This window comes from Lampris incognitus, chromosome 9 (genome assembly GCF_029633865.1).
Source record: "Lampris incognitus isolate fLamInc1 chromosome 9, fLamInc1.hap2, whole genome shotgun sequence".
Classification (NCBI taxonomy): Eukaryota; Metazoa; Chordata; class Actinopteri; order Lampriformes; family Lampridae; genus Lampris; species Lampris incognitus.
In genome coordinates this window covers 50,616,539-50,904,896 of record NC_079219.1, presented here as the reverse complement: position 1 = coordinate 50,904,896, position 288,358 = coordinate 50,616,539, and the positions used below count along the sequence as shown (strand labels likewise).

The 288,358-nt window shown below is 44.9% G+C and overlaps 9 protein-coding genes across 10 annotated transcripts; 5 read left to right on the top strand and 4 right to left on the bottom strand.

Moving 5' to 3' along the window:
- Nucleotides 1–9,768: 9,768 nt before the first annotated feature.
- Nucleotides 9,769–16,938, top strand: LOC130118346 (cortexin-3-like). The gene is made up of 2 exons (XM_056286763.1): nucleotides 9,769–9,936; nucleotides 14,461–16,938. Exon 2 carries the CDS (start codon nucleotides 14,535–14,537, stop codon nucleotides 14,784–14,786), a length of 252 nt encoding a protein of 83 aa, XP_056142738.1. The 5' UTR covers nucleotides 9,769–9,936; nucleotides 14,461–14,534; the 3' UTR covers nucleotides 14,787–16,938.
- Nucleotides 16,939–28,389: 11,451 nt separating this feature from the next.
- On the bottom strand, nucleotides 28,390–42,858 carry LOC130117984 (GA-binding protein subunit beta-2-like). The gene is made up of 8 exons (XM_056286273.1): nucleotides 42,752–42,858; nucleotides 41,641–41,748; nucleotides 38,170–38,337; nucleotides 37,490–37,684; nucleotides 36,081–36,204; nucleotides 33,605–33,769; nucleotides 32,835–32,956; nucleotides 28,390–31,631 (listed from the first exon to the last, which is right to left on the bottom strand). Exons 2-8 carry the CDS (start codon nucleotides 41,746–41,748, stop codon nucleotides 31,086–31,088), a joined length of 1,428 nt encoding a protein of 475 aa, XP_056142248.1. The 5' UTR covers nucleotides 42,752–42,858; the 3' UTR covers nucleotides 28,390–31,085.
- Nucleotides 42,859–53,244: 10,386 nt separating this feature from the next.
- On the top strand, nucleotides 53,245–86,037 carry ptpn23a (protein tyrosine phosphatase, non-receptor type 23, a). The gene is made up of 24 exons (XM_056286156.1): nucleotides 53,245–53,446; nucleotides 57,632–57,706; nucleotides 59,985–60,112; nucleotides 62,064–62,140; nucleotides 63,361–63,410; nucleotides 64,629–64,760; nucleotides 65,467–65,547; nucleotides 66,061–66,192; nucleotides 66,394–66,441; nucleotides 66,732–66,788; nucleotides 66,977–67,035; nucleotides 67,241–67,320; nucleotides 67,684–67,798; nucleotides 68,614–68,679; nucleotides 69,057–69,202; nucleotides 69,669–69,989; nucleotides 71,772–71,926; nucleotides 72,488–72,819; nucleotides 73,173–75,675; nucleotides 76,364–76,548; nucleotides 77,653–77,757; nucleotides 82,535–82,673; nucleotides 83,099–83,212; nucleotides 84,709–86,037. Exons 1-24 carry the CDS (start codon nucleotides 53,363–53,365, stop codon nucleotides 85,297–85,299), a joined length of 5,775 nt encoding a protein of 1,924 aa, XP_056142131.1. The 5' UTR covers nucleotides 53,245–53,362; the 3' UTR covers nucleotides 85,300–86,037.
- A 3,651-nt stretch (nucleotides 86,038–89,688) lies between these two features.
- scap (SREBF chaperone) lies at nucleotides 89,689–178,971 on the bottom strand. The gene is made up of 23 exons (XM_056285831.1): nucleotides 178,667–178,971; nucleotides 172,070–172,270; nucleotides 146,250–146,370; nucleotides 143,516–143,673; nucleotides 135,153–135,373; nucleotides 126,608–126,713; nucleotides 126,132–126,304; nucleotides 124,873–124,999; nucleotides 116,642–116,754; nucleotides 116,128–116,222; nucleotides 113,809–113,907; nucleotides 108,565–108,777; nucleotides 107,423–107,808; nucleotides 106,446–106,598; nucleotides 98,723–98,924; nucleotides 97,841–97,956; nucleotides 96,669–97,227; nucleotides 95,086–95,171; nucleotides 94,644–94,726; nucleotides 94,371–94,537; nucleotides 93,273–93,353; nucleotides 91,959–92,165; nucleotides 89,689–91,866 (listed from the first exon to the last, which is right to left on the bottom strand). Exons 1-23 carry the CDS (start codon nucleotides 178,702–178,704, stop codon nucleotides 91,621–91,623), a joined length of 3,951 nt encoding a protein of 1,316 aa, XP_056141806.1. The 5' UTR covers nucleotides 178,705–178,971; the 3' UTR covers nucleotides 89,689–91,620.
- A 23,267-nt stretch (nucleotides 178,972–202,238) lies between these two features.
- On the bottom strand, nucleotides 202,239–210,619 carry elp6 (elongator acetyltransferase complex subunit 6). Its single transcript, XM_056286681.1, has 7 exons — nucleotides 210,376–210,619; nucleotides 209,422–209,500; nucleotides 209,259–209,329; nucleotides 208,469–208,593; nucleotides 207,606–207,813; nucleotides 203,256–203,408; nucleotides 202,239–202,762 (listed from the first exon to the last, which is right to left on the bottom strand). The coding sequence occupies exons 1-7, from the start codon at nucleotides 210,427–210,429 to the stop codon at nucleotides 202,637–202,639; spliced, it is 816 nt and encodes a 271-aa protein (XP_056142656.1). The 5' UTR covers nucleotides 210,430–210,619; the 3' UTR covers nucleotides 202,239–202,636.
- Nucleotides 210,620–212,519: 1,900 nt separating this feature from the next.
- Nucleotides 212,520–230,714, bottom strand: zgc:153896 (uncharacterized protein LOC569930 homolog). Its single transcript, XM_056286847.1, has 5 exons — nucleotides 230,474–230,714; nucleotides 229,182–229,327; nucleotides 217,088–217,711; nucleotides 215,295–215,517; nucleotides 212,520–213,027 (listed from the first exon to the last, which is right to left on the bottom strand). The coding sequence occupies exons 1-5, from the start codon at nucleotides 230,712–230,714 to the stop codon at nucleotides 212,957–212,959; spliced, it is 1,305 nt and encodes a 434-aa protein (XP_056142822.1). The 3' UTR covers nucleotides 212,520–212,956.
- A 7,623-nt stretch (nucleotides 230,715–238,337) lies between these two features.
- mrps12 (mitochondrial ribosomal protein S12) lies at nucleotides 238,338–242,691 on the top strand. The gene is made up of 3 exons (XM_056286613.1): nucleotides 238,338–238,484; nucleotides 239,922–239,972; nucleotides 240,459–242,691. Exons 2-3 carry the CDS (start codon nucleotides 239,924–239,926, stop codon nucleotides 240,839–240,841), a joined length of 432 nt encoding a protein of 143 aa, XP_056142588.1. The 5' UTR covers nucleotides 238,338–238,484; nucleotides 239,922–239,923; the 3' UTR covers nucleotides 240,842–242,691.
- Nucleotides 242,692–243,017: 326 nt separating this feature from the next.
- LOC130118080 (zinc finger protein 271-like) lies at nucleotides 243,018–255,149 on the top strand. Of its 2 annotated transcripts, XM_056286398.1 has the most exons (6): nucleotides 243,018–243,126; nucleotides 244,023–244,185; nucleotides 249,646–249,956; nucleotides 251,168–251,248; nucleotides 251,970–252,123; nucleotides 252,784–255,149. In XM_056286398.1, the coding sequence occupies exons 2-6, from the start codon at nucleotides 244,023–244,025 to the stop codon at nucleotides 253,383–253,385; spliced, it is 1,311 nt and encodes a 436-aa protein (XP_056142373.1). In that variant the 5' UTR covers nucleotides 243,018–243,126; the 3' UTR covers nucleotides 253,386–255,149. The 2 variants fall into 2 exon arrangements, with proteins under 2 accessions (XP_056142373.1, XP_056142374.1); XM_056286399.1 differs by lacking the exon at nucleotides 244,023–244,185 and having other exon boundaries at nucleotides 243,025–243,126.
- Nucleotides 255,150–257,233: 2,084 nt separating this feature from the next.
- tmem116 (transmembrane protein 116) lies at nucleotides 257,234–279,273 on the top strand. The gene is made up of 11 exons (XM_056287009.1): nucleotides 257,234–257,314; nucleotides 258,190–258,236; nucleotides 258,615–258,678; nucleotides 259,584–259,712; nucleotides 267,738–267,842; nucleotides 272,883–272,932; nucleotides 273,505–273,588; nucleotides 274,120–274,255; nucleotides 275,405–275,549; nucleotides 276,874–276,953; nucleotides 278,144–279,273. Exons 1-11 carry the CDS (start codon nucleotides 257,234–257,236, stop codon nucleotides 278,462–278,464), a joined length of 1,242 nt encoding a protein of 413 aa, XP_056142984.1. The 3' UTR covers nucleotides 278,465–279,273.
- The last annotated feature ends 9,085 nt before the right edge of the window (nucleotides 279,274–288,358 follow it).

Sequence of the window (288,358 nt, the reverse complement as noted above, 5' to 3'; positions counted from 1 at the left end):
GAAAATAGATGCAAAAGATATAAAAATAAGTTAATATTATGAGAATATGCAAGAAGGAATATTATAACAAAATATTAGAGGAAAACAAAGACAATATCAAGGGCACATGGAGAGTATTAAATAGCATTATTAGAAATTGATCAACAAACAAGTTACCCACAGTATTTCCTGGACAATGATAAAACTATAAACAATATGAATGATGTAGTAACTGGGTTTAATAATTTTTTTGGAAGTTTGGGACCAAAATTGGCAGAAGAAATCGATGACCCACAGCCAAAAGAGGTGGGGGCTATTGAGGATGATGAAGCTAGAATTCAAAGCTCAATCTTTCTGAGAGCTGTAGAAGGAAAGGATATCATTGATATTGTTAACAAGAGTAAGAACCAAACATCAACTGACTGGAATGGACTTTAGTTGGTATTGTAAACCCACTGACTTGCATCTGAGACTTGCCCTTCAAAACAGGTACATTTTCATGTAATATGAAAACTGCTAAACTTATCCCACTTGAAAAAGCTGGAGATAGACTTTCCCTGTTCTCTGTTTTGGAAAAACTCTATATTGCAAGGTTTGATAATTTTTTGATAAACATAAATTGTTGTCAGACAGTCAGTATGGGTTCCGATCAAACAGATTGACATCTATAGCATTAATGGAGCTAATAGAGGAAATAACTAGTTGTACTGATAACAAAAAATGTGCAGTGAGAGTATTTATAGATTTTTAAAAAAGCGTTTGATACAACTGACCATGAAATATTACACAATAAAATGATAAATCTGAGGGGTGGGGCTAAATTGGCTGAAAAGTTACATGGGAAACAGACAACAATTTGTTCAAATGGGTGACTACAAATCAACATGCATGAGCATTACTTGTGGAGTCCCACAGGGGTCAATATTAGGCCCTAAATTATTTGTTCCGTATATCAATGACATATGTAAGGTATCAAGTCTATTGAACTTCATTTTATTTGCAATTGTTCTGGGGAGAAGAACAGGAGCTTTTGGAGTTGATCACAGCTGAAATGAAAAAATTAAAAATGTGGTTTGACAAAAACAAAATATCATTAAATCTGAACAAAACTAAGTTTATGTTATTTGGAAATCGTAAAACAGACACACAAGTAGAAGTAATGATCAACAATATTAACATTTTATGAGTATATGAAAATAAATTTCTGGCTGTGATACTTGACCATACTATCTGCTGGAAACCTCATGTAAGATTCGTTAGAACAGAAATGGCAAGGAGCATTGGAGTTCTAGGAAAGGCAAGGCACATTCTGGATTATAAAGCATTGTACATGTTGTGGTTACACCGCCCCGAGCTGCCTCCCCGGCACGTTCAAGCCACTCCCCCAGCTCGGACGTGCCGGAAACATCCGAGCGCTCGGCTCGCGCTCTGAGACGAGCGCTGCACTGCACCAGGTGTTTGCCATCATCCATCAGGCACACCTGTGGCAATCAGGCAGCCTTCTACAAAAAGCCTCCCAGAACGTCTCTCAGTGCTTCGATGTACTGAACCCTGCGGTGAAGTTCTGATAAGCCCTCCAGCGTTCCTTGCGTTCTGTTTATTCCCCAGTGTTTTATCTTCGTGTCTGTTTCCTCCCAAGACTCTCCCTCCGCGATTTCCACGGCTCCCCGCGTCTCCCTCGTCCCCAGCGACCTCCACGTTTCTACCTGGACCCCTCCTTTCGGACTCGACTTCCCGGATCTCGGACCTGGACTTTCTCGGACAACCCCTCTTGGATCACGGACTGGACTTTCTCCCCAGGTGCACGCACATTTCTTCAACACCTCCTGGTCATTTACATACCGCACCACACATTGGCTAAAAACACTCACACATAGTTATACACGCAAACCACGGGACACCACACATAGTTTATTCACACATCCCACTAACAGAACGCCTTTTTTCACCATACATTTCCCTCCCACAATAAAACCTTCCTTTGTAGACTTAGAAGTCATCTCGTGTCTGTCTGTCTTGGGTTTCGCCACACGGGTCAGGTTCTGGTGCGCGAGCATAACAGAACGTCGAAGCCATTATGGACCCAGGCAAACCCAAGGAGCGGACGGTCCCTGTGACGCCCCTGAGCCCCGTCCCCCTAGAGGCAGTAGTAAGAAGTCACAGTTGCCAACTTGCCTCTCTGTTCAGAGCTTACTACTGCCTTCACCCGTGTCACCGGAGAGATCAGCGATCTGCAGTCCGGCTCCCAGGCCGCGACGAGCACGTTAGATGCCCTCACCGCGCAGATCGCTGCACTCTCCACAGCGGTCTCCAGGATGAGCGACTGCCCTGGCCTCGGTCTCTACCCCCAGCTCGGCCTCCGGTTTCCCCGTTCCTGGTCCCGACGTTCCCCCTCCGAGTCAACCCCCACTGGACCCCCGGTGCGAGCCTAACCTCCCCTGCCCCAAGGCCTTCGGTGGGGAGTTCGAGCTGTGCAGGGGTTTCCTTGGTCAGTGTGAGCTCCTGTTCAAACACCAGCCAGCTAGGTATAGGACAGGAGAGACCAAGGTAGCCCTTATGTCCCTCCTCACCGGCAAAGCCCTCAGCTGGGCCATAGCGGCGGTAGGCCATACCGAGCAGCTCGCCTCGGACTATGGTGCCTTCCGCCGCGAGTTCAATCTGGTGTTCGACCACCCAGCTGACGGGCAGGACGCTGCCGGCCGCCTCCATTCCATCCAACAGGGAGCCAGGTCGGTGGCAGAGTATTCCTTGGAGGTAAGGATACTCACGGCAGACAGTGGGTGGGATGACACTGTGCTCAGGAGGGGGCTGAGCGAGCCCATCAAAGATCTTATCGTTCGGGACCGCCCTGCCTCCTTCAACGAGCTCGTCACCCTCGCCCTCCAGATGGACGAACGGCTGCGGGAGCGGCGCCAGGAACGCGCCCCGCGCGCTGGCCCCTCCCATAGACCAACCCCCGTCCGTCCTACCGGTGCCTTCCCTGGGTCAGCGTCCCGTGGGCTCTCTCCACCCTCACACTCCCCCTCGCAACCCTGGGTGGCTTCTGGATCCAGGCCGGAGGAGGAGCCCATGCAGTTGGGTCGGTCACGGCTCCCGCTGGAAGTTAGGGAGCAGAGGATGCATGGCCACCTCTGCCTCTACTGCGGGAGGTCGGGCCACTATATCAAGGCCTGCCCGACTCGCCCAAAAGACCCGGCTCACTAGTGAGGGGTGTCCTAGTGAGTCTGACGACCCTTCCTCAGCCCCAGCCCAAGAAGGAGCACAACCACCTTTTTCCGGTCACTCTCACCTGGGGTAACCGCTCACTGTCTGTTGGTGCACTCCTGGATTCGGGGGCGGACGAGTGTTTGATGGACACCTCGCTGGCCCGGCAGGCCGGCATTCCACTCGTCCCCCTAGACACACCCCTCACAGCCCAAGCCCTAGATGGACGTTCACTTCGTAAAATCACACACAGCACTGCGTCCCTCACTCTTTCAGGTAATCACGTGGAAGCTATCCGTTTCTTGGTTTTGCGCGCCCCTGGTGTTAGGAAGACCGTGGTTGGAACGGCACGATCCCTACATCTCTTGGTCTACTGGGCGGATTTTGGGTTGGAGCGTTGCGTGTCATGCCAACTGCCTTCGCTCCGTCCAGCGGCCTCAGACCCGTGCCTCCTCCCACGGATCTCACTGGTGTTCCTTCCATTTATCACGATTTAGCCCCTGTATTTAGTTAAGAGAGTGCACTTTCCCTCCCCCCTCACCGTCCCTATGATTGTGCCATAGATCTCTTTCCCGGGGCCGCCCTTCCCACCGGTCGGTTGTATAACCTCTCCGTCCCAGAGAAGGAGGCTATGCGCAATTATATCAGAGTCCCTGGCCTCAGGAATCATAAGGCTCTCGTCTTCCCCGGTGGCGGCGGGCTTCTTTTTTGTGGCAAAGAAGGAGGGCAGCCTGAGGCCTTGCATAGATTATCGAATGTTAAATAATATCACGGTGAAAAATAAATACCCACTCCCCCTTATGAGTTACACGTTCGAGCCACTCACTCACGCCACGGTGTTCACGAAGCTGGACCTGCGCAGCGCGTACCACCTGGTGCGCATCCGGGAAGGGGATGAATGGAAGACGGCCTTCAACACCCACCTAGGGCATTTCGAGTACCTCGTTATGCCCTTCGGCCTCACCAACGCCCCGGCCGTCTTCCAGGCATTGGTCAACGACGTGCTCCGGGACATGCTGAACACGTTCGCGGTGGTGTACCTGGATGACATACTCGTGTTCTCCAGGACTGAGGAGGAACACCACCAGCATGTCCGCCTGGTCCTCCAACGACTGCTGGAGAACAGGCTCTTCGTGAAAGCCGAGAAGTGCGTGTTCCACTCCGCCTCCGTGGAGTTCCTTGGCCACATCGTGGAGAAGGGGCTCGTCCGCACTGACCCCAGGAAGACCCGAGCGGTGGAGGAGTGGGCACGGCCCACCAACAGGACGCAACTCCAGCGCTTCCTGGGGTTTGCAAACTTCTACCGGCGCTTCATCAGGGGGTTCAGCCGTGTGGCCGCCCCCCTCACTGCACTCACCTCCAACCTCCGCCCCTTCTCCTGGACCTCGGAGGCGGAAGCCGCCTTCTTGGCCCTGAAGAGGCTGTTCACAACGGCTCCGGTGCTCGCCCACCCGGACCCGTGCAGACAGTTCATCGTGGAGGTGGACGCATCGGACACGGGCATCGGAGCCGTCCTCTCCCAGCGGTCGGAGGAGGACCAGAAGATCCACCCGTGCGCCTTCTCCCGGCGTTTCAGTCCTGCGGAGAAGAATTATGACATCGGCAACAGGGAGTTGCTGGCCGTCCACGCCGCCCTAGAGGAGTGGAGACACTGGCTGGAGGGAGCAGGGCAGCCGTTCATCGTATGGTCCGATCACAAAAACCTGACCTGCGTACGGACGGCTAAGAGGCTCAACCCCAGGCAGGCGCGCTGGGCTCTTCAGCCGGTTCGACTTCACCCTCACCTACCGCCCGGGCACCAAGAACGTCAGGGCAGACGCCCTCTCCCGTCTGTTTCCCGAGGGGTCCCCTGACGCCCCAGACACCATCCTTCCCCCGGCCCGGGTGGTGGGTGCCGTCACCTGGGCCATCGAATCAGTGGTGAGAAGGGCCCAGCGCGCCCATCCCGACCCAGGCAATGGACCCCGGAACCGGCTATTTGTGCCTCCCTCTGTCCGGCCCCAGGTGCTGGAGTGGGGCCACTCCAGCCATCTTGCCTGCCACCCCGGTGTCTACCGAACGGCGGCCTTCATCCGCAGGAGTTTCTGGTGGCCCACCATGGAGGCAGACACCAGAGTTCGTGGCAGCCTGCACCACCTGCGCCCGCAGCAAGGCTCTCCATCGCCCTCCAGCAGGTCTCCTGCGCCCCCTTCCTGTCCCCGGCCGACCTTGGTCCCACATTGCCTTGGACTTTGTAACTGGCCTCCCCGTGTCCCAAGGCAATGACACCATTCTGACCATTGTCGACCGGTTTTCCAAGGCCGTCCATTTTGTTGCCCTCACCAAACTCCCCTCTGCAGCCGAGACGGCGGACCTTCTCGTCTCCCACGTCGTCCGACCTCATGGGATTCCCCTGGACTTGTCTCTGACCGTGGGCCCCAGTTCACTTCGAAGGTATGGCAGGCCTTCTGTAAGGGGATTGGGGCCACGGTCAGCCTCTCCTCCGGGTATCACCCCCAGACCAATGGGCAGGCAGAGCGGGCCAATCAAGCCCTGGAGGCGGCTTTGCGTTGCGTTACCACCAGCAACCCCGCCTCCTGGAGCAAGTACCTGCCCTGGCAGGAGTACTCGCTCAACTCCATGGAGAGTTCGGCTACCGGTTTGTCCCCCTTCGAGTGTTCCCTGGGCTATCAACCCCCTCTGTTCCCCCATCAGGAGTTGGAGGTAGCGGTCCCGTCCACGAGGGCCCATCTCCGCCGATGCCGGCGCGTTTGGAAGACCGCCCGGGCCGCTATGTTGCGAGCTACAGAGCGGGCCCGGCGCAGCGCCAACCGGCGGAGAGTGCCGGCCCCAGCTTATCGACCTGGCCAGAGGGTATGGCTCCTGGCCCGGGACCTGCCCCTCCCTACCCTCAACCGGAAGCTGGCTCCCCGCTACGTCGGTCCCTACACCATCGACCGCATCGTCAACCCTTCGGCGGTGCGTCTCCATCTCCCTACCTCACTCAAGATCCATCCCGTCTTCCATGTCTCGCGCCTCAAACCGGTAGCCACCAGCCCCCTGTCCAAGCTCCTCCACCCCCCAGGGTCCTCGACTGTGGTGACATGGTCTGGGATGTCGACCAGCTGCTCGCCGTACGCCGCCGGGGGCGTGGGTACCAATACCTGGTGGACTGGGTTGGCTATGGGCCCGAGGACCGCAGCTGGGTTCCCCGGTCCTACCTGGCCGACCCCGCACTCCTGAAGGAGTTCTATCGGGCCCACCCCAACGCCATCGGACGGTCGCCCGGTGTCTCCCGTAGGAGGGGGGGGTCCTGTTGTGGTTACACCGCCCCGAGCTGCCTCCCCGGCACGTTCAAGCCACTCCCCCAGCTCGGACGTGCCGGAAACATCCGAGCGCTCGGCTCGAGCTCTGAGACGAGCGCTGCACTGCACCAGGTGTTTGCCATCATCCATCAGGCACACCTGTGGCAATCACGCAGCCCTCTACAAGAGGTCTCCCAGAACGTCTCTCAGTGCTTCGACGTACTGAACCCTGCGGTAAAGTTCTGATAAGCCCTCCAGCGTTCCTTGCATTCTGTTTATTCCCCAGTGTCTTATCTTCGAGTCTCTGTTTCCTCCCAAGACTCTCCCTCCGCGATTTCCACGGCTCCCCTCGTCCCCAGCGACCTCCACGTTTCTACCTGGACCCCTCCTTTCGGACTCGACTTCCCGGATCTCGGACCTGGACTTTCTCGGACAACCCCTCTTGGATCACGGACTGGACTTTCTCGCCAGGTGCACGCACATTTCTTCAACACCTCCTGGTCATTTACATACCGCACCACCCATTGGCTAAAAACACTCACACATAGTTATTCACGCAAACCACGGGACACCACACATAGTTTATTCACACATCCCACTAACGGAACGCCTTTTTTCACCATACATTTCCCTCCCACAATAAAACCTTCCTTTGTAGACTTAGAAGTCATCTCGTGTCTGTCTGTCTTGGGTTTCGCCACACGGGTCAGGTTCTGGTGCGCGAGCATAACAGTACATTCTGTATTGTTCACTTGTATTGCCATATTTGAATTAGGCAAAAGCAACCTACAGTCATTTGTACTACAAAAGGATATTAAACAATGTAGGATACAGGGAATTAATGAGCTATGAAGTTCATGGACCTAGTAGAATTCAAGACTGCACAAATGTTGTACAAAGCAAGCTATAATCTACTTCCTGGCAACATTCAACAGTTCTCAGATAGAGAGGGGGGTACAATTTAAGAGGAAATTTGACTCTTAAGAAACACTGTTCATACCACTCGCAAAAGTATGTGTATTTCAAATTATGAGGTAAGTCTGTGGAATGGTCTATATGAAGAACTCAAGGAAAGCACAAGTTTAAATCAATTCAAAAAGAAGTACACAATATTTTAAAGAGGTACAAGGACGAGGAGGGGGTTTTGCTCCTCTCATGACCAAGACACCCATAGTGGATGCTGTCATTGTTTCTTGCAAATCATTGCTATTTTCTTTCTTTTTTGTTTTATTGTTTATTTTTCATTGCTTTTATTCATCTTTTTATTGAGTCATTGAGAGATAGTTATTGAGAATGTCACTCTGATGTGTGGAAAAACTAACTTTGTTATTTAGGTTTATTAATTGAGCATTAGAGAGGGGGCAGGAAATTATAAGTAGTAACTTCCGTCTGCTCCTTTCCAAACATGATATTTGTTGGATTCTCTATTGAGAATTCTTGTTGAATTCTTCTGGTTTTATTTTTACCATTTGTTTTTTATTTATGCTTGGTCATTTTTTATTTTATTTTGCATGTTCAAAATAAAGACATTTGAAATTAAGTTATTTTATTATAACTATTGCTATTAGTATCATTTATTAGCATTACCATTATTGTAATAATTATTATCATAAATTATTAGTTACCATTATTACTTGTATTAGTATGGATAACACCTGTACGATTGTGACAGATGTACTTAGTCCCCCCCACCCCTCAGTTCAAGGATCGTCGTTTCCTCTTAACATTAACGGGGAGTCAAAGAGGCTATGTGAGGAGGGAAGGACCATGCCTGAACGGGGGGGGGGGCTAAATCCTCTGTGAATAGTACACATGGCGATTGAAACTCTAGTTAATGGTCACACCCATATTTGTATATGAAACTGATCGCTGGTTTGGGTCGTTATGCCACTGTATTGTTTATAAGGGTGGGGATACCTGTAGTCAGTTGAGACTGAAGAGGTCACTTAGATGAGTGATGAAACGTTTCTCTCAACAAACTTTGTGTCCAGATGAACTGATTCAACTCTCTGTGACATTGCTGTTATTGCTGTGATTGTAACATAGGTATATAGTACAGTATGTAGCTTTGAGGTGGGTGGTAGGTGAATATATAGTGTATACTGGTGGCACATAAGATATTCTAGTGTAATATAGTGTGAGTATATGGGCATGATGGGTTGTGGAGTTGTGGTATGGCATATAGTATAGTGTATGGGTAATATAGTGTATATAAGCAATATGGTATAATATATGGACATAGGTTGTTGAGTACTCAACCATAACAAAACTCCGTATAGTAGTGACATACCTGTTGTGCATACATGCTTGCCTCCAATTTCCTGTTGTTCCATTTATTTCTTCTGGTTTTGTTTCTTTTTGTGTGAGTCTGCAAGTGCTAAGTGCATAGTCACACTTGGCCAATAAAGCTGAATGTGATTCTGAGTCTGATATAATTTATTTATTCTTGGTTTGGAGAATTCAAGGCGTTTCACGCCGAGGGAGGAACTCTACCACCAGAGGGCGCCTCTGTCCCTTGATATTATGGACGCTCCGTGTTCCGTTGTTTTCAACGGCTTGCTGCTTCGCTGCCCGCCAACAGGGGCGTGTGTGGTCCGGCTCCTGGTGTTTGTTGGGTGAACAGAGGAGGACCCCCCCCCCCCCCCGTCGGAGGGATTATATAACCCTACCCTGCCGGGCGCCAGAGCTACTGGCTCTGGTGGAGCTGCCACATGCTTAAGGGTCTTACACTGGTCACGACAAGGAAATCACAAACTCTCTTTCATACTAGAGAAACCCGAATCCTGCTACCCATAAGATAGAAAGCTCTGGAAGGAATTATTAATATCTGAAGTCACGTGTTGGTAACAATTCCGTTCTCCACTCACAGACAACAAATTCCTTTGCAGCGACTGTATGTCGTCATATTTTCCCAAGTGCACTCACTCAGTTACCTGACATGGGAGTCATGAATGTATTCCCTGAGTGGCCAGAATATCGCCCCTGAGTGGCCAGAATATCTCCCCTGAGTGGCCAGTTCATTCAGTGTACTGGGGAGTTGAAATGAAACCGTGACTGGCTCTTCTTCTATTTCGATTAAATTCATCTGAAGTTCCTGTCTGCCGTCTGTGGCACTGGTTGTGTGACTGGTTGCCCGGCTCTAAAATCAATTTGCAGAGCGCATCAGAAAACCACACCTTGAAATACCTGGAGGATTGCTATGGCAACAGGTTGCCACTAGCGACGAGATATACCGCCACATCCTCCCCGTCTGTGGGAACGGGAAGAAAACGCGCAGAGAGCCGAGCCCAGCCCAGCCGACAGCATCTCCGAGCCGCGGTCATCGAGCGAGAGGCACCCCGGGCTTCAGCGCCGCGTTTGTGGCTTTTCGTCCTGAAAACAACAAAGCAACGGAAGACATTACTCGCCGGAGCTGAAGGGGATGGAGAGGCTTGACTGAGGGGATTCCCGCGCTGCGCGCTCACAACAGGTTAGTGTCTGCAGACCAGCTCTCACGGCGCCTTGCCGCGTGCCGCCGGGGCTCGGCAGGGTCACGTCTGCGTTCACCTGAGAGCTTTAAACATGAGCAGCGACGTGCGACGCGTCCGGTGTGACTGCGGTTAAACCCGCCGAAGGCGGTGCGCGACGAGGACGCTGCTGTTGTCCGCGGCCGGCTGGTGGACTTGCGGGAATCATTGTGTATGACGGATGCTGCTGTCTGCTTCGGATGAATGGCGTCCACTGTTTAGTATGCCGACTACATAGGATGCTCCTGTGATGGCAATGTATGGGTGTGTCTGCAGGCTGTAGTTTTAGACAAATAGGTGACAGTCTGCCATCGTTTCTTATACCAGCACAAGGACTCGTATGTCCACGTTCGCCCCGTTGCTCCTTAAGTTTTATGTACAACAACCATACAACATGTGGGCTGGGGTCTCATCCGTCGTTATCTTGCAACTGATGTGAAGTGCGTCCGTGCGTGTGTGCGTGCGTGTGTGCGTGTGCGTGTGTGTGTGTGCAGCTAAACCTTGCATTAAGCCAGCATTTGTACATTTATTTTTGTTCTTTACTTTCCACTTTGGTTTTTGCATGGCGCTGTGAGATATGATTAAAAAAACCTCTATAAACTAATTTATCCTCATCATTATTTCTACTATTGTTTTTATTATCATCGGTATTATTCTTGAATTAAACGCCCTGACGTGACTTGATTAGCAGTCTTCCTCCATCATGTCAGGAGGACCGTGGCTGCAAAACCTGGACACTATCACGCGTCTGCAGCTTCATACAGCTTCATAGAGTTTCGTACAGCTTCATACAGCTTTATACAGCTTCATGGAGTTTCACGCAGCTTTATAAAGCTCCATACAGCTTTATATAGCTTCATACAGCGTCATATAGCTTCATACAGCTTCATATAGCTTCATACGGCTTTATAGAGCGTCATACAGCTTCATAGAGCTTCATAGAGGGGAACCATCTACATGAACGACAATAAGCTCAATAATAAGCCTCTTTCCTTTATTAGTCATTTCTCCCTCTCTCGCTCTCTTTCTGTCTCTCCCTCTCGCTTCTCTCTCCTCTCTCTGTCTCTCTCCTCTCTCTGTCTCTCTCCTCTCTCTCCCTCCCTCTCTCGTCTCTCTCTCTCTTTCTGTCTTTCTCCCTCTCGCTTCTCTCTCTCCCTCTGTCACTCCCTCTTCTTAATTCAATTCAATTCAATTCAATTTAATAATGCTTCATTGGCATGACTGCATTCATTACAATGTTGCCAAAGCAGGTGCCAGTGAGCTAGGTTAATAGAGTATTAAAAAATTTTTTTTTAAATAAACGGAAAAAGGAATAGGTAGAGAGAGTTTCTCTCTCGCCCTCTCTCGCCCTCTCTCTTCTCTCTCTCGTCTCTCTCGTCTTTCTTTCTGTCTCTCTCTTCTCTCTCTTCTGTCTCCCTCTCTCGTCTCTCTCCCTTTCTTTCTGTCGCTCTCTCCCTCTCTCTTCTCAATTCAATTCAATTCAATTCAATTCAATTTAAAGATGCTTTATTGGCGTGACTGCATTAATTACAATGTTGCCAAAGCAGGTGACAGCAAAACAAGTCAACAGAGTGCCAAACAAAAAAAAAGGAAAAAGGAATACATAGATCTGGTAGACATTCTCTCTCTCCCTCTCTCGTCTCTCTTTCTGTCTCTCTCTCCCTCTCTCCCTCTCTCCCTCTACCATATCCATGTTTCTCTCTCTCCCTCTCCCATCTCCCTGTCTTTCTTTCTGTTTCTCTCTCCCTCTCCCGTCTCTCTTTCTTTCTGCCTCTCTCTCCCTCTCTTGTCTCTCTCCTTCTTTCTGTTTCTCTCTCCCTCTCCCAGTCTCTCTCTCTCACACACACTCTTTCTCTTGCCCTCTCTCTTTCTGTCTCTCTGTCTCTCTGTCTCTTCTCTGTCTCCTCTCTCTCGCTGTCTCGCTGTCTCCAGGTGGGGTCAACTCTACAGTAGTGTTATATTCAGATCATCAGGCAGGGACGGGGTTAACGTGGGTTAACGTCAGGGTTAACGTCAACCAGGACGAGCTCTGACATGAGCAAAGACAAAAATAAATTCTACAGTTTTGTAATTCTGACCAATTTCTACAGTCAGACATATTTGCGGCTATGTTCCATCAACTCTAATTTAACACTCCAGGGATTTTTAAATCACTTTTGTTTTCCCCGAGCACCATCTGTTGATGATTTAAATACACATTTGACAGACAGACAGACAGACAGACAGACAGACAGACAGTACGTATAAACCACAGTCAACACTGTTCGCATGCTTCATCCCCTGTATTAGACGACTAATGAACGCTTTTCAGGAGATGACCAATTATACAGTAAGGATCCCACCTTCTGCCCCCTGAATGTCGATTTACCCCCAACTCTCTGCCCCCCCCCCCCCCCCCCGCTGCCTGCCGGTTTTTACCGACTGATTATTTCCGCTGTGTTGAGCATCACCAGGAGAGCTGGCATTGCGCTAAGTGGTGTGATGAACACGATGTGCTGGCGATGTTCACACCGTCCTCCAGGACACATGGGGGCAGCACCGAGACACTTGACATCCCTTTCACGCCAATTTATATTTTAAAAACCATCATGCCGGACATCCGCTCACCAAGGCGGCCGTCATGGCTTCATATAGAAAACGTGTGGCGCCCTGTGATAAATGGAGGTATGGACACTGAAGAGGGCCGTTATAACGCGTCCCCAGCTCTTGTTTGAAGGAATGCCGGAAACGTGTCAGATCTGGATGAAGAACGTCACATTTAAAAATACTGGGAGCAGAATCGTTTTGGTCTCTATTCGACGACCTTACTGTGACATTGGATGACATTAAACCGAGACTCTTCTATCATGGTGAACACTGGAGGAGCGTCCCTGAGCACCGCCGAGGGGAGAGAAAACAGATAGCCTCTTCTCCCGCCATACTTTTTGGCCAGGAGAATAAATCACTGGGATGAGATGTGGCTTCTCGGACGCGTGATGGATCACGCCACCGCCAGCCTGTGTGACGTCTGAGGTCAGACCCTGAAAAGATAAAGATCCCGCTCCCCAGCCCACGAGCCAGGCATGGAGACCCTCCTCACATCGGGTTGTGGAGATGTTACTTTTTTAGGGCTTATTTTTTGTGTATCCTCGAGGTTCTTTGTTGGTCCTGGTTTTCACAGAAAGGATGGTTTTCTTGTCATACTAGCTGGTTTCACCGAGATGCTGCTGTTGATAGTCCAGCTCGCCGTTACACCGGCCGATCCTATGACGTAACACACGTTTGTTCAGATCCGTGTTTGTCATGAACTCCCCCATAACAGAAATGTACACGTGGTTTTGCAGGACTATTAGAGTTACCAACGGCAGGCGTTGCTTTGTTTTTGTTCTTTGTTTTTTTGTTTTGCATCATGTTTTCATTGTGGCATAACATCCACGTTTTTCGATTTTGAACGATCCCGCTCCTGTCATGAACCCACGTACCCGAACCCAACCTCCCTCTCCATCCCGCGACATTCCAAAGGGAGGATGGATAAAGGGAAGAACAGGGGAAAATAACTAAATAGGAAAACAAAGAAGGGAAATAAAGGATAAAAATGAAACATGAAAACGAATACAGCTTTAAATTACAATTCTGTTATACAAGATGAGACTAACAGCTTAAAATTTAAATCACCAAGGGGGCGTCCGGGTGGCGTGGCGGTCCATTCCGTTGCCTACCAACACTGGGGGTCGCCGGTTCGAATCCCCATGTTCCCTCCGGCTTGGTTGGACGTCCCTACAGACACAATTGGCCGTGTCTGCGGGTGGGAAGCCGGATGTGGGTATGTGTGCTGGTCGCTGCACCAGCGCCCCCTCTGGTCGGTCGGGGGTGCCTCTTCGGGGGGTGGGTAGCGTGACCCTCCCTGGCTCCCCTGGTGAACCTCCTCACTGTCAGGTGGAAAGAAGTGGCTGGTGACTCCACATGTATCGGAGGAGGCGTGTGGTAGTCTGCAGCCCTCCCCGGATCGGCAGCAGGGGTGGAGCAGCGACCGGGACAGCTTGGAAAAACAGGATAATTGGCCAAGTACAATTAGGGAGAAAAGGGGGGGGGTTTAATCTCCAAAACGAATTGATAATACACATGTCTGCATTTTGTGCAGACATGGCGGCACAGCGGTTAGATCTGTTGCCTCACAGCAAGAAGGTCTTGGGTTCGAACCCCAGGTCGTCCCGGGTTCTTTCTGTGTGGACTTTGCATGTTCTCCCCGCGTCTGCATGGGTTTCCTCTGGGTGCTCTGGGTTCCACCATCAAAAAGACATGCATGTTAGGGTTAATACTCCTGTCTGTGCCCCTGAGCAAGGCAATGGAAAAAAGAAGTGAAGTTGGTCCCCGGACCCTGCAGCTGCCCTCTGCTCCTATACAATAGGATGGGTTAAATGCAGAGAACACGTTCGTTGTAACAATACAATGACAAAATAAAGTGGGTTTCTTTTCTTTCATCTAAATTTATCTGGTCCCTCCCGCAGGTTCCTTCAGTGTTTCCATCTCCCATCAGCGTCTTTGAGCCACGAGCAGAGAGCTGGAGCCACGAAGACCAAGCATGGAAGTGCCCAGGATGGCAGAGGGCTTGTTCAGCAGCACGCTGTCCTCCTCGGGCGGGGGCCATAATGTGCCTTCCTACCTGACCCTGGAGCAAAAGGCGGCCTTCGTCTTTGTGCTGCTCCTCTTCATTTTCCTGGCCCTGCTCATCGTGCGCTGCTTCCGCATCCTGCTGGACCCTTACCGCAGCATGCCTTCCTCCAACTGGACGGACCACACCGAGAAGGACACCTTCGATTATCGCATTGTCTGAGGAACGGTGGCTCCCAACCGCGAGGGCTCAGGCAGAAAAACTTGAACGGCTGAACTGATTCTTACAGAGCAGCCTTTTTGTTTTTGTCTTGTTTTTTTTCTTTGTGGAATTTTACCAGTGAGAACAAATGTCTGCTGAATCACCAGGGCCCCATCAGCGTTCATCAAACCCAAGGAAATATCAAACTGAAGGAGAACTTGCATCCCCCATGACACAATAGATGACTGGTGTAGTTGTGGACATCAGCGGTACCCAGAATTTCAGAGCTTCTCCCTTTCAGCTCAACTGCCAAATCAGAAAATTCTCATCCATAACGAGGCACATGTGACCTACGCTTAGCAGACTTTTGGACATCCAACACTTAGCACAGCCTTGAGTGATGTAACATCTTCTCATCCATAGCTTCCATCCCTCCATCTCTGAGTACATCTGATGTTGTATCGGGCACTACCTCGTTCCTACTTCATCTCATGTTCTGGTGACGTGGTGTGTCCTCTAATGTCTGGAGGGTCAACAATGAGACTCAAATCCTATTGTTTACATCCTGTATTGTTTACATTAGAAAACTATGACTTTTCCAAACATGTAGACAATCAATGTTTAAAAAAGAATCATGAGATTTGCAGTGGAAATAGTCCAGAAATAGTCCAAACCAAACATTGAGCTTTTTCTTTAAGCATTATTTGTTTTAATTTGTGGACAGACACTAGAGGTTTTGGAGACATTGTTTTGGAGGTTCTTGGGTAGATACAGGAATGCAGTGCAAATGCTGAGAGGAAAATGCCTTATGTCTTTTTTTGAGAGGTTGGTGTTCTTCATCGCTGTAGTGTTCCTCACCCATCTCTTACTTAGATAGTCCTATCAAAAAAGTAATAAAACAGGTTTGAGAATCTAAAACAAAAGGGATTAGTTCTGGAAGAGGTCCCCCTTTGAGGTTTTGGAGAGCTTTGCTGTAGAGGGACATGTGTCAGAAGTGGGCCTAGCTATCCTTCTAACTCGCTAACTTTCCCGTCTTCTGTGATCCAAACAATGCAGTCGTCCCAGTCCCGCTGGTGGCTGTGCGTCCTCGGCATTCACGCATCTTAGATGTCAAACAACCAAAATGAGGTATTGGAAAAAAATATGTTTACTGTGCTGTACCGTGTGCCTAATTATAAGAATCTAGATCAGTGTTTAGGAAAACAAAAGAAAAAGGGTCCTTACCTTTGTCTTAAGTGTAGTTTTGTGAAGTGGCCATTAGAGATATCAAACCCACAGCATATTACTGCCTGCAGTTGGTATATTAGCAGTTGGTATGCCAAATCTGCACAGAGTGTTGATGATGAAGATGACGACAGCGCATTTTCACATCTATTCCCTTTATGAACTAACGTCGTGACTCTTTCGTTGGGCAACTTTTCAACTGTACGCCTTATAGTGTAGACTGTTTACAGTGTTGTGGACAGCTGAGAGACTGAAACCAGCCAGCTACTGAACAGATGGTGTCTTTGTACTTCATGGAGCTGTCAGACAACCCCGCTAAAAGTACGGTGTAAAACCTGTTCGTTCCACATGGAACACAAAGTCAACTTGGTGACTTTGGATGCATGGTGTTGTTGTGATCTGCTGTGGCCTTCTCCTACCTATCTCCTACCTATCTCCTAACTTGCCCTACCTATCTCCTACCTTCTCCTACCTATCTCCTACCTTCTACTACCTATCTCCTACCTTCTCTTACCTATCTCCTACCTATCTCCTGCCTTCTCTGACCTTTTACTATCTATCTCCTACCTTCTCTGACCTTCTATTACCCATCTCCTACCTTCTCCTACCTATCTCCTACCTTCTTTTACCTTCTCCTACCTTCTCTGACCTTCTTCTACCTATCTCCTACTTTCTCTGACCTTCTCCTACCTATCTCCTACCTTCTCCTACCTATCTCCCATCTATCTCCAACCTTCTCCTACCTATCAAAGCCCTGTTGCAATGTTGTGCTGAGCTGATGTGTGTTCGCATGTTCTTCTAACAGAGTATCCTGTCTGTGCATGATCAGTGGTGAAGTGCTTTCATCCTAATGTTGATGCTATCAGTCCACTGCTCCAGCAGCTATTTCCTGTCTGTAAATTTAAGCCTTTTGTTGAATCTGTTTCACGTTTGCCCTGAGCCGTTTGTAATAAAGAGGAAAAAATATCACAGTGCATTGTGTTTTGTTTCATGAGGCTCATTTGCAAGGCACGAATAGCAACAGGTAACAGGGATATACCCAAATGAAAGAGAAAAACGTTGTCCTCCATCCTGCCCTTTTCAGACTGGCAGTGTGGGCAGCAGGGCCAACACATTCTCCGTAACCTTTTATCAGTGGTTGCCAGTGCTAGCCGGCAGGCGCCTTGATTGGTTTATTGTGAACCCAGACACTTTGTCTGACTCTCATCAGACCAAAACACAAACCTACACACACACACATCTGCTTTTCCTTCAAGCTGCGGGCCGGGGCTGCTCTTTGAGGCGAGACAGATCCAGAGCTGCATGCAGAATAACAATCTACTCTCTGACACCAACACTGAATATATTGATATGCAATTATCTGGCAGACGCAGTGCTGGCCTACGTGTAGAATTTTCCATATTTAAGCAGGCCGGTGAAAAGATCCAGCTATGGATTCGTCTTATGAGTGATAATGTGTGTGTTACTGAGTAATTCTGTTGACAGCCCCCATCCAAAGCGTGTTTTTGTTGTTTGTTTTGGGCTGAACAGGAACAGAATTTAAAATGAAGCGGATCCCAGAGAAGGAATGCACATTCTGCTTATCCTGGCTTATTATGTAAGGAATCAGCCTACGTCAGTACTGAAGCCTCCTCACTAGCTTGCTGTTTGGAAAGTCAGAACAAGGGTGAAAATCCAACCCTCGAGTGCTTGTGGGTGTCACATGTCAGCAGAGTCCAGGAGATGGACATTCATTTTGGAATAAAATGTCCATCTGTGCTTACACAACACAAATGATTATCAACACCACAAGCAATGTCTTTGCTTGTTCGCTGCACAATTACATAAGAAGAGATGGACTTTAGCCATCTTACGAGAAATTGAATTTTGTAGCAGCAAGCAGACTCAAAACCATCATTCATAAATAAATAAATACTGGAAATAATGAAGCGCACTGGTCTGACATCAAGTGAAGAAGGGGCTTGGGCCTTGAGACAGAAGCTGCTGTATGGAGCAGAATCATGGACCACCTACAGCAGGCATCTGACAGCCCTAGAAAAATACCACCAAAGATCCTTATGAAAGATCCTGAGGATCAGCTGGAAGGATAGACGCACCAACATCAGCACTCTGGAAGAAGCCAACACGACTGGCATCACCACCACAATAATGCAGCACCAACTCCGATGGACAGGCCATGTCATCCGCATGTCCAACACATGTCTCCCCAAACAGATCTTGTACGGCCAGCTGAAGGAAGGTCAGCAAGCTCCTGGCGGGCAAAAGAAATGTTTCAAGGACAATACCAAGACCAGTCTGAAGAAATTCAACATCATATCGAGCAACTGGGAACACGCTGCACTGGATAGGTGCTCCTGGAAGAAATCCACACAGGAAGGAGCGCCACGTCGTGAAATGGAACTCCTCTGTGCCGCAGAGAAAAAGCGACAGCACTGTAAGGAGAGAGAGAAAAAGACTCCTCCACCACCACCACCAACCCCCACCACTTTCCCCTGTCCACATGGTACCAAAGTATGTGGATCACGGATCGACCTCTACAGTCATCTGAAGACCCACAAGTAGACAACCCAACTGAGAGGACAGTCATACTTTCTTCAAGTGACTGCTGCTGCTGCTGCTGCTGCTGCTGCTGATGATGATGATGATGATGATGATGATGATGACCTCTCAGGGAATACTGGTCTCTGATTGGGTGGAAAATGTGCATTTAAAACTCTTTAAGGGTCTAGTCAAGTGGAAAGGTTTTTTTCTGGCAATTGGTACTGTTTAATGGCAGTTTGAGGTAAGAATAATACACTGGGGTATGGATATATTACGATACTGCTTGTTAGCTAAATGCTTCCTGAAGTCTTGCTCTGACAAAAACTAGGGCTTACAAGTACTTGCTTACGTGAGAAAAGTCCTTTGGATTTCAATTGACTGAATGTTTGGATGTAGTTACAGTACGGAGATGAATAGATAGTGATGCTGTAACGTCGCTTGCTAGCTACTGCTACAATCCATTACAGCCCATCCTAACATGACACAATGCAATAAGCAAGCAAAATTTTAATAGCATTCAGTACTATTGATTAATGTGTCCCAACCACCTTGGTGTGACAGCAAACAGGGTGGGTGATTTTTCACTTGGTTGATGAATCGCTTACTTTGGCTCTATTTTAGTAAAGTTTCTGTGACTTGTTCCAGTGGAAATGATGAGGGAAAGAAAGTTAATACCCCCTCTAGAATATGAATGGTTCCTGTTTTAGTGACTCATACACATATGAGTCATGTACATATTCAGATACATGGACTATAACTCTCATGAAATATGCCTACTTACCATGAACTAATGTCCTGCAACCCTCAGTGTGGAGGCTGCTTAACTTCAGCTTCCTATTCTGGGTCCGTTTCTGGCTCATTTTGATACAGTTCACTAACTGCCATCATTCGCAAACTGCGAGCTGACAGATGTTAACACGCCAGTGCGTGGACACGTGCAGATGGGTTTTCATTTCAGCTGTCAGTTAAAATTTGACCGGGAGGGTCTTGTCACTTCGGATGTGATCCCTCCTCAAACAGGATTAACGGCACCTCTGTGAAATCTGGGTATATAAAACATTTATTTTAGCCAATTGTTACTGAAATTAAGTGAAAGTTGCCTTTATGAAACGTCACTGCATCCGTGTTGGTAGGGGTTATGGTATCGTAAGCCGCTAGACTTTAACTTTAATGTGAGAGTGTCTGTGTTCCCTCAACCCTATTTCACTGAACTTACCTAAACTTAACCTAACCTACCTTAACCTGACTTAACCTCCACCTCTACCTCACTCTGACCTTAACCCAGCGCTTACCTTAACCTTACCTTAACCTTACCTTAACCGATAGCTCACCTATGTGATGGCTCACCCGCAGGGCTGAGGGAACACAGGGCTGACCACTCATTACTACACACTTGGTTCGGCTCAGATTTAATCACTGTTCTAAATTCATGTGCAGGACACAAAGTCAGCCCAGAGAATGGTCAAAGTTTCAGCTTAGCGGCTAACTTACCTTCATAACCTTTTAATTCTGAGTATAAAACATTCACCAAAAAATTTGCATTTGCCTCTGTGGTATGGATTATCCCAAATCATTTGTGGGCTGAAGTATTGACCAACGAATTCAATATTGCAACATTTACAACTTTTCATTTTTGCCTTTGCAAGTTTGAGTGTTCAATTATTCAACGTTAACTTAGTGAAGCTCTAAGTGCACGTTCATTGAGAAAGGCCTCGTGTTCCTTGTTTGTCTTGTGATCAGATCACCCAAGACGGTAGGTGCAAACAGCCTCTCTGACTGCAGCACCCTGCCCTGCCCCAAAACACAGCTTAATTATTAAAACCTGCCCATTCAGTCCAGACAGCCCTGCAGGTGCCCCAGTCACACTGTGTGTGGATTTACACTTCAAAATCCTTGGCTGTGTGGTGGCAGGGTTTTCGATGCTTTTTATCCATTGTTTTCTACTGACTGGGTCTTAAATGACTGGTTTGTTGTCATACATGTAGCTGCTGGTAGTGTTTTGAATATTTAATCATTAGTTTTATACCCACTTCCATCAAGCTTTTCAAGTCACTCTGACCTCGCGTCATTTCTGATGGTAGCGCTTCATCAGTTCATGTCAGTTGTTTGGCCAGGTCACATGTACGGTGGCCCCGAAGTACAAATCACAACGACAAATAGGAAAAGACAATGGCAAATAACAATGCACACTGAAAAATTGCAAATCAAATTATCTTTTTTTTTCCTGATTGCTTAGGCGCTATCTTAGCAAGTAGCTTTAAAAAAAAACAGATTTGGACAAAATTCAAAATGGTGGAAAATCTTTCTAGACTCAAATGGATGGGTTTCAAACTAATTTTGTGTTGACCCTGTGATGGCCTGGTGGCCTGTCCAGGGTGTCTCCACGCCTGCCGCCCAATAACTGCTGGGATAGGCTCCAGCATTCCCACGACCCTGAGAGCAGGATAAGCGGTTCAGATAATAGATGATAATGGACTTACAGTTCAAAAGTTATAGGCCAAAATGTAGTTTGTTGTTATAGCACCACCAATTGGGGTGTGTTTATTTGTTTGTTTGTTTGTTTGTTTGTCTGTCTGAGTAGTGGGTGAGATTTCCAGCCAATCTGGGACCTGGAGGTGTTAAGGTTTCTGAGACCCAGATATTTTAGGGCAGAAGAAGAAGAATAAATATGGCTGCAAGCAACAATTCCCAGGTTCAAGCCAACACAGACCGTTAGAAGCTGAAGCTTCAACAGCTTGATAAAAATATCCACCAAGTTTAATGATGTTTTGGACAGACTGTCGTTGATTTATGGCCAGATTTGCGACGGCCCCATGTACGTGTTTGGAAATGGCAGCGCCTCCTATTGAGCGATTTCAAAATAGTTTAAAACACTTGGTTCAACATTGTTATGAAACATGACTGGACAAACAAATTGGTCTGATTTGTGTTATGTCATGCCAATTTTTTTGCATTTATAACGCCACCCAGCGGTTGATTTGAATGTAACTTTCAGGGTCTATTTCAGGTACTTATTTGGACATATCCTGCCAGTTTTGTGATGATTGGCCCAACGGTTGTTGACTTTGGTCTATTTATGTGCTGAGCCACGCCCTTTTGAAGTTCATTGGTCAATATCTTGAAAAGCAAATGTGATAAGCTTAGTCCAATAATGATCCACAGAAAATTTGGTAGTGATCGGGCCTACGATCAAAGGCGGCACTACGGTGTTGCTATAGCAACCCCTATATATATATATATATATATATATATATATATTCTTTTTATTGACACAACATAACACAATATTTCCATTATCAAAACAAATGTAGACAGAATACATGAATAAAATGAAATAGGGGGGATCTGCAGAAAGTACATATATAAGTATATAAATAAAAATCATTTCTAAATCACTGGGCAGAGAAGACGCAAAAGATTTAAACCATGGGGACGTAAATCAACACAACAATAAACGAGATACAGTGCTGCTTGAAAGTTTGTGAACCCTCCAGACATGGTCACTGTTTTTGTAAAAAACATGAAAATAAGCTTATTACACATACATCCAAATCCCAGTTTGTAAAGCATACCTTCCAAATAATGGACACACACACAAAAAGAGATATATTTTCATTATTTAATTCAACAAAGGTAGTTTATTTCACAAAAACTGAAAACTTAACATGTGCAAAAGTATGTGAACCCTTGTATTAGTAGCTTGTGGCTCCTCCTTTTGCAGCCATTACTTCAACCAAACGTCTTCTGTAACCACTAACCAGTCTCTCGCATCTGCCTATGGGGCTTTTTGCCCACTCCTCCTTGCAGAACTCAGTCAGTTGAGAGAGGTTGGAGGGACATCTGGTATGTACCAACTTCTTCAGGTCTCGCCACAACATTTCAATTGAATTAAGGTCCGGACTTTGACTGGGCCTATCCAGAGTACGAATCCTCTTTCTCTGAAGCCATTCCTTTGTAGTTTTGCTGGAATGCTTTGGGTAATTGTCTTGTTGCATAATCCATTTTCATCCCAGCTTCAACTACCTGACTGATGGCAGGAGATTCTCGTCAAGAATTTGTTGATATGCCAGAGAATTCATGGTTCCTTGGATAATATGGAGTCGTCCAGGTCCAGAAGCAGAAAAGCAGCCCCAGACCTTCACATTTCCACCACCATGCTTCACTGTTGGGAGGAGGTTCTTTTCTTCATATGCAGTGTTGGCTTTTCTCCAAACATGTTGGTTTTGATTGTGACCAAATAATTCTATTTTGGACTCGTCTGTCCAGAGAATGGACTTCCAGAAGGCCTCTGGTTTGTCCAAGTGCTCTCTGGCAAAGTTGAAACGGGCAGCTTTGTTTTTTTTTTTGAGAGCAGAGGCTTCCTTCTAGCAACCCTCCCATGAATGTCATGGCTATTCAATTTTCGTCTGATTGTAGACGCATGCACATTTGTCCCAGATGCTACCAGAGAGGTCTGCAACTCTCTAGAGGTGATGTGTGGGTTGGCCTTTACCTGATTTATTATTTTTCTGGTGCTTCTGGGTGATAGTTTTGATGGGCGTCCACTTCTAGGCAGAGTTGCTGTCATGTTGAAGGCCCTCCATTTGTAAATTATTTGTCTTACAGTGGATGGATGGAGCTGGAATCTTTTGGAGGTGGTCTTATATCCCTCCCCAGACTGATGGGCTATCACTACCCTCTTCTTCATGTCCTCGGATATCTCCTTTGCTCTCGGCATTGTTGATTTATATGGGACCACAGTGGTTTGGTTGGTTTCTTCTCTCTTTTAATTAGTGCAGGCCAAACCCTTTCCCAAAGATGTCTCATTTCATTGGTCTGCTTAAATTATTAATCAAGCACCCAGATGTGTTTCACCCGAGTCTGTCACCTGCTTGACTTAACCAATGCAGCTGGGGGTTCACTTACTTTTGCACATACACTAATTCCATGTTTCATGTAGTTTTTGGGCTACTTAAACAAGTCCCACTAAACAAGTACATGCAACTGATAAACATATATCTGACATTTCATACATAAAAACTGGTGATGATGGAATAAGAAAATCATGGTAAAACAACAGAAAAATCTAAACTGCTCAAGGGGTTCACATACTTTCAAGCAGCACTGTATATCCCCATAAATCTTTCTTGCAATTTTGTTAGAATACATTCTTTTAAGAGATGAGAAAAATAATTTGAAATCATTTATGAACCAAACAAAAGAGGGCTCACTATTTCTCCATTCACTACAATAAATATGATATTTACCCATAAGAATAATGACATTAATCATACTAGAAAGCAATGAGTTTAGGTTATCCATGTAAGAAAATATGAGATATGTCAAAGAAAGGAATGTCATTTACCTTTTTAAATAGACCCAAATCTTTTAGACACAGGGCAATAGAAGAACACGTGCTTTAAAGTTTAGTCTGTTGCATTACAAAAGGTGCAGGGATCCACTTAAAATTTAAACCTTTTGTTAAGAAAATCTGCAACTGGGTAGACCTTGTGAATTGTTTTAAAGTGGGTTTCTTTTACCTTTGGGTAAACGGGCCATTAATAAATTTAGAATGTGCTTTCTCCATAACAGACAAGGTCTCCACATTCAGACCATGTACACACGGCTCTCTGTTATAATTATGAAACACTCTGGATTTCAGAATATCACCTTATTATTACATTTGTTATCACATAAAGTACAGTCGTTAATCACTAAATTTGGCAATGCTGATTTAACATACGAGTATATTAAGGTGTTTTGGATTAACTGGATCAGTGGTAAAGGGATCGCTTTGCAAATCCTACTGTACTCCTTGTGAGTACAATTTCAATTGTATTTATTTAAAAAGGCCATGTAGTCCAAAAGGTTACCGTTGTAATCCAATAGATCACTTACAAACAAAATCCCTTCATCATACCACTTACTCTTAAAATATTGATTTCCTATTTATTGTAGTCCCTCTATTGTTCCATAAAGTTGAGGAGGACCAGAGGTGGACTGGAATAACATGGCATGGTACATGATGTGGAAGGTGCCTTGTTTGACTTGTGCTGTTTTGTTTATTTTGATTTCTATGCATTGGTCTTTCTTTTCTCTTTTTCACTTTTGTTCTGAAAGTTTTGTTTTGGTTTGATTTGATTGATAATGTATAAAAAAGGGGTAGGACCAGAAAAGTTATTTACTTCATCCTACGCCCTTTTCAAACATGGACTAGTTATTAGTTGGTTTGTTACAGAGAGTTTGCAAAATATGCTCACTGTTATTTCCATTTGATTTTTATTCCTGCCTATGTATTTTATTTTCTTATTTTAACATGTTCAAAATAAAACAAAACTAAAAAATAAATTATGACTAAATATCCTTTTCCAAAACTCAAGAATTTGTCTATGGAAATTTGACAACTTGATAGGAATCTTGTCTACCTCAAAAATCACACTTTAAAACAAAATCAAGCCCACTAATTTGGCAATCCCAAGATTTGGCATAGCAACTGCAAAGCAACCCCAAGAATTTCGTTATGAAAACTAATAAAATATAATTTATTTAAAAACTTTTTTATTATTTAGGTAATATGCTGTGTTTTTAATTACAAACACAATGAATAAAAAAACCTAAATGCAGTCTTTTCTCAAACGAATAAGCGCTTCTCGCGTCTCACGAGAATCAGTCAGAGGTCATGAACTTCTTAGCTCAGTTTTACGCATTTCAGATGTTATCTAATGTGAGCTGAACATGAAGAGATTTCTTGTACCCAAAAGACCAAGGACCTCAACAAACGTGGAGGAGACAACTAAGAAACGATAACCTTGCTGTCTCTGGCAATGTTGAGGAAGAGCAGGCTGACAGCTAGGATGAGCAAGTTTGTGGTGAGGACTCGGATAACATTAGGGAGAAAGAAGACGAGCTGCTGTCCCCGCTATCTGATCAGCAGTTAGCCTCCACCCAGAACTGCAGTGGTGTAGCTGATATTAACCACACAACCAACAAAGGACCATAGTGCCCTCTTCTCTGAAAATACCCAGTAAAGAAGCATGGACTTCAAATGTGGTCCTTCAATCGCCAATGGTATGAACAGTATACCTGATTGGAATATTCGATTACCAAGGACTGTGCGTTCTGCTTTGCTTGCAGACATATTTCACATAAAGGGCAAGGTAAAGACACAGCATTTACCCAGGATGGGTTCAGCACTTGGGTCAAAGCTACCCAGTCATTCCAAACACACCATGTGAGCATTGGGCACAAATACACCATGGACACATGGTCTGAATTCAATTTAAGAAAAGAGAGCGGTTCAAAAATTGGAAATGCACTGAGTGAGGGCCATTCAAAAGCGGTGCATGAAAATAGAGTATATAATGGTAGTCATAGAGGCACTGCGTTATCAATCAAATAGCAATTAATTCAAATAGCATAACACAATTTGATCCCATTAACCATAAAAACTTGGAGGACATTATACAACATCTGAAATTCTCCTCCTGCTGCCTTGATATTCTGCCAACAGGCTTTTTCAAAAATGTTTCTAATTGCATAGCCTCAGATCTTCTACAAATTGACAAGATGTCTCTTTTGTCAGGTCTCCTCCCACAGGCCCTGAAAACTCCAGTCATCAAGACAGTCTTAAAAAAGAATAATCTAGACACTTCACTAATGAACAATTATAGCCCATATCAAATCTTAAGTTTCTAAATAAAATCTTTTTTTTAATTTTGTTTTCCAGCAGCTGAACAACTTTTTGGCACTAAACAACTATTTTGATGTCTTCCAGTCAGGATTTTGACCACACCACAGCACTGAGACTGCACTTGTTAAGGTCTTTAATGACATCCGCTTAAACACAGACAGTGGCAGAATCTCAGTCCTGGTATAACTGGATCTCAATGCTGCATTCGACACAGTCGACTACAACATATTACTAGACTGATTGGAAAACTGGGTGGGACTTTCTGGCACAGCACTAAACTGGTTTGAAGCCTGCTGTAAGGACAGGGACTACTTTGTGTCTATTGGTAATCACAAATCTGAGCATACAAAAATGACCTGTGGAGTTCCCCAAGGCTCCATTCTGGGGCTGCTTCTGTTTAACACCTATATGCTGCCACTAGTTCAGATTATGTTTAGATCAGATTATGATATGTTACCATAATTATGCAAATGACATGCAAATTTACATAACCATATCACCAGGGGACTATAATCCCATACAAGCACTGAGTAAGTGCACTGAACAAATCAACGTTTAGATCTCTCAGAATTTTCTTCAATTAAATAAAGATAAAACTGAAGTAATTGTCTTTGGGGCTGAGGAAGAAAAATTAAAAGTCAGTGCTCAGCTACAATCCATAATGTTAAAAACCACAAACCAAGCCAGAAATCTTGGTGTAGACATGGACTCAGGCCAGACTTTCTATAGCCACATTAAGACAATAATAAAGTCAGCTTACTATCACCTGAAGAATATATCACGAATTAAAATATTTATGTCTCAGCAGGATTTGGAAAAACTTGTTCATGCATTTATCTTCAGTAGACTCAACTACTGTAACGGTGTCTTTACAGATCTCTCTAAAAACTCAATCAAACAGCTGCAGCTTATTCAGAATGCTGCTTGCACGACTCCTTACTAAGACCAAAATAATGGATCACATCACTCCAGTTCTGAGATCGTTACACTGGTTTCCTGTCTGCCAATGAAAACTCGGCTCTTGATTTATAAATGTCTGCTCACTACAACGTTGTTGCAGTGAGCTGGCATTCGTCCTCACCCACCCCCAGTTCCCAATAGAAACCAACACCGTGGCCCCAAACAGGGTTTGTATTGCTCACACACTTTCATTGATGAAACACTCTCACTCACACACACACACACACACACACACACACACACACACACACACACACACATCACTCATGCAGACTCCATTTCATATTTTCGCCTGTCCTTTCCATCACGCCTTTGCTTTGGCTGCTGTACATTTATTACTCTTTACTTTACTGCTCTTTTTACTGCACAGTTATTGTTATATTATCACACAGCAAGTGAGTTAGGCCAAAGCAGTGCACATAAACCTTGTGTGGTCAATAGTAGTCATGCTGTACGCAACAAGGCTCATAATAAAGAGAGCTGGCGATAACTGAATTATTATTTTCCATACTTGGTCGCCCCACACTGAATGTATTCCACTCCCAGAAGTCCCATTCTGTTTATAAGCGGCAATATACTGAAGTTAATTTAATGGTCTTTGAACAGGTTTGACGGGACTTCTACCCTGGAGAGTTGGAACAGCAGTGCCGAGCGTATAAAGAGAAGGAGCAGAGATAGCTCATAATAGATTTTTCAGTGATTCTTTTCATTCCCTGTGGATCTTTAAGTTTTTAGTACAGGCTATTGAAATTTCACCGGGCGTTTCAAGGTGAAAGGAGAAGGCTTCAGGGAAACATTGGTGAGGGGAAGAAAGATGCTCCCTGTCAGTGTCATTATAAAATAAGTCGGGAGCTGGGCCTTGCAGCGACCCATTGGTGTTATCGTGGTCTCTCGAGTTCAGACATGGTGTCCCCGTGTCTCCTGAACACAACTCGGCAGTATTCTGTCTAATTCTGTAGATACAGCAAAGGAAGCCAGCGGCTCAGGGACTGGAATTACACCGTACGCAAGCACTCAGTCCCCCCGACGTGTCTTGTATTGATTATTTATACTGTTTCTTCACACAGGTCTAAGTCTGAGAAGGCAAGATTGTGTTCGGTAATGTTGTGCTTTATATAGGTTCACTCATTTACACCTATTTTACAGTCGTTTGGCCATCAGAACTGAGACGTGAACAACACCACAAGACAGTACGGAAAACATAAATGCATATTTATTGACCTCTGAAAAGTAACATTTTTCCTTAAAAAAAAGTGTATTCCAGATACAAAAACATAAAGAATATTTTTAGTCATTTGTTTAAAATTTTGCTTCCTAAAGGCTTTGTGTTTTTCTGTCTCCCAAACTGGAAGATAAAGTGATGGCAGCTGTAAACTGGAATAGAAAAGAGAACGTGGTTCAAAATGAGGACCTCAGGCTGTAGTGCTACATGCTAATTAACTTACACCGGCCGTCTGAACACGGACACAACATGTAAGTGAACTGGATGAGGGACTGCAGGTTATTGCTGAGGAACACATATTGTGCAGTGACCTAAACTGGAAAAAAATGTTCTCTTAACATTTTCAGAGAAAAGACTTTTCTCTATGAACACATCTTTAAGGGTGCAAATGTGTACAACAATGTGCACCGACACATTCTACAGTCTGTAGCAGAGTTGAGCAGTCAAATGTGCATAACTGATTAACAACTAATTGGGTTTAATTGGAGGGGAGGTGTATCTGACCAATCAAACTGATTGAAAGCATGGTCGTTAAGTGCGGTCCCAACACTGCCATGAGGACTCAGATTTATTTCTTCAGCTGACACTGCGCTGCCCCGGTGGGACTCATTCACTTGATGATGTCATAGCCTGTGGTCGTTAAAGCCAGCAACTTGTTTTCAGAATGCCAGCAATTAAAAGGGTGAGGTTTGAGAACAAAGTGAAAACAAGGTAGACGGTGTCCTAATCTGACAGTGGTACTGTGGTCAGGGAGCATCTATAAATACATTATATAGCATTGGTACAAACATCTCTGTTATAGGGTCTGTGTAATTTTTGACTGTAAATAAAAATGGTTGGTAATGCCCAAAAGCTTGGCCTGAGAACATGTACACACACACACACACAAATATAATATGTATATACAAACAAGTCGACCTCCACCACCTCAGCATCAGTCTTGACAGTCACATACAAGTGTAAACATGCTCACTCATTCCCACCTCCACCACCAGGCTTTAACCTGGGGAGTCACCCACCAACACATACGGTACCACCTACATTACGTTACACAAGGATCCAACTAGGCACCATTAGGTGATCAAGGGTCTGATGAAGACATGGAGATATACTGCTACTACTACTACTACTTTTGGCTGCTCCCGTTAGGGATCGCCACAGCGGATCCTCCGTTTACATTTCTTCCCGTCTTCTGTATCTTCCTTTGTCACACCAGCCACCTGCATGTCCTCTCTCACCACATCCACAAACCTCCTCTTTGGCCTTCCTCTTTCCCTCTTCCCTGGCAGCTCCGTATTCAGCATCCTTCTCCCAATATACCCAGCATTTCTCCTCCACACATGTCCAAACCATCTCAATCTTGCCTCTCTTGCTTTGTCTCCAAACCGTCCAACATGAGCTGTCCCTTTTATGAAAGATGAAATGATGAATCATGATTTCTCATGATGAAGACATGGAGATAAAGGGAAAAATGGAAAAACAAGGGCGTCTGGATAGCATAGCAGTCTATCTCGTTGCCTACCAACATGGGGATCTCCGATTCGAATCCTGGTGTTACCGCCAGCTTGGTCAGGCGATCCTACAGACACAATTGGACGTGTCTGCGGGTGGGAAGACAGATGTGGGTATGTGTCCTGGTCACTGCACTAGCGCCTCCTCTGGTCGGTCGGGCGCTTGTTTGGGGGGGGGGGCTGGGGGTAACAGCATGATCCTCTCACGCACTACGTCCCCCTGGCGATACTCCTCACTGTCAGGTGAAAAGAAGCGGCTGGCGACTCCACGTGTATCGGAGGAGGCATGTGGTAGTCTGCAGCCCTCCCCGGATCGGCAGAGGGGGTGGAGCAGCGACTGGGACGGCTCAGAAGAGTGAAGTAATTCGCCAAGTACAATTGGGGGGAAAAATGAGGAACAATCCTCAAAAAATGTTAAAAATTTTGAAAAACAAGGAGAACTTTTAGTTCAACAGTTCTCTCCACCTCTAATCCTCTACTCAGACACATGATAAACGGTCTGTAATTCTTTCACAACATGACACATGAGACAGCAGGAACCCAAAGGACGGGGGATTGACTCAAACTTGAACATGGAACAGCACAAACAAAACTAAAGGGGAACGGGACTCATTTCAAGTTGAGCCACTTCAATTCTGCACTCAAAAGAGTTCACTCATCAGCTGTCAGTCAGCGAAATCCTCTTCCTGTTCCTGTTAACAAACTGAAAATTTAAGGCACATTTAGCATTGTCTTGGTGCCTGTAACATTATGATGGGTCATGTTGTCCAAATGTTTAGCTGCCCCAAGAAAAAAGGGACCGGACTCCGACTCGGGAATCCTCCACAGTCAAATTTTTAATCTCGTCCTGTCCTTAAACTCTATTTTAGTTATAAAATACAAGGTGAATTTCAGAATGCACCAGCCATTGTAGCTGGCACATCCCAACTGTCAGTCAGTTCCCATCCAGTTCTAGTGAAGGTGAGAAAAAAGCCAGAGTGACGATGTGATGAAGAACTGAGCATCGTCACGGTCTGGGTTCAACGGCTCCCTCTTCAGGCTCAACGTGAGCTTGCAAATACATCAAACCAGCAGTGTCTGGCGTGCAGATGTTAAGATATTTACAAAAAAGTCCGTATAGAAGAACAATAGAAGGAGATCGATGGAAATAACTTGACAAGAAATGTATAAAATGTAAAACACATTTCCGCATCCTAGCATCTGTGTCTCCCTCTGCCCCGGCCTCTCCCCCGGCCTCGCCTGGGGTGGCTGGTGGTCTTTCTCAGATGCGCCTCCATTTCCTCTGTGTCCTCAAATGCCAGTTGATTGCCTTCAGCAGCATCCAGCTCACCCTCATTCACCAGTATCGGGTCCTCTGGAAGCCTAACAACGGCCTCCTCCTCCTCCGCTGCTTCTCCTCTTTTCTTCCTCACCGCTTCCTCAGTTACAGCCTCCTCTACATCCTGCTGCTCTGCTTTTATCTCACCCACCTTGACTCCTGCCTTGATCTCCAGCTGCTCCTCTATGACCACCTCCTCAAGCTCTTCTTTCAGCTTGGCGATGCCGGTGGTGTTGGTGATAACAGTGATAGTGCTGATGTTGGTGGCTGAGCTGTTGCTGCTGGCCATGGCCTGCTCCAGTCTGAGGCGATACTGCTCTGCCTCCTGCTCCTTCCTAAGGAGCTGCTCGCGGTACTCCTGTGCCCTCCTCTTGGCCTCCTGCAGCTGGCGCTGGAGCTGCTCACGGCTGTCCTTAGCCTTCTGGAGAAAACAACCAAAATGGGTTTTTGAATAAAAAAAACAAAACCTTAGAGCCACCTAACAGAGAGTCACACTGAAACATCTAGCCCAGTGGTGCCCAACCTTGCTCCTGGAGAGCTACCCTCCTGCCGGTTTTCATTCCAGCCTGATTTAACACATCTGATTCAATTAATCAAGGTCTTGGTCAGTAGGTAATTAGTAGAATCAGGCAGGGGCGCCGACAGGGGGGGGCAAAGGGGACAGTTATCCCCAGGCCTCAGATCGGGGGGGCATCAAACTGACCCCTAACCTTAAAATAATCTGCTGGAATATTTTGTCAAAAATAAATATCTGTGAAGATTTAACAAAGTATTTCTCAGTAAGAAAAAAGCTTATTATTCTATTATTGCTTATTTTCCTTGACACAGAGGTCAGACCAGATTCATATGTAGCCTACATGAGATGATTTATAGTGCACGGGGGGAGGGGGGGGGCCCTCGCGAGATCATCTCGTACCGGGCCTCGGCTAGGCTGACGGCGCCCCTGGAATCAGGTGTGTTAAATTAGGGTTGGAGTGAAAAAACGGCAGAATGGTAGCTCTCCAGGAGTAGGGTTGGGCACCACTAATCTAGCAGGTCAGGGAATCACTTTTCTACTGTTTTTGTTAGAAAATGGATTGATGATTTGCTTTTGAGTTTACAGCAGTGAGTTACTTTTGAAATAAAAGCTCTATAAACTGATGATTATCGTTATGATCAGCATGGTTCTGCCAGCTGCTTTGGCCTCTGTATTGCTGCAGTTTGTTCAAATGTTGCACCCATTCTAATTCACTGGTAGCTGCCCGGTAAAATCAAATCCCCATCCGATTTAATGCTATCATAAGCCACAGTACAAATTTGATTTTTATACTGCTCCGCACCACATGAGCAAACAGCAGTAACTACATTTGTCTTTTAAAGCCTTAATGTGACTTGATTAAGAAAAAGTATGCCAATTATTACATTCAAACAAAGGCTTTGTCGGGCTCAGCTCAGTCATCTCAACATGCTGAAGAGCCATGGAGATGAGCTAATAGTTAGCCGACACGCTGTGTTCAGCTAAGCCCCTTTAGAAAATGACTGATACTGTAAATGAAACTCAGCGACTTTCTAGGAGCTCTTTAAACAAAATGTGGTAAACTAAGATATTAGCACGATGTGGTGTACTTGGTTATCATTGGCTCACCTTCTCTTTGGGGCTACTATGATTGGCTGGAGGGTCTGGCTTCCTCTTGTGAGTGGGGGTGGCTTGTCGAGGCTGCTCCTCCACAATCTCCTCAGCTATGGCAGTGGCCGGCACAGCCACCACTAGAGACACAAAGGTACAGAGGACAATACCGATTCACAATGCTTTCCTGACTGAGAGCCAACGCACAGCAACTTCGAGAAAAAGGGAGCGATACATAAACCAAATCTCTCTCTCTCAATAAATGTCCATATCTTAATTTACCCTCTCTGTGTTTGTCCTTCTTCTGCTTATTGATCTGTGGTACTTTAAAGGAAAATAATAATCATTATTATTTTATTATTATTGTTATTAATTAATAATAATTATGATAATAATAATAATAATAACATAATATATAATATATACAATAATAATAAAATAAATAATATAAAGAATATAATAGATAAATAAAATATTATATATAATGTAATTATATTATATAATCTAAATAAAATAGTAAAAATAATAAAATAAAATAAAATAATATATATAATAATTATATATTATCATTATTATTAAAAATAAATAAAATAATTTGGCATTGTCTATGCTACCGTGTCTCAAATCCTCTGGTTTGATCAAGCTGATTTTTACAGTTAAAAACATGCTACAGTGCATCCCAGCCTCTCAGCTTAATTCCTGTTGATTAGTGGCAACCATTGTGTTGCACCCCCCACCTCCCCATTTACACACACACACACACTCACACACACACAAGCATCACTCACTTTGCTGTCCCTGCATGGTCACAAAGAACTGCTGGCCAAGACCCGCTGGCTGGAGGTTGCCGTGTTGGTCCGTCACTATGGTGATGACCCTCTGACCCCCATCACCCACCACATGCTGAATGGCTGAATCCACAGACTCGACAGCTACGGCCTCTTCTGATTTGCCTGAGGAGAAGATCAAGCTGGTTAACAGCCAAGGTCTGCTCCAGCATTATGTCATTGTCTGAGGACTTGATGAAGAAAAGACCCTGATGTTACACAACCACAGCTCATGATGTTACACAACCACAGCTCATGAAAGAACCAAGTTCACCTTGTGAATAATGTGAATACAGTGTGCAGCACCTTAAAACAGCTACAGCAGATTTGTAGAAGATATGTTATAATCAAAATAGGGATTTATTGAGTTTGTGTTTCATAGTGTGGTGTGTCATCCATTTTGTAGGTTCAAATTCTTGCAGATGCGGGGGGTGTCTGGGTAGCGTAGCAGTCTATTCCATTGCCTACCAACACGGGGATCGCCGGTTCAAATCCCCGTGTTACCTCCGGCTTGGTCGAGCGTCCCTACAGACACAATTGACCGTGTCTGCAGATGGGAAGCCAGATGTTGGTATGCGTCCTGGTCGCTGCACTAGCGCCTCCTCTGGTCGGTCAGGGCACCTGTTCAGGGGTGAGGGGGAACTGGGGGGTGATCCTCCCATGCGCTACGCCCCCCTGGAAAAAACCCTCACTGTCAAGTGAAAAGAAGCGGCTGGTGACTCCACATGTATGGGAGGAGGCATGTGGTAGTCTGCAGTCCTCCCCAGACCGGCAGAGCGGGGTGGAGCAGTGACCGGGACGGCTCGGAAGAGTGGGGTAATTGGCCCAATACAATTGGTGAGAAAAAAAAGAGAAAAAAAAACCCTCTCCCAAAAAAACAAATTCTTGCAGATGCTTAGTTGTTGAATGAGGTAGTAACTTGTAAGTTGAAGTTTTTATGATGAACACCGTTGCTGTTGAGAAACATTTTTCCTTCTCTAGAAAGATGAACAGATAGACGGCTGGATGGTGAACAGACGAACAGATAGACAGCTGGATGGTGAACAGATAGACAGCTGGATGGTAAACAGACGAACAGATAGACAGCTGGATGGTGAACAGACGAACAGATAGACAGCTGGATGGTGGACAGACGAACAGATAGACAGCTGGATGGTGAACAGACGAACAGATAGACAGCTGGATGGTGAACAGATGAACAGATAGACAGCTGGATGGTGAACAGATAGACAGCTGGATGGTAAACAGACGAACAGATAGACAGCTGGAGGGTGAACAGATGAACAGATAGACAGCTGGATGGTGAACAGATGAACAGACAGCTGGATGGTGAACAGATGAACAGATAGACAGCTGGATGGTGAACAGACGAACAGATAGACGGCTGGATGGTGAACAGATAGACAGCTGGATGGTGAACAGATAGACAGCTGGATGGTGAACAGATGAACAGATAGACGGCTGGATGGTGAACAGATAGACAGCTGGATGGTGAACAGATGAACAGATAGACAGCTGGATGGTGAACAGATAGACAGCTGGATGGTGAACAGATAGACAGCTGGATGGTGAACAGATGAACAGATAGACAGCTGGATGGTGAACAGATGAACAGATAGACAGCTGGATGGTGAACAGATGAACAGATAGACAGCTGGATGGTGAACAGATGAACAGATAAGACAGCTGGATGGTGAGATGAACAGATTGTGTATGGGTAGATGATTGGACAGTATGAGTAAAGCTGAATGGGGAAAAGGTGGATGATATTGAGATAAACAGATGGATAGGTAAGCAACTGATGGCATGGACAGACAGGGCGACTTACGCACAGCTGTATGATGGATTTGTACAGACATTATATCAGTGTGGTTTCTTTTTTTTTGTGTGTGGAGGGATTTCCCCCCCCTTTTTCCCTCCAGTTGTATCCCGCCAATTACCCCGCTCTCCAAGCTGTCCTGGTTGCTGCTCCACCCCCTCTGCCGATCCGCAGAGGGCTGCAGACTACCACATGCCTCCTCCGATACATGTGGAGTTGCCGGCCGCTCCTTTTCACCTGACAGTGAGGAGTTTCACCAGGGGCAGGTTGCACATGGGAGGATCACGTTATTCCCCCATTCCCCCTCCCCCCTGAACAGGTGCCCCGACCGACCAGAGGAGGCGCTTTCCACCCGCAGACACATTCAAGTGTGTATGTACGGACGCCCGACCGAGTCAATGTTGTTTCTTATACTGTTTTGAGTCCACACAACTTGGGGAATGAATAAATATTATCACATATTTTACCTGTGGGTAACTGATGGAATGCATAGATTTGTGGATGAACAGCTGAATGCATAGATGGAGTGATGGATGAATAATTTAATGACGGATGGATTGAAGGACGGGAGGTGAGTTGGGTATCTGGTAGGAGTTTTGTCTCTGCAGAGGGCCCTACCTGATGTGGTGCTGGTGTGGGTGGTGGGCGTGGTGGTGACCAGTTCTGAGAGGTTAACCACCCCACCTGCAGGGAGGATGTACTGCTGCTCCGGGTTCATCATCACCTGGTTCTGCATGCCATCCTGTTCTCACAGACACACACACACACACACACACACACCAAAGACCTTAACCAACATTTGCTATATGATAGTAGCTCTCTCTCTCTCTCTCTCTCTCTCTCCCCCGAGTGCCACCTCCGCTTGTGTGAATGTGTTCTAAACGCTGAACTGCGAAGGAAGATGGTGGACAGTAACTCACACCTTGGCTTCCACTACACACATGCATGCACACATACACACAAACACACAACAAATGAACACACAACGAAAGGTTATCTAATGGTAATTCAGTGCCTCCTACATAACCATGCAAAGCCTACCTCTCTTACATAACACGCGTTCACCAGTGGGATACAGACCGCACATAAACTTACTCATCAGCTTTACAAATAATCTGCTTCCCAGTCCTTGTTACAGCTAACACCCAATTACACAGAATGAAATAATCCCAAACACTTCCATTTCCCCCCTTTTTTTAATTACAAACACATTATTTTTTCAGATTTTTTTTTAAAATCTGTTTTCCTGTGAAACGGTGTGTAAATGCGGGTATTGCGGCATAAAATGAGTGGACAGTTTGCAACATGGCCGTCTCCCATCCGGAGTTTCCACGGCTGCTGCAACCATGGCAACGCTGCTGAGACGGGCAGAGGCAAAGTCAAGCCTTTTGCACTTGGGGACACTCACGCACACACATTCAAATGACTGGGGGCTGTGCAAATGTGCACGTGAGAGCAATACGCTTTAATGTGCACGTACCCCCCCCCTTATATTCTTTCAATCTCACTACATGTCGCAGTCTCTTTCAGGCTTCCTCCACACGCCCCCCCCCCCATCTCCTCCAAGCTGTCTCTCTCTCTCAGCAGTCTGTCACCTCTCTGTGTGGATTTTTCTTTCTCTGTTTGTCTTTCTTGCTCTCCCTTCCCTCCCACAACTATCTTTATAGTCCCCTCTCTTGCTTACTTTCTCTCTCATCTGTCTGTCTATTGTCTCTCCCCCTCCATCCCATCTGTTTGTCTGTTTTTCTATCTTCTACCTGACTCTTTCTTTTTACCCCTCCGCTGTATCGCTCTCTCTCTCTCTCTCGCCTTTCCTCTTCTAATATTACTTCTCGTCATTCTTCACAAATCTGTCTGTCTCTTCGTTTATCTCTTCCTCTGATCTGTCTCATTTCCCTCTCCCTTCTCCCATCCATCTTCCTTTCTCTCGCTCTCTCTCCCCTTCACCCGAGATTCTGTTTCTCTCTCTCTCTAACTCCCCTCCTCCCTGTCTGTCTGTCTGTCTGTCTGACCGTTTTGCACCCCACCTGTAGCAGTATCATCAGCTCGGTGTTGCTGGTATCCATGGCGATGTCGAAGGGCGTCTTGTCAAACTTGCTGAGGGAGTGCACGTCGGCGCCGTACTTGAGCAGGAGCACGGCCACCTCCTTGTGGCCGTGCTGCGCCGCCCAGTGGAGCGCCGTCATCTTCAGCATATCTTTGGCATTTATGTCCGCTCCGCTCTGCACTCAGCCGTGGCCGCCCCCCCCCCGGTGGTAGTAGGTGGTAAGGAAGAGACACAGAGGGACAATGGGCAAATGGATGGATTGATAGATAAATACAGAAAAAAATAATTCCAGTTATGTAATGCCGGCCATTTTCTAAAGCAAAGAAATATCTGCACTTTTGTTCCATGAAGTCCACCTCAGGATGACAGGTGTCCACCTAAGGACGACAGATATATTGCGGCATCTTTTTACTCCTGAGTTTCATTCGCTGATAAATACAACCCAGAATTTAGGCAAACTTAATTCTATCTGATTCATATCTACCAACTGATTCAACACCCTTCACATCTGTCTCAAAATATGTCAATTTTTTCCCATCTTTCTGTCTCTGTGCCGTCTTCAAAATCCAAATCTACACAAATATGAGCGCGTGCCCACACACACACACACACACACACACACACACACACACACACACACACAGCAGATGGTCCTCTTACTCTGACTAACAGCTCCACTATGCTCGAGTGTCCCTCCGTGGCGGCCATGTGCAGAGGGGTCTTGTCCACCTTGGTGCGGGCGTCCCTGCTAACCCCCGCACGCAGCAGCACCTCAGCGGTGGAGTGATGGCCGTACTGAGCGGCCAGGTGCAGCGGGGACGTGCCCAGCTGGGACACAGAGAGGAAAGGAAAAGGACAGGTTAGAAGTTGTGTGGAAGCACCTTTATAAAGTATGTTTTAATGACGTTTTGCATTTCGTTAAAGCTACAGCCGAGAAGAGTGTTGCTTCTGTTTAACTTACTGACACTTAAGGACATTTTGGCATTTGCATCGGTGTTGGGCCACGGCAGAATCCGGAGACCCGTTTGAAATTAAAGTCAGCAGTGTTCTTGTCTCAGCACCTCCCTCACCACCAAACCCAAAAAAACCGGAGTTTTACTTATTGATACTGTGCCATCCATCGGTAAAGGTGTTCTGCCAGCTTGCTCTGCCATATCTGCTTGCTAGCTACAACAACACAAAATCCACAATACCTCAAAATCTAAAAAAAAACAACCTCCAGGGTAAGGGAAGAGTTTCAAGCAAAGTTGGCATGCCTCTCTTCCAAATATGAAATCCTGGAATATCAAGAATTCAACACACAAAATTCCACATTCATGCAGTCAAATACTGAAATTACTGGCTGGGATGTTCGAGGGGAGGGGAGGTGGGAAAGAGGCTTCATGCCATCAGGGATATCAAGAGTGTTCCTCGTACGGCAGCTATGTAACAGCTGTTTAGATGAATTAAGGCTCAGCAGGAAACTGCCAGACATCCATAAACGGACGCCGTTCTTGGTAAACAGCGAAGAACCTTCACACTTGGATGTAAGAAGCCCCCGTTTAAGACTTCACCTCACATTTTTTTTGCAGTATGACTTGATGATGGCAGGGTTCACTGTTGCATAATGAGAAACCGATACTTTCCCCCCCAGCTGCAGAGTTGCATCAGGCCCTGCAGACCCTCACCCACACGAGGGCTTGGGTCAGTAACAAGACTGTCTCTGTAGGCACGAGGCCGGCTTAACGCCCCCTGATCTGCTTGGAAACTGTGATACTCAGGAGAGTACAAGGGAATAAGAGATAGCCGAGGATCGCAGCGGCGGTGTATGCCAGTGGGTAGTAAATAATAGATGTAGCATATCATAGTATGAATGAAATGATAATGAACCTTAGGGAAAAGGGCCGAGGCGGGGGGGGGGGGGGCAGGTTTACAGGCTTGCAGATCAAGCCAATAAATGAGACACGTAACATTTTCTAAACATCTAGAACATTCTCTAGATGTGTATATATTTCTGACGATAACTTTTTCTATCACCGCCGTTCATCGCTCCATGTCGGTGCGATCAGTCTGGCTCTAAAGGAGCCTACGTGTGGAAGACTCCATTTCATCGATCTGTTTTCATTCTCTTACTTTTTATTCATACCTTTTATTACAGACCGCTTCTGCAGATCTGGTGTCATGTTGCGACAATGAGAGCCTTGTAAGCAAGCCACCATGTTTACCTTCATGTGACAAACAGATTAAGATATAGATTTAAACATATGTGGGATTTACTACTGGGGGAAGGGCTTCATAGAGACCTGGTTTGAGTTTTAGGCGGTGGGTGAGAGGGGGTCTGTCAGATCAAGTAGGTCGACTTCTGCTCAGGTTAAGACCTGCATACATGAAGAGTGGAACACGTTCCACATATATAAAAGTAAAATTAAACCAACAGGTTGTTTCACAGCAAACGGGGCAGATTTTTATCACGGGTACAAATTTGGCAAATGTCTTACAAGGGGAAGGAGAGTTTAGCTTTTGTCTCCACTTAATTTCTGTGTAGTTTCGAGATTTGTTGTTTCGGGTTTAGTTCAGTTTACTTTTGTGTATTTGCACAGTAACAAACATTGAAATGAGGGTGACAAAAATAGAGACAAATAGGACAATTAAAAATACACAGGAGCAAGATGAGCGTAGCATCTGTTATTCGACAGGCTCCTGCATCATGAGCACGGGGTTTTTCGATCCTGTGAGGAAATACTCCATTTCCTGTCTGAGCCCCGAGTCTCCGGTTTTGCTGAGGAAGACCACCCACAAGGAAAAATGTCTCGCCTCTTAACAAACAATAAACAACAAACAAACAAAAATCAAGATGTCGAAAACTCCCGAAGATCAGAAGTGAAATAAAAATTTAAAAAAAAAAAGCAGAATGTAAAAACAACAGACAAGACTTAAATGTCTGACACAACAAGTATGAAGACAGGGAGGGGGCGGCTGAGAGGACACTGACTGACAGTCTCCATGCAGCACACACGCAGGCAGTACACAATTTGTGTCTTGAAATGTCGCTTAGATTAAACAGCACTGTCACGCCGCCGCCACACTTTGATGAAGCATCTCCAGCAAAGTGTCCCCGCAGTTTACGTATGAGATGGGAAATTCACGAGTCATAATTAATTCATAACAGATACCTCCACTAGCCACTGGACTTCTGACAGCAGCTGAGAGTAACAACACACTGTGGAGGCTCTTCAAACAGGGAAGTGTCTGCAGTGTTTTCAGATCATGCATCAGACTGTGACAGAAGCTTAACACGTTCAACTGGTGTTTCTAAGCCCACAATTTGTACACTCAGAAACAGCGTTTTGGGGTCTGTTAAGGCGACTGGAGTGAGACTTCCTCTGTTAAGACCCCCCCCCCACACACACACAAAGTGTGCCAGTTTAACTGTCTTAGGGCTGTCCCTGACACATTTTTCAATTCAAAACAAATGTGGCTGTCTTGGGTGGTTCTGATCCACAGGTTTAGGCTATGAAAAAGTTCTAGCAGAGTCAGAAAATGTGGGCCGGGATCATGTAGCGAGGCAGGTGCTAGGACGCCATCTTGGTGAGTGACCATAGCAAAAAATGATGACACCCTCGCAGGCCAGCTGTGGAAATAACATAAACATGTCTAATTGGTCCAAGGCCCCCCCCCTTTTTTTCTTTCTTTTTTTGAGATTTCTTGAGGTGAAAAGTGGCCATCGTTAATGCAGCTGCATGTTTCTTCCACAAGACCATTGTAAATGCCCCTTTTTCGGCAACACAAGGTCCAGTTGGCTTGCCGTCGACTAACATAAGCCTTGTTCAGGCAAACACACAATGTGACAGTAGTCTCACTTCAACTTCCAACAACGAGGATGTATCAAGGTTTTACTTTTTCCCTGACATACAACAAAGGTTCAAGAGGGCCACAATAGCAATTGTCTGCGGAGACCTTTAGCATTTGCTTAGTGTGACCTCTGCTTTTCATTATGCATGGCTGTGTGTCTTGTAATACTTCATCAGAAACACACTGCCATCCTACCACTGTCTATACTGCATGTTTGGTGTATCTGGCCAACAGACCAGCGTCCATACAGTTTATGGATGAGATGAGAGATTATCCCCATGTCATTCCTCACAGCCTCACCCAGTCCGTGGTGAACGGAGCCCCATTGGCCATCAAAGTTCTGACGTCATCGTCCTGGCCAGCCCGGGCCGCCTCCAACAAACGCTTCCCGAGATACACGAGCGACATCTGCTGGAGGAAGAGGGGAAGAGACACGGGGACGTCGTCAATGAGGAATAAAACGATCGGTATTGTTGGGATTGAAAATGTCATCTAAATACAGCTTGCAGTCCTGGTGCTTTAATAACTATTGAGGTTAAATGAAAAAAAAATAATTCAAAATACTTTGGCAAATGTTTAATCTTTCCTTATTTTTATGGGGACCCTTAAATGACCTTTTATTGTCATATTGGCATATTTATACATAAATAACCCCGAACCCGTTTTGAATGGTCTGATTGACGCTAACATTGTCATACTATTGTCGCAAATAAATGTACGTGGTAGTGCCATATAAAGAATCGATGAAGAACCCGTCTAAAGACTGGGAAAGAATAAATTAGGATTTCCACCGTTCGTCGCCAAGGCAACACGAAGTCGTTTCGCATGCGACTGCCGCAGAGAGCAGCTGCTGAAACCAGACGGGGTGCTGCTAACTCAGACTGAAGGATCCCCAGATTATTTCATAACATTTTTCTAAACGGATTTTTAAAGAGATTTCTTTCACAGGGCCCAGTGCTAATTACAGGTCTAGAGGAGATAGGCCATTTTTCTTACGCGGGGAAACTCCAAAGCAGAGTGTAGGTAATGACGGGAAACAGCGTGCTCGATGATAGTTTGACATCTTATTTCGCTTTGTTCCGGTGGAAGTGGCGGATAGATAGACTATAAGCTATTTCCACATCCGCTAGCCGATGTCTTGGCTGCGGGTCAGGGGGGAGACAACTCCGCTCAGACTTCCAAAATAAGCGCCGTTCTGCAGCTTCGGTTTCGACTGCCTCCCATTTACAGATTCGAGTCGCTAAATCGTCGTCTACGAATAGATTACAGAACGCTAATTAGTCCCCATTCGGCCGCTTGCCGGTATGTTTTGCTCTTCTGTACTTCACGTCGCCTTTTCCAATTTCGTGCGGCTAAAGCGATCAAGGAAACCAGTTCTGGGACTGAAAAAAAATCGTTGTTGTATACTTGCCTCAAAAGGACGCTGCCAGAAGAGCGGTTGTCAGTTACGGTGGTATTAATTCGTATTTGATAGCTGCATTTAAGCAACTTCTTTGCAAAGCAAGATTGTCATTTGTTTATATTATTTGTGGGTCAAATATGGCGGCGGTACGTTCGGCTGTAAGGAAACCGTTGTGCGCAGCCTCAGTAGACGCGCGGACGTCTGAGAAAAAGTTAGAACACCCCCCCCCCCCCCGTTGCAGTTTTCTGTTGTAGTTCGTCGTGTCAGTTGCAGGAGTGAAAACGTGTATCCGGGAGGATTGTTGTGAGCTTGCTAACAGTAAATTGTGAAATGTGTTGTTGTCGTCGGCGTAACTAGATGCCAACGCTGAAGCCTAGAATTTAAATAAACCACGCGTGACGTCATATCAATTTCCGGGTCCGAACGCTCCTCCGGAGCCCAAAAGCAAAACACCGATGGCGGAACCTGTGAACGGTGGAGATGGAGTCCGGGGGAGCGAAATTGGAGATTAAAAAGTAGGAAACGAAAGGGTTTGAAAAGAAGAATACATCAAATTACTCGAGTGATTCTAGTCCGTCATCGAGAACAGATGAGACGTGTCTCGTTGGGATGAAAGCTGTGACAGGAGAAAACGGGACTTTCAAGGACCCACGTGATGTGGGAAAGTTTGTAAGGGAGAAAACTTGCGGAGGTGTGCTGTCAGGGTTCCCAGTCTTTCCCAGAGGTCACTTTCCAGGACTTTTCCAGGACATTTTCAGTGATGATCTAGCTCAGTGTTTCTCAACCCAGTCCTCAAGGAACCCTTATCCTGCAGATTTTCAGTGTAACCCTGCATAGGTAGCCCTGCTTGTACTTACTCGACCAATCATCTCGCAGCACTTAATTATGCAAGGTTGTGCAACATCTGACAAAAATCATTGCTGATTGGTTGAATAACTACAAACAGGTACCTATTCAGGGTTGCAAAGAAAATATGCAGGATAGGGGTTCCTTGAGGACTGGCTGGTATGACAGACAGGGATCGTTCCTGTCTGTAGAAGTCTGATTTAAAAGACGTCTAGTGTATGGCTATAACTTATCAATCAATCAATCCAATCAATCAAGTTGCATTTCTATGAAATCATCTCTTACATGCTTAGAAGTTATGACAAATTGATCATAGAATAATGCAAACATACCTGCAGATGTGCAGCACTTCACTTGATTAGTATAATAACCAAGTTACATGGTGGTCTGGGCAACTCTCCCCTCAGCCTTCTCTTTTCCCTTACTTTCTCTCCCGTCTCTTTCTCTAAAGAATACAAATTAGGCCAAGTCAAAAATAAAGAGCCAGCAATAGTATCTGGCACCTGCCTTACTAAAATAACAATAATAATAAAAACAATAATAAAATCAGTGAGCTGATCAGACATAGTCTGAATTTATTTTGTTATGGGGAGGACATGAAAGAATTGTTAAAAACAGTAGAAAGGGAATTGAGAATTTAAAAAAGATGGTCTGATATCAATAAGTTATCACTAAATAGAAATAGGGTTTCAGGGTTAATAGGGTTTTAGGGTTAATTGTGAAATAAAACAAAGGAGGTTGAAATTGCAAGAATAGTTGAAACAAAATTCTTGGGATTGATTACACTGGTCAACACAATTTTTCTTGCATGGGGTTTTTCAACGGATTCTAGCTAACTTGGGTGCTGAATCCAAATCTGGCATTAGTTTTTGCCTATCACATCAGGTTTTTGAACTATGAAAAATCATTATTTTTGAGAAAACAGCAATTTTACACTCGAAGTTAAAAAAAACACTATTGCCTTAGAAGATCGATAGATGCAAAAATGATTACAATGAATAAACACTCAGCCTAGCGTGAAATTACTTAGGAAATGAATAGGGGTCATTTTTATCCCACCAAGATTGCCAGACTAGATGGTCAACTTTTGTAAAATCCTGAATAAGGAGCATACAGATAGCACAAAAATTTGATGTGATAGAGCAAATCTGAGCTCAGATTTGGATTCAGCAGCCCAAAATTAGCCAAAAATAGTTTCCAAAGTCCATGCAAGAAAAAAAAACTATTTTTGTAGACCAGTTTTATAGATCATAAACTCTGTTGGAAACCACATATAGAATATATTAAATGGAAATTATCTAAATCTGTCGCTATTCTTTACAAAACAAGGGATGTGCTGAATAGGACATGTTTGCATATATTGTATTGTTCATTGATAATGCCATACCTGTCATACTGTGTTGAGGTTTGAGGAAATGTTTATAAAACAAATATAGACCCTACAATTAAACAGAAAAGAGCTATTAGAATAATAAATAAAGCTTGTTACCATGAATCTACTAATCTATTATTTATACGGTCCTGCATCTTACAATTCTTAGATATTGTGTATTTAAAAACATTGGAAATACTTATACCGAGCTAGAATTAAAAGCCTTCCTGTTTGTATCCAACAACTTTTTAAATGAAGAGAAGGAAACTGTAATTTAAGAGGGTTGTGTATTTTTGAAACATGTTAAATGAGAACCAGTGTAAAATACAGACGTGTTTCAGTTTTGGGAGTCAAGCTATGGAATGGGCTTAGTGATGAGTTGAAATTGTGTAGCTCGCTGTTGAGTTTCAGAAAATCTTTAAAATGTAAAATAATGAAGGATTACAACTTAGTATAATTTTTTATTTTTTTCTTGCTTTTGTAACTTTGATGTTCTAGGTTAACTCTAGGCTGTATAGGATAGGCAACAATAAGCCTTGGGCTTCAGCCTGTTGCTTTTTCAGTCATTGATTGATTGAGTTTTGTTGTGTGAAATGGACTGATGTAAATATGTACCATGATGTTTTTCTTTTCTTTTTTCTCTCTGTCGCATATGAACACAAATGTATGACTGAAATAAAGCATTCATTCATTCATTCCTTCATCATTAGCAAAAGAGTGTGTATGTGGCTTTTAAAGGACTATGGTGCAGCTCTGAGTTGCAGTGGGAGTCAGGTACGGGGCGCTCGCTCCGTGTCCTGTCTCCAAGATAAGGAGGCGAATGAGAGGGTTCACAGCTGTTCCATAAGAAATGAATGCGTCATTTCTTTTACCCCAAGGGAGGGAGGGACCACTGATAAAAGAGTAACAAAGGCTCTGTCCGGTGTCAGACTCTTGCTACTCTGTGTGTGGAAGTGATGAGGTCTGTCTTATACTGCAAAACAAACTCACAAAGACCATTTTTGTTGTTCTCACTGTTCAGTAAAGTGTTTTTGCCGCAACATCTGGCAGTCCACTTGAACACCCTGCCTTTGTGCAGCAGATCTCTGATACAGACCGCTTTTGCAGAGATATTCGGGATGAACTTGCCTGGGAAATTTACCGCAACCGTGGCTTGCAGTACTCCCTTCTTGTCAGTAGGTGGGGGTATGTCCAGAATGGCCTGTACTTTGGAGCCGCCTGGTTCAACTTCTTCTCCAGACAGCTTTTCGCCTAAGAAAGTGATCTCTGTTGCCTCGAACTGACGTTTGTTTTTGTTCAGTTTCCGACCTCTCAACTGGATTCTCTGTAGGAGGTTCAGCACTCTCTCGTTGTGTTGTTTTAGTGTAGAGCCCCGCACAATAAGTCATCAGTTTCCATGGTTGACGCAGAGGCCCTAATACATGCATTTGTTTCATCCAGACTTGATTACTGTAATGTTCTGTTTTCAGGTCTGCCACATTCTAGCACTAAGTCTTCAGATGGTTCAGAATGCTGCAGCTAGACTCCTAACTAAAACTAGGAAGTTAGACCATATTACACCAGTTCTTGCCTCCCTTCACTGGCTTCCTATCCATGCTAGATCAGAATACAAGGTGCTTCTGTTGACTTATAAAATCCTAAATGGGCTTGCCCCATCCAACCTGTCTGATCTCCTTAAACCTTGCATGCCATCTCGAGCTCTTCACTCTCAAAATACAGGGCTCCTGTGTGTACCCAAGGCTAAAAAGAAGTCAGCTGGTGGCAGCAGGGCCTTTTCCTATCGGGCCCCCTTCTTGTGGAATAACCTGCCTGCTGCCGTCACACAATCAGAGTCTGTTGAGTCCTTTAAACCCAAACTTAAAACTCATCTTACAATTGGTTGTCTTTAAGTTGAGTGCTTCACAACCTGTACTGCATGGCGGGTCGGTTTCTGTCTCAATGAATTTACCAACCACTGTTCTGCCAACGAGATTATAGTGTATAGATTATGACTAATTGATGACTGATCTCTTCTCTCACATGTCTTTTCTCCCTCTTTGAATGATGTCTTCTCTTTTCTCTTCTTCTGTGTGTGAATGGTGTCACGTGAGTCTCCCTTGTATGCACGTGTAGTCGGTCCTCCTCCCAGGTCTCCGTGGTGACGGTGGTCGCCACCTGCATGCTGCTTGGCATTCCCCTCATCACATTTTCTTCTTATAGGTCTTATAAAGCCGTATAATTTTTGTTATCGTAGGTTTTGTTTTATTTTGTTTTAGTTTTTTTTTAACATGATGATGTTGGTCATGTGGCTTGGGTCCTGGGCTGTTCCGGTGTCATCTGGACACTGCTTGGCATCCTGTGCATCATATTCTTCATACATTTTATAATTCCATTATAATTCTGTTATCCCTTTTCAATGCTGTATTCTGTGAAGTGTGTCAACACAACATCCATTGCACGTTGTCCGTCTTGGGAGAGAGGTCCCTCCTTTGTTGCTCTCCCTGAGGTTTCTTCCTATTTTTTTCTCCCTGTTAAAAGTTTTTTTTTTTAAGGAGTTATTGATTGATTGTCCTTAGACCCTCTCGTCGGGTCTAAGGACAGGATGTTGTGTTGCTGTAAAGCCCACTGAGGCAAATTTGTAATTTTTGATACTGGGCTATACAAATAAAATTGACTTGACTTGACTTAAACCCGGGTGCCTTCTAGACCCTCAGTAATCGTTTCTATTGCTCTGTGACAGATTTCAGGAGCCGATTTGATTCCAAATGGAAGTCTAAGAAAACAGTATCTGCCAAACGGTGTATTGAACATGCAATAGTTGCTGCTCTCATCATCCAATTTCAGTTGCCAGAAACCATGAGATGCATCTAGTTTACTGAAGAATTTGGCCCCTGACGTTTCTCTAGTGATTTCTTCCCGTTTTGGTATCTGGTAGTGCTCTCTTTTAATGTTCTCATTACGATCTTTGGGGTCTAGGCACACCCTTAACTCACCATTGGGTTTCTTTACACATGTTATGGAGTTAACCCAGTCTGTGGGTTGTTTGATACGTTGTATGACTCCCAATTTCACCATCTGGTTGACTTCTTTCTCTAAGCTGGCTTGAAGTGGTGCTGGCACTCTCCGTGGGGCCTGCATGACTGGCTTGGCATCACCTTTCAGCTCTATTCTGTAGGTGAATGGCAACGTCCCTTAGCCTATGAAGATAATAGGAAACTTTTGCACAATGTCAGTTACTGTGTTGCTGTGGTTTTTAAGAACCACCTTTTCACTTTTGATTTGGCAGACCCTCTTGACCAGCTCAAGATCCTCACATGTGTTGTCTCCTAGCAGTGTCTCATGATCATTAGGAACAACCATGAACATCAGGTTTTGTTGCTTCCCTTTCACATTCACTCCCAGCCTGCACACCCCTTTGGTTTCTATTCGCTGTCTGTTATATGCCTTCAGTGGGAATGTATTTCCCACTTATGTATTTGTGGCTTCTCTCTGGGTGCTTTAATGTCTTTTACACTAATCAGGTTGGCTTTTGTCCGTGTCCAATTTGAAGAAAACCCTCGTCCCGTTAACCAACAGAGGTGCCGTCCATTTGTCTGTTCCCAATGCACTGACTGTTTGTCCAGTGGCTACACTCTCAGTTGGCTGCACACTTTTTTTCAGAGTCACAGGAAACCATGTTCACTAAAAATGAACCACTCAGTGAATCACTGTCCTCATCAGTTTTATCCACTACACGCACCTTGCCTTCTTTTTCTGTTGAAAAACAAAATTTTGCATAGTGGTTTTGTGCCTTACACCAGGAGCACGTTTTACCAAATGCTGGCCATTGCCTGGGTTTGTGATTATCTCCACAACGTTTGCAGCTGAATGTGTCACTTTGCTTGCTTCGGGCGCCTCAGTATTTTCCCACTCCCATTTTCCTTGAATGAAACGGCGTCTACAGTCGCACTTGGCAGAGCTAAAGCTAGTCCCTTGGCGGCACCTTCGAGCGTTTCCACATGCTGTTTAGCTAACTCGCTGGCCTGGCATACTGCCACAGCATTGTCCAAACTCAGTTCCGCTTCTCTTAACAATCTTTCTCTGACTTTCTTGTCCACATGTGCCGAACACAATTTGACCACAAATTATTGACTCTTTCAGTGCACTGAAGTTACAGGTGCTAGCCTTTAGCTTAAGGTCTGTGAGAAAAGTATTGTAGCGAATTCGGGGGACAACGCAACCACAGGATCTGCCGCGGCCGGGACGCGAACCCGTATCGCCCGCTCCGCAGGAGACATCGCTAACCGCTCGACTAAATGGTCAGACTCGCCAGCCAGCGGCCAGCGTGTCTTCTTATCCGTGCACGTTACAGTATCAAGTCTCTCGCGTTGCATCCGCGATCTAAACACATATGTACACTCTCGTAAGTTTTAACAGGCTGTGTTCGTCGAATTTCTCGATGACTTCGTCCAGCTTGTTTTTGTCTCCCTCGTTTGCAAACGTGAATGTGTTGTACGCCTCCATTTGACGCCCCTGTTACCCCTACTGCTGCTTGAAATGTCTCCAGTTTGGCCCAGGGCACAAGCGAACTAAGAGGGTCGCTTAGGCCCCCAAGAGCGCTTGAAATGTCAAGCACGACAGGTTGATAAATATATATATTTTGTGTGTGTGATATATCGTATCAGTAGTAATCACCAAAAAACAAAAAATAAATATCTTTGTAATTGGTTATTACGTTGCCCGGTGCAGGATTCGATACGGGTTGTACTATGCCACAAGGCGACATCACTAACCGCTCGACTAAAGCGTCAGACTTGTTTGAAAGTGGCTAACGTGTCTTATTAGTAGTTTACATTTTGATATCATGTTAACAGACTGACAAATGACAAATGACAAACGATCAAGCATGGACATAGTATTGTCGGTGGTGGGAGGTGGGTTTAGCGTGGGGGGTGGGGGGGCAAATCAAATTCTGCTTAGGGCCCCATAAAGTCTTGGGCCGGCTCTGAGTTTGCGTCTGCATTTCCAGTTAACTTTAAAGTCCCCCAGTGGTTTTATCGCATCCATTTTCTGTCTGGTTCATTCCCGGTACCATGTAATGTTCTGCTAAGTAACAAATCAAGCTGAAAAGTAAATACTGCCTCTGTGTATTTAACCACGTCTTGTCTGCTCCATGGCTGTCACATGTTCGAACCCTAGAACGTTCTGCGAGTGAACCCTCTGCAATAAACGACATATACCAATACTGCCACCTAGTGGCTCGGTGGGCATTTATCATTAGACCGTCCGTGCAGTGTCTTTGTCCACGTCTGCGTCTTAAGTTTGTCTTCGTTTGATGGCTGGAAGAGCTGGCGCTGGATCGACTGGGAGAGCTTGGTCTGCCGCATCCTGTGGGTCACGGCCCTGCCTGGAGCCGAAGAGGTAACACCGGGGACGGTTTGACAGGACGCGGAAGCGGGGCAGGCTAAGCTAACGGCTAGCCCATGCAGACCGGCTAGCCCATGCAGACCGGCGGTTCCACTCCGTCATGTGGAGTACGGGGAGGTCTGTCGGAGGTGTCTGGCTGGGAGAGCTGGCGCTGGATCGGCTGAGGGAGCCTGGTCTGCTGCTTCCTGTGGGCCCAAGGACCGCGGCCCTGACTGGAGCTGCGCCCGAAGAGGAAACACCGAGGGCGGTTTGACAGGACGCGGAAGCGGGGCAGGCTAAGCTAACTGCTAGCCCATGCAGATCGGCGGTTCCGACAGTCATCCTGGCTGGCGTTAATTCTCATGGACAGTGATCTTTTATTTATTTATCTATTTATTTAGCTTAGATATATGTGTTAGTTTGGATATATGTGTTCTTGTAGTTTTTGGATGTCTTTTTGTCTTTGTGTTGCACTGCTGTGGGCTGGGGGAAGCGATGTGTCATTTCATTTCATGTGTGCAAGTGCATGAAATGAAATGACAAAGTGTTTCCTGATTGTCTTTTTAAATTAACCCAGTGATTTAAAGATAGCTGGGTTCTACTTAGTTCCAGTGGCATTTCTCTCATTTCCACTTGTAATGCTGATGTTGGGGTTGTTCTAATGGCACTTGAACAAAGTCTCAAAGCCTGATATTGAATATTATCTATTTTTTGAAAGATGTATTTGATGCAGATCCAAACACTACACACCCACATTCTAATACTAATCTTATTAATCCTGTGTAAGTGATTTTCAATTCTGTTCTCTCTGCCCCCCCTCATTCACTTTGTACCAGACATCCCCAGCCATCCATCCATTATCTAAACTGCTTATCCTGCTCTCAGGGTCACGGGGATGCTGGAGCCTATCCCAGCAGTCACTAGGTGGCAGGCAGGGAGACACCATGGACATGTTGCCAGGCCATCACAGGACTGACACACTCACTCACATTCACACCTAGGGACAATTTAGTACGGCCAATTCACCTCACCTGCATATCTTTGGACTGTGGGAGGAAACCGGAGCACCCGGAGGAAACCCATGCAGACACGGGGAGAACATGCAAACTCCACACAGAGGACGACTTGGGAGGCCCTCAAGGTTGGGCTCCCCTGGGGGTCGAACCCAAGACCTTCTTGCTGTGAGGCGACCGCGCTAACCACTGTGCCACCGCGCCACCCTCATACTTATTTTTTTTCAAAAATAAAACGTATGACAGTCCTGTCCCCCCCCCCACATCCCCGAACAAGTTAAATAAACTTGTCCTTCTCAGATAAAGTCTCTGCACAGGCTTAACGAGTCCTCCAGACCTGGTTCGAAACAGTCCATCAGTGGTCACCTCTGACGTGCTGTTGGCATTGCCATTTTGGTTGCAGGTTCTTGGTCAGGATGGGCACCTCATTACATGTCATTCTTTCTAATAATTGTCAACAATAGAGGTTTGGATCCGGAAACTATTATCAAAAGGTTGATATGTCACTTCTTAACAAGCAGATGTCATGGACCCCCAAATACGTCAGACTCCTGACTGGTTCGATAAAATTTTGTCTGCAATATAAATAGTGTTTATGTTGTTTTTGTGTAGAATTATGGTATTGTGTTTTGTGGTGAGAGTGCAACCTAGGATTAGTATAGCCATTCTTATACAGCCCCCCAAATTGGCATCATTTCCTGGTTTTGTGTTACCTGTGATGCTCTGAGGGACTGAGAGGTTCCCCGAACCCCACTTTGAGAACCACTGGCCTAAACAGAGTGAAACCAGGGAAAGTTACCCTCACTGTTATAGCTAGGGCATTTTTTTGTATAAATCTAAATGCATACAATATATTTCAAGACCTCACATGTTTTTTTTAATACTAGATGACCCCAGAATGTTAAACTACTAGTCAAACTTTACATATATCCATTTCGTATTGTGCATCAAAATGTAACACAACGCACTTCACATGGCAACAAGTTTAAAGTGGAAATAAATTTTTACTTATACAAAGGATAAGTGAGCTGCCTGTAAGTTCCTTGAGGATTTCTCCCTGTTAAAGTTTTTTTTTTTTTTGGGGAGTTGTTCCTTATCCGATGCGAGGGTCTAAGGGCAGGATGTTGTGTTGCTGTAAACCCCCTTGACTTGATTTAAGTGCATATGACTTCCCATTGTGTTGGGAATGTTTGTGTACTGTCGATTAACTCTTCAGAGGTAGGACTTAAAATGACTGCCTATTATGTGGGGTGGGGGTGGGGGGAGTTATGTGCATTTGGGGAAGTTCAATATTTTTTTCTACTTAAATATAGTTTATGCCACAGAGTCAACATCTTTTGATAAGTCGGTGATAATTGGGGGGAAAATAGAGGGGGTGGTTGCACGACTTTAGTTCTAATCATTTGAATTAACAAAAATAAAACCGGTAGCGTTTTAATAACGTGGTTAACTTTAATGTCATGGAAGAGTCATGTGAAAATGTGCAGAAACACCAGTAAGCCATCACGGATCAAGTAGTTTCTCTCTGGCGGTAGGTTAACCAGAACTTTCTACGGCCCAAAATGAGCCAGCGTCCTCTGTTGTATTGAGCTTTTTGCATGGGTCCTAAGTTGCATGGGTCCTAAGTAGTTGCACGGGTCCTATGTAGTTGCATGGGTCCCTAAGAAGTTGCATGGGTCCTAAGTAGTTGCACGGGTCCTAAGTAGTTGCACGGGTCCTAAGAAGTTGCACGGGTCCTAAGTAGTTGCATGGGTCCTAAGTAGTTGCACGGGTCCTAAGTAGTTGCAAGTTTGCGAGCAAGTCAAAAGGACGCGCATACTGCGTAAAGAAACAACAACACCCACAAGTCCATGCGCGTCTGCATGTTACGTCACGTCCCATAACAGCTTCCTGCTGGAGTGTAAATGGGTACGTGACACAGTTGTTCGGGGATTCAGGCAACAACCGTTAACTCCAAACACCACTGACACTATATCTTAGTTTTAGGACCGCCGAATCTGACACACAGATTTGTCGTCGGCCGCGATGGAGGCGGTCCCCCGAATGCCGATGATCTGGCTGGATCTGAAGGAGGCCGGGGAGTTCCAGTTCAGCCCGTCCGTGAGGCAGGTGAGCTGGGTGGGGAGACGCAGCAACGGGGCTGTCGGGGAGGGCGGAGATCGGAAGTCAACCTGACAAGGATTAACGACCACTGGGATAACCTAATTAGCTAGCTAGCTAGCTAGCTAGCGACGTTCGCCACCCCCACGGTTTTTACGGGTTAAATATGTAACGATAGCTCGGCTAGCTAGCTAGACCATGACAGACCTCCCCGACCACCGCCTATTGTGTTGTTAACGTTAACGCGTTTCTGTTTGCATCGCAACCGTCTCCGCCGTCAGCTCGGACTCGACACTTAGCTTAACTCTAAGCAAGCGATAGTCGTACTTGAAAACAAGAGGGGGTCCTTCAAAACAAGACCATGATGGACCCTAGCTCTGCGGGGCCCAGGCCGGTCGTCCACATGTCAATAATAAATACTGCATTGTCACATTCACGTGACAACAGCGGGCTTTTTCAGAAATTTGATTTTTGTTTTGACGCATCAGATTAAGTTTCAAATTCAAAGCCATGTGAGTAAAGGACTTACAGGTCAAATGGACCTAAAAGATGCCTTACATGTGTGGTCTTTGCTGTTAATGTTGGTTAGAAGGCACTGGGGAGTCATGCACATCATGGCAGAATTGACTCAGTAATGTTAACAACTGGCCCTTATAACAATGATATTGTGAGCAAAAAATGGCAGTCATTTTTTGAGCTCGGTATAAATTGCAAGGGGCTTAACTGTGGTTGTGTGACCAGAAAGCACAGCCTATTCACAACCACACATATCTCTCATTTACCAGGAAGAGTATCACGGTCACTGTTCATGTCTTTTGGTCATTGTCATTATCCATTGCCCCATTTCCCATCCTCTCTTCCTGATTCCGATGAAACGTAGGACCTTTGGTCTCTTGGCTTGATCGCTTTCTAGAATATTCCATAGGCCTACAGCCAGTCAGAGAAGAACTGGGAGCCTTTCTGTGGAGGAGTAATGGATTCAACGAATATTGATTTGATATTGTAGTTGAATTTTCTACACTTGAGTGAATTTAATGAGGTTGGGAATTTGTGTTAAAGTGTAATACAAAACGTGAGCCTTGTTCTAGACTTTTCTCATACAAGAGCATCGCCTTCCATTTTGTTTGCTGTTAAAGATAACCTAGTCATCAGAGACAAAAAAGAAGCCATGCCAGAACGTAAGGGGCTCTTGGTTGAGAGCATTTCTTTCACTGTGTTTGGTTATCCATGTCGTATGGAATAGTCCAGCTCTGGTAAAAGACATTCCTTGTTAAACCCCTGGCATGGAAGATAAAGTTGTGTTTAATTCTATGATTTCAAAATTTGTCATTTTCGTTGGTAATCTCGTAGTCAAATGCATATATGGTAAATTTCTAAGAAATATATCTTTATCTGATCTGATTTCAATAAGAGACAGAGATGGAATGTTTCCCATCGTGGTACAAGTGTCTTGATAGGTTGATATCCAGCATAGGAACGCCTGCCAGCCTTGGGACCATCCTGTTGGCGTTAGTTGATTATGCTGATCTCAGACCTAATAGAAGAATGCTTCGTCATGCTTAGCAGTAGGATTTGTCTCTCCTGACACACAATATGCGGTACACAAGCACCTGAATGAGTTTGGCTTTTTCATCTTGTTTGGTAGAAGAGGGAGACAAAGACTTTGGGCCCAATCTTACACCCGGTGCAAAATGCAGAGCAAGTGTCATAGTTTCTGACCGACGCAGTTGTAATTTTCCTGTCCAGCGCCCATGTTGTTTAAATAGCAATTGTACTTGTGCCCATGGCCGTGTCTTAAAATGAGGTGTGGTCAGGCGGATTGTTGGCGTTTTACTATCTTGAGGCAGCGGAAAGCGATTGATTGTATGATTGACCAAAAAAACAACAACAACAACCTGGTTTAAAGTCTGTGGCGCAGTATTGTTCTGCTATCTAAAGGGTGCATTATTCAGATAGTAAGATGCACCTACATAGGTGGGTGCACATCGCGTGTACACTCTGCCTGTTACACAAACAAGGATGCATAGCAGTGCACAAACATGCAAAAGATTACAACTAAAACATTACAATGTGGAATTTTTTTTTTGATTCCCCCCTCCCCCCTTTTTCTCCCCAATTGTATCCAGCCAATCACCCCACTCCTCCGAGCCATCCTGATCGCTGCCCCACCCCCTCTGCCAATCCGGGGAGGGCTGCCACATGTTTCCCCCTTTTTCTCCTCAATTGTACCTGGCCAATTACTCCACTCTTCCGAGCTGTCCCGGTTGCTGCTCCATCCCCTCTGCCGAGCTGGGGAGGGCTGCAGACTACCACATGTCTCCTCCCATACATGTGGAGTCGCCAGCCGCTTCTTTTCACCTGACAGTGAGGAGTTTCACCAGGGGGACATAACACGTGGGAGGATCACGCCATTCCCCCCAGTTCCCCCTCCCCCCTGAACAGGCGCCCTGACTGACCAGAGGAGGCGCTAATGCAGCGACCAGGACACATACCCACATCTGGCTTCCCACCTGCAGACACAGCCAATTGTGTTTGTAGGGATGCTTGACTAAGCCGGAGGCAACATGGGCATTCGAACCAGGATCCCCACGTTGGTAGGCAACGGAGTAGACCGCTACGCTACCCGGACGCCCCAGGCAAGCCTTTTTATGGATCCCCATCCCTGCCTTCTGTTTTGGTTCGTTTTTAGCTTGGTCTGTTACTCCCTATGCCATGTTTTATAGTCATTCAATTTATTTTATGTATCTATTCGTATTTTCTGTATTGAGTGTAAAGCACTTTGTAACTGTGTTTTTAAAAGTGCTATATACATAAAACTTTACTTACTTACTTCGCGCACGACCAGATCCATTTCCTCTGCAGAAAACCATTCTGCTACTTGCTGAAGCCACCATTTAAATAGCAATGTGCCAAGGTGCAAGTGCACCTGGCATTTAAAGGGAGTGGGAGATGACACCTACATGTCTTTGGACTGTGGGAGGAAACCGGCACCCCTGGAGGAAACCCACACAGACACAGGGAGAACATGCAAACTCCACACAGAGGGTGACCTGGGATGACCCTCGAGGTTAGACAACCCCGGGGCTTGAACCCAAGACCTTCTTGCTGTGAGACGACCGTGCTAACCACTGTGCCACCGTGCCGCCAAATTGGCCATACTAAATTGTCCCTAGCTGTGCATGTGTCGGCCCTGTGATGGCCTGGCGGCCTGTCCAGGGTGTCTCCCTGCCTGCCGCCCAATGACTGCTGGGATAGGCTCCAGCATCCCTGACCCTACTTAGGATAAGCGGCTTAAATAATGGATGGGAGATGACACTCTGATTGCTTTAATTCATGTTATGCCCAAAACACACTATAATTAATGATGAGACTAAGTATGACCCCTTTGTGCTTTGCTTTGTGCTCAGGTTATGTGCCGTTTAACCAGCAAAAGTGGATTTGGACATGTACTAAAATGAATTTGTGCCATGCGCTTTAGACCATGTGCGGTAGATCGTTTAAATAGGACTCTGTGTGTGTGTGTGTGTGTGTGTGTGTGTGTGTGTGTGTGTGTGTGTGTGTGTGTGTGTGTGTGTGTGTGTGTGTGTGTGTGTGTGTGTGTGTGTGTGTCACAAACAATGCCTCAGTTAGGTTGTTTACCTCCTGACCAAGGCTGTGGTGAGTCTGACATTAAGTAGCTCTGAGCCCGCCTAAAACAGAAGTCTTGGCAAGGCATGATGGGATAGCCTTATGGCTTACATAATACCAAAATGTGTCTGTTGCTTTGGACCACAGATTATCTTTTAATTATTTTAAACAAGGGTCAAAGTGTTGAAATAAAGGCGTAAACACCTTTTTTTCTTCTGTTCTGACATTTTGGATTTATGAGCTATGGCGTTCTGCTGTAAAGGCCCTGAAGAAGAAAATGGCTTCGTAGACCTATCAAGTCAACACAGGATGGGAAGCATATGTTTTTGTCTGCTTGGTTCAGCAATTGTTGCCTTCAGAAAGCCACTAGACACTTTCACTGTTTTGCCTCTCTGCTCGGGTCTGAATGATGATGGCGAAGCCACATTTACCAGCATTTAGCTGGTAATGGGTGGGGATTTCCACAGCCTGGTGGCAAGGCATTTTAATTGACCTGTAACAAGTGTTAAGGTTCAGGAGCCTAGATTTATGTGTTCTGTTCCGTTTTCTCCTCTTCTCTTTCCTCAGTTCATCCTGAAGAACTATGGGGAGAACCCGGACAACTACAATGAACAGTTGAAGAAACTGGAGACGCTCAGACAGGTCTGTCCTCCTCCTCAGCTGACTGAGAATCGCTGCCTCACCATCCAAATCTCTTTGCTCCTATATGTTCTCATCTTGAGTTTTTAGAAGGGAAAAGTAAATGTAAAATTTAAAATTTTTTTTGCCACTTTCCATAGTTCTTATTTTACATGTTTATCAGTACTTCCTTATCCTACATGTTCATTACAGGAACACAGTAGTGTGTTTTATATTATTAACATAGTGTCAGTATCCTGCTTAGTGTTGGTTGCCTCCGATGCTGGAACTGAAGCTTTTGCAGGAGTTGTAGTTACTATAGCTCTCTCTGGAAGAGGAAGGAATTTGCATTTCGGGCAACGAAGCTGACCGTTCGTGCCTGAAATGTAAAATATAGCTGTAGATTTCCTCAGCAAACTGTCTATCGGCAGCTGTTTAAACCTGTAAAAGGACTGACATTGACAAGTCCAGTTAGGCAAACTTTAATTTACCTCCTCCAGGCTAGATGAGGTTACGTAATCCTTGCAGTTTTTATTCAGTTGGATGCTTTGGGAAAACAAGAACAGGTGAGAAAAACCAGCAAGTCTCCCTTTGACTGTTGGAAACCTAAGTAAAAACAGTTCACTACTTCTATCCATCCATTATCCAAACCGCTTACCCTGCTCTCAGGGTTGTGGGGATGCTGGAGCCTATCCCAGCAGTCATTGGGCGGCAGGCGGGGAGATACCCTGGACAAGCTGCCATATATTAACTCATGTTTTCATTAAAGCAGTCACAATTGAGTCAGCAGGAGACGCTGACCTATTTGCTCATATTTATTAAAGACTAATGGAGAAACTACATGGAGGTAGTTTCATCAGAATTAACTGTGGCAAGGCGGCACGGTGGCGCAGTGGTTAGCACGGTCGCCTCACAGCAAGAAAGTCCTGGGTTCGAGCCCTGGGGTAGTCCAACCTTGGGGGTCATCCCGGGTCATCCTCTGTGTGGAGTTTGCATGTTCTCCCTGTGTCTGCGTGGGTTTCCTCCCACAGTCCAAAGACATGTAGGTCAGGTGAATCGGCCGTATTAAATTGTCCCTAGGTATGAATGTGTGTGTGTGTGTGTATGTGTGTGTGATGGCCTGGCGGCCTGTCCAGAATGTCTCCCCACCTACCACCCAATGACTGCTGGGATAGGCTCCAGCAACCCTGAGAGCAGGATAAGCGATTCAGATAATGGATGGATGGATGACTATGGCATGAATTTTGAGGTGATTTTTTTTTCAACCCTGTCTTTGGTTTTCTTGCTTCATTTTGCAGTAATGAAGCAACTTACTGACTCTCAGGGCGACTCGTTCACTCAGACTTACCTGAGAGTTAACCTGAGTCAAGTTTGTGAATAATGAGGGTGCACTAATGTATTCATTGAGACTGATAGGTTGGTTTCTTTAAGGGTTGTTGTGACAACACAGTAAAGTAATCATTAAGTACACATCTTCAGTCAGTTTGGAGCTGGACAGGACGTCCGGGGAGCGTAGCGGTCTATTCCGTTGCCTACCAACACGGGGATATCCGGTTTGAATCCCCGTGTTACCTCCGGCTTGGTTGGGTGTCCCTACAAATACAATCGGCCATATCTGCGGGTGGGAAGCCGGATGTGGGTGTGTGTCCTGGTTGCTGCACTAGCGCCTCCTCTGGTTGGTTGGGCCCCTGTTAGGGGGGAGGGGGAACTAGCGGGGAATAGCGGGATCCTCCTACGTGCTACGTCCCCCTGGTGAAACTCCTCACTGTCAGGTGAAAAGAATCCGCTGGTGACTCCACATGTATCGTAGGAGGCATGTGGTAGTCTGCAGCGCTCCCCGGATCGGCAGAGGGGGAGGAGCAGTGACCGGGGCAGCTCAGAAGAGTGGGGTAATTGGCCAGATACAATTAGGGAGAAAAACGGGAAAAAAATAAATATGGAGCTGGACATGGTTGAAGCTTGTTAGGGGACTAGAGTTTCATGGTTACTGTGTACTAATGTTGTGCAGAAGCAGTCCTTCTCGGTTCTAATTTAGCTTGAGTTTACTTTCGTCAGTTTTAGTTATTTTGATTCTAGCAGTAGTTTTACTGCAGAATACAAGGTTAAAAAGTCAGATACTTTATCAGAATAAAGACACAAACATAAGGACTGCATGTTTGTTAAAGTACAATTTAGGAAGAAGTGTCCTTCTGCTTCTTTTTTTGTTTGAGCAATAGTGGTTATGATCTTGCTGCATATTGTGCCACTGCTGAGCAAAACCATAAAATGTGTGTTTGTGTGTGTGTGTTTGTGTGTACCCCAGAGTGCTGTGAATGTGACGAGGGACTTTGAGGGCTGCAGCACACTGAGGAAGTATTTTGGGCAGCTGCACTACCTCCAAAGTCGTGTGCCTCTGGGACCGGGTCAGGAGGCTGCCGTGCCCATCTCATGGTAGGTTAATTTGCACACACATACACCGACATAACACATAGACCAACCCTCAATGTTCCCTTATTCTCATTGTTCCATCAATCAATCGATCAATCAAGCTACATTTTATATAGCGCTTTTCTAGCTGCAACAGCCACTCAAAGCACTTTACAAAGTGAGGTCTATCTGGCACTGGAATGAGATTACATTCAATAACACTAACTTTAACCTCACCGTGCTAACACACACATTTCAACACATTCTGTGTGTTAACACAGCAGGTCTTTAGCATGGAGATCGCAGACACACAAAATTACATACAGTTACCTGGGGTGCACACACACCCCGGACCCTTAACTTCAACATCAGGTTCATGCTGGTATTTGTCACACACACAGAAACACTTTGCCTTACTATTGATCGTACTCTTAAAAATTGAAGTAAGACTTTAGAGTTACTGCAGTCATCCTGTGGACAAGAACAAGAGCTAAACACTTAACGTATAAACTCCAGGACTTGGTTACTCTGTGCAACTTTAAAGGTATGGTTTAGTCTATGGAATCTGAGTCTATTGGAAATTGTAAACGTTTCAATTGATAACAGGTTTGTATCTTTTCCCTTCATTTTTATGCTATCTTGCACTTTGAGCTATTCTATTGTCTTCATGTGAGTGTGTGCTGAAACTGATGTGCTGCTGCCATTCTTGGCCAGGTCTCTCTTGTAAAAGAGATTTTAATTTCAATGGGACTAACCTGGTTAAGTAAAGGTAAATGAAAAAATATAAATCAACTCACACAGTTGCAATCAGAAATGCCTTTTTATATATCTATTTTTTTAAATTAAAATCATGACCACTGGGACTCCGGGTAGCGTAGGCTGGGTGGGAAGCCAGATGTGGGTATGTGTCCTGGTCGCCGCACTAGCACCTCCTCTGGTCGGTTGGGGCACCTTTTCAGGGGGGAGGGGGAACTGGGGGGGGGGGGGGAATAACGCGATCCTCTAACACGCTACGTCCCCCCTGGTGAAACTCCTCACTATCAGGTGAAAAGAAGCGGCTGGTGACTCCACATGTATCGGCGGAGGCATGTGGTAGTCTGCAGCCCTCCTCAGCCCGGCAGAGGGGGTGGAGCAATGACAAGGTGGGCTTGGAAGAGTGGGGTAATTGGCCGGATACAATTGGGGAGAAAAAGGGCGGGGAAAAAAAAAACATGACCACTAAATTTATGTCTGATTCCACTTCATCAAGTTACACTGTCTTGAAAATAAAAAGTTTACCTGGAAGATATTTCCTGGTGAGCTTTATTGTTGTAACAAACCATTCTCTGTGAGACCAGCCTACTGGATTTCTATCTGTGGATTTCTCAACTTGGACCAACACAATTTTCCTGTGTCTACGTGTACACATGTAATAACTGAGTCATGAGGCGTCATGATGTGCATGACACATTTAAGTCGGTTCTTTTCAGCCTTGCTTTCTCGTCCTGACATTTTTTGTGTCATTGATGATGTCACCATTCTTTTGTTTCTTTTATTGTGATTTTGATCATTTTGATCATGAGTTTATCATTATCCTGTCATTTTACTCAGCAAACTTGTTTTTACTGTAGCCAGTCATCTGTTTTCCTGCAGTTTTTGTTCTACACATAGACTGGCCTCGTGTCGCAACGTCACCATTAAAATTCACACATCCCCACACTTGGACACCCCTGCACCAAAACCGGAGTTTGATTTCACCTGTAACACACACACACACACACACGCACACAGAGCCTATGCAACGGTAATTTTTGTTCTTTTTTAAGTTCTTTTTATTTTTAACTCATTCTCATAAAGCACATTTATGTGTGAAATGTGCTACATGTAGTTTTGTTAGATTTTAGTGACAGACCCACCCTCACACTTACCTCTGAAGTGAGTTATGTTGCACACACTGCATCTGGTCTTCCTCTGTCATCTCTGTCTTCTGTAACAGGACAGAGATCTTCTCTGGAAAAACAGTCACCCACGATGACATCAGCTATGAGCAAGCCTGCATCCTGTATAACCTTGGTGAGTTGGAGCAGATGGTGAACTGATCGTAGACATATTTTCATCTATCAAAATGTCTAAAAAATCAAATCAGCTGTTTTCATCTGCTGGTTTTAGATAAACGACTCCCCTGTCTGCAGCACTGCATCATCAGCAACAGTCAAGGCAAATGTTGTTTTGCTTCAGTTGTGTTCTATCAGGGGGGGGGTCCAGGGCACTTTGAAAAGAAACCGATGTTGGCATGGTAACAACATCCCAGCCTGTTTCTCCTCTGATTCCTTCAAAAATGTCCAAAAAAATATGTTGTTGTGGTCTGAGAAGTAACACAACAACCGGTCTTGTGTGGGTATGTACACTTTAGCAGCCAGTTAAATTTGGAGTCATCCAGACTAAGAGCTGTAGTTGTCTGCTAGGGCAGCGTTTCTTAAACCTCTCCTGGTGGACCACTTGTCCTGCATGTTTTAGATCTTTCCCTGCTCCAACACAGCTGATTTAAATGATCAACTTATTATGAGCTCCCGGAGCTGCCTAATAACAAAACTGATCATTTAAATCAGCTGTGTTGGAACAGGGAAAGATCTAAAACATGCGGGACAAGTGGTCCGCCAGGAGAGGTTTGAGAAACGCTGTGCTAGGGCGTCCATGCCAATGTGGGAGCTGTTGGTGTGTTTTGAATTCAGACCACAGCATAAGATAGATCGATGGATTGTTTATTAGCCACACGACCGAGGCCGGTGGAATTTGTTTTCAGTACAATACATGGACAAAAGCAGACCCTCCACATGTTAAACAATACAGTGATACACAACTTATTACACTCAACCACATACAGTAGGTCAATGGTACATACATATGTATGCCAGTGGTGTGTGAGGAGGGGACTATAGGGAGGAATTCAGAGTCCTATGCATTGCCTTTGTGCACTGCCTGTTGACACCTATGTCCTACTGGATTTGAACCTAGTTTTTTTTTTACACTTGTGTTGTCACCTGACTATATCCTTGCTTGTGTTGTATTAACTCGCAGATGTACGTCGCTTTGGATAAACGCTTCTGCTAAATGAAATTGTAAATAAAAAAAAAAATGTAAATGAGTGTCCCTTTCACTTAGTCAGTCTGGTCGGTGATGTGGTCAGTATTTTACTTTGACTTAGTCAGTCTGGTCGGTGATGTGGTCAGTATTTTACCAAACCGCAGACGCACTCGAGGCTAACCCACATGTGACTTGCTGGTTTTCTGCAGGGGCCCTCCACTCCATGCTGGGAGCCATGGATAACAGGGTGTCTGAGGAGGTAACACACACACACACACACACACACACACACAGAATCCGGTTTACTACTGGCCACTATTGGCTAGACATCTGATTGTACTTCTCCACACAGCAGTCCAGGTGTACATCCACGGGGGACAAATTAGAATGCAGTTAGTAAAACCTGGAAGGTTATTTAAATATCCCAGGAAGTTGAATCTGTTCATCTGGACACAGTGTTTAGTGGGAGAAAAGTTTTCCTCACCTGGGTTATTGAGCATGCATCAAGATGCTGCAGGTTCTCTGAATGGATATCGAGTCATTTTGCCAGGCCACAATACTGCATGTCATCTCTCTGTTCCTGTAAAGTAGGTGAAGAATACACTCCGTTCAGGAATATAACAGTTCCACCTTGCACTGGGGACACGGGGGATGTGCATGCAGATTTCTATCTGGCCACTGGAAACACTTTTTTTTACTTAGTTTTTATTTTAATTTCAACAACTTATACAACCAAATTCACATTTTTGCCTGCTGTTTTTTCCTTTTTTTCAGCTGTACCTATATGCTTTACAGATAATTTAACAAAAGGAAATAAAAAATAAAAAAAGGAAAACCCTTTACTTTAGCTTAAAGCATTAGTTGTAACAGAGGTATAAATTAAAGACATGAATAATTAAAAAAGGAAAGGAGGGGTCTGGGTGAGGGAGGGGAGTTGTGTATGAATGTGTGTAGTGTATGGGTGGGTGTATATGTTGGATGTGTGTAGTGTATGGGTGGGTGTATATGTAGGATGTGTGTAGTGTATGGGTGGGTGTATATGTAGGATGTGTGTAGTGTATGGGTGGGTGTATATGTAGGATGTGTGTAGTGTATGGGTGGGTGTATATGTAGGATGTGTGTAGTGGTATGGGTGTGTGTATATGCATAAACGGATAAGGTGAATTGGGGAGATAGATACATGTAGTATTATACAGAGTGTATACAAGGGTTTAGAACACTTCACTGTCTCAGTATAGCCATGACCGGGCTCCACGTGGTAAATATATGTTAATATATGTTAATAAATATATCTTTCTGAAGTCTCAAACAGTATGTTATGTGTTCCATCTGATATATTCCCCATACAGAAACACATGTTTGATAACTGTTGTAGATTCATACTGGATAAACCGTAACCTGGTACAGTCTGGACTCAAGTCACAAAGCATAACCTGTGTGTGTGTGTGTGTGTGTGTATGCGTGTGTGCGTGCGCAGGGGATGAAGGTGTCTTGCACACACTTCCAATGCTCAGCAGGGGCTTTCTCCTACCTGAGAGACCACTTCAGCCACAACTTCAGCGTAGACATGAGTCACCAGATACTGAACCTGAACATCAATCTAATGCTGGTAATACACACACACGCACACACACACGCACACACACACACACACACACACACACACACACACACACACACACACACACACACACACACACACACAGGTAACATAGACAAACCAATACAACCATGCACAGATAATAGCTTTTTACCAAAACAACATTTAATTCATGCTATTATCTCGAACCCCTCACATCCTGCTCATCACCTCTTCCAGCTCCTACCCTCAAGGAGGCGCTACAGGTCACTGTCCACTAAGACTAAACGCTTCACAAACAAGTTTTTTCCCCCTAGCCATCAGGACTCTGAATTCTTCCCTATAGTCCCTCCTCACACACCATTGACATAAATATCACCATTCACCTAACTTATGCGTGATGTGTTTGTTCCTGTTATTGTGTAACTGTATTGTTTGCGATAATGTGTGGTGTGTCTGTTGTTGTCCATGTTATTGTGCTGCAGAGTTTAATGTGTACCAAAAACAAATTCCACCGGCCTTGGTCGTGTGGGTAATAAAACAATCTAATCTAATCTAATCTTATTTATTTCACACACAAAAGCTTGCACACACAAACACATCAGCAGTGCATGCATACATCATATAAGACAGCTTATTCACACATGTACACACACACACACACACACACACACACACACACACAAACAAACAAAGAGCAGGTTCTGTTTATCATGTAATTTTGTGTTTCACCCAGGGCCAGGCTCAGGAGTGTCTCTTAGAGAAGTCCATGCTGGACAACAGGAAGAGCTTCCTGGTAGCCCGCATCAGCGCCCAGGTCAGCCGCTTGTCATCTAATTTTATGTACCTCAAAGTGCATCACGTGTTTTTTTACAGTGTGTTGGACTATGCTGGTGTGTGCTGTAAGAAGCCGTGTGCAGTGGAAAGCATACTGTACCTGTACTCAGGCTGTCAGTCCAACACCACACCAGCCAGTTTTTCTGATTCGCACACCTTCAGCCAGAAGGGAGGAAATTAACCTGTGAATTCAGCTGTTGGAGTGTTTAGTTTGAGTGACAAACCTGTATGTATTTGATCTGTGGTTCTCAACAGGGGTTTTCAAGACACCCCCCCCCCCCGTACAACTGCAACACTTTCTTCTGTGCCAAATATTCCAGCCTTTTAAATCAGGAACTATTCAGATCTGGCACAAAAGGAAACTAACTACCTTCCAGGATAGAAACCCAGCAGTATAGGGTTCCCCTGAGGACTGGATGAGAGCCACTGTAATAGAACCGTTCCTTTAGACCATTATCAGCCATGTGTGGTTGTTCTGTCTGATCCGCTGCAGGTGGTGGACTACTATAAGGAAGCCTGCAGGGCCCTGGAGAACTCTGAGACCGCCTCTATGCTGGGAAAGATACAGAAAGACTGGAAGAAACTGGTCCAGATGAAAATCTACTACTTTGCTGCTATTGCCCATGTGAGTCAGGGGTTGGGGATAGACCAATAAAAGGGAGTGAATAAAATAGAAAGGAAGGTTAACTGATTGATTTTGTGTCATAATGTGTGAATGTCTTTGTATGTTCCATTTACAACTGTGAGCAGTTGGGATTTTGAATATTCACTCACACACACACACACACACACACACACAAACACAATCTGTGTTTGTTTCCATTAGCTCCATATGGGGAAACAAGCAGAGGAGCAGCAGAAGTTTGGAGAGCGGGTAAGGCCAAGTTTCATATATCTATTTGTCATTTATTATGGATGTGTATTTATTACACTTGTCAGGCTGGTGTGGCTCTGACCCTTGACCTCCTTGCTATTTGTTTCTGTAAATTTTTTCTGATCTAGACACTTGGAGCTTATTTTATCCTTAGTCTTATTACAGGTCATTCTGGATACGGGTGTCAGGAAAAGTGACTATCATGTAAAAAGTGTAGTATCTTTTCACACTCTGTTGCTTGTTTCCCCATTCACTCCTCCTAATGAGATTTTCTACTTGGATCCCTGTAGCTAGCATACCTTCAGAGCTCCCTGGACAAACTCAATGAAGCTATCAAGCTAGCCAAGGTAAAGCTATAGTTTTTTCTTCTTCTATGTGTATACTTGGCCATTTTAACCTCCCTGTTGCCTTCAGTCATAAATACATATCAGCCAAATGCATTTGGAGGCTGAATATGAGGATTTTTAGGGGTGTCTTTGCCCTTTATTTCCTCTCTGTTTGTGACCCCTTTATTTTTTTTCTATGGAATATCCAGGGTCAACCTGACAGTGTCCAAGAGGCCTTAAAATTCTCCATGGATGTTATCGGGGGAAAGTGAGTCCTTCTGTCTTGTTGTCTTTGTGCATGCTCAATAATCCAGGTAAGAAAATCAGAGAAAGGAAGTTGTGTCCAGATGAACTGATTCAACTTCCTTTTTCTGATCATCTGTCTTGTTGTTTTCCACATATTCAAGGTATATTCATGTGTGGTACAACTCCTTCATTTTGTCTTAAATAAAGCAGCTGTGTTCATCCCACAGGTTCAGCTCTGCAAAAAAGGACAACGACTTCATCTACCACGAGTCTGTCCCCTCTTTGGAGAACCTGACCTCAGTCAAAGGTAGAAGGAGCTTGACAAATAACCTGTTTGTTTCTGTTTCTTAATGCCCTCATCACAAGGTTTTTTACTGCAGTTTCTTCTCATCAATCTGTTGTATTGAATACATTGATGGAGCATCACAAATTATTGCTGTGGTCTGTCCCCTTGTTGCTCAAAGTCCCGGTGTCCCTGAACACAGAATGACTTCTGATGGTGGAGCTGAGCACATGAGGGACTGTAGTATTACATTACTACTGGCAGGCTGTGTCTTTTAGGTTGACCAGTGATTGTAAAGCCTCTTCCGTACTGGCCTCTCCTCTCTGATTGAAAACAAGCTTTAGGCAATTTCACTTCACTAAACTGAACCCCCCCGCACCCTTTTAGGTGCACCCTTGGTGAAGGCCCTGCCAGTCAACCCCACCGACCCCAGTGTCACCGGACCGGACCTGTTTGCCAAGCTGGTGCCCATGGCTGCCCATGAGGCTTCCTCCCTCTACAGGTGAACAGCTGTAGTTTACGATTAAGCAAAGAGATGCATTATTGCCTGGATGACTCAGCTCCCTCGCCCACTTGACATTCCTGGTTATGCAATTAGTCTTGGATTCTTAGATACCATTTTGTGGATATTCTTAGACACTGTTAGCCCACCTATTATAAAAATAGCAGTGTGTCCCTTTTGTCTTATATGTAAACACCCCTCTGCCACTAAATCACAGTCTTTGTATGCGGTGTCCGGATAGCGTAGCGGTCTATTCCGTTGCCTACCAACATGGGGATCCCGGTTCAAATCCCCATGTTGGACATCCCTACAGAAACAATTCACTGTGTCTGGGGGTGGAAAGCCGAATGTGGGTATGTGTCATAGTTGCTGCACTAGCGCCTCCTCTGGTCAGTCAGGGTGCCTGTTCGGGGGGGAGGGGGAACTGGGGGAAATAGCGTGATCCTCCTACATACCACATCCCCTGGTGAAACTCCTCACTCTCAGGTGAAAAGAAGCAGCTGGGGACTCCACATGTATCGGAGGAGGCATGTGGTAGTCTGCAGCCCTCCCTGGATCAGCAGAGCGGGTGGAGCAGTGATCGAGACGGCTCAGAAGAGTGGGTAATTGGTCAAGTACAATTGGGGAGAAAAAGAGGGGGGGAGTATATGATTTGTTGTGCCTGCAAGTCCCAATTATTATGTATAACTACGGATGTAAAGTAGAATTGCTTTGAAAAGGAGCCAGAGATCAGTCACTGTACCCTGTGTCAGTAAAGGTGATGAGTCGGTCTTTGGTGATGATTGGGGATGAAGGTTACATTTCTCCATTTGCAGCGAGGAGAAAGCCAAGTTGCTGAGAGATGTCGTGGCCAAGATGGAGAGCAAGAACGAGACTTTGGAGTGAGTAGAGATGCTCTGTGTGTTAACTGTGCACATGACTTTGATATTCCTGTCTGCAAACTGTGATCCTGTCTCTTAACATTCAAACAAATTCTAACTAAGATAAATCACAATGAAGAGACATAGTTTTTCACCATTTTTGATTTTGGGTTTGGCTCCTATTAAAGGGAACACTTCCCAAAAACATTGTCAAATTTGTCAAAACATTTAATCTACACATTTTTACCCTTAGCAGTAAGGGAAACGTTTTATTCAGAAATACAAGAAATGGGTCAGCATTGTTTGCATCTGTTTAGAGAACAAACTGATAAGGGATTTAAAACATTCTTACATACCGCCCCCTGGTGTATGCTGAGCTCTCCTGTCTCCTCCTCTAGGCAGTTTATGGACTCCCTGGGCCTTGAGCCGGAGTCTGTGGACAATCTAGACATGTACGCTCATATCCCCACTGTTCTGATGGAGAAGTGTGCCGCCCTCAGTGTCCGGCCAGACACTGTCAAGAGCCTCATCCAGTCCATGCAGGGTCAGCTGAAAGACGCACACGTATTGACATGCTTGAACACAAACCTGCATACTCATTGACTCACATACACACTTACAATTCTCATGTATAAATGCACTCACTCGTATGAGTTACACTGGCAGATGAGCCAGTAAACCCTCCCTTATCACACCCACCCAAATAATTCTCACATGCATATACAACCACATGCCTATAGCTGCACATTAAATGTAAGTTAAGCAAATACACACGCAAATGCACACTCTGTCTTGTTATTTTTTTATTTGCTTCAGCATCCCCGCGCCCTGAGAGCAGGATAAGCGGTTTGGATAATGGATGGATGTTTTCATCCACTTTTGCATCCTTTTTTTCTTCAAAGTGCATTGAAACCACCCAATCTGTTAAGACTGGGTAGTTGAATCCACTTGTATTTTAATTCCATTTGTCTTGACACTCACAAAACATGTCCTTCCCACTGTGCCTGCAGTCCTCTCAGGCGTCTTCACCGATGTAGAAGCTTCTCTGAAGGAGATCCGAGATGTCTTGGAGGAAGATGAGGCAGGTGTGCAGGCCCTCCAGGAGGTGGCTGGGCCTACAGCTGCAGCCGAGGTCCACCCGCAAGCCCAGGCTCCAGCTCTAGCTGAGATCCGCAGGGACCTCGAGAAATATATGGAGGCCCATGAGAAGGCCAGCTTCACCAACACCGAGCTCCACCGTGCTATGAATCTGCACATCAGCAACCTGCGCCTGCTAGGAGGGCCCCTGGACAGCCTGAGAGAGGCTCTCCCCAGACCCCAACTCGCTGAAGGTTAGTGTGCATATGTCTTGATCATGGGTATGTTGATTTAAGGTCATTTGGAAGGCTGTATGGTGGGTGGGTGGGTGGGTGGGGGGGCAGTTTATGAGGCCTCTTAATCCATTTAAGAAGAAAGACATGGGCTAGCCCAGTGTTTCTCAAAAAGATTTTCTGGGGACCCGCTTTTTAAAAATGACAAACCATTGTGACCCAATTCACAATAGGCCTTATCAATAAAGCATGAGAAGAGCAAATTTGTGCATAAATGAAGATTCTTGACCATTGTTACTGCCATTTTTGCATCGCCTTATTGAATAGGTAAACCAGTCATTTTGAAGAGGTATACATTTGATAAATCACAATTTCGTTTTATCTACATGTTATTGAAAACATACACACATGTTAAATACTTTATAAATGGGACCACATAAATGCATTTAGTTAATAGGCTATCTCATTGTTTTTTCCTTCCTCTCATCAGTAAAACAATATACACATTTTAAATACTCTATAAATGAGACAAAATAAGTGCATTTAGGCGGGGTTAACAGGCTCTCGTTTTTATCCTCTCATTAGTAAAACAAACAGAATGTACGCCAGCCTTTCATATTAGATTCAGTGTCATAAGTACCATTATCCGAACAATACGAACATTCAGTATCAGAAACATGTTTCTTGTTGAAAGTTTTTTGAAATGCTCATGCCTATTATCAGAACACTAGCAGAGGTACCTGGCATTACCCGGGGAAAACGTTCTCACCAAAACAACCAACACGATCAGATCTTTACGATATAATCGATGATGAAATATAGGATAATTTATGATATGATACGTGTGATAAACGAATGTCAAATAAACAAATCTTATTAATCAATCCATTCATCAAGCTTCTTTGCCAATGTGTGTATTAATTACTCAGTGCTCAAGCGCCTCAGGGTAAACCACGTGTGTGTCTTACTATTTGGTGCTAGGATAGCATTGACAATGTTAGTGCAGTGCCTCCCTTGGCCACTGGAAGGATTTGCGCAAGTTTTGCCATAAAATAAACTCAATTTCGCAAATAAATAAAACATTTTACCTGGTTTTTGAAATATTATTTGAACTGTGCAATCCTTGGAAAGTGCTGATTCTAAAGATACCTTTCTTTTTGTTCTATAATGAGTATTTCTGGAGTTTTAAGCGAACATACAAACATACGCTCTTGCTTTATATATATTATAAGAATTATAAGATGTTGGCTTGTGTTTAAGTGCAGCTGTTGTCAAACAGTCAATTTGAAAAGTCAACAATAAATTCGGTAACCACATCAAGTCTATTCCATGTCAAATCTCATTAGTTCCATTATATGCTTTTTACTTATCCTGAATATTGTCACTTTAGGACTACTCCAAATATCCAATCGTGCATATTAATTTTATTTATACCTTGCTGATGTGATAGGTGGGCCTGCTTGCTTTTTAGTATTGCATTCCAGTCTGGTGTACAGGTGGAAAGTGCAACGTGCATATTGGGTAATTATTATAGCAGAAACTGTGAGTATGGTAGAAATACTAACTTCTCTTGCTTCTCATGTGGCTCAAAGGTATACTGCAGATACACATCTTGAATAAAAGACTATGTAAGAAATTCTGCAGATTTATTTGGAGATCCAAATAAAATCTCCTGTGACCCAGTCTCTGGGTATGACTGGGCTAGCCGGTGATGGTTATGGAAAACTACACAGCTTTGGATCAGTTGAGTGACTTTATCAGGGTTCCAGCTGGTAAGTTAATATTATGTTCATTTTTATTCAGAGGAGGTAGCAGGGCTGCAGTGTATGAAGCGCATCCTTGGGAAGGTACAGGAAATGAGGGAGCAGAGGAGCTCTCTAGAAAAGCAGCTCCGTGACCTCATCCATCAGGATGACATCACCTCTGCCCTCGTCACCACCGACCGAGCTGACATGAAGGTCAGCATAAACCGTATATTGTGCATTGTATTATACATGAACTTTTTTGATATAATCCAGAAATACATTAACAATTATGTCTTGATGCATGCTCAATAATCCAGGTAAGAAAATCTGAAGATGTCACTTAGTTGAGTGATGAAACGTATCTGTCAATAAACGTTGTATCCAGATGAACTGATTCAACCTTCTTTGATTAACAATTATGTTTGAAAAAAGTAAAGAGATGATGGCAGTCATGTGATGGTGTCAATTTATTGTAATTATGGACAGTATTTCTGTAACTTCAGTACATGAAGTATCAGCATAAAATACCATTTATCAGTAGCAGCACTCAGTTTGCAAATGGCCATGACCTGGACCAGAGTGAGGGAAATCAATTAAAGAAAGCACCTGATGATATGTTAGGTTGGAATGGAAAACCTCAATACACACAAATGTGGATGGTACTTGATTGGAGACACCTGATTTATAGCATCAGGTAGCATAACATTTTTTGACCCTTAGTGTGAAAATTTATTGGCTAATGCTTTACCTTACCCAACTGCTGTCCCTTCACAGCGCTTGTTTGAGGAGCAGCTGAAGAAGTACGAGCAGGTCAAGGTGTACATCGACCAGAACTTAGCAGCCCAGGAGAACATTCTGAAGGCCCTGACCGAGGCTAACGTCCAGTATGCCTCGGTCCGCAAAGGCCTTAGTCAGACAGAACAGCAGTGGAACACCACTGTCCAGACTCTGGTGGCCTCCTACGAAGCCTATGAGGACCTGATGAAGAAGTCGCAGGAGGGAAAGGAGTTTTACGATGACCTGGAGGCCAAGGCATCTCATCTGCTGGAGAGGGCCAAGACCTTGTGTCAGAGCAGGGCTGAGGAGAGGAAGGCCATTCTGGACAGGTAACAGAGCATGATGATTGGCAGGAAAAAGCAATTTATCCTTTTCCAGCGGATACTTTTGATCGATTATTGTCAGGTAGGACTTTGCTGGGGAAAAAAAAAATGATCCACAACATTTTATGTTTTTATCATAGCAGCCAAATGCAGTCCAGCTGCCTCTAGTAATAGGCAGCCAATTGAATGTTGTCCTCAGTAGGTAGCCTGAATTAAGTATACATTTGACAAGGTAGACCTGGCTGAGACTGTTGTGGCGCAAAATGCTGCATAACTGTCCTAAATTAATCTAGTTTTTTGTACACAAGTTGTATTTTCTGCTCTGCAATCAAACTGTTCCTCTGTCTATTGATGCTTAGGGAGACCCAGAAAAAGCCCCCAGCACGTCCCACTGCAGCCAAGCCTTCCCTGCAGCCAAAGGGCTCAGATGCTGACTCAGCCTGCTCCAGCCTGGAAGACCCAGAGCTGGCCCAGCTCAGTGCAGCCATCCTGGCGCTTGGAGGAGATCTTCCCGAGGAGCTGCGCAGTCTGCCCCCTAACATTCCTTCTCTCCCCACCAGCATAGCTCGTCTGCCTGGCCCTGAAGCATTTCTTCCACCTGGTGCCAACCTGGGTGGCAGCACTTCTCTGCCCTGGCCTGGAGCTCCAGTGGCTGGTCTCCATGGCCCCCATCGCTTCCCTGTCAACCTGCCCCCACCAGAACTCTTAGCACGTATCGCTCAGTTTCCTACCTCTGGGGCACTGACGACACAAGGACCTCTGCCCCGTGGACCACTCCCGCAGATTCCTCCTCAGATGCCCCCCCAAATTTCCGCCCAAGCATCAGTGTCAGGATACAGGCCACCTCCTCCTCAGGCCCCTCAGGCTTGTCCTGTTGCTCCTACACCAGTCCGCCTCTCCACCACCACTGTTGACAGCATCCAGACACCTATCCCCAGCTACACTCCCACCCCACGCCACCCTGTACCCCCACCTGCAGCATCTAACAGATACTCCGTGCCCGCACAAATGGGAGCCTGCCCCCAGTTTATGTCCCAACCAGGGATGCCCATGCCAGGCCCAACCCAAGTCCCTCCACCACAGCAGCACCAGTACCCCCAGCCTACAGGGCAGCGGCTGCCCCAGGGGTACCAGGCTGCCCCCAGGGCTTTGCCAGGCCCTCACCATCCTCTCCAGACCCAGCAGGGTTATCCACCTGGATACATCCCTCACCAGAGACCAGGCATGACTTCCCAGTACCAGCAGACGTTCCCTGGTCAACCTCAGCTCCATACCCAACAGGGCTACCAGCCACAGCCACAGATACCCCAAGGTTATCAGCCCTCGCCAGGCTACCTACCCCAGCAGCATCCCCAAATGATGCCAGGCTCCATGCCAAGGCCATCCCAGGGTCAGATGCCTCCTCACAGTGCACACCCTCAAATGCCCCCCACTTCTCAGCCCATGCCTCCTGCATCACAGCCCTACCACCACTCTGCCAACCAACAAGTTCCCCAGGGCATCCCTCATCAACAGATGGTGCCACAACAGCAACAGATCCCAATGAACCCCAGCAAACAGCAGATACCCCCACATCAGCAGATGCCAACTGGCCCCAGACTGCATATCCCTCCAACCAGCCAGCCCTTGCCCTCTACCCTACATCCACAGATGCCTCCTGTCTCACAGCCTCATATGGGCCCTGGCGCTCAGACCCACCTACCAAGGGGCCCCATGCCCCAGATGCCCCCTAATGCTCTGCCACCACACCACCACCCCAACCTTGGACAGCCCCCTATGCCCCACATGCCCCAGCAGCCTATGCGAATACCTAGCCAACCCCAGGCACAACCCCCTCACCCCGGGGCAGTAGTGTACCCAGGAGGGGCTCCAATGATGCCTCAGCAGCAGCAGCAGCCACTGGCTCCGCAACCTGTGCCTCCCCAACAACCTCAGGTTCCTCTACCCATGACTCATCCACAGCCCCCTCCAGTCTCCAACATGTACCCTGTTGGCCCGGGAGCTAGCTTACCGTCAGGTGCCCCACAGCAACCAACTCCAATGGGTCTGCATTGTTCGCAAGTTCCCTCTGTCCAGCATGTGATCCAATCCTCACCAGGGGGTCCTCCAGTTGCCCCAGCCCCCAACACCGTCCCTCCCTCCCCCTCTCCTTCCCCTGCCCCTTCTCCCTCTCCTGGCCCACCCTCTCTGGGGTTGACCCCCCAGCCCAGACCATCCCCAGCACCCACCCCTGGAGGTGCTGCCCCTCCTCCTCTCCCCTCCCTCTTCCAGCGCCAGAACTCCAGCACAGATGATCTCCTCTCTTCCAGCCCAGAAAGCCAGCCCGGAGGCCCCAAGGCCCCAACCAATGTTCTCCAACCCACCAAAGCTGACCCCCAAGATGGGGAACGTCGTAAGAAGAACTCCCAGGGGGTTCTCCTGATCCAAGGTGACCCATACCAAGCCCCTGAGCGGGTTGCCCAACTTCACGGAGAGCTGGAACATTACCGGGCCCAGGTAGAGTCCTTGGAGCACCCCTCTGAAAATGAGGGTGGCCTGTCTGTACTGGATGCCCGCTGGAAGGAGCTCCAAGACCAGCAGGAGAGGGATGCCCGTCAGCTGTCGATTGCCATCGCACGATGTTACACTATGAAGAATCGTCACCAGGATGTCATGCCATACGATGTTAACCGCGTAGTGCTGCGCTCTGGTAAAGATGACTATATCAACGCCAGCTATGTGGAGGAACTGTCACTTTACTGCCCACACCTTATCGCCACGCAAGCCCCGCTCACCGGCACAGCAGCAGACTTCTGGCTCATGGTGTACGAGCAGAAGGTATCTCTGGTCATCATGCTGGTGTCAGAGCAAGAACTGGACAAGGTAAAAATAAAGAATGGCGAAAGGAAACTGTCCCCTAGCTTCATCCCTCAGGATTAAGTAGAAAGTCACAAAATGCAAAAATGTTGAGGCAGTATAGTTTATTTTAGTTACAAAAAAAAAAATTTAAAAAAAAAATTAAAATCTAGTGTGCACAAAAATCTTGCAAAAAAAAAAAATTTAAAGAAAAATTGAGATAAAAAAATGATTGAAACCAAATATACTAGTGAGCCAAATAAAAGGGTTCTGAAAAAATGGTTTTCACTCGTGTTTTTGTAATAAAAAGAAAAACAAGCTGCTGTGATTCACAACAACATACTTCTGGTCCATGTAGTGGAAGAGAGTTACTATCAACTCTGCAACTTCCACTGTGTGGTCCACGCTTAAAAGTCCTTTGTCTTAATGAAACATGAATATTGATGGCTATCAAGTAATTCCAAACAGTGACAAAATCTGTAATAATGATCTGTAATAAGTCATGACAAAATCTGGATTAGATTGACTCATCAAGAATTATACATTTTTCTATTCAAAGATTCTTAGTTTTCAATTTTTAAGTGGATTCTTACTTGGTTTTTTAATAAATTTAATATTTGTCTCTTTCTGTTTTGGTTCCTTCACTATTCACTCCACTTCTGGTTCCTTCGCTATTTCCTGTCACCATGGCGACCTCCATACCCGTGTCTCTAAGGGGAAGGTCCTGCGCTACTTTCCAACAGAGCGTGGACAGCAGCTCTCTCAAGGACCAATCACGCTCACCCTGACCACACAGAAAACTACGCCCACCCACGTGGAGCGCATGATCAGCCTGCAGTACCGTGACCAGAGTCTCAAGCGCACCATTGTGCACTTGCAGTTCACCTCCTGGCCCGAGCTGTGAGTCACCATGTGTTCATTGTAATCTTTACAAAACTGTTTGTAGCGTAGTTGTTGTGCACCTGTCATTATTTAAAAGAATTGATGACGTGAACAGATTTTGCAGCACAAAATTAATAATGAGCCAGTGACTGGTTCTAAGAATCAGAATCATGTTTATCGGCCATGTAGGTTTGCACATACATGGAATTTGACTCCCGTTTCGCGGCTCTTTGTGTACTTAACATAGAATAACAACACTACAACACAACAATCTTCAGGTATATACACACACGTATTGACTTATACAGGAGAAATAAAGAGTTGTAATAAGTCAAATCACATTAATTTGTATATCCCAAAATTGGTTGGGTCTCAAGAGGGTTTTTATCTTCACATTAAATTTTCCAACACAGGTAGATATATAGCACCCCTTAATCCAGTGGTGCCCAACCCTGCTCCTGGAGAGCTACCATCCTGCCTTTTTTCATTCCAGCCCTAATTTAACACACCTGATTCTACTATTTACCTACTGACCAAGACCGTGATTAATTGAATCAGATGTGTTAAATCAGGGTTGGAATGAAAACTGGCAGGAGGATAGCTCTCCAGGAGCAGGGTTGGGCACCACTGCCTTAATCGTTAGATCCTCAATTCAGAAAAGGGAAAATCTCTGCAGAATATCTTTTACAGGAAAAAATTGGAAACACCTCATGAAAAGCATTAGAGGATCCCTCTACAGCCACAGATAACCCCCTCCCCCTTTTTTTAAATGGGTGGAGGGTGCGTGCCTCTACTTTCAAATGTAGCACTACTACACTGTTGACGTAGGCTAGTAAAACCACGAACACACAAGTTTAAGTGCATCCCTAATTAAGTATGGTCTGTTTGACGGGTCTGGAGATATCAGTCTTCTGTAATGGCTCACTGTTTTCAGTTCTATACTGTATCGCTATACAAAACCTGATCAGTATCCCAGTGTAAAAACCAAAGGGTGCTGGTGTTGTACTACAGCCATGGCAGGCCCAGAGCGGGTGCAGCGCAGTATTCGTGTGCTTGTGCAGCCAATACAGATATAACAGTGTTGTGCCTTGGAAAAACTCCTTTTGCATTTCTTTTTACCAGGGGTCTTCCTGACAGCAAGAGCAACCTTCTGCATTTTATCCAGGAGGTCCATGGACACTACCTCCACCAGAGGCCATTACACACACCTATCGTGGTTCACTGCAGGTGAGTGTGTGTAAAAGCATCAAGCATCTTCCCCTGTTCAAGATGTAAGTCCACTAAGGGCTGGGCGTCAGGGTAGCGTAGCGGTCTATTCCATTGCCTACCAACACGGGGATCACCGGTTCAAGTCTCCTTTTTACCTCCGGCTTGGTCGGATGTCCCTACAGACACAATTGGCTGTGTCTGTGGGTGAAAAAGCCGGATGTGGGTATGTGTCCTGGTCGCTGCACTGGTGCCTCCTCTGGTCAGTCGAGGTGCCTGTTCGCGGGGGAGGGGGAACTGGGGGGAATAGTGTGATCCTTCAACGTGCTACGTCTACCTGGTGAAACTCCTCACTGTCAGGTGAAAAGAAGCGGCTGGTGACTCCTCGTATCGGAGGAGGCATGTGGTAGTCTGCAGCCGTCCCTGGATTGGCAGAGGGGGTGGAGCAGTGACCGGGACAGCTCGGAAGAGTGGGGTAATTGGCTGGATACAATTATGGACCCAAAAAAAAGTCTACTGAGGGCTGGCCAATAAAACAAATGGTCCTAGCAGAGTTCCTCTCATGTCTCTTGATATGCAGATGCGACTGACAGATGAGACTGACAATCGCCTCTGCATGACGCTACCTAACATAAGCCCCATAGTAACCTACATATGTGAAGTAGTGCATTCAGTCGGCCATCGTGAAACTTTCCATAAGTGTGCTCACTTGCAAAACGCCACCTCAGCATCTCAGCCACCGCTTCACCCTTAGGGAGCGCTTTTCAGCAGGAGAGGATGAAACATCAGCCCTGTTTACATTCAAATGTTACGTGAATTTAAAGTGAACGTTTGAAAAGTTTCGTTTTCATCAGTTGTGTCTATTAGAAAGGGAAAGAAACGGCTGATGGGTTTTGCTTGTCATTGGATGCATTGGAGAAACTTGTCCCCATTGCTTTATCGCTTAAAGTGAGCATGAGTACTTCTGTTTGATATTTAGGCTTTTTTACCCACAACTACAGTTACCTGCCAGAGAACAGCTCTAAAACTAGACTCGTGAATTTTAAGTTTCATTTTAGTAGCGTGTTGTTTTTAACTTGTAATGTCTTAACAGTCTCAGCAGACACGTTTATCTAGTAAACTGTAAAAGCACTGAGGACTGTAAATGATTGTAACACCTTCTAATGTTGCCGCTTTTCCTTATTTAAAGATACCCGTTGTGTAAAACGATAAGACCAAAAGAGAATTTAATTCCCGCTTGTCTTTAAAAATGTACTGTGTTCTACACTAACTGCAGTAATTACACACATATTCAGGAAATAGACTGTGTTAAAGTGTTTCACAGACAATCAACTTTCTTGAATATTCAACTTTAATTCAAGAGCAAACGTAACCCTTTTAATTCTTACAGCAACAGTCATTTTGTAAATATTGTAATAAAAATTGTCATCTGATGAGAATTTTAATTATGCTACCATTTCAAGTCAAGTCAAATGTATTCCATAAAGCACATTTAGAAAGGACCCACGGTGACCAAAGTGCAGTACACACCAGAGCAGGTAGCTGAAACACAAATACAAGAAACACCGACATAGACAACAAGGCACGTAGCTCGTAGGCACGAATAAACAACACATGGACATCGGCACGAGCCAGAAACCAGCCACTTCAGGAGGATTGAAACCCTGGTGGAGTGGATAGAGGGGCAGATCTGGTAGGGAGGGGGATGCTGTTCCACAGTCTAGGGGTTGCGGTCACCCCTGAGCTTAGGTTTTGCTCGTGGGACAGCCTGGAGACCCATGTCAGCTGATCTGAGGGACCTGGAGGTGGACTGGAGGGTTAAACAGTCTGCAATATAGGAGGGGGCCAGCCCATTTAGGACTTTATAAACAAACAGGAGACCCTTAGAATCAGTTGTCTTCATGCACGCTCAGTAATCCAGGTATGAAAATCACCAAGTTGAATCAGTTCATCCAGACACAACGTTTATTGAGAGAGGAACATTTCATCACTCATCTAAGTGCCCTCTTCAGTCTCAGTAGGGACAATAACATCATCATCCTTCTGGCAGACAAAGGCAGATGCACTGTTGTATTAAACCAGACAGACTATCATGAGAAAGTTATGGTGTTACTCAGCGACATAAACACTTATGAGCCCCTGAAATGAGATCCAGGCAGTGGTTACAAGAAAAAGATGATAGATTGTCTGAAGCTGTTAGAACAGGACAATGCTATTGACAGAATTTTGTACCACAGATCATATTCAGGGGAAGCTACAGCTAGTCTGTATGGGTTACCTAAGATACATAAACAGGATGTACCACTATGGCCTATTGTTTGCATGATTAACTCAGAGACCTGTAACATCTCTAAGTTTCTGGCATCTATTCTTAACCTGTTGGTAGACAGTAATGAACATCACATTCAGAACACTATGGATGTTGTGGACAAGGTGAGGGACATCATTATGGAGAGGGATGAAACAACGGTCTCTTATTATGTTAAGTCTCTCTTCATGTGTGTTCCTGTTGATGAAGCAGTGGAGGTAGTCCGTATGAAATTACAAAACGACCCCACCCTTAGCAGTAGGACCACCCTTAACACTGACCAAGTGTGTCTGCTCCTGAAGCTGTGTCTTCAGTCCACATACTTCACATACAGGGGGCAGTACTATAGGCAGAGGCATGGGTGTGCTATGGGTTCCCTAGTCTCACCTGTAGTGGTCAACTTGTCTATGGAGGAAGTGGAAAAGAGGGCTGTGATGTCCTATCCAGGGACACCACCAAGCCATTGGTTCAGATTTGTAGACGACACCTGGGTTAAAATTAAATCTCAGGATGTGCCACATTTCACCGACCACATTAACTCTGTGGACACCCACATCAAGTTCACCAGGGAGGATGTGAAAAATGACAGGTTAGCCTTCTTAGACTGTGAAATTGCAACTGGTGATGGGTGACATTTGATTGTTGATGTTTACCGTAAACCAACACATACTGATCAGTACTTAAGGTTTGACTGTCTTCATCCACTGGAGCACAAACTAGGAGTCATCAGGACGCTGTACCACTGAGCTGACAACAGCCCCACCGACACAGTGGCCGGGGAAGAAGGGGAGAAATCCCACATTAAACAGGCCCTGGTTAAGTGTGGTTATCCTAACTGGGCATTTGTCAAAGCCAGGAAGATGCCCAAACAGTGCACCAGCCGATGCAAGAGAGGAGAAGGACCACAGCTGCCTAAGAGTAAACCAGTGGTGATTCTGTATGTGGCGGGGGTGTCAGAAAAGCTGAGATGTGTATTTTCTGAACACCGTGTCTCCGTTGCTTTCAAACCCCAAAACACGCTGCGCCAGTAATTGGTCCACCCCAAGGATCAAGTCCCCGGCACAAACAGAGCAATACAGTGTACGCTGTTAAGTGCCAGGAGGATTGCCGTGACTTGTACATTGGGGAAACCAAACAGACGCTGGCCAAGAGGATGACACAACACAGGAGAGCTAACACGTCAGGCCAGGACTCCACAGTCTACACCATCTACAGGCCAGTGGCCACTCTTTCAAGGATGAGGATGTGCACATCCTTGATAGGGAGGAATGCTGGTTTGAACGGGGGGGGGGGGCAAAGAGGCCATCTATGTGAAGAGGAAACGACCATCCCTGAACTGAGGGGGGGCTAAGAGTACATGTGTCACCATCTTACAACGCTGTGATTGCAACTATTCTCCAAACCTCTGTGAATAGTACACATGGCCATTGAAACTCTAGTTAATGGTCATGGCAATTTGCATATGAAACTGATCGTTGGTTTCGGTCGTTGTGCTACTATATTGTTTATAAGGGTGGGGGTACCTGCAGTCAGCTGAGACTGAAGAGGTCACTTAGATGAGTGATGAAACGTTTCTCTCTCAATAAACGTTGTGTCCAGATGAACTGATTCACCTTTATGTGACTTAATTCTGAACCGCACAGGCAGCCAGTGGAGCGAGCCCAGTATAGGGACAATATGGTCCCTCTTCCGGGTACCTGTCAGGACCCTGGCTGCAGTGTTCTGGACCAGCTGCAGGTGGGACAGGGATGACTGACTAATCCTAATATACATGGAGTTGCAGTAGTCCGAGTGGGGGGACATAAAAGTGTGGATGACTTTCTCAAGATCTTTAAAGGAGAGAAGCACTTTTATTTTGGCAAAAGTATGAAGCTGGAAAAAACTGTCTTTCACTGCTGCGTTAACTCGCTTGTCAAACATGAAGGCAGAATCAAATGTCACGCCAAGGTTTTTGACAGGATGTGTGACAGGTTACCATTTCCAGCTGTCATCCAGCTCGAGGCCTCGTTTTTACCATTACAGACTGGAATTTTTCCTACCATTAGAGGAAAAAAACGGTAATATTTTTTGAGAACGGTAGAAAGTCTTTCTTAAGGCCTGACCAGCAGCCAACACTTAAACCATCAAGATGAGATCTCCAGCTTCCCTCAGATGATGAGCAAAACACTGGTTCTGTTGCCTTGCAAGGTATCCAAGTTACTAAACCCAGTCAAGCTTTCTTCATGATAGTCATAAGATCTAGACCACAAAATCTCCCATGTTGCTTTGCAAATTGAACATTGGCCACTGGGAGAGTTGTGTTCATAACTATCGTCTAACACCTTCCAGACCATTGGATTAGTGTGTTGGGTTGAGTAAGCTAAGAGGTATTTAAGCCTTCCTCTGTTGTGTGTGTGTGTGTGTGTGTGTGTGTGTGTGTGTGTGTGTGTGTGTGTGTGTGTGTGTGTGTGTGTGTGTGTGTGTGTGTGTGTGTGTGTGTGTCTATCTCAGCTCTGGTGTGGGCCGCACCGGCGCCTTCTGCCTGCTATATGCGGCACTGCAGGAGCTGGAGGCAGGAAATGGGATCCCGGACCTGCCAGCACTGGTGATGAAGATGAGACGGCAGAGGAAGAACATGCTACAAGAGAAGGTCAGACACGGGCACAGACAAACACACAGAGATGCACAACACGCATGGATAACCAACTAACAAACACAGTAATGCATTCAGACACACAAAGACACATTTATAGATACCGATGTACACACACTTGCGTTAAAACACAGATACACAAAGACTCATATACAGAGACTTACAGAGACTGACACATTCACAGACAGAATCAGCATGCTGAACTGAGTCACTGATGTTACCTAAGAGTCAGACCGGTCCTCTGGATGTAAAAATGACTGGGTCTTGTGAATTACAGCAATCCTCTGTCATGTGACAATGACATCACAAATATAGTTGTCATCTAATTAACCAACAGTATAACAAATCAGTCTCTAAAATACCAGAGTGATTACATTAGGAACTATTAAAGCCCTTATTGTAAACCTTCTTTTTCTCTTTAGCTGCACCTGAAGTTTTGCTATGAGGCGGTGCTGAAGCATGCTGAGCAGGTCCTCCAGCGCCACGGGATCACCAACGCCACCTGCAGCAAGAACACTAATACCGCAGCAGCCAAGGTGTGACCCCCTGACCATACAGATCAGATGAGAACAGGAAATAGATCAGCACGAGTAGTTTTGTCGACCTTACAAACAACCACGCACGTAACGTGCACAGAAACTGAAAGCGGGAGCAGAGAATGAATGTCACATTCTGCATCTGCTGATGTTTGTTTAACAACTTGCCAGGAAAAATGGAAATATACAGATGTCTGAAATGTAACATGTCAAAAACAAGACGCTAGCCAGATTGATTCAATCTGATCATAAACCTTCACCTGCCCATCAGCCAGTAGCTGCAGGTCCAGTTTGCCTCAGCTCGAGTCCAAGACGTGAGGTCGGTCGTTGATGTGGTGTCACAGAACCTTAACCAGATCCATCTGTGGGTTTTGTTAAGACATTAACTGAGTCCATGTTAACTTGCCTTGGATGAGCTACAGCATCCCTTGTCCTAACCTTAATGTGAACACATTCAAAGTACCAATTTCAGGTTGTGCAAAAAAAGATACCTAAGGCAATATTGTAGACCAAAAAAGAAAAAATGTATAAAAGTCATTATTTCAGGGTTAGTTCAAAAGAACGTTTAAATCTCCACTACATTATTACTTCTTCTTTTTGTGCTGATATTTCAGCCTCTAAATCTTGATTCACAGCTTTGTCCTGTGTCCTGCTAGGTCACAGGCTGATCAAAATGCTCGGTCCTGTGTTCCACTCTTCATCATGGGCTTTAATATGCTGATCACATTAAAGTGTTAGTTGTAGATGTTTCCTGCTGCAGCTGAGACAGTAGATGTTTCTCTCCCAGCAGCCTCAGGTTAGACCTGTGTGTCTTCACTGGTAGGTAGCCAGTCTGTGTTGGCTGATGTCCAACAGTTTAATTTGTCCACCGTGTTGACTTGTGGCCTCTTACACAGGGATTTTATGAGCTCTGGTCAGACCAGGCATACCTTCTATTAATCATCAGTACAGGAAGTCCCCGGGTTACGAACGAGTTCCGTTTTTCAGATTTATGCTTCGAAGCCATGATTATGAGGGTAAACACACAAAGAATTTAAGTGAAAACACAACAGTGTTTACGCAATCCAACTTAAAATGACGATGACGGCGTGGCGTTCTCCCTCGGGCCGACGAAACGCCTAAAACACGCAGCGTTTTGAGCATTGTTGCAAAGTAGTCCGTCTGTTCGTTAGTACGAACCATTGTGCGTAACTCGATTTTTTCAAAATAATAGGCTTTACGGAGGTCGGTTCGTAAGTACGGGTGTTCGTAAGTTGGGCGTTTGTAACCCGGGGACTAACTGTAGTCGTCAGTGTGCTGGAGATATTGGTAGTGTCTGTCCATTTTTACCTGTATGTGACAGTGTAGCTCACTTGAGACAGAGCCCACCCTGTATGTAGAGGGTCTCATTAAAAGGATCCGTAGTCTGTAGTGAAACGAAGTGTCCTTGAGCCTAGACACTGAACCTCGACGTGGTCGTGATAAGATGAATGACGATAGTGTTTATTTCTCTGCAGCCTTACTCCAGACAGGAGTCCCAGCAAGACATCGTCCTCGGGGGCGACATGCCCATTAGCTCCATCCAGGCCACTATTGCCAAGCTCAGCATCCGGCCCCCCAGTGCCACAGACTCAGCCTTTGACTCTGATGCCCCCTGTGGCCTGGAAGAGCAGGACGTCGCCACTCCACCTGAACTATGTGTGGCTGGAGACTTCCAAGAGCCATCTCCACCCAGTGAGCCCCTACCCCCCTCCACCTTCAAACTGCCCTTCTCCTCTCCCCCCACCTCACCTGCCAAGGTTTACTCCCCACCCCCCAATGGCGTAGATGCTGCATCCCCCTCTTCACCCCAAGCCGCCAACCACCACCCGGTCCCAGAGGCTGAGGCCCCTCCCCCCTCTGTGCCAGCCCCCTCGTCCCTGGAGCTGTTGGCTTCTCTGACGCCCGAGGCCTTCTCCATGGAGGGAGGAGGTAGGGGGAAGCAGCGCGTGACCAAGCAGAGCTTCCTGCAGCTGGCCGAGGGCCAGGGCCTCCACGGGGGGCAGGCCAATGAAGGGGACGACCCCCTCAGCAGCCTTGATCCCCTTTGGAGCCTCAACAAGAGCTGAGGGCCCCACGCAGATGGCTAGGGCTTTGTTTTCTCTTCATGTTCATGGCCAGAGCCCAAACCGATCCTTTTAACCTTTAGCACCCGGCCTGTAGCACTTCCTAGTCTCTAAAAAAAAAAAGAAGCTTAATCGTGGATATTATGTGGACTGCGGCTGACAGTTGATTAGTTGCACCTAGTGCCTCGCTATGAACAGTAGGTTGTTTGGAAGTTGGAGGAAATCTTAAAACATGTGCACAATCTCACACATTCCCCCGCCCCGCTGATGGCCTGCGCTGCTGGGACCAAATCACTGTGCACCTTTCTTTCTGTCGGTTCTGTCGCTTTTTGCTGCTTTCTCCCCCCCGTCGGTGAGAGATGGAATCATATCTGCACTTCCTGCCCCGAAATACAACTGCTAGAGAGCCAAGTTCCCAGTATGCAACGCTCCTGCTCTCACAGCTGTTCCAGGTTTGGACTAGGATTCATTTTTTTCCTTTCTTTGATGACTGGATGATTGTTATTGTGAGGTTATGCACGTAGGCCACATCCACTTGAGTCACCGTTATGCTAACACAACAGAATACAAATCAGCACGTTTTAACAAGTTGATTATTTTCCTCTCGCCTGTAACACTGTAAATATCTTTAAGTAAATAAAAATTAGAACATGGCAACTGTCCATGTTTTTAGTAGTTTCTTTGCTTCTCGTCTCCACACTATCATACTTACGTAGCTCTGATTAAAAAAAAAAAAAATTAGTCGACAACTCTTGTATCAAAGCCTCTTTTATTTCTTAAAATTAGTACAAAGTTTGCAAAATGGTAAATGACATTTGTTAGGTCCACGACTGCCTGTGTACATCGTAGCTAAGTGATGAAGAGGGAGAGGATGAGAGCAGATGTGGGAATCATTCAGTTTTCTGATGATGGGAGCAATAGAAAAAATATGAATTTTAACATTGTGGTGCAACCATTTTGTTTCTGAACTAAAAGAAGAAAAGATTTTACGTTGCCCGACTCAGAACTAAGGCTGTATAAAACCTCTCAAAAAACGGATATTATTCTAGTCTGCGGTTGACATATAAGTTGGTTTTACAGGCAAAAATCTGAGCAGATTTTAACTAGAATTTCTGAGGCAGAACCATATACAACCTGTCAGGCAGGAATGAGTGGATCTTGACAGCAACCGTTTGAGTAACTAATACAGTCCTAATGGAAGAATTTCATAACTGTACTATTCACTCCAGAAACCACCCTATCTCCAAGTAAGACATTAAATTCACATTTCCAGAAAAGAAAGGAGAAAAAAAAACTTACTAGACAATGTATTACTAGACAATGTAATTAACCACTTCTACAGCATTTTGGAAACAAGCCCCACAAAAATTTAATTGCAAGCGGCTTTGACTTCCAGTTTGTCCTCCAGCTGCAGTGACATGAGCATCTGTATGTCTGACCGCGATGGTTGCTTTAGACTTCCATGGGTTAAAGTCGAGGGGTTTGTAAGTTAAGAGTAAGTCATGTTAAAATCACATTTAACAACTCGTTTTAAGTGGAAAGGATGCCCGTGTGCGTTCGGCTGTTTTGACCTTTTTTAAAAGTGCTTGACATGACTGAGCTGGTGCTTCAGTGGGACATGATTTTGTGTTGAGATGCTGTTGGCTATGACTGCTGGTTTTACGTGAATTATTCCATCTTGTCATTACATTCACTGGGTGTGGGCGACTGATTTACTACATTCTGTTGGTGCATCGTAGCTTTTCTTAAGAAGTTCGGGAACAAATGAACAAAGTGGACAGGACTGAATGCAAAATCAGCTGTGGCAGTCATTTAGAATGGGACCTCAAAATGCTGGTGAATTGTACCACTATATATATATATGTCCAATTTCCCCTCGGGGATGAATTAAGTATTCTGATTGTGATATATGAGAGAGAGATAATATGATAGAATATTAACGGTGGTTGACTAATAGTTTCCAGGTCAAAAGACAGAGAGAGAAATTTGGAAAGAAATCCAAGTCTTCAACAGAATAAATAAAAAATTCTTCCAATTATCCACAGGGGTACCTCAAGGGTCAGTGCTTGGTCCCCTCTTCTCAATATATACCTCCTCACTTGGTGCAATCATCCGCTTCCATGGTTTCTCATACCATTGCTATGCTGACGATATCCAGCTCTTCCTATCATTCCCGCCAGTTGACCTCACAGTCTCGGCACGGATATAATCATGCCTTGCTGATATCTGCATGGATAAAAGAATGCCACTTCAGCTTAACCTATCTAAGACTGAGCTCCTTGTCATCCCAGCCAGTCCATCCTTACAACAACAGATCAATATCCAGGCTCAGATCAACCAAACTCATGCCCATAAAATCTGCCCAAAACCTGGGTGTCATGATTGATGACCAGCTAACCTTTAAGGTTCACGTGGCCGATTGCCCGGTCATGCTGATTTACCCTGTACATCATCAGGAAAATTAGACCCTACTTGTCTGAGCATGCAGCACAACTCCTGGTACAGTTTCTTGATATATCACGCATTGTGTACTGCAACTCCCTACAGGTCTCCCTGTATGCACTTTCAAACCTCTGCCTATGATCCAGAATACAGCAGCACATCTGGTCTTCAACCGTCCCAAAACAGCACATGTCACTCCACTGTTCATATCCCTCCACTGGCTCCCAGTTACTGCCCGCATCAAATTCAAAACCTTGACGCTTGCTTACAAAACAGCAACAAAAACAGCTCCTGCCTACCTGAACTCCCTCATTCAGGTCTACACTCAGTCCCACTCAATACGCTCTGCCAATGAAAGGTACCTGACACTTCCGCCACAATGGGGCCCTAAGTCACTAGCCAGATTCTTCTCTTCTGTAGTTCCCTGGTGGTGGAATGAGTTACCAAACTCTATTCGGTTCACTGAGACCCTCTCCATCTTTAAGAAGAAGCTAAGGGCCCAGTTCTTTCACGAACACCTCCCCACCTGATGGTATAAAAACAAAAAAAAATCGCTTCTATGCACCCTATGCATTGCCTTTGTGCACTGCCTGTTGGCACCTAGGTCCTATCAGAATTGAACCTAGTTTTTTTTTTTACACTTATTTGCATTGTCGCTTCCTGACTAGATCCTTGCTTGTGTTGTATTAACTCTCAGATGTATGTCACCTTGGGTAAAAGCATCTGCTAAATGAAATTGTACATCCAAGGTTTGGAACAAGAGCTGACCTATGGCAAACATCCTGTCAAACTCTGTTTCAAATACCAACAGTTGATGCAGTTTTACTTGAATCTTGTTTTCTGTCCTTCAGCGACGTGAACAACAGATCAAATAAGCAAGACAAATTCAAACAGAAAGGAAGCTTCAGCTGACGTCTGCCGTCCTACACCTGCAGTAGAAATCATTCCTGGTATTTGCTGAGGAGGAGTCACGTCTTTTGGGTAAAAGGGCGTCAAACCACATTGCCGGCCTAGCTTCTGTATGTTCGAATGCAGAGATCTGTCCTTTGTTTCAATCAGTACAGTACCGCTCAGCAGCCATACTGATGTTTACTATGTGACAGAGAACCATGTGTCATGGATGCCAGAAGTAAGCAGGCTTTCTTTCCAGCCAATCACAACAATGAATGCACCGATTAGCCCTTAAGAGGACAGACTGGTGTAGTCGCTGGTCAGAAGGAAAACCTGCCAACTCTTGTTACACGGTTGTCTGTATGTCACGTTACACTTCAGGAAAACTGAAATATCGCCAGGCATGCACACCGTGGTCTTCTATCGCAGACCCATGAATTTACTGAAACCCGCGCTGGGATGTGGTCCATCACAACACTGTCTTCAAGCAGCAATAAGCAGTGCGAAGCATTTTTAAAATGTCTTGATGCATGCTCAATAATCCAGGTAAGAAAATCACAGAAGGTTGAATCAGTTCATCTGGATACAACGGTTATCGACAGATACGTTTCTTCACTCATCTAAGTGACCTCTTCAGTCTGAACTTACTGCAGGTATCCCCACCCTTATAAACAATACAGTTGCATAACAACCGAAACCAACGACCAGTTTCATATGCAAATATTGGTGTGACCATTAACTGAAATTGCAATTGATGATGGGGGACATTTGATTGTTGATGTTTACCGTAAACCAACACATACTGATCAGTACTTAAGGTTTGACTCTCATCATCCACTGGAGCACAAACTAGGAGTCATCAGGACGCTGTACCACCGAGCTGACAACGTCCCCACCGACACACTGGCTGGGGAAGTGGAGAAATCCCACATTAAACAGGCCCTGGTGAAGTGTGGTTATTGTTTATAAGGGTGGGGATACCTGCAGTCAGTTTAGACCGAAGAGGTCACTTAGATGAGTGGTGAACTTATCTGCTAATAAATGTGTCCTGATGAACTGAGTCAACCTTTCATTTTTAAAATGTGACATTTGAGTTCAGTTAAGGGCTTGTTGAGACATTTGTAAACTCGGAAGAAGCAACACGCCTGTCAGAATCTGTTGTGGTGCTGTAATTTGTCTGTGTTGGGTTAAAACTCCTGTCTGTGCCGCTGACCGAGGTGTGTAAAGAGGAAGCGGAGAAGGTATCCAGGTGCTGCACGGCGGCTGCCCGCCGCTTCCAGTGTGTTTTGGGATGGGTTAAATGCAGAGGGTGAATTTCCCCACGAGGATTTATAAAGTACATTACTGGTATTCTGTGCAAATATTTGAGGGGATGAAATATTTTAAACATTCAGAGGAAGTTGTGGCCCCGGAAGATCATCTCTCTGTTTCTGTCTTCCCTTTTGTTTTAGTACAACCTGACTGACAGCAGCTGAAATGAGACAAATGAGAAATCAATGGGCCCTTGTCTGATAAAATCCACTCCAGCGTGGACAGCATAAAGCTGTATTGTGGAAAATGTGTATTCATAAAAACATCGTATTGTGGTGCTGGCTGTCTTGTTCAGCCAGGTACAGTATATGTCAAGTTAAAATAATCTCTAACGGGCACAGTTAAATGTCAAGAACGGTGCCAGTGTAAACTTAACGAGGACCCGCGAGGCGCAACGCCGATTTTTAAAATCCAAAATTCCAGCGGCAGCCAAGGGTTCAAACATGGAGGCGGCTCTGAAAAGAGAAGGAAAGGCTGCCCTGCATTTGGCTTCGGTAACCCCGGTGTTCGAAACCCGGAACCGGGATAATGGATGGAGTCGCCTCGCCCCCGCAACCCCGTCCCCCGGCAGAAACGTCTCGATAGTTTTAGTCGATTAGTACAAATATTAATGACATCACAGGAGACTTGTCTATCACTCTTCCAAATAATCATCCCCTTAAAGTTACGGTGACATCATCACATCCACATAATCGTCCTAGTGTAAGAGCCAGGATTAGTTGTCTATAAAGAAGTTGTTATTCAAAAATGACTGGCTAATAAATAATAGATTTATACATATAAAAGCCCCCTCTGGAGGTGAATTGTTAACAGTAATCACATCCCGCTCTCCCTCACCCGCTCACTCGCTCGCTCTCGCTCACACACACATCGCTCGTTGATGCTTCTTTGCAGCAGTTTTATCAAAAAAAAAAGACCTTGGGATGTCTGTCTGTCTCTCACTTACGACACACACACGCTCACACTCACACACACACACACGCTCACACACAACTACTTAGCTTAGCAAAACAAACCCCTCTAGTGTGCCACAGCTATGTCACGCTCACAAACCAGGCAGCTAGGTATAGTAGAAAATTTTTAAAAAAAGGAGTCAGTTCATCTTCCTGTCCAGGTGGGCGGGACACAGTGAAGCCCCACCCACATAAGCAGCATAGAGGGCAGAGCCACAACATTTAAAAAAAAAAACAAACAAAGAAAACAACAAGATATAAAGAAAAGAAGCAGAAACCGGTGACCGGATGAAAGTCGTCCACCTTCCCAGCTGTTCCACTCAGACTGACCCGCACACGACTGCTGTGAAAGGTCACTTACACGACAGCTTCTGCTTCCAGTCCTACAACCCACTTCTCTGTCCATCATTGGATCCAGGTTCGCATGTTTTTTTTCTCCCAACAAATTTTCAGTGCTATACCTTGCACACAAACAGTAAAAGGAGGGCCTACCAGTCTTGACGCTGAATGTCTCGTTTCAATTTGCAAGACAAAAAAAAACAAAAACAGAAGTCAGATCCTCCGGCGGCGGTACAGCAGTTGGAAAAACAGCCGATGGTTGACAAAATGACAGCACTGACAGGCTGCTGTCAGTCAAGCCCATGCGTCCGTCAGCGCTCGAGCCAATAACCCATTGCTGACAGTCTCCGACCGTCATGTTGAGCATCCACCATTTTCTTCCTCCGGCTCAGTCCAGCTTCTCCAGCACGGAGGGCACGTACACCAGGCTTAGCTCGCTGCCGAAGTCACAAACGATGGCAGCGTTGTCCAGCACCAGCAGCTGCCGGACGCCCTGACCATCGCTGCTCTGGCCCAAGTACACCGTCTGCAGCAGGTCCCCAAAGTTAAGGTCCCAGAAGGAGACGCAGCCCTGACCCCCTGTCACCAGCAGAGACTCCGAAATCACCCCCAGGCTGGCCCCACATCCCACGTCCTGGGTAGGAGTGGAGGAAGAGGGAATGATCAGAGAGAGGGAAGAGAGAAAAGAGAAGAAGACCAGCGTGACACTTTCCTGGGTAAACACACCTGTTGTATGGAGTAGAGCTTGATGCCGGTGCTACGGTCCCAGATACAGATGAGGTCATCCAGGCCTGAGCTGATGATGCAGCAGTTGGTGCAGACCAGCGAAGTGACATCTCCACGGTGACCGTAGACATGGCTGACCCGGCTCCCTGTCAGCACATCCCACAGGCAGATGGCCCCATCCTGGCCTCCACTGGCCAGGACCATGGTCTGCACAAACACACACACACACACACACACACACACACACACACACACACACACGAAACTGAATAGATCTCAGTGAAGTTATCCATATTTCTACTCTGTAGATTTGCTTAATTAACTGGCAAGTACCCGGACAATGTCCCAGATACTCCCCATCACACCCAATAATAGTAATTTTCTGTGCAGTATTCATGTGGACTGTTTTTTTTTTTTTACTTATTCACATGGATTCATCCCTCACGGTGACCTTTTAGTCAAAGGGACAGGGTTACCTGGCCAGAAGACTTGTTTGTGGTTTAGGGACAGGAGGACAGTTCTCTAAAACTTGGGAAGGATATTTTAAAGACAAAACTCCGCCGTTCAGACCATGCTGCTTCTTTTTAATATGTCATGTATGGTTATCTATTGTGTACAGAGACTTAAGTCTCAATTAGACTGAGATTTATCTTACTGGGTACTGGAATTCACTGCATAGCCTGGTACTCTAATAGAAATTTGATGTGTGTGTGGTATGTGTGTATATATATCCATCCATTTTCCATACCACTTATCCTGCTGTCAGGGTCGCGGGGATGCTGGAGCATATATATATATATATATATATACATAAGAAGAACCCCGCTACAATGTAGCGGTTTGGTTATCCACCTGTCTAAATCTCCCTCCTCTTCATCCTGCCAGCTAACCGCCTTCCCCCTGCCACTAAACCCCCCCCCCCCACTCCAACTCCCTCTCCCCAAATGCTCAGAATCATCTGAAATGCCGAGAAAAGTGGTTTTTAGCCATTTTTAGAAAATGCATATTTTGCATAATTATGCATAATTATTATAATTATATTTTAATTTTCTGCTATTTTTCTGGTCCTCTCTGGAACAATACCTACCACCTCCAAAAAGAATTAGGATCATAAATGCTTTAGTTTTCGGTCCCGCTATCTACACTAACTAACACACACACACACACTAACACCACACACACACACATTACGAAAATATATGAGTAGATATATATATATATATATATATATATATATATATATATACATACATACATACATACATACATACATACATCCACAGACACACACAGGGGCTGTGGTTCTCTACTGACCTGGTCTATGTAGATGGCCGTTATGCCTCCAGCGTGACCCTGCAGCGTGTAGAGACAACACGAGTCCTCCAGGCGGTAAACCTAATGGGACAAAAAACATGAGGGATTCATAAATGTTGAATGTGGACATGAGTCAGTGAAAAACTAGTGAGTCCTGCGCTGTTTTCTGTCCTAGTGTTGTTTATTTGTCAGTGTTGTTCCCTGGGACAAATCGGTTTAACGTCAGGCTGTAAATGAATTGTAATGTTCACTAACATGAGCACTGTGGTGCTTTGTAAGATCAGCAGCCCACAAATCACATTTTATGTTTCGGGGAAAAAGCAAATCCAGGGCATCTCCCTTCAGGTACACCACCAGTTAAAAAAAAAATATGCAAAAGGAAAAGAAATCATGTAAAAAATCGTTTCAAATGTATCATAATTCATATTACAATATTTATCAATATTGTTATGATGTGTTTCAGGAGTCGGCAGCCTGAGTTGAAATGTCTTGATGAATAAATTGTTCAGGCGGCACGGTGGCACAGTGGTTAGCGCGGTTGTCTCACAGCAAGAAGGTCCTGGGTTCGAGACCTGGGGTAGTCCAACCTTGGGGGGTCACCCCGGGTCGTCCTCTGTGTGGGGTTTGCATATTCTCCCCGTGTCTGTGTGGGTTTCCTCTGGGGGCTCCGGTTTCCTCCCACAGTTCAAAGACATGTAGGTCAGGTGAATCGGCCGTACTAAATTGTCCCTAGGTGTGAATGTGTGTGTGAATGTGTGTGTGTGAGTGTGTGTGTGTGTGTGTGTGTGTGTGGACCCTGTGATGGCCTGGCGGCCTGTCCAGGGTGTCTCCCCGCCTGCCGCCCCACAACCCTGAGTAAGGATAAGTGGTTTGAATAATGGATGGAATAAATTGTTCCGTCTCTGAGGAACATTCCACAGTCACTAGGAAAACTGTCAGGTCACTCTGGCTCTGACCTGTGACCTTTTTACTGTTTGTTTATAATTTCAGTGACCATAAACTCGAAACTAACTCAACTGATGGCCTCAGTGAAGTCACGCCACAATAAGAAGAATCAGCAGATGCCTAAAAGTACATCTGCCCCGTCAGGTCCCTCACCCGCACAGTGTGGTCCTGGCTGCCGGTGACCACCCTTCCGGCCGCCGCTCGCAGCACCGTGATTGGCTTCTGGTGGGCGCACTGCACCGAGCGGGTCAGCTGACAGCTGATGACATCCTCGCTGCTGTAGCAGGGCGAGGGGGGCATGCTGCCATGACCTGGGGGTCCTGAGGAGAGAGCAGGAAGTAATGTGGGACATCAAACACACAAACGGTGGCAAACAAACCAAGGATCTCAACACAGGCTGAGTGGGTTTTAAAGCAAAGGACGCACCTCGATACTGCAGCAGGCCCAGAGGCTTGTTGACCTCAACAGTGAAGAAGTCCAGAGAACCGTTCAGCCGGGCCGCTACAATTCTGAAGAGGCAGAGGACAGGAATGTAATCTAAACGTCTTGTTTTTCTGTCACACAATCACAAGATTATACTCCACCCCCTGATAGAGACGGAGACAGAATGAGTTTACTGGAGGGATCAACTGTGGCTCGTTAAAGCAAGAAAAACACCACCGCTGCTGGACACAATCCAAAATTGACAAAAAAAATGATGTACCACAAATCCCATTAAAACACACACACACACACAGCAGTACAGACCCAGTCATTACATAAAGCTTCTGCCAAATGACCCAAATGAACAGGGCTTGAAGAAAAGGCACCAAATCAAAAAGGTAATCACAAGCAGAACAAAGGACGGGATTTAAACCTGGTGTGTCACCTGTTGTTGAGGAAGGCGAGTGCTGTGATCCCCGAGATGCCGTCTTCATTACAGCAGCACAGGGATCCTTCCACCGCATCCCAAAGCTACACGAGATTCAGAACAAAACAAGCCAAAAAGTCAATGGACACACTGACATAGGTCTGCTGCTGTGCTGGCCTGGTCTGGTCTGGTCTGGTAAACCAGTTGGTCTGGGTCCTCATACAGAATTATCGCTGCACTTTGACCCACAAAACTCATCCACTACACACAGCCCGACATAATGAATACACAGATGAAGACACACAGGCAGGCTGGAACTATTTCATCTGTTATCAGACTAATCCCCCCAAGGTGCTCAACAGAATGCCACCAATCACTCCTGCTGTGTACCTCCTCCCCGTCCTGCCGTGTACCTCCCCGTTCTGCTCCCTGCCGTGTACCTCCTCCGTTCTGCTACCTGCCATGTACCTCCTCCGTTCTGCTTCCTGCTCAGTACCTCCTCCCTGTTCTGTTCCCTGCTCTGTACCCCCCCCCCCGCATTCTAGGTGGACGCTGACGCAACGGCATTAAGTGTCATTTTTCATATTCAGTACTGCATAATGTCACTCATACTGTAATTAATTTACAAATGTCCCATATAGCCTCTAAAGTACAGTTATTCATTACTTAATTATGTGCAATATACATCTGTCAGCTTGCTATTATGTACAATAAGCAACAATGGTGCAGTAAGTGAACATGTGAATATGCCGCATCTTTTTCTTTATGTAAATCTGCTATATTTTTATAACCATGTTCTTGATCCACCCTGCTTTTATAAATAAATATACAACTCTTTATATTCTTGCTATTGTGTGCTTTTGGATTATGTGAGCTGTAATGGTGCTTCAATTTCAATCTGGATCAATAAAGTGTCTATCTGTTGAATGTCTAACTGAATCTAATAATGAAGTGACTTATTTGTGCATATTTGAAACAACTTGTGGGTTAGACCAGACCTTGTGTGTGTGTGTGTGTGTGTTGCGGCAGATTACAGACCTTTGCTAAACCGGAGTGCTGCAGAGGGTTGGGGTAAATGCTCTGATTTTATTTCAATACTGTAATTGGAAAACATCCTCTGAGATGACCTAATTCTTTTTTTCACGTTGCGTTAATTTGGCATTTTTATGTTTCGTAAAAAAACCCAGACATGAACAATCTCTACAATGAAAACACTGAACAAGGGAACTGTAAGAAAAACTGGAAGCCTCTCCTCAACATTATTACCAATATTATTTCATCACCAGGTCACCCTGCTGCCCTTTGACCCTCCCTTACCTTACTTTGACAGTGAATGACAATCACAGTATGGGGAAACGGCTGCACATGTGACCACAAGACAGTTCTTTACTGACTGATGAATGCTGTTCTGTATGCAGGACAACGTTTGATTCCTCAAATCATCAAGACTCATCATCGTCACAAATAATCATAATGGCAGTATCTATTATTATAATTACGATGAGTGCATATGGGTATGATGCGTACTTAATGTGTGCTGGTCTCTGCAACCTGAAATTCCTGAAAGGACCGACTGATGCTCAGTCACTTATTTCACTCACCTCCAGCTTGCCACTGCTCCTTCCAGCAGCTATCAGATTTCCCCTCAACTCCATGGCCCACACAGAACTGTCCCAGTCCGCCATCACATGGGCCCCTGCTGCAGAGGCCCTCTCCTGGGCCTGGGGTGCTGGGCTGTCCCCCAGGCTCCGTCTCATCTGGAGGTAAGGTCCCGACTGTGGGGGGGAAGAGGGGGCAGGGGAGGAGGAACAGGGAGGCAGGCAGGTGGAGGGTGATGGAGGCTCATGCTCCATGTAGGCTCGCTCCACCAGCCCCCCAAAGTCAAAGCCCCCCCTAGGCGGGATGGAGAGGTGGGAGGGGGGCTGGCTGGTGAAGTTGGTGTCTATGAGGGGGGTGAGGTCAGGCTGGTCTGTGAAGAGTGCTGGTCTGGCTGGAGCTGTGCGTCGCCTCAGCGGGAAGCCCTCATCCTCTGATAGGCTGTTACCCCTAGCACAGGGGTTGTGACCTTCACAGCCCAGACTCTCCGGCTCTGTGGCTCCACTGACAGCCTCCCAGCCATCTCGCTGTTCCCAACAACCATTGCTGCTGTTCCGCCTAAGACTGGCAGGAGAGGAGAAAAATGGAGGTCAGTATGTTGTAGCGCACTATCAATATCAAACAAGCACACTACTCATTAAGATGGAGAGATGCTGGTGAAATCAGGGGAAATTATTACATAAAAATTATGTTCATATGCTTTGAGCGTTCACAATTTCAATTAGAAGACATGGGGGCAGCACATCGGAGCTCAGCAAGTATGCTCACCAAGTACAGAGGAGGGAGGGAGGAAGTGGGGGGGGGGGGCGAGTAAGTGTGTGTGTGTGTTGCACAGATAATGCAAATAGTATGTAGAGGAAATGAGGGTGTAGAGGGGTAGGTTGGTGTGTGTATGTAAAACTGAGTTTATGCAGAGCTCTTGGTATGCACCAAGGCCCTTAGTGAGTTACACTGCACTTCATTTTTGTTACAGGTAACGCAGCAACCTGGCAACCATCACTCCCATAGGGATGTGCGCTCTATAACCAAAAACAGCAGTAATCTATTAAAATCACTGATTTAAGTCACAGATTTACATCTGATAAACTGCATCGACACACCCACATCCCTTTAACACACATCTTTGTGCAGACATCTCTTTAGGAGAGACCATGAGAGCACTCAGCGAGCAGCTCACCCCTGCTTTGGGATGACGGTCAGACAGTCGCCCGTCTGGGCGTCCCAAACGCGGATCTGTCCCGCCAGACAACAGCTGGCCAGCAGCATACCGTCACTGGCCAGACACTCAATGTCCTGCAAAGGGGGACAGACAGACACACACACAGACAGACAATCAACAACAAAGAAGTCTCCCCTAGTAAGGCTGATTGCAAGTAAGGACAAACTGCTGTTTGTCCTTTTTACTGACAACAAAAGGGAATTGGCTGAAACTCTGTATAAGAGTTAGACTGCAGGGTACACATTTTCTTATTGGGCAGTTTATGATGACAAAAACTCTAGCCAGAGTGAATACAGAAAAATAAGTGGAGGAAAATTTGTCTAACTGTTAGTTAAATGCTTTTCATCAGTGCGATACAGGTGAGGTAGGGCTTTTCGTCAGTGTGATATGGGTGAGGTAGGGCTTTTCATCAGTGCGATATGGGTGAGGTAGTGCTTTTCATCAGTGCGATATGGGTGAGGTAGTGCTTTTCATCAGTGCAATACGGGTGAGGTAGTCCTTTTCATCAGTGCAATATGGGTGAGGTAGTGCTTTCTCCATTCAAAGAGGCAAGAAATGTTTGAATGGAGCATCAATTGTGATGTACCGAGTCAGTCTAAAATGTTCCCTTCCCATCTCCAAATCACAGCTCTCATCCTTACATTCTGGAAATGTTCCCCATCTTGGTTAAAGCCGAGCTCAGCTCATTTTAGTAAACATTATCATGGTGGGTTCGAAGGAAGACATCGTAGTTCTGCTACCAGGGTTTCTCACCGGCAACTCATTTCAAAATGAATGTCTCTCTCTCCCAAAACAGGGGGATAACGTAAAAAGAAAAGTGTGTGTCCTGCGGTGTGGTACCATGTTGTGGCCTCTCAGTTGCAGCGGGGAGATCTCGCTGACGGGTGGCGAGTAGCCGTAGTCGTCACAGGGAAGTTCACCGCGGCGACGGCGTCCATGGGAAACACCATTCTGTCCATAGTTGCGAGGACACAGAACCCGGTACAGACAGAAGAGCAACAGAACCAACAGAACCCCGGCTGCCAGACCCAGAGCTGCCACCCTGGGGGGGGGGGGGGGTGAGAGAGAGAGAGACAACATTTCCCCTGGTCAGAGTTAAGAATGTCTTTTTTTTTTAGCAAAACAGTGGAAACCAACCAACGATCCACGTAAATGAAAGGTGCATAATCAGTTTCATTTACATTAATCTCTTTACCTCCTGCCACACAGTTCGGTTAATTTGCTTGACAGCAGGTGTGAATAATGCAGAAGCAGAGTCGGGGTTTCTGCTACAACTTCACCTACCTCCAACATGCATGCAGAGGGGAAAAAAGTCTAAAGAGGTCAAAACTCCAGCAACACTTGTATTATATAGAACAACTAACAACAAAGTTGTTCTCTATAATACAAATGTTGCTGGAGTTTTGACCTCGGCAGGTCTGAATAACACAGGCGGGCCTGATCTTAGTACAATACAAAACTCTGCACCCACAAAAACTACAACCCAAGCCACGCAATAAAGCAGCAGAGCGTTCACTACACAGCTTGGGAAGTAAATGACCGGAGCGTTAAAAGGACGGGCTGCTGCACAGATGTGCTGTGCTGTGATGTGCTGTGCTGTGCTGTGCTGTACTGTGATGTGATGTGATGTGATGTGATGTGATGTAAGCCATACAGCAGCACACGTGTCACTCTTGTTAGTTTACTCAGGTGGACACCTAACTCCTTCCTGCTTCCCAGCATCCCCTGCAAAAATTCAATCCCCTTCAAACAAGTTACACAGAATGGAACACGGTCATCAAGTGCTAAGTAACTCCCAGGAAAAACACACCTCTGTTCTGCAGTGTCTCCCTGATGCAAAGCCAAGCGTGGTCCACTTATGGCCGACATCAAAACGTCTCTTTTAATCGAATACTTGGAAATGACATGCAAGCACACATGAACAATGTGTGGCATGCCTCTACTGACCTCTGTTGGTCTCAGCAGGAAACTACAACCTGTTGTCTGCAGGTGTGGAATGTGGTGTTGGGGTGGCAACAGGGCGACGGGACTTGCTACACCAGTGAAACTGGTCCTTTATAAAAACACCTCTGACTGCCACTGGCGGAGACCAAGGCACTACATCATACAGCAAGAACACACTGCAGCCACCTGCACCAACTACGAGACTTTGAACAGTTTGTAATCGCCATTCTACAAAATGTCTTCACCTGCGTTACTTCATGTAACCTAGGCAACACATGTTAGCGCTGAAGCAACAACATGGCCAGGCACAGTAACATGAATAAAAGTGAGTGGGGTTCGAATGGGAGTGGACCCCTTCACCCTGGTGGTCTCAGTTCCACACCCTTTGACCCACACTGTGTATATGTAGGGTGTGTATGAATGGAGCAGCACATAGCAAAGAGATGGGGAAACAAGCCAAGGGGCAGAAAAATTACATTCTGAATAGTTGTCTGCCTTCCCAGTCCTGAGGGACGTGGGAATGTGCGAGTGAGTCAAGCACACTGCGCCTCCTGCACAAGTGAACTGTGACTGTCTGCGATGTGGAAGGAAGGTCGGGTCTCATAGCTGAGGAATGTGACAGGAAGCTGACCTTAACCCAGTTATAGCCTTCTCTCACACCGTGCCTGTGTGTGTGTGTGTGTTCAAATGTAAGGTATGTACACTCCAGATTCAAATTCTCAGTATATTATCTGTACTTCTTCCTTTGATACTGTCACTACTAATACTTGTGTAGGACCTACAACTACTAGTATCACCTTTGTAAAAAAGCTTGATATTTCCTGTCTAACGTGTTTAATATCATTATTACTGTAATAAGTATTATTACAACTACTTACTATGAAAATGACTTCTATTAGCACTCTTCTTGCTCTTCTACATATCTGTATGAGTGCTATCACTAGTAATATTCATATGATGGTGATCACTGTCATCGTTAGCTTGACTCTAATTACACTGTTCCACTTGTGTGTTAAGATAAATTAGAATCAGTATCCTCATGCAAAGCCTTTATCAAGCTCATATTTACCAGCCGCAAGATAAACGTGAACCTGACCTTCCACCTGTCAATCAGCGTGCTAAATCACTGCCTTATGCAACGGAGCAGAGAGCAGTCAGTCTCAGGAATAATAACCTGCCCTTGTGTAAAAACCTCCCCATACGATGGATCCCTTGTTTTTCACACCGATGTAAAAAAAAAAAACAACTTCAATATTGTAAATATTTTGGTAAATTCCTCTCGTCTAATGAATAACACCTCTGCTCTACTATTCTTCCATCAAGTTAGACAAAAGCCGTCAGTCAACCGGGAGAAAATCTTTAAAACGTAACTTTGAAGTTTGTTTTTTTTCTTCAAACTGACCCACCAATGACCACAGCACAATTGACCAGCTGTGTTGGCAGGCTTTACTCTGCGGTGGAAAACAGCCCGGTTGCCTGGTGAATCTGGGGGGAAGTCTGGAGATTGCTCTGTGACCACTGAGGTCTCCTCCCTTCTTCTGCTCTCCTTTCACAACGCAACAATGTGGTGGTTGTGTGCTTTGTTCTCAGCCCAAAGTATGATATGTGGTGGGAAATACAGCTGGGGGGGTGGGGGTGGGGGGGAGAAACCCGGTGAAACTGAGTTCACACCACACGGGATAAACCATCCGCTGTGACGTCGCACACCACCGGCATCTTACGAGCAACTTGTCAGCCAATCAGGTGGGGTCGGTGAGTAAGTGGGCGGGGCCTGACAGCGGGAGTCGATATTGTTGGAGGAAGAGATAAACACTCCATTCTTTGTCCTCTTGCCCTGGACATTTTTTTTTTTGTTAGCAAAGATAAGATAACCATTGGCCACTACACCAGTCTGTGACTGTTACACACAGAAATACACATTACCAAAATTTTACCTGCTAGAGAATGTTTCAAGACATTAAAGTAAAATCAAAAGAAATTCCAAAATACCCATTTCTAAGCTGATTACAGACCATATCAGAATTGATCCCGCTTTCTTTGACACGGGCCTTTGAGGATTCCTGTTCAATTCCAAAATGTTTCAAAACTTTGACATAATTAACTTTTTTACAAATCAAATTTAATTTTTCAAATTATTAATCCTTAAAAGAATAGTGCAACTTCAATAACCAATAGTCCTATATTCAACAATTGTATACATTTTTTGTAAATCCAGCCTCTGAAGATGCACAAGCCAGTGCATCCTCAGTGCCGGTCCCAAGCCTGGATAAATGGGGAGGGTTGCATCAGGAAGAGCATCCGGCATAAAACCTTTGCCAAACCAAATATGCAAATCATAAATCAGATTTCCATACCGGATTGGTTGAGGCCAGGGTTACCAACAGCCACCACCGGTACTGCTGGCCAGCAGGGTGTCGGTGGAAACTATGCTACTGTTGGGCGAAGGAGAAGGAGAGGGGGAAGGCATGTGCAGAGGCAATGGGAGAGGAAGAAGGGGAAGAGTGTGAAGGTGGGAGTCAGAGCTTTGAATGTTGGCACTATGACTGGTAAAGGGAGAGAGCTGGCTGATATGATGGAGAGAAGGAAGGTAAATACACTGTGTGTGCAAGAGACCAGGTGGAAGGGGAGTAAGGCCAGGAGCACTGGAGGTGGGTTCAAACTTTTCTACCATGGTGAGAATGGGAGGGAAAATGGGGTAGGGGTAATCCTGAAGGAAGAGCATGTCAGGAGTGTGTTGGAGGTAAAGAGAGTGTCCAAAAGAGTGATGAGTATGAAGCTGGAAATCGAAGGTGTGATGAAGAATGTTCTCAGCAGGGGCATCCGGGTGGCGTGATGGTCTATCCTGTTTCCTTCCAACATGGGAATCGCCGGTTTGAATCCACCTGTCATCTCCAGCTTGGCTGGGCATCCCTATAGACACAATTGGCAGTGTCTGCGGGGGGGAAGCCGGATGTGGGTATGTGTCCTGGTCGCTGCACTAGTGCCTCCTCTAGTCGGTCAGGGCACCTGTTCCGGGGGGGAACTGGGGGGGGGGGTAGTGTGATCCTCCCACATGCAACATCCCCCTGGCGAAACTCCTCACTGTTAGGTGAAAAGAAGCGCTGGCGACTCCACATGTATCGGAGGAAGTATGTGGTAGTCTGCAGCCCTCCCCGGATCGGCAGAGGCAGTGGAGCAGCTACTGGGATTACCCCACTCTTCTGGCTCGGAAGAGTGGGGTAATTGGCTGGATACAATTGGGGAGAAAAAGGAAGAAAAAAAGGAATGTTGTCAGCGCATATGGAAGAGAAAGAAGAATTCGGGAGTGAGTTGGATGAAGTGGTGAAGAGTGTACCCAAGGAGGAGAGAGTGGTGATTGGAGCAGACTTCAATGGCCATGTTGGTGAAGGGAACAGAGGTGATGAGGAGGTGATGGGTAGGTATGATGTAAAGGAGAGGAATGTGGAAGGACAGATGATGGTGGATTTTGCAACAAGGTAAATGAGTATTTCAACAAGAGGAAGGAACACATGGTGACATATAAGGTTGGAGGAAGGTGCACACAGGTGGCCTATATCTCATACAGGAGGTGCAATCTGAAAGAGATTGGAGACTGAAAGGTGGTGAAAGTGGATGGTGGTCTGTAGGATGACTTTGGAAATCAAGAAGAGGAAGAGAGTAAAGGCAGAGCCAAAGATCAAATGGTGGAAGTTGAAGAAGGCTGACTGTTGTGTGGAGTTCAGGCAGGAGTTAAGACAGGCACTGGGTGGTAGTGAAGAGTTGCTGGATGGCTGGACAACCACTGCAAAAATAGTGAGGGAGACAGCTAGGAAGGTACTTGGTGTGTCATTTGGACAGAGGAAGGAAGACAAGGAGACTTGGTGGTGGAATGAGGAAGTACAGGAAAGTATACAGAGGAAGAGGTTGGCGAAGAAGAAGTGGGATGATTAGAGAGATGAAGAAAGTAGACAGGAGTAAAAGGAGATGCAGCATAAAGTGAAGAAAGAGGTGGCGAAGGCAAAAGAAAAGGCTGGGCACTAAGGGAGGAGAAAAAGACTTGTACCGATTGGCTAGACAGAGGGACCGAGCTGGGAAGGATGTGCAGTAGGTCAGGGTGATGAATGATAGAGATGGAAATGTGCTGACATTTGAGGAGAGTGTGTTGAGTAGGTGGAAGGAGTACTTTGAGGGGCTGATGAATGAAGAAAATGAGAGCAAGAGAAGGTTGGATGATGTGGGGATAGCGAATCAGGAAGTACAGTGGATTAGGATGAAGTGAGGGCAGCTATGAAGAGGATGAAGAGTGGAAAGGCAGTTGGTCCTGATGACATACCTGTGGAGGCATGGAGATGTTTAAGAGAGATGGCAGTGGAGGTTTTAACTAGATTGTTTAACACAATCTTGGAAAGTGAGGATGCCTGAGGAGTGGAGAAGAAGCATAGTGGTACTGATTTTCAAGAATAAGGGCAATGTGCAGAACTGTAGCAACTACAGAGGTATAAAGTTGATCAACCACAGAGGAGGTGTGGTATCGTATGCAGAAGTAGGGAGTGGCAGAGAAATATGTATGAGTGGTGCAGGATATGTATGAGGGCAGTTTGACAGTGGTGAGGTGTGTGGTAGGAGTGACGGATGGGTTCAAGGTGGAGGTGGGATTACTCAAGGATCGGCTCTGAGCCCTTCCTTGTTTGCAATGGTGATAAACAGATTGATGGACAAGATCAGGTAGGAGTCTCCATGGACTATGATGTTCGCGGACAACATTGTGATCTGTAGCGAGTAGGGAGCAGGTGGAGGAGAGCCTGGAGAGGTGGAGGTATGTACTGGAGAGAAGAGGAATGAAAATCAGCAGGAGCAAGATGGAATACCTATGCGTGAATGAGAGGGAGGAATGATTAGGATGCAGAGTAGAGGTGATGATGGTGGATGAGTTTAAATACTTGGGGTCAACTGTTCAACGTAACAGGGAGTGCAGAAGAGAGGTGAAGAGAGTGCAGGCAAGTGGGTGGAGAAGAGTGTCAGGAGTAATTTGTGACAGAAGGGTACTAGCAAGAGTTAAAGGGAAGGTTTACAAGATGGTTGTGAGACCAGCTATGTTGTATGGTTCAGAGACAGTGGCACTGATGAAAAGACAGGAGGCGGAGCTGGAGGTGGCAGAGTTGAAGATGCTAAGATTTTCATTGGGAGTGACAAAGAAGGACAGAATTAGGAACGAGTATATTAGAGGGACAGCTCAGGTTGGATGGTTTAGAGAGAAAGCAAGAGAGGCAAGATTGAGATGGTTTGGATGTGTGGAGGAGAGATGCTGGGTATATTGGGAGAAGGATGCTGAATATGGAGCTGCAAGGCAGGAAGAAAAGACAAAGGCCAAGGAGGAGCTTTATGGATGTGGTGAGGGAGGACATGCAGGTGGTTGATGTGACAGAGGAAGATGCAGAAGACAGGAAAAGATGGAATCCAAGGATCCGCTGTAGCGGCTCCTAATGGGACCAGCCGAAAGAAGAAGCGCAGCATACATTTTTTATCTGACCTTTAAAGTTGTTGTTTTGGTAAACTACATGCATTCATGTAACCAGGAAATTTACCATTTAGGTGAACATTTCTTGAAGGTTAACTACATCAATAAGATTATCAAGGTTTTCAAAAACCTCAACAGTTGAACAGATTATGACTGAATTTCCATGACACTTTTATAACTTTTTGACAAATGCCATTTTTCCAGACCTGGAAGTGATCATTTTCAATTTTCATCATTTTTTTCTAGTTTTCAGGAATCTGCTAAACCATGCCAACACCATATCCCCCAATCCTCGGCTTTATTCATCCTAGGATTTGTCTACAAAAATACAGAGCCAAGGAAGTTGTGGCTGTGTGTGTAAATATGTAAGTGTGTGTGCATGTGTATGTATTGCTATTCATTACATGTCTGCTTATACATGTTTGGGTGTGTGTCTTTGTGCTTGAATGTTGTGTAAGAAAAATTCACAAACCTTTGTGCACGGTGGCCATAGCCTTGTCTATGACACTTTATACTCCCTGGTATCTATGCCAGAAATCTATGTGACCTTGGCCTTGGATGGTAATCACCTCCCGGTCTACCTTCACCTGCAGCTGGAGGACTCCTGGAGAGGAACCTCCAGAGGTGGCTTCAATATCCACTGTACAAACAATCCATTAACACTGGTGCAGAGCATAAAGGTCGAGGGCTTTCAAATGGTTTGGGCCCAGCCTTCTCTGGTTGTGTGTAGGCGTGTGGATTTGCATGAGGACATAAATGACTTGTGCAATGATTAATATTCTCTCTGACTCTGTCCTGCTAATGCTGCAAACTATTTTTTTCTCTACTGTGTAAATACCAAAGCACAAGAGTCTGAATCAGATACTCTTGTGCTGTGCAGATTCCCATGCCAAAAAGTCAAATTTTAGAAAAGCCGCATTACAGTAGTCTTCACATGACAAAGAACGTGTGGAGAATAATCTGTGTCCACATGTACCACAATTTCATTTACTCTTGCAAGACTCTGAAAAAGACAACCAATGAGATTTTTTTTTTTTTTTGGTCAGTTTTGTGTAGCCTTAATTTGCAAGGCCCAAGCGTAGTTTCTTTCTAAGCGCGAAGTGTGTGTATGTCAGTACTAACTTGTAGAGGGTGAGGTCAGTCTGTAGGTCTGTGGAGACTTTGGGGAATGGCGGTGGGGGAGGATGTCTGGTGTCCTGAGGGTGACGTGTCTCGAGGGCCTCCTGGGGTGTGAGCTGGAGGGTGACGGGAATGATGGGCAGGATGCTGATGTATCTGCAGAAACACCACATTTGAAGCCTCGTTTATGATGGAAAAAAAAATTCAACATTAGTTTGAGAACATTATTCTAAATGGACGCGTGCATTTTTGTAATGTACTTTGTATATCTAAGTATCTATAAATCACAAATTCACTCCCATTTGAACATGAATGTGAATGAGCAAGTTTGGTAGTGGGCTGGTAAAATAATGAGTTTTCATTGGTCGTGAGATGTTCTGCAAAGCAACACACAGAGAAGCAGCCATTTGGTGAAGGCAGCAAGACAGGAACTCTTGCAAATGGAGTTTGTGTGATGTGTGCTGCAAAAATGTTGCCACAGTGGCCGTCAATATTAAGCCAATGACACTTTCACAAGGCCGGCTGTCGCTAAAGCTAGCCATGGGTCACAACCTCGGAATGTTTTTTTATTTCAACATTGTAATTTACAGAGCACTGGTGTTGGCTGGAAATGATAAGCAGACAAACTCATAATCCTAACCCGTCTTTAGTAGAGTACCACTGTGCTGGCAGCTGACTAGGAAATCAAACGCAGCCGAATCCTGATAAACAGTCACTGCAGCTGATAAATCAGTGTCAGGTCTGATTGTTTTGGCCAGCAGCCAACCAAGATCTTCAGCCAAGGTTTCCTTCCTCTTAAAAATCTAATGAAACGGTGTGGCTTGTGAATTCTAGGATGCATCTGCTATTGTGAGCAATGGCAACGACGCAACGGAGCTTTGAGAGTTACATTCTATCTTCAAAATCTTTGTGGGTGAGGAAACAGTGAAAATTGGCAAGTATCTGCTGTTGTGAAAACATCCATTTAATCCCCCACCCACCTCTTGGCTAACGTGATGTTGTAATAGCTGAAGAGGGAAGGCCAGTGTCTGAAGGACAGCCTCCTCCACCCCTCCTCATCCTCCGACCCCCAGGTGATCTGGGGCACAGCAGGTGGGGCTTGGTGCTGGGGGCCCACCCTGGCCGAACCGTGATGGCCCTGCGATTGGTTCTCAGGCAGCGGGGTGGGCTCGGGGGCAGGGAGGACACTAAGGGTGCTGGCGGGGTCTCCTCCAGGCATGACGGGGGCCACACCCAAGTGAGGGGGAAGGCCCCCGCCACCAGAATCTCCCAGTGGGCTTTGCTCCGTTACCTGGGCGGCCAGGTAGGTGCGGAGGCCAGCTGGGTCGGTGTAGACCAGGATGCCGATCCAGATCACTGTGCCGACCTGAGAATAGAAACAAAACAAGTCGTTGTGTTCCAATCAATGCTGATAGGGAGTAGCTTAGCTCAGGCAGAAGGTGGCTCAGAAGGACCAACCTATGCCCTCTCTACCCATTTATCTAATCTATGATGTGATTTACTTCATTTTTTATATGACACTGACTTTATATTTTGCATTTATTTTCAATTCAACCTGCTTGATAAGCTATATGTTCTTGCCTCCTACAGCAATCTCATTTAGACTTACTCAATAGTTAAGCATCATGTGATACAAAGCTAAACCATAACTGGACTTATTAGCTCACCTTATAAACTCAAGTAAAACAACCACCAAGTTGAACAAAAAGAGTCTGTGCGAACATTTGGGCAGTTTCATGTTAAGACACCTGCAGGCAGCAGGTACAACTGAGAATGCCTGAGTTTACATTGCTTAAGTTGCATTTACTCATATATACCATTTTGCTATCATTTGACAGTAAAGACAGCTAAATTTGTAAAGTTTTCATGGTTAGCATGAAACCCAGAAGTACGAGCACAATACTGATGGCCAAAGAAGCAATTGGGGGTAAGGCGCCTTGTGCAAGAGAACCTCATGTTACTAGATGAGACAGTTCTGGCCAGCCTTTTCGTTTCAGATTCAAGGTCTCTTAATCTAGTACAAAGACAGGAGTTTGGACTGTCAATTAAGACAGTGTGCTACCAGCACAGGGCAGGAACTCTATACATGGCTCTCCAGATGATAGTCATAGTGCCTCCTCACCATGATGATGCGCTGAGCCAGGCGCGTGCGGGCCAGGAAATAGATGACACGCAGCCTCTTGGGGAGTCTCAGGTTCCTGAAGGCAGGGGTCTGCAGGGTGATGGTGTGGGGAGAGGGCCGCGGGGGAGGAGGCACCTCTCGGGAACGCAGGGGCCCCGGTTTGGAGGGTGGCAGGCCAGCTTCAGCCGGCAGGCGCCGGTTTAGGTCAGCCAGCTTGTGTGGGGCAGAGATGGATGGATGAGTCATTTTTAATTCTTTTTTTTAAACCTCTATATGTCCAGGGGCAGTTGACTCACTAAAGTCCGGGTACCAAGTCTGCATTCAATTCAACTTGATTTTTGGATTTAGGGAAATAAAAACAAAAAACAAAGATCACTTATAGATATGTCAATGTGACTGAGTATATACTGCATGGTCAAATTGATCAAAATGGCCACTGAATGGTCAAAATGGTCTTGTGGTAAAAATATTTTATTTTATTACATTTTCCCACATATTTTGGTTGTCATATTGACTTACTGGATCCCCTTATGAGGTAAGAAGTTCTTTAATATGAAGTCTGTGCTGCCATATCTCACTGTGTGCATAAACTGGACAGCAAAGAATGCATCTTATTAGAGTGTTATTCCCAATCAGAATCAAATATGAATGTATTTCAATAGCCATGTTTATTTCCATATACAAATCCAGCCACTGAGGATGCACAAGCCAGTGCGTTCGTAGTGCCGGTCCCAAGCCCAGATAAATGGGGAGGGTTACGTCAGGAAGGGCATCCAGTGTAAAACCCAGCGTAAAATCCAAATCAAATATGCGGATCATAAATCGGATTTCCATACCGGATCGGTCAAGGCCCGGGTTACCAACGACCGCCGACGGTACTGTTGGCCTGCAGGGTGCCGGTGGAAACTATGCTACTGTTGGGTGAAGGAGAAGGAGAGGGGCAAGGCAAATCCAGAGGCAGTGGGAGAGGAGGAAGGGTAGGAGTGTGGAGGTGAGTGTCGGAATTTTGAATGTTGGCACTATGACTGGTAAAGGGAGAGAACTGGCTGATATGATGGAAAGAGGAAAGGTAGGTATACTGTGTGTTCAAGAGACCAAGTGGAAGGGGAGTAAGGCCAGGAGCATCGGAGGTGGGTTCAAACTCTTCTACCATGGTGCGAATGGGAGTAGAAATGGGGTAGGGTTAATTCTGAAGGAAGAGTATGTCAACAGTGTGTTGGAGGGGAAGAAAGTGTCACACAGAGTGATGAGAATGAAGCTGGAAATCAAGGGCGTATTGATTAATGTTATCAGTGCATATGCCCCACAAGTTGGGTATGAGATGGAAGGGAAAGAGGAATTCTGGAATGAGTTGGAAGAAGTGGTGGAGAGTGTACCCAAGGAGGAGCGAGTGGTGATTGGAGTGGTCTTCAATGGGCATGTTGGTGAAGGGAACAGGGGTGATGAGGAAGTGATGGGTAGATATGGTGTCAAGGGGAGAAATGTGGAAGGACAGATGGTGGTGGATTTTGCGAAAAGGATGGAAATGGCTGTGGTGAATACATATTTCGGGACAAGGAAGGAACACAGGGTGTCGTAAAAGAGTGGAGGAAAGTGCACACAGGTGGACTATATCTTATGCAGGAGGCGTGATCTGAAAGGGATTGGCGACTGCAAGGTGGTGACTGGAGAGAACGTAGCTAGGCAGCATCAGATGGTGGTCTGTAGGATGACTTTGGAGACCAAGAAGAGGAAGCGAGTGAAGGCAGAGCCAAAGATCAAATGGTGGAAGTTGAAGAAGGAAGACTGTTGTGCAGAGTCCAAGGAGGAGTTAAGACAGGCACTGGGTGGTAGTGAAGAGTTGTCAGATGGCTGGGCAACCACTGCAGAAATAGTGAGGGAGACAGCTAGGAAGTTACTTGGTGTGTCATCAGGACAGAGGAAGGAAGACAAGGAGACTTGGTAGTGGAATGAGGAAGTACAGTAAAGTCAAGGCTCAGCGTTTTCGGTTTTTATTTTTCAAAGCCATCCAGCACGCTGAATTTCGCCACAAGAGGACACTCATACATAACCTCACATAAACAGGAACAACTTTTGGATTCGTGGAAACATAAAATCCGGGTGAAAATCCATTTAAAAATCGGGGCATTTTTCCGTGAAAATCGGTAAAAACCGAAAACGCTGAGCCTTGAGTAAAGTACAGAGGAAGAGGTTGGCAAAGAAGAAGTGGGACAGTCAGAGAGCTGAAGAAAGTAGACAGGAGTACAAGGAGATGCAGTGTAAAGCAAAGAGAGAGGTGGCAAAAGCAAAGGAAAAGGTGTATGGTTAGTTGTATGAGAGGTTAGACAATAAGGAAAGAGAAAAGGACTTGTACTGATTGGCTAGACAGAGGGACCGAGCTGCAAAGGATGTGCAGCAGGTTAGGGCGATCAAGGATAGAGATGGAAATGTGCTGAAAAGCGAGAAGAGTGTGCTGAGGAGGTGGAAGGAATACTTTGAAGAGTTGATGAATGAAGAAAATGAGAAAGCGAGAGAAGGTTGGATGATCTTGGGATAGTGAATCAGGAAGTGCGGTGCATTAGCAAGGAGGAAGTGAGGGCAGCGATGAAGAGGATGAAGAGTGGAAAGGCAGTTGGTCCTGATGACATACTTGTGGAGGCATGGAGATGTTTAGGAGAGATGGCAGTGGGGTTTTTAACTAGATTATTCAACACAACCTTTGAAAGTGAGAGGATGCCTGAGGAGTGGAGAAGAAGCATACTGGTACCGATTTTCAAGAAAAAGGGCGATGTGCAGAACTGTAGCAACTACAGAGGTATAAAGTTGATCAGCCACAGCATGACGATATGGGAAAGAGTAATAGAAGCTAGGTTAAGAGGAGAGGTGACGATTAGCGAGCAGCAGTATGGTTTCATGCTATGAAAGAGCACTACAGATGAGATGTTTGCTTTGAGAATGTTGACTGAGAAGTATAGAGAAGGTCAGAAGGAGTTACATTGTGTCTGTAGATTTAGAGAAAGCATACGACAGGGTGCTGAGATAGAAGGTGTGGTATTGTATGAGGAAGTCGGGAGTTGCAGGGAAGTATGTAGGAGTGGTGCAGGATATGTATGAGGGCAGTGTGACAGTGGTGAGGTGTGCGGTTGGAATGACAGATGGGTTCAAGGTGGAGGTGGGATTACATCAAGGATCGGTTCTGAGCCCTTTCTTGTTTGCAATGGTGATGAACAGGTTGACGGATGAGATCAGGCAGAGTCTGCGTGGACTATGATGTTTGCGGATGACATTGTGTTCTGTAGCGAGAGTAGGGTGCAGGTTAAGGAGAGCCTGGAGAGGTGGAGGTATGCACTAGTGACAAGAGGAATGAAAGTCAGTAGGAGCAAGATGGAATACATATGCGTGAATGAGAGGGAGGTAAGTGGAATGGTGAGGATGCAAGGAGTAGAGGTGAAGAAGGCATATGAGTTTAAATACTTGGGATCAACTGTCCAAAGTAATGGGGAGTGCAAAAGAGAGGTGAAGAAGAGAGCGTAGGAAGGGTGGAGTGGGTGGAAAAGAGCGTCAGGAGCGATTTGCAACAGAAGGTTACCAGCAAGAGTTAAAGGGAAGGTTTACAAGACGGTTGTGAGACCAGCTATGTTGTATGGTTTGGAGACAGTGGCACTGATGAAAAGACAGGAGGCGGAGCTGGAGGTGGCAGAGTTGAAGATGCTAAGATTTTCATTGGGAGTGACGAAGAAGGACAGGATTAGAAACGAGCATATTAGACAGAAAGCTCAGATTGGATGGCTTGGAGACAAAGCAAGAGAGGCAAGATTGAGATGGTTTGGACATGTGTGGAGGAGAGATGCTGGGTATATTGGGAGAAGGATGCTGAATATGGAGCTGCAAGGGAAAGGAAAAGAGGAAGGCCAAAGAGGAGGTTTATGGATGTGGTGGGGGGGGGGGCATGCAGGTGGCTGGTGTGACAGAGGAAGATGCAGAGGACAGGAAGAAATGGAAACGGATGATCCGCTGTGGCGACCCCTAATGGGAGCAGCCGAAAGTAGTGGTAGTAGTAGTAGTAGTAGTTGTAGTCTTTCCATATATACAAAGGAACTGACGGAAGTTTAAGCACACCAAAATCATGGGACATAACACATTATAAATTTGAGAAGAAACCTAAATTCATTAAAGATGAAATATCACAATATCAGTAAGTTATGTGGTCTTGGTTAACTCCAATTAGCCGGGGAGCATTTTTAATTTATGTGTGCACGTGTTTTGCATATGAGGGATTAGGGGGCTTCTTAAGGGGTTTTTATTCATGTGCAGGCTTTTAAACCAGATTATGGAGTTAATCCCAGTTTGCCAAGGCAGTGAGCTAAACACTACTTAAACATACCAGTGGGTGGGTGAGTGTACGTGACAAGGAAACATTTTTTTTGATTTTTTTTTTTTGTAAGAAACACGTCAGATAGAAACCACAAGCTGATCGATCACCATCTCACCTCTGTGTGACCGATATACGATACAATATACCTCGTACGATGCGATACATATGATACAATATACCTCGTATGATACGATACATATGATACAATATACCTCGTATGACACGATACATACGATACAATATACCTTGTACGATATGATACATACGATACAATATGATGCAATATATCTCATATATCGACATACGCGACTGAGGTGTGTGACTGAGGGACAGACAGTACGTCACTTACTACAGCTATGCTTCCATCAAGCTAGTGTAGGTGTAAAAGCTGAATGGACGTGCTACATTTTGAGACACAAAACCCGTTAAAATTGCCAAAACACTTTTTCTTTTTTACAATGGAAATGCTGATGTGTACAAAATGGTGATTAAACGTAAGGAAAATGAAAATGAATCATTTCTCTAACGGCATGTAGGTTGATTACATCCTCTTCCTCCAACTGTCTTTAGAGTGTTTCTGATGATGTAGTCTAGAAGCAGCTTGGGAATAGTTAGGCTGATTATTTACTATTGGAAACCACATCTAAAAACCACATCTAAATTCATTTAACATTTAGATGGAAACACAGCCTGGGTCAATGGGTGAGTGTGGGCAAGTGTATGTAAGTGTGTAAATGAATGTGTGCGTGTGGGTGTGTGTGGGTGGGTAAATGTATTCAAGAAAAAGTGTGTGTAACTGTATGTATATGTGTAACCCAGACCAAGTGTGTGTGAGTGAGTGTGAGAGAAAGAGAGAATGAGAGACAGCGAGAGAGAGAGAGAGCTCTCACCTCCATGCGACGGATGTCTATAGACAGCACCGTGGTGAAGAAGAACATCTGCAAGAAGAAGTCGGACACCAGCCCCACCACAGCAAACAGACAAAACTCCTACAACGACAAGTCATAGACATCACACCACAGCTCTGAATGACACCTACGACCCTCACACTACGTCTTAACCTCATCTCCTTTATTCCACCTTTAGTTATACTTCTGCACTTTTCCTCGCGCCACACAACTTCACAATCATAGGGCAAATACACAATCAATGACAACCTTGGCCCTCAGGGATTGATAATGTGAGTGTTTGGATGAGACAGGTTTGTGGAAGGACACATTGATGTTTCAGATGTCAGTCTGCTGGTTTTCTTTTCTGGGGACACTTCCAGTGTTTATGTTGTTCAGGTTAAAGCAGAACTGAATATTTGTTACCGTTCCTTTAGCTTGTCGTTGGCAACACAGAGTCGTTTCCGTTAGCTGTGCACTAACTTGCTGCTTGCAATTCATACTGGCAACTGTTAGCGGCACGCAACTTACACTTCCAGAATTTGAATTTACAGAACAATGCTAACGATCCGTTTTTAAGTTAATTAGAGAATATTATGGCACATTTTTAGTAAAATTTTGCATGAAGTAACAGACTAAATTTCTGAAAGTAATTGTATCTGTTATGTTATGCACACGAGGTCCATGGTGAAAACATCCTTGGACCCCCTGCAGCTTGCCTACCAGGCGGACATTGGTCTGGATGATGCCCTCATCTACCTGCTGCACAAAGCTCACTCCCATTGAGATAAGGCTCGCAGCACTGTGAGGGTCCAGTGTATTTAACACCATACAGCCCTTACTTAACTTGTGGATATGCTGCTGAGGATGCAGGTGGACTTCCCCATTGTTTCCTGGATTACGAACTACATGACCAACAGACCAGTTTGTACGGCTGCAGGGATGTGTGTCGGACCGGGTGGTGAGCAGCACTGGCACCCCCAAGGGGACAGTTCTGGCTCACTTCCTTTTCACCCTCTATACCTCGGACTTCAGGCACAACACGGATACTTGCCATCTGTAGAAGTTCTCGGACGATTCTGCTATTGTGGAATGTGTCGGTGGAGACCAGGAGATTGAGTACAGACAACTGGTGGACAGTTTTGATGTGGTGTGAGCAGAACCACCTGCTACTCAACATCCGCAAGACAAAGGACACAGTGGATTTTAGGAGGACTGGGGTCTCCTCTATCTCCCGTGTCTATCCAGGGAGAGGGCGTGGAGTTGGTCCAGAGCTATAATCTTAATCCTCATTTCATTATTATTACTATTATTCATTATTAGTTCTTATTTCATATAATCGTCTTGGGAGGGAGATCCCTCCTCTGTTGCTCTCCCTGAGGTTTCTTCCTAATTTTTCTCCCTGTTAAAGGGTGGTTTTTTTTAGGGAGTCGTTCCTTAATCGATGCGAGGGTCTAAGGACAGGGTGTTGTGTTGTTGTAAAGCCCCTTGAGGCAAATTTGTAATTTTTGATATTGGAATATACAAATAAAATTGACTTGACTTATAAGTACCTGGGGGTGGATCTGGACAATAAACCGGAATGGACTAACACAGGTGTCCTGTACAAGAGGGGCCAGAGCTGGCTTCATTTCCTGAGGAGGCTCAGGTCCTCTGGTGTGTGCGCAAGACTGCTGAACATGTTTTACCAGTCAGTGGTGACCAGTGCAGTGCTGTACACGGTGGTATGATGGGGGTCAGCATCAAGGAGGGTGACACCAAGAGGCTAAACAAGCTTATTAGAAAAGCTGATTCTGTCCTCGGTGTCACCCTGGACACTGTGCATGAGGTGGCCAATCGGAGGATGGGGACCAAACTCCAGGCTATCATGGACAATCCCTCCCCTCCTCTACATGACACTGTGGCAGAGCAGAGAAGCTCCTTCAGCAACATATTATTACAACCATGTTGCACTAAACAGCGATAAAGGAGATCTTTTCTGCCTGCCACAATAAGACTGGACCACTTCTTCCTCCAGCTGGGTGTCTGGGGTGATCAGAGTCACGCTGGGGGATGTTAAATCACACTGGACTGTTCTTATTGTATATAATGTTTCAGTTGTCTGTTTTGTTCTATTGTCACTTATTTTGTCATTGTTTGTGATGTGAGCTGCTGTAGCATCCTAATTCCCTTGGGATCCATAAAGTATCTATCTATCTATCTATCTATCTATCTATCTATCTATCTATCTATCTATCTATCTATCTATCTATCTATCTATCTATCTATCTATCTATCTATCTATCCATCCATGCATGTATGTATGTATGTTGTGAAAGCTACCTGGATAGCGGGCACAAGCGTGAAGTATCCTATGAGGATGATGCACAGCTCGGTGGCCATGTTCTTCATAATAGACCAGCTCTCATTACTAAGGCCTGGAGAAACCAAACAAAATGGAATTTCAACAACAAAAAACACATTTACTCATCTGCTTCCATGATTGTACAGGTATATACACAAATGCACTCAAACACTCACGACATTAAGTTGACTATCTCCTAGCCATGTGGTAGCTGGCAGCTTCAAAATTTTACCAGCTATATTCATTATTTTAAAGGCCAAACCAATTTTTCTCACAATCAAACCAGAACCTCAAAATGATGGGTGTTTGATGGTTACCTTTAAAGTGTGTGGATAAGTGGACAATTCATTTACCACAAATAAACCCAAAATTAGGGCGCAGTATAAATTCTCCAACCCCTTTCATTTATACACAAACACATACTCTTATTTAAATCACCAAATCACTCGCTCGTTTCACACATTTCATACTCTTCCATCTCTCTCTTTTTACCCTGAGCGATGCGCAGTTTGACCTCCAGGTCAACAGGGGTGGACACCACAGACTTAGTGAGGACTAGAACATTTTCCAGACCAATCACCACCACCAGGTAAGGGAAGATCTCCCTGTAGGACAAAGAAGAAGAGAGAAAGAGCATTACCATCTCGAGAATTAGTTAAACAATTTTCAGTTAACTGTTCAGTTCACCTGAGTGTATGTGTGCACTGACATGATAAATACTGTAGTTTTTTTCCCCACATATATTTATTGGTATTTTGTATTTACAATACAGTCACCCTCGTCCCATCCCATCTCCCCCACCCTCTGTCAATAGTCTTCACACTAAGTTACCCAAAAACAAAATACATAACAGAGATAATAAAATGACACTTATTATTATTATTATTATTATTAGACATTATTTAGTAAACCAATTAACAGTTTAAACAACAACACCAACATTAAAACCAACAACAATATATCAATAAATCAAAATTAATTAAATGGATATAAGAGGCATATTACATGTGAAATGGCTATAAACTATTAATGAGCTACAAAGCTGGTACACACACACAAAAAAAAGCTTTATATTAATTGGTCACATCTTTAATATTGACTTGTCAAGGTTGGAGCTAGTCATTTCCCAAAAATGTAGAAACTTTCTCCATATTTTATAAAAGGTAGCAGGCCTTCCTTTGATAGCAAATGTTAATTTCTCTAAGACAAGACATCTAGAGGCCTTCAAGCACTGACTTTTAGAGGGGTTTTCTGGGGTTTTTTTTTCCAGAAGACAGATGTCATATACTCACTGGCCACTTTATTAGGTACACCTTGCTAGTACCGGGTTGGACCCCCTTTTGCCTTCAGAACTGCCTTAATCCTTCGTGGCATAGATTCAACAAGGTACTGGAAACATTCCTCAGAGAGTTTGGTCCATATTGACATGATAGCATCACGCAGTTGCTGCAGATTTGTCGGCTGCACATCCATGATGCGAATCTCCCGGTCCACCACATCCCAAAGGTGCTCTATTGGATTGAGATCTGGTGACTGTGGAGGCCATTTGAGTACAGTGAACTCATTGTCATGTTCAAGAAACCAGTCTGAGATGATTCGAGCTTTATGACATGGCGTGTTATCCTGCTGGAAGTAGCCATCAGAAGATGGGAACACTGTGGTCATAAAGGGATGGACATGGTCAGCAACAATACTCAGGTAGGCTGTGGCGTTGACACGATGCTCAATTGGTACTAAGGGGCCTAAAGTGTGCCAAGAAAATATCCCCCACACCATTACACCACCACCACCAGCCTGAACTGTTGATACAAGGCAGGATGGATCCATGCTTTCATGTTGTTGACGCCAAATTCTGACCCTACCATCCGAATGTTGCAGCAGAAATCGAGACTCATCAGACCAGGCAACATTTTTCCAATCTTCTATTGTCCAATTTTGGTGAGCCTGTGCGAATTGTAGCCTCAGTTTCCTGTTCTTAGCTGACAGGAGTGGCACCCGGTGTGGTCTTCTGCTGCTGTAGCCCATCTGCCTCAAGGTTCGACGTGTTGTGCGTTCAGAGATGCTCTTCTGCATACCTCGGTTGTAATGAGTGGTTATTTGAGTTACTGTTGCCTTTCTATCAGCTCGAACCAGTCTGGCCATTCTCCTCTGACCTCTGGCATCAACAAGGCATTTTCGCCCACAGAACTGCCGCTCACTGGATATTTTCTCTTTTTCGGACCATTCTCTGTAAACCCTAGAGATGGTTGTGCGTGAAAATCCCAGTAGATCAGCAGTTTCTGAAATACTCAGACCAGCCCGTCTGGCACCAACAACCATGCCACGTTCAAAGTCACTTAAATCACTTTCTTCCCCATTCTGATGCTCGGTTTGAACTGCAGCAGATTGTCTTGACCATGTCTACATGCCTAAATGCATTGAGTTGCAGCCATGTGATTGGCTGATTAGAAATTTGCGTTAACGAGCAGTTGGACAGGTGTGCCTAATAAAGTGGCCGGTGAGTGTATATTTAGCTTGAAGAAGAGAGTAAACAATATTTTTTTTCTTGGTGTTATAAAGCTACGGAGACTCAGAACAGACCAAGAATACACAGTTTTGGACATTCTGGTAGTTTGACTGAAACTATTGGTGATAATTTCTAAAGTACATCTTTCCAAAATTCTTTGATCCTTGGGCAATCCCACAAACAGTGTAACAGTGTTCCTCTTTCAGAATTATATTTCACACATTGGTCTGGATTATTGGCATCAAAATGGTGTAATTGGGATGGAGTTAGACAAGTACGCATGATCCATTTGTACTGCAGGAGTCTAAATCTGGTGTTAATAATTTGAACCTGGGCTTCATGGCATACCTGCTTCCATTCATCTTTTGTTATCTCTGTATCTAAGTCACTACTCCAAGCAGCAAGTCTCCTGTTCTCTGAGGACTCTGCTTTAGCTGAAGTAGGTCACAGGTTAAAGACACTTGACCATGACCGTCAGAGTGATGCACTACCACTTTTAACAACATGGAGAAAGGTGGACATAGAAATGAATGATTTTGTGCCTTTGATATGTAACTCCTAAGCTGCTGATACTTAGGAAGAAATATTATGTTTATTCCTTAGTGTCTCAAAGGTCATAAGTATGTCATTACTGCATAGATCACTGATATTGTTGAGGCCTTTGTCAGCTCATATTTTGAACCCAGGATCATGTGTTCCCGGTGCAAATCTCCTGTTACGCCATATAGGAATAAAAGAGGATATCTGGGGATTTGCACCTAAATGACATTGTACTTTGAGCCAAACTTCAACTGTGTTTCTAACAAAAGGGTTTTACATTCTCTTTTTTAGCTCCTTTGGAGACTCAGAGAATAAATACAGACTAAATGGTAATGAAGTTGTTGTATTACGTTCAGTTTCCACCCAGGTATAGAAGTTCCATCCAAAAACCAACACATTGCTGCTCTTATTTGGGCTGTCCAGTAATACTAGGCGAGATTGGGTAGCTTGTGCCCTCCCATCTCATATGGTAGATATAAAAGGGACAAGCGTAATATTGGTCTCCTATTGTTCCAGAGAACATTTGCAATAATCTTCTTCATTTTGGGAAAAATCAGGATGGGGGGTTCAATGTTAGGGATTGAAATAAATACAGAGATGTAGGTAGGATAATCATCTTGACAATATTAACGCATCCAATCAGGGATAAAGGGAGTAGCATCCATCTATTGATAGAATCTGTGACAGAGACTATAATTGGGTCGTAGTTCGTCGGAACCAGATCGTCTCTTTCAGGGACCATCTTTATTCTTAAGTATTTAAAACCTTCAGTGGCGTTTTGAAAATCTGGTTGAATTGAGTTTCTCAGAATTTTTAAGAAAAACATTGTTAGATTTTGAAAGTAGCCTAACCCAGCCACTGAGGATGCACAAGCCAGTGTATTCTTAGTGCCCGTCCCAAGCACCAATAAATGGGGAGGGTTGCGTCAGGAAGGGCATCCGGTGTAAAATCTTTGCCAAATCAAGTAGCTATGTTATATGGTTTGGAGACAGTGGCACTGACGAAAAGACAGGAGGCGGAACTGGAGGTGGTAGAGTTTAAGATGCTAAGATTTTCATTGGGAGTGACGAAGGACAGGATTACGAATGAATATATTAGAGGGACAGCTCAGGTTGGACGGTTTGAAGACAAAGCAAGAGAGGCAAGATTGAGATGGTTTGCACAGGTGTGGAGGAGAGATGCTGGGTATATTGGGAGAAGGATGCTGAATATGGCACTGCCAGGGGAGAGGAAAAGAGGAAGGCCAGAGAGGAGGATTATGGATGTGGTGAGCGAGGCCATGCATGTGGTGGGTGTGACAGAGGACGATGCAGAGGACAGGAAGAGATGGAAATGGATGATCCGCTGTGGCAACCCCCAACGAGAGCAGCCGAAAGTAGTAGTAGTAGTAGTAGTAGAAGATTTTGAACGTAGCCTGAAAATACACCAGAATCCTTAATCAGTTTTAGGAGAGACGGCCAGATTTCTCACAAATGATTTCTCACAATGACAGCCAGATTTCTCACAAATATAACAATATCATCAGCATAAAGGATCAAGCAATTCTCAATGCTTCCAATTGTAAATCCTCTTATCTGAAAGTGGGTTCTAACCACAATAGCCAGTGGCTCAATTGCGGGTACAAATAGTTCGGACATTACAGTATTGGTTAATACTTCCGCAGATGGAGCGCTATACAAAATTTGCATCCATGTACAAAAATTCTCCCCCAACCCGAAACAGGATATTTCAAAATATATGGCCATTCCACCCTATCACAAAGCCTTTTCAGTATCTAGGGATAGAATGGCCGAAGCAGGTGCCCCCTTTCTGCTTGTAAAAAAATTATCAGTCTCCTAATATTATGGAAAGCCTGTCTGCCCTTAACAAAACTGTTCTGATCAAGGCCTACCAAGGAAGGCAGGTGGTTTTCAAGTCTTAAAGCCAGCGCTTCAGCTATCAATTTTGTGTCTGAATTAAGCAATGATACATGCCTATAGGAGTCACATCTGGAGGGATGTGTACCTTGTTTTAGGGTAACTTATTTGTGCACTCTGCAAGGTTGGGCCTATTTATATATTTCCTCAACCACTAACTACTGTAGTTTGAGCATATGTGGTCTTTGGTATGTTTGTGGGTATGTGTGTACCTAAATAAAGATCTTCTTCATCCATTTATTTTCTTTTTCAGGTACTATGTCCAGTTGTTGATATTTTTGTCTATACCGTAGTGCCCTCTGCCCAGCAAATATGCTACAAACTCATTTATCTTTCTGATCTTTTTTTTTTTACTTTTGACTTACAGTGTTTACAGTGATGATCCAAAAAATGTCAACAGGGTGCAGATAAGCTGATAGAGGGGAGTGTATTAGTAGGTCAGAGTCATAGAGGAGACTGGCACAAGAGCCCACAGCTCTCTACATTACATCATATGCACTCATTAGATTCTACTACTACTACTTTCGGCTGCTTTTGTTAGGGGTCACCACAGCAGATCATCTGTTTCTATTTCTTCCTGTTTTCTGCATCTTCCTCTGTCACACCAGCCACCTGCATGTCCTCCCTCACCACATCCATAAACCTCCTCTTTGGCCTTCCTCTTCCCTGGGAGCTCCATATTCAGTATCCTTCTCCCAATATACCCAGCATCTCTCCTCCACACATCCAAGCAATCTCAAACTTGCCTCTCTTGCTTTGTCTCCAAACCGTCCAACCTGAGCTGTCCCTTTAATATACTCATTTCTAATCCTGTCCTTCTTCATCACTCCCAATGAAAAACTTAGCATCTTCAACACTGCCAACTCCAGCTCCGCCTGTGTTTTCGTCAGTGCCACTGTCTCCAAACCATATAACATAGCTGGTCTCACAACCATCTTGTAAACCTTTCCTTTAACTCTTGCTGGTACCCTTCTGTCGCAAATTACTCCTGACACTCTTCTCCACCCACTCCACCCTGCCTGCACTCTCTTCTTCACTCCCTGTTACTTGGGGACAGTTGACCCCAAGTATTTAAACTCATATGCCTTCGTCACCTCTACTCTGTGCATCCTAACCATTCCTCCCTCTCATTCACGCATATGTATTCCATCTTGCTCCTGACTTTCATTCCTCTTCTCTCCAGTGCATACCTCCACCTCTCCAGGCTCTCCTCAACCTGCACCCTGCTCTCCTCAACCTGCACCCTACTCTCGCTACAGATCACAATGTCATCCACAAACATCATAGTCCACAGAGACTCCTGCCTGATCTCGTCCGTCAACCTGTCCATCACCATTGCAAACAAGAAAGGGCTCAGAGCCGATCCTTGATGTAATCCCACCTCCACCCTGAACCCAGCTGTCATTCCAACTACACACCACACCATCGTCACACTTCCCTCATACAAATCCTGCACTACTCCTACATACTTCCCTGCAACTCTCGACTTCCTCATACAATACCACACCTCCTCTCTCGGCACCCTGTCATACGCTTTCTCTAAATCCCCAAAGATACAACTCCTTCTGGCCTTCTCTATACTTCTCCATCAACATTCTCAAAGCAAACATCGCATCTGTGGTGCTCTTTCGTGCCATGAAACCATACTGCTGCTCGCTAATCATCACCTCTCCTCTTAAACTAGTTTCTATTACTCTTTCCCATATCGTCATGCAGTGGCTGATCAACTTTATACCTCTGTAGTTACTACAGCTCTGTACATCACCCTTATTCTTGAAAATCGGTACCAGTATGCTTCTTCTCCACTCCTCAGGCATCCTCTCACTTTTCAAGATTGTGTTAAACAATATAGTTAAAAACTCCACTGCCATCTCCCCTAAACATCTCCATGCCTCCACAGGTATGTCATCAGGACCAACTGCCTTTCCACTCTTCATCCTCTTCATAGCCGCCCTCACTTCCTCCTTGCTAATCCACTGCACTTCCTGATTCACTATCCCCACATCATCCAACCTTCTCTCTCTCTCATATTCTTCATTCATCAGCCCCTCAACGTACTCCTTCCATATTCTCAGCACACTCTTCTCACTTCTCAATACATTTCCATCTCTATCCTTGATCGCCCTAACCTGCTGCACATCCTTTGCAGCTTGGTCCCTGTGTCTAGCCAATCAGCACAAGTCTTTTTCTCCTTCCTTAGTGTCTAACCTGTCATACAGCTCACTATACACCTTTTCCTTTGCCTTTGCCACCTCTATCTTTGCTTTAAGGTGCATCTCCTTGTACTCCTGTCTACTTTCTTCAGCTCTCTGACTACCCCATTTCTTCTTTGCCAACCTCTTCCTCTGTATAGTTTGCTGTACTTCCTTATTCCACCACCAAGTCTCCTTGCCTTCCTTGTCCAAGTACCTTCCTAGCGGTTTCCCTCACTATTTCTGCTGCGGTTGCCCAGCCATCGAGCAACTCTTCACTACCACCCAGTGCCTGTCTTAACTCCTCCCTGAACTCCACACAACAGTCTTCCTTCTTCAACTTCCAACATTTGATCCTTGGCTCTGCCTTCACTCGCTTCCTCTTCTTGGTCTCCAAAGTCATCCTACAGACCACCATCCGATGCTGCCTAGCTACGTTCTCCCGTCACCACCTTGCAGTCGCCAATCCCTTTCAGATCACGCCTCCTGCATAAGATATAGTCCACCTGTGTGCACTTTCCTCCACTCTTTTACGACACCCTGTGTTCCTTCCTTGTCCTGAAATATGTATTCACCACAGCCATTTCCATCCTTTTCGCAAAATTCACCACCATCTGTCCTTCCACATATACACTCATTAGATTGTTGTGTATAAATAACACATGCATACACGCACGCACGCACACAAATTAGATCACCATCTCAACATCATTCTCAAACACCCCTTTGTGTGTGGAGTGGCCCATACATGAGTTGTATCTTGCTGTATGCGTGTGTGTGTGCGCACGTGTGTTCAGGTGTGTATGTGTGTGTATAAAAGCACTAACTTCATAAGAGAAAATTGTACTTTGGGTTAACATTGACCTTGGTGTGTGTGTGTGTGTGTGTGTGTGTGTGTGTGTGTGTGTGTGTGTGTGTGTGTGTGGTTGTTTGTCCACAGTGGTCTCGTGTGTGAATCATGGTCACTTGGTGATTGGCAGATGACAGTTGTCACGCCACGATGGCGACTTTCTAAATAGCCCTCGGTGATTGGCCAGCCACAAGATGTTACCATATATCTGCACGTTGCCCATATCTATGCACCCGCCACCCCATGTTGACACTGTGACACAGTAACTTTTCACCCACCAGCTGCAAAGATCAATGCCAATCCATACAAAGTCAAAGAAGAACTGGAAAATCAACGACAGGTGTGTGTCTGTGCGTCTATGTTTATGTGTGTGAAACACAGAGACTGCTGCACGTGAGAAGAGCTGGTGTCAAATTGTATGCAGTGTTTTTACATTAAGATACAAGTCAGTGTATTTGATTACACCGAGAAGCCATTTGGTTGTGTGTTTGTTTTACTGTGTCAATTTATGTCGTTGTATGCAAATGTGCTAGTGTAAATTTGTCTGGCTTTGCATTATGCATATCTGTGGGAGTCTATGAACATGTTTATGTGGGTCCTGTGTGTGTGTTTACATAGCTGCATAGAAAATCTACTAGTGTGAATTAGTGTGTGTGTGTGTGTGTGTGTGTGTGTGTGTGTGTGTGTGTGTGTGTGCGCATGCAAATATGTATCCCTACCCTCCATTAAGCGTAGGGGTCAGTCCAAACAGGGTACACAATCCTACGGACATCAACAGTGAGCTGAGGACCGTTACCACGGCAGCCAGAGCCAGACCCCACTTGGACTTCACCATGTCGATCTTACCTGAAGAGATGGGAATAATGTTGGTCATGAACCCAAGCCTTTTCTCATTAGTAGCTAATGACCGTCCAGCCTCGACAATGAAAAAAAACTAATCCATCATGTGTCTTCATGCATGCTCAGTAATCCTGGTACATCATCTGTCGTGTTTCTATAGGGGCATGAAGCTGGCTTTGTATTTGGCAAATGTTGACAATCATAAGGATTTCAAAGTTGAAGTAGTTTTGCCCAAACCTTAGTTCTTCAGGATCAAGTTACACAAAGATGTCGCTTAGTAGCATGCATGAAAGTTGTGTGTGTAAATTCACAGGATGGGATTTCAGTTTGTCTCACCAACTGATATCAAACCAGCCACCTTCACCAGCAAAATGAGGCTCTAATATAAATCTGTCCCTCTCTGAAAAGATGACATTTATCATTTTCTCATTGACATCTGTGTGTGTTAGAAGTTAGAAAATCAGATTTCTTGGGCCAAAGGAGCAAAAAGTTACTAAAGAAAGACAAATACCAAATCTCAAGTGTTTTTTCAGCTGAAAATAACACACACCATGCCTTATCTACATGGGCAAGGACATGTAAGACATGTATCAACTCATCACCTTGAGGCTATTTGTTCACGGTGGTTAAGTGTGTTTGTATGCGAGTCCCTACAACAACTATTTGTGTTGGCAAGTGAGTGTATTTAGTTGCCTCCTTACATTGGTGTGCTGTGTTCTATGAGGATTATCCCTAGACAGGAACAGCTCTCACACACACACACACACACACACACACACACACACAGACAAACAAACATATATATATATATACACACATATATATACACACACACACACACACACACACAGAGCTGTTATAAGGTGATGTGTGGAGAAGATAAAAAGGCAAAGAAAGTGGGCAGGCAGACAGAGACAACAATATAGTAACTGATAATGAATGAAAAGTGAGTATAACATCACAAACCACACACTGGCCTGTCTGTCTGCCTGTCTGTTTCTTTCCCCCACTTATTATGGTGACCTAACAAAATCCACCTCCCCCGAAGTGAGAGGTCAAGTTCAGATATCCAGGGGACCAGACAAGAAGCCAGCCAGCCGAACAGAGAACCGGGGAGCAGAAACCCAGAGAGACTCACGTGTAGAGAAATAGATATACGCGAAGAGGATGATGTAGGTGGTGACCAGGGGGACGAGCTCCGCAATGCCGATCTCCTCCTTGAAGTGGATGTGCACCATGTGATCTTCTCGCAGACTGCAGTTGATTGACGGGTGAAGCTGCTTTAGGCGTGCCCTCAGGCTGCCCAAGAACCTGCAGGTAAACATACGCAACACGGAAATCCCACACAAGCACATACATGCATAGATGTAGGCCTGCATACACACAAACAAAAGGATGCATACAAAGACAACAGGTATATGCAGGTAGACACACACATACAAGTATGCTTGGACACAAATCCAGCTTTATGAACTAGCAGCGGGTGCATGGCTCTGTTGAGCGGCCACGTCGGAGACTCAAGCCAAGACAGAAAAACGCACCAAGTGAGACTCATATTTTGTTCTGTTTTTAAGCATGAACTACGACCTTCCTGTATCAGTGTGTGTGTCTCACCTAGCATCATAGCTGCCCAGCACTATGGTGATAGTGTAGGTCACCACCTTCTTCCTGTTATAGTGACTGACCCCAGTATGCTTCCCAGGAACTCCAAATAGCAAGTCTGAAACACACACACACACACACAATGAATGTGTTTTATGCATGCTCAGTAATCCAGGTAAGAAAATCACAGAAGGTTGAATCAGTTCATCCGGACACAACGTTTATTGACAGATATGATTCATCACTCATCTAGTGCCCCTTTCCCACAACATGGTGTCGGCTCAACTCGACTCGACTTTTTCATTTTCCATTACTGGAAAGTACCAGCATTTTGGTAACTGTTATCACTTTTCTGGTACCAGCTTTGTCGAGGTTCCAAAAAATACTGGAGCGGGTATCAAAATCGATGCAGACCAGCTACACTGAGGGGGTACTGTTACGGTAATGGAAAACGACCCCCCGCGAGTTGAGTCGAGTCGAGTTGAGTTGAGCCGTTACCATGTAGTGGAAAAGGGGCATAAGTGACCTCTTCAGTCTAAACTGACTGCAGATACCCCCACCCTTATAAACAATACAGTGGCATAACGACTGAAACCAACGATCAGTTTCATATGCAAATTTGGGTGTGACCATTAACTAGAGTTACAATGGCCATATTCACAGAGGATTTGGGAATGTTTGCAATCACAGCATTGTAAGATGTCTTAGCGTAAACCAGTGGTGATTCCGTATGTGGCAGGAGTGTTGGAACAGTTGAGACCCGTATTTTCCAAACACCGTGTCTCAGCTGCTTTCAAACCCCAAAACACGCTGCACCAGAAATTGGTCCACCACAAGGATTGGGTCCCCCGGCACAAACAGAGCAATATAGTGTACGCTGTTAAGTGCCAGGAGGATTGCCGTGACATGTGCATCAGGGAAACAAAACAGACGCTGGCCAAGAGGATGACACAACACAGAAGAGCTAACACGCCAGGCCAGGACTCCACAGTCTACACCATCTACAGACCAGTGGCCACTCTTTTAAGGATGAGGATGTTTACATCCTTGATAGGGAGGAATGCTGGTTTGAACGGGGAGTCAAAGAGGCCATCTATGTGAAGAGGGAACGACCATCCCTGAACCGGGGGGGGGGGGCTAAGAGTACATCTGTTACCATCTCACAATGCTGTGATGCAAACATTCCCCAATACTCTGTGAATAATTTACATGGCCATTGAAACTCTACTTAATGGTCACGTCCACATTTGCATATGAAACTGGTCGTTGGTTTCGGTCGTTAAGCCACTGTATTGTTTATAAGGGTGGGGATACCTGCAGTCAGCTGAGACTGAAGAGGTCACTTAGATGAGTGATCAAACGTTGCCCTCAATAAACGTGTCCAGATGAACTGATTCAACATTCTTTGACATAATGTCATTGACAGACTCTATGAGTCAAAGACAATGACCATACATTGACACCAGGGGCACCTTAATAGATCAATTATGTTTATACATTTATACATGATACATGTTATACCCTATATATGCATCACCTATATCCTGAAGAAATACTGGCCCTACTTTTATTTATTTTTTTGCCTTTATTCAACAGCATGGATAGGCAGGAAACAGGGTGGAGAGAAAGGGGAAAAGATGCTGCAAATGTCTTGAGTTGAACTTGAACTCAGAACAGAGCAAAGAGGCCTTAGGCCACATGGCATGTATTTATCTGGTTCATCCATCAGGATGCTCTGGGTGTTGTTGACCAGTCTTTTCCTGCCTTTTCCCCCATTAGTCAATTCAAACAATGTTGCCTCAACTGTCATTTGTTTTTGACAATTGATTTTATGTCCTGCTGTCAGCTGCAACCCCACTGGCGGTGCAGCTAGCTCAAATCCGCTATTGGCTGCGTTTGCAATAAAACCTTAAACTACCTGGTTACCCCTTTCCCCAACCAGCTCCCCCTATCATGCAAAATCACAGCAATATGACATCAACTACTTCAAATCTGAAGGTGTGCTGTTTTTCAAACAGGTACAATGGCACCAAAAACCAAAACCATATTTTGATGAGGATCCAAATGCTCCCAAAGTGGGAACGGAATAGGGTGGGAGCGGTAGCAGTCAGCATAAGAACCTTTGGCACTTACTCAAAACATTTTGGCCACTGAGTCTGGGCCTTTCCCAGGCTCCAGATCTGGGGATCTGCTTACCACCTCCAAAATCACCTTAACTGTGAGGGGAGGGAGCAGTGCTGAGCTGGCTCCTCGCCAGGGCCTTCATACAGGAGTTCAGTTGGGTTCAGTGTGTCACAAGGTTAAGTTTTAAATTGCCCGAAAAACTTCATAAGGAATTATGCCTTGTTCTGAGAAAGTGATCACGTCTCAATTTATTGTTATCATAGACCCCTGGGTTCAAACTACGGGGAAACTCAAAGGAGCTCGGCTCACCTGAAAAGGACATGAGCTCTCCTGAGAGCCTACTTTGAGCAATTTAGGGGGCGCTCTGAAACATCATCCATTTTTGTGTCACAGGTTATAGATTTTTATTTTTCTGTTCATTAAGGTTCCTGAAATGAATAATAATGCTAAAATTATGCTGATATTGTGTTAATTCACTCACTACATTCCAATTTCTGAACAGCTGTCTCCTCTATAATAAATATAGTGCTGTGTCTATCCCTGCTGTGGCCATCCACACATGGCGGCACACTCAAATCACTACGTTTACGTTGCCACTTGAACTTCTCGTCACTGAGTCGGCTAGCTAACAAGTTGTGCTGTGGTTGCTTCTGATTTAGGGTAAGAATCAGGGAAAAGCTTGCTTGAGCTATGTGTTTGTGAGGACTGGCCCATGTCCCATTTACTACTGATGTTTTTTTGTTGATTGTCATGTGACTCTGCTCCCTAGCTGCAATGTAAATGGTCTGTTCTGTTTCTATCATATTGACTTGCATGATGTAATATAGGCAATGTGTGGCATGTGTGCGATACACCTGCATCCTGTGTGCTGCATCTTGTGTGTATTGACTGTCACTGTATTCAGGCCTGTGGTGTTACAACTCTATTTTTGCAAGGTGTTGTACAAAAGTGTGATGGGTACTGTATTACAGTGTATTATCATAGTGACGTTGCCTCCAGGATGTTTTAATATGCAGTAGGCGTTTGTGTGTTGTGTTTAGAGTGTGGTTGTCGTCTTGCTAGCCTGTGTTTTGTGTAAGACCAACAGTTGAGGCTGTGGGCATGTTCGGATATTGTCATGTGATGTAACCTAGGTCTGGTCTGTTTAGAAGCACAACGCAGACCATTGGCCGATCCACTGTGTGGATTTTTGTTGTTGTTGTTGTTGCTTGAGGGCTATAAAAACACTGCAACTGTGAATTGTTTTTGTGTCTCTGTGTTACTGGCATGGCTAGATTTTCTCTGTGTGAAGTGAAATGTAACTGACAGTATTAACTGTATGTCGTGAAAGTAGAATGTTTTTCGCAGTGACCTTGCAATTGACTGCGCACGTCCATGTGACATGTGTAGTACGAGCACACCAGCAAACAGGGCTCCCCTGAAAGTCACTGTGTAATTCAAACCCTGGTAAGCCCCGTTCATATTGACTAGTGACGGTGGCCTTCTGTCTCAGCAAGGCGGTCAGAAGAGAGCAATGCTCATTGAAACGCAGTTCATTTATGGCAAGATCAGAGATTTCTGGCTATAACTCAACAATGTGTTTTCAATTTCATGGCTGCCTTAAACATGTATAGACATATAACGACAAACATCTAGAAAAAAACCCCACAACAAACCCACACTGCAAAAAATAAAATCTTATCAAATGAAAATATATTGTATTTGGTACAATAAGTCCAATATTGAGTAGAATTATCTTAAAATATCTTATTTCACTGGCAGATAATATTGCTTATTTCAATTTTTTTTCTTGATTTTGGTGAATTTAATCTTGTTTTAAATAAATGTTAATCTTGTTTTCTTAAAACAAGATTAAATTGACCAAAATCAGGGAAAAAAAACTTGAAATAAGCAAAATTATCTGCCAGTAGAATAAGATAATTCAACATAATTCTACTCAATATTGGAGTTATTGTACCAAATACAAGATATTTTCACTTGTTAAGATTTCATTTTTTGCAGTGCAGCAGTAAATGGGAATTTAGAGAGAGGCGTTTGTGACCAGGGAACCACAAATTCAAATTTCCGACCACTTTGACAAGTCTGAATGGGTAAACTCTTTACAGTACATCAAAAGTTGAAGCATTTGAGCAAGGCACATAACCCCAACTGCTGCGTAGCCTATGGCAGAAAGCTGTACTTGTAATAGGCAGCTCCCACATGTCAATGAGTGAAACTGTATAAATAAAAAGCAAGGTGTGGCAAAAAGGTGCAGTGACAAGCCCAGTCACTACCCGGGGTTCTCCGGCACAAAGACACGGTCGACGAGGCTCAGCAGCCATTTCATAAAACCACACAACACTAAGAACAAGTTAAAAATGACTTCAAACTGCAAAAAAGTCTGCGATATTTTAGACAGGAGAGAGAAGCCTTCAAGTGCCCATCCACAACTCTTACTCTCGCCTTCTTCTCGGTGAGACGTCATTGGTGGTTGACATGGGACAGCTGTGACCACAACAATTTCAAAACAGGCACATTTGCTCTCAAGGAAACAAAATGAATGTGACTGGTGAATCATGTGATGAGATCGAAGACGGCGCCGTACTATGCCGACTTGCCATGAGCTACTCTCACTTTGTTATTTGTTTTTGTGCTGTATGTTGCTTTTTTTTTGGGTGCACAAAAGGCGTCTTGTAAAATTACCTATGATCGCTAGACTTTACTGGATACAAGATTAAACATTTCCAACAGCTGGAGCTGCGGGACTTGCCGAGAGAGACTACCCACAACAAACAGGCACCACCATTGCTGGAAGTGAGGTAAACGACGTGGCACCCTGGTGAGGCTACAACGGTGCCCTAACCAGCCCCCGATTCCCAATATACTGCAGTCTAGCATCCAGTCCCTCAACAACAAGCTGGGCAAACTTCATTGCCGAATAAGCTCTCAAAGGGACATGAAGGATTGTTGTGTGTTCTGCTTTACAGAGACTTGGCTGGGGCCTAATACACCTGATAGGGCTATACAATCGGAGGGTTTTTCTGTGCACTGTATGGACCGTTCCATGACAACTACTGGCAAGGTAAAGGGGAGGTGGTGTATGCTTCTTTAACAATTCATGGTGCACTGACATGGAAATAGTCTCTCAGTCCTGTTCACCAGTGTTGGAACAACCAACAATAAGGTGCAGACCATTCTATTTCCCAAGGGAATTCCCCTGTGTGTTGTTAACTACCGTCTATTTACCGCCGCAAGCTACTGTCGCGGTGGCGCAGGATGGCATGGAGCCATTAGCAGGCAGGAGAACTTGCACTATGAGGCCATTTCAGTTGTGCAGGGGATTTTAACCACTGTAACCTGAAATCTGTGCTAACAAAGTTTTACCAACATGTCACCTGAACAACCAGAGGCAATAAGACTCTCAACCACTGTTACTCCACGATCAAGGCAACTTACAGGTGTATTCCATGACCTCACTTTAGGAAATCCAACCACCTGTCAGTGCTCTTGCTTCCTGCCAACAAGCAGAAAGTGAAGTGTGTGAGGGGCATATGCGGGCAGCCCACTGGACAGTGGTGGACTACAGAACACGAATCCAAACTTCAGGGATGTTTTGAATCAAAAGACTGGTCAATGTATAAGGATTCAGCCTTGAGTTTGGATGAGTATGCTGAATCGGTCGCAGTATGGTCTATTCACTCCTACCCCAACCAGAAGCCCTGTATTAACAGCGACATTTGCATGAGGTTGAGGAAGCGTACCACTGCTATAAATCGGGGATAAGGAATGCTACAAAAAAATCCAGGTATGACTTAAGGAGAGCCATAAAAGCTGCTAAAAGACAATACAGGGACAAACTGGAACATAACTGCTGTGGCAGTGACTCACGGTGTATGTGGAGGAGGCTGCAGGCGATTACAGACTATAAATCTAAATTCAGAGTGCCTATCAAATGTCTGCCACTCTCCCGGATGAGCTTAACTTTTATGCCCACTTTGAAGCACACAACTTGGACCCAGTGACAACAGCACAGTGCCCACCCAATGAAGTTGATCTACTGGTGACAGAAGCTGATGTGAGTAAAACTTTAAAAAGGGTTAAGCTGCTGGCCCAGATGACATCCCTTCCCGTGTCCTCAAGGCATGTTACACTGAGCTATCTCAGGTTTTTACTGACATTTTGAGCATGTCCCTGTCATTGCGGCTTGGTGGCGCAGTGGTTAGCGCTGTTGCCTCACAGCAAGACGGTCCTAGGTTCGAACCCCGGGGTTGTCCAACCTTGGGAGGTCATCCCAGGTCCTTTCTGTGTGGAGTTTGCATGTTCTCCTCATGTTTGTGTGGGTTTTCTCCGGGTGCTCTGGTTTCCCCCACCATCAAAAAGACATGCATGTTAGGGTTAATACTCCTGTCTGTGCCCCTGACCGAGGCATGGCAAGAAGAACTGGAGTTGGTCCCCAGGCACTGCACGGCAGCTGCCCACTGCTCCTTGCTACACAGCTAGGATAGGTTAAATGCAGGGGAAGAATTTCCTCACGGGGAACAATAAGTAGTAAGTAGTAAAATAAAATTGTGTGTGGTTCCACTGTGTTTTAAGAAAACCACCATTGTACCTGTACCTAAGAAAACACCTGTGTCTTGCCTTAATGATTACTGATCTGTTGCTTTGACCTCTGTTATTAAGAAGTGCCTGGAAAGACTGGTTATATCATATATAAAATGTAATATTGCTGTTACCCTTGACCCATTACAGTTTGCCTACTGCTCCAATAGATCTGTAGATGATGCTATCTCACTTGCTCTACATACTGCTTTAGTACACCTTGAAAAGAAAAATAACTATGTGAGAATGTTGTTTATCGATTGCAGCTCTGCTTTTAATACAATTGTACCATCCAAACTGGTGTTGAAACTCAGAGGTCTGGGTAGACTGGGTAAGACTGTATTTTCTGAGGCGTCTCAAGAGTTTTGGCATGAGTACCAAAACTTTTATGAACTTTTATCTCAGTACCATGGAGAGTGTCTTGGCTGTATCACAGTGTGGTTTGGCAACCTTACTGTTCAGGATTGCAGACTGCTGCAAAGAGCTGTAAAGACAGCAGCAAAAAAATAATTGGGCTGGAACTATCACAACTTCATAATATTTATACCACGCGCTGCAAAAGGAAAGCCCAAAACATCATTAAGGACACCAGTCAACCTGCTCATGTTCTGTTCTCACTCCTTCCATCTAAAAAACATTACCAGAGCATCAAATCACACACCACCCATCTCAGTAATAGTTTCTCTCCACAGGCAGTCAGGTTGCTCAACAGCTGACGCACCCATATGCACCTTGCACTGTTGTGTTATCATGTACTGTATATTGTGAATATAATGTATGAATTCATTGTGTATATAGTCTGGTTTTGTTTTTTTTGTTGGATGGTGTGTCCTTGCGTCCCTTGTGTTAAGGAAGAGAGAGCCATAGCACAAGAATGTCATTGTATACTAAACACATACAACAATAAAGTTGAACTTGAATTAAAAAAAAATAACCAACCCTTTTCCTTTGCTAATCACTATTACTCAGTCTATCGCTTTAGTTTCTTCCCTACCAACCCAAGAACCCCTGACAGACCACAGTTATGCTCAACTTTTTCTTTCTCTCACTGAACAGCAATCGTTATCTTTCTCTCTCCTTTAATCCTTCAGTGCAGCTCAATGCGTATAGCATTGAACTGATGACAAGGGTCAAATGGTTCCCCCGCTTTTTAAGAAATAATTTTCCAGGTCTTTTTCTGGGATACCCATGCCAGTTGTTACTTACAGAAGGAAATATTATTCAGTATTAACTGTCAGTGGAAATCAACAGTCTCTAAATGGACTGTGTCACTGAACATACCATCGAAACTTCACACACTGATGTCACATCTCAACACCTTAAAATATGTATATGACCTCTTGGCTGACAATTTACATTAAAAATATGCAATCTCAGTCAGTAAAAATACAATTATATGACCCAACTTTACAATTTTCATGACCTCAATTATATTTCCAGGACATTTTAATTAAATCAGATCATTTTCCAGGTGTTTTGATTGGAAAACTAGAGTATAAATTTCCAGGTCATGTGGGAACCCTGGGGTTAGCTATTAATTTCCCCACCTAGGCTGGGAATGATAAAATGTGAACACTTATGGTGTCATAAAGCGCTTTTGGGAGAATATCCTCCACCAAATGCTTTATGTAATGTAAACTGATTAACTGACATAATACCCACAACTCTTCATCTGAGGGTTCCTCTGTACTCCCTCCTCGCCTTTGGTGGAGATGTGCAGACCTTTAAGTTTTTTGTGCATACCCTCTCATCCCTCTTCCTCCTCCTCCTCTTTCACTCCACACCTCCCTAGATTCTCTCCATCGCTCCACCCTTTCTTTCATCTTCCCTGTCTTTTTCTTTCTCTCCCACCGACCTCGAAGCGTGGCAGAGGTGTGCAGGCCTTTGGGCTCGTGCTTCTGGACAGTCTTCAGGAGGTCCGGGTCTGAGTCGAAAAGCTCTCGCTGGTTCTGCCAGTAATTACCCGGAGAGACGAGCAGGCAGCCGTGCTCTGGCAGGACTGGCTGCATGCGGCGAAGTCCCGGCAACAGGTCGGTCACCTGAAGACACAATGCCTCCAAACTCCGCACCCCCCCGCTGAAATAGAGGAGAGGAGACAGAGAAGAGAGGAGAGGGTAGTAGGGTATAGGAGAAGGGGTCAGAGGAGAGTTGAGGAATAGTCAGGAGAGTATAAATGAGAGGCCAAGAGAGGAAAGGGAAAGGGGGGGAGGGAAGAGGAAGAGCAGAGGAGAGTTGAGGAATGGTCAGGAGAATAAAGGAGAGGAAAGAGGGAGTGAAGAGGGGCGAAGAGATGAGGAAGGGGAGGAGAGGGGAGTTAAGAGGATTAGACATGACAGGAGCACAAAAAAGGAGGGGAAGAAAGTAGATCAGGTTTGGAGGTGAAAAGGGTAGGAAAGTGGGAAAGTAGAGGTGGATAAAACTAAAACAGAAATTGACTGGCTGAGGCCCAGACACCAACACGGTTTGCATTCATTTAACTAAGGCCACTGAGTGCCAGTAGCTATGACCACTTCAAACCTGATTATTAGCATAATAATATTTTGTGTTCATCTGTTAACTACATCACAAAACTAAACAAGGGTGACACCATTTGATTCAGCAAGCAATTGAAATAAAAATGGTCCCTTTCTCTCTACCATGTTCTGATGAACAAGGAAACTGTAGAAAACCTAAGTACCGGTAATGAGTGCTGTACAATGTTCAGACAAGCAATACAGAGTGCTACAAATTCATGTGTCCTTCAACCACTAAGCCTTGATAACTCAGAACGGATCAATGGCTCAAATGACCATGACCTAGTTTTTTTACTCAAGGGCATTATTGCATATTTTTGTCCTACAACCCCCGTGGACTGTTTTTGTTTCATTGCTGAACTTTGAACTGTTCCAAATGTATAATGGTTGACAAACTCACAGAAAATCAGACAGAAAGACAAACAAACCCACTGACAGACGCAACAGTGCAAACGTAATTCTGTACACAGGACTCCAATTAGAGCTCAATTTTGAAAATCTCTACGCTTTCATCATTGGATATAAAACTTGGTTTCCTGCAGGATATAAAACTTAGTTTAATATGACACAAGCCAAGAGTGGTTGAAAAATGTAGTGAGGCCATTTTACTAGAGACAAAAGATTATTTATCACAATACAAAACATCAAAATATGTGAAGCAGCTTTCATTTTACTATCCGTTTACAGTAAAATGAAATATGTACTCGAGTACATCTAAAAGATGATCAAAACTTACAGATTTATGGATTTACAGGCTACATTTATTTTGCATTGTTCCTAAACGTAAAATCAAGGGGAAAGAAAAATCAAATTCATTTCCAAAGAATTTCTGAAACGCATAAGTATCCTCTGTACAAGTAAGACAAGAGGCCACTACGAACCACCAGCCAAAAGCTGATGGATTCTGGCTTGTAGTATCACAGGTTGGTCTACTCCATCAGCAAATTCAGATGCAAATAACCTAACTACTACTGTGGTTGGGTTAATTAAATTAATTACCAACCAGCCAGTGCTGCAGCAGAGGATAATTACTCAACCACTCATCATCATCAGTTCCGTAACCTATGGAGGTCGTAGGAGCAAAGCTGATGCCTCAACAAGTCTTTGGTTGAATCATCATTGTGTTTCAGTAGAGGGAGTACCTGGTGGTCCCAATCGCCTCTCTAGGTATGGATGGCCATTGGTTCACAGAGGAACTCATCTGCCCTTTGACATGTTTTGTTTTTAGTCCTGCTGGGTGTCCACACACCCTCCTCACAACAACCCAAGGGTTGAAGCGGGGGTGCTGGTTTAGTCACCAACGACCAGAAGGTTGCAGCTTAACGTTGAACCCAGGACTAAACCATTACTGTTGTAAATATCAACGTGACTGGTAAAAACGTGAAACGGGGGTAAACGTGATTAGTTAATGACCTTCACTTGCTGTCTATAGCAAGGAGGAAGTGGAGAGTTTATTTCTACTGGTCCTTCATGAAACTTGGCTGGCTAGAATGGGGGCGATTTCTAAGTTTTTGATCTCATGTTTATATGGCTCAGTGTTTTTATTGGTCAATGTAATTGTCTATAATGCACTGCTGTGGCGTAGAAGTAGACGTGTGAGTACCAATTACGTCTGTGATAATTTTATCAAAATAACCATACAACAAATTCATAACAACATATCAAAATCTCACTCTAGTTACAAGTATGCTGTGTTATAACGTATTTTTAATATTTTTATTTCCTTGTCCGTTTTAAGTCCTTAAACTTCTATGAGTGAAACGCCGTATAGCGCAGAAGCTTGCCTACTTTTTCAATGGGAAGGGTAGGCTCTGCTTTTTTTTCAGGAGTGCCTTTAACGTTGTGAATTTCAGAGTTTGCACATGCGTATTGCGTAGCTTAAGGCAAAATCAGCGGACGAGGAAAGGCACTGCTTATGGTGGGAGTGCGAGCCAATCAGAGCCATCAAGGTGCGAAATTGCTACAGTCATAGATCTGTGTTATCAATATAGCAAGCTAGCTCACTTGAATTTGAGCAGCTTAGCTACACTTCAGAGCGAAATCAGTAATGTCGACCATCGTACGTCTTCAGAGTTTTAATGAACTGGATTACCAGCAAAAATTACTTGTAATCAAGCGAGGCAGGCCTACAGGAGCTCTCCTTGACCTCCACCAGCGTAAAGGGCAGAAAATCATCCGATCATTCCAGCCAGAGTGGTATATAAGGAAAGAGTGGCTATGCGGCTCTGATGCTACCAGCAGCAGGCTGTACTGCTTCCCTTGTTTGCTGTTTTCAAGAGAGCGGGACAATGTATGGGTAGGTGCCGGCTACTGTGACCTGAACAACCTGCTTGCAGCGCTAGTCAAGCACGATTGGTCCAGTTCACACAGTCAACAACAAATAACATTGAAAACCTTTGGAAAGTGCACTCTGATCAACCTAGCTTTACACGAGGCTAATAAACAGCAAGTCTCCGCGCACAATGCGAAGGTGAGGGAAAATCGTGAGATTCTGAAGGACTTGATATGTGCTACTTGCGACTTAGGGAAACAAGAATTAGCCTTCAGGGGAAACAAGGAAAGCACTAGCTCACCAAACTGAGGAAAGTATGTGGAGCTCGTAAACCTCATTGTGGAGAAGGACCAGAGGTTGATGACACAATTCAAGTTTCCTCAGTGCTTTCCAGAACATTGAACCGTATTCAAAACGACCTTATCTTGGCAGTAAGTGACACTCTTCGACAGTACATTCAAGATGAGGTAAATGCAGCCCCTGTCGTGTCCGTACAAGTCAATGAGACCACTGACACAACCAACAAAGCGCAGCTATCTGTTGTATTGCGGTATGGCTGCCAAAATGGAGTTAAAGAGGCACTTTTGGGATTAAGTGATGTTAAGCTGTGTAATGTAATGATATGAGGCAATGGTGTTACCAAGTCATTTCACAGCTATCAAACACCATATAAAACAAGAAAAAAGGTACTTCATAGTATATACTTTGACAATATTTTTGTTTAGGTTTTCATTTGGAATGTAGTTCAGCCAGGGGGGCACAATATTCTACAATTCTGTGGCAGTTGGAAGAACGAAGAAGGATCAGATCGTTATAAAACATTATAGAGCACAAAAGGATGTAATTTGAATTTGTGAATGCCTACTGCCTACCCAGCCACTGACCTCACCGCACATCACTGGTGAGTACCCAAGCTGGAGGCGATCCGATCTAAAGAGACCACCACAGACTAGTTAACAGTGTTAAGTCTAGAAAACTCAAAAATTCACTAGTCTTATGTATTTGAGCGCACTCCAAACATCCAAAAACTCCAGAGACTATCATACGAGTATGAGATGGTTTAAGATTCATTTATAAACACCTGTATGGCCTCTGAAGGCTTTAATAATACCTACTGTGTTAATACAGTCCATAAACTGAGTATATGCTTTAGTCCTTGTGCATAGGCTAAGCAGCATAGTAAATGAGGTTGCTTTGCAACCAGCAGAGAGTAGGAATTAATCATTTATGCAGAGAAAGAACAAGTTGGCAAAAACAACTTGTTCTCAATGAATGACTTAATTTGGCTACCTCGATAGGTCTTTAAGAAATATTTGTCACATGAATTTTGAAATAAATTTCAATACTAACTAGGGGTCGATACCGATTATTAGCAATCAAGGAGACCGATAAGAGATATCTGGAAGTGATACACATTTGCAGTAGAAATTAAATTCTTGGTGTCAAAAATTTGAATATCACGAATTCCAACACAAAATTTTGTTGAAATGCCTTTAAGCACATGTTTCATTAAAAGACGATGGATTACATTATATAGCACTTTATCTTGACACCGAAAGCACTTCACATTGAAGGGAGAGACTCACCTCAACCACCACCAATGTGTAGCACCACCTGGGTGATGCACAGCAATCATTTTGTGCCACAACGCTCACCCCACATCAGCTTGAGGTGGAGAGGGAGGAATAATTGAGCCAATTACATGGGGGGATGATTAGGTGGCCAGATGGAGAGTTTTGCCAGGACACCGGGGCACCCCCTACTCTTTGCAGTAAGTGCCATGGGATCTTTAATGACCACTGTGAGTCAGGACCTCAGTTTAATGTCTCATCTGAAGGATAGCATTTCCTCCAGCACAGTGTCTCCATCACTGCACTGGGGCATTGGGATGTTTTGGTTTTTTACTCGGCCCAGAGGGAAGACTGCCCCCTACTGGCCCATCAACACCACTTCAAGCAGCAACTCAGTTTCCCAGGAGGTCTCCAATCCAAGTACTAGCCAAGCCCACACATGCTTAGCTTGTCATTCAGCAGAACCAGGGTACATGTTGGTATGGGCTGCTGGCTAAGACAGAAAAGAAAACTTTTCACCATCTTGAAACAAAACGTGCAGAGAACTCTCAGCAGCAACAAATAACATTGTAGCCTAGCAATTTTTTTGCTAGTCAGCTGGCTAAATTATGGCTCAACAAATGAACCTGTTGATGTTCGCTATCCCATTCAAGTTAGCTCGATGAGACAACACCAGCTGACATTATTATGACCATCGGCTACCTATCTAACTAAAATGGAAGGAGTCTCTGTCTATGTATGCATATTTGTGTGTCCCCTATGGATGCCACCTTCTACGTGGCGAAATAAGGGACGCCCCCCCAAGCTCCCTGCCCCCCACCGCAAGTCCTACATTCTCCCCCCAGATGATTTAATGTTTTTAGGACTCCAATATGCCGATACACAACGTTTGAAGTGCATTATAGCAAGACAAAATAATAAAAGCACTTAGAATTAGTGTAACAAAAACTATGTACTATATTTATTATACTTTGGGTTTGTAATACTGATTGGTTTGACATAAACAAGACTGAAACATCACAAACATAACATTGTGTCCATCCCAAACAAATGGAAACCATCAGTATCTGAGTGACTGAGGGTGCTATTTTTAACTGTACAAGGCGACCACTGAGTGAGGCCTCACGGCCATAGGCCACGGAACCGGTATGGCCAGTAGGGCCATAGCCCTACCTACTTTGGCGTGCATCAAACATAAACGTGTAAAAATTCAAATCGCAAATACGTTACATTCTTAATGTATTGCACTTTTGCGCGCTTCCCGGGCTAATTTCCACTAGCTGTAAGCCTACCTACAGTACGTAGCCTATCACAAGCAACAAACTCTGTTTCCTAATGATTGATTGGTTATTTGTGTCACGTGAGCATAGCGTCACACGGACGTGAATTTCACAGAACAAAATACCAGCGCTCTATGTAAGTAGACTAACTGCTAGTGTGTTCGCTAAACTTTAAGCAATAGTAACGTTAACATGAATGATGAAGCGTCGAAAAATAACTGATTTCTTCGGGTCAAGGTTAACCAAGGTAGCTGAGACAACCACCGTCACTCCAGCCCACAATGAGCCCTCTGAGGAACCAGAAGTAGAATTTCTAACTGTCGCTGCTCCAACTAGCCCCTCTGCCGCTACCCTCAACGTTATGAGCCTACTGCCAGATGTACACAGGCTGTTGAAATTGTTTTATACAATTCCCGTGTCAACTGCCAGCGCCGAGAGGTCTTTCTCAACCCTTCGTCGTATGAAGACTTATCTAAGGTCAACAATGACTCAAAGGAGACTCAATCACTTGAAGTGCAGCAACACACACAGGGATGCTTTGGCCAGTGTGGATGGTCTCGCCATTGCCAGTGACTTCATCCAGCACAACGAGAGACGGAGGAACTTCTCTGGGAACGTCTAAGACGGGGTGGTGAGCGTTGACATTTTTTAATCCTATGCAACTGGATTTGACGTGTCAAATGATTTATGCTTTCTAACCATACTGATTATACTATTTGATTGTGACTCAAGTGTAGGCTATAATCAGGACAAATAAAAACAGCAATGTAACCGGTTATTTTATTGCCCGGTGCGGGATTCGATACGGGGTGTACTGCACCACAAGGCGACATCACTAACCGCTCGGCTAAAGGGTCAGACCCGTTAGCTAGGGACTAACATGTCTTATTAGTAGTTTACAGTCGTCACCCTCCCCGGAAGCGCGCCCTCGCGCTTTGTTCTTCCCGCACTCCGAAGAGACTTCTGAGGATCTGCACACTTCCGGATCCCACCGCTGCCACCAATGTAACCGGTTATTTTATTGCCCGGTGCGGGATTTGATACGGGGGTGTACTGCACCACAAGGCGACATCACTAACCGCTCAGTTAAAGGGTCAGACCCGTTAACTAGGGACTAACGTGTCTTATTAGTAGTTTACAGTAATAATAAATAATAATAAATAAAGTTATGCGTTACGAGTGTGGCTTGGGGGGGGACGTCACGTCATTATTGGCCCTATCCATTCGAAATGCGTTCCGCGGCCTATGCCTCATGGCAACGATGATGGCATGGCGTGCAGTCTCACACAGCACGCAGAGCTTGTCGGTCTGTAGTTCACCATTGAAATTAAACTTCTCCACTCCGCTTGTATAACTGGGTTTATTTTACTTACTCGATGTTTTGTTATTCTCAGCACTTTGAAGACCTAGTGTATATATAAAACAACATGTACAAAAAATATGGGACAAATCACATCCCTTATTGATTCAATACAGGATGCAGCATTTTATTTTACAATACAGGAGGACCCCGTATTATATGGGGCAGGATTTTCTGAACAACCGTTCAAACCATTCATCCGATCGACTTCCCACCTAGCAGGTGTATTGATGAGGACCCAAGGAAGTGCGGTGTTGAGTGTGAAATTGTTTGGATGAGTGGTTCTTGAGAAAGCTTCAAGCAGTTAAGTTTCAGTGGTTAGCCATAATAAATTCTGCTTCTCCACTTCCTGTGGAGTCAACGAGCGGAAATATGACTAGCACCACACTGCCATTGTAACCCACATTGTGGTCAGAGGGGAGATTACACCCATATTCCTTCTGCTTATTCACTTGCCATGGAGTCAGTGACTGGAAACAGAAACAGCGCTACTCTGCTATTGCAACTCACACTGTGGTCAGAGGGGGGATTTCACCTGTATTCCTTCGAGTGTGAAGTTTAGATGAATGGGCACTGAACTAGTAACATTTAAAAACACCAACTCATGGGCGAGTAACCTTAAGTTCGTAATATGGTAGCTAAAATAAGTTCCAGTTACACTGGCACCAACATTACTCAAAGATATATCTATCACTACATGAATGAACTCTATTGTCTCATTATAGTTAACTGTATATCGCTGTAACAAAGTGCATTATTCAGGCATTTCCAGTTGTGTAACTGGGAAACAGGGCATGCTTGTCATCATAGAAATAGATCATAAGATTGTGGTGTTTTTGCAACTTCAGCATAGATGATTGTGACACTTATTGCAATTTCAGTAATGCCTACTGCCTCACATTGAAAACACAGCTCCATGCACTCATTGCAGCTGCTCCAGTCTGCAAATGTGTGTTGATAGGCTATTACTCATGACGTGTAACCAATCAGAGACAGGCGGCTCCATCAGAGCCAAAGTAGCACATTTTTAAATTAATTTATTTTGTCGACAATTTGATAAAAAAAATAACAACTCCGATAATTGTGAAAATGCTGAATATTAGATCCGATAATCGGCCAGACGGATAATTGGTCGACCCCTAATACTAACAGTTTCCAGCTGAAACAGAGGCACTTTTATTGGAAATTCATGCACCTGGGTGGGACTGAGGGATAAACGTACCTGTCGGAATGGACATGGTTGCGGATCTCCTCCAGCAAGCTGAAGACATGGCCCAACGGCGACCGAAATACATCCACCGGCACCAGACTGTTATCCCACGGAGATACTGCTGCCTTCACCAATACCTGTTGGATGTAGGCCACTGGAGGACCTCGGTACTACAACACACACACACACACACACACACACACACACACAAACAGACACACACACACACACACACACACACACACACACACACAGGTCCAAAGGCACACAATCAAAAATGGGGAACAAATAAGAGAATAGGATCAGGAAAAGTCTCTTTCTTGTCTCGTGTGTAGTGTAACTTCCCAATTCATAGGACGGTTCAAACTAAAGCATGATGGTAGTTTTACACCAAGCAGCCACTAGACAAAGAGGGATGTGACATTCTGTCAATTTGAGCAACATTCTTCTCACTACTTTAGTAAGTATACGGCCAATGTTTAGGAGGGCTTGCTAAAAAAAAAAATCAAATCAACAGGTTAAGTAAAGAAAATGGTTGGTAAATGTTGAAAAACAATATTGCCAAGTAAAATAGTTGAAAAGGTTCCGAGTTTCTGATCCACCATCAAAGTACTGGCAATAATGAGTAAAGCCAACACAGCTTCTGTCTCATGATCTTAAAACTGATCTATGTTAGTGACATTTAAAACAGCAGAGAACTTAAAAGAAAACTGAGCCAGCGCCTCATTTACATCATCTGCCTTCTTGAATTATAAGCCTCAGTCATTGTACTGCCATTGATCACTGTATACTATTAGACAGAATAAATTGCATTTTTGGTGTCTCTGGCTTAGCTCTCCCTTGGCTTAAGTCCTACTTAACTGGGAGAAAAAAAAGTGTGTCCGCTATAATAATATTACATTGAAATTCTCTGACATTAAATATGGCATACCTCAGGGCTCAGTTCTTGGCCCTTTACTTTTCTCTCTTTATATTTCACCTCTTGCCCAAATTATATGCAGTCATGGACTACATTTCCATTGCTATGCTGATGATACTCAGCTATATGTGCCTATAAGGGCTGATGATCATACTCAAATGACTAATTTAGAGGCCCGTTTGGCTGCTGTGAAAAGTTGGATGTCACTAAATTTTCTGCTTCAGATGAAACAGATGCTGGTCATTGGCCCTGCTAGACACAGACGCGAATTTGATCAAGTATACATAACAGTTGAAAACTATGCGATTTCACAAAGTGTGGCAGCCAAAAATCTTGGTGTTACATTTAATCCCAGCCTTTCCTTTCATAAACACATTAAAGAAATCACCAAGACTGCCTTTTTTCACTTAGGCAACATAGCTAAAATTTGGTCTTTCCTGTCCATGGCTGATGCAGAGACTCTAATACATGCATTTGTTTCATCCAGACTTGATTAAGTAATGTTCTGTTTTCAGGTCTGCCACATGCTAGTACTGAAAATGTTCAGATGGTTCAGAATGCTGCAGCTAGAATCCTAACTAAAACTAGAAAATTTGACCATATTACACCAATTCTTGCCTCCCTTCACTGGCTTCCTATCCAGGTTAGATCAGAGTTCAATGTGCTTCCGCTGAATTATAAAATCCTAAATGGGCTTGCCCCATCTTATCTGTCTTATCTCCTTAAACTGTACATTCCATCTTGAGTTGTTCACTCTCAAAATACAGGGCTCCTGTGTGTAACCAAAGTTAAAAAGAAGTCAGCTGGTGGCAGGGCCTTTTTCTATGGGACCCCATTCTTGTGCAATAACCTGCCTGCTGCCATCAGACAATCACAGTCTGTTGAGTCCTTTAAATCCAAACTTAAAACTCGTCTTTTTGCCTTAACCTCCAATTAGTTGCCTTTAAGTTGAATGATTCACAACCTGTACTGAATGGCGGGTCGGTTTTTGTCTCAATGAATTTACCAAGCACTGTTCTGCCGATGTGATTATAGTGTATATTGACTATTCCAAACTGTTACATTATATTCATTTAGCTGATGCTTTTATCCAAAGTGTCGGCTTTGGATAAACTGTTCTCACAAATGTCTTTTCTCTCTCTGTGAATGATGTCTTCTCCTTTCTCTTCTTGTGTGTGTGTGAATGGTGTGATGTGAGTTTCCCTTGTGTGCACATGCAGTCTGTCCTTCCTCCCAGGTCTCCATAGTGATGGTGGTCGCCACCTGGACACTGCTTGGCATCCTCCTCATCACATTTTATTTTTATATAGCTTATAAATCCATATAACTTTGTTATCCTGTTTCAAAATTATATTCTTCTCTCACTCAGACGTGTGACCTTTTTGGGGTTTTTTTCTCTCTCCATGGTGATGGTGGTTGCGTGGCACAGGTCCTGGGCTATTCTGGTGACATGCTTGGCATCCTCCTCATCATATTCTTGATATATTTTATAATTCCATTATAATTCTGTTATCCTCTTTCAATGTTGTATTCTGTAAATTATGTAAAACACAACATCCATTGCACGTTGCCCGTCTTGGGAGAGGGAACCCTCCTCTGTTGCTCTCCCTGAGGTTTCTTCCTATTGTTTCTCCCTGTTAAAGGTTTTTTTTTTTTAGGGAGTTGTTCCTTATCCGATGTGAGGGTCTAAAGACAGGATGTTGTGTTGCTGTAAAGCCCCCTGAGGCAAATCTGTAATTTGTGATATTGGGCTATACAGTAAAACTGACTAGACTAGTGAAAACTGTGTCTTTATGTGTGCGTGTGTTTGTGCTATCATTTTCTTACCCAGTCGGGACGCTCTCCAAGGTCTCCATTGGTCTCATGGGAAGGGACGGTGTAGTCTCGAACCCCTGTGGTAAACTCCACTGGACCGGTCCCTGGCAAAGGCAGCCGCAGCAGAGGATAACTGGGAGAGAGACAAGTAGAGAGGAGAGTCAGACACTTGAGAAAGGTTTGACACTGATAATGAAATGTCATTTAAAGTGCAAAGCACAATGTAATACACAGAGCGGAGACATCTTTCAATTTATCAAACTTTATTTGTTTAGCCCAACTCATGCATTAAAAAGCATATGTACTTGTAGAATAAGTGTGTTCATGTATGTATGCATGTATGTGTTGTCCTGCGCCAGGGTAGGGGTGGAGGGTCAGGACTCAGGTTGACCCTGGTTTATGAATTAATTTCAAATGTCTTCAACCATACTAATGCTAAAGTGTTTTTTTTTAAGGCAGGCAGACAGAGAGAACAACATACGGTCTGTAATTATTTACCTCATTCCAAGTGGTTTATAGTCTATCAATGCTTTTCCTCACCGTGGAGACCTAACAAAATTAATTTCCATCCGATGTAGCTTAAAGAATTAAAGGCGTAAAATGACAGAATGAAATTACATCTGACATTAGACAAGAAGCCAGCAGGAGTCACGGGTCTCTGTGTACATGGTTGTGTGTACAATCCTCAGAGAACATGAAACCAGAGTCTCCTGGGGCCGTTGTTGCCTGATTAAGTATTAACCAGAGTAACTCCTGAGACGCCTTTACTGAGGCGTCTCAAGAGTTTTGGGATGAGTACCAAAACTCCTTCCATCTAAAGAACATTACCGGAGCATCAAATCCCACACCACCCGTCTCAGAAATAGTTTCTGTCCTCACAGTCAGGTTGCTGAACAGCTGACACACCCACATGCACCTTACATTGTTGTGTTATTGTGTACTTTTCTATTGTATCTATAATGTATGATTCTGTGTACATAGTCTATGTAGGTCTATAGTGTTTTTTTTGGGATGGGTTGTCCTTGTGAACTTCGTGTTAAGGCAGAGAGCCAGAGCAGAAGAATGTCATTGTATTTAAATACACATGACAATAAAGTTGAACTTGAAACCAGCCCCCAACGCCCCTTCCTCCACAAAATGATTTAGCTGTTATGGAAGTTTCCCTCTGAGGAATCTGTACAACTCTCCCCAGTGTGTGTGTGTGTATATGTGTGTGTGTGTGTGTGTGTGTGTGTGTGTGTGTGTGTGTGTGTGTGTGTGTATTACTGTTCAAGCTTTACTGAGCCTTATTTCAGATGTTATACAGGCATGTTAGCCACAGCATGAAGACATGAGAAAGAGTAATAGAAGCTAGGTTAAGAGAAGAGGTGACGATCAGCGAGCAGCAGTATGGTTTCATGCCACGAAAGAGCACCACAGATGCGATGTTTACTTTGAGAATGTTCATTGAGAAGTATAGAGAAGGCTAGAAGGAGTTACATGGTGTCTTTGTGGATTTAAAGAAAGCAAATGACAGGGTGCCGAGAGAAGTGTGGTATTGTATGAGGAAGTTGGGAGGGGCAGAGAAGTATGTAGGAGTGGTGCAGGATATGTATGAGGGAAGTGTGACAGTGGTGAGGTGTGCGATTGGAATGACAGACGGGTTCAAGGTGGAGGTGAGATTACATCAAGGCTCTGAGCCCTTTCTTGTTTGCAATGGTGATGGACAGGTTGACGGACGAGATCAGGCAGGAGTCTCCGTGGACTATGATGTTTGCAGATGACATTGTGATCTGTAGCGGGATAGGGAGCAGGTTGAGGAGAGCCTGGAGAGGTGGAGGTATGCACTGGAGAGAAGAGGAATGAAAGTCAGTAGGAGCAAGGCGGAATACATATGTGTGAATTAGAGGAAGGACAGTGGAATGGTGAGGATGCAAGGAGTAGAGGTGATGAAGGCGTATGAGTTTTAATACTTGGGGTCAACTGTCCAAAGTAAAGGGGAGTGCAGAAGAGAGGTGAAGAAGAGAGTGCAGGCAGGGTGGAGAAGAGTGTCAACCTCCATGAAGTTGGCACCCCATGTAATCAGAACATCAGTAAAAATATTATCATTCATTTGTGCAGCGTTTGTGCAGCAAAAAACTATTACTAAAACTATTACTATTACTAAAACTAGCCAAAAAACGATTGTTTTTGCTGTTTCTTTTTTTTTCTTTTTTTTTTTTGAGCTATTAAGCATTATATTTTATAGGCTGTGACATCACCCTGCACCCCATTATCGTCCACATCTTTCAAAACTGGTCTTGTTTGTTTGTGCTCGGTTTGTGCCCGTTTGTTGTGTTCAAAGAAACATTTGTGCTCATTTACTATTTCAGAAATAAAACATTACTGTGGTGAGCCGGCTAAGAATGAGTTGAGAGGCAGAGATCTCTTTTTAATCACAACTCCCATGTCCAATACACCGCACGACCCCGGGAGTGCTCTTTTATTCACACCGGCCAGAACGGACCAGAATGGACAACATAACGATGCCCCCCCCCCCCCGATGTCGCAGCTGGAGGCGTCAGTCAGTCAGTCAGTACAGTCCTCTACACACTTCAAGTCAAACCCCCAAACAACAACATATCCCAACATGCACAGAACACCCGAACACACAAAAATATGACACAATCAACTCTACACCAACAGTACCTGCGCTCTACCAGCACAGCACCACCGACGGTCGGAGTGACCGGCTCCCCTGGTCACCACAATATTCTGCTAAAGGAATGACACAATTCTGAACCCCATTGTCATCAAAATTGTCCCAAACTGGTGTCGCTCATTTGCGCTCCACTTGTGCTCATTTGAGCAATTAGATGCCCTCGCTGAAGAAATATGACCTGGAGCCCTGTAGTGCACATCGGAGATATGCAAGTGAAACATCTTGATGAGAGGGGGCCATTTACAAAGTGTCACATTTACATAATAAGTGTCCACTATTGTCTTTTTTGTCTCGCAGTATAGCTAGCTGTCTATGTTTAGTTTGACATGAGGAACTTATCCTTCAGAAGGTTGCAGGTGATTAGACAGCCTGCTAGGTTTAACTCTAGTGAGGATGTGGAGTCAACTAGTTTAGTAATATGTTTAGTCAGGGAATTTTTCATAGTGTAGACAGCTTGGTCTATAACACTGAGACCGTCTCCCTACCCCGCTGTATTGCTCCCAAGCTCTCCTCTCCTAAATGTGTGAATCACAATAATCTAATAATCATTACTACCACTGGTGGTGGTGAAATGTGCAACCAAGTACCTGATAATCTACAGAACCAAACATTTAATCTTATCAAAAGTGTGACCACATATCGTTCAAAGTGTAGGTCTTCAAAATTGTCAACTAATACCAGGTGACTAATTCCAATTGTTATTTCATCTATTGGTAGCTCTAAAGTTCTGCCTGCTACTGATCCCTTAAACAAGATGCTTAAATTTGGTTTCATAAATATCAGATCACTGTCTACCAAAGCCTTACTAATAAATGATCTGATTCTTGAACATAGTTTCGATATGATTGGGTTATGTGAAACATGGCTGAAACCAAATGTTTTCCTTCCCTTAAATGAAGCTTCCCCACCTGACTATACGTATACCCATGCAGGGTTCCTGCAGGTTTCAACAGGTTAAATTTAAGACTTTTTAAGACCTTTTTAAGACCACTTTGAATAAAATTTAAGACCTATTTCACAGCAAAAAAGAATGAAGGAAAATTACTATGAAAGAATAAAAAAAAGTCCTTGAATTACTTACAAATTAAATTTATTAACGTTCAACAAGAACAACTTCCCGTTCCATCAGAACAATTCTTCCAATGAACATGCAGTAAAAAACAACTACAGTACAGGCACATCCTACAGGTCTGTTTGGTACTTCTTCAAAAAGGGACTGAAGGTCCTGGCAACAGCCATATAGAACTGCAGTTTGGCCAAGATGAGTGGATCCATCAGGGCTGCTGCAATGGTGTCAAAGGACGCTGTTCCAGGGTTTGGGAGTTTCTTGGTTCTCATTGCATCCATGTACCAGAGCAGTGATGGCCAGACTGCAAGAGCCCTCTCCACCATAGACAGGTTTTCAATCCATTGGTGGCCACAGGATGACAAAGGGAAGACGGCAGATGTGGTTACAGCAGTGTAATCTTCCTTCCTTTCTCGCACATTGTGGAACAATGTGTGCATTGCCTTCAGCAGCTTGTCCAGCTGCCACATGGAGAAGCCTCATTTGAAAGCGCTGTGTAATGTGTGGAGTCCACAGCTCCCCACGACAACAAGCTGAGCCCCTCCATACTGTTCTGCATACTCTTGCTGGAAAAGTTCCAAAAATTTCCAGTTAACGTTGGGCCCTGACTATTACGGACTGTTGCTGTAGTGCTTACATTGCAGCCCGGACATTTCCCTCAAACACATTTAACCTGATACAGAGAAGTTATATTTTTAAGACCTATCAAAATCATAATGAAGACCAAAAGACACATTTTAGATCAAATTTAAAGAGAGACTGACATGCCCTTTCTGAACACATTTTTTAACATTGGGAGATGAATCATAACCGAAAATAAGTGTGGTTTTATGAATTCAACGCTATTGGCTACTCCATGTCAAACGTCACCACGCTACCGCTACCGCTCATGTCCGCCGACATGATGACTGACCGATAAACATTGATTATTATCACAATTCGGTGAGTAATTTGACTTCGTAACTCAAAATTTGTTACAAACAACAATAACACACAGGTACATGGATATAAAATTTTTATTTTAGGGTTTTAAACATGAGCGGTAGCGTGGTGACATTTGACATGGATCCAGTTATCCATAGCTCTCATACGTAGTATAGAGGGCTGTGTAACCCTATATGCAAATTGACTGATGTCTACGTATCCATCGGCACAATTTGTCATTGGACATCATCTACAGTCAATCACAGATCTCTCTCGAGTGGCCGCAGATGCGCTGTTTTGGCCACTGAATTTCTCCGTGGCAGCATTCCAACTCGGAACATAGCCTATCAATAGGAATTTTCAGATTTTGATGACAGTATCACTTTAAGACTTTTTAAGGCCTAAAATTCTGATTAACAAATTTAAGACTTTTTAAGACCCTGCAGGAACCCTGCCATGTAGCTCAGGCAAATAAACAAGATTGGGATGTCGTCTTAATATATGTCTACTTTCAATCTAACTTCTTTTTGGCAATTTTTTTGCCTTTATTCGATAGCGATAGTCGAGAGAGAAACAGGAAAGGCAGAGGAGAGAGAAAGGATGACATGCAGTGAAGAGCCTGGGCCGCATTCGAACCCAGGCCGCTGCGGTAAGGACCCAGCCTTATGTGGTACGCACTCTACCAGGTGAGCCACTGGAGCGCCCCCCCCCTTTCAATTTAACTTCTAAACTTGAATCTAGAGTCCAGTCTTTTGAGACTCTTATTGAGGTCCTTCTCCTTTAGCCATGACTCTGCTCAGTCCAGATTGTGATACTCTTATCAACCTTCTGACCCTTACTCACTTTCTTGAAGAATTTGGAGACATTGTCTCAAGTCTTGTTACTCATTCTGATAAGATTGTTGATGATTTTAATATTCATCTGAATAAGACTGCTGACCCTCTAAGTAAAGCCTTTCTGGCACTTGTTGATACTTTTGGGTTCACTCAGTTTGTTCAAGAGTCGACTCATTGCGGAGGCAACACTCATCCTTTATCCAAGCCGCTTATCCCAACTGGGGTCGCGGGATGCTGGAGCGTATCCCAGCAGTCATTGGACAGCAGGTGGGGAGACACCCTGTACAGGCCGCCAATCCATCACAGGACACACACACACACACACACACACACACACACACACACACACACACACACACACACACACACACACACACACACACACACACACACACACTCTCTCTCTCTCTCTCTCTCTCTCTCTCTCTCTCTCTCTCTCTGGGACAATTTAGTATGGCCGATTCACCTGATCTACGCTTGATTTGGTAGGGCTGCAACGATTAGTCGACATAATCGACGACGTCGATCATAAAAACTCGTCGACGCAGAATTTTAGCTTCGACGCGTCGTATAAAAACAATCAGAGCCAGTAACGTTAACTCAAAACCGCACAAATGTTCATTTGTAACTGCAATGCCCTATAGGAAGTGCTGGGGGCAGTATCGCTTCCATCGTCTGATATAACTGCATTTTGCATGAACGACGAAGAGAAGAAGAAAGCGTATGAACGATGGCGGAAAGGAGAGCGAATGAGGCTAATGAAGAGCAAAAACCAGCGAGACCGAGACTATCAAAAGTCTGGGAGTATTTCACAGATGACAAGCCAAAGAAGTCAGTTAAATGCAGAATATGCAAAGCCGAATTGGCATTCCACAGCAGCACTACGGCGATGCACGAGCATTTGAAACGCAAGCACCCTGGAGCCACGATGATTGTTACTTCGGATCATGGGTAAGTTTAGCTAGTTAGCCACAGTATCGTAATGTTTACGTTAGCTTAAGTTACATGTTGGAAAACAGAACGTCTCAAGGGTGATGCTTGCTAAGCGAACGCTATTTCAGTTATGTGGATTCTGCGTATCCACCAACGAGCTGTATGTAACATTAGCTAAACAGCACCAAGCTTGCAGCATAGCACACTACAGCTTAGAGTTGTTTAGCTCCGTCATTTATCACCGAGTGTCGTGTTTTTGCAGACTGGAGTATTAACTAGCTAAGTTAAGATTGCTAACGTTAGCTAAATGTTAACGAGTTCTAACATTCACTGACTCTGCAGTAACTTACGCTATGGGCTCTAGGTTTCTTTTTTTTTCAGTTGAAAAAATTTGAACTTTTTGGGCTAAAGCGCAGGCAAGACTGCAGAGACGGGGAACGTTAGCACCATCTAACATTAGCTAGCTATCTTACTTAGCTAGTCAATCTGCAGTCTGCAAAAACACGACACGGTGCTAACGTGAGCTGTCTGTAGCCTAGACAGTCAACTAGCTTTCCCAGTGCGCTCTAATCAGCTGTAGCTTGTCGTAGCGTTAGCTAGTTAGACTGGGTTGGAGCATATCAATAATTCAGTTGTAAGATATTTATTCATTTAAATGGTTTAGTTGGTATTAGGCAGTACACTAAGATAAACTGATACCATAGCCTACAACTTGTGATGATAATTAATACAGCTTTCTGTTTTGTTCTCTTTCCATTTTAGTACTAAGCAAAGGCGTGTGGATGAGTTCATCCTGAAGAGAGGCTCATGCACCCCTCAAATGGCTGGAGTCTTAACAGAGAGCATCCTCAACATGCTCGTCAATGACATGAGACCAATATCCATGGTTGAAGATGGGGGATTTAAGCAGATGGTCACCACATTCCATCCAGGTTACACCTTACCTTCCAGAACTAATTTTACTAAGCTTATGGAGGGAAAGTATGAAGCTACTTTTGGTAAGGTTAAAGATGCTCTTAAAGCAACCAAGAACAAGATTGCCCTGACAACTGATGCCTGGACCAGTGTCGCGACAGAGGCATATCTTGGCATCACCTGTCACTTTATAAGTGATGACTGGGAGCTCACTAGCTTCTGCCTTACAACCATGCCACTCGAAGAACGGCACACTGGACCCAACATTGCTGCATGGATTGAGCAGGCTGTGGAAAGGTTTGAGATCCCTCCAAGCAAGATTGTGGCAGTTGTTCATGACAATGGCTCCAATGTCGTACTGGCTGCAAACATCTTGCAGGAAAAACATGGGTGGGTGTCTATCCGCTGTGCAGGCCACACTTTACAGTTGGTGATCAATCGTGCACTGAAACACCCTCAGATCAGTAAAGCACTGGGAGCAGCGAGGTGTCTCGTCGAGCACTTTAAAAGGAGCGAACTGGCTTCAAGCAAGCTTAAGACAAAGCAGAAACAGATGGGGACCCCGGAACACAAACTTGTCCAAGATGTCTCTACCAGGTAGAACAGCACCTATTATATGGTGACTCGCATGCTGGAACACAGATGGCCACTGACTGCGACTCTGTCTGACCCGGCAGTAACACAGAGAGGGAAACAATACCTAGACCTCAAAGCTGATCAGTGGACCCTGCTAGATGAACTGGCCAAAGCTCTCCAGGCCTTTGAATGTGCCACTGTCTACTTGAGTGGTGAAAGCTATGTGACAGTCTCCGCCCTGCCTCCACTAGTCAGAGGGCTTTTGAAGTCCACCCACACTGCCTATGATACAGCTCCTGTGCAGGCCTTCCAGGCGGCTGCTTCAGAGGAGACCACTGCACGCTGGTCAAGAGAGGTCACCATCACAGATGATGACCCAAGCAAACAGATCATTGCAGCTGCACTAGACCCACGATTTCAAAAACTGAAATTCCTGACACCAGAGGAGAGGTTCAGTGTTCAGAATAAAGTACAAGCTCTGGCCCCACAGTCCAAGGATGGGAGTACTGTGAATAACCAGCACACCAGTGGGAATGAAGAAGCCACAGCAGCATCAGCTGACAAGGATGCCACAGACTCAGCTGAGGGAACTACAAATAGGTCTGTTTCAGCTCTCGATTCACTGCTTGGATGTGACTCAACAGCCAGTGACAGTGAGACCAATGATGAACAGGATGCACGCAACCAAGCGATCAGTAATGAAGTGCTGACGTACTTCGGAGAGCAGCCCCTCTCAAAGACAGAGTCCCCTGTCTTGGTGGAAATTGAATGAGGCAAAGTATCCAACCCTTGCATCACAAGCCAAATCGTTTTTGTGTATTCCAGCTACTTCTACTCCCTCTGAGCGTCTCTTCTCAGCAGCTGGGAACATCGCCTCAAAGAAGAGAGCCAGCCTCACTCCAGAGCACGTCGACATGCTCACGTTCCTGCACTGCAATTTAAAGTGTTTATGAACTGCAGGAGATCAGAGTAAGACACACACATACACACACAGCTCCTCTCACTCACACACAGCAAACAAAAGACCTACAAGTCTGTCTGAGCTGACTCATTCTCCCCTCCTGTTGGAGATGGTGGAGCCTAGTGAGTGGATCCACGTCCCCCTCCTGGACCAGGTTAACAGCCCCATCAGAACCGCGGTGCTGGGGCAGAGGCTGCTATTTTGAGTTACTTTTAAAACATTATTTGCGCATTATCTTTACGTTTTGACTTGCACTTTAATTTGTATTATTTAATTTATTTATTTTGTTTTTATTATGATTGATAATGCATTTACTTTCATTTGTATTATTTAATGTATTTATTTAGTTTTAATTATGATTGATGATGCATTTGATTAAACAAGTAGCTCCAAAACAAGTTCCAAATTCAAATGTTTCATGAGTCATTATTTTAATTCGCTATGGGATCATGTTATGTTAAGGCAGAGAGACACAGGGCGACATTCACAAGTGTGCAGACTTAAGCATGTGAGGTAAAACGGGCACTGGAGCCCGGAAGAGGATCCGCGCCCTCAGGAAGCAGAGATGGAGGGTGTGAAATAAATAATCGTTAGATTAGTCGACTAATTGAAACAATAATCGACAGATTAGTCGACTACCAAAATAATCGTTAGTTGCAGCCCTAAAAGCGACAGCCGTTTCTGATCTGAATGTCTTCGCAACCACATCTGCTGTGTCAGCTCATTTTCTCATTAAATTTTAAGCATTATTGGCCTGTCCTGTTAATGTTGGCACAGATGTAATTGCCACTAACCACATTGGTCCATCCACTGTAGCTGCATTTGGCCAGCAGCTGCCTAAAGTTTTGGTTCCTTTCAGTGTAGTGACTGACTCTGTTGAAAATTTCACTAGTGACTTAAATGTGGCCCTCTCTAGTCTCCTTGATTCAGTTGCACCTCTCACTACCAAAGCTAAGCAACTAAAGAGGCCTACACCCTGGTTTACTGACGAGACACATGCTCTTAAGCGGGCCAACAGGAGGAAAGTAAATGACGAAAATCAAAATTAGAAGTTTATTTTTTTACCTATCTTGGCATGAGTGTTTACTGAAATAAAAGTGTGCTTTAGCTGCTGCAAAAGCAGTGTATCTCTCTCACTTAATCAGCATTGATAAACATAATCCCAGATTTCTCTTTGACGCTATAGCTAAATTTACTCAAAAGCAGTTGTCTATTAGCTGCTCACCATTCACGGTCCATGAGTTTCTAGAGTTTTCTCCAATAAGGTTGATGAGATCATAAACAAAATTAGTTAAACTCCAGCTACTCCTGCAGATCCTGTCTTACCAAATTCATATCTATACAGTGAGTCACTGAAGGTCCCTATTATTACAGCTTTTGAGACTCTCTCTTTTGACTAAGCTCATGTCAGCTTCTAAACGAACTACTTGCCTACTTGACCCTTTACCAGCAAAACTTTAAAGACCCCTGGCTTTCCTGGAACCTAAAATGCTAGACACTGTTAATTTATCACTTACTACTGGCACTGTTCCCAGCAGCTTTAAGAAAGTTATGGTCAAATCTCTAGTTAAGAAACCACACGTTGATCCAGAGTCTCTTAATAACTATTAACGTGTCTCTTCCATTCTTTTCTAAAGTACTAGAGAGTTGTGTATCAACAACTTTTGACCTATATAGAAGAAAACTATTAATATTAAACTTTTCAATCAGCTTTCAGGGCCTGTTACTCCACTGAAACTGCTCTGAACAGAGCGGTGAACGATCTACTAGCTATGGACTCTTGATTCCATCTCTGTGCTTCTACTCTACTGCTGGACCTCAGTGCAACCTTTGACACCACTGATCACTGTATACTATTAGTCAGAATAAGTGTAATTTTGGTGTGTCTGTCTTCGCTCTCTCTTGGCTTAAGTCTGATTTATCTGGAATAACACATTATGTCTGCTATAATATTACATTGAAATTATCTGACATTAAATATGGCATACCTCATGGCTCAGTTCTTGGCCCTCTACTTTTCCATCATTATAGTTCACCCTTTGGCCAAATTATATGCAGTCATGGAATAAATTTCCATTGCTATGCTGATGATACTCAGCTGAATACGCCCATAAGGCCTGATGATCACACTCAAATGACTGAAAAGTTGGATGTCACTAAGTTTCTTGCTTTTTAAATTGAAGTAAAATAGATGTGGATCCTTGTCCCTGCTAGACACAGACACCAATTTGATCAAGTAACAATAATAATTGACAACTCTGATTTTACAAAGTGTGGCAGCTGAATATCTTGGTGTTAAGTTTGATCCCAGTCTTTCCTTTGAAAAGCACATTAAAGAAATCACCAAGACTGCCTTTTTTCACTTGTGCAACATAGCTAGAATTTGGTCTTTCCTGTCCATGGCCGATGCAGACACTCTAACACAGCGGTCGGGAACCTATGGCTCGCGAGCCATATATGGCTCTTCCGGTGACGGCATATGGCTCCCAGACAATTTTGAGTTGAAAATTATTTTTTTTTCAAAAAAATCAGTTTGGAACTGATTTTAAAATACTTGTGATATTTCTTAATAATACTGTGTCATTTTAAAGTAAACAGAAATTAGTTTTGAAGATAAATTTCACGGGTCACGGGTCACCCGTGGGTCGGGTCGGGAACCAATGGCTCGCGAGCATGTCCGGGTCATTGTAAAGGTGAAGAAATCAATTTTATCAGATAGCCAACTAGTTTATCCGCTTCAACCCTTGTAACGGAAAAGATGGCGAAAAGAAAAAAAGACGATGATTACCGTGCATTCCAGGCTGCGTGGACAGAGGAATTTGCATTTGTGGAGAGAGCAGGATCTGCGGTATGTCTAATATGCAATGATAAAATTGCATCGATGAAACGGTCAAATATAAAGCGGCACTTCGATACGCACCATGCTTCATTTGCATCGAAATATCCAGCGGGGGACAGCAGGAAAAGGGCATGCGAGGAGCTACAGCGGAGAGTGCAGACGAGTCAGCAGCAACTACGTGTGTGGACCAAGCAAGGTGACGGGAATTCCGCTAGCTTTGCGGGGGCTTTGGCAATAGTAAGGAATGGAAAGTCATTCACAGATGGCGAGTATGCCAAAACATTCATGCTTGATGTGGCCAATGAACTGTTTGATGACTTCCCAAATAAAGACAAGATAATCAAACGAATAAAAGACATGCCCCTGTCAGCAAGAACTGTGCACGATCGTAGCATCATGATGGCAAATCAAGTCGAGGAAACACAAATTAAGGACATAAACGCCGGGACATACTTTTCTCTCGCGTTAGATGAGTCAACAGACGTTAGCCATCTATCTCAGTGCAGTATCATTGCCAGGTATGCTGCAGGTGACACACTGCGTGAGGAAAGCTTGGCTGTTTTGCCAATGAAAGGGACAACAAGAGGAGAGGATTTATTCATGTCTTTCATGGAGTTTGCTAAAGAAAAAAAACTACCGATGGATAAACTTATTTCTGTCTGTACTGACGGTGCACCCTGTATGTTGGGGAAGAACAAAGGATTTGTAGCGCTTCTCCGTGAACATGAAAAGAGAGCCATCCTAAGTTTTCATTGCATCCTGCACCAGGAGGCGCTTTGCGCTCAGACGTGTGGCCAGGAGCTTGGCGAGGTGATGTCTCTGGTCATTCGAGTGGTCAACTTTATTGTTGCCCGAGCTTTAAATGATCGCCAGTTTAAAGCTCTGTTAGAAGAAGTTGGGAATCATTATCCCGGTCTGCTTTTACACAGCAACGTGCGTTGGTTGTCAAGGGGGAAGGTGCTCAGCCGTTTTGCGGCTTGCCTGAGTGAAATCCGGACTTTTCTTGAAATGAAAGGCGTCAAGCATCCTGAGCTAGACAACACTGACTGGCTCCTGCAGTTTCACTATCTCGTGGACATAACTGGCCATCTGAACCAGCTCAATGTGAAAATGCAAGGTATTGGAAATACAATCTCATCCCTTCAACAAGCAGTGTTTGCATTTGAAAGCAAGCTGGAAGTCTTTCTCAGGGACATTGAAACAGGTCGTCTTCTGCACTTTGAAAGACTGCAACAATTTAGAGATGCATGCTTAGCAAGTGACTCCACTCAACATCTGGATCTCCAGCAGCTAGCTGGCTTTACGTCCAATCTCCTGCAGTCATTCAAAGCACGTTTTGGAGAATTTCGTGCGCGCACTGGTCTTTTCAAGTTCATCACTCATCCACATGAGTGTGCAGTGGACAAAATCGACCTGACATGCATCCCCGGGGTCTCTATCGGAGACTTTGAGCTGGAAGTTGCTGACCTGAAGGCATCAGACATGTGGATGAGTAAGTTCAAGTCACTTAATGGAGAGTTGGAAAGTCTTGCGCGACAGCGAGCAGAGCTGGCGAGGGAACACAAGTGGACAGAAATTAAAAATCTTCAACCTGAAGACCAGCTGATTCTTAAAACTTGGAACGAGCTTCCTGTGACATACCACACAATGCAGCGTGTGAGTATTGCCGTATTGACCATGTTTGGCTCTACATATGCATGTGAACAGTCTTTCTCGCATATGAGGAACATTAAGACCAACCTACGCTCACGTTTAACTGATGGAAGCCTCAACGCCTGCATGAAGCTCAACCTCACCACGTATGAACCAGACTACAAGGCCATCAGCAAAACCATGCAGCACCAGAAGTCGCATTAAAAGTAAGACATATTTAATTTATTATACGTTAAAAATACTATATGGCTCTCAATGAAATATATTTAGAAATATTTGGCTTTTATGGCCCTCCCAGTCAAAAAGGTTCCCGACCCCTGCTCTAACACATGCATTTGTTTCATCCAGACTTGATTTCTGTGATGTTATGTTTTCAGGTCTGCCACATTCCAATCCTAAATCTTCAGATGGTTCAAAATGTAGCAGTTTGAATCCTAACTAAAACTAGAAAATTTGACCATATTACACAAATTCTCACCTCCCTTCACTGGCTTCCTATCAATGTTAAATCAGACTTCTAGGTGTTTCTGCTGACTTGTAAAATCCTAAATGGGCTTGCCCCAGCATACCTGTCTGAACTCCTTAAACCGTACATTGCATCTTGAGTTCTCCGCTGTCAAAATACATGGCTCCTGTTAGGGTGACCAGATTTTCAAAATCCCAAACCGGGACCCTAAAACGTGTACCGCACATTTGTGCACGCGCACACGCATATGCACACGCTCACAAGCTTGTCTGTCTCGCTGGACATGATACATTGAAGGATTTTTATCCCCTCCCACCAAAAAAAAAGACAGGCTAGAGTAGCCGGGGCTCGGGACACCCAGCTCTTTTAATTTTGTATTCTGTAAATTGTGTACACACTACATCCATTGCATGTCTGTCAGTCTTGGGAGAGTGATCTCTCTTCTGTTGCTCTGCCTGAGGTTTCTTCCCGTTTTCTCTTGCCGTTAGTTTTTTTAGGGTGTTGTTCCTTATCCAATGCGAGGGTCTAAGGACAGGATGTTGTATTGCTGTAAAGCTCACCGAGGACAATTTATATTTTGTGATAATGTGATAATGTGATAAAGTAATAATAAATAATAATAATAGTAATAATAATAAAACTGAAAAGTCAGTTTTATTTATATAAATAAAACTGACTTGACTCTACTATTGCACGATGCTGTTAAGTGTTCATGAGATAGCCTGTGGGAAACAACTGTTCCAGTGTCTGGTGATTTAGGTGCACATTGCTCTGCAGTGCTTGCCAGAGGGTAGAAGTTCAAACAGACTGTTCTGGGCGTGGGGATCTGTGCCGATTCTGCCTGCCTGCTTCTGAGCTCTAGAGGTGTACAAGTCCTGCAGATTGGGCAGGGGAGTGCCAATGATTTTTTTCTGCTGTCTTTACTGTTCGTTGCAGTCTGTTTCTATCCTATTTTGTTACTGCTCCAAACCAGAACGTGATGGTTGTGCACATGACAGATTCAATGACTGGCTCAACAGCTCCTGTGGCAGGCAAAATTTCCCCAATTGCCACAGAAAGAACATCCTCTGCTGGGCCTTTTTGATGATGGAGTTGATGTTGGTCTCCCACTTCAGGTCTTTGGAAATGGTAGTTCCTAGAAACTTGAAGGTCTCCACGGTTGACACTGGGCTGCTGGATATTCTTCTTCATTATTGGAAGGGCACCCACGTGGTAAAGTGCCCTTCCAGTGGAGAAATCATGATCTATTGTAGTAATGGGTGCCCTTCCAGTGGACAATAAATGTATCACGGCTTTCTGCGCACTGGTTCCCCACCGCACACAGCTGGAAACCTTTTTCTTTTTTTTTTTACCTCTGCCCCTCAAACAGCCTGAGTCCGCCGAGGAGAGAGCGGCCGTTCATTTAACAAAAATTTGTGAAAACTGGTGAAAAACTATCTGGAGTGAACTGCCTAATGTTAAGTAGCTCTTCTCTAGTGAAAGTAATCGGGATTGAGTAACCGAACACAGAGAACAAAAACAGAAAGTACTACAGAGCACTGTACCGAGGCTGCCATCCACAGCGCCATCACACACACACACACACACACACACACACACACACACACACACACATACACACAATTTCATATCTTGATATCAATACATATCACGATACAGCACATTTTCTGTAAATTCAATGAATAAATAGTTTCTGGTCCATGCCCTCCCAGAGTGTGGACAAGCTGCGTGTGTGTGTGGAGGGGCAGCCCTGCCCTCGCTGACCCAAGGAGAGCAGAGGATAGTGCAACCATGAAAAAAAAAAATCCCAATGCCCCAGTGCAGTGACGGGGACACTGTGTTGTAGGAGATACCGTCCTTCAGATGAGACATTAACCTGAGGTCCTGACTCACTGTGGTGATTAAAGATCGCATGGCACTTATCACAAAGAGTAGGGGGTTCCCCGGTGTCCTGGCAAAATTCCCAACCTGGCTCTCTCAATCTGGCCACCTAATCATCCCCCCATGTAATTGGCTCAATGATTCCTCCCTCTCCACCTCAAGCTGATATGTGGTGAGCGTTCTGGTGCAAAATGGCTGCGTGCATCACCTAGGTGGTGCTGCACATTGGTGGTGGCCGAAGTGAGTTACCCTCTTCAATGTGAAACGCTTTGGGTGTCTAGATAAAGTGCTACATAAATGTAATCCATTATTATTGTTATTATTATTAGAAAATGACAGCAAAACACAATAGATACCCTCACACTGAGCTGAAATGAAACGAGCGCACATAAATAAACACTCTCTACTGCGTTTTGCAGTCATTTATGGTCGCGTTAGTTTCTCGTCTCCTCTCTGTCATCGCGGGCGGGGCTCAGCACCTCCACACACGGAACTCAGTGGAGCGGAGGAGAGACACACAGCAGTGGAGGGTTGATGACAACTACACTAGTTACATTACTGTAAGTGCAATAAAAGCTTCACAAGTAAAAAGCCAATAAGTAATTTATTAATGTAATCCGCACAAAAGATGGACAGACTCCAAATGATGAAAAATACTGCTGTGAAGACTTTGACCTGCAACACAACAAAATGAATGATAGCGCATGAAACGACAGATGTTTTTCTATCATCACACGATATATATCATCATATCACACAGCCCTAATTCCTGTTATCGGTTCCCAGGACACCCAATTTCATGCAATACATTACGGCGGTGACCCAGTGGTTAGCACTGTTACATCACAGCAAGAAGGTCCTGGGTTCAAACCCCAGGCCGTCCCAGGTCCTTTCAGTGTGGAGTTTGCATGTTCTCCATGTGTCTGCGAGGGTTTCCTCTAGGTGCTCCGGTTTCCTCACACCATCAAAAAAGACATGCATGTTAGGGTGTCCAGGTAGCCTGGCGATCTATTCCGTTGCCTACCAACACAGGGGTCGCCAGTTTGAATTCCCGTGTTACCTCCTGCTTGGTCGGGCGTCCCTACAGACACAACTGGCCATGTCTGCGGGTGTGAAGCCAGATGTGGGTATGTCCTGGTCACTGCACTAGCGCCTCCTCTGGCCGGTCGGGGCATCTGTTCGGGGGGGAGGGGGAACTGGGGGGAATAGCGTGATCCTCCCACGCACTACGTCCCCCTGGTGAAACCCCTCACTGTCAGGTGAAAAGAAGAGACTGGTGACTCCACATGTATCAGAAAAGGCATGTGGTAGTCTGCAGCCCTCCCCAGATCGGCAGAGGGGGGGAAACAGCGACTAAGATGGCTCAGAAGAGTAGGGTAATTAGCCAAGTATAACTGGAGGAGAAAAAGTGGCTTTCTTTCTTTTTCTACAGTTTGAGGTGGCTATAGTGAAAGGTCAACTTTTAAAGTCCACATATCACACTGCAAGTTTCCTGAAAGAAAAAAAATACTTCTAAGAGTTTAATAGCACAAATAGTCAAAGTCAAGCCAAGTAAAATTTTATTTGTATAGGCCTAAATATCCACAAATATCCATCCTATTCTGCAAGCAATGCCCAAGGACACCAAAGTCCAAGTCAATATTAGATTGCTAATTTACATATTGGTGTGATACACAGCTTTAGGGGGCATAGATAAATAAATTATCAGGGATGGTCACTGCTGGAACCAGAATCAGAAGAACCGGTTCCAACACTGCAAGAACCGACTGGATGGAAACACATTTCGCTTAATGATTCCTGTCATCGGTTGCCAGGTTTTTGTCGTTACTCTTCCTGTGTTATTCTTCATGGTGACAAACAGACATCGCTTAGACAACTTGCAACTGCGAGCGTAGTGTCAGCGTTGTATGTTCAGTGAAGATGCAATGAAGAACAGCAGAATGAAAGGCTCTGACATGTGACTACGTGAAATGTCAAGCGATTATTACTTGCATGGAGGGAAATACAGCGACATTCAACTCAGTTTGCACTTTTGTTACAGACTTAAATCCAGATCTACTGACATTTTGCCCCAGCGCAAACCTTCTTTTGGCATAAAACAATGTTAAACAACTGTTGAGACTTACTTTAAGGATGCAATGGGCATTTTGTGCAAATGAGACAAGTGTATGGGTGGGTAAAACTTTTTTGCACATCAGCCTCATCACATATGCATTCATGGGAGTTACTCTTTTTACTCTTTAAACGTACGGTACATTGGGAGATTGTGGAAACAAACACTGACTGCAGTCTATGCTGTTAGTAGATAAGGTCTTGGTGATTGTGCGTACTAACGCACGTGAAACGCATCTTTTCCAGCATTTGGAAAATTTCTCCATACACACTTATGGTGATACACAAATAGGCCCAAAGTGTCAGCTGTTTAATTGATACTATGTCAGTGTAAAACTGACTGTGACATTCAAAATCCACCTTTCAGGAATCAGAAACAGTTTGTCGTTTCATTTCATGCACTTGCGTACATGAAACGGAGCACCAGGATGACTATCGGAACAGCCGGTCAGCATGGGCTAGCGGTTAGCTTAGCCTGCCCCTGCAGAGCCCTTTGAATCAGGGCTCTACAGTGTATTTCACTCGCATTTGCTCCTAAAAATAGATTTCTGCGAACTCGAAAAATAATTTGCAAGCACAGTGCGCGAGTAAAAATGACAACCTGTCGTAATATTTTTGTCCCCCTGCTGCTAATCATTCAAAAACGACAAGTCCCACATTATACAAGCCGCCACGCACCAATCACAGTCGGGGTTTCTGTGAAAGCCACTTTCGGTGTCAAGTGAGAGGAAGGTGAACACTGAAAACTGACCGTGTATGAAACGCTACAAGACTTTTAATTTGAAACGACGGATACAGGAAGTGGCGACACCAGGCTGACCATCATCACTCAAGTCAGTCAGGGACAGGCCCGTTTAAAAAGCATCGCATTGGGCGTCCGGGTGGCGTGGCAGTCTATTACATTGCCTACCAACATGGGGCTCGGTAGTTCAAATCCCCATGTTACCGCCAGCTTGGTCAGGCATCCCTACAGACACAACTGGCCATGCACGCAGGTGGGAAGCCGGATGTGGGTGTGTGTCCTGGTCGTTACACTAGCGCCTCCTCTGGTCGGTCAGGGTGCCTGTTCAGGGGGGAGGGGGAACTGGGGGGAATAGCGTGATCCTCCCATGCGCTATATCCCCCTGGCGAAACTCCTCACCGTCAGGTGAAATGAAAGCGGCTGGCGACTCCACATGTATCGGAGGAGGCATGTGGTAGTCTGCAGCCCTCCCTGGATCAGCAGAGGGGGTGGAGCAGCAACCGGGATGGCTCGGAAGAGTGGGGTAATTGGCCGGATATAATTGGGGACAAAAAAGGGGACTTTTTTTTTTTTAAATTTAAAAAAGCATCACCAAAACCTTGCTAAAAATGAAGCACATTAATGTTTATTGTGAGTGAGAGAGACGAGGAGGAGGAGCAGGAGGAGGAGGAATCCAGTGAGGGGCATTTGTAAGGTTTAACTGGTCTCCTTTGTGTCTAGTGCGCCAATGTTTGATTTTGGTGGTATGTGCTACTGCACAGATGTGTGTCCCTTAGTACACATACACACTCACAAAAAACCTGTATCGCAGGACCAATACATCTGTTAAAATGCAGTGTCAATATTTTGAAAGTGGTTTCTGTGCTTCGGTGTTAACAGAAGTGTAAAGTGAAGGTCTTCTGCACACCTGTAGGTCGACAGGTGCACAGGAGAAGGTCCGGGGCCAACAAAGCAGAAAGAACCTCCTGCACACTCTGTAATCAGAGATCTGATAAAAACGTTTCAGTATGTGGACCAAGTTTCTTTCCTCCAAAAAAAAAAAAATCCAATTTTTTTAAAAAGCTCTTGCAATATTTTATTGAAACAGTTGTGTTTCAACATGTCAGTGTTTTACAAAGCTATGTCAGTGTTTCTTCAGTATTCTGAGGCCCGTGCCAAGAGTCTGGACACCAGGATCTCACCCCGTCCACTGGTCTACACCTCACAACCGCACAGGAAGAGAAGCGCCGCCAACATTTGTTCATGTAGGAGGGTTTTTCATGAAGGGGTGGGACGATACTGGATCAAATTCCGAATCGCTCGACACAGTCTTCACGCTTTGAGACGCTCCCCGTTTCGCGAGAGCGTGTGTTATCAATGCTAGAACCACCGGGATTTCACTCCTACCTAAAACGACCATGGGCGGTCAAAATGACCGCCGGTTTTTAAACTCTATATTCTGTCAAGATAAATCCCCAACTGAGATATTAAAGCACTGCATACGTTAGTGTGTCTTGTTAGGAAACGACTGACAACAAAATGATCATTTTAACAACTTGAATACTGTAGCGAATTCAGGGGGCAGCCGGGATTCGCCGTAACTGGGATGCGTTTGGCTTCCACATCAGCTCTGTGCCGCTGAAGGTCCTCCATCTCATCGTGCCAAGACAATAAAATGACCTGCGTGATAACAATCACTTCAGTCCCGAGCTGATGCACAGCACAGCAGTCTGGCTGAGTGACAGCGATGCTAAAACATACCGATGAAGGGCGTCCAGGTGGCGCAGCGGTCTATTCCGTTGCCTACCAACACAGGGATCACTGGCTCAAATTCCCGTGTTACCTCCAGCTTGGTCGGGCGTCCCTACAGACACAGTTGGCCGTGTCTGCGGGTGGGAAGCCGGATGTGGGTATGTGTCCTGGTCGCTGCACTAGCGCCCCCTCTGGTCGGTCAGGGCGCCTGTTAAGGGGGTAGGGGAAACTTGGGGGGACAGCGTGATCCTCCCACGCGCTACGTCCCCCTGGTGAATTTCCTCACTGTCAGGTGAAAAGAAGCGGCTGGTGACGCCACATGCAACGGAGGAGGCATGTGGTAGTCTGCAGCCCTCCCCGGCTAGGCAGAGGGGGTGAAGCAGCGACCGGGACAGCACAGAAAATAGGGTAATTGGCCAAGTATATTTGGGAAGAAAAGGGGGGGGGGGAATCCAAAAAAAAAAAATCATACGGATGATGACCCTCTGGGACAAGAGGACGCCTACACTGGCTGCACAGAGGACAGTGCTCCACTATGCAGAGCAGACTGTAGACATTACTCTACACGGTTATACCTGCCATGTGTGTAAACGGCAGACTAGTGAGTTTCTGCTGAATAAAGCTCCTCTTCTGTTACTCCCGCAGGTCCGAGGCCACTGGGTACTGCACAAAACACCCACCGCGAAAAGAAACTTGACTTCACACATTTACCCTCTCTCACTCATTCACTGCTCTCCATCTCGGCGTTCTCTTTCCCTTCCTTCTGCCACAACCCTCATTTCCCCTCTTCATGTCTGTGTCTCCTTCTGTCACTCTCCTTTCTCTGCTTCCATCTCTATCTGTCCCTGACTCTTTTTGTCTGTCTGTGTCCCTCTCTCCCCGTCCGTTTGTCTTTCTCTCTCTAACATTACTGTAATGACACACAAGGCTCTTTTGTGTGTTTGCAGGCCCCCCTCCTGACACACAGATGCTCTCGCTCTGTCTCCATCTCTTTCTGTCTCTCTCTCTCTCTGTGCGTGTGTGTGTCTCTCTCTCTCTCTCTCTGTGCGTCTCTCTCTCTCTCTCTCTCTGTGTCTGTCTGTTTGTCTGTCTGTCTCTGTCTTCTCTCTCTCACTGTTTCTCTCTCTTTCATTCTCTCCCCCTCTGTCTGTCTCTCTCTCTCTCTCTCTCTCACTGTCTCTCTCTCTTTCTCACAGTTGGCCAGCCGTTCAGTTGGAACCCCTGCTGTAAGGTGCTGTGAGGACACTGACACAGCGTGTTTGTGTGTGTGTGTGTGTGTGTGTGTGTGTGTGTGTGTGTGTGTGTGTGTGTGTGTGTGCGTGTGTGTTTTACAAAGCCACTTGCTGCTGAAGCCTGGCCACAGGTCTGACCTATAACCTTCCTTTGTTTTGATGGGTGATTTAGCGGTAGGGGCTGTGTTTCCATGTCCATGTGTGTGCGTTTCTGTGTTCATTGTGATGGGATTAAGTGTCTCACTCACTTTCTCTGTCCTGTCCCTCTCCAGTCTGTGATTCTTTCAGTGTGATTTGCCTTGACAAACTACAACATCTCCAGTTTCAGAACAACGTGTAAGTGGAGTTGTAGCGTTGGCGCTCTCTTGCAGAAAAACAGGAAGAACAACGGTGTCCATATGACCCACTTAACCACTGGGCAGATGAAACCGACATTATTCTTGTGCTGCAGAAATATACCTTGTCTGTTTCTCTGTCATGTTGACTTACTCTCATCCTCTCTCTCTCTCCTGTATTGTTCCCTTTCCCTTCTCTCCCTTTTTTCTCTCCCCATTTTCCTTTTTCTGTCCTCTCGCTCCAATCTCCCCATTCTGCTTTCTTCCCACTCTTTTTTTCTCCCTCTCTCCTGATACAACAGGTGAACACCATTACCTATCTGGCAGAAGAGAAAACCACCATTAGTAATTCTGTGGGTCTTCAGGGACCAGTATGAAAATTACCCTGTCTAGAGACATTTCTCTGAATGGTGCAGAGGCCTCAGAAACCACATTTAGTCAAGACTGTGTGAAGCCAACGCTTACAAAGTAACTACTACTACTACTCCTACTACTACTACTAGTACTACTTTTGGCTGCTCCTGTTACGGGTCGCCACAGCGGATCATCCATTTCCATCTCTTCCTGTCTTCTGTATCTTCCTCTGTCACACCAGCCACCTGCATGTCCTCTCTCACCACATCCATAAACCTCCTCTTTGGCCTTCCTCTTTTCCTCTTCCCTGGCAGCTCCATATTCAGCATCCTTCTCCCAATATACCCAGCATCCCTGCTCCACACATGTCCAAGCCATCTCAATCTTGCCTCTCTTGCTTTGTCTCCAAACCGTCCAACTTGAGTTGTCCCTCTAATATATTCGTTCCTGATCCTGTCCTTCTTCGTCACTCCCAATGAAAATCTTAGCATCTTCAACTCTGCCACCTCCACCTCCACCTCCTGTCTTTTCATCAGTGCCACTGTCTCCAAACCATATAACATAGCTGGTCTCACAACCATCTTGTAAACCTTCCCTCTAACTCGTGCTGGTACCCTTCTGTCACAAATCACTCCTGACTCCACCCACTCTCTTCTTCACTTCTCTTCTGTACTCCTCGTTACTTTGGACAGTTGACCCCAAGTATTTAAACTCATACATTGTCCTCCCTCTCATTCACGCATATGTATTCTATCTTGCTCCTTCCGACTTTCATTCCTCTTCTCCCCAGTGCATGCCTCCACCTCTTCAGGCTCTCCTCAACCTGCACCCTACTCTCACTACAGATCACAATGTCATCTGCAAACATCACAGTCCACAGAGATTCCTGCCTGATCTTGTCCGTCAACCTGTCCATCACCACTGCAAACCAGAAAGGGCTCAGAGCTGATCCTTGATGTAATCCCACCTCCACCTTGAACCCATCTGTCATTCCAACCACACACCTCACCATTGTCACACTTCCCTCATACGTATCTTGCACCACTCCTACATACTTCTCTGCAACTCCTGACTTCCTCATACAATACCACACCTCCTCTCTCGGCACCCTGTCATATGCTTTCTCTAAATCCACAAAGACACAGTGTATCTCCTTCTGGCCTTCTCTATACGTCTCCATCAACATTCTCAAAGCAACATCTGTAGTGCTCTTTCGGGCATGAAACCATACTGCTGCTCGCTAATCATCACCTCTCCTCTTAACCTAGCTTCTATTACTCTTTCCCATATCTTCATGCTGTGGCTGATCAACTTTATACCTCTGTAGCTGTTACAGCTCTGCACATCACCCTTATTCTTGAAAATCAGTACCAGTATGCTTCTTCCCCACTCCTCATGCATCCTCTCACTTTCCAGGATTGTGTTAAACAATCTAGTTAAAAAATCCACTGCCATCTCTCCTAAACACCTCCATGCCTCCACAGGTATGTCATCAGGACCAACCGCCTTTCCACTCTTCATCCTCTTCATAGCTGCCCTCACTTCCTCCTTGCTAATGCACCGCACTTCCTGATTCACTATCCCTACATCATCCAACCTTCTCTCTCTCATTTTCTTCATTCATCAACCCCTCAAAGTACTCTTTCTCAACACACTCTCCTCACTTGTCAGCACATTTCCATCTCTATCCTTGATCGCCCTAACCTGCTGCACATCCTTCCCAGCTCGCTCCCTCTGTCTAGCCAATCGCCACAAGTCCTTTTCTCCTTCCTTAGTGTCTAACCTGTCATACAACTCACCATACACCTTTTTCTTTGCCCTTGCCACCTCTCTGTTCATTTTACGCTGCCTCTACTTGTACTCGTGTCTACTTTCTTCATCTCTCTAACTATCCCACTTCCCCCCCCTTTTCTGCCCAACTGTATCCGGCCAATTACCCTACTCTTCTGAGTCGTCCTGGTCGTTGCTCCACCCCCTCTGCCGATCCGGGGAGGGCTGCAGACTACCACATGCTTCCTCGGAGTTGCCAGTTGCTCCTTTTCACCTGACACTGAGGCATTTCGCCAGGGGGACATAGCGCATGGGAGGGAGGATCATGCTATTCCCCCTAGTCCCCCCAGTTCCCCCTCCCCCCCGAACAGATGCCCCGACCGGCCAGAGGAGGCGCTAGTGCAGACACACACCCAAATCCGGCTTCCCACCCGCAAACACAGCCAGTTATGTCTGTAGGGACACCCGACCAAGCTGGAGGTAACATGGGGATTCAATCCGGCAATACCTGCGTTGGTAGGCAACAGAATAGACTGCCATGCTACCAGGATGCCCTGGCTATCCCACTTCTTCTTTGTCAGCCTCTTCCTCTGTATACTTTGCTGTACTTCCTCATTCCACCACCAAGTCTCCTTGTCTTCCTTCCTCTGTCCTGATGACACACCAAGTACCTTCCTAGCCGATTAAGGGCCGCTCTGATGGCTGAGTGGAATAAACCGCCGTTCTTGCAATCCGCTCGTCATGTGGCTGGGAAGTTCATATCCCAGACTCGCCGTAACCGGTCATGGCCAAGGCGTTCACAGGGTAAGGCATTCATTAGGCCACCCTTACCCGAGGGATAGTGGGTGTAGATCAGTGTAGTGTTCGGGGACTCGTCGTTCTCCAGCGACCCCTCTGGCCCATCCGGGCTCCTGCAGCCAAGCAACCGAAAGCATTCTCCCTACGTCTCCTTCGCAGCCTGAAGGTAATTCAATCCATATGAGGCTTCAGCGTGTGAAATAGCAATAGCAGCCGACACGATTTTGAAGGAAGCTGGTGTTACGAGTATCTCCTTCCTGTGGAAACGTGAGCCGGGGGAGTTATTCGACAAGAGTTCCAGCCATATGCCATTGGGTTAATCGGGTGGGATAAGGGGGAAAAACTAGAAATATTTGTTTTTTTTAAAGTACCTTCCTAGCTGTCTCCCTCACTATTTCTGCAGTGGTTGCTCAGCCATCTGGCAACTCTTCACTACCACCCAGTGCCCGTCTTAACTCCACCCTGAACTCCACACAAGTCTTCCTTCTTCAACTTCCACCATTTGATCTTGGGCTCTGCCTTCACTCACTTCTTCTTCTTGGTCTCCAAAGTCATCCTACAGACCACCATCCAGTGCTGCCTAGCTACGTTCTCTCCTGTCACCACTTTGCAGTCTGCAATCCCTTTCAAATCGCACCTTCTATGTAAGATATAGTCCACTTATGTGCACTTTCCTCCACTCTTGTACGTCACCCTGTGTTCCTCCCTCTTCTTGAAATATGTATTCACCACAGCCATTTCTATCCTTTTCGCAAAATCCACCACCATCTGTCCTTCCATATTTCTCTCCTTGACAATATATGTACCCATCACCTCCTCATCACCTCCGTTCCCTTCACCAACATGCCTACTGAAGTTGGCTAGTTACTTTTACAAAGTTACTAACACTAATGCAACATTAATCTGTATATAACTTTAACACAACTTTCAGGTTGGATTGCCCGCCATTAGCATGAGGGGCTATGGGACAGACATGTATACTCACATATACACAAAAACTCCAACTCACACATGCACTAAGTACTTACCAGCAGGTGAGGATGCTGGCAGAGGTGAAGAGGATTATGGGTACCGGGTAGGAGGCACACAGCAGCCCATGATGGTAGAAAGCTGCCGAGATCTTTTCTCTGAGCCGCTCGTGCAGCGTCATCCTGTCGGGTAGGGTCAGCTGCCGGCCATGAGGGGGCGCTGTACGGCCGAGTACGGGGCGCCGCAGGGCATCCAGGGACCTGCCGGGGTATCAGGGACACAGTACCAACAGGTTATCAACCATGAAGACTGAATAAAGGTATATTTCAATACCAGGGACAAGCCACAGCCAGAGCTCAACAACCTGCTGACTTAAATTGCGGCCTGTCATAAGTTTTCCAATAAATATCAAACTTTTATCTTCAACTAGTTCATGAAAATCTGATGTAAAGTACGCCGTTGTCAAACCCACCAAACACTGCAAACCACACACACACACACACACACACACACACACACACACACACACACACACACACACACACACACACACACACACACACACACACACACACACACACACACACACAATATAAGCAAGTTTTTCATCACCGTCAGTTGAGCTGCTGGAAAACAGGCAGGAAAACAGATTGGTATGGATGTGGAGGAGGCTAAGCATCAGCATCTCTCAAGATAGTGAAGCCAACAGACATAAATAAGAGTCTGGTGGACCCCAACATGGATGTTGACACATCATGGGACAAGACTTTTTTAAAGAACATAAAGTTGCTGTCGGGCAATAACTACGCAACTGAAAATTTGGTGATTTTCTTTTTATTACATAAACTGATTGTATATGTACTGCATTAAGTGTTGTGAACACTTCAGTGTTCCTACACAAATGAAAAGTGTTTATGAAGCCTGTGAAAATGTAATGTTTGGTTATAAAATAGTAAAATTATACTGATTTTGTAGCCAGAATAATTGATATTGATTATACTGATTTTCTTATCAGTATTTATATTAGTAATTAGACCATTTTCGTAATTGCATAAGCCCACTCATGAGGAGGCTCGCTTGCAGTATTGTGTGTGTTAGCGGGCAGCGATAAAACACAAATGTGTCTCTCAAAGAGCAGAGAAAACTTCCGCTGATTTGCTGAAACTAGTCAATTTTTCCGCTTCCGGTGTGGGAAGATGGTGGCACAAATTCATGTTTGCAGCGGCCTCAGTCAGTACTGGTGTGGGAAGATGGCGACGCGAATTCACATTTGCAGGGAGAGCTGGCGCTGGATTGGCTGGGAGAGGTTGGTCAACATTTGAATTGTACAACTGGTTTTTATAGAGCTTAGTCACTTGTATCCCGGGGGGCAGCTGGCTCTGATAGACCACCACCCAGGATATTTCAACCATGCCAGACAGATAAAAATTCTGGCTGTGCCAAATCTTCAGCTGGGATGAACGGTGGTGGTGGGCTGCCCCCATCCCGTACCACAGACCTCAGCCGTGGTCCTGTTGGCTACAGAGAAATGCCACGATAAACCAAGGACTACATTTACATTTAAGGAAATAATGTGGCTATAAAGCAGATAAAAAAAAATTAATAATAACCAGTTTGAATTATATATCTGTGCTTGACTTTTATTTGTTGCCAAGTGTGATCATACATGTAGGTTACATGTGAATTACAAATGTAAAGAAAAACAGCATAGGGCAGTAAAGTAATGCAGGGTCGTCTACAATACAGGAAAACATTATATTCTACTTATTTAGCTTACATATAAAATGCAAGATAACTACTTAATAGTTTGACAAACTCACACATTAACTATTGGCCTTTATATTGTGCCAACAATATAAAGGCCAATATGAATTACATATTCGTGAATGAGAGGGAGGACAGCGGAATGGTGAGGATGCAAGGAGTAGAGGTGATGAAGGCGTATGAGTTTAAATACTTGGGGTTGACTGTCCAAAGTAATGGGGAGTGCAGAAGAGAGGTGAAGAAGAGAGTGCAGGGAGGTCGCAGTGGGTGGAGAAGAGTGTCAGGAGTGATTTGGGACAGAAGGGTACCAGCACGAGTTAAAGGGAAGGTTTACAAGATGGTTGTGAGACCAACTATATTATATAGTTTGGAGACAGTGACACTGCTGAAAAGACAGGAGGTGGAGCTGGTGGGGGCAGAGTTGAAGATGCTAAGATTTTCATTGGGAGTCACGAAGAAGGACAGGATTAAGAACGAGTATATTAGAGGGACAGCTCAGGTTGGATGGTTTGGAGACAAAGCAAGAGAGGCAAGATTGAGATGGCTTGGACATGTGTGGAGGAGAGATGCTGGGTATACTGGGAGAAGGATGCTGAATATGGAGCTGCCAGGAAAGAGGAAAAGAGGAAGGCCAAAGAGGAGGTTTATGGATATGGTGAGGGAGGACATGCAGGTGGCTGGTGTGACAAAGGAAGATGCAGAGGACAGGAAGAGATTGAAATAGAAGCCCCATTGTGGTGACCCCTAACAGGAGCAGCTGAAAGTAGTAGTAGTAGTAGTAGTAGTAGTAGTAGTAGTAGTAGTAGCAGTAGTATTATGCCAACACACTTTCCTTTGTGTCAAGCTGATGATTTAATTTTTCTTTCTTAAAATATCACGATGACATTACTCATATAATCACAACAGTGACTTTTTGTTCTTCTGCTGTGAAATAAGACCTCCACTGTTTGTTGCCCTCTGAATACATTATAAATCCTCCATTGAAAGTGACTTTTTAAGTTCACCGTTAACGCCCTTAGTTCAGTCTCAGCCCATCCGGAGGTGAATGAATTTGATCCCCAAGTGGAAGAAGTTTTTTTTGGAATGTATAATTTTGGATATGCCATGTTTGGCTCACTCAAGCCAAATTCTAAATAAACCTGAATGAGCATCCGGGTAGCATACCGGTCTATTCCATTGCCTACCAACACAGGGATCGCCGGTTAGAATCCCCGTGTTACCTCCAGCTTGGTCGGGCGTCCCTACAGACACAATTGGCCGTGTCTGTGGGTGGGGAGCCAAATGTGGGTATGTGTCCTGGTCACTGCCCTAGCGCCTCCTCTGGTCAGTTGAGGCGCCTGTTCAGAGGGGGGGGGAATGGCGTGATCCTCCCACACCCTACGTCCCCCTGGCGAAACTCCTCACTGTCAGGTGAAAAGAAGCGGCTGGCGACTCCACATGTAGCGGAGGAGGCATGTGGTAGTCTGCAGCCCTCCCTGGATCAGCAAAGGGGGTGAAGCAGTGGCCGGGACGACTCGGAAGAGTGGGGTAATTGGATGGGTACAATTGGGGAGAAAAAAAAAGGGGGGATTCTAAACCTGAATTCTTTTAAACCCCATTTGTGCAACAGCCCCCAAGTGAATGTAACAGACTACCTGACAGAACAGAAAACCAGCGGTACTGGCTGAGCCTGCAGACCGGATAGAGAACAGTTGGTTTACAGAATTCAGATGTTTCAGCAGCAACATGACAGATAAAGCACTCGAGCAAAGATTACACACCCTGCTCCACAAATAAGATGTCGACAAAAATGAAGCCAAAACCAAATCCTGGTCGACTACACACACACAAATTCCCATCTAAGGAAAAAAATTGTTCAATGAATGATGCACCGTCATGTACATCACTGTACATATAGCGGAAGTAAACTGCCAACCTGATCAATAGACCTACATCTTGAAGCGTTCCTCTGCTCTGCCGAGGCAAATGTCTGCAGGAACCAGTAGTGTGTGGTGCCAGTCTACAGCTCCTGTCTTCACTGGTGGGGCTCACTGCCATTTCATACAGTAGGTGGGTTTAGTCAGCATACTACACCCACTTGAATCAGACACACAGCGTACTGCTGGTGTTTATGGCAAACACGCTACCGCGGGAAGGTTTTTTTTTCCTCCTGAAACCAGCTCATACAGGTTCTTCATGCTATGGAACGGGACTGAAACACACGGCTTATTGACCGGCTTGTAAGGTGTGCACATGTTCCCTCAAATTCCTTCCCGGAGAAAAAGCAAAGCTCAGTCTGAGCGGCTCCACAGACACAAACAAATGTCAAATGTCCCAACAATCACACCCAGTAGGAAGGGGGGGGGGGAGAAAAAAAAAACGAATAAAAAAAAACCAGGGTGTTGCCTTCCCCAATAACAACAGGCCCTTTGTGACACAACAGCGGTTGATTTCCCACCTCTTGGTTTATGCAACAGGCTGTGTTGCAGTCCATCTCTGACGCAAGCCTTCAATCGAACCTCAGTCAAAAGTCATCGGGCGTTCACACCGCATGGCGTTCAAACTGCCGCCAACAACACTGACCACGGCCACATCACGTCCCCGTCTGTGACTGCGGCATCTGCCGGCAGGTGAACCTTTGGGCCACAGCGCCACTCAACAGCCAATCACGCAAAAGTGCTGCTGTATGACCCGCCCATCACCACAGCTACCAATCACTGAATGCAAAACTGTCAATCAAAGAGGAAGATAATGTCATGATCATTTTAAATTCCCAGCTAGGCTGACTAGACCCTAACCCTAGTAATACATGTTTTTTTTAATCACTGTGTTTTGTGCGAAATAAACAGAGAATACAATTAATTAAACTCATTATTAAAACCTCAGCATGTCCACTGGCGTCCTGGACATGGCCAGTCGCAAAACAATTTACTTTTCCAACCAGTCTCCACTGACTTAAAGGCTCAGCTCTGCCAAGCAGTGCTGAGAGTGACCCAGTGTGCCGTCACGCTGTTTAACCCTCTGTCCTGGACCGCTGCATTAGTGTCTAATTATACCAACCAGTCTCACCGCCGTCACAGCCTCGCCTCCCCAGGTTGCTATTCAACACCATCACCTTGACAGATTAAAAAAAAAAAAAAAAACTAAAAACACTCAGGTCTGTCACATAGACAGACAGTTACCACAGTGAGTAGAGCTATGAGGCGTGCTCTGTCCCGAGAGCGTACCTGCAGCAGGGAGGCCAGGAAACCTCCCGGGTTTGAGGCCGTTTACACCCACAGAATGCAGATGCTCTGGGTTTCAGGAGCTTGGCTGGTGCTTGCTGGTTCACGCAGGGCTCCCTTCTCTTCTCGGCGGAGGGTAACGTGTGAGATTGATCAGCTCTCCCCACCGGGAGCTGCGGAAACATTCCCACCAAGGGCCGTGAGTTCAGCTCAGAAGTCTCTTGATGTGCTACTAAAAATACTTTATACAGTAAACACGGTGGAGTCCCAGTGCGCCGACACGATGCTCAAGAGAAAAGCTTTGCAGCCGAGGCTTCAGAAACAGACCTCTCCCTCTCCGTAAGGGAGATGTAGTTCATAAACCTCTAGTCCATGTCGCTCTCTGGGAGGGGGAAATCCTCAATGACTGCCTACCTCCCTCTCTGTGTCCTGCTACCTCTCTCTTCCTCCCTCCCTGTCAGGTAGGGTGTGTGGTGTGCTCTGGGGTTACGTGGGTGCATCAGAAGGCCCTGGTTTGGCAGGTGCTCAGCAGCGTCTCCGTCAGTGAGCTAATCCGGGATTGAGCTGATCGGAAACACAGTGAGCACAGCTAAGGCCCGTGGCCGCCCGCACCGTCCCCCACCCCTGGCTGCCCCCCCCCCTTCCTCCTCCTTCACTTCCTTCTGGACACAGTGCTCCCAGGTAGGCCACCATAGTGTGCTGGGAAATTCTGGCTGGAAAATCAGGACAGGGTTCGGGGGGATGAAGGCTTTAAAACAAAAGTACAACAATCTAAACAAGGCAGGCTGTATAGTTGCTGCAAAAGCTACATTATGGACTATTGACCCATGGTTGTCAATGCTGCCACATTTGACTGTGTGTATACTGACTTCAAGGCAACACAAACAATTGCGAGAAGGTTAAACCAACTACACCATGGTGCCGGGGGGGGGGGGGTGAAATATTCAACTACTGCAATTTAGCCAACAAGCCTGAGCATATCCAAGTGTCTAAAGGTAATACTTTTTTGCTATGTAAATGTCTTCTTGCTCATAAAAACCACACGAAATGTGTTTATAATGAAAGTGCCCTCTAGCCTCACACAGCCAGGCTAAATCTCACCAGCTCAATTTGAGTGCCTCCTCTATCAGCCACTTAAATCAGGTGACCAGCTAGTTTCAAGCTTGTTCTTTTTGACGGAGCATAGTGAAACGTGTGTGGTGTGTATTGGGATTAATCAGCCAATGTGGGTGAGAAATGAGAAAAAACAAACAAAGAGTTTGTGTTCTAACCACAACAAACTAACACATGACTACACGTTTTATTCTGTAAAATTTCATAATTTAAAAACCAGAAAAAATTCCAGATATTAAACAATCTAAAAGAACATTCTGTATGCCTACCACATGAATTGCCAATACCTACTCGTAAACAATTACACCCTATGACATAAGGAATTTTGTGCACCGCAGGGCAAAATTTGATTACGAAGATCACTGTGGGACTATGTAGCTTAATCAGGTAGCGTGCCGATTAGGTTAGATTTGTATGGCAGCTTGCCTACAGCATTGCCGTCAGCAAAGAAAGTTGTGTTGTGCTCATGCAAGGTATGTTATCAACATTGGCTTAAACATTAGGCTGGTATACTTGCACTACCACTCTACAGCCAGTACTTAAAAAAAGTCAAGTATGCAAAAAATATTGGCTTACCTCTTAACCACTGCCAAAAATTCCCAATTTGAAAGCATCTCCAGGGCCTAGAGTTTTCACTGGATTACTCTGGAACTTTCAGAATCAAACCACTCATGTAGAACACCTTATCAAAGGCCTTGCCACAAAACACAAGAGTCCAGGGTGGTTCAGGCTGTATCTATTCTCAGAAGTATAACTGCATCAAGATTCACATCCATTTGTGCAGGACGAGGAAGCATGTGATTCTGCCCAGTGCAGCATAAAAACCTGGTCACAACTGTGCGGACAAGCTTGCTGTGGGCGAATGAGCTGTGGTTTTATTGCACGGGGACCTTTTACTACTGATGATACAAGGGATAAAACAGTTTGTCAATCAGTAACCATTATCAAATCACATATGACCAGTAACGACACTCCCCAAGGTTTGCAATACAAGTCAGAGAATTGACAGGCAGCTCGTCATGTATGGGGGGGGGGGGGGGGTTTCCAGGTAACTCACTTTTTAGACAGAAAGGGGGGAAATGGGAAGAGTGAAATATCAGCCAATAAAGAGCAACTGAATTAATTAGTATTTTTCTGCAAGTAACCCCTGGAAAGATAAATTGGGTCGAGTAGAACAGTCCATGTTATAACGGGTATCAGAAACTAGCAACAGTCACCCATTTCACAACAGAGCAAACAGCTCCCACAAGGCTCTGAACTTCACACAGGGACGTTAGAGTGATGCAACCCTGTCGCAACATCACCTGCCAGAAGTAGAACAGCGACAGTAAGCTCAGCTATGGCGGTACCGAACTATTGCCAGTTCCAAATTAAAATCACACAAAACAGGCTCGCAAACTGGCTGTGATTTGGGGAGGGGGGGGGACAGGCCCTTTCCAGAAGACATGCTCGTGCCACTACCTAGTTAGCTAAGGTGGGCTAGCTAGACGGCGAACTGTCAAGTGTCTGTTAGCATAAGTTAGCATATCAGCGTCACGGAACAAGGAACATTTTTACACTTGCTGGCTATGTGAGATGGGCTGAATGAACCCAGTGAACCCAGTTCCAGATAAGACGTGTTTAACACTTCCATACAGGCAACGGTTTAAACGTTACACGGCAGATAAATACAACCACGGCAATGTTGCTAAGTAAGCTCGTACTGTTAAACGCATAACAACAGTGTCAACTAGCAACTAAACCATTTCACCGGCGTGGTGACGATGTTCCAAGTTAAAAAACAAACAAACGTGGGTCATCAAGTTCGGGCAGTTTTTCTTTTTAACATCATCAAGGATATTTAGGACACCCCGGTGAGTTTGCCAGCTGAGCCAAATGCGCAGGCTATCTACAATAATAGTTGGAAGTGGTGGGGCAGTGGTCTGGGACTCCCATGCTTTCTACAACCGCGGAGCTAACTAGTTTACTAGGCAGTCGGTGATGCTACGGAGCTAGGGGAGTAGCTGAAACGTACACGGGCACACTTGCCTGGACGAGAACCTCTTGGCTCACAGGATCCCGCTCTGCAGCCGTCGTCGTTGTCCTCTTGAAATAACTGATGAGAAACCACGTTTTTTTTAATGCACAGACTCTCTTAAATTCCTCGATCTGGTTTACAGTCACTGGTTGTCAAATCCCCACTGAGCCCTCTCAACTCCGACCTCTCATTGTGGAAAGACGGTGATACAGCGACCTCTGGCGGCGGCGTCTTCTTCTGCTTCTGCTAATTCTTCTGCTTCTTCTTCTTCTGCTTTTTCTTCGTCGTCTTCTTCGGCTTCATCTTCTTGTTCCATTCTTAGATGTTGCACTACCGCCACCTATTGAAACGTGAGAACTTCACTACTTTGTGCACCCAAAGTGATCCCATTCAGGACATTGTCCACCAGCCTGAGTTGACGCAAATGCTTCCCGCAATGTTAACATTTGATCTTCTCCAGATATGTCAGAAACATTCAAATATCTCCTGGCAGCGTCCAGCACCATCTTGGTTCTTTCCAACTTCCCCTTTAAGCAGTGCAATTTATGAGCATGGCAATGAATGCCAAAACCTTTTCTCGTATTCTGGTCAGTATCTGGCAGATATTCTGGTTAGGTCCATTCCATTTCTGCTCCAGTTCTTCTTGTAATTTCTCTCCAATTTCTCAGCAGTCGCCAGTCAAGCAGCTTCGTCAGGCCAGAGGAAGCCTACAGGAGTGACGATAGGATAGGATAGGATAGGATAACAAAGCCAGACATACACTCACAAAGGAGATCAGAGTAACAAAAAGGTGCTACTCTGAAAAGTTTAAAATAAGGTTTTCTGCCAACGACCCATCATCAGTCTGGAGAGGTTTGAAAGACTTTACCAACTGAAGGAGACCATCCCCCCACACTGCAGGGAACCAACTTGGCTGACGATCTAAATGGGTTTTGCTGCAGGTTTGATAAGTGAACGTTCAGACCCCTCACTTTCTCTGGCCACAACACACAACCAACTGCACCCCCCTGCCAGCCCCTCTCCCCTCCCCACCGAACCCCACCTGCACTCAGGATATGGTAAGGACATGCACCAGCTCTCCTAGAGACAGAAGACCAGGTAGGCACTGGGCCCGGATGGTGTGTCACACTCCTGTCTTAGTCTGTGCTGACCAGCTGGCCCCCATGTTATGTCTGCACACATCGACAGTGCTGCATTTGATTTGGTGCTGTTCTATTGTGCTGGGATCGATTGGTGATGCCTGCGGGCTCTGGGTTGTTTGATCGGGTCTGCCTTTGATGCTGTGTCAGTCTAAATAAAGAATGCCACGGAGAGGTTGTGTCGAGCGACAGCGCTGTGTCCTGACGTGATTTAAAAATACAATATTGGCGACGAGGATGGCTGATATCTCTCTCCCACCACCTGCCCCCTTCCTGGCATTACCTGGCGAGCCTCCGGTACCATGGACTCGCTGGCTACATAGTTTTGAAAATTACATCATCGCCTCAGGGCTCGACGACGTGAGCCAGGCTAGGAAGACGGCTCTGTTGCTACACTGCTTGGGAGCAGAGGGTCATCGTGTGCTCGGGACTCTGGGGAACGTCACAAGCTTTGCCGAAGCTGTGGGACTTATGAGCACCCATTTCGCTGCTCCACAGAGTGCCCTCCTTCGGCGATTTATATTCCGTCAGCGACACCAACTGCCTGGTGAGTCTGTGCGGCAGTACGTAGCTAATTTGCGAGGGCTAGCTAGCTCATGCAAGTTTGGCGCGCTTCAGGACGAGATGGTTCGCGACCAGCTAATCGAACACATCAACAACGCAAAGGTGCGTGAGACTCTCCTGCTGGAAAAAGACGATCTGCTGCTGTCCAGAGCAATTACCATCGCAGTACAGGTTGAGGGAGCAGCTGAGTGTGCTGCTATGCTAAATACACAGCAAGTGGCCACCTCCAGTCAAGCTGCCAACGACTCCTCCCTCTACTCACGGCTGCCCCTCGGGACGCAACCCAACCAGAGCGAGGCGGGCGCCGACTCCACTGGGGACGTCTTGCAACTGCAACGACGGCGTTCTCGGCCCCGCCCTCAACAGTCCTGTGGTAACTGTGGGTCTCGGTCTCATGTTTCAAGGGCTCAGAACTGCCCTGCCCGTGGCCAGATATGCCGTAGCTGCGGTAAGCACAATCACTTTGCCAACGTCTGTCGATCTTCCCCGGCTGGGTCAGAGGGCCACACCCCCCAGTCTTCAACCGCCGTCATTCACAAGGTGAGCTCTGGGCCAGTGTCATTCAAATCATGCACAGTCAACATTAATGATGTGTGCATCCCCCTGCTGTTGGACACCGGTGCAAGTGTGTCTCTCCTGAATGTTGATACCTACAGTCAATTTTTCGGTTCACTGCCACTGTCCGCACCCTCAGCTGTCCTCTGTGGGTATGGTGACTCCAAAATCGATCTGGTTGGCTCTCTCCAAGTGACTGTCCGCTATGGAACCAAGCTGGTGCCCAATGCAGTTTTTCATGTGGCACGCCGTGGGGCCAACCTGATGGGCCTGGACCTGTTCTCCGCTCTGGGGTTCTCCCTCTTAGACACAAGGGGGGCAGCAATCCTGACTGTCGCCACACCTTGGCAGCAGAAGTGGCCATCGCTGTTTATGGGGCTGGGCTGCCTCTCCGCCTTCACCCATCAACCTCTCCTCAACCCTGCTGTGAAATCTGTCATCCAACCACTGCGCCGCACCCCGTTGGCTCTCCGTGATGGGGTCTCCGCCGAGCTGCAACAACTGCTGGAAGCTGGCATCATTGAACCGGTGGACGCGTCACCTTGGGTCTCAAACCTCGTGGTGGCTAAGAGGCAAGTCGGGGGGCCTGCGTGTCTGCGTCGATCTACGTGCAGTAAATAAGGCAGTGGTCCCTGATAAGTATCCACTGCCCACCTCAGAAGAACTCACTGCTCAGTTCTATGGCTCTGAGGTGTTCTCCAAGCTCGACCTCAGACAGGGGTACTTACAGGTGCCCCTCCACCCCAGCAGCCGAAACCTCACAGCCTTTGTGACACATGCAGGAGTGTTTCGCTACACCAGGATGCCTTTCGGTCTCAGCTCCGCCCCTAGCTGCTTCCAGAAAATCATGGTCTCCGTGCTGGCTGGCATACTGGGCGTGGCCATTTATCTGGACGATATAGTGGTACACGGGCCCACCAGTGAAATCCACGACAAGCGCCTTAACATGGTCTTCGCAGCCCTGTCCAAGCACAAGCTAACTCTCAATGCTGAGAAATGTGTCCTCTCTGTGCCAGCCATCGACTTTGTGGGGTTCCGGCTGTCAGCGAGCGGTGTAACTCCACTACAATCCAACGTGGACGTCATTCAGGCCATCCCTGAGCCCAGCTCGGCCGCCCAGGTCACCTCCTTCCTGGGTATGACAAGTTACTACCTGAGGTTTCTTCCCCAGTACTCTGCGACCACAGCCCCCCTGCGCCAGCTGCTGTGTAAGGACGAGCCATGGGTGTGGTCAAAGGCATGCAGTGACGCTGTGCGTGATCTCAAGACTCAACTGACTTCACCACCAGTGTTGGCTCACTTCGACATCTCCAGCTCCACCTTTGTGACCTGTGACGCATCAGCCACAGTGATAGGGGCTGTGCTGTCTCAAACCCAGAACGGTGTGAAGAAGCCCATTGCCTTCGCCTCCCATGCCCTCAACCTGACCGAGCAGCGGTACTCCGTGGGTGAGCGTGAGGCGTTAGCCTGTATCTGGGCTTGTGAAAGGTGGCACCTCTACCTCTATGGCCGCTCCTTCACCCTCAGGACAGATCACCAGGCCCTGACAGCGCTGCTGTCCACATCTGGGACAGGCCACAAACCCCTGAGGCTGCACCGCTGGTCTGACCGCCTCCGCCAGTACAACTTCAACCTGCAGTTCACCCCAGGCAGAGACAATGTTGTCGCCGACCTGCTCTCTCGCTCTGTCTCCACCCCAGCTCCACAGACGGACACTGACTGTGTGGAAAAGGACATTGTCCAAATGCTACACACACCCCTCCAGGCCACTGTCTCTCTGCAGGAGCTGAGGGCAGCCTCCGAACAGGACCCTGTCCTCTCCCAGCTCCGCACCTACATCCAGAACGGCTGGCCTCACAAGGTCCCAGAGGAGCTGGCTGCGTTCGCCCGAGTCAGACAGGAGCTCTCCTGCTGGAACGACACCTGCGTGGCACGTGGGTTTTGCACAGTGGTCCCAGCTGCTCTCCGTGCACGTGTTTTGAATACGGCGCATGAAGGCCACCTGGGCATTGTGAAACTGAAACAGCGCTGCCGAGACCTGGTGTGGTGGCCGGGGATAGACAAGAGATATTGAGGCTCTGGTGAAGGACTGTTCTGCCTGCCTTGTGTGTGGCAAGACTGGCCACCAGGCTCCCTCACCCCTGCAACCTCTCGCCTGGCCCTCTCAGCCCTGGGAACACCTGCAGTTGGACATTTGTGGTGAGATCCATGGAGTTCCCCACCACCAACGCTTCATGGTGGTCGCCTACGATCTACACTCAAAATGGCCTGAACTCACCACTTCCGGCACTGTGACCTCACAGATCATCATCGACTTCCTGGACTCTCTTTTCTCTCGCTAGGGCCTCCCAAAGGCCATCACCACTGACAACGGCCCTCAGCTGGTCTCTGCCGAGTTCACTGCTTATCTCGAAAGCAAGGGCATCCGTCATATACGCACTGCGTACTACCACCCCCAGGCCAATGGCGGCGTTGAACATTTTCACCAGTCACTGAAGAACGGCCTCAGAGCACACATGGCCCAAGGGTGCTCTTTCACGCAGGCCATCCGTCACACTCTGCTGCACTATCGGGCCACACAGCACTCGACCACAGGCGTCTCCCCAGCCTCTCTCATGCTAGGCCGGGAACTGTGCATGCCCCTTGACAGGCTCCGCCCCTCCACACCTCAGGCACCTCCCTCTGGGGTCAGAGCCTCAGTCACTCGTCAGCAGACGCAGATGAAGCAACGGTTTGACCAGTCAAAACGAACCAGGGTGCCAGACATCAATGTGTCAGACTGGGTCAGGGTCCGCAGGCCCCACAGGGACAATAAAATGGCTTCATACTGGTCCTCTCCTCTCCAAGTCACCCGTCAGCTGGGCCCAGCCACTTACCTCCTCAGCGATGGCACTCGGTGGCACTCCAGTCGTCTACGGAAGGTGTCAGCTCCGCCACACACAGCTGGTGACACAACCATAGCCATTCCCTCAGCATGGCGAGACGCCCCGGGGCTTCATGCAGCTCCTACACGGGCCCCAGACATTTCTGGGCCTCAGCTTCCCCTGCCATCTCCCTCCCCACCTCGGCCTGCCCAGCCTCAGGCCGCCCCGCGACCTGTTCGCACACGTTTACGCCCTGGCCACCTAGAGGACTTTGTGTCAACCTTTCATGTTTGAAATCCTGCCGGGGGGGGGGGGGGAATGTTATGTCTGCACACAACGACAGTGCTGCATTTGATTTTGTGCTGGGATCGATTGGTGATGCCTGCGGGCTCTGGGTTGTTTGATCGGGTCTGCCTTTGATGCTGTGTCAGTCTAAATAAAGAATGCCACGGAGAGGTTGTGTCGAGCGACAGCGCTGTGTCCTGACGTGATTTAAAAATACAATACCCCATTTTTACACTGATCATCAACAGATCACTGGAGCTGTGTAAAGTCCCCTCCTGCTTCAACAGCTCCACTATCATCCCAAGAAGCCCCATATTACAGGATTAAATGACTACAGAGCCTTTGCCCTAATGTCTATGGTCATGAAATCCTTCGAGAGACTGGTGTTGGCCCACCTGGAGGAAATCACAGGCCACCTGCTTGACCCCCTGCAATTTGCCTACCAAGCAAACAGGTCAGTGAACGATGCAGTCAGCATGGGATTGCACTACATCTTCCAACACTTCGACTTCCCAGGGACACGCGCAAGGCATTAGCGCAGGAAGGGGGGCTGCCCCCTAGTGGTGGGTGCTGCCCCCACCCCCCACCCCCAGTAGAGGCAGGTGGCTGTGTAACTAACGTCTAAGACCCAACAGTATGCCTAACTTTTCCTAATGTAAAAATGCAAAAAAACAAACAAACAAACAAACAAACAAACTATACCTTTATTTTAAACAGTGGGCTAGAGCTACGTGGAATGTACTGTAGCGAAGTTGCTACCCCGTCAGAATTGTGCCAATTGTCCTGTTTTACCCATCAGGCACTGCGTGCAGATTGTCAATTGTTATTAAATGTTTTGTAAGTGTTTATGTGGTTTTATGTGTTTATGTGATTACTATTTGTTGTGGTGTAATTGTAGTTGTCATTCTGTTGTGTTGTGTAACCTTGGAACTGAAACCCTGAACAACTTTGTTGTTCGAGTAGATGACCACCATGTATTGCGCCACATTTCCGTAAATTCTTGTTTCTGTGTGGGTTCAATAAAGGGACTGCAAGTTACCTTTGTCGTTGCTTCTACGTTCACCACACTGGTGTCAGAATTGGGATTGCAGCCAATACCCACAAATCGAAGATGGCAACGTCAAGAAGAAGCTTCGATGTAGAGCTCCGGGAGGTTGAGGACTTCATCGAGTGTCCGGATAAAGCTTTCCCGGGGAGAAAGCATCGCCGCTCGGAAAAAATGTCCCGCGGAGGAAGGGCCGACGGAGCCAGCGCCCCCTGTCCTTCAGGACCCGACACGGCCGGCCGGTTCAGCGATTCGGAGGCGGCAACTGCCGCCGAGAAGTCGCGGCCTACTTTGATTTCAACACCGATCATGTCACCGCCGGCCACCACCCACCCACTACCAACAGCCGTCATTCCGCCGCCGGCCGACGTCATGTCATCGCCGGCCGCCGTTGTCTCCACCGCCGTCTCATCTCCAGCGACGGCCGCCGCTGTCTCCACCGCCGTCTCATTGCCGGCGCCGGACGCCGCCCATCCACTATCAACAGCCGCCATGTCGCCGCCGGCCGCCGCCATTACGTCACCGGTCACCGTCACCACTTCGCTGACCGACGTCACTACAACCCCAGCACCCCCTGCTAATGTGATGCTGCCATCCCCAAGCATCTTCCAGCTCCCACGGTATGCGGGCATCACAGCCCTGGAGCCATACCTAGCTCAAGTGAAACTGGTAGCAAGTCACAACCAGTGGAGCACCCAAGACACTGCTGCTCATGTTGCCCTGGCGCTCGAAGGGAATGCGCTGCAGGTATTGCTCGACCTTATGCCGTCAGAACAGCAGGATTACGAGACACTGGCCGCTGCTTTAGACCGACGCTTTGGTCAACGGGTCTCTACTGACAGCATGCGAGACCGACTGGCCCGCCGCCGCCGCCAAGAGGGCGAGACCCTGGGAACCTATGCAGCAGACGTGCACTTCTTTGCACATCGTGGCTTCCCCACCTTTGATCCAGCAGCTCGTGACGAGTTAGCCCTGAGTGCCTTCATCCAGGGGCTCACCCCAGAGAGGTTGAAGGAGCACCTCCGCATCACGGCACCTACAGCCTTCATGACTGCATTGGAAGAGGCAGAGAGGGTGGAGGCTGTGATGGCCCCACACAACCAACCAAGACCCCGAGTGCGTCAGGCTGAGGTCCACGCAGATGAAGGAGACGTCGAAAGAGGGCTCGTCTGCCAGGCTTGTCCGTCACCACGCCGAAAGCAACCAGGCCGACGCCAACCACCCTTCAGACCTTGGTCGCCTCGTGATCCATGCTACCGCTGTGGAGAAGCGGGGCACAAGGCCCGTGACTGCCCTGCCCCTGCACCGGGATGCCGTAGCACTCCCCAGTCGGAAAACTAGAATGGGGTGGCACCGCGGGGAGACTGCTACCCAGCCAACCGACCATATCCCCCATTAAGAACTCTTCCCAGATCGGCAGAGTGGGCCACGCACACGGTCTCTATCTTTGTTGCTCCATTGGTGGACACCGCTGCTGGGCCCTTGTGGACACAGGGTCCACCATCTCCATTGTGCGTCCAGGGGTGCTGCCAGAGACAGAGTGGAAGCCCACCACTTGTAAAATCAGAACTGTGACTAGGGAACTAACCAGCATGCTGGGGAAGAGAGCACTGCAGGTGCGGGCAGGGAAAGTTGCAGCCACCCACGAGTTTTGGTTGGCTGAAATACAAGACCCTTGCATCATCGGGCTGGATTTGCTGACTCGCTGGGGGGCTCTGGTTGATGTGTCGAGTAATGCCATTCACCTTGGCACAGAGACCCTGGCCCTCCGGCGCCGTCCGGAGAGGAAGGTGGGACGTATCCACATCCAGCCAACTCCACCTGTCATCATGCCGCCGCCGCCGCCCCCACCTCCACTGCCAACCGAGGGGATGACGACACTGCCCAGCCCACCAACAATGACGACGACCCTCATTGAGGCTACCATTCCTCAGACACCCTCGCCGGACACTGTTGCCGCCATCCAGGATCTGTATCAGCGGAGCAGTGAAGGGCTGGACCCTCAGCAGAGTCAACAGCTGAAAGACCTGCTCCAACAGTTCGCTGAGATTTTCGTGCACGCGAAGAGGAATGCACCCAGACCAACCTGGTGCAGCACACAATCGACACTGGTACAACCCCACCCATTAGACTGCGACCCTACCGGTTAGCGCTTGCCAAGCGTGAAGTTGCAGAGCGGATGATTCTAGAGATGGCTGCGGCCGGGGTGATAGAGCCATCCAATAGCCCTTGGGCCGCCCCTGCCATCCTGGTCAAAAAGAAAGATGCTACCTGGAGGTTCTGTGTGGACTTTCGTCGGCTTAACAATGCAACTCGCAAGGACTCCTACCCCTTGCCCCGCATTGACGACGCTCTGGACCACATCGCAGGGTCACAGTGGTTCAGCTCACTTGACCTATGGAGCGGTTACAGACCCAAGACGGCCTTCACCATCGGTCAGGGACTCTGGCAGTTTTGTGTGATGCCCTTTGGTCTCTGCAATGCCCCCGCCACGTTCGAGAGACTAATGGAGAGGGTGCTGGCTCACATTCCCTGCAACCGGTGCGTGGTTTACCTTGATGACCTTCTGGTTCATGCCGCTGACTTCGAGCTGGCCCTAGAGAACCTCCGTCAGGTCTTCCAAGCCATTCGGGGGGCGGGCCTGCGCCTGCACCCCAAGAAATGCAACCTCCTTCGACGTGAGACCAAGTTTTTGGGCCATGTGGTGGGGGCAGAGGGCGTGGCCCCTGATCCTACTAAGGTGGAGGCGGTCGAGAAATGGCCAGTTCCGCGAAACGTCAGCGAGGTGCGCAGCTTCACGGGGCTCGTCTCCTACTACCGACGTTTTGTCCGCAGCTTTGCCTCCATTGCCAGTCCCCTACACCGTCTCACTGAGAAGGGACGGGAGTTCCACTGGGACGACAACTGTGCAGCCGCCTTTGCCCGGCTCCGCACCGCCTTGATCACTGCACCCATCCTGGCCCTTCCTGATCCTAAGTGCCGCTTCATCGTGGACACAGACGCCAGCAATGTGGGGCTGGGGGCCGTCCTGTCTCAGGAAGTTGCTGGGGGAGAGAGAGTGGTGGCTTACTACAGTCGTGTCTTGAGCCGCCCTGAACGCAATTACTGCGTTTCAAGACGCGAGCTCCTGGCAGTGGTCGCGGCGTTCAATCATTTTCGCCCCTATCTCTATGGCCAGACCTTTCTCCTGCGGACGGATCATGCGGCCCTGATCTGGCTGCTCAGCTTTAAGGAGCCCGAAGGCCAGGTGGCTAGATGGATTGAGGAGCTGCAGAGCTACGACTTCGAGACCCAGCACCGAGCTGGGCGCCTGCACAGCAATGCAGATGCCCTCTCCCGTCGTCCCTGCAAGGATTGTAGACATTGTGAGCGCCAAGAGGAGCGAGACAGAACAATCCTCCAAGTGTCCACCACGCAGCAGGTTGAGCCAGAGGAGGCGTGGCTGATGGCAATGGACAAGCAGGAGTGGCAAACAGCGCAGGATAGTGATCCCACCCTGGCCAGGGTGGGACAGTGGGTCGACGCCAAGGCACGCCCCCACTGGCAAGCTGTCTCTGCCATGTCGGTGGAGACCAAGGCCTACTTTTCCCAGTGGGCCACCTTGGCCCGGCATGATGGACTGTTGTACCGGGTCTGGCAAGCGCCAGGCTGGGGAAGAAGTGTGTGGCAGTTACTGGTGCCCAAGGACTGGCGCCAACGAGTGTTACGGGCAGCCCACGGCTCGGTGGGGGCAGGTCACTATGGGGTGGCAAAGATGCTGAACAAACTGCGCCAACGGTTCTACTGGGCCGGATGCAGGCATGACACTGAACTTTTTGTGCACTGTTGTGATGCCTGCACTGCCAAGAAAGGACCAACCAGACGCTCCCATGCCCCTCTACAACAATATCAGGTGGCGCCCCCCATGGAACGGGTTGGTGTGGACTTTCTTGGCACATTTCCCACCACAGACAACGGAAATCGGTATGTCCTTGTGGCCATGGACTACTTTACCAAATGGCCTGAGGCGTATGCGTTCCCAGACCAGAGCGCTGCCACTACAGCCGAGCGGCTGGTGTGTGAGATGTTCTGTCGGTTCGGTGCGCCCGAAGAAATACACAGCGATCAGTGGCGGAACTTCGAGGCACAGGTATTCGCTGAGGTGTGTCAACTCATGGGGGTGAAGAAGACCAGGACAACGCCCCTCCACCCCCAGAGCGACGGACTGGTGGAGAGGTTCAATCGAACGCTCACAACACAACTCGCTATTGTCACCTCACGGCACCAGCGAGACTGGGACTGTCATCTACCCCTGGTCCTGTGGGCGTACCGGTCGGCAGTACAAGAAAGTACTGGGTGTACACCGGCCGCGCTCATGTTCGGGAGAGAACTGCGGACCCCTGTGGACTTAGCCTTTGGCATGCCCCCGGGTACTGACCTTTCCAAGTTACCCGGTTTCGAGTACCTGCGGGACCTCCAACAACGTCTGGCCAAGGCACATGAGTTTGCTCGGCAGCATCAGGAACAGGCAGGTGCAAAACAAAAGCGGGTATATGACACTCGTTGTCAGGGCCGCTCCTTCACCCCAGGAGCAAAGGTGTGGGTCTTCAACCCAACCCGGAAGAGAGGAGTCTCCCCCAAGCTCGCCAGCCAGTGGGTGGGGCCCTGTGAGGTGTTGGAGCAGCTTTCGGATGTTGTGTACCGGGTGAAACTGTGTGTCCCGGGGCGGGTGGTAGTTCTGCACCGGGACCGTTTGGCACCTTACCGCCCCTTGGCTGAAGAACCTGTAGATCAGTTTAGCCCACCCGGGACGGTCCCTCCTACACCCACAGGCCCTACCAACCGGACAGACAGTGGGGAACAGAGACCCGTGCCCCCGCGGCGGCGGAGACGGCTTCCCCTTCGCTAAAGGGACTTTGTTGTCGGCTGAGGACAGGCGACACGCTGGAGGGGGTAATGTAGCGAAGTTGCTACCCCGTCAGAATTGTGCCAATTGTCCTGTTTTACCCATCAGGCACTGCGTGCAGATTGTCAATTGTTATTAAATGTTTTGTAAGTGTTTTATGTGGTTTTATGTGTTTATGTGATTACTATTTGTTGTGGTGTAATTGTAGTTGTCATTCTGTTGTGTTGTGTAACCTTGGAACTGAAACCCTGAACAACTTTATTGTTCGAGTAGATGACCACCATGTATTGTGTCACATTTCCATAAGTTCTTGTTTCTGTGTGAGGTCAATAAAGGGGCTGCAAATTTACCTTTGTCGTTGCTTCTACGTTTACCACAGTACTTTTTTTTTAATAAATGTATTTCTGATTTTTCTCCCAATTTAGTGGCTAAACGATCCCTATTTTAATTCAAACACCCACCCTCGTACTGCATGCATTCGCCAACTGCATCTCCCCGGCCGGCAGTCTCGAAGGAGACACCTCCACACTTTTGTGACGAGGCGACTCCAGGCCGAACCATTGGTTTTTCCGACACACCCAGTAGACGCATTCACGTGACGAACACAAGCCGACTCCGCCCCCCTCGCGAAGACAGCGTTGCCAATGATTGCTGCTTCATCGAGTCCGGCCATAGTCGGATCTGACGAGACCGGGGCGCGAACCTCGATCCCCAGTGGGCAACTGCATCAACATAAAGCCGATGTTTAGACCGCTACACCACCGCGGACCCCGGAATGTACATTTTTAATGATAAAGTAAACACTCTATTCCAAATCTGCTACACTTTTTGAAATTACAAAATAAAATCTTAATAACACAAAAATACACAGAATTGTTTGCTTACAACATAGCACTCCATACTCTACAACAAAAAAACCAAAAACAAAAAAAACAAGCCAACTACAGCATGGAAAGTGGGAGCCAGGGGTATCATGTCTTATATTACAAATTATGCAAATATGTTGAAAAGTCCACACATGTTGAGGGTTTTAAAACGTTTTGTGCTGTTGGAAGTTGATATAGTTTTGACATAATGCCTGACTTCATGTTCAAGTACAATAAATAAAGGTTTTTGGTTACTAAATTTACATTTGTGAATGTGAAATTTGCTTAGTAAAAGAATGAGGTTGATTAGAAATTACTCATTTGTTTTAGATCTGTCATCATAGAAGCCAAGCAATACATCTTTATATAACAAGGAGAAATCATTACATAAATATTTCTTGATAAGTTTACACATATCTTTCCAAGATGTCTGAGTATATGGGCATGTCCAAAATAGATGTAAGGTAGTTTCATTACTGTTATCACAAAATGAGCAGAATGTCTCAATGTTATCCTTCATTTGGCCCCCTTCTCTTTTCTATATACATGCGGCCCCTTGGCCAGGTCATTCCAAATCACGATGTGCTCATAACTACAGAATCCTTCACATAGTGAGTTTTGTTTTTCCAGATACATCTGAACAACACTGGATCTATTGATTTATAGACGGATTTGTCCACATAAAGAGAAAGTGCAGCATATTTTATTCTAGATATTCCTTCTGCCTTGGTTAACAGAGTTCTACCTCTGAGGGTTAAGTCTCTCTATAGCCATCAATCAAATCTTTTCTGTGCTTTCTGAATAATGGGATCAACATTCAAAGAGCATCTGACATTTGCATTCTTAGTCCACAATCCCCAAATAGTTGACTTGGCTCTTTACAAGGATGTTGTATACAGAAGGACTGATACACTCCTTAATGGCCAGAAGTTCACATTTTCCCCATATTTAAGGAGAGACCTGAAGCTTCAGAAAATATCTTGATGCGATTTATCCTTGAAAACCTGCGATGTATCCTTTAGAAATAATGTAGTATCATCAGCAAGTTGACTGATGATTATCTGACGACCTGTTAAAGAAACTCCTTGCACATTGTGGTGGCCAGTGATACAGAGAAATTGCAACAAAAAAAAGTCAATGAGATGAGGATCCTTCAAAATAAGACTTTTACTGACGTATCAACAAAGTCTGAGTCAGGTCTGCAGAGTGACTGAAAATCAGACAAAAGCCTCACTGTCTTTATACCATTTACAAATCTAGTGAACAATCTACTTGCGTCAGTCAATGTCCTGCTGTTAATCAGGGTCCTTGTTGATCAGGACATGTTGGCGGAGCAGGAGCCTCTCTATTGATGCAAGGAAGATGTTAGGATGTCTTCAGTCATCGCCCTTTGACAGTTTAATGGTTGTCTTGACATGGTACTACTACTGTTTCCTGCATAATAATGGTTACACTTACATGATGGAATGTCACTTATCATACTTTTGGGCATAAACAAGTTTATCTTCTACTAACGTTCTGTGCTGGTTATATGGCCTTGTGCTACTTGCCACACTTGTTTGTCACTCTAGTCACATGAACTGACAGATACCCACATGTGCCCTTACGTACTACCATAACATCACTCTCAAGAATAAATGTTGAGAGGAGTTGGGCAGCAAGAAGGAACAAATACAGAGAGATTGGGCAACCCTGCCTGACCTCTTTAGTGAGGTTGAAACGTGGTGAAGTCCCATGCTTGAGTCTAATAGAGCAGTTCTCTGAATTATATGAAGTTTTCCTAGTCTTGCAGAAAAAATGTCCAAACCCAAATTTATAAAGAAATTCAAAAATACAAACATGTTCCAAAGAGTCAAAAGCCTTATAAAAGTCTAGAAATAAAATAAAACTGTTTTGATTGATAAGATTAGAATAGTCTAATAAAGCAAGAACCAATCTGATATTATTTGCAATTTGTGTCTGTTTCTCATAAAGCCAGATTGACATTCATCAACAATAGAATCTAAACCTTTTTTAACTCTCTTTGCAAGGATCAGGGCCAGAATTTTGTAGTCATTATTCAAAAGACAGCTAGGCCACCAATTGCCAATCGATTGCAAATCTTTTTTAAAGTAATAAGACCTTGGGTCGTGGTTGGGGGGAGGGCTTCAGAACCAATACTTTCTTTGAAGACTTCAAGCAGGAAAGGAATTAACTCTTCAGAAAATAGTTTATAAAATTCAGATGTGATACCATCATTACCAGGTGATCTATTATATTTCAGATCCCTTATAGAATTTTGAACTTCCTCTTCAGTGATTATCACAGAATTGCTTATCAATGTTGGGTATGGTTTTACAAGTGTGAATTGAATTAAAAAACCTAGAAGTGGCCTTTACAGAGTAATTAGAGTTGTAAAGGTTACTATAGAAGTCAGCATAAAAGTGTACAATCTCCCCGTAATTGTTTGTAATTCTGCCATCAATTTCTAAGGATTCAATGGATGAGCATTTGGAATTTGATTTCTCTAATCTAAAAAAGTAAGCAGAGTTTTGTTCCCCTTCTTCCATCCGTTTTCTACGAGATCTTGTGAAAGCACCCTGAGCCTTGCTTTTGTAGATAATATCTAATTTATCCTGGAGGCCAGTAAATTATTTTCTTTCAATATCAGTTAAGCAGTCAGTTGCCTTTTGGGACAGAGCTCTAATTCTGGATGCCACAGTCTCTTCCTCGAGTATTCTAGATTTGGCTAGAGTACTGCCAAAAGACCTCATATATTTTCCAAGCTCAAATTTGAAGAGTTCCCATTGATTACTATATTTATTCTGATCAGATGCCTTCTTCCAATGTGCCTTAATCAGCTGTTTAATAGGATCTACAACCTCGTCAAATTTCAGAAGAGAATTGTTGAGCTTCCAGTAAGAGGTTCCAAGATTATCTTGTGCAATGTGGGAAAAGTTGACTTTGATGGAAATTGCCTTGTGGTCAGTCAAGGGAGTGGGGTGGACCTCAATAGATATATCATTATTCATAATAGATTGAGATACCGGCCAATAATCTATTCTTGACTGCCTAGAGCCGTCCTTATTACTCCAAGTGTACAATTTCACTTGGGGATTTTTCTCCCTCTAAGTATCAGAAATACTAAATTTGTCCATAAACACTTTCAAATTAGACTGCACAGAGGAAGGTCTTCGTGGTGGAAATAGCATTGTTGGAGACTATATTACAGTCTCCGCCTAAAATCAATGAAGCAGTAGGAAATTTATCTAACTAAAACAAAAAAAAAATTCTCCCATCTCATCAAATAAGATCTGGTTTTCAATGGAGATATTGTACCCATAAACATTTAACATAATAACTATAACCTGACTAATTGAGACAACCATCATAATAAAGTGGCCGTTAGGGTCGCTGTAAGAGTGTGAGACATTACCATCAAAATTATGTTTGAAAACCGCTACACCTGCTGTTTGTTCTGTGCCATGTGGAAACCATACATCACTGCCCCATTGACATCTCCAGAAATCTAGATCATTCTCAGTGGAGTTTCGTTAAAAAAAACTTTTTTTGTGTGTATCTTGGCAAACAAAAAAAGTTCTTTACATTTAACAGAATTTCTTAGACCTCTGGCATTTAGAGAAACAATAGACAAAGTCAGTTTATAGAAAGAAAACAAGAATAAGGTCAAAATGATAATGGATAGAAATCAGGAAGGAACCAAGAGCTCCGCTGATCGTGAACAAGTTTAACGTTCAACAGCTGAAACATACCTGAGATGAACATATTATAGCTAAGCCTTAATTAAACTGCTGATGCTTAGCCTACCTTCAGCCCCACCATAGCAGAGAAAAAGGTTTTTGTTTTTTTCTCTTCTTCTTTTAGTTATAGTTTGAAGATTGAGGCCTGGGCTGCTCGATGTAGTGTTGACCACATGAGAACAGATGGTATATATTGTAACATACACGGGTCGGACCCTTCAGTCGACTGCATAGCGTTGTCGCCCGAGGTGCAGGAGATACGGGTTCGCGTCCCGGCTGTGGCGGTTCCCGTGCTGCCCTCCTAATTCGCTACAATATGCAGAAACCGAAGCCACAGGCCTCTCCTGTGGGTGAAGGTACCACATAAGGCAGGTCTTTTCTATTCCTTCTATGGGGGCACGTGCACCGATGTAGGAAACTGACCTGTTAGCTGCTCGAGCCTCCTTCACGAACGCCCAAAGCAACGTTCTTCTTTCCCCGTCGGCTTGGGTGAGGTCCTCTGTGAAGCGCAGCCCCTTTTCTGCCAGAAATGGTGATCCTTGAGCAGATTTCCAGATAGCATCGCTGTAAACCCTTCAAGTGAATTGCAGGATGATGGCATATGGGTTATTTAAGCCCCCCCCCCCAAGCCTATGCACAGTGTCAGTTGCCTCAGAAAGTTTGCCTTTTCCAGCTGGATAAATATGCTCGCAGATGCTGATGACCTCGGCTCGGATGTTTTCTTGTTCCTTCTCAGGTCAGATGCCCCTGTCAGTCTCAAATTCCAACGTCTTGAGTGCCCCTCTAGCTCGGATATGCGTGTCTCGCATGCATTCACCCGGCGTGTTTGATTTCAAGTTTGAGATCAACCTGCTTGGCTTTTTCTTTCGTTTCCTTCATTTCAGCGCCCACAGAGTCCGCCGTTCTTCCGAGATTCTCAGTTTTCGCCGCATGACTGCTCAACGGCACGCGCTCGTTGATTAATGAGGATAGCGTCGAGAAATGTCAGCTTCGTTTCGAGATTCGGGTTCACCTTTGTTGGGTGCAGGAGCTTTGCTGGCAGTTGCAGGGAGAGTCGACTGGGTGAAATCGCCACCGTCTCCAAGCTGTGCTGAGTTCGAGGGTAGGTGGCGGATTTCCACTGTAGTTGTGGATTTCCATGTTAGCATCAACAGAATTTCCAACTCTCTCCTTTCGTTTCTCAGGGTTTGGCATAGTTGTTTTGGGCGTTGAAAGTAGACAGATGATCTTATATATATATATATATATATATATATATATATATATATATATATATATATATATATATATATATATATATATATATATATATATATATATATATAGTTTTCCCCCCCGAAACCGTCAATGGTGTTATAAGTGCTCAACTAATGAGGAGGAGAATATCAACACAGATACAGGAAAACAAATTATTACATTTTCTTCATAAAAAAGTGTAACATCCGCATTTTGTAATAAGTTGTTACATAATGCACCGGTTATTACAAAATGCGGATGTTACACTTTTTATGAAGAAAATGTAATAATTTGGTGCATTATGTAATAAACCACCAAAATTTAGGTCTTGATTTGAAAAAAACGTGGCGTTATTACATAATGATGTGAAAATTTATTACATTATTACATAATGCGGCGTTATTACATAATGCGGCGCTATATGTGTGTGTGTGTGTGTATATATATATATATATATATATATATATATATATATATATATATATATGTATATATACATACATACACTCACCGGCCACTTTATTAGGCACACCTGTCCAACGGCTCGTTAACGCAAATTTCTAATCAGCCAATCACATGGCAGCAACTCAATGCATTTAGGCATGTAGACATGGTCAAGACGATCTGCTGCAGTTCAAACCGAGCATCAGAATGGGGAAGAAAGGTGATTTAAGTGACTTTGAACGTGGCATGGTTGTTGGTGCCAGACGGGCTGGTCTGAGTATTTCAGAAACTGCTGATCTACTGGGATTTTCACGCACAACCATCTCTAGGGTTTACAGAGAATGGTCTGAAAAAGAGAAAATATCCAGTGAGCGGCAGTTCTGTGGGCGAAAATGCCTTGTTGATGCCAGAGGTCAGAGGAGAATGGCCAGACTGGTTCGAGCCGATAGAAAGGCAACAGTAACTCAAATAACCCCTCATTACAACCGAGGTATGCAGAAGAGCATCTCTGAACGCACAACACGTCGAACCTTGAGGCAGATGGGCTACAGCAGCAGAAGACCACACCGGGTGCCACTCCTGTCAGCTAAGAACAGGAAACTGAGGCTACAATTCGCACAGGCTCACCAAAATTGGACAATAGAAGATTGGAAAAACGTTGCCTGGTCTGATGAGTCTCGATTTCTGCTGCGACATTCGGATGGTAGGGTCAGAATTTGGCGTCAACAACATGAAAGCATGGATCCTTCCTGCCTTGTATCAACGGTTCAGGCTGGTGGTGGTGGTGTAATGGTGTGGGGGATATTTTCTTGGCACACTTTGGGCCCCTTAGTACCAATTGAGCATCGTGTCAACGCCACAGCCTACCTGAGTATTGTTGCTGACCATGTCCATCCCTTTATGACCACAGTGTTCCCATCTTCTGATGGCTACTTCCAGCAGGATAACGCGCCATGTCATCAAGCTCGAATCATCTCAGACTGGTTTCTTGAACATGACAATGAGTTCACTGTACTCAAATGGCCTCCACAGTCACCAGATCTCAATCCAATAGAGCACCTTTGGGATGTGGTGGACCGGGAGATTCGCATCATGGACGTGCAGCTGACAAATCTGCAGCAACTGCGTGACGCTATCATGTCAATACGGACCAAACTCTCTGAGGAATGTTTCCAGTACCTTGTTGAATCGATGCCACGAAGGATTAAGGCAGTTCTGAAGGCAAAAGGGGGTCCAACCCGGTACTAGCAAGGTGTACCTAATAAAGTGGCCAGTGAGTGTATATCAAGATAGATGTAGGAAAAAAACTTTTAATACACAGTAGTACAAGCTTGTTTTGTGCGTCACATACTCATCAGCTGCCAATGTGATTCAACACACACACACACACACACACACACACACACACACACACACACACACACACACACACACACACACACACACACACACTATCATCATCATCATCGGCGGTCACTCGGGGTCGAGTATAACTGTCCTCCTTCTTGGTCCTTGTGGGTCTTCAGGTGGGTGAAAAGGCCGATCTTGGAGCCACATATTTTGGTGCAGTGTGGGCAGGGGTGGGTGGTGGTAGTCGTGGGATTGGTTTGGGCCTTTTTGGTGGAGACTCCCTCCTTTCTGAGTCTACGCTTGTCTTCTGCAGTATGGCGGAGATTGTTATTGTATAGTGCAGCTCCTTCCCGGACAAGTTTTCTCCAGCTCGCCCTATTGGTTGCTATGGGTCTATGTGGCATTTTTTTTTTATGTTTGCTTGGATGATATCCTTATACCTTTTCCTTTGACCTCCCGGGGCACGTTGTCCTGTGAGAAGCTGGGAGTATGGGACTTGTTTTGGAAGGCGAAAGTCAGGCATACGGATGACATCTCCAGTCCAACTGAGCTGGTTGGTGTTGGGTGATGGTGGCAGTGATGGCAGGAATGTTAGCCTCCTCCAGGACGCTGGTGTTGGTGCGTCCATCTTCCCAGGGGATCTTGAGGATTTTTCGGAGGCACCTGTGATGATGTGCCTCTAGTGCCTTCAGGTGCCTGCTGTATGTGGTCCAGGATTCTGATCCATACAGTAGGGTGGGCAACACTACCGCTCTGTAGACCAGAATTTTCATCCTGCCCTGGAGGTCGCGGTTTTCAAAGACCCCTTTTCTCTCAATCTTGAGAAAACCCCACTGGCAAATGTCAGCGGGGCTCTTTACGTTGGACTAGTGAGTCGCCATCTCCTCCAAATCTGCTACACACGCACCTCACAAACAAAACAATGACGTCAGCATACTGTAGCGACCAGGGCAGGGGGTCGCTCTGACTGCCGGCGGTTCTGCGCTGGGGGAGCGCAGTGGCTGATGGGACTGTTAATGTTAGATTTAGAATTGTGTTTTAATTATGTGGTGTTCGTGTTCTTGTGTTGTTGTTGTTTTGGGGGGTCGACTCAGACTAAGTAGGAGTACGTTTACTGACTAACTAACTGAGTGTAGGACCGTGACTGGGACTGATGTCACCACCTGTGAAATGGGGTGGGATGGGATGGGATGGGGTGGGGACTCATTATGTTGTTGTCCGTTATGGCCGGTGTGAATGAAAGAGCACCCCCGGGGTCATGCGGTGTATGGGGCAAGGGGGTTGCAATTAAAAGGAGATCTCTGCTTCTTGACTCATTCTTCCACGCCGGCTTGCCACAATACTTTCGGTTTTAGTTGGCAGCCCCCTACTTCCCTGACACAAGGGTCCTGTTTGTGGACTTCAGCTCAGCGTGCAACACCATCGTCCCAGATATCCTCCACCCCAAACTCACCCAGCTCACTGTACTGGCCCCCATCTGCTGGTGGATTAAACACTTCCTGGCAGACAGGAAGCAGCAGGTGAGACGGGGGAAACTCAGTGTTGTTATTCTGTGTTAAGCACACTGAGAGAGCCACGACACCAGAGTCATATTCCATGTAGCGAACCTACATGGTCAATAAACATGATTCTGATTCAATAACATGTAGATAAAATGAAGTTGTGATTTAGCAAACGTATTGGAACGATCACACGGAGGAATAGGCTCGGTAGCCCTTAGCTAATGGAGCGTATCCTTTAGTCGAGCGGTTAGCGATGTCGCCCGCGGTGCGGGAGATACGGGTTCGCGTCCCGGCTGCGGCGGTTCCTGTGACTGCCCCCCCCCCCCGAATTCGCTATAGTATGAAACGGCTTCGAAATGACTGGTTTGCCTCCACGCATCCATTATCCAAGCCGCTTATCCCAGTCGGGGTCGCGGAATGCTGGAGCCTATCCCAGCAGTCATTGGGCGGCAGGCGGGGAGACACCCTGGACAGGCCGCCAGGCCATCACAGTTTACCTCTTCAAGATAATATAAAGTGATGCGGAAATGGCAGTAAGAACGGTAAGGAGTGTTCAGTTATACACGAATTCTCTTCTCGTGATTTATAGGTAAGGCCTATTGTGAATTGGGTCACAATGGTTTGTCATTTTTAAAAAGTGAATCCTCAGAAAAACAAAACGGTAGAACACTTACATTTTAATTAAGGAAATACCATCTTGTTTGGATGATCTGGCTGGATTATTATTTGATTGCAGGGAGGGAGAGAGAGAGAGAGAGAGAGAGAGAGAGAGAGAGAGAGAGAGAGAGAGAGAGAGAGAGAGAGAGAGAGAGAGAGAGAGAGTGAGAGTGAGTGAGTACTGGGTGAGCTAGATTGACTTGAAATAGTCTATGCTTTCAAGGCAATATAGAGAGTCACCTGGATGCTGCCTGGCGTCCTCATCATATTCTTTATACATAACTTATAAATCCACAGAATTTTGTTATCCTGTTTCAATGTTGTATCCTTCTCTCTCTCTCTCCAATGTGTGACTAATGTCTTTTCTCCTGTGCGTGTGAATGGTGTGATGTGAGTCTCCCGTGTGTGTATGTGGAGCCTGTCCTCCTGCTGCCAGGTCTACATGGTGATGGAGGTGGATGGCGGTGGATGGTGTGGCTCGAGTCCTGGGCTGTTCCGGTGGCATCTGGACACTGCTCGGGGTCCTCCTCATCATGTTCTTCATATATTTTATAATTCCATTATAACTCTGTCGTCCTCTTTCAATCTTGTATTGTGTAAATTGTCTCAACACAACATCCATCGCACATCGGTTCATCTTGGGGGAGAGATCCCTCCTCTGTTGCTCTCCCTGAGGTTTCTCCCTGTTAAAGGTTTTTTTTTTAGGGCGTTGTTCCTTATCCGATGCGAGGGTCTAAGGACAGGACGTTGTGTTGCTGTAAAGCCCCTTGAGGCAAATTTTTAATTTGTGATATTGGGTTACACAAACAAAACTGACTTGACTTGACTTATTATGGGTCATTTTATTCAGCCACCATTTACAGCAAGAACATCATAAAAAGTCATTTCAACAATGCAAAAATTACAAATAAAATATTTCTTGAACAATATTTGTGACCAGTCTCTTGGGCAAATGACGGAGGTTCCTATGACCAATAATATTTGACACCAATTAAGTGCTATTTGTAACAATGGAGAAACCTTTAATGAGACAATGTTGTTTACAGCCAAACTTTCCCTTGTCGAGGTGAAAAGACTCTAGCATGACCATATCTGTAGTTGTACATTCAGTGAACAAGATGGGGCGACCTTAAGTTAAGTGTTCCAGACAGTCCAGGATCCAGGGTGGTTGGAAATACACGTAATTGATGATGGTTTCGGCTGGTGAGATTGGCTACTTTACCAACCACTGTGGCAAATAACCAACCGTCATTTTTGGATTGTAGTCATATTTTTGAATCTAGTGAACTTTGGGGTGTACCAGTCATAACAGTGAAACAAAATTCAAGTTTCTGTCCTTTCGGAGTCCACCGGGCCAGTCACTGGGAAAAGTCAGCCGAGGAAGTTGTACAGCGTGACTAAAGAACAGCACTGGATGTCCCGCGGGCAAAAAATGAGACACCTTTATCGTGGACCTTATACTGGAAGAGTTTCTTCTGCATCTGCTGACTGTCACCTTGTCTACACCTCCAACACACTTCCACCTGAAACCCAAAACATACATTTTGATTAAAAATGTTGCGTATCTTTTGTTACCGGCTGTCTGGCAGTAACCAACTGCCTTGTATGAGCTGTTTGACCTACCATGTATACCAATGCTGTTGATCAATGCTGTTTAATCTCTTCTGATTTATCTTTTACTGTATCTCTTATTTAATGTCTTTTATACCTTTATGTAAAACCTGTTGAACTGCATTTGTGTAAGAAATGACATGAGAAGAAATGGAAGTCAGTTTTCAAAACACTTTTTTTGCAGTTTCACTGATATAGAAACGTGACAAACCCCCATGACCAAATCAAACAGTGGCATCAAAATCCAGTTATTTAGTCCTTGTAGCATAGTGAATTTAAATGAGAAGAGTACCTTTCTGGGGCCATCACTTTTGGTTATTCTGATGTTGGCAATTAATCCCTGGTGTGTATAAAAACACAAACACACACACACACACCACAAGTACAATCAAGCCCTCAGCCCACCTGTCCGTGGATGTCCCTGCAGTAGCCGGTGGGGAGACCTTGCACTTGGAAAGAAAGGCTACACTGATGGGTCAGGCCTTTCAGGAGCCTCTCCGAGCCTTCGTCATCTTCATCTTCCTCCTCCTCACAGCGCACCAGCATCACCATATTACCCTGCAGTCAAACCCAAGTAATGTTCAAGATGTATTAAAGAACTGATTCAACTTATTTAGCTAATTCTTTTTAAGCATCACCTATGGATCGAAACAACCCAGCCACTGGGGATGCACAAGCCAGTCTAAAGGCTCGGATAAATGGGGAGGGTTGCGTCGGGGGGGGGGGCATCCAGTGTAAAACTTTTGCTAAATCAAATATACCGATCAAAAATCGGATTTCCATACTGGTTCGGGCGAGGCCCGGGTTACCAACGACCGACCGTACTGTAGGCTTGCAGGGTGCCAGTGGAAACTATGCTACTGTTGAGCGAAGGAGAGGAATAGGGGGGAGGCATGTCCAGAGGCAGCGGGAGAGGAGGAAGGGTAGGAATGTTGAGGTGAGAGTTGGAACTTTGAATGTTGACACTATGACTGGTAAAGGGAGAGAGCTGGCTGATATGATGGAAAGAAGAAAGGTGGGTATCCTGTGCGTGCAAGAGACCAGGTGGAAAAGGAGTAAGGCCAGGAGCATTGGATGTGGGTTCAAACTCTTCTACCATGGTGTGAATAGGTGGAGAAATGGAGTAGGGATAATTCTGAAGGAAGAGTATGTCAAGAGTGTGTTGGAGGTGAAGAGAGTGTCAGACAGAGTGATGAGTATGAAGCTGAAAATCAAAGGTGTATGATGAATGTTATCATGCATATGCCCCGCAAGTTGGGTGTGAGATGGAAGAGAAAGACAAATTCTGGAGTGAGTTGGATGAAGTGGTGGGGAAGGTACCCAAGCAGGAGAGAGTGGTGATGGGGCAGACTTCATTGGGCATGTTGGTGAAGGGAGTAGTGATACGGAGGTGATGGTGGCGGTATGGTGTCATTGCATGTTTCATGGACCTTGCTAAAGCTAAGAAGCCATTCACTGATGCTGAATTGATTAAAACGTGTGCAACTGATATGGTTGGTGAAGTTTTTAGTCATGATAAGAAAAACAAGGAAACGGTCGTGGAGCTATTAAAGCAGGTGCCATTTTCGGCTAACATGGCAAAAAGAAGAGTACAACTTTCAGTAGGGGAGTCTTGATGCATACTCAGTAATCCAGCTAAGAAAATCAAAGAAGGTTGAATCAGTTCATCTGGATACACTGTTTATTGACCGATATGTTTCATCACTCAACTAAGTGACCTCTTCAGTCTAAACTGACTGCAGGTATCCCCACCCTTATAAACAATACAGCTGCATAACGACAAAAACCAATGACCAGTTTCATATGCAAATATGGGTGTGACCCTTAACTAGAGCAGGGATGGGCAACATGATCCAGAAAGGGCCGGTGTGGGTTGTGGGTCTTTGTTCCAACCAAGCAGTTACACACCTGATTCTATCAGTCAACCAACAGTCTTTGCTAAGGAGGACCTTGATTTGTAGACTCAGGTGTGTAACTGCTTGGTTGGAACAAAGACTTGCACCCACACTGGCCCCTTCTGGATCATGTTGCCCATCCCTGAACAAGAATTTCAATGGTCATGTGTACTATTCACAGAGGATTTGGGGATGTTTGCAATCACAGCATTGCAAGATGGCAACAGATGTACTCTTAGGTCCTTTCCTCAGTTCAGGGATGGTCGTTCCCTTTTAACATAGATGGCCACTTTGACCCCCCATTCAAACCAGCATTCCTTCCTATCAAAGATATAGGACCAAGGACCAATATGGGACAGCTATTTGTGTTCGCAAGATTTTCTGATGGGAAGACCTTTCCGGAAGAACTACTTTGTTTGCTTCCTCTGCCTGGGTGCACAACTGGGGAAATCATCTTTAATCAATTAACACAGTTCTTTGAGAAAAATGGCTTTGGATATGAGTAACATTGTGTCTGTTGTTACTGATGGGGCTCAGTCAATGGTGGGACAACACAAGGATTTGGTAAGCAGGCTTGCAGCTGTTAACTCTTTAAGCATTTCATTGCATTATTCACAAATCAGTGTTGCACACTAAACTGTGTCAGGAAATGAAAGAGGTGATGGATACTGTGACGAGACTGGTAAATTTCGTTCGCGAGAGTTTTAGTCTGCAACATCGCCTTTTCAGAGCATTGCTGGAGGAAATATTGATGTTTGCTGGCTGAGCAAAGGCCATGTGTTGAGAGGGTGTGCAACCTGTGCAATGAGCTTGTGTTTTTAGACAGACTGTGGAGCCAAAAAGCCCAAGAACATCAGAGGTTTATAAGTGACAATAAGGTGACGGCATATGTTATTTTTTTGTGTGACATCATGTCTCATTTAAATCACCTTAATCTGCAAGAAGAACCACACTGTTGCAGACATGTGCGAGGCGGCTGAAGCTTTCCAGTCAAAGTTGAACCTTTTGGAGAGAGACATTCACGGGAGAAAGTTGCTCTTTCCATGTCTGCAGCAGCATTGCGAGAAGAACGAAATGCGGAAGGATTCAGCAATGAAGGATTACATGATGAGCCTGGCAGAAAACGTCAAGGAACGATTTGAAAGCTTCCCTAAACTCTCAGGTGACATCCTCCTCTTCCTCAGACAGCCGTTGACCATTTTGGCTGATAGCCAGTGGACTGCAGAGGTTAAAAGGCTGGTAGCTTTCATAGAGGAGTTAACATTTCAGATGGAGGTCTTGGAGATGAGAACATCTGATTTGCTCAAAGCACAACACAAGAACATTGAGGTGAATGACTTTTGGATCAACGTGGTTCCCCAAGCTCAATTCAAAAACATGAGAGCTATTGCAATGCTCCTAATTTTCCCCTCCATGTACATATGAGTCATCATTTTCTTCAATGAACTTGATCAAGACCAGGGAAGAAACAGACTCTCCAATGCACATCTTGGCCAGTGCCTCAGGCTTGCCACAACAGAATACAGGCCCCGCATCAGAAGGATTACCTCATCCCATCGCTCTCACTGATTGGTGAATGAACATCCATCTAATTTTGTCCATAATTAGAATTAAATGGTTGGTTTTGGATTTAGTTTGTTTCAAGAGTCCATTTTTTTCTTGTGTGATCCTCAGCACAGGTTTTAAGAATCCAAGGCCTACATTATTACCACCACTACTACTACTACTGAAAATAATAATGATAATATAATAATAATGATAATATCCGCAACAACAACATCTGCACATAAAACAACTTTTGCTGGCGCAATGGCACCCCCCCCCGGACGTTTTCGCCCTTGGCTTGGCATGCACGACATGATTTGAAGGAGATGGAGATGGCATGAACGGGTGCTGCATTTTAGAGATTGTTGGTGGTGTTAATGTCCTCAAGTAGATCTTTTGGTCCTGTCATTATGGAATGTAAATGAACAAAAGAGAAGCAAAAAAACTAAACTGAATTAACTTCAAGCACAGAAAAAAAGCACCGAAAAAAAGCAAACATTCAAAATAGCGGAAAATCCAATATGGGAACGATTTAAATTGTACATGGCTCAGATTCAGTATGTTCTAAAAAAATCTATGGACACAAGAGTTGTCTCTATGGCAAATGTTTCACAAGTTATTGGCCAAACAGAGCAATGCTTGTTATAGTGCCACCACATGGCAAGTCAATGTAGTTTTTGTTGCCCTCACAGTGGATGAAACCAGTACAACTTTTTTTTTTTTGGATTTTCCCCTTTTTCTCCCCAACTGCAACTGGCCAACGACCCCATTCTTTCGAGCCATTCCGGTCGCTGCTCCACCCCCTCTGCTGAGCCAGGGGGGGCTGCAGACTACCACATGCCTCCTCCGATACATGTGGAATCGCCAGCCGCTTCTTTTCACCTGACAGTGAGGAGTTCCGCCAGGGGGACGTAGCACGCGGTAGGATCACGCTATTCCCTTCGGTTTCCCCTACCCCCACAACAGGCGCCCCGACCGACCAGAGGAGGCACTAGTGCAGCGACCAGGACACATACCCACATCCGGCTTCCCACCCACAGACACGGTCATCTGTGTCTGTAGGGACGCCCGATCAAGCCGGCGGTAACACGGGGAATTTGAACCGGCGATCCCCGTGTTGGTAGACAACGGAATAGACTGCCACACCACCTGGACGCGCACCAGTGCAACTTTCACCAATTGTTTTTTTGTGCAAAATTTAAGAACTTTTAGGCATCTTAGCATTTTCATTCATCTTTTCCTGTTCACTGAATCACAAATTGCATCAAATTTACCTTGCAGAAAACATAGCTGGGGTGTCTTAAGAGAAACCAACCTGTAGCTTGGAGCAAACAGTGGCTCGACAGTAGTGGCTAAAGTCTAAAACCGCATCAGTGCTCATTCCCAGACTGAGGAGAACTGTGAGGTCATCGACCAGCAGCACCGGGGGTCCCCATTTTTCAAGCACACCATCTGCATCCCCAGAGCTGCACAGGCTGTTCCTTACGAATTCATACAGGCCCCGCAGGCCGACAGCTGGGTCCCTGCCAAAGGAAAGAAATAGAGAAGACAGAGGAAGACTTTACGATGATGAAGATATCTAACTCGTTAAGGTTTCTTGTTTAGCTTATTAGATAGATCTGTTTTGAATTTTATATGCCTTTTACTGAACCATGTAATCCCAATGAGATTAAACATTTGTTTCTAAGAGACCTGGCCAAAAATGCATCACCGTTGTATATACACTACATTGATCAATGATATAAAAAACAATTCAAAAGTGCATAAAAGTAGAGGGTTAATAATTAAATGTTAGTACAGGTTTCAATTCATTGACATCTCAACTCGGTTCTATACAGGATATAACCTACCTGGTATGTGCACCAGTACTGTTCATTCAAAACTAGATGAGTGTAAGCTGCTGTGGAGTTTCTAGTTTTCTAAATTTGAATTAATGTATTTGCACGCTCATCAAAAAGAGATTTGGCAAAACAGGCAAAAAATGTAGAAATAAGTGCAGTACATTGAAAATTCATTCATTATCTTAATCGCTTATCCTGCTCTCAGGGTCACGGGGCACATTGAAAATTATACATGTGAAATGTATTTACAGCAAGTTTCAAAAATATGTCAACTCAAAACAGACAAAAGAGGAAAATGAGGGGAAAATAAGATGGACATCAGAGTAATGACTGGTACCCAAGGAAGCTGAACACTTGGCTTTCTTCTTTGGACTCCTCATGAAGGAAAACGCCGAGAGATTCCTTCAGTCCTTCTAGGAATATAAGCTGTCCTTTTTCCTTTGCCTGAGCTAGACTTACACCCTGCAGGACCCCCCCCCCACACACACACACACACAAACACACACACAGTTAATTTCACTATTCACAATTATCATGATGTGTTCAAATGTTCTTGTGAAATTTTATTTTTGGTGAGAAACTTGAATTAACAGTTGTCTGAAGGAGAAATAGTTGATGATGTCACAGCAATATAAAATAAACATTAGAGAGGGAATTATAATCTGTTTAACTTCCTAACACTAATTCTAAGCAGCTTATGATACGTAAAACTAATAATGACAAGATTTTTTCTAATGAACGTAGTTATTTAAATAAATATACAATCTTTTATTCCCTAATCAATTGAATAGTGTGTTTTTATGTAAATAACCGCTATAGATGACAGCAAAGTAAAAAGACAACAATTTACAATTTGCGGACAGTTTACACTGACTTTGAGACGGTTCAAATTATTTTTTGGGGCTGTTCCAGGACGGTGGTGAGAAAAGCTAGTTTGGAGCCCTGAGATGGTAGGTATCATATAGAGTATTTATCCTTTCAGGTAGTAATCACAAACTTAAAAGGGCATCTTTCACTTTGTGTTTTCTTCAAATTATACTAACTACTGCATTTTAATGTATGTATATAAATATATACAACTCAGCACAAATTTTAACACAAGAAAGACAGCGACTATACAGACTCACCAGTCTTTGACTGACTGCACTGTAGTGGCTGAAAGACTGCACAAGACCCAGGAAACACACCTTGCAACCCGCTGAAATGCAAAAGCAAGACAGAATCCACCGTTCACACCTGATTGAACCGTTTGTCCACATGTGAGATAAAACGTCAGATGCAACGACTCACCTCTTAGATAAAACGAGAGGAAGTGATGAACTAAGAATGAGGCGTCAGACTGCCTGTCAGAGACCAAGACAAACTCCCCCTGTAGGAGTGACAGTTCACATTACATTCCTGGCAACGGGACAGTACCGGTCCCATATGTCAGTGGTTCTCAACCTTTTTGGGGTCCTGGACCCCCTGCATATTTTTGATCTACCCTGAGGACCCCTCCACCTGATCTTGGGGGAGGGGGGTTGCAATTTGATAGAAACCGTAGAAACTGCATTTTAAATTGCATTATAGCATTTATTCACTCTTTGGGGCAAAAATAAGAGCTTTCAGATGTAACTTAGATATAGTTGACAAAACAGAATTCTTATGCAGTAACTTTCAGATATATGTAACAAAACAGAATATGTATTCAGTAACTTTCAGATATATGTAACAACAGAATTTTTATGCAGTAACTTTTAACAATGCAAACGGGAGAGAGATCTCTTATTAAAATACAATAAATTACACTTGTGAAACAGATGTAATTAGAGATAAAAGTCCTGTTACCCTTTATAGTTTAGGTAGATAAAGGTCTCAGTCACATTTGAGTAAAATAATCTTATTTCTATAAATGTCATAGGATCTTTTTTTTTAAAGATATTTTATTTTCACTGACCCCTTGCAATTACACCACGGACCACTAGGGGTCCGCGGACCCCCGGTTGAGAAACACTGGCATATGTGACCCGGTCTCTAATGAACGTTCTGTCACCCTGAGGTGGGTCCCATACGGGGTTGTAGGACACATGCAAGAGGGCTGAGCGAGATGCGCGATGAACAATTTCGTCATAGTAAACACACACACACTTACATCAGAACCAACCATTCATAACAACCACGAGTCACAACATTAACAAACGTAACACCCAGGGCAACACACCAAACCAACCGCAGCCTGTTTAGAGAGCAAGATTAAATCGTCACCTTTCTGAAGCTGTCGGGAGTAGCGCTGAGAATACTGTTCAGCTCTGTAAACATCGCTAACGACCGTTGCCGAGTTTGAATAAACTATAAACTATCGTCGCGACAGCCGAGACATTTAACACAACGGAGGCGCCTGCAAAATCACATCCTCTTATTCTCTGTCCAGCTCTGCGGTTCCGTTCGGCCGCTACCGAAATCCAGACCGTTAGTTCCGAGCGTTGTGACGAATCCTGGTGTGTCTCTAGGCTAGCGAGCCGGAAGCGGGTGCGTTCTTTCTTCTTCGTCACTTTTTTTTGTATCCAGCTTTGGTTTTACCGCCGCTTACCGGTTGGTCTGCGCCAGCTCCCAAGACGAGACGGCCTTCTGCAGCTTCCTTTCGGTCTCATCCGTCATCGCTGAGTTGTCACAGACAACCCGCTCGAGTTCGGTATCTGATCTGTCTGCGCCCCAGCCTCTATTCATTATGGTTATTATGGACATTAGAAGTCAGGGGTGGACTGAAACGACAACAACAACAACAACAACAACAATAATAATTAATAATAATAATAATAATAATAGACGGCATGGTGGCGCAATAGTTTGCGCAGTTGCCTCACAGTCCAGTCCAAAGACATGTAGGTCAGGTGAATTGGCCATACTAAATTGTCCCTAGGGGTGTGTGTGTGTGTGTGTGTGTGTGTGTGTGTGTGTGTGTGGGCCCTGTGATGGTCTGGCGGCCTGTCCAGGGTGTCTCCCCACCTGCTGCCCAATGACTGCTGGAATAGGCTCCAGCGAGCAGGATAAGCAGTTCAGCTAATGGATGGATTGATAATAATAATAATAATAATACATTTTATTTGTGGGCACTTTTCAGAGCACTCAAGGGCACCTTACAGAAGACCTACCTATTTTTTTTTTATCGGTTGGTATGCCTCTCTCAATCTTAAACAGAAAAATGCACCAACAAAGGTGATCAAGGTCTGCAGTAGCATCACAGGTACCCAACTGAAAAGTCTGTCTGATTTATATAACAAGCGGATGTTAAGGAAAGCAGAATCCATCCTGTCTGACAGCACCCACCCCCTGCATCTAGTTTCACACCTTGCCCCCTGGTTCCCGCTCCCCAGTCCTCAAAACCAAGATACAAACACTCCTTGATTCCCTCAGCCAGTTCACTGCTAAACTCCAACAATAAGAGGTGACACCAGCTCCACCTTGATAAACATTTATAACACTGTTTACTGTTGCATTGCTTTTTGTTGGCCTTGTTCTCCTCACTACATGTTGTATTTATTGGTATTTATTTGTATTTGCCTTGTGTGTTCTGTAGAGTGTTTGTGTGTTTAAATGTTGCTGCTGCTACACAACAATTGCCCCTCTGGGGACAAATAAAACCTACTTGACTTGACTTGGCAACATCTCGACACTTTGTGATGACCGACTGTTATCCACCACCGGTCCAGCAGCCTCTCCCACTGTTTGTGTTGTTTGTAAATTTAAATTTAAAACTGTGCGTCCATCTGTACTGTGCCACAGAGTTATGCGACGTACCAAACCACATTTTTGTAACACAACTGAAATTGTTTTATGAAATAAAGGTTCCCACATAGTCCATATGGCTGCGTGGCTTCATGTCTCGGGGAAATTGTCGAAGTTTTGAAGATTTCCCAGACGCTTTGTTGGAACTGTGTAAAATACGGGACATTTAGTCAAAGCTTTGACTCTGTTCTGAAATCTTAAATGGAAACAGCATGACTTCAGTTAAACAGACTCCAGGTTGTAGTCCAGTCTGGAGAAAACACTTGAATTCCACACAACTTCACAAAGAATTTCACTCGACTTTATTTTGCGAAAGAACCCTTTTAAAGAAGCAAAGTGCGCACCCCTGTAGTAAAGAAATATGGGTACAATCAATGACTCAAAACCACATTTCATAACGTGTGCATCTGCCCTGTCCATAAGCACATTTCACGGTATTTTAATAAAACTAAGGTACAACTCCCTCTCTGAACAAGTCTAACCATCCCCGCTCCAAGAGATCAATAAATCCATATAAGACTTTTTAAAAAAATATATATTTTAAAGATGAATATCAAGGATCTCAGGCAGGGTGGATGAGTCCCCTGGGGATGGTCAGACTTGTTCTGAGAGGGAGGCTGAGTCGGTTTCGGTCTCAGCCACTGAGCCAGGCTCATTAATAGTACTGACAAAGGAGCAACAAACATTAACCATGGAGCTAAACGATGGAGTTAAATTTGGTAAGTGAGTTTCTCAGATGGGCAGTATCATTGGATCATACAGTAAGAACAGACACGCTGGAAGCAGGTGTAAATAAATAAGTCCGTGCTTGGAGGAAAAAAAGATCAGATTTGCTCAATTTTTTTGATTCTGTTTATCACTGTAAAATGTAAAATACTGTTGAATGAATCACAGAATCAAAAATGTTACTGAACCAAACCTGGACTGCCCCCCCCCCACACACACACAATTTGGACTCTGTTTGATGAACATCATCCTCTACTGGATACACACTCCAGAATATTCTCCAGAACCAGGTCTGTCCAATGGCTTGCTCCTCCACTTCCTGGTTGATCCTGAACTAGAGGACGGTTGAAACAGAGAAGACTGCCAAAACCAGAAGAGACAGAGAAATCTCAAGCCTTCTCCCACCTGAAAATTGAAAAGAAGACCTCAGTTTCTTGCGTCCTTTAATAAAGCATCACAGCAACAGCAAGGATACATTAAAAAAGAGCATTGTACATTTCATATGGTTTGGCAACAAGAATAAAATTTTCAAAAAAAAAATAGTCACTAAGGGCTAAACTGAAGGTGATGAGATTGACTTGAATATTGCTTTATTAGGCTGATTAATGTATGCCCATTTTTCTAGCTGTCCCTGTACAGCTGAGGGAGAATATTTATGCCAATCCATTCATACCGAGTTCAGTCTCATCCATCGTGCCGTGCTGCCAATCATGTTTTATTGATCTCAATGTAATAATAGAATCACTGTCGACGGGGCCTGTGGGTTTTTAAAACACGGTCGTGTGGAGCTCAACAGGTAGAATATGACACCAGGGTCAGGTATTCTGTTAATTGCATTAAATTGTAAAATTGATTTTCAAATTTTATTAATTACATGTAAATGAATCTCGTATTTTTTCCACTTAAGCCTCATTTCCCTTTTAGAGTCAAACCAAGCGGAGAGGAGCAGAATATTTTGAATTGATTCAGTATTGGGACACCCCAGAAAAGCTGAATCAGTTCATCATCAGTACAGGACCACCCCACTCTTAGGGAAAAAAAGGACCACCCTAACCAACCGCTGACCAAGTGTATCTGCCCCTGAAGCCCTCTTCAGTCCACGTACCTCACTCACAAGGGACAGTACTGTAGGCAAAAACATGGGTGCGCTATGGGTTCCCCCCCTCCCCGATTTCCTCTATTTTTGCATATTTGTCACGCTGGATGGTTTCAGATCTTCATACAAAATGTAATATAGGACAAGGGGAACCCGAGTAAACACAAAATGCAGTTTATAAGTGATCAGTTCATTTACTGAAGGAGAAGTTATCCAACATCCAAACATTCCTCAATCCTCTGTGAAAAGTACACATGGCCATTGTAACTCTAGTTAATGGCCATGGTAATTTGCATAATGAAACTGGTCGTTGGTTTCGGTCGTTATGCCACTGTATTGTTTATAAGGGTGGGGGTACCTGCAGTCAGCTGAAACCTTTCTCTCAATAAACGTTGTGTCCAGATGAACTGATCCTACTTTTCTCAGATTTCTACTCCTGGATTACTGAGCACGCATAAAAATGTTTCAAATCAAGGTTTAATTCCCATGCTATCATGGGAATAAACAGTTTGGTTAAAAATAAAGGAGTTTTCAGCTCTTCACGGTCAAAGGTGACTGAGCTTTCGCTGGTAGAGCTCTAACACACTTTATATATATATACATACATACACACAAACACCCCCCCCCCCATTTTCCTCCCCAGTTGTACTTGGCCAATTACCCTACTCTCTGGGCCATCCCGGTCGCTGCTCCACCCCTTCTGCTGATCCGGGGAGGTCTGTAGACTTCCACATGTCTCCTCCGATACATGTGGAGTCGCCAGCCACTTTTTTTTTTCACCTGACAGTGACGAGTTTCACCAGGGGGACATAGCACATGGGAGGATCACGCTATTCCCCCCAAACAGGCACCCCGACCGACAAGAGGAGGTGGTAGTGCAGTGACCAGGACACACACCCCCATCCGGCTTCCCACGGCCAACTGTGTCTGTAGGGATGTCCAACAAAGCCGGAGGTAACACGAGGATTCAAACCGGTAAATTCTCATGTTGACAGGCAATGGAATAGAGTGCCATGCCACCCGAATGCCCCTCTGACAGACACACTTTCATACGAGCCTTAGCTGAGAGGCTAAGGCTAGCAAACCCTATGTAAAATCTTTTAGATAACTTTTAAACTCAATTTTACAGATTGGCATTCTTGTGAGGCTATTTCTTTCCGTGTTGTTATTCCTTTCTTGTTATTATTCCTATTATTCCTATTTTTCCATTTGCTATTTTTCCTATTTTTCCTATTATTCCTATTTCTTTCCGTGTTGTTATTCCTTGTTATTCCATTTTAATCGTCATTTTACCAATTATCTCTAACTCGTGAAGTGCTTTGTAATAGTTGCTTTGTGACATGCTCTTAAAGTAAAGTTTACTACTATAATGTTGTTAGTCTTCCTTGTACTGTTCAGTGGCCTGAGTACAAACACTGTGAGGGTTAGGGGTTCTATTTCCTGTATAGCTCAACGAGCACGGCATGGCACCAACACCAGCAGCGCTGAAGGGTTTTACTCAGCTCCCCTCAGACACAGCTGTGAGGTGTTTCTGGTCAAACAGGGGTTGCTTAGCTGGTTGGTTTGTCTACGTTACCGTTTTGGGCCAGCATGCCCTCGGTGAAGACCAGGGAGCCATTGTGGGGGGCGGGCTCTATCTGCAGGAGCTTGCACATCAGAGGGTAAATGTGGAGGCTGTCAAACGGTTCTGCCAGGTAGTTCTGTTTGAAATCAGGTCCAAAAGCTCTGAAGATGGTTTTCATGTCCATCTCTCCGTTGTGGAAGCCATGGTCTCCTTTGTTCACGTAGAAGATAAACCTCTGTTTGGGAAAAGCAGCAGAGGAACCGAGAACACAACCACAAAACATTGATTTACAAATTCAATTAAATTCTGTGAACTCCATCTTCTCAACTTAATTATATTAGAATAGAATATAAACTTTTCTCTGGCTGTGGCCAGTTTCAGAAGCACCATATTTAACATCACACAAACATGTACTTACATAAAATAAGCAGCCAGCACCCCTGAAAATAATCTCTTTGTTTTGATGAGCAGTTCGATTTTACTGCTACTAAAAGACCCTTTGTACAGATTTTTAATGGCATTCTAAAGCATTGAGCAGAAGGGAGAAGTTTAGACTCATGCTGGTCAGGGTGGTTCACCAAAACCTTAGCTTTACTTCCTGCGGCTATTTCACACTACCACTTAAACTCCATCTATCCATCCATTATCCAAACTGCTTATCCTGCTCTCAGGGATGCGGAGATGCTGGAGCCTATCCCAGCAGTCATTGGGCGGCAGCCGGAGAGACACCCTGGACAGGCTGCCAGACCATCACAGCCCCCCCCCACACACACACACACACACATTCACACCTAGGGACAATTTAGTACAGCTGATTCACCTGACCTACATGTCTTTAGGCTGTGGGAGGAAACTGGAGCCCCCGGAGGAAACCCACACAGACACGGGGAGAACATGCAAAGTCCACACAGAGGACAGACTTGTGGAATAGGTCATTTTTAAATTGTAGCATTTTTGATGAAATCGTGCTTCTTTTGGTGAGAAAATGCGTTTAAAGCAATAAAAATGCTTCACTGCTTCAGGAATTTTGACCAAGCTACCAGTTGTAAACCATAATTAGAAATGGTGAAATAACACATTGAAAAGGTAGGAAACCTTTAGTTTTAAGCTCCTCTGTGTTTGCAGACTTGTGGAGTAGGTACTTTTTAAACCATAGCGTTTTAACTAAACTCTTAAAGTCTATTAGTTAAAATCTAATCTGTTAAAAATGTGTTTCCTCCGGGTGCCCCGGTTTCCTCCCACAGTCCAAACACATGTAGGTCAGGTGAATCAGCCATACTGAATTGTCCCTAGGTGTGAATATGTGGGCCCTGTGATGGTTCGGTGGCCCGTCCAGGGTGTCTCCCCATCTGCCGCCTAATGACTGCTGGGATAGGCTCCCTGAGTAAGGATAATGAATGAACGAATGAATAATATGTCAAATATAGTCACCCCTAATCCTCCCGTCCTTGTTCACAGGTTCACAGGAATATTTGTGACTTTTGAACTTGGCTTGTTTTGCTGTTGTCTGCTAGTAATCTTGGTGATCTGGAGTTAGAACTGAAAGTTACTGTTGTCCCCAATGTGAAATGCAATGCAAAGAGCATAATGCAACCCCATAAAGTGGGGACATAATGTAAATGTTTAGTAGTGTTCTGGAGATGTTGTGATGTAGTCAGGGCCGGCCCAAGATTTTCTGGGGCCCAAAGCAGAATTTGATTTGTCCTCACTATCCCCCCCCCCCCGTCCCCTGTTTCATTTATGTCTTGGGCCAGCCCTGGTTGTAGTTTAGTGTCATTTTATGTTAAAAGTCAAAAGGTACCCACAGAGTTTAGGTTGAAGCCCAGATCTGCAATGATGATGATGGGCTGAATGCGTTCGTTTTTGGCGAGGTGAAAACTCTCGGGAAGTTTGTCTTTTCTGTAGACCGTCACATTCGGGGCTTTGGAGAGCGCATCAAATACCAGCTGCTCCATGCCGGGCTTCGGTGTCACTACACCATAGCCGCCGTAGTCCAGGATCTCAAAACTGATGTGCTTCAATAAATTCAGGTATTTATTCAGCACCACCTCGTCCACCTGTGGTCGCTTTTTCACGGTGGTCATACCGTGGTCGGAGGTGATGATTATGTTCAGACGATCAGTCAAATTGTGGTGACTGATCGCCTCCCGCAGATATCCAATGGTGCGGTCAATCTGCTTGATGATTTCTTTCCTCTTTGGGTGGTCAGGTCCCTTGGCGTGACCCACATTGTCAGGTTCTCCATAATACAGGGTCACAAAGTCAAAATCCTCCTGTGAGAACCAGTTCATCACCGTATCAATGTTCTCCCTCCACTCAGTCTCATTATCGTCCTTCTGGCCCGCTGTCTGCACCAGGGCCCTATTGACGAACTGGCCGCCATAGCTGACGCCCCCTCCTGGGTAGAAGAAGGAAGCGGTTTTCAGACCCTAAAAAAACAAAACAAAAAACGTGAAACATCAGAATCAGGTCAACTTTCTTCATGAAATCTCTTAATGTAGCCTACATGAGTTCTAAATGGTGACAGTGCAGTGATAATGTCATATAGAAATGGGAAATGCTCAAACTATTTTGAGATGGGCTTCGCTCAATTAATTCATTAAATTAGGCCTATGGTTAAAAACATGAATGAATTACTGTGATATAGATGACTGCTGGGCCTATGTTGGCTCAGAATATGGCCAGCAACAAGCAGAATTCAAATTTTGGCCCAAAGATGGTTATACGGGTCTACCCAAGAATCAGACATGACACACAATTGCCATCCTGACACTGACATCAATGTAATTCTGGACCACAACTTCCCAACTGTGTGCACAATATACCTGGCTGATAAGATTGACTCTGTTATTGATTTAATTGCTGCAGTAAAATATTCTGAAATATTTTAATGAATAATATGATTCAAATGTCACCTGAATTAATTTTAGATTATGAGGATTGTGTTTTTCCCCCCTTTGGAATCAATAGCTTGCTAACATTAGTGGCCAACCTGCAGCACACCATACACTGTATGGTGTGCTCCACGTGATTGACTGTTAACATCCCACACTTCCCTCCCACATTCTCCACTTCTGCCTATGGTGGCACCCCCCAGTACCGTTTCCCCCGCCAGCTCCCTCCACTGGCCTCATCTGCCATTAACTCTCTCACCGGAAATTTTCCCAATACGGACTATTATTAGGCACCAGATCGCTCACCCATACGACATATCTAATAGTAGAAACAACAGCAACTGAATATCTGGAGCAAATATCGACAATCTATGTCCAATTTGTCGTACCCCCGTTGGTTTTAACTCTGTTTTGACACCAAACAATTTTTGGCCTCTTGAATGTGAGATCTCTTGGTAATATGTATTTTATCATTAATGATTTTAATGTTCCTAATAATCCGGATTTTATATGATTACTGAGACATGGCTGTCCCCAGGGGGTTGAGGCTAGGCCCCCTCATTTTGCATATTTTAATATTCCCAAGCACTCTGAAAGAGGAGGTGGCCTAGCTGTTTTTTTTATATATATATACATTAGATCTTAAGTGCCATCCTGTTACTTTTGGTAATTTTATCTCCTTTGAGGTTTTAAGTTTCTTAATCACTGGCCCTTCCCCTTTACTCTACGTCTTAATTTATAGGCCCCCTAATTCAGTTAGTTTTATTTCTGAGTTTTCTGACCTTCTATCTATTGTCATGCCTAAATATGACAGGGTGGTTATTCTTGGTGATTTTAATATTCATGTGTGTTGTCCTTCCCATTCCCTGATATCACATTTTTTAGATCTTATAGAATCTTTTAACATCATTCAATCTGTTAGAAGGGCTACACATTCCAAAGGTCACATTTTAGACTTTGTACTCTCATCTGGTTTCTCTCCCGAGTGTCTTAATCTGGTGGATAGGCTTGTAGCTGACCATAAAGCTGTTCTTTGAAGTTCCAATACAGCTCTCTATACATAGTCTCCTAAAACACGCTCTCGCATTCTCAACGCTGTTTCTGCAGTTAAATTCTGTGATGCTTTAAATTCATCATCCTTTAATCCCTCTTTATCCCCCCTCAATCGAGATGCACTGTTAAATTAATTCAGTGATCAATGCCTATCCATCCTCGACCAGATTGCACCATTTAAAACTAGGGAAAAAAAATCAAATAACCTCCCCTGACTGAATGATTACACTCGTGCCCTTAGAAGACTCTAGAAAATTTGAAAAACAATAAAAGGTAAACAAATTCAAATTAGCACATAACATCCTTAAAAACCAGATGTTAATTTACCAGAAGGCAGTTAAAGATGTGAGATCAGAGTACTTCTCTGAACTGAAATCTCAAAATAACCACAATCTAAAAGTTCTTTTAGTGTAATTGATTGTCATTAATGGCCCTTCCACTTCTTTTTTTGAACCTGATGCTGAGCTGTCCAAAAAAAAAAAAATGTCACACTCATTTTGTAAATAAGGTGGAGAATATCAGGTCCCAAATCCAGCCTGGCCCTTGCATTCTTTTCATTCCCCATGTTAATTCTGTCTCTTACACTCCGTTTCAACCAATTACAATTTCAGTGTTAGAGAGTACAGTCTCCAGTATCAGCTCCTACTCTCACATCTTAGACGTTATTCCCATTAAGCTGCTCAAGGAGGTATTTTCAACTGTTAGCCCTGTTATTCTGCCAATTCTTAATAACTCTGTTCTCTGGTTCTTTCCCAGGAGGTTTTAAGAATGCCATTGTTCACCCATTGTTGAAGAAACCTAATTTAGATCCCCTGTCCTTAAGTAACCACAGACCAATCCCCAAATTGTCCTTTTTATATAAGGTGCTTAAGTGAATAATTTAATCTCAATTGATTTCTTTTATGAACACTAATAGTGTTTTTAGCAGTTTCCAGTCTGGTTTTAGAAAACTTCATAGTACCGAGAAAGCTCTAGTTAAGGCCACTAATGACCAACTGCTGACTGCAGACAGAGGTGACTGCTCGATTTTAGCTCTTTTATTTAGTTCTGTTATTGTGTAACTGTATTGTTCATGATAATATGTGGAGTGTCTGTTGTTGTCCATGTATGTATTGTGCTGCAGAGTTTACTCTATACCGAAAACAAATTCCGCCGGGCTTGGTTTCTGGGTAACTCTACTTCCTCGATGGCTCAGCCGAGTTGTGGTGTCCCTCAAGGCTCAGTTCTTGGCCTCCTTGTTATTTATATACATGTTGCCTCTTGGCCATTCAAAATGATGTGTTTTCCCATTTTATGATGACGACACTCAGTTATACATGTCACTAAAACTCACAGATTCTAGCGGCCTATAAAATCTCACAACTTGCCTCTCTGACATTAAATCCTGGATATCCAAAAAAATTTCTTAAATTTAATGATAATAGGTCTGAGGTCATTCTGTTCGGTCCCCAAATTCCATCACCTCTTCTAGTACTAAACTTGGTGGTTTGTCAAATAATCTTAAGCAGGTTGCTAGGAATCTTGGGGTAATATTCGATGCTAACCTCGGTTTTGATAATCAAATCAAACATGTTTTTCAGTCATGCTTTCTCTAGATCAAGGTAATCTCTAAAATTAGGTCATTTTTATCAATTGCCAATCTGCAAAAAAGATGTACATGCTTTTATCTATTCTCGGCTTGACTATTGCAACGCACTTTACTTGGTTGGGTATCAGCTAGAGCTCCCTCCACCACCTGCAGCTGGTACAAAATGCTGCTGCTCAGTTCATTATCAGGACAAAAAGGCATGACTGTATCACTCCTGTGCTTGTCTCCCTACACTGGCTCCCTGTTATATTTCGGACTGATTTTAAAATGTTATTGCTCACTTTTAAGGCCTTAAACTGTCTTGCTCCTACTTACATTTCTAATTTACTGACCTGGTATATGCTCTCTTGACCATTACAATCTGCAGATAGAGCTCTGCTGGTTATTCCCAGATCTCAGTTTGTCACAAAGGGTGATCGGGCTTTTGCTGTTAGAGCCCCCACACTATGGAACTCTCTTCCTATTCAGCTAAGTCAAACCAAGTGTCTAGTTTCTTTTAATGCTCGTCTTAAAACTTATTTTTATGAAAGCTTTTACAAATATTTGTTTTTAATTATTTATACTGTTTCTATTTCTACTCTTGTTTTTGTAACTGTTTTGATTAACAAACTGCTTTCTTCCCCTTTGCTCTTATTTTATTGTTTTATTTGTTAGTGCTTTTTATGTTATTCTCTTAAAATGTGTTTTTTTTGTATGTGGGTCATTTTTAAAAATTGTATCCTGTTCTTTTTTTTTTTTAAAGTGCTAATAAAGTTTATTATTACTCAATGCATCACTTCTTGCTGGTTTCCCAGCCTCTGCTATCTAAGGTTAGTGTAAGGTAACTCAACTAGGCACCAAGTCTTACACTTGGTTTTAAACTGCAAAAATGTGCAAACGTATCCAGACAACTCTTTGTATTCACACTGGCTCTAGTCACTGCCTGTATATACTACTACTTTCAGCTGCTCCCCGTTACGGGTCGCCACAGCGGATCATCCGTTTCCATCTCTCCCTGTCCTCTGCATCCTCCTCTGTCACACCAGCCACCTGCATGTCCTCCCTCACCACATACATAAACCTCCTCTTTGGCCTTCCTCTTTTCCTCTTCCCTGGCAGCTCCATATTCAGCATCCTTCTCCCAATAATATCCAGCATCTCTCCTCCACACATGTCCAAGCCATCTCAATCTTGCCTCTCTTCCTTTGTCTCCAAACCATCCAACCTGAGCTGTCCTTCAAATATAATCGTTCCTAATCCTGTTCTTCTTCGTCACTCCCAATGAAAATCTTACCATCTTCAACTCTGCCACCTCCGGCTCTCCCTCCTGTCTTTTCATCAGTGCCACTGTCTCTAAACCATATAACATAGCTGGTCTCACAACCATCTTGTAAACTTTCCTTTTAACTCTTGCTGGTACCATTCTGTCGCAAATCACTCCTTACACTCTCCTCCACCCACTCCACCCTCCCTGCACTCGCTTCTTCAGCTCTCTTCTGCACTCTCCGTTACGTTGCACAGTTGACCCCAAGTATTTAAACTCATACGCCTTCATCACTTCTATTCCTTGCATCCTCACCATTCCACTGTCCTACCTCTCATTCACACATATGTATTTCGTCTTGCTCATACTGACTTTCATTCCTCTTTTCTCCAGTGCATACCTCCACTTCTCCAAACTCTCCTCAATCTGCACCTTACTCTCACTACAAATAGGGCTCAGAGCCAATCCTTGATGTAATCCCACTTCCACCTTCAACCAATCTGTTATCCCAACCGCACACCTCACCGCTGTCACACTTCCCTCATACATATCCTGCACCACTCCTACATATTTCTCTGCAACTCCTGGCTCCCTCATACAATACCACACCTCCTCTCTCGATACCCTGTCATATGCTTTCTCTAAAGCGACAAAGACCCAATGTAACTCCTTCTTGCCTTCTCTGTGCTTCTCAATCAACATTCTCAAAGCAAACATTGCATCTGTGGTGCTCTTTCGTGGCATGAAATCGTCCCCTCTCCTCTTAACCTATCTTCTTTTACTCTATCCCACATCTTCATGCTGTGGCTGGTCAACTTTATACATCTGTAGTTAATAAAGTTCTGCAAATCACCCTTATTCATGAAAATCGTTACCAGTATACTTATTCTCCAATCCTCAGGCATCCTCTCACTTTCCAAGATTGTGTTAAAAACTCTACTGCCATCTCTCCTAAATATCTCCATGCCTCCACAGGTATGTCATCTGGACCAACTGCCTTTCCACTCTTCATCCTCTTCATAGCTGCCCTCACTTCCTCCTTGCTAATCCACCGCACTTCCTCATTCACTATCCCCACATCATCCAATCTTCTCTCGCTCTCATTTTCTTCATTCACCAGCCTCTCAAAGTATTCATTCCACCTTCTCAACACACTCTCCTCACTTGTTGACACATTTCCATCTCTATTCTTGATCACCCTGCTACACATCCTCCCCAGCTCGGTCCCTCTGTCTAGCCAATCGGTAAAAGTCCTTTTCTCCTTCCTTAGTGTCTAACTTGTCATACAACTCATCATATGCCTTTTCCTTTGCCTTTGCCACCACTCTATTTGCTTTACGCTGCATCTCCTTGTACTCTTGTCTACTTTCTTCATCTCTCTGATTATCCCACTTCTTCTTTTCCAACCTCTTCCCTGTATACTTTGCTGTACTTCCTCATTCCACCATCAAGTCTCCTTGTCTTCTTTTCTCTGTCCTGATGACACACCAAGTAACGTCCTAGCTGTCGCCCTCACTATTTCTGCAGTGGTTGCCCAGCCATCCGGCAACTCTTCACTACCACCCAGCGCCTGTCTTAACTCCTCCCTGAACTCCACACAAGTCTTCCTTCTTCAACTTCCACCATTTGAGCCTTGGCTCTGCCTTTACTCACTCTCTCTTGGTCTCCAAAGTCATCCTACAGACCACCGTCCGATGCTGCCTAGCTACATTCTCCCCTGTCACCACCTTGCAGTCTCCAATCCCTTTGAGATTGCGCCTCCTACATAAGATGTAGTCCGCCTGTGTACACTCTCCTCCACTCATACTTGTATGTCACCCTGTGTTCCTCCCTCTTCTTGAAATATGTATTTCCCTCAACCATTTCCATCCTTTTCACAAAATCAACCACCATCTGTCCTTCCCCATTTCTCTCCTTGACACCATACTTGCCCATCACCTCCTCGTCACCTCTGTTCCCTTCAGCAACATGCCAATTGAAGTCCGCTCCCATCACCACTCTCTCCCTTGTGGGTACCCTCTCCACCACTTCATCCAACTCACTCCAGAATTCTTCTTTCTCTTCCATCTCACACAAAACTTGCAGGGCATATGTGCTGATAACATTCATCAATACGCCTTCGATTTCCACTTCATACTCATCACTCTGTCTGACACTCTCTTCACCTCCAGTACACTCATGACATACTCTTCCTTCAGAATTACCCCTACCTCATTTCTCCTCCTATTCGCACTATGGTAGAAAAGTTTGAACCCACATCTGATGCTCCTGTCCTTACTGCCATTCCGCCTGATTCCTTACACACACAGGATACCTACCTTCTTCTTTCCATCATATCAGCCAGCTCTCTCCCTTTAGCAGTAATAGCACCAACATTCAAAGTTCTGATTCTCACCTCTACACTCCTATCGTTCCTCCTCTCCTGCTGCCTCTGGACATGCCTTCCCTCTCTCCTTCTCCCAATAGTAGCATAGTTTCCACTGGCACCCTGCTGACCAACAGGACCAGTGGCAGTTATTGGTAACCTGGGCCTTGACTAACCCGGTAAGGATATCTGATTGATGATCCACATATTTGATTTGGCAAAGGTTTTACACCGGATGCCCTTCCTTATGCAACCCTCCCCATTTATCCGGGCTTGGGACTGACACTAAGAATGCACTGGCTTGTGCAACCTCAGTGGTTGGGTTCTAGTCACTGCCTGTATTAAGCTCAAAATCTTGCTCTTTGCTTTTTCGGGCAGTTAAACGAACTAAAACAACTGAACTGTGAACACATTGTACCACTGAAAGGTTTCTGTTTATGACCAGTTCATAAGACTGGGCTCTGGGTCCAGACTTTTCTCCCCTGTCTCCAAAGGGGTGGAATGAACAGCTTCCGTCAGAGCTACAGACTCACTTCATTCTAGACATGCCTAAAAACGTTCCTTTTCCAGGCCTGTTTTAATCCATAGATGACATCTAAACACAACTTCTGAGCTGTGGCATTGTGCAGTTAACTTCTAATTTGAATTCTCCAGTACTATTATTCACATTCCTGTTGATGAGCTATCTATTGCGCACTATGTCTATTTGAACTTGAGAAGACATGCACTCTTGGCTGTGTTATGTCTGTAGTAGTAATTGGCACTAATTAGTTTCCAACTATTTTGTCATTTGAATCTCATTTTACTCATGTCACTAATTACACTGTCCTCACAATGAGTAGTCCTTATTCAAAGCTAGACAGCGAACAGTGTGAAGTCCTCCAGTAAACACAAGGCATAACTTTTCTTGGATATTTAATGAAGCGCTGCAATTTACTGTAAAACTGTAACAAGCACAAAATGCAAACACAAATCAGAATTTGAACAATACTCATTACACTGACATGACTAAGAAATAATAATTTAAAAAATGCTGAGTTACAGGGCAACGCAGGTTAGCTGACAGGTTACACAGCTATGGCAACTCTCAACTGTGTCACTTTTAGACCGAATTTTCAGCAAAACAACTATACAGCAAATATATCATGCATGCAGTATCCAAAAATCGATAAAACAAAAATACTCACGGACAAATAGTGTCCATGGCAACAACGTTGAAAACAAATTGCAGCAGGAAAAAAAGAGTCACCAAGCGCTCTCTACCCTGCCTCGTTAACTCTGATGGAAATTCCTTGCTCTACAACTACTGCTGTTGAATGACCGGGGGGGGGGGCCCTGCAGTACGCAAAAATCTACTTAGCTGTAGCATACATGCCCTCAAACAGAGGGCAGAACACTCCCCGCCTGGTACAATATGATTGTACCACTACAAATGCGATAAACATGTAAGACAGTCCATTTTCTACTGTCCCTCAGACAAAAGGACAACCGTTTCTGAGATTGATCTCAGAAACATTTCCACAGCCTCTTCTTTTGCTGTCCTTGCTCCCGCCTTGCGAACCTTGTTGTCATTGCTGAGGAATGTGTTAATAACAAGTCCCCCAGGCCAGTTATTCCCGTGAGCTTGGTTATCCTTAAGCAAAAAGACATAACTAACTTTGACTTTGGGCTTGTCCGCTGTCCATTTTCTTCGACTCTGAAGAGTGGCAAGGTATTCCCCCCTCCCTCTCTTCCAAAAAGTGTCTGCCAGGCACTGAACCTGTTTCCATTGTTTTATGCGGAGCTCTGCTGAGTCGAAGGTGTCAGAAGGTGCTGACAGAACTCTTGTCTTCTGTGTCAAAATCATTGCTGGTGTGAGAACAGCTGGCATGTCCGGGTCTGTAGACAATGGCACTAGTGGTCTCACGTTCATTATTGCCATCACCTCAGCCATCAAGGTACTCAGTACTTCATGTGTGAGTCGAGTATGTGCAGACTGAAGAAGCATTACATCCAGAATCCGCCTTATAACACCGATGAATCTTTTCCATGAACCACCCATATGTGAAGAATGTGGGGGATTAAATTGCCATGTGCAGGCCTTTTTCCAGAAGGTAGCTTTTCAGTGTAGCATCATTGTGATCAATACTCAACTCTTTACAGGCACCAATAAAATTAGTGCCCTTGTCTGAGCGGAGAAGTTTTGCCGGTCCACGAGTAGAGAAAAATCTTCTCAACGCATTAATGAAGCTAGATGTGGACATTAATTCAACTAGCTCCATGTGCAGCACAGCTCTTGCTGACATGCATGTGAAAAGCACCGCCCCACCGTTTGCTGTCTGCACTGCAACCTCTTGTGCGATATGACATCCCCGTCCACGGACCAAAGACATCAAGACCAACGTTGGTGAAAGGTGGCACTGATGAGAGCCTGTCAGCTGACAAGTCTGCCATCTTTTGGATCTGTACCGTTCCTCTGAGCCTACGACAGATGACACATTTGTAGATAACAGATGAGACCAAGCATTTGCTCCCGATAATCCACAATCCTGCCGCTCTGATTGCTCCCTCCATGATATGACGGAATATCTTGGCATTATCTTGGTTGGTAAGTTCGGGAAAATCGTCAACTTTGTTTAGCAGTTCATGTTCAACTATTTCCGGTGACCCATAACATTCGTCTAGTCGTGGCCAGACTAAGTGGAGAGCTGTTGTAGGGTTGAACACATGCACAGAGCGAATTCTCTTCAGCTGCTCTGAAGACTCTAAACCACGCCGTTTTGTTATTAAATCTAATTCTTCTCTGGCTGAAAGGTTGAGGTCTTTGGTAGCGCTTTGAAATGATGCCTTCCATGACCAATAATTCTCAGGGCAGTCGTCAAATTTGAGGAGACCTGCAATTAGATACTCAGTCTTGTTATGTCTTGCACACCCTGAGACTCAGATGAAGGCACCCTTAGAGGGTAAAATGACTGTCCTGTTGATCCTGAGGAGTACATTTTATCTTCTAATTCCTCACTTTGTTGTTCTTGTTTGACAGTGGCGTCTCTGTTTCTCTTCATGTTGAGCAGCTGCTTCATTTATGGCCATTTTACATTGCTCAAGTGTCATCTTGTGGCAGCCTAGAGGATCAACCTTGAATGGGATTTACCCGTAGTATGCCTCTGAATGCTGCAGGACATATAAGGAGGTGCGCTGGGCTGAACTGATAGGTAACTCAAGCAAGTCTTGACTAAGGTCACTCTTTGTTAGATTTACCAGCTTCTTCATTGGCAGCAGCTTCAGCTGTAGCAGCAGCAACAGCTCTTTGGCTTTGTAGAATATGAAGATTTGCTCCAAGGTCGGCTTTCTGCTTTATGATGCTGGCCTCTTCTTCTGCATACACAAGCTGAGCACGGGCAGCCTCCGCCTTGGCACGAGCTTTGATGACCGTGGATGTACTGACTCTGAATGGGCATCTGCTGCTTTTCCGCTCCCTCATCCTGGTTCGCAGGAGCTGGCTGATAGGTACTGTTTGCATGGCCGTCGACTCATTGTTGCTGCATACTGTATTATCTTGTTTGCTATACTGTCCTCGCGATGAGTCGTCCTCATTCAAAGCTAGACAGTTAGTGAACAGTGTGAAGTCCTCCAATAAACACAAGGTGTAACTTTTCTTGGATATTTAACTAAGCTCCACAATTTACTGTAAAACTGTAACAAGCACAAAAATGCAAACACAAACCAGAATTTGAACAATACGCATTACACTGACATGACTAAGAAATAAAAAAATAAAAAAATGCTGGGTCACAGGGCAACGCAGGTTAGCTAACAGGTTACAGCTATGCTAGCTATCGAATGTGTCACTTTTAGACCGAATTTGAGGCAAAACAGCTATACAGCTAATATATTATGCATGTAGTATCCAAAAATCGATAAAACAAAAATACTTACGGACAAATGGTGTCCATGGCAACAACGTTCAAAACAAGTTGCAGCAGGAAAAACAGTCCCCATGCGCTCTCTACCCTGCCTCGTTAACTCTGATGGAAATTCCCTGCTCTACAACTACTGCTCTTGAATGACCAGGAGGGGGCACTGCAGTACACAAAAATCTACTCAGCTATATTACACATGCACTCAAACAGAGGGCAGAACACTAATGGTCATCTACCTATTATATACCTATAGTGCAGTGACTGTTGTAAGGCACGTTGGATAGAAGCATCTGTAATGACACTAATGTGGTTTCATTTCTTCCTTGTCCACTTGTTGACTAAACTATCCCTGGAATTAAACCACTGGATTCTACACGCACATAGGCCATTCTACATGCTACATTCAGGATTTAACAAATGAGTCAAGGCAGCAGCTCACCTATCACACCACTGTGGACCATTAGAAAACACTGCACCACCTGATCAGCTTCAGTCAGTAAATATACATTTATACATACTTATATATATGCTTATATACACCAGGTGTGCTAACCAGGTGAACTAACGAATTAATCAGTGACATAAAGTGAGCATACTTAGTGTAAATAAGCAGCTTTATGGCGGTTCATTTTTCTCCTGATGGTTGTTTTGAATTGAAACTGAAAGCTGGAAAACTGATCATGTCTCTCTCATTGGAGTAGGCCTAACTGTAAGCACCACTCTGCAAAAATGGCTAAAACCAAATAAGATTGTTTTTTAATTGATAGGATATGAACACATAATGCATATGAATCTATCCAGTTCTTAGAGTGCACGCTCGTAATCTCTCAGATTAAATCCTATTTTCACCGACTCACTTGGTTTTGTGCTGTGATCCATAATGGCAGGGCACCGTTATCCCACCACTCAGACTTGGTCATAGTAACTTTGTGTGGAAGTTTGAGATTGGTTGTGGCATTATACATCATGTTGTGGACAACGCCGTGGTCCTCAATCCATCTCCCTGTTGCCAGAGAAGAACAAATACAGAGTTTCAGTTTGGATAAGCACGTAATTTTTACTGGATGTGAAGCACCTCATGAACCTCGCTTCTATATCACTCATTCACTTAGCACTCAGTAACATTTAGCTGTACCACCTGCATTGATATGGGGTGGGTGCATCTAAACTATATACTGTTGTAAGATGTTCAAGAGTTTGCATTTTGTGATTAGCATTATGAATTTAATTGGTAAGAAAATTGCCAAAATATAAAATGTTCTCCATCTCCACCAATATTCTCTCTTGGCCTCTCCCTTTCATTCACTGACTTGGTATTGTCCATGGTTTCATTTGAGATAGGATTTCACAGAAACTCTATTGGCAGAGTTGTAAGTAAGACTGCTCTATCACCTTTAACTTGCTCAAACAAATCAATATTTTACATTTTCTGATACGTCATCTTGCTTTTCTGGATTATTGGCAGTTGAAAACAAGATTCAGTTGAGCTAACTTTAGCGCTGTTGAACTGGTGTAAAAACATCTATTTTACAATGTCAAATCAGCATACGTAACATTAGCTACTCACTGAAAGTACATGGGCATTACCAGGCCTACTTCCCATTGCAAATTTAAGACAATAACCCCATATTCTTTTCACAACAAGGTCACACAATAGTTGTGCTTCCCATATCAGAATCAGAATCATGTTTATTGGCCATGTAGGTTTGCCAATACATGGAATTTAACTCAGGATATATGTGGCTCTGTCAGTGTACTTAACATAGAATAACAACACTACAATACAACAATCTTCAGATCTATACAAAAGGGTTGACTTATACAGGTGAAATAACAGGTGATAAAGTGCAGTGGTGCAGAGAATATATCAGAGATGCTGAAATAGATGTTAGCAGGTTACTTCCTACATGCATGAAGTAGATGGACTTGACAGAGTGTACCAGTATACGTACAATGTACAGTACAGTATACACAAAATGGATGGATTTATTTGACTGTATTAAGCGTCCCTTTGAATGACAGCCCACGGACACATGAAAATTATTGTTCTTGTTCCAGTCACAAAATAAATCAATTACAATTTCAAGATGTATGGTTTTTGGTTGACATGGTCTAGAAGACTTAGTGACTTGGGGGGGTGCCATCCTACCGGTGATGGTGGTGAAATGAGAAGGGGAGGTCATGGTGATCGTTGGTGGGGTGATGTATTTGGCCTTCACTCCATCCAGAACCAGTTGGTCAAAGTTTGGTGTGTCCACGTCCTGGTCGTAATCCCACCGGAAACCATCAAAGGAGATCACCAGGAGCTTGTTGTGAAGCTTTGCCTTGCTCAGCGGTTTGCTGGCCACACAGAGTGCCGCCGTGACCACCACGTACAGTTGCAAATGCATCCTGACATCTGGGGACTATGATGGATGGTTCCTGGTGTGTGAAGAGACTTATATACACCTGGAGCTTGGTTACTTGTTTAATAAGTAGCCTACTAGTTCGCAGGTTGATAAGTTTTTGCTGAAGGTTTGTTTTCAAGGACTAGACCTTGGACATGTGGCGGCTCTCCATTAACCAACTTGAGACGGTTGTTAAAACGATATCATGTCTGATAAGAATCGTTGATGGACTCAATCTGTCAGCAGAAGTGGGGGATAAGGTTTGGACTCCGATATTGTTGGAGGTATTGTGTCAATATTTCAAAAACAGGACTATTGCTTTAAAATGAGATCCGCTTTAGAATAAAGCAACATCGTGCTGGCACATGTAATCTTTATCAATTATCAAGAACTACTTACAATAGTTCAAGTTCAAGTTTCACTTTATTGTCATATACATATAAAACATACCAAGTACCTTCAAATGCAATGAAATGCATATGCCCTGGCTCTGTCAGCTCTTAAATTAAATATAAGAAAATAATGAATAATAACAAAAAACACAAATAAAAAAGTAGAAATCCCACAAAATAATAAATCACTGAAGTTATGTAAGGTGCCTAATACTACAACTACTTCTGGCTAATCCCATTAGGGGGCGCCACAGCAGATCATCTGTTTCCATCTCTTCCTGTCTTCTGCGTCTTCCTCTGTCACACCAGCCACCTGCATGTCCCCCCCCCCCCACCACATCCATAAACCTCCTCTTTGGCCTTCCTCTTTTCCTCTTCCCTGGCAGCTCCATATTCAGCATCCTTCTCCCAATATACCCAGCATCTCTCCTCCACACATGTCCAAGCCATCTCAATCTTGCCTCTCTTGCTTTGTCTCCAACCCGTCCAACCTGAGCTGTCCTTCTAATGTACTCGTTCCTAATCCTGTCCTTCTTCGTCAATTCCAATGAAAATCTTAGCATCTTCAACTCTGCCACCTCCACCTCCACCTCCTGTCTTTTCATCAGTGCCACCATCTCCAAACCATATAACATAGCTGGTCTGGCAACCATCCTGTAAACCATCCCTTTAACTCTTGCTGGTACCTTTCTGTCACAAATCACTCCTGACACTCTTCTCCACCCACTCCACCCTGCCTGCACTCTCTTCTTCACCTCTCTTCTGCACTCCCCGTTACTTTGAATAGTTGACCCCAAGTATTTAAACTCATACGCCTTCTTCCCCTCTACTCCTTGCATCCTCACCATTCCACTGTCCCCCCTCTCATTCACACATAGGTATTCCGCCTTGCTCCAACCGACTTTCATTCCTCTTCTCTCCAGTGCATACCTCCACCTCTCCAGACTTTCATCAACGTGCACCCTACTCTCACGACAGATCACAATGTCCTCCACAAACATCCATGGAGACTCCTGCCTGATCTCGTCCGACAACCTGTCCATCACATCCATATTTGCATAAGAAAATGGTCGCTGGTTTCGGGCGTTATGCCACTGTATTGTACTGTATTGTTTATAAGGGTGGGGATACCTGCAGTCAGTTGAGACTGAAGATGTCACTTAGCTGAGTGGTGAAATGTATCTGTCAATAAAAGTTGTATCCAGATGAACTGATTCAACTTTCTTTGATTTTCTTACCTGGATTATTGAACATGCATCAAGACAGAACACTGAATTTTTAACTTCGTCATGTCATCATCGCTCGCGTTTCATAGTTTCGACCATGTTTTTCTTAGCGAATGGCTCCAGTATAGGCATTTGTAGAGCCATCATTTCCTGTGTTGCACACTGATTATTAATTTAATCAGCTCTAAACAATTTCCTAATAGCCCTAATAAAAAAAAGAAAAAAAAGATTGGTTGCCAGTAAAACAGATATAGGCTGATTACACAGTGTAGTGTTACTTAATCATGTCCAGGAGAAAATATCTTGATGCGTGCTCGATAATCCAGGTAAGAATATAAAAGAAGGTTAAATTAGTTCATCTGGATACTGTCAATAAACGTTGTATCCAGATGAACTGGTTCAACTCTCTATCTAGAAGAAATAAAATGCAGCCCACAAAAGTAAAAAACAAAAAAAATAGCTGCAAGCCAATTTTATATCTGAAGTTTTCATAATCATCTTAACTACTGTTACAGAGCAGCAGGTATCTACTACTACTACTACTACTACTACTACTACTACTACTACTACTACTACTACTACCGCTACTGCTACTACTACTACTACTGCTGCTGCTGCTGCTGCTGTTGCTACTGCTACTGCTACCACTACTACTACTGCTACTACTACCACGACTACGACTATGACTACCACTACTTTCAGCTGCTCCCATTAGGGGTCACCACAGCGGATCATCCGTTTCCATCTCTTCCTGTCCTCTGCATCTTCCTCTGTCACACCAGCCACCTGCATGTCCTCCCTCACCACATCCATAAACCTCCTCTTTGGCCTTCCTCTTTTCCTCTTCCCTGGCAGCTCCATATTCAGCATCCTTCTCCCAATATACCCAGCATCTCTCCTCCACACATGTCCAAACCATCTCAATCTTGCCTCACTTGCTTTGTCTCCAACCTGAGCTGTCCCTCTAATATACACGTTCCTAATCCTGTCCTTCTTCATCACTCCCAATGAAAATCTTTGCATCTTCAACTCTGCCACCTCCAGCTCCACCTCCTGTCTTTTCATCAGTGCCACTGTCTCCAAACCATACAACATAGCTGGTCTCACAACCATCTTGTAAACTTTCCCTTTAACGCTCGCTAGTACTCTTCTGTCGCAAATCACTCCTGACACTCTTCTCCACCCACTCCACCCTGCCTGCACTCTCTTCTTCACCTCTCTTCTGCACTCCCCGTTACTCTGAACAGTTGACCCCAAGTATTTAAACTCATACGCCCTCCTCACCTCTACTCCTTGTATCCTTACTATTCCACTGTCCTCCCTCTCATTCACGCATATGTATTCTGTCTTGCTCCTACTTTCATTCCTCTTCTCTCCAGTGTATACCTCCACCTCTCCAGGCTCTCCTCAACCTGCACCCTACTCTCACTACAGCTTTTTTGTTACAGCTACATAAACTGTTATATGGATTTCCAGCCAAATGAATGCTTAGCGACGGTTTCTCTCAACCGTTGAATTTTAACAGATGAAAAATTGAAGGGTGAACATTAAGAAGGAACAATCTGTATTTAATGTGACTACAATACATAAAATGTGTGTATGCAAAAGTGATTTTGCATACAAACAACCCCAAGTATTTTAACTCATAGGCCTTCATCACCTCTACTCCTTGCATCCTCACAATTCCGCTGTCCTCCCTCTCATTCCTGCATGGGTATTTGTTGTGCCCTTATACGGGGGAAATCGTGAGGGGAGAGGAATGAAGAAACTGGCACACACCCTTCGCCTTCACTCGTCTGTATTGAGTGACGGAGAGGAGCACTGATTCTCCCCACCGCTACCCCATCGCTGGGATCACCAAGCGATCGACGCAAATTAATCCAGACAAGAACCTGCTTTACCTATTTGTACTAACCTTATACCAATAAACTTAGCACCATACCTGAAATTACATTGAAATCATGTTATGAAAATGGAATACAAGGAGTGCAAGTGCATAACTCTGAAAGGAATGAAATGATGCTTTCTGAAAAATTAAATTATTTTTTAAATTCTTATCTGCTACATATTCCATCTTGCTCCTACTGACTTTCATTCCTCTTCTCTCCAGTGCATACCTCCACCTCCCCAGGCTCTCCTCAACCTGCACCTTACTCTCACTACAGATCACAATGTCGTCCGCAAACATCGTAGTCCACGGAGACTCCTGCCTGATCTTGTTAATCACACACCTCCCCACTGTCACACTTCCCTTATACATATCCTGCAGCGCTCCTTCATACTTCTCTGCAACTCCTGACTTCCTCATACAATACCACACCTCCTCTCTCGGACCCTGTCATATGCTTTCTCTAAGACACAGTGTAACTCCCTCTGGCCGTCTGGCTGCTCGCTAATCGTTACCTGTTAACCTAGCTTCTGATACTCGTTCCCATATCTTCATGCTGTGGTTGATCAACTTCATACCTCTGTAGTTGCTACAGTTCTGCACATCGCCCTTATTCTTGAAAATCAGTACCAGTATGCTTCTTCTCCACTCCTCAGGCATCCTCTCACTTTCCAAGATTGTGTTAAACAATCTAGTTAGAAACTCCACTGCCATCTCTCCTAAACATCTCCATGCCTCCACATGTATGTCATCAGGACCAACCGCCTTTCCACTCTTCATCCTCTTCATAGCTGCCCTCACTTCCTCCTTGCTAATCCACCACATTTCCTGATTCACTATCCCCACATCATCCAACCTTCTTTCTCTCTCATTTTCTTCATTCATCAGCCCCTCAAAGTACTCCTTCCACCTTCTTAGCACACTCTCCTCGCTTGTCAGCACATTTCCATCTCTATCCTTGATCTCCCTAACCTGCTGCACATCCTTTGCAGCTTGGTCCCTCTGTCTAGCCAATTGGCACAAGTCCTTTTCTCCTTCCTTAGTGTCTAACCTGTCATACAGCTCACCATACACCTTTCCCTTTGCCACCTCTCTCTTTGCTTTACGCTGCATCTCCTTGTACTCCTGTCTACTTTCGTCATCTCTCTGACTATCCCACTTCTTCTTTGCCAACCTCTTCCTCTGTATACTTCCATGTACTTCCTCGTTCCACCACCAAGTCTCCTTGTCTTCCTTCCTTCCTCTATCCTGATGACACACCAAGTACCTTCCTAGCTGTCTCTCTCACTATTTCTGCAGTGGTTGCCCAGCCATCCAGCAACTCTTGACTACCACCCAGTGCCTGTCTTAACTCCTCCCTTAACTCCTCCCTGAACTCCACACAACAGTCTTCCTTCTTCAACTTCCACCATTTGAGTCTTGGCTCTGCTTTCACTCTCTTCCTCTTCTTCATAGCCAAAGTCATCCTACAGACCACTATCTGATGCTGTCTAGCTACGTTCTCCCCTGTCACCACCTTGCAGTCTCTAATCCCTTTCAGATCGCGCCTTCTACATAAGATATAGTCCACCTGTGTGCACTTTCCTCCACTCTTATACATCACCCTGTGTTTCTCCCTCTTCTTGAAACATGTATTCACCACAGTCATTTCCGTCCCCTTTGCAAAATCCACCACCATCTGTCCTTCCACATTTCTCTCCTTGACACCATACCTACCCATCACCTCCTCATCACCTCTGTTCCCTTCACCCACATGCCCAACAACCATCTTGTAAACCTTCCCTTTAACTCTTGCTGGTATCCTTCTGTCACAAATCACTTCTTCACCTGTCTTTCACACTCTCTGTTACTTTGAACAGTTGACCCCAAGTATTTAAACTCATCCACCTTCATCACCTCTAGTCCTTGCATCCTCATCATTCTGCTGCCCTCCCTCTCATTCACGCATATGTATATTCTGTCTTGCTCCTACTAACTTTCATTCATCTTCACCCCAGTGCATTCCTCCACCTCTCCAGGCTCTCCTCAACCTGCACCCTACTCTCGCTACAGATCACAATGTCATCCAAAAATATCATGGTCCATGGAGACTCCTGCCCGATCTCATTTGTCAAACTGTCCATCACCATTGCGCCCTCGGTGGCTGGGTTAGAGCAGCAAGTATCTGATACAGTGAAAGCAATATCTGAAATGACACTCAAGTAGGTAGTGATCTCACAAAACAGGCTTCTTGATGCTATGAGTTTGGTCAGTACAAGCTGGACAATCAATTCTCAGATATTGTGATTGATTGTTATGTCTACCTCATTTTACCTGATAAGAGAATTTACTGACTATTAATTGCTGACTCACAAAAGTTACCTCCGCCGCCCCCTTGTGCTCTCTCTTTCTCTCTCTCTTTGTCTTCTCTCTCTGGCTCTCTATCTCCATCTGTCTCTCTCTCTCTTTGTCTTCTCTCTGTCTCTCACTCTCTCTCAATTCAATTCAATTCAATTCAATTCAATTTCAATTCAAAGGGCTTTTTTTGTCGTGAAAGTTTGCGAAACAATGTTGCCAAAGCATCAAAGTGCAATTTGGACAGTTCACAATAACAGTAATAATGAACATTAACACAACATTATACCGATCAATAAAGAAACAACAATAACAATAACAATAAAGAAAGAAAGAGAAGTAGATCAAAAGGTAGAGCATGAGTTGTGAGGAGACAAGTACAGCTGTCACGTGTTGTGCTGGTGGTTTCTTAGGCTGTGTCATGACCTGACATATCTTGCTGCATCTATGGTGCTGACACCATTTCCCCCCAAATACATGTTTTATTTTAGTCTGGTCAGAGACTATATCAACATCTTGGAATTTGCATTTAATATTTGTAAAGAATTTTGTTCTTAAGTCTTCATATGTGCTGCATTGTAGCAGGAAGTGTTGCTGTGTCACCACCTCTCTCTGTGGACAGAGCTGACACAGCCTGTCTTCTCTGGGCAGCAGCTCTGCCTGTGTCGATCAGTCTTTATGGCCACGCTGTGATCACTGAGTCTGTACATAGTTCATGTCTTTCTCACTTTCTGATCAGTCACGCTGGTCACATACTCTGCCATCGTGTATTGTCTGTTTAGAGCTAAGTAGGATCGAAGTTTTCTTTGAGTTGTTGTGATAGATATCCAATGTTTAATGTAATTTTGTTTTTCTTTAGCTATAATTTGGTTGGGCCAGATTGTGTGGGGGCTGTCCTGATGCATTGTGCTGTTGGCTGAGCTGAGCCTCAGGACCAGCTGGCTGAGGGGACTCCTCTCTTTGTTTTCCTCTTGGTAATAGAGAGCTTTGTATTGGTAGGAGTTGTGGTCACTTGCTTTTAGGTGTTTGTGAAATTTGATTGTTCTTTTTTTGCATCTTAATTAACAGGGGAAATTGGCCTAGTTCTGCTCGGCATCCATTGTTGGGCGTGTTCCTGTGTACTCTGAGAATGCTCTTGCAAATCTCAGTGTGCAGGGTTTCGATTGGGTGTTTGTCCCATTTTTCAAAGTCTCGATTTACTAGGGGATTGGTTAAATTATGGATTTGAATATTTTGAGTCATATTCTAACACTAAACCAATCTAAGACTTTTTTTCATAGTATAGAAAGCCCTTCTTCCCTTGTCTATGAGATCATTAATGGTGTGATTGAAATTTCCTGTAGAGGTAATTATTAGCCCCAAATATGTGTAGTTGTGTGTGTGTGTGTTCTATGTCAGTGGAGCCTAGTATGAACCTATTGGGGTTTCCTGACACCTGGGTCATCTCCGGAAGACCATAATTCTAGTCTTTTTCAGATTAACCGTCAGAGTGCAGGTTTGACAGCAGATGATCCAGTTACTGTTGTAATGCCCCCTTAGATGGAGCTAATAATATTAGATCATCTGCAAAGAGTAGGCATTTAATTTCTGTGTCAGAGAGGGTGAGACCCGGACAAACCGGGACGTCTGGTCACCCTATCATCCAGTTCGTATGTGACGCCTGCCGAGAGAACATGTCAACGCTCCTCCACTAGGGGGCAACAGTGCATGTCTATGGCATAAACTGTAGTCAAGCTGTTATCTGAACCGGAAACAGTTGAAATGGCTCATACGATTAATACTTCCGGTATCCACTAGTCCTTGCCGTGCTGACTCCTTAACAATTCGTTTTATTGCGATAGCTGGCTGGCAAGTCATTTCACAGATTATCTACCTATTTTTAGCGAGACGACACTCATATTCCGCTGGTCGTCAGTTGGGATTCTCAAAGCAGGTACGATGAAAGCAAGAGTAATGTGGCGGATGTGGTCTGGCAGTGTGCGTTAGCGGTTGACGCTTGTGTTCTGTGCAAGGACGGTTAAGTCCCCTCCGCCGTCTGCAGTCGGTACAACGCGCCGCTGCTCGGTTCGTTACCGCGACGAAGAGGCATGACGACCACATCACTCCTGTGCTTGCCTCCCTACACTGGCTCCCTGTTATACTTGGAATTGCTTTTTAAAAATCCATTGCTCATTTTAAGCCCTTTAACGGTCTTTCTCCTGCATCCGTTTCTGATTTATTGGCCTTCTCCTTCCGCAGGTGGAGCCCTGCTGGTTATTCCCAGGTCTCGGTCTGTCACTAAGGGTGGTGGGGTTGTTAGAGTCCCCGCACTATGGACCCGTCTTCCTGTCGAACTAAGACTAACCAAGTCTCTAGCTTCTTTTGAATCTGTCGGATTAATAAGAAAATGGCCGTGACCATTAACTACAGTCACAATGGCCATGTGTACTATTCAAAGAGGTTTGGGGAATGTTTGCATATGAGACTGATCGTTGGTTTGGGTCGTTGAGCTGCTGTATTGTTTATAAGGGTGGGGGTGCCTGTAGTCAGGTGAGACTGAAGAGGTCACTGAGATGAGTGATGAAACGTTTCTCTCAACAAACGTTGTGTCCCGATGAACTGATTCACCTTTCTGTGATTATATGAGCAGGTCTGTATGCACAGCTAACACCTGAGATGGCATTAATTAATCACGCGATTAACATCCCTCAGAAAACAAATGCTGATCTCTCTTTATATAATGGCTGCTGTGTTCATAATCTTAACAACCATATTTAAATTATCTTTACTCATTGGTAGATGCTTTTAGCCAAAGCGACTCCAAAACCTTAGCTATTGGCAGAATGGTGGTCATATAGCCAAGCGTGCATGTCATGCTAGTGTAAGTGTGTCTGAGAGCTCCAAGAGGTGGAGAATACCGTCGAAGAATCAAAGCACAAAGTAGATTTATATCCGTATAACCGGCAGATTATGTAAGAAGAGCATAAAATATTAACTGCAGGTAGAGGGATGGCTCAGTATTGGACACCGACAGTAAAGGTATTTGAATAAAAGTAGGCAAATAAACACTGAAGAAAGTCACCTCTGCTATTGAAATAGTGAAAGTGGCTGGTAAACTATTGAACCAGCCATGGAAGCCGGCCTCCTGCCTTGACTGTCATCCACTGGTCAACACAGCCTGGGTCATTTTTAGATAGACAGAAAATCACCACAAAGAAATAGAAATAAGAATAATAATAAAAAAAAATTTTTTTTTTTAATTTTTCTGTCTCAGTGAAAAGTTCATTATATACAATTTAAAAGTCAACATTTTAGTCTGGACTAATTGTAAGGCATTTTGTAAGATAATCAAGTTCTATCTGGCTTCACAGTCCTCCTTGTTTTGTTTCAGGGATGATGTCATTTTGGAGTTTGAGACCAGTGTTGACGTCGCTGTTACAAGGCAAGTTCACAGTTTACCAGAGTTCATCTGTTTCATACAAATTGTCAGGGAGGTTTAATGCCATGTTCCTGATAAAAGACACCATTTTTCCTAAACAGTTGGTGTTATTCTTGCAAAGGGTGAAAATCAGCTGAATGTTAATGTAGTGAAAATCAAATCGGCTGAATGTTAATGTAACATTTAAAAAGGAGGCAGGCGGTGACAGAAGTGACAAGCAATGAAACTGACTTGAGGGAAATCTGAAATATGCTGAACATTCCAAATCCTGTGTGTGTACAGCCAAACAAATGTGTTGTTGGGCTATTTTAGGTTGCTTCTTCATTTTTCAAGTCAGGCATCTCTACTAGCACCAGTTCCTGATTCATTTTCCTGTGTTGTTATTGTGTAACGCTATTCTTTTTTTTCTTGCATTTTTCATTTTCTTTTAAAATTACTGTACAGATAAGGTTTATTAGTTTTACATTAGCCAACTGTGTATCTTTCCAGTTTCTCAGTCTGCCTCCATGTGGACCGCACCTATCCTATCTAGAACCATGGCCACCTTGAATCAGATGCACCGTCAAGGGAAGCCTCCACCTCGTCCTAAACGTGTCAGTGCCATGTGTGGCCGGCCCCAGATGAAGGCAGTCGTTCTGAAGACCATGATCCGCAAACCCAAGAAACCCAACTCGGCGAACCGTAAATGTGCCCGTGTGCGCCTGTCCAATGGAAAGGAGGTAGTAGTCTATATTCCAGGGGAGGGACACAACCTCCAGGAACATAATGTGGTGCTGGTGCAGGGTGGCAAGACGCAGGACCTGCCCGGGGTCAAACTGACTGTCGTCCGAGGCAAATACGACTGTGCTCACGTGGTGAAGAAGAAGCAGTAGTCTTGTGCCAGTGGGGTGAGGTGATTAGCAGATGATGTATATATGTGTGTATGCTTTAATCCATAAATATTATCTTAATTCCATTCTCATGAGTGTACATTGTAAATCTTTCAAAGTAATTGTGGAAATTTTAAAGTTGTTTGAATGCTATGATGGGTCTTTCAAATTATGTATATCATTGTTCCAGACTTTGGTAATTGGAGCAATTGCTACTATTACTCTTTATGATAAAATACAACTTTTGACAAATATACCAGTCTTTTCACAGAAAGTTGAATCAGTTCATCTGGACACTACATTTATTGAGAGAAACGTTTCATCACTCATCTAAGTGACCTCTTCAGTCTCAACTGACTGCAGCTCAATCCTACCTGCAGTCAGTGATTTCTCTGTGATTTCCTTGCCTGGATTATTGAGCATACATCAATACATACTAGTCTTTTGGCAAATATACCAGTTTCCTCTGCAATACAAATGCCTGAATAAACTAAGTCAAACCTGCTCTGATGTTTACAGTGCATAAGTACAGCACATGTGAACATATTGAACCCGCAGGCCATGGCAGGCATTCATGTAAAATTGTTAGTTGGTCTTTCCAACCCAAAAATAACTTGTAGCACCTGTCACATTGGTTCAGTTTTTTTGTAATGCTGCTAACAAGGAACAAAGTTTTCAGTATGTTTGAAAACATCACTGCGTTGGTGCAGCTAACTAGCCCACCTTGCCATTGTGTTAAAATAGAACGGTTCTTGGTCAAATTAATATTATTCTTAGAGCTACAATCCTTAACATTGACATGCAAACAAATGTCCCTTTTGATACTTTCCATCGATGGTGAACTTAGAATAATAGCTAATTCTCAAATATCCAAATCATGAATCCTTTTTTAATTCTGCATTTTAGTAGTTGTTGTTGTGTGGGACTATCAAATCCTCAGCCAAATTTGTAAAAATTTCACAACAATCTTTAAACGACAATTAATTTGTAAATTGACAGAATGCAAGAGATGACTTGAAAAGAAATGCTCTCCTTTTTCCAACTACTATTCCTTGTGTTTGTAATGTCATTTTTTTATTTTTAGATCTTTCTTAGCATCATGTATCTATATAAAGGTGGTACCAGCTAGCACCAGTCTTTACTCAGATTCATCCCAAGTTTTTTTATTTTTTCATAACAGTAAGCTGTCCTGTACTATTATATTTTCTTAGGCGCTAACAGTATTAACTGAAGAGTCACTGACTCTCAAATTTCAGTTTAGGTAAACTGCCATTTGTCATACCAGGCACATATGTAAGAACAGTTTTAGTTGGTTAAAGTTGTTTTATGATCCAAAATTAATTCCTCTTACCAACACCTTGCGAGAACAAATTCAAGAGAAATGGAAGGGGAAGTTCTTGCATTAGGGCTGTTGTCTCAAAGCATTGCTGTTAAAGGGCCTCCTAGACTCAGTCAAGATTAAGAAGACATCGGAATCAAAAAGAGGAACAGAGGAAAGATGGAGCATCGCCTTGTTTGACCTGAGGGAGAAGAGGCCATTCCTGTATAGGAGAAGATGAAATCTTTTCCCTTAAACCAAAAAGTCCAAGTTGCTGCTCGTACCAACTTGTGAATGATCCTATTTATGTTACAGATAGAGGCTATTTTATTATGCCTTCAAATGTTACAGTAATGAACTAGGTGAACTGTTTAGACTAATCAGCTACTAGGATTGGCCAGACTAAACCCCAAAGCCTCGTTTCTGCTGGGAGGTCATTATTATTATTACTCTATTATTAAACTCTAATGTAATTTACCTGAATGAAATGAGAGGATGCATGAATGAATGAAACTGACAAGTAAATCAATTTGAACATCCAGTTCTCCCCGGCTTTGTTTCTGATATTTTGTGTTAAAAGTTTAAACGAGTCAATTTTCTTTTACTTTCGAAGACCTCAACAACGGCGTCGTCTCTGAAGTGGCGCTATGCTAAAGGGGACGGGGGGGCGTAAGTCTAATGTAAAACAAATAGACGGGCTGTGTTTTGTGAAGAAGCGCTTGAAATAACTTAAAAATGCAGGAACTGTACAAGAAAGCGTCATTTTCCGTCTCTCTGATCCAAAGAGACGGTATCCGGACTCGGACGAGGGGGCGGAACAAAACTAGCGAGACGTTTCCCCGTAGGACGCATTTCGATGTCGCACAACTCCGCTGCTACGATGTGCTAACGGCGCAACGGCGCCGTCGCACCGCCGGAGCGGATAGACGCTAAGGTCACCTGGCGCTCGGCTCTCGCGCTCGGCTCTCTGGTAAATAAAAGACAAACTCGCTCTGTGTTGAACGGGGGGGGGGGGGGGCGCCTTCGCCCCAATGCGCGGCGATAGACGTGTGAATTTGACGTGAGCCGACGGCGGTGTAACAAACGGACTAAATGCGGAGATTGGAAATATTGTAACGTTACGGTTTCTCCATCGGTCCGCGATAGTTTTTAATCGCCGTTGAAACGTGTAACGCCGTTTTAGATGCACTGGATAACACGGGCGGTCGTTAAGTACGCACGTTTGCCCTGTTAGTGATTCGTGTCTTTTATCCGATGGTTGTGAACTGACGGGGGGGTCCTTGCTGGGGCACTACCCGAATGGGGTTGTTGCGGAAACAGTGGTCCCTCCTCTTGCCCTGTAGGAAGAGTCTCCGTGTCCGGAGATCGTGTGCACTGATGTTAATGATCTAGTCTCGCTCAGACGGACTCTGGTTCAGACAAAGCGGGAGGCATACTGGCCATGTATTCGACCACGGTTAATGATCATTTAACTGCCATTTCTGTCTTTGGTCACGATCCCGCCGTAACACGAGATGACAGGTCAGGATACACGATTTTAGGTGTATTGCAATTTCTCATTGCGAACAAGAGCTTGACAGACTTTAATGCACCTTAACCAGCCTCCACTAAGATCTGAGAAGCTCTCATGTTGATGTGATAAGCTGCAGTCCAGCCATAGTGAGCACATTAACAGCAATTAGTGAAGATGAGGGAGAGTGAAGGGAGCTGATGCTGACATGGTCTTTAATAGGTGTAACAGTGGGAGGAGACACATAGCAGACCTTGTGATGATGTAAAATAAAATGGTCACACCTCTAGAATTACAGGGGTGGGACAAGTCCAGTCTTAGTGTTGTTGTACCTTCTTGCTTCCTTTTCCCCCCAGATGTTTGATGACCAGTTTAGTGTTGATACAATGCCTAACCAGCCACTGGCACCTAGCGGCAGCACCAGACTCCAGGGGGTGAGCGCTGATGAAGGAGAGGATGATGCTGAATACGGGGTTTTGGTTGTCTCTGATGAAGAGGAACCACAAACTTTTCAGTCTGGTAGGAATGGGTTTACAAAATCTCATGCTTGTTTATTTCTTTTGGTGGTTCACAGCCAAGTTGGTTCAAAGTGGAAGTGTCGTTATTGTCCCTTACAGGGAAATTGGTTTGCTGCCAGGATATATAAAACACAAAAAACGCCAAAGCACTGATAGACAACAAACAACAGGACATAGTGGACAAAGAGATGTAAATTGTTCATTCAGCATCAAGGTCACAGTGCAGAAGTAAAGTATTGTAGCGAATTTGGGGGACAACGCAACCACAGGAACTGCCGTGGCCGGAAAGCGAACCTGTATCGCCCGCACCGCAGGAGACATCGCCAACCGCTCGCCTAAAGGGTCAGATCCGCCAGCCAGCGGCCAGCGTGTCTTCTTATCCATGCACGTTACAGTATGCAGCCTGTGCAAATAAGCAATCTCCGGACAACAGTAAAATAATATCTACCATTTAACAACTGAATGACAGCAGGGACAAACAAAACCTTGCATATCTTGCTCCTTATACTGGGCACCCTCAACCGACGATCTGAGGGTAACAGTTCAAACTCTAACCGGAGGGGGTGATCTTGGCACCCCAGAAGGGAAGTAGCCTTTCTGAACTCCTTCCTATTATAAACATCGGTAAGCTGGGCTTGACTCATCCCTGAAATCTTACTAGCCATTTTGATGAGGCTACTGAGCCTGTTTTTATTGGCCAGAGTCAAATTGCCATACCAAGCAACAATACAGAACTTTAAAACGGACCCAGTGAAACTTTTATAAAAACAAGAGTCATCGTCTCAGAGGAGACACTAAAAGAAAAAATTTCCCTGAGGAAAAAAAGTTGTAGGACGTTTTTTGTCGTGGAAAAAAACATGGAATTCAAAACATTCTTTTGCTGAGAACAGCACCCAGGAATTTATAGCTGTCCACTAGCTCAATGTCAGCACCTTTGATGCTGGTTAGTACAGGACTATGAGGAGTCTTTCTAAAGCTGACTATCATGTCTTTAGTTGGAGAAAGGACATTTAGTTGGAGAAAGGACTCATCACACCAAGAAACAAAATCATCGACCACAAGCCGATGATGTTGCTCCTCCCCTTCAAGAAGACTTATAACAGAATCACCTGCAAATCTGATAATATGTCTGTTAGTGTGGTTGCTACAACAGTCATTGGTGTACAAGATGTAGAGTAGTGGGGAGAGACAGCAGTCTTGAGGAGAACTAGTAGAGGAGTGCAGCTGATTGTAAAAAGAACCATTTACCCTCACATTTACCTTCAAGGTTGAATCAGTTCATCTGGACTGGACACGTTTATTGACAGATACGTTTCATCACTCATTTAAGTGACATCTTTAGTCTAAACTGACTGCAGGTATCCCCACCTTTATAAACAATACAGTTGCATAATGACCAAAGCCAATGATCAGTTTCATATGCAAATTGCTGTGACCATTAACTGGAGTTTCACTGGCCATGTGTACTGTTCACAGAGGATTTGGGAATGTTTGCAATCACAGCATTGCAAGATGGCGATGGTGATGGGGGACATTTTTTGATGTTTACCGTAAACCAACACATTCTGATCAGTACTTAAGAGATTTGACTCTCATCATCCACTGGAGCACAAACTAGAAGTCATCAGGACGCTGTACCACCGAGCTGACAAGTTCCCCATCGACACAGCGCCCAGGGAAGGGGAGAAATCCTACATTAAACAGGCCCTGGTTAAGTGTGGTTATCCTAAATGGCTGTTTGTCATAACCAGGAAAGCACCCAAACAGTGCACCAGCCAATCCAAGAGAGAAGGACAACAGCTGCCTAAGCGTAAACCAGTGGTGATTCCATATGTGGCGGGAGTGTCAGAAAAGTTGAGACGCATATTTGCCAAACACTGCGTCTCAGTTGCTTTCAAACCCCAAAACACACTGCACCAGAAGTTGGTCCACCCCAAGGATCGGGTCCCCCGGCACAAACAGAGCAATACAGTGCACGCTTGTTTAGTGCCAGGAGGATTGCCGTGACTTGTACATTGGGGAAACCAAACAGATGCTGGGCAAGAGGACGACACAACACAGAAGAGCTAACACGTCAGGCCAGGACTCCGCAGTCTATACCATCTACAGGCCAGTGGCCACTCTTTCAAGGATGAGGATGTGCACCTCCATTGATGGGGAGGAACGCTGGTTTGAACGAGGAGTCAAAGAGGCCATCTATGTGAAGCGGGAACGACCATCCCTGAACCGGGGGGCAGGGGGACTAAGATTACGTCTGTCGCCATCTTACAATGCTATGATTGCAACCATTCTCAAGTCCTCTGTAAATAGTACACATGGTCATTGTAACTTTAGTTAATGATGGTCACGTCCATTTTTGCATATGAAACTGATCATTGGTTTCGGTCGTTATGCCACTGTATTGTTTATAAGGATGGGGATACCTGCAGTCAATATAGACTGAAGAGGTCACTTAGGTGAGGGATGAAACGCATCTGTCAATAAAAGTTGTATCCAGATGAACTGATTCACCTTTCTTTGAAGGAAACATATAAAACGAGTCGCCAACCCGTCGATCGCGGTCGACACATCGATCTTGGAAGCATTCCAAGTCGATCGTGAGAAGTTTACAAAATCAGAGAAAACGACCCCATAGATGTAAAATGTTTTTATTTATTCATTATTATTTATTTTAATTTTAAATGCACCTTGTGTGAGCCCTATGTGTAGTCATGGTGGTCGAGGGGCGGGAAAGGGGTATATCTGGCCAATCAAATACAGTTTCTAGGGTAATGGCTGACAAATTACCTCCCTGACTCCCGCTTTAACTAGCTCAGGCACTTCTTGTTACGCTCACGAGCTATCAAGTTCACGAGCTATCAAGCTCACGATCTATCAAGCTCATGATACACAATGGCGGAGGCACAACGGAAAAATAAAAAAACGTACAATTTTTATGTAGAATGGGAACACGATTTTCTGTTCGCCTTAGTAAAGGACAAAACAATTTGTCTGATTTGTCACCAAGGTTAACGTGGAGCGGCACCACAACACCATCCACCCCAAGTTCAAAGACACCTACCCGCTAAAGCGCAGGCTTCATTCGAAGAAAGTTGATGAGCTCAAGTCTGTAGTGAAGGCACAGAAGTCACTTTTTTCCAAACCAATGGCTAAAAGTAAGGCTGCAACAGAGGTATCCTTCCGTGTCAGCTACCTTTTGGCTAAACATAAGAAGCTGTTCATCGATGGAGAGTTATACAAGGAGGCAATGGCTGTTGCCGCCGAGATGTTATTCAAAGAATTCATAAAACAGAGGACATTAAAAATGCTGTCAGAAGTGTGCCACTTGGCCCAGCCACTGTGACAAGAGGGGTGGAGTCATTATCAGAGGACGTGCATCAACAAGTGCTCAAGTATTTATCACTTAGTCAGTGCCATTAGAAGGGAGGACAAGAGGTGAGGACATTTACAATGAGTTTGAACGTTATGGTCATGATAACAGCATTCCCATTCATAAGCTGGTAGCGATCACTGCCGAGGAGGCCCCGGCAATATGTGGGGTGTATTCGGGCTTCATTGCACTGTGCCATCATGATCCCGATTTTCCCAAGTTTGTGAACTATCGCTGTGTGATTCATCAGCAAGCACTGGCTAGTAAAATAGTGGACAGTTGTTATGATTGTTAAGTCGCGCAAAAGGACTTCAGCACCGCTTGTGTAATTCTTTATTAGATGAGCTTGATGCCACATGTGGTGACTTGATTCTCCATGCTGGCGTAAAGTGGTTGAGTCATGGGAAAGTACTGCAGCAGTTTGTTGACTTGCTGCCCGAGATCAAATCATTCCTGGAGTCATGAAATGAGGATCATGAGGAACTGTCTGGTGATGCATGGCTGCTAGATTTAAGTTTCCTCACCAACGTAACAACAAAACGGAACGAGCTCAACTATGAGCTTCAGGGATATGATCAGCGTTGTCAATGCCTTTAAGGCCAATGTGGGTGTGTGAGCCTCTCAGCTGAGGAGTTGAAGGCTGGTGCACTTCCCAAACCTAGAGAAAATGTCACAAAACATTGGAAACTCAGATGCTTTTCTCCCGCAGGAATTCTTCACCCACCTGGAGAAACTGGCATCTGAATTCAACGGGCGTTTTCAGGAGTTAAACGAGGGGAGGTTGTTGCATTTATCTCAAACCCTTCCCTCCCCATTGAGATTGAGGAGGTGGCCCTGAAATTCCAGCAAGTATTTGCTTTACCAATTGGAGTTGACATGGAGATCAGTGATTTGCAAAATGACATCAAGAGACAGTGACTTTTGAGGTCTTGTAAACACTGAAAAGTTTCCCCTCCTTTCATCTTGCGCACTTAAGGTGAAGGCCTACTTTGGATCAACATGTCTCTATGAGATGGCCTTTCCACAGATGAAAATAATCAAGTCAAAGAACTTGTCTTTTCTAACTAAAAGACATCTCACAGACAGTGTCAGACTTGCTGTATCAAAATATGGGCCAGACTACACAGCACTTACTGATAGTGTGCAATCACAGCCATCACATTAAATGTGTGTGTGTGTGTGTCGGGGGGGATCTCGTCCACAGCCATCAGTGGGTATTGCCAGTTTGAAATATGATCTGTTGCAGGCTATTGTGTATAAAAGGATATGATCTGCGTTGTTTGTTGTTGAGAAGGGAGAGTGAAACAGTACTGCACATGACTGGCTTAGTTAGGCCTGTAACTGACTGATTGTTGAGGTTATTATACATGGTGAATGAGTGATAGGCCTGTGGAAATGTTGAAAAATGTTGAATGATAGTTGCACTCACTTCTGATTATACTATTTGTGTGATTAAATGAATACTTTGCTTGTTGTCGTAATTAAATTATAACTGGCTTTTGGTCTTGGTTGGAGACAAATATTTGACAGGGGCTTTGAAACAAAAATAATTGGCTTATGACTGACAGGTAACAAAATAAAGTCAAAGTAGAACTACATTGAGGGCTTGTTTTTTTTTTTGTCATTTTTTGCAAGTGGTAGGTCTTGGCTTACATTTGGACTTGGGATGTGATCTTAGGCTTGAAAAAGGTTGGTGACTATAAAACAACAGTTACAATAAAAACCACTGTCTGACTTGAGGAGCCTGCTGCTGGTCACCACACAATCAGCGCCCCCAGGCTGTGGTGATACAACCTTGAATTTGAAGAAAAATCCATCATTCACATTTACATGTACAAGAACTATACAACATACTGCAGTTGCCAATAAAAAGAATATAACATGACAGATAGCTAGTCTAGAGGGGATCACTCATACCATATAGGTCATTAATGTGTACATTCAAGTATGTTGTGTGTATGTGTGTAAATGCTAAGAGGTGAGAAGATGATAGTTACATCTCTGCTCATCAGTACAAGTTTAAAAATATTGAAATTTAAGTTAAGTTAACACTGGAAGATATTTGATATCACTTCCCATTCCTTTGGTCAGATGGGAGTTCACCAGGCAGGAGAAAACTGCACATCTGTCCTATCTGCAAAAAGAGCTACCCGCGGCCGTCCAGACTTAAAGAACACCTTAAAATCCACGCAGCAGAGAAGCTTTACTCCTGTTCTGTGTGCGGCAAGTCCTTCTCTACCACCACCAACCTGAGAGCCCACGAGAAGACCCACATGGCAGACAAACCCCACCCCTGTACCATCTGTCCAAAGAGCTTCCTCCGTCCCTGTCTGCTAAAGAAACACATGAAGATCCACGTTCGGGATGGACTCATAGCTGAGCCCGCTGACAGCACCAGCAAGGTGAGACTGGCACCAGTCCCATGTTGAGGCTACGCAGTCATGTAGTAAGCTTGTCATAATCAGGGCGCTTGCCTAATTTAGTGTATTAGATGTTCCTACAATATTAGCATTTCTACTGAATTTAGATTCTTTACATTTTTCCATTATTTACCTTGATGGTATGAAATCTTGTGTCAGCTGTCCTACATCCAGGTATCATATGGTTTTATTTATTTATTCAGAAAAATCATTTTCAGTCACTCCTAATGTTAGATCTTAGACATCTCAAAAAAAAATTATTTTTCAGATTGAGGTTTCAGTTACTTTGTGAAATTCATGAGAATCACATTCAGATATTATCTACTGAATAGATCACTATTGTACATTGACTCTTCAGGAATCGGGAACACTTTGTCATTTCACTTCATGCACTTGCGTACATGAAATGAAATGAAATGCCGTTTCCCCCAGCCCACAGCAGTACAACACAAAGACAAGAACACATCCAAAAACTACACGAACACACATATCCAAACTAACACACATATCCAAACTAAACAAAAAAAAAAATCACTGCCCAAGGGAACAACACCAGCCAGGATGACTGTCGGAACCGCCGGTCTGCATGGGCTAGCAGTTAGCTTAGCCCGCCCTGCTTCCGCATCCTGTCAGACCGCCCTCGGCGTTTCCTCCTCGGGCGCAGCTCCAGGCAGGGGCCGTGATCCCCGGGCCACTGGATGAAGCAGACCAAGCTCTCCCAGCCTCTCTAGCGCCAGCTCTCCCAGCCAGACACCCTCGACACACCTCCCCGCACTCCTCACGGCGACATCAAAAACACCACAGTCAACGCCAGGTGAGGCCGCCGCCAGACCACCCTCGGACCACCCTCTCCCAGCCAATCCAGCGCCAGCTCTCCCAGCCATAAAACAAAGACAAAACTTAGACACAGGCATAGACAAAGGCACTGCATGGACGGTACTGGGTGAGGCTGCCGCAAATGTGAATTCACGCCGCCATCTTCCGACACCGGCACTGAGTGAGGGCACTGCAAGCGCAAATTTGCGCAGCCATCTCCCCACACTGGAAGCGGAAGAGCTCTTGAAGCTGTATGGGCTTGTTTATGTCCTGTTTCTCACCTGTTTTCCATACTTCCTGTTCTGTGTTGTCTTTGTCTTTGGTTTACTTCAACTTGGACACTGCTCCTCTCATAGGAATTCTTGTTAAATATAAAGGTTGAAGAGGAGGCGGAGGAGGAGGAGAGTGCGGAGAGGGAGGTGGAGATCAAAGAGGAGGAGGGGAATCCGGAGGAGCAGGTAGCAGATATTTTATGCTCGTTCAAACACACAACAACTTAGAAGTCAAAACCACTTGGCTCATGGAGGTCCTGTCTGTATGAGTGAACATCTACTCACCACTGTCCCTGTAGTAATGGCCATTTCTTTTGAAATGTGATTGTTGCAATTCATGGAAATCAATATTTATTATGAAATGAAATGGTGGCATCATTTCTTGATTCATTTTATATTTACCTTTCAAATGAGAATACTCACTTCACAGAGTAAGTATTCTCAACTGTCGCCCACTGGCTTGTGGAAAATACTATTTTTGAGATCTATTCGTTTGTAGCCTACTGTAGGTTCATTCCTTATGATCCACTTTCTGTTTCCACCTACTGTGAATCACTGAAAATGAACCAGCAAGTTGTGATGGTGTAGAGGGTTGAGTTTGTGTCTGTTCCATATAGTTGATATGGCATTGCTCTGACAGTAGTTTTTACTGTGCGTACATTTTAGCATAAACTTCTAGGACTTCTATACATCACTGAAAGCTAAGAGTTTATTTAGCTCTCATATCAAAAACCACAGTGGTTTGGATAATGGATGGATGGATTAATAACCACTGTTAAAATCATTTCAACTTTTAGCAAAAACACTGACCTTTTTCGGTTATTGCCGATAAAAATGAGGAGCTACAACTTCCCACTACTGGTAAACCCTTTCATCTTTAAAATGAGCTGCTATGTCTCTCATCCAGAGTCCAGACGGCTGGTCCAGACTGTCTCCTGCTAACCATACCTGCTTGGACTCAGAGAGTTTTGTGTTAAACAACGAGGACGGAGACGTCAGCGGTTTGATCAACTCAGACGGCGAGGAGGAGGACTGGAAGCAGGCAGTGAATACGGTCAGCGGTGAGTGATGTCATAGTTTGGAAAACATATGATATTCAGTTTCCCGTAGGGGCTGTGTGTCATATTTCAGCCATCCGGTGGCATGATATGGATATAGATATCAGCAGGTGTTGGTGAGTTGTAGTAATAAAAACAAGACAAAAGACCTACGCTCCACTTCCTAGATGTCTACATTCAAAAACACTGGAGTGTTTCGTTTCTTAAAAACTAGTGACACCCTGCCTAGTGACATCTTTTTTATATCAGTAATATACAAAATAAAGACTTGATTTGTATATTACTGATGTACTTGAAGTATGGTGAGAATTTAGAAGAGAAGTAATGGAGACAGCGTAGATGATATGGAGAACTTAGAGGGCTTTAGGAAAGATCTCGGCCCAGTAGTAACACTAAAATAGAATAAAATGTAGACAATGCACTCAAACACAAGGTCTGCCCCACAAATGTAATTCACGATAGGCAATGCTTGTAATGACTGGCCACACGAAAATCTTCAACAATTGAAAACTGGATAATGTGCCAGTATAGAAAAGAAATACGCTTGAATAGTCCATATTTAGAGAGCGAAACATGTTTGAATTAAATACCAGAAGCCTGCTTTTATTGTTGTCACTGATGACATGTTCCCATAACAACCACTGTCTAACTGTCCTCTGACAGACAAAGACAAGCGTGTCCCAGAAGACAGTGACAGCAAACCCCGACACTGCTGCCCAGTGTGCGGTCGTGACTGCCAGAAAGCATCGGCCCTGCAGAAACACCTCCGGATCCACTCCGGGGAGCGGCCCTACCAGTGCCCCACCTGCAAGAAGAGCTTCACCCAGCAGGTCCACATGACGGAACACCAGAGGATCCACACTGGTGAGAAGCCCTACACCTGCAACGACTGTGGCAAGAGCTTCACCTTCTCCAGCGCCCTGCGCAGACACCAGCGGCTGCACAATGACGACCGCCCCTACCAATGTCCCCTGTGTCAGAAAAGTTTTAAGCAGCAGAGCTCCCTGAAGAGCCACCAGATGATTCACTCAGGCGTCCGCTTCCAGTGCCCCTTCTGCAGCAAGAGCTTCAGCCGTGCACTCGAGCTCAACTACCACGTGGGGATGCACTCCAAGGCAAGACCCTACTTCTGCGACATCTGCAAGAAGAATCTCAGTGGGGCCAGGATCTTCCGCAACCACATGAAGAAGCACGAGTTGGGATCTTTTACATCTTCTTCTTCTTCTTGGGAAACACAGGAAGGCGATATGCTTTCTGACATCTAGCAACTTGGGATAACACATCACTGGAAAAGTATATCAGGATGCTTGTGGTAGCATTTTTTTTTCTTTTTGGAAAGGTTTAGCCTTTACTGGACAGTAAGAAAATTAAGTGCAGAAAGAGATGAGAACATGCAACAAAGTGAACCCTCGTTTTTTGCATAGGCCTTTACCATCACGCTAAGCTCTGAATTTGTTGAGCCAGCAGGACAAATGAGCCTAAACATTTTCCATCCATTTAGTGATTCTTACACATGAACATGCAGACACTGCTGTGTACTTTTGAAAAGAGTAGACAGAAATGCCACTCCGCCCTTCTTCCACTCCAGCCATTGTTTCAAAATTATTTCCTCCTTTTCCTGCCTCACGCCACAGAGAGGTAAAAGGTCAGGGAAAGGCGCTGAGTCTGGAGCTTGTAGAGATGCAGTGCCTTGCTCAGGAGCTCTTCCTCAAGGCAGAGTTCATGGAGAATCAAACCTGGGACTTTATGGCTACATGATCTCTAAGCACAAGTTCTGTCGGAGTCAGCTAATGCACTTGAGAGGAGTGAGCCAATGTAATAATATGGACTCGAAACCAAAAGATAAACCAAACCTGACTTAAAGTTATAACTTATAACATGGAACAGTTTTTCTTTGATACTTGCTATTGTTTGCATTCTGAAGACAACAGCATATCCAGAAAGATCCAAATTGTGAACGATTTTTTAGTTACTCGTAAGAGTAATAGGGAGGATAGAGATGAGTTTTATATCTTTATCTCAGCAGCCAAATGTGTAAAAATAAGGCAGGTATTGGTGAGTATGAGACAGAGGTGGAGTTACAGCAGGAGAATCTCGCAGATGAACTTTCCCTATACATAGTACAACATCAATAAGTAAAACCCAGGTTCAACCCCGTTTCATTTGTTTGACTCTGGGAAAGGTGCTGATTTCATAACTCTGGTGACTGATCTCAAACGGGTCTCTAGGACTCTTGTCATTACCACATATCGCCACAGGGGGTCAGTAAGCTAAACGAGACAATCTTTCAGAAGTGTAACTCTAATTTGATCTCTTTAGAGTTCAATATGTATGTTAAAGAACCATCCTGGTATTTAGCGCAAAGTCAATGACATTTGTGTCCAAGCTTCTATGTAATCCAGTTTGTCTTGTCTTTATAGATCATCTCATACTGACTTATATTACCATCATTTAGGTTCACCATCAAATTAAAGCTGTTAAAATTTCACAAACATGTCACTTAAGTAGTATTATAAATTGTATGGAATTTCATAGAGTATCATGGAGTTTTGAGAAGAAAATATTTGAACGTTGGATAGAGTTGAGGGGCACTTACACCATCTGTTGGAGGAGAATGTGGGTTTGGTAATGAGATGGTCATAGCCGAGGTGGTGGAGTTTGGTTATACAATACAGTGCTGTCTTTGGACAGCATTCCTTGCATTTGCTTCCAATGATATTTATAATGTTTTAAGCTCTTCATATGGAAAGTGATTATTGTTCATTCTGGATGCTTTTTAGAAGAAGAAGCTACTTTATTATCACTTTTCATAGATAGAATTAAATTTATTCTCTGCATTTAACCCATCCTCTGTACACACACTTGAAACAGTGGGCAGCCGCAGTGCGACACCCAGGGACCAACTCCAGTTCCTCGGGTTTCAGTGTTATTTACAGTGCACTATTATTGTCCCGTTGTTTGATGCAAAATCACTTTTGCATACACACATTTTATGTATTGTAGTCACATTAAATACAGATTGTTCCTTCTTAATGTTCACCCTTCAATTTTTCATCTGTTAAAATTCAACGGTCGAGAGAAACCGTCGCTAAGCATTCATTTGGCTGGAAATCCATATAACAGTTTATGTAGCTGTAACAAAAAAGCTGTAGTGAGAGTAGGGTGCAGGTTGAGGAGAGCCTGGAGAGGTGGGGGTATACACTGGAGAGAAGAGGAATGAAAGTAGGAGCAAGACAGAATACATATGCGTGAATGAGAGGGAGGACAGTGGAATAGTAAGGATACAAGGAGTAGAGGTGAGGAGGGCGTATGAGTTTAAATACTTGGGGTCAACTGTTCAGAGTAACGGGGAGTGCAAAAGAGAGGTGAAGAAGAGAGTGCAGGCAGGGTGGAGAGAGAAGAGTGTCGAGTGATTTGGGACAGAAGGGTACCAGCAAGAGTTAAAGGGAAGGTTTACAAGATGGTTGTGAGACCAGCTATGTTGTATGGTTTGGAGACAGTGGCACTGATGAAAAGACAGGAGGTGGAGCTGGAGGTGGCAGAGTTGAAGATGCTAAGATTTTCATTGGGAGTGATGACGAAGGACAGGATTAGGAACAAGTATATTAGAAGGACAGCTCAGGTTGGACAGTTTGGAGACAAAGCAAGAGAGGCTAGATTTAGATGGCTTGGACATGTGTGGAGGAGAGATGCTGGGTATATTGGGAGAAGGATGCTGAATATGGAGCTGCCAAGGAAGAGGAAAAGAGGAAGGCCAAAGAGGAGGTTTATGGATGTGGTGAGAGAGGAGATGCAGGTGGTTGGTGTGTCAGAGGGAGATGCAGAGAACAGGAAGAGATGGAAACAGATGATCCGCTGTGGTGACCCCTAACAGGAGCAGCCGAAAGAAGAAGACAGTTTATGTAGCTGTAGACATACAGTTGTTTTACAAAATGCACAGTAATGTCGTCCTATAGAGCGATATTGCTAATCATATTGTCTGGTCTCACTCTTCAAATACAATTTAACACGAAATCTTCAAAACAATCAAAAACGTTATGCCACAACAGTTGCTCCCTTCGCAGGTTTCATTCCTTCTATAGCTAGAAGAGCATGGCACTACCACTGCTAGTGTTGGTTATATCATGTTTTTACAGCCCGCTTGCTGTCATCTTTATAATTTCCTTGACAATATGAGGGTTGGGCATCATGGTGGCTTCGTGGTTAGCACTGTCACCTCACAGCAAGAGGGTCTGGTTTCCTCCCACAATCCAAAGACATGAATGATTGGTGAATTTGAGTCTATAAATTGCCCATGAGTGTGGATGGTGTGTATTGGACTTTTGGTGGTCTAGCGACTAGGGTGTCTGTCTGCCTTCCACCCAGCGCACTCTGAGATACAACCCAGACCATAACTCTGAACTGGCTTAGGCAGGTATGGATGAATGGATAGATAGATACGATATGAGGCCACTTCATATCTCCACGGTGGCGCAGTGGTTAGGGCGGTCGCCTCAAAGCAAGAAGGTCTTGGGTTCAAGCTCTGGGATTATCCAACCTTGGGGGTCGTCCCGGGTCGTCCTCTGTGTGGAGTTTGCATGTTCTCCCCGTGTCTGCGTGGGTTTCCTCCCACAGTCCAAAGACATGCAGGTCAGGCGAATCGGCCGTACTAAATGGCCCCTAGGTGTGAATGTGTGTGTTGCTGCCCAGTGACTGCTGGGATAGGCTCCAGCATCCCCGCGACCCTGAGAGCAGGATAAGCGGTTTGGGTGATTGATGGATGGGTGGTTGAAAATGAGAGAGCGTGTCGCCTCTTCTTGACCAGCAGGTGTCCTCAGTTGGCAGTAGGTTGCCGAGCCGTCGCTCAAAAGGAAAGTGACCTGTCATAGACCTCATTCCGGGCGGGGAGGCGTTGCTTAAGTGAGACATGAAAAGGTGGGCGGAGTTAAATGTGATACATAAAGGGTTCTTTGCAGGAGGGACATCCATAACATGGTCATCAAGACCAGATCCATCAGCTGTCTTAATTTAGTTCTTTAGACCACATTCTGGGTTGTGGTTTCGTGCGTGCGTGCGTGCGTGTGTGTGTGTGTGTGTGTGTGAATTGCAGTGTTTTGCGTTGTGGGTCGTCACTATGTCATCTGCATTAAGTCCTGAGGTGATCTTTTGTAACGGCAGCCAGCAGAACACGACTGGAGCTGTCGACTGGACCAGCGTGAGTAACAGACAGATGTGCAGACAGAAACAGACAGACAGACACAACACAACTTCAGAGGTCTTGTCTAATCATTTCGTGAAAGTTGTTGGAAATTACCTAGCAATTTCCTGGTAATAGGGCGGTAGTTTTTACAGCTAATTTTACAGCTAACCCTAACCCAAATAACAAGGTAATTTCAACCTTATTTCTGAGAAATTACGTGATAATTACCACCTCGTTACCAGGAAAAAATAAAGTGTAACCACGTTTTTCATTCAGCCTCTCTGCGATCCAGGGGCCTGGGTATCGGTTTTGTCAGTACGGGACTGCTGTGTTTTCAAAACGCCTTTGCGTGTCACGATTTGGACATCCTGCTCTCAGGATACTTTGGTTTTTGACGGGAAGATGAAAACATGAAACTCAGATTTTAGTGGCTGTTAATTTTCTCGGCTGTGAGGTTGCCAGAGTGATTTATGAGTGATTGACGGGTGACTAATTACTCGTGTAACTGAACCCAATGGATTCATTTTCTAAGGAGTCTTCTGAGGAGAAGAAGACGTTAAATTCTCGTAAATGTGTGCTTGCTTGTTTGATATACTATACATATATATATGTAACTGGTTATTTTCTTGCCCGGTGCGGGATTCGATACGAGGTGTACTGCATCACAAGGCGACATCACTAACCGAGCGCGGTTGACCCTTTAGCCGAGCGGTTAGTGATGTCGCCTTGTGGTGCAGTACATTTCGTATCGAATCCCGCACCGGGCAAGAAAATAACCGGTTACGCATATATATATATTTTTTTATTTAAATTTTTTTTTTTATGTGTGTGTAAAGAAATGTGTGACAGCCGCTGTAGTGTTTCATGGGAGTTGTTTGTCTCGTCTGAAGGTGTATGAAGCAGTCAGGTGGATTCAGCTCATGATGGCAGTTCTGAGGTCAGTGTGTTCATGTCCCCACGATATCTAAATAAATCAGTGTAAATGTCTCTGGATGGAGCAGCCAGTGAGTGTACATCACTGATAGTTTACAAGATACTCAGGAAAACTTAATTAGGTTTAAATATACACTTAATTTGATTGGCTTATCATTTACTTTATTAGCTTGTTGAAAATTTGCATAGAAGTATATTGGCAAGTTTGATTTAGCCTGTATTGTATATAAAACACACAAAAAACTTAATTGATCCAAACAAAATTACTTGGGGTGAAATCAGTACAAAATCAGATTTATTTGTGAAATAAAAAGGGGTTAAGCTGCTCTCAACATGTGAAATAATTTGATGACATTGTTTTTGCACCACTGCTCCTTTGCAGCATTCTCGGCTCGACCTCCATCTTGGTTTACATTACGTCCCAAAGACTCGCCAGCACACCCGAGGTGAGAAGACGTGTGCTGTCCTCACACTTCTTCACTGAACCTGCTTCCAATGAAGGAGACCGAGAGACACAGAGAGATGTTTTTCAAAGTACATTTATTCAGACAACATTCCAGTCCAACAGCTGATATTCAGACATAATGATCTTTTTATAATCCTGCTCATAAAATGAAAACAGTTTCAGAAAAAAAACACTGAGCAGTCTAAACAAGTATTTGTGACAACAAACAGAATTTCAAACTTACATCAACTCTACTTGCATAGCCCAACATAAACACAAATTCACCTCACACAGACAAACAGACAGACAGACAGACAGATAGAGACAGAGAGAGATGGACAGACAGACAGAGACACAGACAGACAAACAGACAGAGACCGACAGACAGAGAGAGAGAGAGGTGGACAAAAAGACTGACAGAGACTGACAGACAGACAGAAAGAGACACACAGACAGACAGAGAGAGACGGACAGAGAGAGACGTGTATTACATGCTCTATGAATTTAGCTTGGCATTGTTGGTACAGATGCAAGTGCAAGAAAAATACTGTCTTACAGTAGACAAACTGATTAATGTTGAAGCTGGGGGTGAAATCCTTAAAGATGGGGATACATTTGGGTCACCAAATCAGATGAGGTTAGAGGTGTCCTTATTCTTAAGATCTGTGTGGTTGTCTGTGTGTTGGAGAGTGAAAATGATAAAGCAGATTACATTTTACTTATACAATGTTGCAGCAATATTACAATGCAGTATTACAACATTACCCCATCCTACACAGAGAGTGTTACCGCAGGTGGCTCTGGGTATCATCTACTATATCATCCTCCGTCATGTTACTGCAGTAACATGGATGGAGGACTGTGTGCGGTGATGTGTCGGCATGGTAACAGGTTTGTGTGTTCCAGCTGCAGCCTCTGTTCCTGCTCAGCGTGTCTGACTTCCTGTTGGCTCTCAGCTGGCTGGTTGGAGCCGCTGTCTTCACTCGGGACTTTGTCACAAACGCCAGCTGCTACCAACTGCACACTGTGGAGCAGGTAAGCACAGCAGAAAGGAGACCAAACTCCAAATGATGTTACCTTCTACAGGGCAGTTGGTGTTGCAATGTGTGATTTTAGACTTGGTAACTTTACTAAAGACACTGAAATGACTTTAGGTAAACAAATAGCGGAACAACCAAAAACACAAAACAAAACACTGGGCAGGTTGGTCTAGAGTTCTGGTGTGGGGAAGAGTCCTCTTTACATAAAAAGCACTGTGTGCACCTTTATTTCTGGCCTTTCAGATGAGCACCCACACTCATAAGTCTGGGCTGAGTTCTCTTGCTTTTAGGAGGTATTCCATAAGGAAGTTCAGAAAAGGCTTGTTCTCCAAAGTGCTGGTATGTAGAAATATAGAAATGTGACCTACAGTATTGGAGCCTTGTAGCTTCTTAAAGTTGCTCTGGATGTGGTGGACTGAATGAATCTGATCCAAGCAGGACTGAAATCATCAGCCATAATGGATCAGGGTGGAAGCTGGCAGGACTGAAGGAGAGTTTGTATTTCCCAGATGAGCGTTCCTTTCTGCTGTCCTGTCAAACATGTTTCTGGCATTTCTTTCATAAATGCAGACATGAAACTATTTGACCCACTCACAGCTGTTGATTCAACTAAGATTTTTATTCACTTTTGCATTTTTTTTAAAACATCAGTTGCAAAAGTTTATAGCATGAAACAAGCAAGAGCTTTCATGGGGTTGGGGAGTCTACAACTGACCTTGGCGTGGGAATAGTCAGAGGCAGGATACCAGGGGGTGTGGCTATTCTATGGAATAAGAGGCTCGACTCATGGATAAATGTGGTTAGGCTTGGTGTTGACTGGTGCACTGCGATACAGTTTACTCACAATGACAGGGAATTCTTTATCCTAAATGTGTATACACCCTATGAATGCCAGCAGAATGAGGAAGAATATTTACATAGGCTTGCATTCATCAATTCCTTTATACAAGATACTTCTTCCAGTGTGTATGTCATCGGGGATTTGAATGCTGATATCTCAGACAGGAATTCATTATTTGCTAATCACATGGCTCAGTTCTGTCAAGATAATAATCTTATATTGTCAAGCAAAGTGATGTTGCCTACAAATACTTTCACATACATAACACACTACATCGTGGCTGGAGTACATGAAACCTTGGGTAATATACATCTATTTAGAGATGCAGTTATGTGCAGAGACATTAATTGTAAGGATATGAGGCATAGGAGAGATCTCTGCTGCGTGTATGATGATATTGTTAGTGGTCTGTATGAAGGTAGTAAGCCCTAGTATAAGTAATGAAATAAGACACATAACATCAGGCCTGGTGGGAACAAGTATGTAGTTGGGTATCATGAAGAAGTCCGTGAAGCCTTTAAACCAGTGGTCGCCAACCGTGCTGCTGGAGAGCTACAGTCCTGCCAGTTTTCACTCCAACCCTAATTTAACACACCTGATTCAATTAATCAAGGGCTTGTTAAGCAGGTAATCAGTAAAATCAGGTGTGTTAAATTAGGGTTGGAGTGAAAACCGATAGGACGGTAGCTCTCCAGGAGCAGGGTTGGTGACAACTGCTTTAAATTATGGGCTATGGCAGGCAGACCAAGACAAGGGCCTGAACTTGAACACAAATAGTAGGCATGGCACACTAATGGCACACTAATGCAAGATGCAAGTACGGCATTTGCTTCATTTGTAAAAATGAGCATGCCATGAGGGCAGACTCCATGGCTAAGAAGCTGCTAGGAAATAATCCTGCTAATTTTTGGAAAGAAGTGAGAGCTCTCAACAAGTGTAAAATATCTCCACGTGCACTGTTGATGGTATCTCCGGCACAGACAATATTGCTGAGTTAAGGCGGTATTGTGGTGCTTTATTCAACTATGTCCAAAGTGATCTGTATAAGGTGGGTAATATTGAGAGTGATGATTCAATGGTGATCATGTGACATGAGGTGTACCAAACTATAGACAAGCTGTCCGTTAACAAAGCAAGTGACTTAGATCATATTTGTAATGAATGAAAGGTCACGGGTTTAACTTGACCTAATCACGGGTGTACGTGCAGTGCGTGTGACGTATACAGGAAGTTAGAAGCGCATGTTATGAAGGTTGTATGTCGGATGAACGCTAGTAAAAGCTACACAGTTAAGAACCTACGAAGTCGGCTCGTTCTTGAATTATTCTTATGTCAGTAAGACAAGGCGTCTACGGACATTACAATATTACTGCTGAAAATCTTAATTATGCCAGTTTGAGGATAGCGCCTCTCCTTGCTATTTGTTTTATTAGCTTTATGATCCATGGCTTGTTACCAGACTCAATGTTGTCTGTACTGATAATGCCAGTCATTAAGGACAAAGCTGGTAAAGTATGCAGCCTAGAGAACTACAGGCCTATAGCTCTACTGTCAGAAGTCCTAGAAAGAATCCTGCTGGATAGAGTGCATATTTATCAACTCCACGGATAACCAGTTTGGTTTTAAAACTAAACATGGCACTGACTTATATATATATGCCTTAAAGGAAATTATCAACAAATACAGAGGCCAAAACTCATCGGTTCTTATGTGTTTTATTGATGCTTCCAAAGCTTTTGATCGTGTTAATCATAGAAAACTGTTTGTTAAATTGAGTCAAAGAGAGGTGCCTAAATACATTGTGAGAATTCTGGATTATTGGTATGCCCACCAGACTATGCAAGTGAAATGGGGTAATAGCGTTTCAGCCCCATTTGGGGTTAGCAATGGTGTCAGACAAGGGGGAATTCTGTCTCCAGTTCTTTACAATTTATATATTGATAATTTGTCCCAGCAGTTGAAAGCCTGTAACACTGGGTGCATGACTGGTAATACCTTGGCGAACCATATTATGTATGCAGATGACCTCGTCATTCTTAGTCCCTGTAGCGCTGGTCTCCAGCAGCTCCTTGATATATGTTCTGTGTATGGTGTGGAGCAGGATATCAAATACAATGCTAGTAAGAGTGTTGTCATGATCTGCAGAACCAAAGAGGTCAGTTATCTAACATTTCCTGATTTTAAATTGTCTGATAATAATCTTGGGGTATGTAATAAGGTGAAATATCTTGGGCACTATATTACTGAACAAATGACAGACGATGATGATATTTATAGGCAATGCTGCATGATGGATGCACAAGCAAACACTGTCACTGATATGTGTTCAGTTAGTGTGAAGATGTCTCTGTTCAGAGCATATTGCACACCACTTTATACTGCACATCTGTGGTCAATCTATAAAAAAGCAAGCTTACAGAGGCTTCGAGTAGCTTAAAATGATGCTATGAGAATACTACTAAAAAGACCTAGATGGTGTAGTGCAAGTGAAATGTTTGTGGTTGCAGGAGTCAATACCTTTCAGGCTCTTCTAAGAATTCTCATGTATACATTTATTTGCCGGCTCAATGACTCTGATAATGTAATCATCATGGGTTTAACTAATATAAGATTCAGTGCCACACACTACCAATCCCGGCAGTGGGACCGTTGGTCATCACAATTGACCTGGCCATCACCATTGTCAACACTGTGGTGATGCCAACTTGGACTGCGAGGAATCTGGGTGTGATCCTGGACGACCAACTGTCGTTTGCTGCAAACGTTGCATCGGTTGCTTGCTCCTGCAGATTTCTCCTCTATAACATCAGGAGGCTTCGCTCATCCCTCACCGATGAGATGGCACAGGTGCTCATCCAGGCACTGGTCATGTACCGGCTGGATTATGGCAACTCCCTCCTTGCTGGTGCCCCGGCGTCAGCCATCAGACCTCTGGAGCTTGTTCAGAAAGCTGCAGCTCGTCTGGTGCTCAACCGCCCTAAGTTCTCCCACACAACTCCCCTTCTCATGTTCCTACACTGGCTCCCAGTAGCTACTCGCATCCAGTTTAAGACTCCGGTGCTAGCCTACAGGGCAGTAAAAGGAACAGCTCCTTCCTATCTCCAGGCCATGGTAAAGACCTACACCCCGCCCGACCACTTCGCTCTGCTGCCTCAGGACACCTGAGGGCCCCGTTGCTCAGAGGCCCCTGCTGCCGATCGACTCGGTCACGGCTCTGTTCTGTCCTGGCCCCACAGTGGTGGAATGAACTCCCCACTGATGTCAGGACAGCGGAGTCGCTGCCCATCTTTCGGCACAGGTTGAAAACTCTCCTCTTTAAGAACTACTACCCTGTTACTTGCTCTTAGCACTTATTGTATTCACTCATTTAAAAAAAATCTTTCTTGCGCTTTTACTTTAACACTGGTTTTGCTCTTAGATGCTTGTTTAGAGAGAAGATGCACTTATGACCTCTGATGACTAGTAGTGGGGCAGCTTAGCTCCAATATTCATAAGGATTGTGCATTTTGTGATAAAAGCGTCAAACTTGGTACATATGTAGCGTAATATGTTTAGAAGAAATTTGGATATGGAGCCACTGAAAATTAACCCCGTAGTGGCCATGGCAGGCATGGACGTTATTATATCGCTTTTAGCGGGGCTGTGACCTCCCTAAATTTCATATCAGCCATTATGACAAGACAGAGGAGAATGTTACCTTTCCAGAGATACCAATATTATTGTTCTAGGGATATGCTATTTTACATATCGGATGGCACCAATGCATGTTGAAAAAACTAAGTTGATATAGTTACTTTTGTAGATAAAAAAAAACAATAAATACTGTTGAAGTACTGAATTGTGTATTGTTTCCTGCAGTCGCTGGTTCTAAACCTTGACCAACAGAAGAGGAGTGTTTAGGTATAGATGTCTATACAGAGTGTACAGATGACTAGAGGAGTGTTTAGGTATAGATGTCTGTACATAGTGTATAGATGAATAGAGGAGTGTTTAGGTATAGATGTCTATACAGAATGTGTAGATGAATAGAGGAGTGTTTAGGTATAGATGTCTATCCAGAGTGTGTAGATGAATAGAGGAGTGTTTAGGTATAGATGTCTGTACATAGTGTATAGATGAATAGAGGAGTGTTTAGGTATAGATGTCTATACAGAGTGTATAGATGAATAGAGGAGTGTTTAGGTATAGATGTCTATACAGAGTGTATAAACGAGTAGAGGAGTGTTTAGGTATAGATGTCTATACAGAGTGTATAGATGAATAAAGGAGTGTTTAGGTATAGATGTCTATACAGAGTGTATAGATGAATAGAGGAGTGTTTAGGTATAGATGTATATACAGAGTGTATAGATGAATAGATGAGTGTTTAGGTATAGATGTCTATACAGAGTGTGTAGATGAATAGAGGAGTGTTTAGGTATAGATGTCTATAAAGAGTGTATAGATGAATAGAGGAGTGTGTAGGTATAGATGTCTGTACATAGTGTATAGATGAATAGAGGAGTGTTTAGGCATAGATGTCTATACAGAGTGTATAGATGAGTAGAGGAGTGTTTAGGTATAGATGTCTATACAGAGTGTATAGATGAATAGAGGAGTGTTTAGGTATAGATGTATATACATAGTGTATAGATGAATAGAGGAGTGTTTAGGTATAGATGTCTATACAGAGTGTACAGATGTATAGAGGAGTGTGTAGGTATAGATGTCTATACATAGTGTATAGATGAATAGAGGAGTGTGTAGGTATAGATGTCTATACAGATTGTATAGATGAATAGAGGAGTGTGTAGGTATAGATGTCTATACAGAGTGTATAGATGAATAGAGGAGTGTTTAGGTATAGATGTCGATATACATAGTGTATAGATGAATAGAGGAGTGTTTAGGTATAGATGTCTATACATAGTTTACAGGTGAATAGAGGAGTGTGTAGGTATGGATGTCTATACAGAGTGTATAGATGAATAGAGGAGTGTTTAGGTATAGATGTCTATACAGAGTGTCTAGATGAATAGAGGAGTGTTTAGGTATATATGTCTATACAGAGTGTATAGACGAATAGAGGAGTGTGTAGGTATAGATGTCTATACAGAGTGTATAGACGAATAGAGGAGTGTTTAGGTATAGATGTCTATACAGAGTGTATAGATGAATAGAGGAGTGCTTAGGTATAGATGTCTATACATAGTGTATAGATGAGTAGAGGAGTGTTTAGGTATAGATGTCTATACTAGTGTCTAGATGAATAGAGGAGTGTTTAGGTATAGATGTCTATACTAGTGTATAGATGAACAGAGGAGTGTTTAGGTATAGATGTCTATACAGAGTGTATAGATAAGTAAAGTCTCAGAAGGGACTGGGAACTTAGCTTTTTCAACATGCATTGGTGATATCCGATATGTAAAATGGCATATCTCTAGTTTTGTTTGGACTAGAACAATAATATTGGTATCTCTGGAAAGGTAACATTCTCCTCTGTCTTGTCATAATGGCTGATATGAAATTTAGGGAGGCCACAGCCATACTAAAAGCATCTATTAACGTCCATGCCTGCCATGGCCACTACGGGGTTAATTTTCAGTGGCTCCATATCCAGATTTCTTTTAAATATTAAGCTACATATGTACCAAGTTTGACGCTTTTATCACAAAATGCACAATTTCTATGCTAAGCTGCCTCACTATAGTAGTTCTCCTGATTTCCTACGTTAAATGCACTTATCGTAAGTCACTTTGGATAAAAGCGTCGGCTAAATGACTGTAATGTAATGTAATGTTGGTATAGCTGCCTCCTTATAAGACACTGATTTGTTCCTTTTATGTTATTTTATTCTGTTTACTTTATGTATTGTCTAGGGTTTATCTTTTACCCATGGTTTTTATCTTTATTTATTCTTAATTTTTTAAAATTTATTTATTTATGCGGTGGCGCAGTGGTTAGCGCAGTCACCTCACAGCAAAAAGGTCCTGGGTTCGAGCTCCGGGGTAGTCCAACCTTGGTGGGTCAACCCGGGTCGTCCTCTGTGTGGAGTTTACATGTTCTCCCTGTGTCTGTGTGGGTTTCCTCCGGGGTCTCCGGTTTCCTCCCACAGTCCAAAGACATTTAGGTCAGGGGAAGACATGTAGGTCAGGGGGAGACATGTAGGTCAGGGGAAGACATGTAGGTCAGGGGAAGACATGTAGGTCAGGTGAATTGGCCGTACTAAATTGTCCCTAGGTGTGAATTTGTGTGTATGTGTGTTTGTGTGTGTGTGTGTGTGTGTGGGCCCTGTGATGGCCTGGCAGCCTGTCCAGGGTGTCTCCCCGCCTGCCGCCCAATGACTGCTGGGATAGGCTCCAGCATCCCCGCGACCCTGAGAGCAGGATGAGTGGTTCAGATAATAGATGGATGGATAGATGGATATTCTTTCTTCTCTCTCTTTTTTAAAAAAAATTTTTTTTTACATGTTTTTTTTTGTAATGGACCCTGAGTCTGCAATAAAGTTTTGAGTTGAGTTGAAGCAGGAACCATGAAAGGGACTTAATTCCATAATGTTTACTTCCTATTTCAAGGAAAGAATTTCCAGTCTCCATTATTTATAGAACGGAGAGAACTTGTCTTACTTCTTTGCAAACTGCCGAGGACAGTAACTTATAAACTTGTTCAAAGTAACTTTTTTTTTCCGTTGTTAAATTGCTCGTTGAAACTCAAAGCAAACCTCACACATCTGAACGCGTTTCAATGGAAATTATAACCTGAGGTGAATTAGATTTTTGGCCCAGACAAGCCCTAGATTGGTCCAGATTCTCTTGAACTGGGGCAGAACAGAATGAAGTGGAGCGTCAAATCCCATCCCCTCTGACACCTCCTGAGAATAGAGGTGCAGAACCAGAGCCAGGCAAAGACCATGGGACATTCCTGACCTACTTTCATTGTTCTCATGCACCAGCCCTCGATCCTGCGCGAGTTCGGTTCCTTCATCTCTTTAGGACGAGATGATCATTAGCATCATGAGGAAGATGGAAGTTTCCATCTGGAAAGTGGATGTAGTGAATATGTTTAACAAGGAAAATAAATCTTTTGGATTTGCTGTTGAGATTTTTTGAGAAGTTGTATAATGAGATGTCCTTTTGTAACCTTCTTTCAAATGCAGCTTACCAATGTCCTTTCACTATATGCTCCCTTTTCTCTTGACAGATTCTGTACATGTCCTCCTTCCTCTACACGCTGAACTATGTGTGGACAATCTATACGGGAATCAGGAGGAAGATGCACTGCAGTATAAATGGATTCCCTGTCCAGGTAAAATACAAAAACCACTTTATCTGTGAATGTTCTCATTCATCCAGGTCATGGTTATCCAAAGGAGTTGAATCAAGTGCAACTGGACTTGGTATAGTATATCCGTGAAGACGTTTCGCCTCTCATCCAAGAGGCTTCCTCAGTTCGTGCTTGGTCTAGTCAGAAAGGCACGAACTGAGGAAGCCTCTTGGATGAGAGGCGAAACGTCTTCACGGATATATACCAAGTCCAGTTGCACTTGATTCAACTCCGTCGGACAAAAACCACTTTAGTTTCGCTCTTCTGTCAGAGCTGCTCTCAATGTACCATCCTATCACCATGAGAGCCAAATGATGCCATCAAATGATGAAATTGTGTTGCTTGCAAGGTCAGAACTTATATAGATTCATTCTGGTCCATTATATGCAATTTATTGGACAGTCTTGCAGTATGAGTGCAGTACTAGTGCCATGCTCTGTCTGTGAAGCAGCATATAGCAATAAAGCCCCCATCCCCAGCATTGTCAGTGCCGTCTAACTACACAGGGAAGTCATGATCATGAGTAAATGATCTTTTTTTCAACATGAAATTTGATGACTTTTCTTTGAGCGACCCCAACATTAGGAAAAGTGAAACATTGTTTTTGTTCATATTTCCATGAAAGCTGTACACCACTAGAGTACTAAGATTGTCTTAGGGTCATTTCTGACCCTAAGACATATTTGGGTCATGTTTGACCCTATAAAAACGGGTACCGTCCACTGTGCAGTCTTTCTGCACTGTGAAGAGGGAAAACCCAGATAATCACAAAGGTTGTGATGAATGACAGGTTGTTTCTTCGCGCAAAATAGGTTTGGGGTTTAAAATTAAATTAAGTTGCTTTAATTTAATTTGCTCTCCCTGAGGTTTCTTCCTATTTTTTCTCCCTGTTAAAGGGTTTTTTTAGGGAGTTTTTTCCTTATCCGATGAGAGGGTCTAAGGACAGGATGTCGTGTTGCTGTTAAGCCCACTGAGGCAAATTTGTAATTTGTGATATTGGGCTATACAAATAAAATTGATTTGATTTTGATTTGAATTTAGAGGTTTAATGAAGGCGGGTCATAAATGACCCTTAAGATAAGGGTAGTATACTGAATGTGTGGACAACACAAGGGATAATTCCTGTTCCTAAATGTAAATGCCACAAGTATAATAGCAAATCAAGATGGGAGGATGTCTGCGCATTAACCTTTTATGCTACAACTGCTTTAAATGTCTTGATGCATGCAGGAACTCAAAGAAGCTTGAATCAGTTCATCTGGACACAACATGTATTGACAGAAGCGTTTTATCACTCAGCTAAGTGACCTCTTTTGTCTAAACTGACAGTCTAAACTTATATTATCCAGCCATTATCCAAGCCGCTTATCCTAAGTAGAGCTGCGGGATGCTAGAGCCTATCCCAGCAGTCACTGAGCGGCAGGTGGGGAGACACCCTGGACAGGCTACCAGACCATCACAGCCACCCCCCCCCACACACACACACACATCAAGGGACAATTTAGTATGGCCGATTCACCTGACCTACATGTCTTTGGACTGTGGGAGGAAACCGGAGCACCCGGGGGAAACCCACGCAGACATGGGGAGACCATGCAAACTCCACACAGAAGACCACCCAGAATGACCCCCAAGGTTGGACTACCCCGGGGTTTGAACCCAACTCTTTATACCATTGTTGATCCCTAGGGCCAGACAAATACTCACCAATCGCAAGGTGCAGCCAATGGCCAAAACACTGCAGTCTTGTCCACATGTTGAAGCTCACAGCTTTGATTATGTTAGCCCCATTATCGGTGGTGATGCACACTTGGCGAGCTTCTGTTAAGCTCCATGACATGAGTGCATCTTGCAAGTCTTGTGTGATTATCTCGCCTGTATGGTCCTCCGGGATATGGTTCACACGTTCTGCTGGACCACAAGTGGGTAGTTGTGGAGAAGTAGGTCACATTTGTTAGCCGGTGGGCCAACTTTCTCTCACTGAAATGTACAACTCTGGTAGAGCTTTCTCAGCAAGAGAATCAGTGACTAGGCAATACATACTTTGGATCAAGAGTATTAATGAGTTTTTTGAATCCGGCCCTCTCAACCACACTAACCAGGGCCATGTCTTTGGCGATGTAATGTATTACTGCGGCCGTGATTTCTTTCCATTTTGGACTTTTTTTGTCGTATGGTACTGATTTGGAAAACAAAGCCGCTGAAGTCATTTGCTTCTGGTTCTGTTTGCTTTGGTGTTTTGTTTGGTGTGGCTATTGATGTGCACATGTGGAGTCTCAGGCATTCTTCATTTTGTAGTGGGGGGCATTTCAAATGGCGAATCAGATTCGTGGCACTGCTGCTTTTTGTGGCAGTGGATTTGCTGCATATTTTGCATATAACCGCTGTTTGTTCAACATCTTCCTTGTATTATCCAAACCACTGCCAGATGATGGATAATTCATCCGCCTCCATCTTCCATCACCGTTTCCGAACTCGACTATATACTGTATAAAAAGAACTCGATACGTTTAACTTAACGTTGAACTCGCTTCGGTATTTCCCTTCTGTCCCTCTCCCCCGATCCCCCTTTCCCTGTTCACTCCAGATTCAATACGCGCCTCACCCACATCACACACTCACCCAGGAGATTAGTCTGGTTCGGGGATGGGCGGGTGAGTATGTGTGTGTATGGGAAAGTGCCATTTGTACTTGATGTTGGCGATATAGGCCTTTAATACATCACACGTAGAGCAAGCCGCGATACATCGAGTATATTCGATATATCGCCCACCAAATTTGGCAATTAAGCAATTAAAACCTTGTATGCTAACGGAAATAGCTCAATTAAAATGAAACACAGCACAACTCCTAGATTTGACCTGAAACGTGGCATTTGACAGGGATGCCCGATCTCACCACATATATTTTTGCTTAGTACCCAAATTCTTGCAACCCATATAATCAACAGTAACTTACAAGGCTTCTCCATAGCTGGTAGCTATATTATTATAACTCAACTGGCTGATGATACCACACTTTTTTAAAGAGATGCAAGTCAGATACCCATTGCTCTTGATATAATTAACGACTTCTGTTTGAATATAAAAAAATGTGAACAGCTAGCAATAAATGACTGATATACATATAATTTGCAATATCCCTGTGATAAAGGAGGTTACATATTTGGACCTCTTCATTTCTAAAGACCAAAAATTAAGATATTTTTACCCCTATTATTGAAAAAACTCAAAAGAAACTAAAACATTGGCTGCAAGGAAAGGTAGAGTCCTGATTACTAAAGCTCAGGGAATGTCCAGGCTCACATATGCAGCTTTCTCCTTACATCTTGACAGTACAATCAGTAAGGCTATTGACTGTATGCTCTTTAACTATATCTGGAAAAACCGTATACATTGTGTAAAAAAAGTATAATTACGAATCTGGAAGGCTTAATTTCCTGGATTTCACTACCCTAAATAACACATTTAAAATTAACTGTGCGGAGCATTTTCTTAAAAAAACCCCACTTCACTCTGGAATTTTATTCCCCGTAACATTTTCTCTCATTTTGGTGGCCTGAGCTTTGTTTTAACTTGTAATTATAGTATAGACAGACTCCCTGTAAAATGATCTGAATTTCATAAGCAGGTCCTTCTAGCTTGGTCCCTGATATACACACTGGAATCTCTGAAATCACTCTTCTTAGAAAAATGGGTTAAAAACCAGAATTCTACTGGTGGGTCAGCTGTTCAGTAGAGAGGGGCTTTTACTCTCTTACAAAGAATTGTTATCTACATATAATTTCCCAGTAACCCCCAAAAAATTTGCGATATTTTTTGATGCCATTCCAACTGGTACCCAAATGCTTTTCAGAAATGCAGCTAATCCTGCACCCAGATACCCTTCTGTCCCTGATCCAGCTGACTCTGCAGTAGGTATGATTTGCTTTTCATTGCGTCCCCAAAATAATAATAGAGCCATACGTGCCCTATTTCAAAGATATGTTGTCTCTATCCCATATGTCACGGCATATTGGAACCGGTTTGTACATGACATACGCTGGAAGAAGGTCTGGATGCTTCCACATAAGTACCTAATCACAAATAACATTAAAGAGGTGTCCTTTAAAATCATTCATAAGTATTATCCCGCCAATCACTACATGCAGAAATTTAAAAGAGTTGTAAACATGAACTGTTCTTTCTGTGGTGAACATCCAGAAACACTGTTGGTTACACTTATTTTGGCACCATTCTCACACCAAGAAATTCTGGCAAGACCTTTGCAGATTTATCATTGATCATCTTTTCAAAGACTTTGTTTATTATGGGAGGATGTAGTATTTGGTTTCTTTAAACACGCCAAAGAAGGTAACAAATATTTTTTCATAATAAATCTGTTAAAATATTGGCAAGATGTTATATTCACAAAAGCAAATTCACAAACAAACAAACAAAAAAACCCTTTTTTTGTTGTTTTCTTGAAGGACATTGAACAGTATGTAAAATTTATTTCTTTTTCTACAAACAAAAAGGCTGTCAAAACTTTTAATTCATGTATGTCTTTTAATATCTTTATGTAATGGAATGTGATGTACCCCTGGATCCTTTGTTATTTATGTTCGTTCTGTATACTGTCCTCTGTATGCTAAATCTGTTGTGTTCATAAAGAGTTGTATGGGGGGGGGGTCTTTGCGGTGTGTACAAGTGCTACTTTTTGGCCCAGACGCAGGCGACATGAGGCGACGCAGCAGTCGGCCTTCGTCACCGCTAGTTCTCTGATGTCGGTTTGGTGTGTCTGGGCCCTTAGATGAGTGGTAAAACATTTCTGTCAATGAAAGTTGTGTTCAGATGAACTGATTCAACTTTCTGGAACTGCTTTAAACGTTGCTGTGAGTAATTTCTGGCCAAACTAAGTGTAGCTTGACTCCACAGATCACTTCTCTTACTGTTAATTTGCTCTCAGTTGAACTGCTGGATTTAGTTTCCGCTGGTTCATGTCAGCTGCCGTCATTCTTATCTATACATCTTCACACTGCAGCCCTCCAGCAGACTGACTGCTGCCAGCAAAATCACTGCATCACTTTCAGGGTGAGTTATCAATGCCATTATTCAGAAAACTGCATTTCTGTGAACCTGTGCATGAATGTGTGATCACCTTTCCATCCCTTCTGCTCTTTGGCACCGTTTCATTCATTCATTGTGTTATTGTTAAATATGATTAACTCTCCAGTAGCTTTTCCCTCTTGCAAGAAAGGTGGACATTTGTGCCTAACAGCCATTCAACCAGCTTTAGCATGAATGTGCTTAAAACCAAACCATGTTCATTATTAATCAGTCTCGCAAGAAATATTATGCTGTCCCAGGTCTGTCAGTTGCTCTAAGTTTCCCATAATACTTTGCTGATGAGGTTTCTGATGATTCAGTAGCACCTTAGTAGTTACAGAAAACTGTTGGGTTTAAAGAAGCTGTCAGCTAATGGTGACGGCACTGCTAGTGGAACAATTACTTCAGCAGACATCCTATGGATGAGTGAAATGACAGACACATGGTTTTCACCTGCAGTTCACACGCAGTTCCTCTTAAAGACAACTTTCCTCACGAGGGAAATTAAACATGCAAACCACCAACGTGGCTCTCTGCTCATCTCTTTTTGCTTGCAGGCTTGTCCCTGTCCTGCTGATGACTCCAGTATTGATAGAAGGAAACCTAAGCCACTGCTACGCCAACTTCAGTCAACCCTACCGGTCAGAAGAACACGTTTATGCTTAATTCACTACTCCATATACCTGTCACTTCTGTTTGAATCTTCTCACACTTTTTTTGTTTTATTCTGTTCACTGCCTGCTTCACACCACGCGGTTCCACACCTGCGCAAATGGAAACTCCCCAGTACAACTGCTGTCTCCTACTGTTGACCACTGTGAGCTTTCCAGTATAACCACAGTCTTCTGTGGTTGGCTCCTGAGTATTTCCACTGGAGAATGGCTCATTCAGGGCTGTCGAACAGTAGATTTTCAGGAAGAGGGTAACACAGGCAGGCCGGAGCACTCAGATAGCCATTCACGATTATGAATGGTAGAGAAGTGACGGGGAGAGAGATGGAAGTAAACTATAAGGGGAGAATGAGATGGGACAGAGTCATGTCAAGTGCAAACAATTTTTTTGTTTTTGTTTCACAACAGAAGATGGGAGCAACTCAGGCAGAGAAAGATGTATGTTTTTACTGCCATATTTTATGAAGTGTTATGACCCTCAACGTTTTCCATACGTCTCAGATGTCTCCTGATGCACACGGAGGCACTGTACCTGGACGCAGGGTGGGGAGACAAGCGTAGAGACTGCAGCCGTCTTCACACCTACCATGTCACGGTCTTCCTCACTACCTTCCTCTTCACTCTCTCTGGAATCATGGTGAGTTAACAAAACTTAAAGTTCAGTATTTTCCGCAACCATCCACATGGGAAATGATCGACAAACTGTCTTCAACAATCAAATTTTATTTATAGGGCATATTTTGGAAATTAAAATTCTATACAACTGGGCGTCCAGGTGGTGTAGCGGTCTATTCCGTTGCTTACCAACACAGGGATCACCGGTTCGAATCCCCATTTTACCTCCGGCTTGGTCAGGCGTCCCTACAGACACAATTGGCTGTGTCTGCGGGTGGGAAGTCAGATGTGGGTATGTGTCCTGGTCGCTGCACTAGCGCCTCCTCTGATCGGTCAGGGTGCCTGTTCAGGGAGGAGGGGGAACTGGGGGGAGTAGCGTGATCCTCCCACGCACTACGTCCCCCTGGTGAAACTCCTCACTGTCAGGTGAAAAGAAGCGGCTGGCGACTCCACATGTATCGGAGGAGGCATGTGGTAGTCTGCAGCCCTCCCCGGATCAGCAGAGGGGATGGAGCAGAGACCGAGATGACTCGGAAGAGTGGGGTAATTGCCTAAATTTCAATTTGGGAGAAAAAATCAATACAATTTGCTTTATCTGAGGGCGAGTTCAAAGTGAAAAGGTTTTGGCTGCATCTGTTCGATTATTCTACCGTTGTTTGTAAGTCGCTCTTTGCTTTTAGCTCAAAAACCCTTTGTGGCCAACCAGTTTTTAACGAGCAGCATGGTGGCCCAATGGTTGGCACTGTTGCCTCACAGCAAGAAGGTCCTGGGTTTGAACCCCAGACCGTCCCAGGTCCTCTTTTTGTGGAGTTTGCATGTTCTCCCCATGTCTGCCTGGGTTTCCTCCAGGTGCTCCGGTTTCCTCCCACCATCAAAAAGACATGCATGTTAGGGTTAATACTCCTGCCTGTGCCCCTGAGCAAGGCAATGGAAAGAAGAACTGGAGTTAGTCCCTGGGCGCTGCAGCTGCCCACTGCTCCTATACAATAGGATGGGTTAAATGCAAAAGAGACATGTCATTGTAAGAATACAATGACACAATAAGGTGTCTTTCTTCTTCTTTCGCCTTTCTTTCTTTAAATAATGATGAAGAGACGTGAGTTCCTGTGCATGAGTTACCTCCATTTCAGCTCATCTACTCTTTCTTAAAATGTCTCCTCATCTGGCCCAGATGTTCCTGGGAAAAGCCCGTCATCTTTACAGGCGCATAGTGACGTCGGCTGGTTACCTTGGTGACCGGCAGTGGGCGTCCTTCCGTCTCATGGACAGACGGATGTTCCTCTACCCATCTGTCTTTGTCCTCTGCTGGGGTCCAGGTACACGATTTAATCTTTTATTATTTCACCATTCATCATTTTCAGGTCCATCCATTTTCGCGCTCACGCCTGGGAGCTGCCCAGTAGAACAGCAGTCTCCAGCAGCTGCTTGATGAAAGCAGTCGTCGGTGGAAGGTTTTGTCTTTTTGTACTGATGTGCAAGTGGTTTGCTCCACCCGCCCCGATTTTGTAGGTTGACTGAAACATCGCAGCCGATTGAAGGAGGATGCGTGCTGTCGTGAGGCTTTATTCTCCAGCTGTCTGCAGCTTTCAGCAGAGCAATGACCCCGCTGAACAAATGACTGTTTACCTGCACGATATTAACCTGACTAGAAATGAGACGGTACGAGTTGTGTAAAAAACACTTTTACACAACTGTAAAGATTGAGTCTGTGCATTGTACAGTATTCTGCATCGTGTCAGGTAATTCAACTTCTACTTTAAGTGTGTGTTGGATGCAGGAGGTTGTAGTTGTTTTTAAGATGAAAAACAAATTGCCTCAATGAAGACCATCACGTTTCTGAACTAAATAGTCAACTAAAGTTGACACGTTTCAATTGAATTATACTTACTCCTGCTAAAAACTTATTCATCTATGGTAACAATTTTTTCCCATAGGTTTGGTTTTCTACAGACCATTAATTATTAATGATGTGAATATTGGAATTTTGTTGTGCATTTAGATATAGCCAGTTTCTATTTTGACACGATTTGAATTGATGAAACATCTTTGTTATTTTGCTTGTCGTTTTTTTATCTCTTCATTAAAACAACCGAAGTAACCTGCTTAGCTGTGATGATCCAGATGATCATCTGGTATTTTAGATGATGGTCTGGTATTTAGATGATCATCTGGTATTTTAGATGATGGTCTGGTATTTTAGATGATGGTCTGGTATTTTAGATGATCATCTGGTATTTTAGATGATGGTCTGGTATTAAGATGATCATCTGGTATTTTAGATGATGGTCTGGTATTTAGATGATCATATGGTATTTTAGATGATGGTCTGGTATTTTAGATGATGGTCTGGTATTTTAGATGATGGTCTGGTATTTAGATGATGGTCTGGTATTTTAGATGATGGTCTGGTATTTTAGATGATCATCTGGTATTTTAGATGATGGTCTGGTATTAAGATGATCATCTGGTATTTTAGATGATGGTCTGGTATTTTAGATGATCGTCTGGTATTTTAGATGATGGTCTGGTATTTAGATGATCATCTGGTATTTTAGATGATGGTCTGGTATTTTAGATGATCATCTGGTATTTTAAAGGAGGTGGATGTGAAGCTGCATGTTTTCTCTGCCCTCCCTGCAGCAGTGTACCTGGCGGTGATGAAGCTGTACTGGCCCACAGCTCTGCATGGACTGGCTGGAGTCATCATTTACATTGCCCAGGTACACATACACATGTGTTACCTCTGTCAGCCATGTACATCTATTTAAAGTCTGTTCTCAAGATTTTTTTGGGGGGTGGGGGGTTAGGGTTTTTTTGTGTAGTGCCCTTTCCCATGGAATGTTCTGCATTGTATGTCAGGTCCTGTTGTCCTTGCACTATGTATGTCTGTATGTCCGATTGTACTTTTTTTTTGTATTTTAGAGGTTCGGTTTTCCCTGTACCATGTGTGTAAGAATGCAATGCCATGTCTGAGAGACCAGTTAAATCAAATTTCATTGTAAGTTTGCACATTCAGGAAATGTGACTAGGTTGGATGCTAATGTTACAAAAAAAAGAAAAGAAAAGAAACCCACTCTAACTTTGTCCAAAGGAATTGAATCAAGTGCAACTGGACTTGGTTATCTATCCGTGAAGACGTTTCGCCTCTCATCCAAGAGGCTTCATCAGTTCGTGCCTTTCTGACTAGACCAAGCTAGTCAGAGTAGCTTGGTCTAGTCAGAAAGGCACATTTCGCCTCTTGGATGAGAGGCGAAATGTCTTCACGGATATATAACCGGGTCCAGTTGCACTTGATTCAATTCCTTTGGATAACTATGACCTGGATGAATGAGAAAATTCACAGATACTCTAACTTTGCAAGCTCTGTACCAATTTCATTAGAGGATGCTTTAGGTCAAACTGTCAATTTAATGATCACAGAAGGTTGAATCAGTTCATCTGGATTGACAGAGACGTTTCATCACTCATCTAAGTGACCTCTTCAGTCTCAACTGACTCCAGGTATCCCCACCCTTATAAACAATACAATGGCATAACGACCCAAACCAATGATTGCATTTGGGGAGGGCAGGGTGGCTAAGAGTTCGTTTGTCACCAACTCACAATGCTGTGATTGCAACTATTTCCCAATCCTCTGTGAGTAGTACACATTGTACATTGACACACCATTGTAACTCAAGTCAATGGTCACACCCATATTTGGGGATACCTGCAGTCAGCTGAGACTTTAGAGGTCACTTAGATGAGTGATGAAACCTATCTGTCAATAAAAGTTGTGTCCAGATGAACTGATTCACCTTTCTCTGATTTCCTTACCTGGATTATTGAGCTGCATCAAGACATGTCAATTTAATGCCCTCTACGTTCTGTTACTTTGCAATAAAATTGGTTCGTTCTTGTCCCGTGGCAGGCCGTCACCTCTAGGTCTCAGGGCTTCCTTAACTGTCTGGTCTACGGATGGACAAACAGACTCTTCCGCTCGGCCAGCAAGAGGACTTCTTCCAAGGATGTGGACACACAGACGCCACTTCTCCAGTCTCAGAAGAAAAGCTACCAAACCCTACTGGATAGGAACACACCACCACACCACGGACCAACAGTCATGTCTTGTGACAAACAAACCAGAGCTGAACAGGCGTCATGGGCGGTATCGGATTTTATTTTCACTACAAGGGAAAGCACCCGGGTTCCTCCCAAGAAGAGAATGGGCGATGCTGACAGCTGCTCTTGAACCAGCAAGGCAGAAAAAGGGAAGGAGAGGGGGATTCACACCAAGAGCATATGCAGTTGCTGAAACAGGATGTGGAAAAAAGATGTTGAAGTGATACTTGGCGTGACATCCTCTGTGTTGGTTTTAAAACTGAAAGGATTGAGGCAATGATTATAGCAGATGTCAGTCCAAGTCACAAACCACAGCCTCTCAGATGTTACCAGTGGTTTTTCTGAAGACTCCGCATCATCTAGGGGAATTTCTGGAGGCATTCTAGCGTGACGTGATTCCAGCAGCGCGACTTCGCCCAACCGTGCAGAAAATCCCTGAAGCCCCTTCACATGTCACCGACAGAGAAGTCGTGACATGTTACGGGCTCTGCGTGGGAATGAGGCTTCATGGCATGGGACATCTGTTGGACTTCAAACCTCTTCGGGCATTTAGCCAGAAAAGGTTCAACAATGAACTTCCTCTTGTGTTGCAATTGATCTGGGTTAATAGTTCATCCTCATAGATCATTTTTAGCAAATTTGTTAAAGAATTTTGTTGCATTATTTGAGTTGGTGTTCTGTCTTTCTGTCTGTCTATCAATTTTAAGGGTACAATGACACAATACATAACAAATTATCCTCAATAGACCAACCCACACACCGTATTTTTGTCCCATCATTCAGCTCAAAGTGTATTTTATTGGCTGTGAAGTAGCTCCTCACCTACTTTTGACCCCCACCCACTTGCACTCATTGGACTGAACAACATCCTCAGTAGGGTTAAGACATTAAGAAACACTTGAATCTTAGGGAAACATTTTTTCCTATATAGAAAATAAAATTGCAAAACATTTTTTTCCAAATGAACCTTGTCAGTGTTTTCTCTATTAGTCTTGTATAGTTCACCTTTAATTTTGGCTGAATTTACATTTGAACAGAGAATGTAATAACTGGTCCTTTATGTCCCAGCCCCGGGAACATGAAGGCCATAAAGAGATAGAGCACAATGAATCTGTTCCTGTCTGGATGGAGACATGCACATAGGCGATCTGCATGCATTAATTTAGATCATCATTAGATCAAGTTAGAACTCACTATATACACGGATGAAAGTAATTGATAAGGTGATCGATCACCTAACCCACCCCGGACGGTGGTCAGAGATGCATTTGGTTGTTCTGCCAACAGTGTAAATGGGACAAATTTCCAACTCACCAGTACCTCAATGGAAAGAAAAGTAGAGGGACCGTATGCTAACATGTGGTGACAGGAATTAATATCTGACCACACTGGGAAACAAACACAAAGCTATGCAGACTGTTAAGAAGATCATACAGCGGAGTGTAAGTGACACGGTTATCAAATCAGTCTCACAACATCAGTCTCATACATGCATTAATAATTTTGGTTTTGGATATTTTATAGATAAACTACTAAATTGGTGGAATAGTACAACCAGTCTCATTGAATCCGTCTCATAAAACCATTAACCATTAATTTCAGTTGTCCAATATTGATAATTGAACCATTCAAATTGATGCAATAATTAATGTTGCACCAATGGGAGTACTTTACTTGGCAGAGGATGCTCCAGTAAATAATTTTACAAAACTGGCAGGACAACTTCTTACTTCAGTGAAAAAAATTTATTAGAGGGGTCAATCAAAAGAGTAAGTCGACTAATGCAAATATGGAATCAGAGGAGTAGCTCTTTCTTGGCTATCCAGTTACCTAAATAATAGGAACCAATATGTGCAAATTAATAATTATAAATCACAATCAATGAAGGTTAAGTGTGGGGTTCCTCAAGGCTCAGTGTTGGGGCCATTGTTGTTTATTTTGTACATTAATGATATATGTGAGGTTTCAAAAACACTAAAAATAATTTTATTTGCAGATGGCACAAACCTACTTTGCAGTGGGGACAACTTGGAACAACTTTTGAATACAGTAGGAAATGAATTGAAGAAACTAAAGAGTTGGTTTTATTCAAATAAACTAACACTAATTCTAAGCAAAACGAAATTCAATATTCGGAAATTGGTCAGCAAACTCAAACAAGAAGCTCATGATAAATGATGTAGAAATCGAAAAAGTGTCAGAAATCAAATTTCTTGGAGTAATAATAGACAATGAATTATGTTGGAAACCACATATAAAGTATATTACAGGAAAAATATCAAAGTCAATTGCAATACTATATAAAGTCAAAGATCTCCTGCATCAACCAGCACTATACACCTTGTACTGCTCCTTCATACTTCCATACATCACCTACTGTGTGGAAGTGTGGGGGAACACATACAAAACAAACACAGATCCAATTTTCATCCTTCAAAAAAGAGCCATAAGAATGGTAAAGAAAACCACTTACAGAGAGCCTACAAACCCACTCTTTATCAAACTGAAAGCACTAAAATTTAAGGATTTGGTTGACTTCAAAACAATTCAAATCATGTACAGAGTAAAAAATCAGCAGCTACCAAACAGTGTCCAAAAGTTGTTCCAAAGGAGGAAAGTAAACACGATCTCAGAGGAATATGTATATTGTGGTGACCCACATCTATATAACTAGAGACATTCACCTAAGAGGACAGTGTACCTTTAAGGGAAGAGGCGAGGGGTCAGATAATGTACTTCCGCTTCCGGTACGGAGTTCAGTGTCGTTGTCGAATGTATGACATGCAAAGTTGGAGCTAGAAAACTACCTCGACTACGTCTACTCTCACGTCTCCTGTCTCGTTGTTTTCTAACTCCACATTGGTGACCCCGACGTGATTGAACTACTAATACGAGTATGTCTGACAACGACGACGCCGGTGCTAACAACATGGCTATTGCTAACGCTAGCATTTACACCGCTACTGTGAAGCTACCCGACTTTTGGCAGCATAATCCACGGCCGTGGTTTCAACATGTGGAAGCCCAGTTCCAGCGGAGAGGGATAACGCAGGATGCAACGCAGTACTTCCACGTAGTGGCGGCGTTAGACGCATCGACAACGGCGCGAGCAATGACACTGTTGGAAGCTCCGCCAGCTGCTGGCAAGTACGATGCTATAAAGACATTCCTCCTGAAACTATTTGAACTGTCGGAGCTGGAGAAGGCAGACCGTTTACTGTCCCCGAATGGCCTCGGCGACGGCAAACCGTCTGAGTTAATGGAAAAAATGCTGTCTGTGCTGGGATCGGCTGATCCGGCCTTTCTTTTCACACACATTTTTCTGAGGCAGCTCCCCGCACCTGTACGCACAGCACTGGCCAGTTCTCCTCTCGCCGCCTCCAAGGACTACCGTTCTCCGGCTGCTGAAGCAGACAGGGTTTTCCTGGCCAACCGGCAACAGTTTGTGCATGCCCTGCTACCCCACCAGACCGCCCCACCACCACCTGTGTACGACTATATGGACACCGCGGCTGCGGTGACAGCCCGCCGCCAACCTGACGACGGGCTCTGTTATTACCATGCCAGGTTTGGGGCAAAAGCAAAACGGTGTCGCAAACCCTGCAGTTACAGGGTTCAGGGAAACGCCAAGGCCGGCGCTCGTTAACGGCTATGGGCGCCGGCCGTGACTGCAAGCTGTTGTTCATCAGAGACTCCTTGTCGGGCCGGCGGCTGCTGGTTGACTCTGGCGCTCAACGCAGCATACTACCAGCACAAGCTGTGGACACGATGGCCGACAGTCACGGCCCCCAGATGGACGCCGCCAACGGCACGTCCATTCGGACGTACGGTATCAGACATGTGGACGTGTGTTTTGGCGGCCGACGTTTCGGCTGGGACTTTGTGATGGCTGCTGTATCCACCCCGCTCCTAGGTGCGGATTTCCTCTGTGCTTTCAACCTGCTGGTGGATGTTAAAAACTGTCGCGTGATTGATGCCGTCTCTTTTGCGTCATACCCCTGCACGCTTGGGGGCGCTGGAGCGCTGTGCCTCGCTAACACACTCTCCACCGGGGATCCATACCAACGCCTGCTCGCAAATTTCCCCGAGCTCACCACACCCACCTTCTCCTCGGCGGTGGCCAAGCACGGCGTGGAACATCATATCACCACAGTGGGCCCCCCAGTTTACGCCCGGGCCCGACGCCTCGACTCGGCCAAGCTCGCGATAGCCAGGGAGGAGTTTTCGACTATGGAGCGCCTCGGCATTGTCCACCGTTCTGACAGCCCGTGGGCTTCCCCTCTTCACATGGTTACTAAGGCCAACGGGGGTTGGCGCCCATGCGGGGACTACCGTCGCCTAAACAATGCCACGACCCCCGACCGGTACCCCATACCGCACATACAAGTTTTCTCTACCCACCTGGCGGGCGCTGCCATCTATTCCAAAATCGACTTAGTGCGGGGGTATCACCAAGTGCCGGTCCACCCACTGGATGTCCCAAAAACGGCTGTCATCACACCCTTTGGGCTCTTTGAGTTTTTACGTATGCCTTTCGGCCTTAAAGGGGCGGCGCAGACGTTTCAGCGCCTTATGGATTCTGTGCTCCGCGACATGCCATTTTTGTTTGTGTACTTAGACGACATCCTCGTGGCCAGCGCGTCGGCGGAGGAACACATGACGCACCTCAGACAGCTGTGTGACAGGCTCAGCGAACACGGCCTCATCATCAACCCAGCTAAGTGTCAGTTCGGGGAGTCGTCCATCACCTTCCTCGGGCACCACATCACTCCACAGGGGGCCGTTCCCCTCCCTGCCAGGGTTGAGGCTGTCACCATGTTCCCCCGCCCCCGCACTGTACAGTCGCTGCAGGAATTCCTGGGTATGGTGAACTTTTATAACCGTTTCCTGCCACGTGCCGCCCACATCATGCGTCCCCTGTATGAGGCCCTGCGGGGTAAGAAGTCTAAGGACGAGCTGGACTGGACTTCGGGGATGGACGAGGCTTTTGTGGCCGCCAAGACCGCGCTGGCCAACGCTGCGCTGCTAGCTCACCCGTCGCCTGCCGCCCCCATAGCCCTTACAACGGATGCCTCCGACTACACCGTGGGGGCCATGTGTGAGCAGTGGATGGGGGGGGGGGCTGGCAGCCGTTGGCGTTCTTCAGTAAACAACTCCGTGAGAGCGAGCGCAAATACAGCACCTCGATAGGGAACTACTGGGTCTCTTCCTCGCAACCAGACACTTTAGGTTCCTATTGGAGGGCCGACAGATCACCGCTTTCGTGGACCACAAACCGCTGACGTTCTGTATGGCCAAAACCTCAGAACCGTGGTCTGGGCGTCAGCAGCGCCATCTCGCGGCGGTTTCCGAGTTTACCACGGACATACAACACGTGTCGGGCAAGGATAACTTCGTCGCCGACTGCCTTTCACGGGCGGTTGTTAACGCCGTTCACTTGGGACTCGACTACGCCGCTATGGCAGCGGACCAAGCCAAGGACGCGACCGTTCAAGACTACCGGTCGACCCCTACGGCGCTACGGCTGGAGGACGTGACGTTCGACGCGGCCAACACCACCCTCCTCTGTGACATCTCCACCGGTCAACCGCGCCCCCTGGTGCCTACTTCCTGGCGGCGCCGAGTTTTCGACACCGTTCACGGCCTTTCCCACCTGGGAGTGAAGGCCTCGACCAAGCTGGTGAGCGTCAAGTTTGTTTGGCCTGGGCTCCGTAAGGATGTTAGAGCCTGGGCCGGCTCGTGTGTGGCGTGCCAACGCGCCAAGGTGCACCGCCATACCAAGGCCCCTTTGGCGCCGTTTGTGGTTCCAGAGAGGCGGTTTGACCACGTCAATGTTGACCTGGTGGGTCCCCTGCCCCCCTCCCGTGGTTATACGTTCCTCCTCTCTATTGTGGACAGGGCCACCAGGTGGCCAGAGGCTATTCCCTTGTCCTCCACGACGGCAGCAGAGGTAGCACGGGCGTTCATCGGCTGCTGGGTGGCCCGTTTCGGCACGCCGGGTGACATCACGAGCGACCGGGGCTCCCAGTTTACCTCGGAGCTCTGGACGGCGGTCGCTGAGCACCTGGGGATGAAGATCCACCGCACTACGGCGTACAACCCGCAGAGCAACGGACTTTGTGAGCGGTTCCATCGGGACATGAAAGCCGCTCTGCGGGCAAGCCTCACTGGCTGCGACTGGATGGACCGGCTCCCATGGGTCATGCTCGGCCTGCGTTCCGCCCCGAAGGAAGACCTCCAGACCTCCTCCGCTGAGCTGGTGTATGGCCAGCCCCTGCGAGTTCCGGGGGAGTTTCTTCCGGATGCTACGGCTCCCTGGTCGGCCGCCTCTCACCTCAGTGCGTCCCGGAGCGCTGCCGGTGCCTTCGCTCCCGTTCCGATGTCTCAACACTGCCTCCCCCGGTCCTACGTCCCCAAGGATCTGCCATCGGCGAGGTACGTCTTCATTAGGCACGACAGCCATCAGTCCCCGCTGCAGCCCCCATACGACGGGCCCTTCCGCGTCCTGGAGGCGGGGGATAAGAACTTTGTGGTGGACATGGGGGGCAGGCCGGAGCGGGTCGCTATAGACCGTCTCAAGCCCGCTCACTTGGACATTGGGGAGCCAATGCAATTGGCCCTACCCCCGCGGCGGGGACGCCCTCCTAGGTCGGCCCCGGCACCTGCCTCTGTTCCTGCTTCGGCCCCGCCTATGGCCCGGGTTTCGGCCCCATCTGTTTCCCCTCCTGTGAAGCGCAGCCGTTATGGCCGCAGGGTCCGCCCCCCGACTCGTCACTTGTTTTCCCCGTGACTTTGCACTATGTCATTGACTGTTCTGTTGTAGAGTCTATCTTTATGTTCATGACTTGCGCTTTTGCTGTTTTGCATTGTTTTGTGTAGGTGAATTCTGGGGGGGCCTGTGTGGTGACCCACATCTATATAACTAGAGACATTCACCTAAGAGGACAGTGTACCTTTAAGGGAAGAGGCGAGGGGTCAGATAATGTACTTCCGCTTCCGGTACGGAGTTCAGTGTCGTTGTCGAATGTATGACATGCAAAGTTGGAGCTAGAAAACTACCTCGACTACGTCTACTCTCACGTCTCCTGTCTCGTTGTTTTCTAACTCCACAATATTCACAAAACAGCCAGTGAGGACAAATGCAAAACTTTATTGTATATCCATCAAAGGAGTCAATCTATGGAACAACTGTAGAAAAGAAATGAAGATGTGTACATCAATAAGTGAGCTTAAACAACTCTTTAAAAATAACACATTGAATAGATATAGGATGGATCAACAAAGAGGTGGACTGGAATAACATGACATGATACATGACGTGTAAGGTGCCTTGTTTGACTTGTGCTGTTTTGTTTATTTTGATCTCTCTGCATTGGCATTTCTTTTCTTTTTTTCTACTTTTGTTTTGTCTTGAAAGTTTTGTTTTGTTTTGTTTTGGTTTGATAAAGCATAAGAAAGGGGTAGGACCAGAAAAGTTCTTCACTTTATCCTACGCCCTTTTTATTTCGAACATGGTCCAGTTATTACTTCTGTTGTTACAGAGAGTTTGCAAAATATGTTTGCTGTTGTTCCCATTTGCTCTTGTATTCCTGTCTGTGTATTTTATTTTGTTATTTTAGCATGTTCGAAACAAAATCAATCTGAAATCTGAAAATGGCGCTAAAGAATAAAGGGAGGTTAGAGAGAGAGAGATTGACTTGGTTTCCAACAATACTTTAATAAAAATTACAAAAAGCCACAACACAATAAACAGGATAAAAACCAACATGGTCAGTAACATCAGATTCACAGAATCTAAATCATCTCAGCACACTGCCAAAGATCAGCTCATCATCCACAATACAGCAAAGCACAGTTTTGCAACACCACACACGGCGAAAACTTTCTAGATCTCCGTCATTTCGAAAAAGCAAAAATTTACTTTGAAACGAGCTCTTAACATTTTTTTAAACACAAAAACAGTATCATCATCATCATCACCCCCAGCTTTCCTCATTCTGTTTCTTCTGCTCAGATGCACGGCCATGTTTGCACTCCCCAGAATGAAATTAAGAAGCTGGCATTTGACCTTGTTTTTCTGAGGGTAGCCCAGAATGAGCATGGGTTTGGAAAATACTTCACCCAAAATTCCAAAAACATTTTCCAGCATTGTAAAAAGTGGCGGCAGTCGACAACACGCCATGAAACAATGAAAGGCAGTTTCACGATTAGTTCAAACTGGGCCCTCGTGGCTAACATCAGAATTAATGACAGAGACAAGAGCATTAACAGCCGCGATGCCATGTCAAACCCTGCACTGCAGGTCTGCAGCGCTTTTGACCAGTGGTGGTTTGTACGGCGCTCTCCACTCAGGACCAACACTGCCCCTAAGACGTAAGTGATGTTGCGGTTCAGCCCATTGCTCGGCCCTCTGGCTCCACCGTGAGGTCACGAAGCGCATCTCCATCATCTGTCTGAAACAAAAGGGGTCTTATTTATAACCGTTGCGGACGCACAAAACGGAGCCTGAAAGAGGTGTACGCCACTTCCCACGCAAAATGTGTGATCTACGAAGACAAACTTGACGGGAGAGTGTGCGCACCTGTGCGTAAACTCTGACCCATGCGCACGAACATTTTGGAGACCGGGGAAATTGGCGACGCAGATGGCAGGGTGGTGAATTGAAGCCAGATAGTATAATGACGCCTCTCACGCGTTTAATTTCACTTAATATCAAACGTTAATTATAGAGCCACGTTATGACAAAGACTCAAACCAGCAGTGTTATTTGTACTTGCGCTAAAATAACAAAACCGTCTTAAATTTAAAAAAAATTGTGTTCACCTCTCCAAATTTCATCTTCAAAATATATCTCAGGGTGATGGTTAGGCCTACCACTGATTGACGCGATCACTTTGGCAAGGCGTGAAGCAATCAGTGGGATTGCTGTAAACATATAAATACACTCGTGCGTAATGATGCATGATGGATGCACTGGCACTGCTAGAGGACTACGCGAATGGAAGGATTAAGAGGGAACGGGTGTTCAGGGACCACAAAGATTTCCTGGTCCATGATGATGACTGGCTAATGAGCCGATCTAGGTTACCTAGAGCAGTGCTCTTGGATCTATGTGCTGAACTGTGTCCAGCATTAGACAGACTACCCGACGGAACCGCGCCATCCTGGTACAAATACAGGTACTAACCACTCTGGCGCTTCTGGCAGCCTGCTGTTACCAACAGGAATTAGCCGACAGGTATGTACGTTCTGTACAACATGGCACTGAGGATTGGCACCCCCCCCCCCCAGCATGAGGACCCTGACCCACAGCCCCCTCCCCGACAAGTAGGCTATCAACAAGAAGGTTCGTGTTTTGACAAGATCTTTTATTGTAGATATTTCACACATCACTGTTGATGTGTTACACACCACAGCTCTTATGTTGTCTGCTATGACATTAATCGCACTGATGTCTGATGGTGTCTCTGTGTCTGTAGGACAGCGTCAGACAGAACCCGGCCACTTCCAGAAGCGCCATGCGCACAGGACGCACTGGTGCTGGGGGCAGCCGGATGCTCTGCGGCTACAGCCCCTCCGCCGGGAACCTTCTCGCCACCGACCGACCGCTCCCGACTCTGGAAGAACTAAAGGACACAACACATCAGCCCACTGTGCTTTTTCACGTCTACATTGTTTACACAGCCATGTAATGAAAGATAAAACAGTGCTTTACATGTGGTTTCAGCCATGTCCGTGTCTCCCTCCTTCTCCGACACTATGCCACACGCGCGCGCGTGCACACGCACACACACGCGCACGCACACACATACACACACACACACACACACACACACTTGCTTCCCCGAGGATTGAGGCCATTTGATTTTCCAGCGGCGTGAGCTCAGGTGTGCACTTGCCCCCACCAGTAGCAGACACGCTCCGACGGTGGGATACAATTCTTTTTTTTTTTTGCCTCACCTTCAGATCTGACCACTTTTTTCCTCTCTGTCGCAGTCACTGCATAAATTGCAGCAGTGACATG

Coding starts and splice junctions, on each gene's coding strand:
- LOC130118346 (XM_056286763.1), top strand. CDS start 14,535: ATGGAAGTGCCCAGGATGGCAGAGGGCTTGTTCAGCAGCACGCTGTCC.
- LOC130117984 (XM_056286273.1), bottom strand. CDS start 41,748: ATGTCGCTCGTGTATCTCGGGAAGCGTTTGTTGGAGGCGGCCCGGGCT. Junction 33,770..36,080: donor CCACACCAGCACCACATCAG/GTAGGGCCCTCT, acceptor TCTTCTCCTCAG/GCAAATCAGAAGAGGCCGTA. Junction 32,957..33,604: donor GACCATGCAGGGACAGCAAA/GTGAGTGATGCT, acceptor TTGTGTCTCTAG/TGGTGGCTGTGCCGGCCACT.
- ptpn23a (XM_056286156.1), top strand. CDS start 53,363: ATGGAGGCGGTCCCCCGAATGCCGATGATCTGGCTGGATCTGAAGGAG. Junction 60,113..62,063: donor GCTGCCGTGCCCATCTCATG/GTAGGTTAATTT, acceptor CTTCTGTAACAG/GACAGAGATCTTCTCTGGAA. Junction 75,676..76,363: donor CAGAGCAAGAACTGGACAAG/GTAAAAATAAAG, acceptor CGTGTCTCTAAG/GGGAAGGTCCTGCGCTACTT.
- scap (XM_056285831.1), bottom strand. CDS start 178,704: ATGCTTTCAAATTGGGAATTTTTGGCAGTGGTTAAGAG. Junction 172,271..178,666: donor TTTTTGGCAGTGGTTAAGAG/GTAAGCCAATAT, acceptor ATACCCCGGCAG/GTCCCTGGATGCCCTGCGGC. Junction 113,908..116,127: donor CGCTTGTGCCCGCTATCCAG/GTAGCTTTCACA, acceptor TTGTCGTTGTAG/GAGTTTTGTCTGTTTGCTGT.
- elp6 (XM_056286681.1), bottom strand. CDS start 210,429: ATGTTTACAGAGCTGAACAGTATTCTCAGCGCTACTCCCGACAGCTTC. Junction 209,330..209,421: donor CCTCTCGTTTTATCTAAGAG/GTGAGTCGTTGC, acceptor TTTGCATTTCAG/CGGGTTGCAAGGTGTGTTTC. Junction 202,763..203,255: donor GCAGGGACATCCACGGACAG/GTGGGCTGAGGG, acceptor TTTGGGTTTCAG/GTGGAAGTGTGTTGGAGGTG.
- zgc:153896 (XM_056286847.1), bottom strand. CDS start 230,714: ATGCATTTGCAACTGTACGTGGTGGTCACGGCGGCACTCTGTGTGGCC. Junction 215,518..217,087: donor TGGGCTTCAACCTAAACTCT/GTGGGTACCTTT, acceptor TTTCCCAAACAG/AGGTTTATCTTCTACGTGAA. Junction 213,028..215,294: donor GGGCATGCTGGCCCAAAACG/GTAACGTAGACA, acceptor TTCAATTTTCAG/GTGGGAGAAGGCTTGAGATT.
- mrps12 (XM_056286613.1), top strand. CDS start 239,924: ATGATGTCATTTTGGAGTTTGAGACCAGTGTTGACGTCGCTGTTACAA. Junction 239,973..240,458: donor GTTGACGTCGCTGTTACAAG/GCAAGTTCACAG, acceptor GTATCTTTCCAG/TTTCTCAGTCTGCCTCCATG.
- LOC130118080 (XM_056286398.1), top strand. CDS start 244,023: ATGTTTGATGACCAGTTTAGTGTTGATACAATGCCTAACCAGCCACTG. Junction 244,186..249,645: donor ACCACAAACTTTTCAGTCTG/GTAGGAATGGGT, acceptor TCCTTTGGTCAG/ATGGGAGTTCACCAGGCAGG. Junction 249,957..251,167: donor CCGCTGACAGCACCAGCAAG/GTGAGACTGGCA, acceptor TTAAATATAAAG/GTTGAAGAGGAGGCGGAGGA.
- tmem116 (XM_056287009.1), top strand. CDS start 257,234: ATGTCATCTGCATTAAGTCCTGAGGTGATCTTTTGTAACGGCAGCCAG. Junction 258,679..259,583: donor GACTCGCCAGCACACCCGAG/GTGAGAAGACGT, acceptor TGTGTGTTCCAG/CTGCAGCCTCTGTTCCTGCT. Junction 259,713..267,737: donor AACTGCACACTGTGGAGCAG/GTAAGCACAGCA, acceptor TTCTCTTGACAG/ATTCTGTACATGTCCTCCTT.